Source organism: Pseudopodoces humilis, chromosome 1 (genome assembly GCF_049639895.1).
Source record: "Pseudopodoces humilis isolate 2021_Gansu_Grassland_sample_001 chromosome 1, ASM4963989v1, whole genome shotgun sequence".
NCBI lineage: Eukaryota > Metazoa > Chordata > Aves > Passeriformes > Paridae > Pseudopodoces > Pseudopodoces humilis.
In genome coordinates this window covers 110,805,413-111,093,770 of record NC_142200.1, presented here as the reverse complement: position 1 = coordinate 111,093,770, position 288,358 = coordinate 110,805,413, and the positions used below count along the sequence as shown (strand labels likewise).

At 38.2% G+C, this 288,358-nt stretch overlaps 2 protein-coding genes and 1 long non-coding RNA gene across 4 annotated transcripts; 1 reads left to right on the top strand and 2 right to left on the bottom strand.

Moving 5' to 3' along the window:
- Positions 1-37,377: 37,377 nt before the first annotated feature.
- Positions 37,378-43,604, bottom strand: LOC148185198 (uncharacterized). 2 transcript variants are annotated; one of them, XR_015773465.1, is made up of 4 exons: positions 43,459-43,604; positions 43,226-43,339; positions 42,423-42,556; positions 37,378-37,503 (listed from the first exon to the last, which is right to left on the bottom strand). It is a non-coding gene; the product is annotated as an uncharacterized LOC148185198 (long non-coding RNA). The 2 variants fall into 2 exon arrangements; XR_015773464.1 differs by having other exon boundaries at positions 37,417-40,643.
- Positions 43,605-100,935: 57,331 nt separating this feature from the next.
- Positions 100,936-152,217, top strand: STT3B (STT3 oligosaccharyltransferase complex catalytic subunit B). The gene is made up of 16 exons (XM_005518972.3): positions 100,936-101,363; positions 123,557-123,665; positions 125,414-125,701; positions 127,350-127,415; positions 131,037-131,136; positions 135,627-135,725; positions 137,212-137,358; positions 139,295-139,343; positions 140,830-140,984; positions 142,620-142,831; positions 142,922-143,109; positions 143,617-143,788; positions 146,131-146,304; positions 147,257-147,370; positions 148,363-148,575; positions 150,558-152,217. The coding sequence occupies exons 1-16, from the start codon at positions 101,131-101,133 to the stop codon at positions 150,636-150,638; spliced, it is 2,400 nt and encodes a 799-aa protein (XP_005519029.1). The 5' UTR covers positions 100,936-101,130; the 3' UTR covers positions 150,639-152,217.
- Positions 152,218-154,350: 2,133 nt separating this feature from the next.
- On the bottom strand, positions 154,351-267,234 carry OSBPL10 (oxysterol binding protein like 10). Its single transcript, XM_014248530.2, has 12 exons — positions 266,591-267,234; positions 236,124-236,305; positions 234,315-234,394; positions 223,734-223,925; positions 203,324-203,534; positions 194,690-194,844; positions 177,055-177,201; positions 170,076-170,559; positions 161,369-161,555; positions 159,754-159,936; positions 157,806-157,959; positions 154,351-157,098 (listed from the first exon to the last, which is right to left on the bottom strand). Exons 1-12 carry the CDS (start codon positions 267,232-267,234, stop codon positions 157,054-157,056), a joined length of 2,664 nt encoding a protein of 887 aa, XP_014104005.2. The 3' UTR covers positions 154,351-157,053.
- Between the last annotated feature and the right edge of the window lie 21,124 nt (positions 267,235-288,358).

Here is a 288,358-nt window from a genome sequence, read left to right as displayed (position 1 = left end):
CAGAAGGAAATGTAGATGTATTACCAAAATATGATGTGAGAGGATTCACTCTCAGTTTGTAAAACCTCCCTTCCATCTCTCATACCTGCAAAGTTTTGGGGCAGGAAGAAATTTGTGGAGTCAGTATAAGAAGAACTCTAGTGTCATTGTCAGCTCTTCCCTGACCTCTCCAGTCTTTTCCTTTATTGTGAGGGCAACCCTTTGCAATCCTGTTATCTTCTTCAGTACAGCCAACCTCCTGCCAAGAGAGCTCCAGGGACAAGGGCAGGACCTCTGCCTGAATGCAATAAAGAACAACAGGAAAAGTTTCATCCTGTAGACTGAGAATTCATCCAGGGGAAAAAATCCACTGCTCTCCCTGATAATGAGGAGTTATCTCGCCCAGTGCCCCAGACTGAATCAACTTGTTTCCTCAAAAAAATTCTCAGAAGAGTTCATTTCAGGAGTTACTTTGCGTAAGTAATACTGACAAGTCCATATACATTTGGGTCCCTTTATCCTCTCACGTCATATTAAGGGCATGCAACACAAATTCTTTGTGCCGTGCTACAAATTGAGAACTGCAGTGGGCTGTAAGGCTTATTATGCAGGTCTTACATTGTTTCATGGTATCTGAACCAAGGGAAAAAAATCAGAATATTTCCTGGAATCCAGGACAGACCAAGACCAAGTGCCCAGCAGGATGAGCTAGCCCTGAGGGGAGCACACTCAAGGTACTCTGTACAATATGCTAGACCTTCTAAAATGCTGAAGAAACACAGAGCAGTGTTTCCCACAGTTTTGGGAGAGGCTTGGCATATATACATGATTCCCTGAAAGGCCAGGGCAGACTGTGCTGTCTTGTCCACCGCCTGCTCCTGCCACAGCCTCTCACAGTGCTCACATAACCCACAGCCTACAGTACTCTGGGCAGCAGTATTGTGTTGTAAAACACAAACAGGAATTAGGAAGCAGAAAAACTACCTGGATGTTCCCCATTGTTGTTGTCTGCAAGGTCAGGCAAGCACAGTACGACCTACAGACATTAACTTTGTGCCAGCTGTTCTCTTACTCCAGGAAAATAATGTTGCTTTAATCTCATTTGCAAGAGTCTGATAAAAGAGAACCATTTATCATCCACTTTAAATGAATAAATCTCATTTAAAAATCATTGTGATGCAGCTTATATGTGATCTGTATTGTAAACTTATCACTGCAAAAGTTGACAGGCCTAAAATTAGAACGTCCAGATGCATATGGATATGGAGAAGCAAGATTGAATGCCACACTCTCCCTTTGTTTCACTCTGCTCTATGGTGGACTGAAGTCAGAAACAACAACTCTGCAAAGCAGAGTGCAGGATCCTTGCATATTTCAGTCCTTTGAAAGGTGTTTCAGGGCCCTTCTGAAAGAAAAGAAAAAGATGTTGTAGAAAACAAAAGATCACTGATGAAGACAATAATGTGTTTGAGTGTATGTGCGTGTTGGTGGCGATGATGAGTTGTCTGTCCCAGAACTTAAAAATATTACGTGTTACAGCCTTGTCTCATTTGTGTACACAGCTCCCACGCTCTTTAGGAGCTAGAGGATGAAAATTGTTGGGTAGTTTCTAGAGGGTCACAGGAGTTTTAAGATTGTTTACATACTGGACATGCAAAGATGACAGTCAAAGCTCATTTATCATGTGGTAAGCCAGCCTTGTGACTTTATATTTCTTATGTAAACAGAGGCAACATGGGTGAGAAACAGAAAGCTACAGACACATATACCACAGGATATCTCCCCTATTCAGCCTTGAAAATGTTGCTGTAAAGTGGTGTGGGAAACAAACTATTGTTTGTTTCAAGACTAATAAACACAGATTGCTAAATGTAAGGGTTCAGAAGATAGAAAAGCATGAATTTCCTACTGACCAGACACTTTATTCACAGATCACATCCTGCCTTCAGACTCGGTAGAAATAATACAATAAAATAAGATCTGTAACACCCCAAGGAACCTTTCCTGAGAATATGATGGTAAGGATTAAAATAACTTGAGTTCCAAGTGACTTGTGTTCTATGCGCCCTGACCCTCCCTTGCTTTATCTGCAGTGCACACACAAGCACAGAGTGGTTGAAGTTGGCATGGATGTGTAAGTAAGTATATTACAGCAAGCATGTCTATAGGAACCCTCTGCATAAAGGAAATGAGACAAACAAGGATGCCAGGATGTCAAGTGTCCATAAAAGCATTATGCATCCCTCTTTTGACCACTACACTTGTTAAGACTGCAAATAATCCTATGTACAGAAACATCTAACAAAAAGAGAAAAGAAAAGAAAAAAAAATAAAAAGGAGAAAAGAGAGGGGGGAAAAACCCAGCCACCCCACACCATTGAGGATCTATCTGAAAAATACAAGGATAACAGTCCATGCAATGTTTTGAACCAAGTGCAAAGACAAGCACTGCCTCATGAAAGGCCTCTGTGTCTTTATGTATTTCTCCCTACTGAGGAAACTAATGGAGGATGCTTAATGCTGTACTTATCTGTCTGTAAGACGGGAAATTCTGTGCAGTGAAAAGTTACCACAGAAACCAAAGGAGGTTTGTCATGTAAGAAGAGAGAGGTCTGGGAAGGAGATAAGAGAGAAACATTCTATTCTAGCAGAAATGCTGATCTAGCTTCAAGAAAGACTGAGGGTAAAGACTGAGGGAAGATTCAGCAGCTTGCAAGACCAGTCACAAGCCACAAAAAGCAATTATGGACCATCCCAGAGGGACAGATCCAAGAGTCCAAAAGATGTTTTGGAGTAGTAAGAAAATTGAGGTATAGAGCCATACCCAGGATTTATTGTTTCCTGGCTCTTTTTTAACCCCCAAGCAATAAGGATACTGTCACTTCCAAAAGGCACATACATAGACAGCACTTACCTCAGCTTCCCAGAGGAGTTATGGTCCAACTACATCTGTAGTTGAAATCATGAGAATGGGTGCTAAACATACACAAATGTTTGGAGATATGGTCAATTTTAGATCTAAGCTAGGAAGTCATCAGAGGCACAAGGAAAGAAACAGCACTACAGTCCATTTGTACATACAAAAACTTCCAGCAGATGAGCTCAATAAATAGGGTCCAGCAGTCCTGCCAAGTGTCAATACTGCAAAAACTTTATTAGATCCCTGACAAGTCATTAGGTACATCTTTTCAAAACAAAGATGCTGTGGATTATACAACTACACAGCTAAAAAAGACTCAGAAATACCCTTAATTAACTTTCAAGGACATTGCATGAGCTTGAACCACTTAACAATGCCTCCTGTTCAACTTTTGACACGAATATTTTCAGTAAGTGTTATGAGAATATTAGGAACAAAATAAAATTATGCAAATGTGTCTCTGTGTCTTTCTATCAGTACCTGCGTTACTAATTTCCATTATACAGTGGAAACAATACAATTTCATTTTTTAGTATTATTTCTTGTGCAGTCCCTGCAAATCATTTTGTTCTTCACCAAATATCTGCACCGCCCCATACAACAGTGCATTCTAAAAATCTAGAGTACCAAAGCATCCAGTCACTCTAATTTTACACACAAATACAGAATACAGTACAGATATACTCTCAGGTCCATTTTCTTAGGTGTTTCGTCTTGATCTGTGCTGGTGACAATGAAATTTCTAACTGAGTTTACACCAAATAAAATGCTTGTCAGTAAAAGTGGGGATGTAGCACAATGGGCATAAATTCTCAGCACAGCAGCCACTCAGGTTTAATTGCCTCTACAGACACTGCACAAAGCAGGAGGTAACCTTCCCCACCTCACATAAACCAGCTCATATGCTGTTAGTGAGCACTGGAGGGGTCTCACAGAGACAGCATGGCATGCCTATAGCACTTTACATTCATAACCCTCACACTAACTCCACATATAGGTAATCTCTAAGAGCCACCTGGTACAGCCTAGGAATAAGAGAATTAACATGGCAGTAGATAATCCACAATCTAGACAAGAACAGTTCCATAGAGAACTTGAGAGATCTACTGTACAACTTGTACTAATCTACTTAGAGCAAGATAAATAGCTGTTAGCAAACCTCTAGACAAAAGTTGATGATAAAAAAAAAATAATATTTAAATGTAGGATAGGGACTTGTTTATAGCCCACATACATCATCTAAAAAAAAAATCTATAGAACAAGGAAGTGTCTATAGAAAAAACAGTGTCTTCCTTTGTTTTCCTCTCCTTTAACATGGGACAAATGTTATTAATTTCTTTATTATCTTCAATGTTTGAATCTAAGTTCAAAAACAGCACTTCAGAGACAAGGTCAAGGTCATGCTCCACCTCATTGTTATGGAAACAGCACACAGGGTTGGGACTCATACCTTGCTGAGATTTTGCTTTCTCATTGCAAGTCCCTATTACCACGGCTTTTGATAGCATTATGCTTCATAAAGAAACTATTGGAATGATTGCACACTGAAATCAATAATATTTTTCTCACCATTGATAGAGATGTTGAAGTAGATTTCATAGAACTAATTGATTGGAGGGAATGTGGAGCAGTAAAGATTAGAGAGAAAGCAAAAAATTTATGAAGTGCCACAATCTTGGCATGTACAAGAAAGATCATTAACTCTTCTACACCATTCAGACTAATCAAAAATCGAGGTCACAAATGCAACAAAAGGTAGAACAAGAAGTGCCCAAACATTCCAGCCCTCTGCAGGGATGAGGAAGACACAGTAACAAATACTTTTGCTGTTATTTTGTCTTTATTTTTCATTAGTGCCTATTTATTGTTATCCAAAATGAATTGAATGTTTTACTAGATACAAGTTTAAAGTTTAAGAACCTGATAGACTTAGAAACATAAGACAAAAAAAAAGACAAACCCAAAAAAAAAAAAAAACCCAAAAAAAAACACTTTCAGGAAATCTTTCTTAGGTGATCTTTTAATGATGTATTAAATTTCTGCATACTGCTGAAACCTGGTAATTAGTCAATTTTAGATATGAACAGATAAAAATGGGGTTGTCATGATGCCAAGCAGCACTGACACTGAGAACACAAATACCAGCATGACAAGCTTTATAGTTCTGTTATTCTCATTATTATTCCACTCAGTCTTTCTGGTCTATTGCACCTAAGCATGCCGGTCAGCTTTACATGACCATGTGTAAAATGAAAAAGAATTTCTATAAATCAAAACCATAATAATTTACAAGTGTTTGGCTGAAAGGCAGACATGTTTTTCTTCTTCTGAGCAAGACCACTTAAATGAGCTCCAGATTTTTCTACACTCTAAATATAACCTCCTCTGCTCCCAATTCTTAGTTTTAATAAACTTATACTGTAGGAGAAATCAAGAATCCATGCAAAAGAAAAAAATACAATCTGAAGTGATGAACTAGAGTTCTTAAAGCAGAAATGTGCTGCAGTTTTTGCAGACATGCTCATACAGCCCTAAGCAAGGCTGTGAGTGAATACATGAGTTCTTTTTGTTTCGATACATCAGCAAGGCTAAGCAGTTCTTGGCAAGTTTATACCCCAAGGTTGCTATGTTGCTTCCAGTAGCCCTAGTAACTTGTGATCCCACAGACACATCCTTATGATGTCCTCAGTGATCTCATTACAGTGTTGCCTCATTCTGTGAGTTAAATAATATTCAGGCTGCTGTGCCTCAGGCCTGCATTACACCACTTGTCTTGTTCTGGAAGTCAGAAACTGAAACGTGTGCTAGTTCCTTATTGTAAATGGGCAAGGTTTCCTTTGATAAATAAGAACTTTTCTCTTCTGCTAGGACTACCTAATCAGGTGCCAAATGGTTCTCATCACCACACAGCAAGGAAAAGACCTAAATATTGGGGGAGAAAAGGCAGCACTGAAGCAGGATATAGCAGTGATCCAAAAAGATTGCGAGCCACTGTACTAAATAACCTTCCAATTGGTACAGAGAAGCAAAAAATAAATAAAATCCAGGTTCCACTTAGCCTCAAGGAAACATCTTCAGAAAAGATCTCATCTTAAAAAGAAAATGTTGAAAAGCAAACCAGTTCAAACCTGTCACAAAAATCATGTGGAAGAAAGAAGTTATATAGAAGTTATATACCAATAGAACTGGAATAATTTGGACTCTGAGCCTGCACTCTGTTCCCTGTGCTTAAGACTTTAAGTGAGGACATCCCTTGAAAAGAAATGGCACTCCCAAAAGGCAGATATCTTCCCATGTGACTATAAGATTGAAAAGAAATATTATAAAATGCAAGTGATCTGAAATTTGATACTGGGGAAAGTGTCTTTTTTGAGGGGAGAGAGAACCTGTTTATTTTCTTCTAACTCACACAGTTTACAGAATGATCCGTGACTAAGGAACCTAATGTAATTAGGGAACTGAATAACCTAGTAGTAAATGCATCTTAAATGGAGTTGAATGCTGAATAATGGAAGGAACAGGATGAAATTCTTGCATGCTCTGATGACTTGTGCTCATAATCATTTAGAAAAAGAATTAGACATCTTTCTGAAAAGCACGAAGTCCAATGGCAGTATGAAAACCACAAATAACCTTTTAGCCTTCATTTAGAAAGAGATAACAAGCAATCTGGAAAATATCAAAGTGCCATTATATGAAATCATCAGCACAATCACATTTGCTTTCTGGTCATCCAATATCTCCAAAACAAAAGCACAAGTAGTACAGAACAGGGAAGGGCAATAAAAATAATTAAATAAATAAAGAAATATCTCCATTTTGGAACAGATTGAAAACAAAGAAAAAGAAATACAATTTTTGTTTGAAAAGCAAAAGAACTCAAAACCTGGGAATATAACATACCTATGAAATAAGCAATGTATAGAGAAATGCAGCAATTGGATCCTAGCTAATAAGGAAACATTCTAAAACAGAAGAGATTTTTAATACTGATGAAACACATGAAATTTTTCCACAAGATACTACTGAACTAAAGATTTCACTAGGATTAAACAGAAGCTACCTGAAAAAAACACATTTCAGTAACACCAATCTGTTTGCTTTCAGATATCAGTGTGCATTGAGATATAACTGCAAATCTTCCAATGAAAGATTAGATTCTAATCTTTCTCTAAAAGATTGAATACTGCTGGTCTTAGGAAATACAGCTCTAAATGGATCTTGAAGCTGATTAAGATCCCATTGTTACTTGGGAAACTTAAAGTAGTGTGTCCACTAAAAAATTAGTAAACACTTTGGAAATTACCCACTTACTTCAGGGGAAAAAATATAAAATAAAAAATAAGCAGCTAAATGCAAAAGCTAACATCCCAGTGAGTTATTTGCCAGAAAAGGAAATGAACCAAAGCAAACAAATAAAACCTCCAGAAAGCAAATATGGGGAGCATGATTCATATCAGAGAAGTCTTGTTGCTTTGAGTTGCTTAGCACAAATAACTTTTGCCAATATGTTCAAGGCCTACAAATGATGAAAATTTCTGAAAAATATGATTTATAAAAGCTCCTATAAATGCATGCTTGAGCTAATTGCTAAAAAGGTTAATAGTTTCTCATGCCTCCCCCACCAAGGTTAGCAGTTGATCTCACCTGTAATTGAGCTACTACTTCATGTAGTGAAACACTCTCTCAAGGTATTCAACTTTTTATGAAAGATCAGAACAAGCTTTAATGATTCCAGTTTTTCTACCCCCTTCGGCTTAATGTAGGAAGCTTCACACAGTATAATTGAAATAAATGAGATATTAAACCCTAAAACTCAAGGTACATATAATTAAAAAGTAATCACTGCTCATTTCAGCTACCAGCTAGGACATTGTCTTGTAAGTCTCAAAAGACACATCATTTTAAGTGACTCATTTCTGTCTGCCCTTTATTTACAAATTACCGGCACTATTGAAGTTTGCCTACTTTGACTACTCCACAGGCACCACCTAATAGAGAGGTTTGAGCTTCGAAAGCTCATTTGACAGAGGTGCACAGATCAGATTCAAACCAAGGACTCTGAGATAAAATGCAGTAAAGCCATCTACTGGAAAATCAATATCTCAGACGTAATGAGTTGTAAGACAAGTAAATTAGAGTACGGATTACTCTGTCAATTGGAACACATAACTTTTCTCTGTAATTAAGTATTTCATATGTGATGCACTGCATTTGGCACTGGTTGCTTTGTCTAATTACTGTACATTTTATTTTAAATGAACAAGAAACTTCCTAAAATATGTTGGCTTCCAGCTCCAAAGGTGCATGAGCCAAAAGAGGCTCTGAAGTAATAAGAAACATTTCCTGCTCTAGCAGGAGCTGGCATTGGAAATAAAGTGTGCTGTGTAATTAATGCTCCTGTCCTTTCTCACTTCAGCCTTGCTACTGATATGAAAACAGTTAATTTTAGAATAGCTCTAATCGTCACTTATCCAAATAACAGAAATATTGTGAATATGGAAGGCAACATGAAAAATTAGCTCAAATCCAGAACTCAAGGAAATATTTCTATTTAAAAGTACAGCTAAGAAATATATACAATTCCTTCATGTTATTCTTAAAACACTCATTGATTAAGAGCTTGCAAGTCCCATTCCAGTTTGCAGATGACTGAGGCACCTAAAATTTGTTACACCTCCACTGGCATGGGACTATGCTGTGAGCTCAGGACATGCACAGGCAATTACACCAACTTTGGAAGAGGAAGATCTTGGGGTGGGATGGGATTCTGGACAAACAGAGACTACTCTGAGCACTTGAGAAACCTATACTGTAGCTAGAGCTTCCATGCTGTTGAAGATGAAGAAAGAATTTAGAATTTGTCCATGTTACTACAGAAGCATGAGGGACCAGTAATAATCTGACTGAGAGTTCTTATGTTGTGCAAACCTCTGGTCCCAGAATGGAAACACCATAGAGGACATGGTATCTGCATCCCAAGAGGTGGTCTGAAGACATGTGGATATAAGTAGTGCCCGAACTCTTAGATTTAAGAGTCTGAAAGCTTTCAACTATCTCTAATCAGATTTAAACACAGAAGACTTAGAGATGCGATACTGGCATTTGAACAGATCTATGACTTGCATCTGTTTTTTAAAAATGGGCTAGGAGACTTCAGATGCATGGGTGTGGAGGGTTATATACCAGAAGGACCAACTGGAAATACCCTATCACCATGTATGCACTGATACATAATTTTTATGAAAGACATTTCATATTATTCTGTGATTTTTAGGTACTGTATATAGAAAGGTTTTACTCACTCTAAGAATAAAAAAGAACTGAGTATCTGTAGTTCTAAAGAACATCTTTGTGGACAGAGATGAAAAGTTCACTTTTTTTTGTGTTGTTCATTTATTCTTTATCTCCTTCCTTCTGACTGCTGCATCTGATCCACTACCCAGAGAAATCAAAGTGAGATTTTTCTGATCAGTGCTCTGCTGTTGGTGTCAGATGTAATCAAAGACCGGGGGTTTATTGCATTACAAAGTGTTGGGATTTAGTAGCAGATCAGATTAAACAGGTTAGGGGAAAGTGCCACAGATCAACATTTAAAGTGCATTGCCTTCTTCTTGAGTAAAACTTGGCTACTTGTCAAGGAAGAAAACTTCATATTTTAATACCCACTTTCTCCTTTCAAACAAAGTCACATTAAAACAAAACACAGATCCATGAGAAAACCGTTTGTGGACTCTCTGTTAAGAGGGATTTATTATGATTTTATTTAACATGCACTGTAGAGAAGATTTTTTTTTTGCAAAGGAGCCAAAAAATATTCTAGACCAAAGCCCTCCTGTATCACCAGTAATACAGAAGAGAATCTGTAATTTTGAGCTATACTTACCTTCATTCTAAGTTCATTTTATATTCTTTGAGTCATGTAAAGAGGTCATGGTGTTAATTAAGACAGGGTCATTTCCCATCTTCAAAAATCTTTACCCAAACACTTTCTAGACACCTAACTGGGAGACGGTGCATCTCCTTCAGGCCTAACTACACCATGCAAAGAGGAAACACACATGAGTTTCTAGGAAACAAATCTAAAGGCACGACACAGGGCTGTGTGTGATAACTAGCTCAGGTCAAGATGTGTCTGATGAGCTCAGGCACCACTCTGGAACAATGTGCCCATCTTGCTTCTGAGACTGACTGGCTGAAACATAGCATGACATCTTCTTTCAAAAATTTTCACAAGACACATACCCTTCTTATCCTTTCAAACCCCCTTACAATCAAAAATAATCCATTTCCAGCAGCAGAGACATAAGTCAATAAAGCAAGGACAGCTTTAGGATGATTTTGTGAATCACGGTTTAACAGGCCTAAAAAAGCAGCAGCATAACTGTGCATTATAATTCAGCTGACAGGAATCACGACTTCTTCACATGACAACTCTCATCAAAATCAGAAAGATCATAAGGATTTTAAGCACTGATATCCCACACAAGAGCACATGGACCAACTGCTGAGACTACACACTGTCACACTAAAAATCAATAGATGTGCTTTCACAGGCCTCTTTCTACTCTGGTGTTGAATTTGAGCTACATATTGCAGTATTGTAGTAAGACATTCAAAGGGGAAAATACACAGAGAAAGAAAATAACTTACCTGCTCATGTTTTTAAATACTGGTTATGATTTTCTGCAATCATGACCTTTAGTTGATAAGCTGCATTGCACACCAATTTTCAACAATAAGCATTTTATAGTTGCATGCAAACTGTTCTAAAGAGCTGATAGTGTAATTTTCAACTTCATACTAAATATACATGTCTTCTTTTTAAAGCGAGAAAACTATTTTTTTACTACTGACCTGAGAAAACAAATAAATATAAAATACAATGAAAACAGCACTGTATTTTTCTTTTAACCACAGCATAGCTAAGCAAAGTCAGATTTGCCACAGACTGGCCAGATCAAATGCAGAAGTTCCAAGTACTTTGTCTCCATCGGGATTAGACCAACAAAAAGTGGAAAAAGCCACACTCCTTAGAGTGAAACTGCAGGAGACAAAGGTTCTGCCACACTCATGAAAAAGTCAGGGAGCTGGGCACACGGAGTCATCTCTCCACTTGAGCAGCCGCCAGTTCAAAGTCAAGATACATAACAGAGAAGAACTTCAAAACTTTCCCAGTCATTCAGCACTCAGCAGGACTTATGGTACAACTCACCTGCTAACCTTGAATAGCAGAAAATCAGGTTACATAAGAAGGATCATAGCACCCTTACAGTAAGCTGATCCTAGAACAATAAGAACTCAGGTGATTCAACCTGCCCACCCTTTATGCTACTTCCATCCAGTTTGCTACTAAAATTAGATGCCTTTGTCACTCTGCATGTAAGCATCCACAGTACAAATATTGAAAATAGAGAAGTTGCATAGTCTGAAATGTTCTAATTTTGCACATCAAACTTCATAAATATCTATTCACTTTATTCCTAGCAGCTACACAGATATTTTCCTGAGTCTTAATCATAAGATCTAATCTTAGTGTCAGCTTCAGCCAAGCACTGAAACCCTGAAGAAGGCACAGGTAAATTGATTTATGTTTTAATGCAAAGGAACTAGGGAGAGTATTCAGGAAAAGTAATCCTAATTCACTTTTTAATAAGATTAGTTAAACTGCATTAAGTTGGCAAGTGGATGCTTTTACTCAGAATGAAAGTGGCCTTAACTTGGTTTAGTTTAATTTGCCTTGGAAGAAGTTCAGAATTAATCTGATTTAACTAATCCACCTATTAAATCCATTAATTACTTCAGATTCTTGAGTTTTCCTGTGCAGACAAAACCACTTTCACCTTAATTGTCAGAGTCTGAGCTTGAAGATCTAGATGGAACAGCTTAATGAGGACATTTCAGATACAGACTAGCATCTCTGTGGCCAAATTTCATGAAATAATTCTGTGATCTTAATACAATTCCATTGCAGAACAAAAGAGATTAATCACCTTCAGTGGTTTACAGAGCAGGTCATGTGTACACTAAACACAACAGACTCATTTTGGGCAGGCTCTGCTGCTCAAGAGGCTTTTAGCTGGCAATGCTTGGAGGTTTTATGGGTCAGATTGTTTTATCAGCTGAACTGGTACATTGAAAATACTGAAAATGCTTCTCAAAAGGAAGAAATTATAGAACTTTTTTCTCTGAATTTATATTCACATTGGCCTCCTATCCATGTTTTTAAGAGATTCTCCTAGAGCAGTTGATATGCAAACAGGATAGATACTCTGAGGCAGAACTTCCAGGTGGCCCTGGAGCAGCAATACATCACCTAGTGCAGATATAAGCCTTCCTCAGTATTTTCAAAGCTTTTCCGTCTATCACCTAATGGAAGGTCAAATAGATTGATTGTTTTGCTGTTCTTCAGAGGATGGAAATTACCATTAGGTTAGGGGAAATCTGAACAAGTGACACAAATGCAAATGGAAATTCACTCAAGGAAAGACATGCTGAAGTCAGTCTGCTGCAGTTACTCATTTGGGTTATGCAACACTTGTCAGCCATGTATCACAAGCTTGCTGCAGGGAACATGTAGAAAACAGCCTTACTCTTGCCAACCCAGCCCAAACATTACCTGTAGTTTTCACCTGAAAATGCTTCAAGAAGAACTCAAGTCTCCACACGTCTCATTGTCCCAGCCCTCTCAGGGAAGGGCTTCTACTCTCACTGCCTTACATCTTCACTGACCCCAGAAGGCAGGACTGAGTGCAGCTGGGGCCAAGCCACTTTGCTCCCCAGAGGACCTGTTTAACCTGGATATGGAACAGAATTTTAGGGCAGCATATACCAAATCCATGCTAGTGTTCCTTCTGGCCACCAGAAAGAGGGACTGGGAGGTGCAAATTCCAGAACAAAACTCAGAAAACCACAAGGATATAGTAAAGACACCAAACCAGGTCTACTCTTAGCAGGAATAGTGTCTCAAACCCATTCATGACATGTTGGTCTCAGCCTGCATTCCTCTGCCTACCACGTCACAGAGCCAATGAGCTGATGCCCAAAACACAACTAAAGACACATTTCATCACTCAGAGTGGTGTATGACCTACTCAACCAGAGATTGAACAGTGTCTGTCCTAGCTGAACGTTACCACATACTCGCCAGTCAGCTAAAAACATCACCATCCACTGGTTGTAACAGACTGAATGGGAGAAATCCCACTGTGAGCTCCTACATCATCAAGAAGCAAAAGAGATGCCTTTTTCCTGGTTTGCTGAATATGCACAGCACTGTCCTTCACTGCAGAGTCTGCCTAGGTGCTCTCTGAAGGTACAGAACTGATGCAACTGATCTGCATTTTGACTAACACCTTTTGGCTAAATCCAGCTGCCACAGAACTAAAGCCATCATGACAATAGTCCCAACCAATGAAAGTAAACTCATTTATTCTTCTAGGAAGTTAACTCTAGAAGGTTGTACTAGCCTGGAAAAGAAATTGTATTGTGTGGTTAGCCTTCTCCAAGATTGTTAAACTTCTACAACAGCAAAATCTGAAATTTAGCACTGGAAAGTCTTTCTATTTTAAGGCATATTTATGACAGTGAAAGCTATCTTGCACACACACAGACAAGTGCTGTTGCTGGGGTTTCTTTATTGACTTAGAAAAAGACACATTTTCTGCTAGCCTGACATTAAAGCAACGAAATAAGAACCTCACCCACCCTGTAAACAAAATATATTGACCATAAAAGCCAAACTCCGTGATTAATAGAGAAATAAAATCTTATGTCTTAATCATATTATTACCTGACTGTCTGTTACAGCAGTGTGCTGCAGTAAAGTTAATTTTCTTCACACCAGATAGTGTGGGGCTGGGGTTTGGATTTTTCCTGAAAACGATGTTGATAAAACAGGGGTGTTTTTACTACTGCTCAGATGTGCTCACACTGGCTTTTTCTGCTTCTCACACCATGCCCACAGTGAGTGGGCTAGGGGTGCACGAGGAACTGGGAGGGGACACAGCTGGGACAGCTAGTGGTACAGACAGCAGACCAAAGGGATATTCCATGCTGTATACAATCATGTTTAGCATACAAAAAAAATCTGGGGGAATAAGGGGTAAGATCCAAAGCATTGGTGTTTGTCTTCCCAGATAACCATGAGATGTGATGGAGCCCTGTTATCCTGAGGGTGACAGGAAGCAGTGAATTAATTCCTTGCTTTGCTTTGCTTGTGTGTGCAGTTCTTCTTTACCTATTAAACTGCCTTTATCTCAATCCATGAGTTTTCACACTCTTACTCTTCCAATTCTCTCCCCGATCCCACCGGGGAGGGGAATTAGCAGGAACCACCTGAATCAATGGAGGATGAGCCATGCAAGAAGTGCAAGTGCAGCAGTGACAGGAACCAGGCTGGCTTGGTTGCCCAATAACTCCATGCAGCTTTTCACTTCTCCTGCCCTGGATGACCACCATTAGCAGCAGACAACAGGAAAACAATGCTCACAAGCTGCAGCAGGCTACATACAGGCAGCATACACACATTGCTGTACTCAGGTGCAAGTGATAGGTAACAGAGAATCTCCATAACCATCTTGAGTCTTGAGTCTTGACACTCTCCAGCCCATGTCTTTTAGCTTTTGGACAGAAAAAGAACAAAGAGACCAAAGTTAACAAGATTTTCTATGTATGGTGTTCCATGTGTATTTGTCTTCTCCACAAGGGTGAAGGTATTTTCCAAAAGAATAAAGGTGAGGGAAGAGCCTCTCAAAAGAGCTGTTACAGATGGATAATTCACCATGCACATTCTCACCCAGAATAGCTATTTGTCTATGTTTTCAAACACATTGTCTGTAGATATATAAAAGATATTTCCAGAGAACACAATGCAACACAAGGTTTCATACTAAGACCACATTAAGCAAGAGAGAAATATACAGAAATTTGCTACATTAAGTAACTTGGACGCTACGACTTTTCACAAATTTTAACAGAATATAAATTCAAGACACAAAGCAAAGATTTTTTGTTTGTTGCTTTTTTCTGTGCCAGGTCTGAAAGCCCACAGGACCTGTGGTTGTGGATGGCCTGGGCTCAGCAATGCCAAGAAATATCTTCACTCATACTGTTCTTGCACTCTTTCATGGGAAGGGTAAAAACACAAGTTACTCATTACTGCCATGAAATCTACTCCTGTGGAGCTGTGGACCCATAATGCAGCTGCCAAGGTATATGAACAAGAAACAAATCTCAGTACAAGTCCTTGATGACATTGAAGCTCCTTTGTGTAGAAAAGTCTCTTCTAGTCACCTTCTTCCTTCTTAGCAGCGGCTCCTATCTCCATATTTTGAACAGTCTTGGCACCTTTCCCTATAACCTAAGGACTACAGATCAGCTCCCCAAACTGCCTAATCCCTTCAGCCACCAGCTTCCTTCCTGCTTGTGCCTAAACTCATTGGAGCTTTTCTTTCACTGCCTTCCTTGAGCTCAGATTTGCCAAGCTATCAACATAGCTTCTAACCAGATATTTTCCAGACTTCCTCCCTTCCATCACAAATTATATTGATCAGACACCTTCTCATGGCCCATCTTTCCTACCATCAATCCTTTTTCAGCATCTCTTGCAACCGTATTTCCTTTACCCTCAGCTTTTCCATGTTTCTTTGAAGATGTTACCTGCTTCCTGACTCTCCCTTTTCTCTTCTGCACTTTATGGTACTTACAATTTCTTTCTTTTCTTTTCACAAATGATTCAATATGCCCTTTTCTCCCCTCTTTCAGAGGCTGTGTATGCTTCTGTTCTCCACTCATCCTACACTCTGATCTTTCTTTCTTACATTTGATTTTGAAGCTTCATTCCACAAAAACTAAACAAAAGGCAGAAAAGAAAGCAAGCATTAGGAAAGCCCTGATCAGAACCCCTTACATCCTCCAGCAAAGTTTAGCTCTAGTGGCCTTCAGGGAGGGCAAACAGACCCTATTCAGGTAACACACCTGAAAGAGGAAATCTTGCACTCAGCTGTCGTGGCTGTCACATCACTGTCAGACAGATACTGCTGTGCTCCACGAAGCCGGGCATCACAGGACAAAACTACTTACTTAATATTAACAAAGCATTCTGGAAAATAAATTCCTGGAAGACTAATGCTCTTCCAGGTGTGTGGCCTGCAGCATAAGCCCTTCAGGTATCCAGCTGAGGCAGTCAATAACCGCTTTGAAAGACGCTCCTGCCCACAGTGAATTATCACTTAATTAGATGGAGCCAGGATGTTCTATCACATGAGCAATGCTTTATGAATAAAATCAAGTGTATCCTGCTTTCTAAGCATTCATCTCACTGCAGCACAAAACCTGGGAAGTGACAGTTTGCTACCAGGAGGAAATCTACCCAAAAGAGATATCTCTTATGTTTCAAAAAAGAGTGCAGCTATAAACAGTTCAAACAACTCAATAGTCTGCAGTGCTGTCAGTCATAAATGCTTATGTGGTGCAGGAGCAGAGACTATCCAGCCAATATCAGGGCCCTACTGTGATGAGCTGCATCGATGTGGGAAAACAGCCTGGCCAGAGTTTCCCCACAAAAGCAGCTCCATGGGCATTCCCCTCCTATGCTCACTCTAACACCCCAGTAAGGAGGCCCTTACATTAATCCACTTCCAAACTAGCTTGAAGCAATTTCAGAAAGATCCTCTGTTTGGATTAAGAATGGCCACACGAGGAGCTGGTGCAAAAAGAGCTGGCATGCTTCAAAGTCACATTCTAGATGGTTTTGAAACATCTTTCACGTACAAATGTATACTTTAAACTAAAATCTCTGCCTTGAAGGATTTGTTATCCAAAAATCCAATCTTGCAATCACTTATACACCTTCTCAGCTTGTGATACATAATTAAATCCTTCCTGTGTGTTTTAAGAAGCTTGCATAAAGTTTCATGATCTGAAATGCTAGGAACAGTTTTTAATTTCTGAGTTAATTGGAGGTGATCTCCCTCATGTCAAATTCCTAACAACAGGTCAATAAATTCAGTAGGAGGTCTTTTTAAGCAACATTTAAATTTCCAGTTCATAAGAGAAGACTCTAAAATCAGCATATACTTGAGTGAATATTACACTTCTCAAGAGGATAAAATCACTTATACTTCCCACATTTCAAATGCTTTTCTAGATCAAATACTATAAAGACACATGTTAACACTTTAATTATTTGGTTAGTCCAATAATTACTAAGAACTTTCTATGCAAAATTGGCACAACATTAATTCCCTGGTTAATTTAACTTTTAAAAAGGTAGTGCAAGGGGTGAACAGAAGGATGAAGGAAGATTGTAACAAATACTACTGCTGAAAGGTTTAGTAATTTGTGCAACACAGGAAAAGTCCTACAAATACCTAGACAAACATTTTGTGATACAGAGACAGACAGACAGACAGATGGATATGGCTAGAAGTCCAGGGAAACAGTGATAGGAGTCCAAATAAATCCAAAATCCACTTAATTAAATACAATAATAGGATAGCTTGGGTTGGAAAGGACCTTAAAGGTTACCTAATTCCAACTCCCTTACTCCTTTCACTGGAGCTGGCTGCTCAGAGCTCCAGCCAACTTGGCCTTGAACACTTCCAGGGATGGGACATCCACAGCTTACTCAGGTAATTTGTTCCAGTGCCTCACCACCCTCACAGTAAAGAATTTCTTCCTAATATCTAATCTAACCCTACTCTCTTTCAGTTTGAAGCCATTCACCTTTGTCCTGTCACTACATTCTCCCATAATCGTCTCTCTACCTCTTTTCTGTAGGCTCCCTTCAGGTAGTGGAAGGCCATAATTAGGTCACCCCAAAGCCGCCTCTCTTCCAAGCTGAGCAAACCCAATTCTCTAAGTGTTTTCTTGCAGGACAGGTGCTACATCCTTCTTATCATCTTGGTGTCCCTTGTCTGGTCTCACCGCAACAGGTCCATGTCCTTCCTGTGCTGAGGACCCCAGAGCTGGATGCAGTGTTCCAGGTGGAGTCTCACAGAGCAGAGCAGAGAAGAAGAATCCTCTTCCTTGCCCTTCTGACCATATGGCTTTGGATGCAGGCTGGGATTGGATTGGCTTGCTGGGCAGCAAGCCCACATTGCCAGCTCATGTCCAGACTCTCATCCACTAGCACATCCATGTCCTTCTCACTAGGGATATAGAATAGACATGTTGATAGATAAAATTATTCCAGCCTCATTCAGTACAGGGTTGAAGGCATCGAGTGTCACAAATGGGTAGGGACATCCACACAAGGAAGTAACCCATCTGAGAGCACAGATGGTGCACTAATTCCACTGAGCAGCTCTACTGGTAGGTCTCTGCCAAAGGTGCTGACTAGATGAAGTTGCTGTTCTCCAAAAGGAAGCAAATGTAGTTAGAAGCTCTCTAGTAACGAGTGGGAGATGGACTGTATAACACTGAAGGTGCAAACTCTAAAGGCAAATGTGGATGATGTGTAATGGACTATTTATCTTCCTGCTGGAACTGTCACCACTGGTGTGTCATGTGAAATCTCCCTTAAAAACTGGTAATATACTGGAGACCATGAACTTAGAGAATGAGTGTGTCATTCATCTCTTCTATCACATTAAATGTGTGACATCAATAGCTTCCACACAATGATAAATTATAAATTCCTCAGCCCACCCTGGAGAAGAGTAGCTAGCCAGCCAGCTGCCCCCAGTGCCTGTCTCCAGATCAAGCCTCCAAGACCCAACATTTTCAATCTAGACCTCAGTTCTCTGTGATACAGACCATGAGTGACTGAAGACACTCAAGCCTTTGAAAAATGTGAAAGGAGTTTAAGTTCCTACAGAGAAGAGGATGACAGTCCTATTTGCTACTCAGCAAGCTTTGAATCTGAGGCAGTAAACCTAAGCAGGGAGTGACACTGGAGGGAGAGTTTCCAGAACACAGACACATTTAGGTTCTGGATGAGAAGGGATAAGTGTGGCTACCTCACGCTTTGAACATCAGTTAACAAATCACTCAAAGCAAGAGATATAGAACTTACTTAGACAAACTGGATTTCATGTGTGTGTGTGTGTGTGTGTGTGTGTGTGTGTGTTTGTACCATTCCCTTCCATATTTGCAGACAATTGTATGGCCTTGAATTTTGCTTGGCTTTGTTTGGCCAGTTAAATTTGTCTGAAGCTGCCTCCAAGGTGGCATGGGGAAAACCCTCTGAGCTGAGCAGATAGTAATAATTTTAGTGTGACAATGACAATTGTGGACCTGCAGGCATTTTTAGGAGACCCAGTGCTGAAAGTACTTCTTACTACACTGTTAATGACCCTGATTTGCAGTTGCTACCACTACTGCCAAGCCTTGGAAAATGTGTTCCCTGTGGCAAACACAAATCAGCATTTCTCTTGCAAAGAACAGATGGATGAGCAGTATCCTGGGACTCTAGGCAAAGCCTGAGGCATCACATCTGGGAAATTTCCAGTTATTTTTCCTTCCCCTGCTTCCATAATTTAGGGACAGCTTAAAAGAAGCCAGGCAAATACTGACATAACCTAAGTAACCTTTCTGAAAGTCATATGGTTACACTGCTTTACTGGTAACACTATAAACCAACCTTCTTTTGTTAATAGAAGCAACAGTTGATGCTTCTTGTTTCCCTTCAGTAGTGATAAATGCCGTTGTTTCTCAGCATACTAATTCATACAGAACCCTCCAGAGTACTGCAGATAAATTAACTGGGATTGCAAGAAGAAAGAGGGGCAAGAGCTGCTCTTCTAGAGGCCACTGGATTTCATATAATGGTCTCTGTCCTGGTTTACACTGTGTAATTATTCAACATTCATACATACAGTGGGAGAAACCCTGGACAAGCTGCTTATGAAAGTAATTGGGGTTTTTATCTCACAGTCTACAGTTGTCCATCTTGGACAGAGAACCACCACTCTCCAAGTGAGACTTACCTTAAAACAAGCTTTTGTTATTTATCAGGTGTCGTTCCTCATCAGCCACCATCTAGGTTTCTTTGGGTTACAACAGCTCTCCCAGGCTTTTCCTGGGAACTTTGTGCCAGCAGCCCCACAGAAACAGTCTGCATGAAAAATTCATTTGCATCAAATCTCTGCAGCATCTATTTTATCAAAGCAAGCGCTTGTATGCTCAACCAGCATAAGCCACAGATGGGAGGTTTTAGGCAATCAGCTGCAAGATTAGGAAGAAAACCAAATACATATCCTGCTTATGCATTTCTGAATGTAAAACAAAAAAGATCCAGTAGCATAGGAACTGTAAGAAGCAAGTCATCAGTGCCCATCAACTATTCTATCAACTTCAGTAACAGAACATGGATATTTATCTGGGATGAAAACACATTGCTATATAGTCTGCTTTGATTAACTCATCACATAAAACCTCTTTTACAGGAATTTTCAAGAGGTATTGGAAGCATTATTAGAAATGTCAAGGCTAGAACTGTTAGGAACTACAGTGTTGGGGAGCCTCAATTGAACAAGGCAGAGTGTAACAACTTGAAAACCCACCAAATTAAAAGTTTTTGATTAATTTAACTTTCCTACAGGAAATAAAAATTCCAGTTTGTTCCTAATCCTCCTCTTGCTGATCAGAAAAGCACCTTCCCTTTGGAACATTATTTTTATTTCATTTCCTGCTATGATTTCCCCAAGCACCTTTGTCAATTGGATGTCTCAGGTGAGATGGATTTTCAAGAATGACTGGACTGCTGATAAACTTACCGCTTCTTATAGTCTTAATATTGCCTCAATAATTATATATCCCTCATAGATCCAGAAAAAAAAACATGATTTTTCACAGAGGTGACAGCATACAAAGAAGATCCAAATAGATTTGCAGTCCTGTGGATGATGACAGGGTATCCCACAGACTGAAAAAGAAATAACACTGTTTTGGAGTTCCTGAGAAAACTACAAAGACTGTAGAAACACTAGGAAGAGCCATTAGACCCTTGCAAGGAAAAGGACTTTTATGTGTTGTTGCTACTAATAGACCAAAATAAAAACGAATAAAATCAGAAATAAAGTTTTGATAAGAACCTCTCAGTGTTCAAATTTCACTTCAAATTTCTTCCAGTTCCTAAATGTCATTTTTGCTATGCTAATCTATATTTTAGCAGCTACACAGCATTTTCATTAAACAATTTCCTGTCTCAAAAAATATTTACTTCATGTGCAAGATAAAGCAAACATCATAAAGCTGGAAACGTCTCCATTTTTGTTTATATATGAAAATATAACCATTTTATGTGGTTGTTTTATTACAATACCCTATGGAAGCCATGCACTGAATGATCCCATTCTCCCCCACACATTGTGCTCCCTAGCTGCATTTTCTCTTCCATCATTAAAGATCTTCTCTCACAAGGGATGAGACTGTCACAGTCCCATTATGAGGAAAGGGAAAATATGAGCCAACAGGGAAATAGTTTTTAATCCAAAATATAACTGATTTGAGTTAAATGTTCCATATTCAAGTGTTTTGACAAAACTTTTTTTTTTTTTCAAGACAACATAAACAAACTAAAGCCTCCATAGAACTGTACTCTAAAATTTCGTCAATAATGTATCTGGCAATGTATCAACAGTGTAAAATTGATCTATAAACAAGGTGAAGTTTTGTCTGCCAGTATCTAAAGGCAGGTTGCCAAGAGGATGGAGCCAGGCTCCTCTTGGTGGTGCCCAGTAATAGGGCAAGAAACAACAGCCAGAAGGTGATGCACAGGAAGCTCTCTCTGGACACGAGGAACAACTTAGTGGTTGCATGACTGACCACTGGAACAGGTTGCCCAGAAAGGGTGTGGAGTCTTCCCCCACTGGTGATATTCCAGAACCATCTGGACACAGTCCTGTGCCACGTGCTCTTGGATGACCCTGCTTAAGCAGGGAGCTTGGGCCTGATGACACCACTGTGGTCCCTTCCAACCTGACCCATTCTGTGATTCTGTGAATGGTGAACCACGAAGCACCAGAGTGTTTGTCCATATAAATATCATGGTAAGTGTTGGAAAGCTAGAAATCCCCAAATTCAGTCTTAACAAACCCAGTTATTTCTGTAATATCAGTAATACCACTGAAATTCTTACTGTTATAACTTAAGTCATAGTAGGTCATATTTAGTTTATTCAGGCAGAATTTGTTCTTCCCATAAGAAGGTCTGTGACAGGGGCTGATGGAAAAAGACAAGTATCCTGTGCCTTATTCTGTTTTCTACTACCAAACCAAATATATTTACCTAAGGCAGGTAAATACCAGCACAGTAAAACCAGAGAGCCACTGCAGACAGGGAATGCTAAACTCTTTGCCTTCCCCAGAAAGAGAGCAAACAGGATCTGTGAGAAACAGCAAATGAATGACTCAGACTCTCCAGCATAAAGCAAACATGCCCTCTAAATGTGTCCCACATAAGTCTTTTGAGCACTAAAAGGCACTTTTGGGCACTTCCTTCACCACAGCATTCCAAGTGAGAAAATGTGTGATACTGCAAAGAGGGTGAAGGATGGTAAATTTCAAAGGAATAATGTCATAATAACCCTACTAAGATTTCTTGCCTCTGTTAGTGCTACAAACATGTGCTCTTAAAAATATGCACTTTTTTATTATCTTGTGGTTTTTTAACATATATACTGCTTGTTTCTCTCTTCCCACACAGTTTGGCAGGTAGTTTCTTCTCCTTATTTTGTTTCTCTTTCATCTGTCGGTTTTCAGGAACAAGAACTGTGTTTGTGTTTTGAATTTATAGCACAGTAAGAAGATATTGAATTTAAAGCCATAATCTAACATAAAGACATTAAATCACCACAAATAATAAAAGGCTGATATTAATTGTCCTAGACTGCATAGCTGTAAATGCAAGAAATATCAGTCAAGATTAAGTTGTAGTGGCATTATGGCTGTCTCAATATAGACTAAAGAGAGATGGAACACCTGCTCTGATCTTCACAAATTGAATTTCATCTCCTCTGAAGATTTTGAGTTCTCATTTGCATTAGGAAAGGACACCATTGTTAATGTAAATTGGACATTTATTCACATAGCAGAGTAGAAAATGTGCAATATGCCTGCACAGAATTAGCGCAAACAACTGTGCTACCAACAAGGAAACACAAAAGACGCCCTAATTACAAGAACCTACTACTAAGTAACTTCCACATCAGTGTAATACTTCCCATGCTTCAGCAGCATGCAGTCATTGACATTACTTTAACACTTCTTTTCAGAAACTACCAACAATCCACTAAAGTGGAAATATTAATTTTTCAGGTACAAAACAGTAGTGAGATGACAGTCATATCTCTCACACTGAGACAGTGGGAAAAGCAGAGATTGTTTGACTTGGTATTTCTGAAAATAGTTCTGAGAGCCCTTGCACTCCAGCAGACCTGAGCTAACATCTTTTTACCATCAGAGATACACTCGCTATTCCCTGGCTACAGTGAATCCCTGCCCAACATCTGTACACGTATGTGGCTGTGAACAGGTAGATAAGCCAATGTGAAACATACTAAAAATCCTGCAGAGCAGCTCATCCTTTTGCTTCAGTTAGTCATCCAAAAATAACAAATGCATACAGACTTCAAACACATCATGCAGGTTGGAATTGGCAGGGAGGCTCTGATAAATGAGTGAAATAGTGAACAAAATCTTTTCCAAAACAAAAGTTACCTTAAGACAACTTCAGAAGTCTTTTTCATATCATTTTGAGATGAGACACATTTCTTTATTCTCAATTTATTTCTCTGTGGTGGGTCCATTCTGAAGCACAGGCAAAATAGCAGCCCCACTGAGAGAAAAGGAAAAAGAAAGGGAAAGTAAGTGTCTTATTCAAGGAACAGAGATACTTTAACAATGACCAGAGTAGCTGTGAATGAATGTTGAAGGCACATTTTTGATGCAAGTTATTAAATCATATTTAAGAACGATTGATACAGTTATCAAAGTTATCATATATGATAACTGCCATTTTCATGGAAATAAAGAGTGTTCATGAAGCCATTTGACTCTGCCAATCCTTCTTTACTCACAGTTTAAATGAGTAAGAACACGGTTTAACAATGAAGAGAAGTCTCCCCTCACCCACCACCACCAGACTATTCTCTTTGAGCACCCCGACAGGTCTACACACACTTTTGTCTTTACACTTCAGCAATAACACAGCTGTTCCCCAAATGTGTTCAACAACTGTTCTCTAATGCCATCAGTTTCATGGTGTAAATGGATCCTAAAATAACTGGAACATTATGTCCTTTACCATTCTATCTTCCCGCCTGGCTGCCAGATTGTTCTCTTTTCCTTTTTTTGATGGATTAAGTAGAATAACAGCAATTTGTTGATTTGAAAACTAAGCAATCCTTTTAAACTATCTCTGTGCTCATCCACTGCTATCACTGACTCTACCTGAATTCATTTTGGAGCCTGCATTACAAAAGCTTTATTCATGAGGTATTTGCATATGCAAGCAGTGTTGATGAATCCAATAAAATAGACTGATTCCATATCTAGAGACAACTTTGCAGATTTACTTTTGGTTCAGCTGCTGACAATGGCCCTCTTCACTTTTCTTCTTGCCTTTCTTTTTAGGGGCATAGATTGGTTCTGCAAACATTTTATTTGTAAGTGATGTCCTTTCACAAGTGCCCCTCTTGGTGGACTGGGCAGGAATGCCAGCAATTGCTCTAGTTTTGCACTCTTCCAAGATTTGTCAGCAGAATTAGGGCTCTACTCAAGCACCAGTGTGATTTTTCTTGAAATCAGCAAAGAAAGTGGGCCCTATTCCATTGCCAGAAACCAGGGCAAAATTATTTAACAAGATACTTGACACTAGAAAAGCGTTCTTCTCTGTGACATACAAGCTCCCTCCTGCTCCATTGAGAAGTGTGTGGGACAACAGGCCAGATGTTAATATTTCTCTATGACAGTTCTTCACTTAGAGGGCATAACTACAGTCCTGTTGCACTCTCTCATACAGAAAGATGAAGACAACACAGGTTTGTTAGCCCAGAACCACAAAATGAAGCAAATTGTGCTTTGGGTACAGAAGGGAACAGCAGCAAGGTCAGATCACTCTGCCTCTTCCCCTCATTCACCAATAGATGGTGGCAGAGGCCCCCTCCGAAGCTGCCACTGGACTTGCACAGTTATGTTTTCAATTTGTCTCTAACACATTATATATATATATATATATTATTTCTGACATAGAAAATGGTGAAGGTAGATGTAGACATCTCCTTTGAAACAATCACCTATAAACAAGTTAATAATTTTGTCTAACATACCTGTTCATAATTACTCTGTTAATGCCAGCTTTCTTTATCTTCAGATATAATGTATTAGTTTCTTCTTTTGTAAAGTAATGGTAGTGTTTCACTTTAATTTCACACAATACAGCACAGAGAGGAACATCAAAGCAAGCTCTTCTAAAATAGGTTAAGAGATGGTGCCTGCTCCCAGGAACCCAGCCTGAAAAGGGGGTGGTACCAGAGAAGAAAGAAGTTGATTTCAAACTCTCGTTGCAGAACGCAGCATTTTGAAGAGCAGGCTGCTCTTTTCCAAGCTGCCAACAGTCAAGGCAACTTCACATCATTTCAAGAGTCCCCACAGAGCTGCCTGCCACTCTTGGCCACCCACGTCAGGCTCAACTGAGTTCTGATGGCTCAGGAGAGCCAAATATCAGAGCCTTGCAAAGCAGTATTAGATGGTAAAAGTAGTAAACACTATTTTATTTTGATTGCAAGGCTTTTTAAATAGCTTGTGCTTCAGGGAGTTGTGCAAGAAACCTACCTCCACCTGACCCAGGAATGGAGCAGTACAGGTAGAGCACTAAGGGCGGCTGCAAAGACACTAGCACGCGTGATACAGAAAGAAGGAGCTCTGGATGTTTGCAAAGTACCTGTCATGATACTACCTGAAGTAAAGCAGATGTGCTGGCCTAATTATATATCACACAATAACATCCTTCCTATCCTAACAGGACACTGTTTGCATTTCATGATGATATTCACCACCTCATCTCATGATCCTGTGTGAGGTTGTCAGAAAATGACTGTCACATTCCACATCAGCTCTTGAGAGATGGCCAAGGTTTTTTAATCTTTGAGTACAAAGACCTTTGAGTTCCTTGGGTTCAAACTGGTAAAAGAAAATTAAAAAAAAAAGTGTTTTTAGTCTATTTGTTGTCAGGTTCACCTCTGAACACACTGTGCTAGTTTCTTTTATCACATACCTTTGTAGAACACTTCACAAGGGTTTTTCTGTATTTATATAATTCACATAGATCCTTTTTAGCTCTTTGCTTATTTGCAGTAACTCATCTCCAAGCTGTGGATCTCTGATCAGCTTATTTGTTTAAGTACCAGTCTGTCAGTATAAATAACCCCTTCTGCATCAAGTTTTCCATCTTGAAAATAACAGCAAAAAAGATATTTACATATTATTTTCCTCCTTGCAAGCACAGTGAAACTTTCCCCAATATTTTGCCCAGTCAATAATATTTTGATTTTTGTATGGAGGCTCTAAACTAGTTTTTCTAAATTATAAACCTTTTCCTACTGAGTTCGAAATGTAGGCATACAGAGAATCCAAAAAGACATTCTTAGTGACCCATGAGGCTCTGCCTTTTACCAAGAGAGAGAAAAAGCAACTCTGAACCAGATACCTTTTGTGTTGGATTAGGTAAACTCCAGACATCCCTTACAACCTACATTATTCTACAAATGTTATAATTCATTCACGTATTAGTTTGCATCTCTGGACCATTCATGAGAGAAGGATTATATTCCTAAAAAAAGAAATAAATTCTAAACAAAGAAGGTGGATAAGTAGTTCAATTTCTGTTGTTATCAGTCCTGAGCTGATACAAACATAAAAACTTATAAAATACCCGGGTTCCCAAAAGGCAGTACAGTGCAGGTACCAATACATTGCTAGGAGATCATCACAGATAACACCCAAATCTCCCAACACTGAAAGCCTAGACAGTTCCTTTTTTATCCTGGTAAGCTGTTCCTTGTCTTACTGAGTCTCCACTGTGACTTTTTCATTGTCAAGGTAAGGTGGCATCTGTACTAACTTAAAAAGTGGATGCTTAGCTCTAGGATACGTTCCAGTGGCTTCATTCCACTCCAGAACCAGCTTATGCTCTTTGATATCATCATGCCTTCATCTGAGCCAAGAGGATGCCAAGAAATTGAAGTAGGATTTTTCTATTGCTATTTCTATTATTGCTAGTGCTAGTAGCAGTAGTAGGGCAGCAGATTGGAAGAAATCCAGTTTTGTTCCCAGCCACCATCTTATTTATTCTTCATTGGCTCTTACAGATTTTTGGACAGGTTTCTGATGATAAAATATATTGCTGAGGGTTTCAATACAGATCAAAGTGGGCAATAGTAGCAAAGGAAACTAACAAGGAAAAAAAAATCAAGTAATGGTTCAAACAGTTGAGAAAAAAAAAATAGCTCCGGGGGCAGTGCACTGGATGGAACACTGGTCACCCTTTTTGCCACTGTACTTAAAAGAAATTCCTTGGAAAGTGTGGATTAGGATAGTTTTGAGGACAAATAACACAACAGCCTGAGAGCAAGAAATGAAAACACACAATCTAAAGTCCCATGGTTTCCAAAGCCACCAACTGTGCTCCAGTAAGATTATATGCAACAGAGACATATTTTATGTGTGGTTTTCCCACCCAGCAGTGTTTTCTGGGTCAGACTACTGCTTCAATCTAAAAAACTTCAACATCTACCAGGTGGTTTGGGAGTAGTGGTGGAAGCACCATGGTTTCATGTAAGTAGGAAAAGGGGAAAGTTTGTTTATTTATTGAAGTCAGGGCACACAGTGGAGGGAGCAGCAATCAGCCTGAAGAGAAATACTGGTAACTTCAGTACACTGAGTATAATTATTTGTAAAAGCTCAGCATTTGGACCAATGCCTATTTAAGTCAATGGGCGTTTTTCATTGACTTGGGGTGATAGATAAAATGGGCCATTAGTGCACTTTTTAAAAGCTCTGCTGAACAAATACATCACTAGGTGGTTCAGGATGTTTTTATAATGCCTTGCCTTCTCTCTCAAATAGTGCATTTATCTCTAGTCTTGTCCTTTACTGCAGCTTGTATTGTAACACTTTCACCTGCATCACAGGAGGAGAATTCTCAGCCTCTTTTCCTCTTAGTCATAACAGAGAACCTGCTCCATTAGTGTCCTCATAACACTGCAGCTCTGAAAAGTAAGAAAATTTACCAGAGTGTACAAAGGTAGTTTAGAGAATATCCTCATACTGTATACTTTACAAGCTTTAAACTATTCCACTTTTTTTCTTTAAAATTCTGATTAAACTGTTTTTGTTACATAATTTCAGTTACTCTCATTTTGAAGCGCAGCAGGGTGAAACAAGTGGGCAATAACTATGGATTCATCAGAGGAAAAGTATATGGAACTTTTCTACTCATGATGGACATTTCCCTGAGGAGAAAGAAGAGAAAAAGAGAAAAAGAAACAACTTCAAGAGACTCATCCACATTATGCCAAATTGCCATTCCATTCAGCCTTCTAAAAAGGTATTGTTATCTGATAGTATTATAATTTAATAGCTACAATTAGGTAAAAGTAGATACCATGGAGAAAACACAGAGCACACACCAGTTATAAAATACAGCAGCAATAAAATACAGCAGTGGGTTGTCATTTACTGCCCACATACTGTAAATTTGTGGGTAACTCCATACGTGTTAAGCACCCTGGATTCAATTCACAGATGAACAGAGCCAAAAAAAGCCACTGTCTGTAGCTGTCTGAACCAGGAATGCCTCCCACCTGCAATTGCACTGACTTGTTGGCTTTTCAATTTTTAAATTTTCTGTTTACTTGAGATGCAACACCATTGTCTATAGGAGGGAGCAGAGCATGAAAAGACAGGTCAATGAGAAATGCAGTTTACCCACCTGTCACTGCTGGGCTAGACTAACAAATACAGATTGTTGAAACCTGTTGATTTACTTGTCATTGCACCACTGGAATAGAAATGCTCCAAACTAAGCAGTCCTTCTGCAGCATCATTCCCCATAACAGCTGGAATTCCTGCAATAAAACATTATTACTTCTTATTAGTACACAGAAGTGGTCGGTCAGCATTTCCAGAAGGATCTGGGTTAGTTAAAGGCCTCCGTGCTGGTGAATACCATTTTTACTTGAAACACAATATGCAGCATTTTAAAGGAAAACCTTTGAACTGAAGAATAATTTGATTTTCAGAAACATTGACAATGTTACTGAAAACAAAGTGTTGGAAATGAGAAATTTTCAGATAACACTGCCTTTCAGCTCCCCTGTGCTTCATGAGGCAAGAATGAGTCACAGCACAAAGACCTTAGCGACAAGCAGCACTTGCTGACACAGCGGTGTCACGATTCAAAAATATGCAGCACTGCATAATTAGAAAATTAATAGCTGCTGGTACTGCCATGGTGTCTCTGTTCAGTGCTGTGTTTCTGCCCCTGTAAGACAGGGGTAGTAGTGGCAGATCAGCAAACAGCTGGAGGAACTGGGGTGGCTCTGCCTCCCAGTTAACTGGATGCTCTCTTCACCCAGGATGAGCATCGGTGGTACCACCCTTGTGAGCCTGGGAGGACCTAAAGGTCTGGGGAGGAGAGGAAAGGAGAGGAGGAAGGGATCTAACACTTTAGAACCCCATACTGCAGGCTTCTGGCAGCCTGTGAATGAATCTCTCTTTTGACAAGTCCCAGCTCACCAGTTTTTCTCCCCAAGCCTACTAATTCCTAGACTGAAATCAACTGCATTGCAACAATTTGTGGTAGCATATTCCTTCTATTACCAGTATTATTATAAATTTACTAGGTAGGTACTGTCCCTCCCTAAGCCACCTACTTCCTATACCAGTAGCAAATAAACAGAAATGGAGAATGCAGGACTCCATAATGGGTGTCAGCAGGTGGGACACATGCAATGCAAAACACCGTTTTTGTTGTTAGTGAAAGAGAACACTAATTCATCTTGAATTAAATCATGAGGCTTTCTATTTGCCTGAATCACAGCTTTTTGCTGATACCCTCTCTACTCACCATGTCAGAGTTTCTGATTTTCCATCTGGGAATTTAACAAACAACATAATTTGCTTCATAAATCTTTGTTAAGATTTTTTGAATGCTGGCTATTTCCCCACACACAGGCACATAAATGCACTCCCATTTCCACAGCAGAGCACTGCATCTCAGCAGGAGAATGAAGGGGGAGAAAACCAGCTGTAGCACAGTCCTGAGAAAATGAATGTTACCAAAGCTGATATATATTCAGCTTTCCAGTCAATTTTGTGGTTTCTCAGAATGAAGCCAGCTCTACTTACCTTGTCAAGGAGCAAAAATAATATTTTTACAGGAAATTAAATATTTGAACTGTTCTGAGACCTCCCACTTTCAAAAATCCTTTGCTTGAAGCAGAAAGATGGGTGAGCGAGGGAGGGCTTTTCAACAGACAGTAACAAGAGGAAATCAAGGTATTACCCATTCTTATTTTAAAACTGTTGGGAGCTATTCCAGAACTGCATGGGTTTGCTCCCTCTCTCAATCCCCCTCCCCAGCTCCCATGTCATCATTACTGAAATCAATCACAACATGCTGTCTTATCACAAAAGTTAAAACATATTCTTCCTTCATATTCTTCCCCACCAAGGACAAGCAGCTCTTGAGGCAAAACTGTCAGTGTACCCTTGTAACAGAACATAAACAAACTAAGGATTACGAGCTCCTAATGAGGTCTTTGAGGCTTTGCAGACTAGGCTCCTCAAATTGCTGTTCTCTGAGCAAAGGAATCTTGCTAATCATTGGATTTGTGCTTTCCAGTTTTGAGAAGTTTGCAGTGTTGTTCAAACGATATCTGCTTTTAGATTTCTTTCTTAAAGAGCTTAACAGAACTATCTGTCCCTTCTCTTGGCCCTGCTTCAGAGAAGTGTTTGGTCACATAGTAAGTCAGCTCTTACTCATAAATTCATAGGCATGAGTCTGAGAATATTGCATATAAATCCCAATGGAATTTCAGGATACATTGCCTGAAAGTAAATTTCCTCGACCAAAGCTTTGCAAATGGATTCAGCAACTAAAAAATAATTTTCTAGAATATGGAGAATTCTGTCTGCTGGACAAACATCCAAAGAGATGTTATTTTGATGGTTTTGTTCTTTCCCTGTGTTAAGTTGCCTTCCTTAAGTTCAGATATGCTGAGGTAGCAGGTCCCTATAATGCTGTCTAGAGAGTTGCAGCAATCTCTTACTCTTGCTGTACTTTGACCTCATCTGATTTCATTTACATATTCTGCAGATTTTCTGCTTGGCCTGTCAAATCTGCTTGATATATGCCTAACTCGCTCCCTGGGTTCTCTTCCAAGGGTTTTATCACTCCTGTTTACTTCAGTGCACCTACTTTTCTGCATAAGAACAGTTTAGTTCTTATGCAGAAAAAGACAGTTCTTTCCTTGCTCCTTCTCTTCAGCCCAGCTGTCCTCCATAGACGTGGCTGCTCCCAATTGCACGGGACTTTGCCTTTGAGTAGTTGAGGCTTTTTTTACACCAACAAACACCACAAAGTGTGAATCAAACCCAAAGGGTGTTTGCCTGAGACTTTAGAAAGTTGAACTGCTGAAATATGTAGTTTATTATTAAAGTACTGAGAAAACCTTTACTGAAGAATCACTAGAGCAACACTATAATTACGCCGTCCTTCACATCCTGCCATTAGCATTTCTAGAAGTGACATAATAATAATGTGGTCTTTCTTCTCTTTAGGAACTGTCAGCTCTCTTTACAGGATTCAAGCAAGTTTATAAAGAATATAAAGTTCTTAAATGGAAAATGCAAATGATGATTTTTGTGTAAAAGATGTGACAGTCACATTAGTAAGCTCATGAAAATCATGCCCATATATGTTTCAAGTCAGTAGAGTAGAACTCCTTTTTCCTTTTCCACTTTTTCCCAATTTATTCAGAGTTCAAGAAAATAAATAAAAAAAAAGAGTTTAAACAAAAAACAAAAACAAACCCAAAAAACAAATCACCCTAAGAATCTTTCTCTTGTTAACTGTTGAAACCTTGTGTTTTTTTAGGAACACAGACTGCCTGTACTTCCAGGAACACAGAGAGAGCCCATTTCAATCAATTTGAATCATTGAATTTTCAAGCTTAGAAAAGTCCATCTCAGATCATCTAGTCCAAGTATGAGAAAGGGAGATCCTGATCCCAGATACCAAAAAGACTCTATGCAGGTAAAAACCAAGCTGACAATAATACAAATATTTTGGGGGATGTCTCAAGGACATCCTTTAGACTGCGGCTGCCAGCAGACCATGTTTCTTCTCCCTCATAGCAAGAAAAACACTGCAGCACCAGCTGCAGCTGGTGAGTTCCTGGGAGCCTAATTGGACACGTATTTTCTGACCACTACATCCCTCAGGAGATGTCATTTGATTGGCATTCCAACACACTCAGAAGAGGTAAAAGAAAGTATATAGCCCTGGGTTACTACTTTGGGGACTGTAGTGACCCCACTGATTCTAAAAGAGAGCTGATACGCATTCAAAGCACAAGCTCTCAGGAGTTGTGGCTCACATGGGGCCTTGGCAGCCAATTCTGTTCTGTTGATTCCCAGTCAATTCTAAGTGTTGATACAAGAAAAACGTGTTTATGAAAAGTGCATTTTCTGTCAAGCAAGCAGCACAAGTATAATGGAGTTGAAATGAGATACTTGAATGTTTTAAATCTTTTGTGGAGTGTGGAAGAAAAATAAGTGCTAAAACAGATCTAAATGCGTTCTCTAGTAGATTTTAATAACTGACTGCTTGAGAATAAATTATATTCAAAAATAAACTATGTCGTCTTGACTAAATTGCGTGAAATTATATGGTTAAGATATTTCAAGATCATCAGATGTTACACGGAGGGCAAATATATCTCATTATAACAGTTCTGGGGGAAGGCAAGTGCTTCATGTCTGATACAGACAGCATTTACCTTTTATGTATGTACATATAAGATATTGACTTACTAAGGATAGGCAAGATTGAGTAAAGTTAAATTACTGGGAAAATGTGAATTAGATGTGAATCAAATCTCCATTTACCAAGTTAGTGTAGCACTAAGCTCATATCATAAATTTTATGAAAGTCAGTGTATACCTGTTTGAGTCTAGTACTACCTAAATCTAGCTATACTTCTTCCATAAATCAGTTCTCACCACCTGAGAGCAGCAATAGAAATAACTCACAGCTGACAAAACATGCCAGGAAAATGCTGCTGATAAAACCTTGAAGTTTTTCTCTGTTTAGAGAAAAAACTTTTTATGGTCCAGAACCTGTGTAATGAAAGTTGCCAGGGGCTCTTACTTCCTTCCAGCCAACTCCTTCTTCCACAACAGAGAACACAGTGGTAAAAGATGGTCTTCTGCGTAATACTCTTTCAGGCTGCATACAGTGACAGTGGAAGAAATAACTTGTCTTTATACCACAATTAAATCAATTTGCAGCTCAAAAATCTCAATTTTCTGTATATAACCCAAACTTCCCTTTTACCATATATGTGACAAAGGCTCTAAATTCAAGCTAGTTGGCTCTAAGATCAGGGATCAGACCAGCAGAACCCAGTTGTCCACCCAGTCATTCCGGTTAAGGGCTAGTCTACATCAGCTGGGAGGGGAAAAAGGTATGTAGGTTGTTCTGACATTTTCAGTTCTAGAACTGATGTTTTCAGTTCTAAATCCCTGCAGCTTCATTCTCTCAAATGAACTACCAAGCTTCTGCCAACTGGAGAAACCCTTCCAAAAGGTCATCATGATGAGTTGAAGCAGGGGAAAGAAGAGTTCACATGGTTGCATCTGTATATGTCAGATGCCATTTTTTAGACTTCATCAGTCTTCAACTGCTGTGCTACCCTTTTGTGTGTCACACCATGTTGAATCTGTTCAGATGACCTCCCTGCCCTGTAGTGCACCAGAGTCAAGCTGACCAGCTGCTAACTCACTCTTTTTAAAAGCTGGTATGCAAGTCCATGCACTCCACTCGTGGTCACATGCTCCTAAAAGCTGATTATGCTACTCAGCATCACAGCAATCATGTACTGTGTAACTGCCTAGCACAATGCAGAGACCCCAGATTCCTCAGACACCTGAAAGAATAAATAATTTGCCTGTAAAAGCTGTCACTGCAGCACAAAATGCTGTGAAGTATATGTAAATAAAGGTAGGACAGGGTATTTGCCTAGGACACATCTTAGGTAATGTCAAGAAGAAGTGTTACTTTTACAACAGCACAGGAGAGAAGGAGGTCTTCTGGTAATTGTCCAGATCCTCATCTTACCCCTGGTTGGGAATTAAGGAAAACAGCTGCAAACCAGCATCAGAATTCTGATGAGTTAGAGATGAAAGTCAGAATTATTTTGCTATGAAGGAGCCAAAAAATAACACAGAGAGGAAGATAGTCCCAAACTCAACAGGATTGTGAAGGAGACCTGGCAGTAGATGCTGCATTAACGTGCTTGAATGGTTGATTTAAACAAAGACAGACCCTCTGTGCCTGACAGAGACTGAGTTTCAGGCAGGTGTTAGTGAAAATCCTTTCTGAACCTATTTGGCTCTATCCTCATATTCTCACATGTACGCTGGAAAATTCACAGCAGCAGCAATTATTTTCCATCTATTTTCAGATCCCACAGCCCTCAGGAGCATTAGCACTTACCCCTCAGCTGTCTTCTTTCATTTGGCTGGCATCCAGGGCATACTCCTTCTGCACTCCAAGTGCCCTGTGTAAGGCTTCATATGACAAAGCAACAGAGGATAAGTTGGAAACCTCATGAGCAGCTATGGATTAATGAGCCTTTGGCAGACCTTTGTACCTTCTGTTAGCGTGCAAGGCAAAATCCTTTGATCTTCCCTTATCTGCATATTTGTGTAGGTGCATGTAAACTGAAAAAGAAAACAAATAAATAAAATCCCTTAGGTCCATCAAAATAAGAGACCCAAATGGACAAGATTTGTCTCCTAGAAGAAGAATCTGACAACAAGTATGTAAGAGATGTGTAAGATATATGGCTTAATGCACTAATGGAAGGCTGTCAAGTGCCACAGGGATGAGCACAGTCTAACACCTTGGGAAAATGGAATTATTCTTGGTTAGCAAAACTTGCAACATATACTTCAGTCTGGATGTACACTATGTATTTATAGATATATAAAGATACGTTTGTTTCCTCCTTCTTCTTCATTAAAGGTACGATTTTTCAAAATTGCCTAAGTGACTTTTCCCCTTGAATTTAATTGAATTGCATAATTACTGAAGCTGACAGCATGAGGCCAAATCCTTCCCTTAAAATCATTGACTGCTCTGGGAATTTTGTGTGTTCAGAAGACCACAGAATCTTGCAGAAGCTGAATCAGCAGCGTCTCCATAAATGTAGCAGCCTGGGCTGGCCTTTTGGAGCCAGCCATCAGAATTACACCTGCCCAGGGACTGCTGACAAAGCCTTCAACATTCACAGCATTTGAAAAAAAACTCCATCCTTTACAGAAATGGTCTATTCTCCAGATATCTGTTCTGTGCTTTTCCCCAGCACTTCTCTATTGTTTGGAGACAGTGTCATGAATAGGGCAGGGGTTCCTCTGAAAAACAGCAGAATTTCTGATTTCTCTTCCTTTCCTGTGGCAGTGCCATTTTCACCTCGCAACCAAACACATTGGAGAAACACTGCCATGGTCTGTGACTGTGATAGTTCTAACAAAGACCACTGAACATTCCCTCCTGAACATGCAGCCATGTGGCTTTAATGTGTATCAGTCCAGAATGCCTTTTTGCAGGAAAAAAAAGTGGATGTCTCATAGACTTCCACCAGGATTTGGTTTTCCTGAGGTGGGAAAGCTGGTTAGAAAAGCATCAGCTTTTATTAGGAAAGGGTAGTATTGCAATCATGATAACAGAATCCAACAGAAAGAAAGAAACAAGTAGATTGTGCTCTGCTTGTAGAGGGTACCCTGCATTTACTTGTTTATGCATTCTCTAACCTGTTTTGGCCACAATAGCCACCTGAACATAAACAGTTTACATTGCAAATGTAGATTGACAGAATGCATTTTGATAGAAGAGGGCATTGCTGGCAGCTCTGAATGGGTGATAGCATCTCACACCACAAAGAGTGGTGATAAGCAGTTGTGGCATGAGCTTCTAATGGTATCTGCTTCCTACTGCATGGAGAACACAGCATCTCTCTATATGTTTAAGAGTTAACCTGTTTAAAACTGGTAAAACAGTACTAATTATTTATTTTTATTTAATGCAACAGAGCACAAAACTGATGCCAGCACTCACATGAGCCAACAAGTATCAGAACGAAGTGCAAACCTTTGGGTTATGCTACATTCTTATATGCTACAAAGATGGGGGGAAGTGATTCCAGCTGCTGAAGCACCTGGTAATAGCATTTGTAGAGTATGAATGGGGAACCAAATCCCAGCCTGCTTTACTCATGTGAGTAGTTTTGTGCTGATCTGTTCTTAAAATAATCATCAATTCCCGCTCAGTCCTTCCCCCCATAAATTAGTTCCTATGATGTATAACAGCCACTAAAAGAAGAATTGAACAGGGGAAATTAACTTGCTTTTCAGTAGCAGAAATTTATCAAGGCCACACTTTTTACTGGGACAAAAACAATTCATTTAAGCCTTGTCAAGATTTCTAATTAAAAATCCTCTGCTCCCAACTGCAACTCACAAATACTGTGCTTAATTTGGAAGTTAATAATATTTCCATGCATTTCTGCTACTGCAGCTATGACTCTAGTCTGATAACAAGAGTATTGTACCCAAGCCAGCAGTAAATGACTTTCCTCATTTCTGTTTAAAAATGAAGCTTACTTTGTAAAAGGGGGTTGGGGAGGTTTGAAGCTGTATTTATTGTCTGTGTTTCAGCTCTATTGTATGAGATAAGAAAGATTTGTCTCATTATGTGTAGGTTAATGCATCAGATACTGCAGTCATGAAAAGATTTGGCTTTTTATTGGGACTTAATCATCTTACACCAGGCCACCTGCTGCCTGGCTACCCTTAAGTGTTTGTGTGAACAGCTTGGACCACAGATCACAGCAATGGAAGCCCAAGTAGCCCACAAATAGAGGTCAACTCTGCTTTTCATTAGTTGTGAGTTGGAAGAGGTCTCTTCCTTCAAAGACTTAGGTAGTGTAGGCCTTCGTCATGTTCAAGGATCAGTTTTCTGTTCTAGCAGAATCTGAGTAAAATTATTCTGTTTTGTGACAAATGACAAAGATGTCATAGGTAATTCAGGCCTATTGTACTTTGGCTGGGTTTTCCATGCAAACTACAATATATGAATGTAAAGAAATAAAACTTCCAATCTTCACCAGCGTTTAACAACTCAACTTCCTCTAATTCTAGAGGACTATTACATTGAAGAACTCTATATGTGACAAATGTCCAATAAGTCCAAACTCAACACCTCTCCTGCATGTCTTAGAGGTGCTTAAATTTTCAGCAATTCATCTTCTGTGTTCATTATACATCAGTAACATCATGTCTCTACACCATCTCGTTGCATCCTTGCTTATAATCTGTGAGACAGGAACATACACAAGAACATTTGTTGACCATAAAAAGAGAGCCACAAGCATTTATTTTCCTGTACATTAGCTCATTACTTCTGTATCCAGTGTATTGCCAGAGTTCTTAAGGGATATTGCTTTAAAATAGACAGTTTTAAGGAGAGATATGAGAGAAAAACAGGAGGGATTTTCTGACATCTACAGGAAATGGTTTTCTAATTATCAGAATCAAATACAACAGGAGTTGTGAGTTTTTTAAAAAAATACTACTAGATGCAGGGTAGGATGGGATTCCTGCATGATCACAAGCCCATAATTAAGTTTGACCCAAATCATATCTTCCAATATAACAACTAAAAAACAGACTTCATTTTCCCAATGTTAAAAAAAAACACGAAAAAAGCCTCTTAAAAGGGGGAACAGACTTTCTGTTCTTTGTTTTATACAAGTTGGGTATAAATACATCCAACAGTCTAAAAGCAACTAAAGAAATGGCAGCAAAAACATTAAGGAGGAAAAGCCTCAGTACAATGATTTTGTCCTTTTTTAAAAGCCATATTTAAACATTACTATCTGTCCTTGAACTTTCAATGGAATTTTGTTGTTCATCTTTCAGTTTAGCCACCTTAGGAATCATTAAGAACTAAAACCAAGTTAGAACTAGGTATTAGTGAGACTATTTTTCTGTAATCATTGAAGACTAGCATACACACCAATTTTTGAACTCAGTTCCAATGCACATGTGACAGACAGGGGAACTAGGTACTTCCTTGCTATTACTGCTAATTCTCTCTTTAAAAGTCATAAATATACAAAATAAGAAAACTCCTGATGTTGTTATAACCTGGACTAAACCCACCAGAGCTAATACCAGTCTTTCCAATGGTTTCAGATCAGGCTGAAAATCCTGAGACAGCACCATCTCTTGAGTTTGATGAGCTATGATCCCTTAGCACCTGTGGCAACACGTTGTCACCATGAAGGTCACATCAACCATGAAATCCAGGCAGTCCTAGCAGCCAGCCTGCCTTTGGTGACGTACGAGAAACTCCAAGTGGTTGTTCCTGTTATCAGTTTGTTCTCAGTGCAGAGGGAAAGAGAGGAAAATAATCAGTCTCAGCTCTAATATTCTACATGAGGATAGATATCTTACCAGGATATCTACCTGATACTCTCTGGCTTGTTTTTCCTTTTTTTTTTTAAATTTAAATACTGTATACCTCATATGATGGTTATTTTTTACTTATTAAAATTCTAAGATTCATTTCCTTTTTCCACTCTGTAAAAGAAAAGTATTAGGAGTCATGGGCTATTGAGCCAATACTGCTTGTGTAAACAGGCTGATGTTGGAAGACCGCAGCTTGACATTCTGTGTTCTGCTACGTAGTTTTTAGGGATGTAACTTTGTTAGGTAAAGCACAGCTAGACAGTTGTAATGAAAAAAGAATTATAACTGACAGAAATAGCAGAACTAATTTAGCCAAGAGCATTTACCCAGCAACTTACTAAAACACTGAAAGAACAAAAGCTCACAACTGTCCTTCAGCCATAAAATTCAAACAATCTGGAAAATGCTCTCCACCTCGTAACACTCATTCATCTCAGTCCAAAGAGGCTGCAGCAGAACTGTTCCTCTGGGACAACCTGACCTTGAGCTCTGAGATCATGCAGCCCACACCAGCACACTTAATGCCCTACTCCTACTTTTGACAACTCTTGCTCTTGCCGTGGAAGGAAACACAATGCCATTTCTGTAACTTTTTGTTACTTTCTATGCATTAAGAATCACTCTTTCACATAGACAATAAATATCCAAATTTCTTCAAACACTTCTAATTATTGCATAGTATTTGAACGATACCTGAGCTCCATCCATCCTGACCTAAACCATAATCATAGGAAATGAACTTTGAAACTCAATAGTCTAACTGAATTCATATTAATTCTGACGAGCATGAAAATAAGCAGGACTGCTGCAGAAGGTTCAGAAACTCTAGAAAGGGTTTCATTATGTATTACAGTTGTTGTAAAACATTAAATTAATAAATGTAAACCTTCTTCCTACATATGAGATCCCATTAAAAAGAGTTCCAAAATTTGTTACTTCCTCTCCCCTACTGCTGATTGTTGGGGGGTTGATGTCACAAATTGGGTTTCTCTGGAGATACAGGTTTATCTTCTTGCCACAGATGAAAGACTTACTGATACCGAAACAGCTTTAAATAAAAGGTTTTTTTCAAAACTATAAGCAAACTTGCATGTATGACACCAGAAAAAATATCTAGTTTCCATAAATTTTGTGATGATGATGATAATAATAACACATTTTCTGCTTTTGGACTTAGATCTTTATCTAACCATTACTCAGAAGGGCACCTAATGCAAAGAACACATTAGCTCCATCTCTGTTTGAAGCAGGCTCCACCTTTCCTCTCAAACATCTGGTGCTGGCCACATTCAGAGACAAGTTTTTAGAGCAGATTGATATCAATTTGGTATAGTAAATCCTGAAACAAATTCCACCATAGCATGCAGATGTACTGTAGCTCTGAAATTAACAATTTGGCATAATTTATATCATTATAGATTTGTCCCAGGCTGGCTGGATATGGGTTTTGATGTTTTATCACAGTCCTTCTCCTTTTTAAGTAGGACTTTATTGGATTTTAATAAAAATATACACAGAATTGTGTTTTCTTCAGCATATTAACTCCTGAATATACAAATGGGTTTTATATAGGGAGACTGAATTCAAACAGGGGGAAAAATACCCTGTTTCTGAGATGGTCACATTAAATCACATCAAGCAGTATGATGCAGAATGATGGCCAGGAATCTTATATATGTAAGTGCCTGTTCTCTAGATCTCACAGCACAGTTGTTTCTCCCTCACCAAGTACAGCCAGGACCTACAAACAAAACTGGAAGTGTTGTCTCCAGCTGCATTGCTCAACTAAGGAACACTTCATCATTAAGAATGCTTTTGACCTCCTGTGGCCTTCCCAGACATTCATAAATGAGTCTTCTCCTTCCTTCACAAATGCATAGAGAAGGGAATTTAAAGTAGAAGCTGTGATTTTTTAACCTGGGAACAACTTGAACACTTGTGACCTGTGCAGACAGGAAGCACACAGATGGTCCAATAAGTCCTGGGAACAAAGAAAGAAAGGAGAGGAATGAATAGCCTTGTCCTCATCCTCCTCTAATTTCTTTCCCAAATAGAACCGATTCATTTTTATTCATTGCTGGCTAGAAAAGATTATGTTCATGTTAGAATTAGTAAATATTTTTTTCTTTTATAAAAACTACAATTCTGTTTGTCAAATTGCATTTTATTATCTATTTTCTTAAATTTGTGAAAGGAGTAATGGTCCTCTGCAGGCCTTTGTTAAGATGTACGTCTGGCAACAATAACACCACAAAACGGCTGTCATAGAAAGGTAAACTTAAAAACCAAAGAGTTGTATAGTTAAGCTGGTGACAGACCACTCAAAACTGAAACCAAGCCTCCATGAATTCAATTGCAAGCTGTAGATACAATCAATCCATATTTTACCTTTATTTCTGGATTAAAAATGGATTCCTCCATGCTTCCTGCATACAGCAAACACCAAGTATTCATTACAATCAATAGAGTGTATTATATTGTGACCTCTCAGCTGTAGCAAGATCTTTCACCCAGCAGAAATCATTCTATGTGAAGGGCCCTTGAGCACAAATTAAATGAAAGTAGACTGCAATCGAGGGAAATTATAGAAATAACTGCTATAGAAACGAAGTCAACTCTTTCTCTGCATTATCACAGCAAACAGTGCAGATGCTCTCTACTATCAGCATTGATGTAGGTGCCAAAACTCCTTCCTGCTGAAGGAGTATTAATAAAATTCCTTTTTCCTAAATGGATGTGTCATCAGTACTACACAAAAACAAAGACAAAAACAAGCTTTGAAAATACAATAAGAGCCCAGGAACCAATTTGACTACTATTGACATTATAATACAAATCAGCATCTAATGACAGACACTTCAGTTATGAATAAGAATTCACACGTTGCCTGCCTAAGTGATATATGTGGAGTTGTAATAAGTACACTTAAAGGTCTCCTGCTCCAAGAAGTTTGACAGAATCACATTGTTAAAAACCCAAAACATGTGCTTACTTAGAAAACGCAACATCTTTTTTACTACCAACTGCTTTTTCAACACAGATTTTACAGCAATTTTTTTTTTTTTCCTCTCTCTACAAAGCAAATAAAACCAAGTCACACTGCAAGGTAGTAAAACATCCAAATCCAAGCTAGCTTGACAATAGCCAAGAAGTTAAGAACAGATAATGGAATCTGTTTGCCAACAGCTACCAATTAAAAATACGAAGTATTATGACTATGTTTATCAGAGAAAACTCACTAGCTGGTAAAATGTGCTACAGTCAGGAAAGAATCATAGAAAGAGCAGAGAAATTATTCTTTTGAGCAGAGACACCAACTTCAAGGCTCTAAGCATTTAAACAGAAGGTCCAGTTTAGCAGAAATGTTGAGCTGTCTAGGAGAATAAATAGGTCCTTCATGAAAGTAGAAATCTCTCAGTTTTCCCAAATAAATGAACGCAAAATGCACAGTTCTCCTTTAGGACTCAAAGGCATTAACTGTAGATCACTGAAGGAGCACAGGCCACTTGATTTCAAAGGTACCAATGAAAAAGTTTAAAAAAAAATAGAAACTTTAGAAAATGGTTAAAATCCATTCAAGGATATTTCCATTTTAAAAAAATACACTTCACAAACATAGCATTAAAGGAGGATTATTTCAGTTGATAACTCTTAGAACATGCTAAAAATTAATTTACAGTGCTGACTTCTTAAAGAGAAAAATGCAAATAAAAAGAAAACATGTTCTCTTAATTGAAGTGCTTGCAGGAAACATACTCACTTCCATCAATAAGAAACAGCACGCTCTGGGGACCAGGACAGATGGATGACAGGCAAATGGTGAGAAGTCTGAATTGATCATCTCTAACATCTCTTTAGGATTCCCTTCTCTTTCCATTCTGAAATTGTTAAAAGCTGAGAAATACAGGAAAATATCAGAGGAGAGGAAACATCTTTTTACCCATGGAAAAATAAATGTAAGAACAGACTATCTTCTTTTTTTATGGCCTCATCTCTTTATTGATTCACAAAGTATTTGCATACACATATATAATTTTTCCCATTAAAGATTTTGGAAAAACGTAAAGAAAAGTCAATTTGCTATTTATCATATCGTGGCTGAGTCCCTTTCAAAGGGAATCATCAATCTGCAGTAACTGGACCCAACAGTTGCATCCCACACATTTCCAAGCCAGCTGAATCTGGCAAGATTCCAAATACTGTCTTTACTACTGGGTCTCTCCAGAAAATTTCTGGATATACGAATCCTGTCTAAAGCCCTCTGAAAGGGATATTTTAGTCCTAGAACCCAGAATCAGGAACACAACCTTACCAATGGTAAGGCCCAACTCAAGTCTGCTGATAGGCACATTTTCCCAGAATTAGAGCTAGCTGTAGCTGCTCTGGTTTGTGTTTAAAATAAACAAACAAAACATTCAATGGAATTTCCTACAAACACTTACTTCAATTTTTAGCTAGTGCTGGAGCATTACAACATTTGCAAAAAAAAAACCCACAAATACTTGAAAAGTAACTTCCTTTGGAGCATTGTTCCCTTCCTTTGCAGAAGGATGTTGGACTTACCTTCTTTACTTTTAGAAATATGTCTCCTTTACAGCACCGGAGTGCTATCATTTTTCTTCATCATCTAGTTGAAATTTTCCCATGTTTGCCTCATCTCCCCTTCTTTATCAGCAGCTGAGAAGGGATCACATAAAAATCAGTGATTCTGCTAGTAGCAACCCTTCTATTCTACCACAGTGAAAACATCTGCTGAGACCTTGATTGGCCTCTTACTACTTCCCAAAAGCACTCACCACTACCATAAAATAGATACTTTTCCCTGCATTGAAGGTCACGGTCATAAATGATGCTCATAAAACAAAGAAAAATTCTTGTCCTGACAGGGGCACATTCCCCACACTATCACAGTATTGTTCCTGTCTTGCTGTACCAGGGGATCAACAGGCTCTGCTAAAGGAGAGTCCTGCAGCAAGTTATAAATAAGCTCCCTCAGCAGAGCACAGGCCATGGGTTATCCTAACAGCACGAGGCTGCTTCCAATCCCAGTGTCAGCCACCTGTGTGGTGCTGCCCATGTGCTTTCTGACCATCAAACCACCTCTTTGCTTTTGCTAATTGGAATTTACAGGAGCAGGATGTGCGTTGCATGTAATTACAGAATCATTTCTACCTATGGGGCTGCAATCTAAAAAAAAATCATTTTGTGCTAATGTTTCCTTACAAAGGGCATTGTCATATACAATAATTCATCAGCACAGTAATATGAACACGAAATTAAGGCATAAAGAGCCTCTCTAACGTAATGATCCGTGAAACAAATAACTTTACAAGATATCATCAAGGGCTTTCAGGCTAGAGAACACAGATACTCCTTCTTGAAACAAGAAGTCAATACTTATCCCTGGGCTCTTCATTTGTCAATTTCCTTCACAAATCACAGTGTAGCCACAATGTGGGTCCCGGCTAATTTGAAAACACCTTGTAAACTGAACCTTGTCTGAAGCTGAGCTCTCCAGATCAGGTGGTGAGGTCAACTCACCAAACATCCAAACCCCCAGCTATATAATCAATCATGAAGTCAGAATTTCAGGCTGTGTGTATTTTAAAGTGTGTTTTAAATAAAACAGTACTGAAACACTCTTAGCCACCTGACCTGCTGGTCCTAGTAATAAATAGATCCACTTAGCCAAACCCTGTTGTCACAAAGAGATTAATTTAAATTAAAATAACCCTTTATTCCTCTTCTCATCAGTTACCACCTAAACAGATCAGCTTATAAGACATAAACCAAAGAGCAAGTCAGAAGCAATTAAGGAAGATTTTGTGCATACTCAGAGGTGGCCATATATGAGACATAAGAATAAAATTCTGAAAAATTGATCACAGCACAACTCAGGAAACCTATAATCTGAAAACACAATTTCCTTTCCCTCCCCACTAAGAAATAAGTTTCTCAAGATTAGAGAATTATATCTTTGTGTATGAGTTACATACAAAATATATGTACCCTCTGTGTATTATTTTCTGAGCTATACCTTGTTATTAGCTCCTTTCAGATTGCTCAATATTTGCACCAATTGCCTCCATTCCTTGCTGCTGACTCTCATGACTCTTGCCATTAATTTGTTGCTTAAAGAAATCATTCTGGAAACCTCCTGAAATATCTCACTTTCTTGGCGCATAAAATTAGGCACTTCTACAAAAAGGGCTGCAGCTTCATCAAACAGCCAAGTTCTAAACAGGATTACTCGAGTCTTGATTTGATGCCTTTAGGCTCTACACTGTCATGTAAAGGAATCATTAATAAAGCAAGTGTAATTTTTTCACCTAGAACAATTCACTCTTCAGTTGGGAAAAAAGCATTCCAATTCATTTGAGCTAAATTCCCAAGAATCCCTGGGAAAAGGGCCAAGTAGTAAAAATAAAACCATTTCAGCACAAGACCAAAGAAAGCAAAGTAGAACAGGTTTTGATCTTATCCTCTAGACAGCTGTTGACCTACAGCAAAACAAATTATAATCACTTTTAACTAATCAGATTTCTGCCTTTTTCAGTCTTATGCTTTCTTTATCTCTGTAAATATAAGGAGTAGATGGAACACTGGATTCCTTACTGTGGTCACCTCGTCCCACAACTTCAGAATAAATACAAGAGCATTATTTTCATATGCAACCAACAAAACCATATTATCTAGGAATAAACTTTTACCTTTATCGTAGGACAGGAGAAATTTTATTCTACCTTCTCCATACTAGAATTATTAAATTGCTTCAGCTACCTGAGAAGCTTTGTTAACTGACTAGAGGACAGTTTGCAATTTGCTTAAATGGAGTACAAACTTACTAAGAAGCTTCCTTAGATGATCTATAATGTTAGCAAGCTACCAAATAAGTGCACTTAACTAACATATTAAGTATATTTGGAAGATGGGGCATAGGAGGTGTCAGAGAGAGAAATCACATATATTCATGTCTTAATATTTCTTTACCTCAAGCAGCTATCAAAAGGATCCTGTTAATATGTCAACATTTTTATTTGGAATGAATTTCAGCCTCTTCTCTCTCCTGAAACACAGTTGGTTGGTTTTTTTCCTGGGGAATAGGAAGAACAGGTCTATAAAATTCCTTCCAGGCTGAACAGCAAAAACAGCAGCTGCAGGAGGTATGAGTGGCTTCTTGGCAGAAAAGCATTCTGTTATACATCAGACCCACACTCATTAGTATTAGTGAGCATTGCTGCAGTCAGAATTAACAGTTATGCATGGGACTCAAGCATATTTTAGCCCCAAACTATGAGAAAACATATGTAATTTAACACTAGAAGCCATGGTGGCAACAGCTTAGCTGCACTCCTAATTCTTTTGAACAGGATGCAAAACTAATGCCCTCCTGTTAGTTTAGCTGAAGACTTCCAAAACATTAAATAGAAAATATAACACAGTCTTGTAATGGGGCAAAATAAAGAAAAACCTGAAGTGAACAAAAAAGCAAAAAAAAAAAGGATCATTATTTGGACCTACTTCTGCACAGTACTGAGCACAGGCTAAACATTAAATATTAAGCATTACCAAGTATTAAGAAGTCTCATTACCATTCAGGTAACATCTAACAGAATCAGGCCTTTTACGAGGGGATAGTAGCTACAGAAAAGGTCAGAGTGGCATTTTTAATCAGTACATCTCAAAGCACCACAAGAAAGATGCTGGCATCATTATGCCCGTTCTACAGATTAGGAAATTGAGGCAAAAAGCTTCAAGATCTGACAAGCTACTATTAGACCTAAAAACAGAACTTCTTTTAAATCCTCATTTAGTCTAGTCATGAGCTTTTCAGGAGAAAAAGGCGACAGTTGCTCTTGGACAATGATAAAGACCTGACTTTTCAGAGGTGCAGTCAGCAATGGAGACAGACACTTGAAGCCTAGAGAAAAAAAGCACTTATTTTTTTCCCTTCTTACAGCCAACACAGTCACCAGATCAATAAGCAGCCTGAAGTGCTAAGACCGTGTTTCTTGGCCTGGTTTCAGATGGCATCCCAGACAAAAAAATCCAACTGCCCCCAATGGGTTGCTCTGAAGCGAGTGGGATTCCCTTCACACAGAAAAGTTGCATGCACAGGACACATTACAGGATCAAGACATAATAGCAAGATGAATTATTAATTTTGGAATGTTTAAAATTGCAACATCCCTTTAAATATAAACTATTTCCTACGTAGTCTTGACAGTACTCTCATTAAATGCTAATATAGATGATTCTGTAATAAACAGAACCTTAAAAATTAATCACTTTTATATACCTTGAGATGTCATGAGTAACAGTGTTTTGCAACTTAGGAGTGTACAGAATTTTTTTTTTATGATGCATTGACAACTTCATGGTATTGAACAACACTTCATTATACTTCATGTTACAAATTTATTTCTTTTGTAGCAAAATGTGCAGTTATTCTATAAATTTCAAATGTTAGTTGTACAATTTTTCTTAATGAGGATGCAAGAAAATCTCTTCAGAATGACCTTTTTATTGTACAGGCAGAGCAATCACTTCTATATGTGCCATAACAATGATAAACCTGAGGTATTTTTTCTTATGAGCTAAAGTGATCTACTACTCCCTTAATTAGAAATGCAAATATGTGGGCTGAAGAGAAAAACTGTAAACAAGTAATGTTTTCAGAAGGTCAGCTTTCTCACAGCCCACTCTAGGTGCACAAACCATAATCTACTTCAAGAAAAGCTGCTGGTAAAGCTGAGGTAATGGTTAACTAAATGTTTTTCTGAGATACTTTGAAATCCTTCAATCAAAGGCACCATGCTATCTCAAAAACAATTACATCCAAAAACCACTGTTATCAGCTACTACAATAATATAAATTGCTTTAGCACAGGCTGTAGGCCTACCAGTGGAAACAAATTTCAGAGGAGTCCTAAAATGAGATTCTGGTGCTGGGAGAGAGGCAGATGACTCAGCCATTAAAAATGCACTACTGTCTCAGCTTTTTTTTTAATTTGGAACAAAACCTTGGAGCCACACTATGGGGTACATCTCAGTTCTGACACAAAAAAAAGAAGTCAACAACTGTTTATCACTGCTCTTCACACAGTTCCAAGCTCATCATAATCACTTGCTAGGGAAACCACATGATTTCTGCACATTCATAGGATTCAAGCTGGAAATAATAGCAGAGCAAAACAAAAGGTTTTACATGAGTTTTATATTTGAGATGGCAAGGGAAAGAGAACAAGATGAGAACCAGGCTACTGACCTGGGTACAAAAGGATGTGCATTGAGATCCATTTTTAGCAATAAGATAAGTTACTACCCTTGGCTATGAAAAAAAGCAGACAAGCATATCATGTGAGATCTGCAGTTTAAAGGCAATGTTGGTTTTACTCTAACAATGATTAATTATCTGATTTAATTAGTAGTAGTTACCTTGCATGCAGGGCTACAGCACAAACATGAACCAGAATTTCCAACCTTTTTACATCTACAGTTACTAATTCTGTGTACTGTTTTACACAATGGTGGCACACAAGTGTTATTATAGCTAGCTATGACAATATCTGGATCAAATTATTTATTTGCTCATTTAGATTTTAAAAACTGGCAAAACACAAGTTTTATAGTAACTATCAAATAAATTACATTGCTGCAAACTCCTAGAGGTATGTGCAAACACACAATTTACAGTGATGTAAAGCAAGAGAAGTATTTAGTGGTATTCTAGATTAATAAGAGATAAAACCAGCTTAACTTAATTTGGGTGTCAACAGAAGAAAATAGATTCCATTTAATTTAGGCTAACATTTTAAAGGCATTTACTCAGGTACACAAAAAAAAGCTGTCTGGAAAACCCCAGAAATTGCTACACAGATAAATTGCAGTAAGGGAACAGGCTTCCAAGTATCAGCTAACCCATGGCCACAGTCCATGTCAGTTTTCTTGGACCACAGCAAATAGTGAGGTGGGCAAAGAGCCTGGCCATCTCTCCACGAAACCTAAGCCGGTTCACATAATTTATCATCCTCCTCAGACAGGTGCACAGTCACTGTACATCAGCTGATGCACAATATCTTGTCAAGGTGCATCACTGGATGAGGAACGAGAGAATGGAGTAAAATTGGTCTGGCCTTGCACAAGAGAAATAGCTAAATGAGCAAGGTAAAATGGAATAAACTGCATTTTGTTCCAGTTGCTACATTTTTCAAGGATCTGTGCTGGCATAAACTAACTGATACTGGTGCCAATTTTCTTTACCTAAATGGAAACGTACAGAGATGTCTATAAAATGTAGCACCAGTTTGATTAAATGTGCATTTAAATTGCTACATGTAACTCAGTTCACTACATTTAAAGCAGAATTATTTTAATTTGCCTTAAAATTATTAGGAATGTTTTTTAATTAAACCAGTACATTCTTAGATCAGAATCCTGGATCAGAATACCACAACTCTGGTATAAACTTTTTCCATTTCAGAATAACCCATAGGGTTAAACACTTTCTAATATTCTCATTGAACAGGCCAAAATTAATACTTCCATTTGTAGCCAAGTTTCTAACTCAAATAGTCTTTTGCGCCTGAAAATAACCCAAAAGTGGAAATGTTTCCATGTGCAAGACTATTATAAATATCTGATTTACTCAGGGCTGAAATTTAGTCCTACCTGAGGAAGTACTCTGAGGTAACTCAGAAATAGCTAGTTATTATCCTTGGAAGAAATTAAGTATTTCTACAGCTTCAGCAATCCAAAAGGTAAAACCTTTTGCTCCACAGACTCAAGGACTATAACTAATTAGACTGAATTAAAATGCTCCTTTAAAACCAATACATATTAAAAGAAGCATATTTAAAAGACTAGAAAAAAAAAATTAAAGTAACAAAACCAGTAAATTGTTCATGATTCTGCAAATCAGTATCTAAGGGTTTGCTGTCAGTCTCTTTTAAGATCAAACTGTATAAAAGAGAATTTCTCTACATGTTTTGACGCAGGAACATCTCAAAAGAGATTTACCAGGTTTATTGCTTTGGTTGGAAGTGCCAAAATATACAGAAAAAATATTACTGTCCAAGATGTCCAATTTGATTTCTAAATAAAACAAGTAATAGCCTGAGTTTCATCCATTACAGGAATCCCAATGGTTAGGGAATCACTCAGACTAAAATGACAGAGCAAAACATCTCAGCATACACAGGAATAAACAAGGCCTTGATCCAGGAAAGTGCTCCCTGTTGAGACTACTTGAGATCAGTTAGACTCAGCATTGACATGGGACGTGGCTTATTCAGAGCAGTTCACAAGACTGAGGCTAAAAATCTAAAAGAAAACATAAATACCTCTCACTTCAACAAAAAGACCCTTCTGCATTTTTTTAATTTGCCATTTTAGTTGTGCCTTCTAAATCTTAAAGTAAGATATGAGGAAGACCAAGGTTTATTTTATTCTTAACATTTTTCAATAGTAAAAATGGGACATTATAAAAGTACAAAAAAATTGAAAGAAATAATTTTACATGTATTGCTAATATTCGGTAATTTCTTCATAGTAATAGGTGGACAAAATGTTTTGAACGGCTAAAATTTAATGTGGAGATATTCCTCCAAAATCAGCCCAAAAATTCCTCTCCTCTCCTCTCCTCTCCTCTCCTCTCCTCTCCTCTCCTCTCCTCTCCTCTCCTCTCCTCTCCTCTCCTCTCCTCTCCTCTCCTCGAGTCTCCTCGAGTCTCCTCGAGTCTCCTCGAGTCTCCTCTCCTCGAGTCTCCTCGAGTCTCCTCGAGTCTCCTCTCCTCGAGTCTCCTCGAGTCTCCTCGAGTCTCCTCTCTTCGAGTCTCCTCTCCTCTCCTCTCCTCTCCGCAAACTTCCAAATATCCTTCATTTTCATTAAAAAGTTTCTCAGCTCGTCCTTGTGATTATAGGGGTTGTAAACTGCTGGTTATGCAGAAAGGTCATTCAGAGCCTATGTGATTCAAGTGCTGGCACGGGTTCTAAAATAAAGCAACCTTCTCAGTGCTGTGATAAAGGCTGAGCCTTCAACATTTCTGGTTTAGCTGCTATTGAACCTATTGCTGATGCACAGAGTTAGTTATTCTCAGCAATTCATACTACCCTTGGAAAATTTGCAAGGAAAATTGAGAGAAGTCATACTGTACTTAAAAATTCACACTATATCTACAGTTTTCATCCATTAGCTTAATAGAATTTAATTTATTAAAAAAAAAAATCTGCTCCACCACAGAGCTTGTGTGCTTCTCCTATTTTCACTTCATAAGTGAAAAGCAAAAGGCAGACACTTATCCCAACAGGGAACAGCACTGAGATATTTCATGGCTTTTTAAAGTTTTAAATCAAAAGATCATCCCATCTGCTTAAATTTCATCATAATCTCTTACTATGTTTCATCTGGTCACCTCTGCACTGAGCCTCTCCTAACCTGTGTTTGTTGATTGCCTGTCTACCAAAGTAGACACCAGGGTTTTGCTTCAGTCATTATTAGCTAAACTGTGGCTTCTGTGGCCCCTGCCGCAGCTGCAAATTAATCCTGAGTGAATAAAACAGCACAGTTTTGTGTGGCACTCTCTGCCAGGGCACTTCCCACACATTGCAACTCCTTTGGTTTGTGTGGTGTGGCAAGGCTGATGTGAGGATGTCCCTCACAGTTCATGGCACTTGAGGACTCTGACAGTAGGAGTGGCAGGTACGTCATGGGGTAGTGCCAAAATCTGAAAAGATACTTATTCCCCCTCTGCTGGTGCAGATGTCAAGCAGAGTGACTGGCCATCAGACTGTTTCCTGAAAGACAGATGTAAGGAGTTCCAGCACTACTGATGCCTAGAGAGGCTACCTGGATGAGAGTTAAAGGAATAAAGTAGGTATATATTAAAAAGGCCTTCAAAGGCTACACCTTAGGCAGTACAAGAGCCTGGCCAATGCTACACCCAAGAAGGATGACCAGTCACAAGTTTTCACATTTTTATAAGTTTTGGTCCATTTACATATCGGGGTCAATTGTCCAATTACAGCTTCAGGTTGTGAAGTCCCATCCTCCCAGATTGCTCTCCTCAATTCCCTGTTGTTTATACTTTTTGAGGCCGAAGCTGCAATGGTGTCCTTTGTTCTGGGGCTGGAAAAGGATTGTTTTGTCTAACTAAACTGTGATGAGAACTTGCCAACACTTTATATGAAGTTCACAGTCATACACTAAGGAAGTACAGAATCTGGAAAATACAAAAGCTAAAACTTAAGGCATCACTATCTGTCCAAAAATGACTAGAGGGTTGATACAACCACAGCATCTGATCAGGTAGGAGTAACTACAGAGTAGGTTTTTACAGACATCAGAGGGTTCCTTCATGGCTATGCAGATGTTTGAAACCAGGACACCTGTAAAGACATTTATCTTTACTGTAGCTCCTACACAGCTGAGACTAGCAGTTGGCTTCAGGTAAGCATAGGCCGTCCTTCACTGTCTGCTCTTCCTCTGTCATTTGACCCGTAATAGTGCCCTTCCTTCCATTTGAACTTTCCTGCATCACCGACACAACTGGAGTCTGGATTAGGGAGTATATTAACATATTTTAAAACCTTTGAAGGCAGCCTCTACCCTTTTTCAATCCAGTTTGGAATTAATATAATCGTGCCCAGCACAACAACACAGGTACGGCCATGAAGAGGTATATGTTCATCAAGAGCAGGTGAAAATGGATCAATATGGCTGTCAAAAAAAGAAAAAGGTGAATCAAAGGATTTCTGAAGACATTGGAAGATATCTAATGAGTGGATGTAATCATCCCATCTTTTTATTCTTGAATGAGAACATGAGGAGGCACAGCAGGGGCATACTTGTCAAGTGTGAAAAAAGTGAACCTCCCATGGGGCTCAAGGAAAGGAGAAGCCCTCATGCTGAATAGAAAAAGAGGTAAAAGCACAGATGTCCATATAAGGAGTCCCAAGTGATTCCTTCAACTAATTAAGCCTTTCAGTAGTGAGATGGAAAACAGCAAAAAAGCAGAACCACTTTTCCTTACAGTTTCACTTTCTAGCTGTCATCTGCAACACTGACTGCACTGCCTACAAACACAGCAAGGGGACCCCTGTTCCTCTTTATTTTCCTGCTCTCAGTCATTTCTGACTTTCCTTGAGGTGCCACTGAATTCTAAAACTCAAGGAAGAAATTAGTCAGTGGGTAGGAGTGTAAAGGAAAGGAGGGGTAAGAGAAGGCAAACAAGTCAGACCAAACAAGCAAAGGAATCTATAGCACCAGTTTCAAAGGAGCAAAAGTCACAATAGCTGAGAACCTGAGGCTGATGTGATTCACTTGCATGCCTTAGGACATTCAGTTCCACATAATCCACTGTCAAAGTAAATTATAAGTATTACAGTATCTGCTACTGGAACGGATCCAATTCATTCAGAAGGAAGCATCAAATGCTGCCTGTAAGGTATATGAGCACTTAATGACAAGGATTTATACCAAGATACAATCAAAATGAACAAGCTGTACAAAAGAGCAAACCAAGCTAGGTTGTTTGTGTGTCTCTGTTTTTAATAGCTGCATCTGATTTCTCAAGGGATTATTTTAAACTAACTTCCTTCAAACATAACAGCATTAGGAAACAAAGGAATAAATAATCTTTTTTTGCAACACTGGCCCATAAAGTTACTTTCCTAAGCCTATATTAATATATCAAACCAGACATAATTATTAGATTTTTCAGATATTATTAGATTTTTCAAATTTTTCAGAGCCTGGCACCTTCTGTTGATATCAGTAACACCATCTATCTCTCACCACATGGCTTTACCACTACTGTGAGGATGATCCACACCTGACTGTGATGAAGTAGTGCTATTTGAAGGAGGAAACTGTGCTGGTAGGTATAGAGAAATGCTTTGAAGAGTTTGAAATCAAAGTACAGTCTCTTTTTGTCAAAGATATACAGGCTATATTTGAACTATTTATTTAGAACTGGAACTGCTCCATGGATCTTGCCCCATTTTTAGAGCAGACGGTTGAATAACAATTTTTACTGTATCTGCTTGACTCAGAAACACCATCCCATTCTGGCAAAAGAGATCTTGGCTACATTTATTTCTGTCTTTGACCTTCCTTGACTTGTGTACAATTTCCATGTACTTCAACACAAACCGTCTAACATTTTGGAAATTCCAGCTGGCACAGAGCAGAGCAGCATGTGCCCTCTGAAACACGTGTGCTGTGCGTGCATCCAGTCCATTCTCCTCACCTGAAAGTGGCTTCACAGCAGGCAACAAATGAAACCCTACTTCTACCACATGTCAGGGTGTCTAAAAGGTCAACAAAACTTCCAAAATTTATCTGATGATCGATCCAGTTCCATGGTCTAAGCCTGCACTCTGGGAGCAATCCAAACCTCGGCACAAAAGTGCAGGTTGACTTTCTCTCACTTTCTAGCATGAACACACAGCAGTAAGAATAGTCAAAACATTCTAACCTTAAATTCCATTGCACATACTCTTCCTCAAGGAGTTATGGGGTGTGCAGCACAGTCAGGCAGCTGGTGCCCTGACATGGGACCAGGGGTATAAATGCCATTGGAAGAGATGACACAGGTAGGAAAGGAGTAGGGGCTTGCTTAGAACACCCTCAGACAGTGTGCAAACTCAACAGAGGTAAGCAAAGCAAAGCAAAGCTTAGAGCTAATGGCTGGACTCGATGATCTGAAATGTCCTTTTTCAACCGTCACAATTCCGTGATTCTACCGAAATTTCTAGGAGATGCACAGACATGCATTCATTACAGAGGAGAATCATGCAATCCTACTGGAAAATCAGAAGGTAAAATAGGAGACTGGATCAGATTTTCATTTCTGACTTCCAACACCTCATGGCACCAGGCCTGGACAAGGATGGTGCACAGGTGCAAGAGTGGCTCATGGGAAGCAAGCTGGTTTACTAGATACAGTTTGCTAGCAGACAAACTGCTCTAGCACAGGCAGGATCAGGGGGAAAAAAAAGCCCACTATAAGAGAAATAATCCTCTAAAGCGATATTCCAAACAGCTGTGAATATTGCTTATGAAGAAAAATTATGCATCTACTGCTCATCTAGGAAAGAGAGACAAAATTTGTTTCCAGGGCTTTCATTTGACTTCTCCTGAGTATGTCAACAATGTATTCCTATATTTCTTACTTTCCTTTAGCAGAAGGATTTCACTGAAAATTGTGGATAGCAGAAGAGACTAGTTTTAGACCTTTTTACCATGGTAAAAATATTTCTACAGTATATAATTTATTTTGTTACAATGAATCACTATAAAGTCAGTTGAAGTTCAAGATAACATATCTTAAGAACCTTAACAGGGGGAAAAAAATGGTATCTACCTAATTATACATCAAAGAGTACTTTTGGAATAAATTCTGTTATCTGCAGAGTTAGAATTTTTTAAGTGTTCTACTTTAGTAATAAGAACAGTGCTGCTTGAATTAACTATTCTGTATAAATGTGTTCAGATATCAGGGGTGTCCAAATGTACTTTTACATGTCCACTCTATTATTATCTCTAGCGACTCTCAGTCCATATTTCCCACAAAAAATATTAAATTCCTAATGCAGAAGTACTTTTAGTATGGTCCTTTTTAATAACTTCAGTCTTGCCACAGTTCAGCATTATATTTTATAAAGCTTCTTTTGAGGTAAAGGGCATGAAGTTTCAATAATAGCAGTAATGTATATTGAATTTGTATTTCAGTTTTCAATTATTTTCACATTTTTATTATAATTTTCTTTACAAAAATGTCTACATGGGGGAAGTCTCATTTTCCATACAAGAATATATCTGACATCCTTCTGTCTGGAAATCTTTTTTATTGTATTTGTCACAGCATATTTAGAGGTAAACTTATTCTGTGACATTTCAAGATACAACAGCATTTTCTCATGCACCCTAATGAAAATCCTAAAAATTTCCTGCACTATGCTGAGAATTTGCCCTAGATCATAGATATAATGTTTTCCAATGTATTTTGTATCTGCATGTTAATTTTCATTTAAAACACCTACTTAAAGATGATCAGATTTGCCATTGGAAGGGACCTCTGAAGATCATCTTGTCCAAGCCCCCAGCACAAGCAGGGTCACCTGCTTGTTGCCCAGGACCATGTCCAGACAGCTTTTGCATATGTCCAATATGTGAGACTCCACAATGTTACTGCGTAACCTGTGTCAGTGCTCAGTCACCCTCACCAGGAAAAAGTGGTTTCTGTTGTTCAGAGGGAAACTCCTGTAGTTCAGTTTGTGCCCATCAGTCTGTTCCTGTCACTGGGTAGCACTGGAAAGAGCCCGGGCTATCCTCTTTGCCCTGTCCCTCCAATTATTTGTATACATTGGTGAGATCCCCCCCAGCTTCCTCTTCTCTAAGCTGAGCTGAACAGTCCCAGCTCTCTCAGCCTTTATTCATAGGAGAGATGCTCCAGTTTCTTAATAGTTTTCATGGCACTTCTTTGGACTCTCTCCAGTATGTCCACGTCTCTCTTGTAATGGGGAGCCCAGGACTGGACACAGCACTGTCAGGTGTGGCCTCACCAGTGCTGAGTAGAGAGCAAGGATCACCTCCCTTGACCTGCTTAATGTATCCCAACAATAAAGTAGCTTTTTTTGCTGCAAGGGCACGTAGCTGGCTCATGTTCAATTTGGATACCATCAGCATTCACAGGCCTTTTTCTTTCAAGCTGCTTTCCAGTTGGGTGGCCCCCAGCATTTATTGGTGCAAGGGGTTGTTTGTCCCACATAAGCCAGCAGTGTGCCCTTGCAGGAAAAAAAAAAAGAGTAACACTTCCTTGGGCTGAATTAGAGTGCTGCCAGCAGGTCAAGAGAAAAATATAAACACTTCAAGGGAGGGTATTGGATCCAGTATCAATCATTGGGACACATTGCTTGTTACTGGCCTCGAACTAGATTTTGTGCCACAGATCACAACCCTCAGGGCTCAGATGTTCACTCAGTTTTCCATCCCCCTCATTGCCTGCTCATGTAGCCTACACTTCAGCTTCTCTGTGAGCATCTCTGGGAAGTCAAGGAATACAGTATCTACTGCTGCAGAATGTGAGTCTTCCAGAGCTGTGATTTCCTCTCATATTATTTTATTGTTTATTTACACATCAATATTCCCAATATATGCTGTGGTTAACATTTGTGATTGAGAGTAGGTTAGACATTTGGCATTTATCAGTTAGTTCATTGCCCCTGGAATCAGCTATTCATTAGTTCTTACACACTAGACCAGGAATCAGCCTTTAATACTGGGAAGAAAGAGCAAGAAAAATACAGAAGCAACCAAGACCATGATTTCTTTTTCACTTTGTTAACCTTTTTTCTTTGTAAATTCACTTATTTGAGGTATCCTTGAGGATGTGTCTATGAGATGTCCAAAAGAACAGAGAATTACGGGCTGGTAATTGGAATGTCCTGTACCCTACAGTCCTTGGAAAAAAGAAACAAAAGAGCAGAACATAAAAAGTTAAAATCACTAATAGAACAAAAGAAGGGATGTTGACATAATAAAAGACTATTCAGATATAACAGCCTTCATTGCTACTCAGCTTTGATTAAACCCCAGAGCAGGACCATCTTGTTTAATGAATGAACCAAAGGGTCCTTTGGGAAAAAAATGGAAAGTTTTGGTGATACAGAATTAACTAAAAATTAACGGAAATAATATACCAAATGAGAAGTCATTAAGAGCAACTTAAAACTGTATATTCATTACATCTTTTATCCCAACTTTTATTTTATTCTTTCTTTCAGACAAACTTCATATTCAAATTTAGGTATGTTTGCAAATGATTCACCTCTTTACATGAACATCCAAAAACTTCTAAATATCTTCCTTTAGAATAAGAGTTAATTTCCTTCTTTTTTTAAGACATTCATTCTCAGAGCAGAAGTGTTGTAGGAGACAATTATGAAATCTCAATGTAAAATCCATCTTCCAAAGGGTAAAAAGTAGTACAGTTACATAATTCAAAAGGTAGAGTAATAAAATAACACTGGCAACTTCTTTCTAAAGATCTCAGAAAGCTGTACAAATATTGATATAGATGTAAGCATTATAATTTATCTGGAAATAAGGAAATAGTTTCATTTTCATTTCAGAGATTAAAAAAGGTGCACAAAGGTTAACTATTTAGCTCAGGGCCACTGTGCTTGGCCACTGTTTTCAAAACATAACTGAAAATTGCTCCAAAGTCAGATGCCTGCTTGCTGGATTGCATTCCATTCAGGAGTACTGTCTATCCAGAAAATAGATCACCTTGTGCCTTACACCGACAAACAAAAGAAGTTATAAATCTGTCAATACAGTACCTTGGTAATGGAAGGCATATCATATACAATATGAAACAAATGAAAAGGTAAAGTTCTGAACATGTTTTGGTTTATTTTTATTTTCCTACCTGCTTTTGTTACTGCAGGCAAGTGTGAACAGGGTTGTGTAGAAAGACTTAATGCTTTGAAGAATTGCAGAGCAGAACCACCTGCATAAAATTAAATTCTAGTTTAAAAATGTAGCTGATAATGAAGTGAGAGGAAGAAGGTGAATGCTTTCATGCACTCACTTTTTGTCAGTGCAGGAATGGATCCATTCTACAGCATTACATCCCAAGGTGAGAAGTAATCAGATTCAATCCCACATCTCTAATAATGGGATAAAGTACACACAGGGCAATACTCCAACACAATCAGCAACATCAGAGACAGGCTTCTCTAAAGAGGAACCATAAAGAGAGTAACCCACCAGAATTACGCTGAGATATTTCCATAGAAAAAAAGAAGAAATTAAAAAAAAAAAAATATTTATAAAAAAAGAAAAAAAGAAAAAAGAGAGGTGAAACTCTTGCTTGATATGGTATTAGTCACTGTTTTTATCTTTAAGACAGGATAAGGGATGAGGCACATCCAATGTTGGTTATTAACCTGTTTGTTACAATTATACTGAATTTAGCAGTTTATTTAACAACCAAAAATTTTAATTTCATTTGAATATGACTCCTAAACCTAATGGCACCTTATTGTGTGAATCCAATCTGTTGCTGAAGAAGCATTGCTTGTTCAGGTGACATTTGTGTGGAAGTAGCTTTAAATTTACAATTCTGTTATTTCCAAAATGTCATGTATTTCTAAGCAACAAGAAGAACACTAGATCCACATGATTATGCAATTTTTTCCTAATTATCAGTCCAAAACTCAGTGGGAAAAATAAGAGAATCTTGGCACAGCCTGAACACTGAATATCCCATGGCAATTTGGATGCTATTGCTTGAATGGTTTTACCTACCATCAGTGATGAACACACAGTTCTTTCTAGCCTTATAGATCCCATGTTCTGGTAGCTACTTTGTATTGCAAAAGAGCTAAGTAATATTAGAATGATTCAGTGGAAAATGTTTTGATTTGTTTTAAAGATAATGTAAAGTTTTGACAGATCTCATAAACTAAAGCCAAAAGGGTCTGTATTTTAAAAAGCTATACCAAATTTTCAGTTGCACCAACGTCAGTCTGTTAATCTTTATATCAATTCTTCATTTCAGCAACACATGTAGAAGATTAACACACCCACATACATTCCTTTCCTATAATTTTTAGCCATTCACCTTACCAAAAAGACAGATCCTGAAATGCACTGCAGTTGGAATTGTATGGATCTTAACAGATCTAGGCACATATTTTGATGGCCAGATAATAAGGAATTAGGAAATAGAGTTATAAAGGCTACCAATGTAGAAATTTGCAAATTGAGAGGTTTGGCTAAGGTTGTATCAGGAGCTATGGGATGGGAGGTACTTTTTTTTTTTTTTAATTTGCCCATATTAGAAGAGGTGAATTTGTATCTTAAAAAACAAACAGCAATTCAAAGTGCATTTTTAGAAGTTCAATACATTAAACGTTTTCCTTTGTGTTGTATGCTGTACAGATTCACCAGCATCCTGTGTTTTCTCATTTCTCTTATTTATTCCTCAGCAGAACAGTGTCAAGGCAAATCATATCAAGACACCTCCACAGAAAAAATGACCATGTATATTCAGAAGCTATTAGTAAATGTTACAACCTTGATTTATACAAGGCAGTGGCAGGAATTTTTTACATTTTGCACACAAAAGTGCAGTTTATTATAAAAATTCCAACTGCTTTCCATCTTATGACAGTAAGACCTTTCTTATCTTTTGAGAAAAACCTTAAAAGGGTATCTCAATGCATTCTTTTTTATGAGCTTTTTCATAATGCTAAGGCAAGGATATTCTCATTTCATCGTAAATGAAAAATAATTTGGATCATCTGAGACTCAAAGCCCACACAATCTTCTAGAGAGAAATCACATGAGAAAATGGAAAACAGGAAACAACATCTGTATCAGAGCTAAAATAGGTGGTATTTAGAAACAAGAAAAAATCAGGTGGTATTTAGAAACAAGAACAAATCAGGTGTTTTACTTCAGATGTCATGGAAGTGGGTATTTTTTCTGCTCAAGTTACAATACCATTAATTTACACAATATTCAGAAGCCGGAATTCTGAAAGAGAAGCATGCAAGGGAAAGCACCTTCCAATCAACATCCTGCAAATTAACGTAATAGAGCTTTTACTATAGCTTACAGCTCTGTAGAGCTGATAATTAAACCAACTTATGCCCCTGAACTGTTAGTCTTTCATATCTCAGATAAGTGCCATCAACAGATGATGGGAGAGCTGAATCTTTGTCTCTGCACCTGGAAAGCTTTCACCCAGCAGACACTTCATGAAAATGAGTGTATTTCTGCAGAAAGTTCTAGTTTTACTAAGTGACCCCTTTTTTTTTCAAAACAATGTTTCATCAGAAAATCATTATCCAAATTCTTGAGCATCCTTATAGAGATATTTTTTTCCTGATACCATTTTTCATTAGGGTCCTCCCACAGTAAGATTGTAATATATTCTTAATAAAACAGTTACCCTAGACAGACAGAAAGACAGACACTTTAGGGAATATGATTACAGTGCACAAAGAAGATTTAGGAGCCTGTCTAGGAATTTGTATTGAGCAGCAATTAATTATCTACTGTATGCATTACACAGTTTGAAGATGGACACTTAGGAGCATTGCTTAATTTGGTCAACTATGGTCTCAAACCAGATCTCTCAGTTTTTTGAGTAGGCTGCATGGACAAATAAGTCTTGCAGACCTGAAAAGTATAAACTGAATCTGTCATAACTTTCTCATTGTTAAAGGTCCGCCATAGGCCTCAAAATCCTTTTCTGGCAACTAATTGGAATGGTTAAGACTATAATGTCATTTAATGAGTCTAGAGACTGTTCTCTGGCTGCACACCACACAGCATTGACCCCGAGTCCCTCTGGGCCCCATACATTGCCCCTCTGAGCACAAGACATAATTATTTTTTACTGTGTTTTTTTTTAGCTCAAACCACCTGAAATAACATGTGAGCTGTTAATACAGCACTTCCAGTTTTGGTTGTTCTCTGTCTGAATAATTCTAAATCTAAAAATAGGACTTAAATAATCCTTCCATAATGATATGTCACAGTGAAAGAGCAGGCAAAAGAATGAGTAGGTATTACCATATACTACTGCTATGGCTGGTAGCTGTACTGTAATTAAAAATTGTTAATGGTTCTATTATAAGTGTCTAAGTCATAGATTTTATCATTTAATCTTAAAAGATAATGCCTTCATTTTAGTTCATTTACTTGAGTGAGTAATCCCAACTTGCGAAAGGAGTCCTCTTAATGAGTCACATCAATAAAGAATTGGTCTCAAAATGAGAATAACTTTAACAGTGTAAACTTTAGCTGAAAGCTACATTTCTTTCTTTCCCCCCCTCTACCTCTAAACAAAAAAAAGAACAGCATCATCTGAACCACAAAGAAAACATGTAGATGCTCTCAGTTATCTGTTTTCAGAATGAAACAGGAAATTTATCAAGTGAGCAGTCATTATAGAGTAATGATTTCTTTTGAAACAAACCTTTGAAATGTAGTTCAGGAATTTATCGTTGCTCATGATCAGTGGTGATTGCTCTTCTAAAGCAAAATCCAAAAGATCTGATTGCTAATCTTGCGTGAGATGCTGAATTTATACTCACACAAGATACAACCCCACACTCACTTCAAATCCTGTAGTAATTAGTCACATCCAGAAGAAATGTTTGTTCCTGCATAATGCCTGCATATCATGACTTCCCGTTGGCAAATAGGAGGTTTTTACACCTGCTATGAATGTCTATTTGATCATCTAAGATCTAATCTTTTTCACAACTGTCAGTCCCTCTGAGTACAAAAGAAATTCAGTCATTGCAGTGGAGATCTTATCTGAGTTTTTATGCTGTGGGATTTCCCAGATCCATGAGGATCTTAACACTTCACATTCTGTAACATTGTGGTTTTCCCCACAACATTATTACTATTTTAGTCACCACGTCACTACGCATGCCAGTGTGCCAACAGAGGTCTTGTGTCACTTAGCATAGCACCACATGGACATGCTAAATCACAGTGAACAATGATGTTTCTTTGAGAGAGATGAACTCCAGGCCACCAAGGCAAAGAAAACAATCCAGTTTCTTCTGCTAAGGTGAACAAGAAATGTGTATGTATATTGCAGATGGTAGGAAAAAGTTTCTGCATCAATTCTGGTGACAGAAGGGTGCAATATTCAAGGAACTAGCAGTGCTACAGGGCTAATGCAAAGGCAGCCAAGCCAGTAAAGATTCTGATGGTTACCTTCCCTTAGCTGCTTATTTTAATGGGAATATTGAACTCATAAAACTAAAAACAGGGCTTGTAAAGGCAAAGTCTGAGCCTGGATAGCTTAAAATGCTGCCATGACAAGCCAGTCCCCCAGCTCAGTACTTTTAGCAATGCAGGAAGCCACTCCTATCCACACATCAATTTCAGACCACAAAGAACATACAGGACAGAAATTAAACATTAAAAAAACCATGAGAAACCACAAATAACACTTCAGCAGTAGAATACAACAGGAAACAACATGAAGGAAAGTTTGACTCAGAGCTCAGCAGAAAAGGCCAAGACAAGAATGAGCAAAAGTACTTAGGTGCACTAGCACCTAAAGCCTTGCTCAAGACAGCAGACATGGATACATGGATTTAAAAAAAAGTAGGTTAGGCATGTCTTTGAAAAACCTCCCACCATTTAAATTCCAACAGGTTATTAAAAAAAAACAAAAAAAAAACCCTGGAAGCCTCTGGCTGAGACTCACAGAAATTGAGGAATTAATTTTATTTACATATATATGTATATGCACTGAGCACCAAAGAGGATTTGACAAAAAGCTAAAGTGTGTTGGCTTGAATTATTGGATTCAGTAATTATTGAGTGATTCCTCAGTTATTCCTGGGGCAAAGATTTTCTTCCAAGTCTTCAATCACAAAGAAACTGGCTGAAATGCTTTCAAAATTACCATATGATGAGAGAATGCACCAGTGGGGTGGATCCTTTGGAACAGCTTTGAAAGTCCCCAAGATTAGCAGCTTCCCTGATTTGTGACATAAGGTGAAAAACAAGATGTATAGATCCAAAACTAAATTAATGCTTTCTCAGGACACAGAAAGGGCACTGATTTTGACCTGGAGGCAAAGCTGGATATTGGGAATGCAAGTGTGGGATGGTATTGACCACAGAGGAGGTAGAAATAAAACTCAGGGGACTTTCTACACCAATTTCAAAGCTGGCATTCTGAAAGCCTTAACATGTGCATTCACATGAAAATACTTTTAATAAATATCTCAAGTTGTCATATTAATAGGTAGCTGCATTTATTAAGCTTGTGTTTATGAAGCAGTGAAACAGAAAAAATTATCCAGTTACTATTTGGGCCTCAGTAGAACACAGTGCTTTCAAACAGATGATACTGAAAGACAGAAATAAATACAAAATTAATTCAAGGGCAGATAATCCAGACTAAACTTGATAGCATTCTTTTTTTAAAGAGCACTGTCTTTAAAAGAAAATCCTTAGATGTCCTCTGTCCAGTCTACAGTGAAATAGCTGATACAGGGCTATGTGAGAAGTTAATAAATAATGCTAGAGAAGAAAGAGGTAAAAGAGGAACTGTTAGATGGAAAGAAAAAATGGAAATAGAGTGTTGGGTAGTTGACAGTTTGAAAGGAGCACTTTGACAGTGGAAGGCGCTTAATGGTACTTACTCAAGGATCAGTTCTGGGGTGAGTTGTTTTAAAATTTTCTTTCATGATCATGGCCTATAAATAAGTGGTATGATGATGCAAAAAAAGAAGCATTTTCAACACAAAACAAAATTAAGTCACTGCAGATTAAAATTGGAATGATCTGAGGACAGGAGTAATGGAAAAAAGAGCTTGGACTAAAACACTATTTACTTGAGCACCTAATTGCAAATGTTTTTGCCATATTTTAGGAAATTGCTAGTGAAAAATAACTGAAGAAAAACACTTATCCTGGCTTTTTTTTTTGGCACAGATTTGCTAGAAAAATAGGATATCCTTCCTCTCTTGCACCACCATTTATCTGAGGATAAATGTACAAGTACAGCACATGCTCCCACTGCATGTGATGTAATTTCAGATATTTAGCTGAATAGACCCCCCAGACTGTGACGAGAATGAAGGCAAAATGGAGATGTATTTTTGAGGTATTTTCTGTGGACACAGAAAACCATGTGTGTCATTATTTGGCATTGGTAACCAGTGAAATTCTATACTGCCATTAAATAAAAGGAAGATCAAGTGGAGAGAGGCTACTAGGAAAAGAGACTACTACGAAACAAGATTATGGTTGGTGTAACAGTAGAGTTCAGAACCTGAAGTTGCAGGTCTTGGCCAATTCCTTTTCCTTGGGCTCAATTAGCAGCCTTTATTAGTCTGTCTCTATTGGGAGCAAAGTGACAGTTCTGAACTAGAAGAAAAAGTCTTGTGGTGTGGTTTTGCTTTGCTACTCTTTTCAGGTTTGGGGAGGGTTTGGGGGTTTTTTGTCTCAATAGACCACAGGCTTTTTCAGAAAAGCTTTGCATCACGTTCATGCACAACCAAGATTACAGACATAGGATATATATTAACAAAATAACAACTCTGTTTGCATGGTTTGTCTTTCGTGCCACTGTAAAGGGTACATTGTACCAATTTACACTCAAAGGAAGAACCAGTAACTTCCAAATAGCTCACTGATTCATTTCATTTACTGGTTTATACCTTAGATTTTTTGCATTCAGTCAAAGTTAACATTTTGTTGAATCCTGCCCTCCATTGCAGTCATGGGCAGATAATTCACGCAACAGTTTAAACTTCCTTCCTTAATAAGGAGCTGTTTGATACCATACTGATACATCAAGTTCCTTCCTCTCCTCTGCTAGGTAGACTCTAGATTACAACCTGAAAACTTAGATTCCAGATAATAGCCATTCTTTGAATATTTCTAATATAAGCTACACTACGGTTGTCATGCACTAAACATCACTGTTAACTGGCAACATTCATCTAGAAACATGGACTGTATATGACTTGTCAAAACAACTGATCAAGTCTGTCTACTCTCTTCTCTTATTTTTCCTGAGGCCTAAGTGAGGAGGGAGCTGCCAGCCACCTGAATAGCTCTATGCCCAGTCTTCTTTTCCATCAGCCCAGCACATGGTAGTCAGAAAAAATAAGAAAATGTCAGGGAAAGATTTCTGTGAAAGTGAACAGCAGGGACTGGGATAGATCAATGATCCTGGAGGTGGCATTGAAAAACAGCCAAAGCTTTCCTTGATAGATACGGACAAATGTATGTTGCATGGAGAATCAGCAATAATTCCATTGCTTCAGGGAAGCACCACTTCTTGCAAGTATATCCAGTCTCATTGATTTGGGTGTGTTCAGTAAGCCCCAGTAAGTTCCATGAGGACTAATCAAATTTAAGTGCAAATCCTCTGGTCAGTTCATTAGGTGCTGGACACGTGACTATGGAAAGCACCATGACACATGACCCAAGTGCTTTCATAAGAAGCTGTGCAGCCAGCTGTGTCAGAACAACTGTGCATCACCAATATAAATAAACAATGGCCAAAAAAGAGATTGTCCACATATTAAAGTACCAATCTAAAATTCAGTTTTGCTCCACATGAGGCAAATCTGTCTGTGGCCCAAGGCAAATCATCTAGTGTTGCCCCAGTGCCAATTCTGTTCACTCGATTAGTGGCACAATAATACTTTTCTGCATTAGAAGCATTTTGTAAGGATCAATACGTTAAGGATTCTTAAATATTCAGATCAAATTATATTGGATGATTAACCAGGTTAGAAAGAAGTGTCAGACCCTTTTAGTAATGCCATGAAGTTCATTGCCTCAGATCTTGAGGGAGTGATGCCACATTTGTGTAAAAAGAATTTTCTGCTATCAGTTTAAAACTGAAAGGCTGTGATTTTATTGTGAACCCTTTGTTCTTGAGTTCTGAGACAGTTAAATTGGTGCCTCTCCTTGACCTTCTCTAAACCATTAATAATTTATATACCTCTTTCATTTCACCTCTTATTCATCTCTGTTTTTACGTAAATACCCTAATCTTTTTAATCTCTGCATGTATGGAACTCTATCCATGCCTCTGATCCTTCTCATTACCATTCTCTAGCTCCTATTTCATTTATGGCCTAAGTGAAATTAAGTGACCAAACTGAATTAATAGTTCAAATGGAAGGTTACTCTTGTTCCATGTAAAATATCTATAATGCATTTGATTTATTTCAGGATATTTTCTTTTTTTCCCTCATGTATTGTTGTAGGGTTAAAATATATATATATTAATTTTGATAATAAGTTGATGATATGGGGATAAGGGGTGGAATGTCCTGGGGTGACTTTATGATACTGGTATCCCCAATCGTCTGGTTTATGTTATATATTAAGTTCTGCACCTTTAAGACTGGCTTTGAGAGCAAGAGAGGGGGAAGAAGAAGCGCTCAGTTTGTGTTAAGGAAAAACATCACTCCCACACATCCCGCTGATGTGTGGGAGTGATACTGTGGATACTGGGGATACCAGTATCATAAAGTCACCCCAGGACATGTATGCAGGTGTTTTCAACAGGAAATCCACAGTAAGAGTACAGCCTTTTCTCTGAATATAGCTGCTGATCATTTAGGACTTCTCAGGCTGAACAAGCAGGTCTAATAATATTTTTCCACTGTCTGCTAATCTTTTCTTACTTCATCAGCTGCTGTTGGAGTACAGGTTTCCAAACAGTAGCTCTCTGCATTCTGCACCGTGGTGTTCTCTCCATTTTGCTCTTACTAATTTATTCTGTCTCTCCTATGTCAACACAGCTTTTTCCTAAGATTCACTCAAAAATCCTGGGTTTTCGTCAATTTTATTTGTTACTCAAATATTGAGGAGCCCACCATATCTTGTATTGCTGCCTTATGCCACTGTTTTGCTTGAATCCAAACCTGACCATCTGGGCACAACAAAAAGGCCTTCACTGATCCATTTCACTGTTCTGTGTTTAGCTTTGCATTCTCTTATCTGCTCCTGTGGACTCTCTTGCTTATCTGTTAGGATCTTTTCCTGTCTGCCTTCCTTTCTGTTTTGCATTTAATCTACAGTCTCCTGCCTGTCTGTAAAGCACACCAACTGTGCTGTATCATCATTTTGTGCTACCCATGAGAAGGTGCCCTTGTGCTCCAAGTCCTGTTGATGCCAACTTAGTTAAATCCAGCTGAAGCATGGAGTGGACTATTCTGTGAGTACAGTAATCTCAGGCCAAACACATACATTGCAAAACACCCCTGGGGTTCCCTAGGCAGAACTCCTGCCTGCATGCCCTTCATCAGGCACTTCCCACAAATATGTGTCTTGTCTTATGGGTGACTGTTACCAGAAGTAAAATCTATTCTAACCTTCTGCAAGAACTGAGATAGGTAAAGACTGTCTCACATATTGTCTTTGAATTCATCATCCAGTAATATACATGCCTTCAATTAGATATTTATGTCTGCTAAGCAGGCAGCTCTCTGACCTGATTTAGTGATGTCTCTCATTTCATATATGAACTGCTGTCCATCTCATGCCAGCTCCTAAGACTATGACACAATTCTCCATAAACAAAATGTCCCCACCACACAGCTCACCCATCATCTCATGTAAGAAACAGCTTCATGCAATACACAGTCCTTACAATCTGGTCAATGCCAGAGTATAAACTCACTTACTCCTTAATCCCCACTAAGAGTATAGAGTTACGTTGAGAGAGACAGCACATACACATCTCAAGAAAAGAAGCAAATACAACAGTATAGTCCATTGCTGGAATCCATCTCACAGACATGTGTGCACTGTGTTCAGGAAAGCTAGTTCACTGTCAGCTACTAACAGTGACTCTTGCTCCATGCTACATAGTTCTGCAGTCTTCACAACACTCAACTTGGAATCCAGTTTTTTCTGATGGGATGCTCACAGTGCTGGTACATAGAGGTGAGCTGGTGGAAACGTTTGTTTGCAAAAACTTTGGTCCACAACTCTTCCTTAAAGCAAATTTTTTGTGTCTCTTGATGCTAATAACTCCTGCAAGTTAATACCTCCAGTAACCACAGAATTCTTGCCTTTCAGCATAACAAGTACTTCAGGCAAATACTTTGGCTATAGTACTTTTATTCTTCAAATGTTTGCTCTTGGACACATGACTCTTCTAACATTGGACTGCTATTTATCAAAACCTGTACCAAATGCTATTTGTATGCAAATATAAAATATAAAATATAAATATAAAATAGCATGTAGAGCATGCAGCATCTAGGAAGACAGTTATTCATCCTCATTGCCCCCCCTCATCAATCTTACCTATTCCTAATAGCATCTCAAGGCCTGAAAATGATTTCCTAGAAATCTACAGAGTTCAGCTCTTCTTACCTTCTCCTTGACCACGTTTTCACGAATATACTTTCCACAGTATTCGCTCATAATTTGTTGCACCTTCCATATTATGTGCTGCCTGTTCCTTGATGCCTCATTTACCTTCAAGAATGTCATCATTACTGCTCTTCTGACTTTTCTTGTGTGAGTTTCAACTGACATTAGAATTCCTTTGAAGATAGATAATTAAAGCTACTTGTGGTCAGCCCAATGCTAAAAGTAAAGGTAGTTACCTTGCCTTATACAAAAACATGCACTTGACTTCATCTAAAATGGTATTTTTATCCTAAAACAGATCCTATATCCACAGTCTCTGGATAAGGCTATTGACTTATTTTTAGTGTGACTTCAGTACAGGTTCTGATATTATCTGAATATTACCTCCCTCATTTCTTGTGGAACTGCATTACCACTGTAGTCTGCTGTAAATAATTACTGTACACAGTGTGGTAGTTGGTATGTTTGCCAGTTCCTTTCTGTGGGGAGTTTAAAAACATTTCATTGTCTCATAGAGTAAACAAGGGAATATACTTCTAAAACAGCCCTGCACTGTAGGTGTCCTTTTCCTTGAAATATATTTGCATGCTGCTAGACAATTTTCATTTCTCTTTTCCATCAAGGACTTCATTGCTGTTCAACAGTGGGAGGTACAGTCCCACTTGGACTACTGGAAATTCTAACAAATAACTTATCATTGTAGAAGGATGGGTTTTTACAGACAATATGTACTCACTTCACTGACTTCAGAAAGGTTTTACTACCTTTGATCACTTTGTAGACATTCTTCCTAAATCTAACCACTTTTCAGGCTCAGCTATCAGCTGGAATTACAAGGCAGCTGGAATGTAATTGGTCGCCAGTGTAATAACGTATCTTCAAACATTATTTGACATGAATACATATATATATTAGTTTGGAGATTCCTTACATGTGGCAATCACTTCAATAGGCTTCTTTCATTACCCGTATGGCTGCTGACCACTATATTAGTTTCAGCTTTGGGATAAGAAGTATTTCTATTCCTTATACCTGTCCACAGATTGGGGCACTTGTCTTTTTTGCTTTTCTGCTTTCTGATGTCTGCCCTAAACGACAGTATCAGCTTCAATGTCTCATAATTCCTCATTTTCTTTATTGTGAGCCAGTAAATTGGTTTGGGCCTTTTTCCTAATAGCCACTATAACTTTGATACCTTCCCAGGAGAATGCAACAGTCATGGTTAATGGAATGTTGCTGTTGCACAGGATGTATGTTTCCTGACAGTCTTCCCCGTAAGAAACCTGTCTGCCACATACAAATCTGTCATTAACAAGGAATCTTTAATGTTTCCAGAGTTTCTGGGGCTACAAGACTTCTCATTTCTTGTTATAATTATTTCCTCTTCTGCTTGGCTTCAAGTAAATGCACGACAGCCTCTTGTCCATGATCTCCTTCTGTGGGGTCACATTACTCAATAAGCACTTTCATCAGTCTTCCCAGTGTTTCAGACACAACAGCATCTTATTTGCCTCTCTTCTATCTTTTCCCAGAAATATTGCAAAGAAAACCTTTACTGTCATTTTCTCATCTTTATTCCTTTGTGCACAGGCTCAATTACTTTTTTAACCACTTCCTTGTTTGTATAGGTTAGTTTGTCTGAAAATTCACCATTACATTTTTAAAAGTCTCTCCAGACCACCTGTTTATTCCTAGGGTTTTTTTTTCCATTTAATAATATTGGAAGGGGAAGGTGTGTCTCTTTGCAATTATTGCTGCTGACATGCTTCTGCAGCATGTACTGGACAATAGTACCAGAAGACTCCGTGTTTATAACACCAACCTGGCTTTTTAACAAGCTGTTCACACAGGTGCTGAGGCTTCAATTAACAGCAAAGCCACACGCATGCAGGTTAGCTTATGTGTGGTCTTTCAGATCTCCCTGCAACCCATGTTCTTTCCCCTGGTTTCACACAGATTACTGCACTCAGTTATCTCTATTTACTTTCCCAGCCTAAGGAATTGTACATGATTTAACAGCAGCTAGAGAAGTCAGATGCTGAGCACTTATCAATAGTGGTGGCAGCTGTTAGTCCAATAAATCTGTCTTTTCCAGCTTGGCTGGAAAATACCTTATATTTAGGTACTCACTTAAGCAAGATTGAAACTATGTTAAACAGAATTCCTTTCAAACAAGCCAATTTAAAGTATTAGCTCTCACAACTTTATTTACTTCTTAGGAAACTAGATTTTTGAAACTTAGTGTTCATATCGCACATATAATACAAAAATACACAGATAAAATAAGCAGTTTTGAGAACTGAGGAGCTTTACTTGATTTACTTTGTAGATGTTAACTCACTTGAACTGTGTCAACCATAAGGGACATCCAAAAAGACTGTGTCTGATAAAGCAGTATATTATGCTGATAGAAGAACCTTTAGCATACTGAAATTCACTCTTTGATCATAGACTATGATGATATCGCTTAGAAAAGGATAAAAGGCACATTTAAAATTACTTTAGGTTAAATATTTATACATTACTATGTCTAAATTGAAATGCATATAGAGATGTTCTAAAGCATATGACCTACTAAAAATAAACTCTCAGATCTTCCTCTAGTGTTTCACTCAAGCAGCTAAACATAGCAAAATATATCACAATATTTTGATAGGGCATTAATACATGACCATTAAATTGTGTTCTCTACTGTGCATGGCTCTTAAGTTATTAATCTAGAAACGTCCCCTAATAATTCAGGCCAGTCTGAAATAATATGGCATATTAGATCTTGTGCTTAAAGCATTGTGTTCTTCACTGTAAGCCAGCAATTTCACATTTGAAAATTAAACAAACAGCTATAAATGTATGATACAGCACCAATTACAAAATGAAGACTATATTGCCTTTAAGAAAATCCTGCTGTCTTTCATGCATCCAAATATGTTCAATCTTACTTAAAAATGATTATGAAAGGGCATATTATATTTTTCCAGGAGAAGAGACATAGCATGTTTCCTTACTTCACACGGCAGAAGTGGCCACATCTGCTCAACTCAGAAAGCATATGGATGTTCAAACACTGTATCAAGGTATATATTTCAAGGAGAAAATGTAACTACCTGGGTGTCACACTTTAATTCAATATAGCTGAAGCAGGAAGATGAGAATTTTAAAAAATTTTCTGAGTTAATTGATTGATGAATAACAGTTTCCAAGAGCAGACCTTTATTCATCTCATTTCATATACCCTGATCTGAAATTCACTCGGATTACCTCAGGTCATAAAAAAATGATAACTAAGGACATGCTGAAATGTGCACTGCACACTGCATACTTGCATATTCTATTTTCTAGCATTTTTCTGGGATTTTAATTTACTGGAGATACATGACCAGACTACCTATTTCTATAAAACTGCTTTTAGGGCTTGAGTTAAGAAATATTAGGAGTAAGTATTTCCCTGTTTCTGTGAAGAGCAGTAATGACCTGGTACCACTTCCCTCTCCCAGGAGAGAGAAACTTTTTACAACTCTCCGACATAAACAAATGTGAAAGCTTCTCAGTTCCAATGGTAAAATTTTTATAAATATAGCTTTTTATGCAAATATTTCCATTTTTTTCTGCCAGATTAGCTTTCCTGCCCAAAAGCTTATACAGAAGAGGTGTTTGCTAAAATGAAAACTATATAGTACAAACATCTTAGCAATAAAAGAGCATCATCATGAAGTCTGAAACATGAAATCTACACATCATAACTTATTGCAGATCTATCCAATTTTATCACCACTGAATGGTTTTAAAACATTGAATTCCTTTCATTTGTGCAACTCCAGCAACCATATACATGTCAGCTCTTTCAATTATAGATACCTAATAGCAAGCAGCCAAATTGCCTAAATAGTAAAAGGGAAATTTAAGAGACTTGGGCTTTGAGATAGCAAGAGTCAATTAGAAACTTAATAAAAACATAAAGCTTTGGAACACAGTTCAAAATATATCTTCTTAAAGAATGATCTACCATGCACCAAATTCAGCAGCTGTGTAGCTTGCAGCACACCTTGTTTGAACTGGGCAGAGCCCTGTACAGAACAGATGTATTATTCACGAGGACATACATGTTCTGTGCTGGGTAGGCATGACACACACTGACTACACCTAGCCTTTCACTGGGCAACAAATGGAAGACAAAGATATACAGCTTGAATGAGCAAACATTTTACTAGAGGAAAAATTTTAATTCACAGAGAACTTGGTTTTGTTTGTTTAGCATAATCCTAAAATGTGTTCTGCTCATACCAATTTTTATTTAAAAAGGAACTCTTGTTCTTCAAAAAAATAAATGTTTTGCAACAGAACTCCATCATCTCTGATACTGATCACAGTGGTTTTCTTTTGTCATGAGAATGAAGGAGCATGAGCAGTTTCAAGCAGGCCATATCACATAAATTCTATCAACATCCATATATATTCAATTGGACAGACCATTTTGCTTTCTTACTGATTTTGGTGTCCATCAGCTCTATGGATAGACCCTCTTTCTTGTCTTCTGGAATGTCCTTAACATTACTGGGAAAATGATTTCTAAATTAAAAACTAGGCAGGAACTTTTGTAACAAATAGTGGGTTTTTCAACCTCAGGTTTTTGGAAGTCAGTTTCTAATTAATGTGAACTGTCATGGCAAGGGATTTGTTGAGCAAAGCTACAGCAAAGAGGACAAGCAAAGTACAGAACAATAACATCACAGAAGAGGACATTATTGAACAGAAAAAGATAAAATGGAATGCCAAAAAATTATGATGTGAGGAATCAGAATGTTTAAGAAACTATAGACTTCAAAATTAATATTTTACCTGTAGATTGGTGAGAGAATAAGTTGTCAGCTAGCTGATACCATCCCAACAACTGTGTAGAAATAGCCTAAAGCTCAGACTCAAGCTGAATTTGTCACTTCTTCACAGTACTTCTCTGCAAAAGCCCACTCAAGGGTCAGCTCTACAGCAACTTAACTAATGTGTCTAGCAGAGAAACCCTGTGTATCTTTGAGAGCACATAAGCTTTCTTCAGGGATGTGCTGCAGGACATTGTGACTGATTTGCCCTTAGGATGCATCTTATCATGGAGGTCAGCAAAATTAACATGAAGTTACATAAAGTAAATAATAAGGTCACATGGCCAAATATCACTCTACTTGCTCAGGCAACTGTTACCCACACATTTATCCTTTCTTAGCTTGTTGCTTTTCTTCATGGTCTGAAGTTGTGACAGGGGAGGTTTAGGTTGGATATCAGGAAAAGGCTTCTCACCCAGGGAGTGGCTGGGCACTGGAACAGGCTCCCCAGGGAATTGGTCGCAGCACCAGACTCAGAGAGCTCAAGAAGAGTTTGGACGATGCTCTCAGGCACGGTGTGATTGTTTGGGATGATGCTGTATTGGGCTAGGAGTAGGACTTGAGGATCCTTGTGGATCCCTTCTAACTCAACTCATTCTGTGATTAAGGATGAGTTTTACAAAGAATTCCAAGGCCTTATTATGAGGATGCTATTAAGTACTCAACACCTTGCATTCACAACTGTTTGGAAAAGAGACGGTTTTGTGACACAGGTCTGTTATTAGCCAGCATTTTGGGGTATTTGAGTTTGCTGTAATTAAAAGCAAACAAAACCAAACAACAACCAAAATAAACAGCACCACAAAACCAGTAGGTTACACCATCTAGAAAATATTTCTTCCACATATTAAACAGGTGAGATTATTTAAAATTAGTTAGTCTGTAGCTATGGCCCCTATTCTTTTCCTTTCTTCTGCTTTCTTCTTTGGAGTTGGGAAGGTAGTCAGAAATGAGCTCTTGCCCATTTTAATCACATCTTCCCTTCAGAATCAACCAACACAGTCAGCACTATTGGCAAAGAAAGGAATATATCATTTCAAGAGGGAGCAAGCTTGCAAACCCTCATCAATCTCATTTCTATTTCATTATTTCTCTGGAAAAAATACTTTTATGTCACCACTATATCTTTGCAACAATTATTATCTTCAGCTGTCTTTACTTATTTCTGTAAACTAATGATTTCATTAATAAATAAAAGTGGGATTGAATAAAAAGTGCTTGGAAAGCTAGCCAAAAAAAACAAACCTTTGAAGCAAAAGTATTCTGGTTATCATTACCCTTAGACACCATATTAAAGGCTTTCTCTTTTATTCATCTTAACACTGTAGACAAGAGGTAACTACTTCCAGAGAGTAGTGGAATGAAGGTGCCACAATATTAACAGTATCACAGCAAGTAGCAGACAGGCTCTGGTGTGACAGAATAATAATAGAAAATACATCCATTTCAGGGAGGAAATATACTAATTTGTAGTCAACTCCACTCGGAGAGATACTGAAAACAATTCCTTAAACTGGCTTCCTAAGAAAGATGGTAAGTTATTAGCTTACTGCCTCTTTCTCAAGAGACACAAACAAGTCCATTACACAGAAGAATGACAAATGCTGTTTTTGAAGAAGAGTAGTTAACTACCTCTTCTAATACTAATATCACTTGGCTCTTCATCTCACCTGATATCACAGCATTTTGTGAGAGCTGCATTTTATACTCCCTTTCAGCAAGGGAATTCAAAACCAAAGCTTTTACAAAAAGTGGGGATGCCTCTGAGGAACCACGAAAGAGGAAAAAGCATGCCCAAAGTCTTTCTCTCCCTGACAAGAAGATTCATTTCCTTGTCCTCATCCTTCCAAGTTCACACCTGGAGCAGGTTCCATACCAAAGTAATAGAAAGAAGGGCAAAGGCAAGCAGACCAACTGAAAGGAAGCAGTGAAGGGAAAACAAGGATCTGTAAAACCTTGAAGGTAGTCTGACAGAACAGTATGTGGAAAGTTTGCACAGTTGCGAGGGCCTAGACCCAGAGACAAAGATAGTTCATTAACATTTAGCTGACCTGTCAGCCACCTCTGGAAGAAGACCACAGATATGACAACCCTGCACTGCACTACATAGTTAGTTCTAGTAGGGAACGTGCACCTGTTGCACAATGAGTAACATTCCACCGCAGCCTAGGGGGCAAAATAAAGAAGCACCTAACTGAAGCTATTAGGAAATTTCTTAGGCAACAGGTAATTCCCAACACTGCAGATTGGGGTTTTCTTTTCCCACAACTGCTAAGTGAGAAAAGGCTCTATTAGGCTCCCAGCAAGCTGAAGACGGTTTGGATCCACCTGTTTGTATACAGAAGTGTATTTCTTTCCCTTATGTCATTACTCTTCTATACAGGTCAAGGAATGCAAGAAAAACTCTCTGCTGCGCAATTCACTAGAGCAGAATACAGAGTTCCTCTTCCAAAAATCCTTTAAGCAATGTCTTTGCTAGTAGTCTATAATCTACCATGTGGAGGTCACAGTAGACACTGCATTGGCTCAATTTCAGCAATTATCTGGAAAACACTTTTGCAGCCACTAAATCAAGTTTGAAAAAAGCCAAATAATTCTCAGTAGTAAGTCTCTGCACTCCTCAGTGTTTAGGCCTCATGGAACCAGTGATTGTATCTGTCACCCCAAAAAACCTACTCGCTCTTAGACAGCTCTTTACCATCCCTAGAGTCACTCTTCACACTTAAAATTCATCCCTCTGGAGTTAGGCAGGATTTTAAATAGGGAACAGTGCCCCAGTTGTTGCTTATTTGTTCAGAATTCCTGTGAACCATAAATTAAAGGGTTTGAGACAGAACTATTCATGAATGTTTATCTGTATCATCTGATTCCAAGTTTGACCACAGATTTCCTTACTGCTGCTATGATCTGTTTCATGGGAATTCTTTTAATACAATTTAATTTCTTAGCTACCGCTTCCTTCACACCAAGGGGAAAAGAAGTGAAAAAAGCTAAAAAAAACGGTAGGTACCCTAGCAGTGCAATTTTCAGATAATCCCTCTGTTTAAATGAACAACAATGACAAAAACATTTATTTCTGAGAGCTTTAATTCCAGCCACCCTTGAGCCTTTCAAAATAAATTGCACACTAGAAATAAAGCACAATACAGTAGATCAGTTCATCTTTTATATAGTAGAGCTCTATTCTATGCAATACTTCTGCCTGTTTAGTAATGTGGGAAAGACATTTGCTGTTGTTCCAGCCCCAAGGAGCACAAGTCCCTACGGAGAACTTCATAGCTGTTAAAAATTCCTGTAAGATACATGCACTTTAGAGAAATGGTGTGCAAGAGGCTTGAAGGGTTTAGTTACCACTCAGCCATGTAGAACATAGCACGTAACTTTGAAAACAGTTGTCTTTTCACAAGACATTAATTCTATCACCTTGTATTAATTCTATCACCACATATTTAGCTCTTCCTGGCCATGCCCCCCTATGTCTTAAGCCTGTGCAAGTATTTGAACTTTTTCTGTTTTGAAATAAACACAACATAAAGTGGCCATCCAACACGGATGGGACATACAACATCTTCTTTCTAATAGCACACAGCCCTCCGCATCAAAGAGTTGTTTAAAATCTCCAAATTCTTAAATATTGGTAAACTACCACATAGACAATTTGATTAAAATGTATAGCCAAAAACATACTACAAGACCAAAATTTTTGTTCTAGAAAATTGCAGATTTAATCTGGAAGAAGTATAAAGCTTATTCCTAGAAATAATCTCTCCAGAACCAACATAAACATCCAAGTAAACTTCTGTTTAATTTTTCTATTGTTTGACTGCTGTTGTCACCAAGAGCCATAGTCATAGGTCATGAAGTCACATCACCTTAACTATTGAAAAGTTAATATTTACTACATAATTGAGCTTACCTGTGCATTGTCAAAGGTAATTTTTAAAGGCTTCAGGGCAGAAAAATGAACAGTTGATGCTATGAAAAATGAGATAAATGTCTGGTGTCTGCCCATAATACAGTAAAGTCCAGTGGCATACTTCCATAGGTAACAATATTATGAAAAAAACAAACCATACTTGCCATAGAATTATGCTTTGTCTTCCATATTATCACTTACTTTCTTATTTGCACACTTCTATTGCCTTCTATAAATACACCATCTCTACATCTTCATTTTTCTAAGGAGAATACACTGGGGGGGGTTTTGCCTCCCCACCAAACCTCAACTGTCTTTAATTTGGTAAACTTAAGATTCATATGTGAAAAAGAAAGGAAAAAAGAAAAGCCTCTACATCATTCAACAGTGTTTGATATGACTACAGGACTGGGGGAAAAAACCGTATCTTTAAATTGCATGTGCTACCACACTGTGACATTATATTACCAGGTGGTGATAAAACATGACTCTATGGAAAATGATGATACACCTTTGTCATAGAAAATGTTAGGTGCTTTGGAACAGTATCACTTGCTGTTTTGAGAAAGAAAAATTCTAAGTTATCAGGAAACTTACAGGATGGCTGCATCCAACACTGAAGAAAATTACTTGAAAATAGTTTCAACTTCACTGCCCAGAGCATACATTAAATGCATTATCTGTATTGAGCTCTGCTGTAGCTCTAAATTTAGTGAAATGTGGTTTTCACTGAGGCTAATGAAACTGGTAATCCCTATGGAGAGTGAAATTTCAGCATTTTCTTTATTCAGTGGCTTCTCATTTTCCAACCAGACCACCTCAGGCTATGATTTATCAGAGCTCAGATGCTAGGTTTGAGCGCCTTTTAAATACATGGGTAGGAAACCTTTTTTGAAAACTTGGTTCCCAAGGAAGAAATTATTATACTATTGCACTATTATAAATTCAAAATTAGTTGGTACCTAGCCACTGAGACTGCCTTCTTTTGATCAAGACCTAAAATACAAGTGTAATTAGAAGAAGACTTGCAAAAGATTATTGGGGTGCTGGGTTTTTGTTGGGTTTTTGTGGGGTTTTTCCCCACAAGAGGAAATGTCTGTACTCCTGTTTCAGTGATCCCTAAAATTGGAGGGATACAGACCATCCATGGGCCATTGGCATAAGGTCAGCAGGAGCAAACCAAAGTCTACCAAAATTTTTCAGAGAAGTCTAACCTAGCCATGTGAGTGGGACTGTTTTGTCCTGTGGCCAGGGTGGTTTCCACCTAAGACTAAGAGCTCTAATGTGGAATTTATTGTAATATCACGTTAGTGTTTGTACACAGATTCAGAGATCAAAAAGCCCCATTTTATGCTTAGCAAAAAGTTAGGACTTGCCTCTAGATTAAGACATCTAAAAATCAGGTTCTACATGTGACCTAGATGTTTTCGCTCCCACTGTAAATAGCAGAGAACTGATCAATGTAGTTGGTAGAATCCAAAAGCAATTCAGCTCAAAAGTCTCTTCTGAACTTGGCAGCTCATAAAGCCAGCATAGTTAAAACCACTGTTTCTGAGGCCAATTTTATACAAATGATGGATGCATCTGTCCACCCACTTCATTACTTTCAGCTATTCAACCCAAATGACCAGGGATGCATGCTGTTGTGGTGCAACTTCAGTCAGCAACTTAGTCACTTGTTCATTCCCCCTGGTGGGATGGGGGAGAAAATCAGAAGAGCAAAAGTGAGAAAATTTATGAGTTGAGATAAAGATAGATCAATAAGGTAAAGCAAAAGACACACATACATGCAAGGAAAGCAAAACAAGCAATTAATTCACTGCTTCCCATGGACAGGCAGGTGTTACAGCATCCCCAGGAGAGCAGGGCTCCATCACATCTAATGGTAACTTGGGAAAACAAACACCATCACTCCAAATGTCTCCCCCTTCCTTCTTCCCTTCTTTATATGCTGACCGTGACTCCAGATGGTGTGAAAAATGCCTTTGGTCCATAGGGGGCAGCTCTTCCAGCTGAGTCTCCCCAACTCCTTGTGCACCCCCAGCCCTCTCTCTTGCAGGGCAGTACGACAGGCAGAAAAGGCCTTGAGTCTGTACAAGCCCTTCACAGCAATAACCCAAATATCTCGATATTATCAACTCTGTTTTCATCAGGAATCCAATGCAGAGCCCCACAAGAGCCACTGTGAAGAAATTAACTCTACCACAGCTCAAGCCAGCCCATATGCATAGCAGGATCAATCATACAGTTTTGTCACAAGGCAGAAATTCACATCTCTACATACCATAAACACTACTCTACTTCAACAGTGTCATCACTATCCATATTTTCTACTCATCTCTGTGTCTTTACTTCAAAATCCACTGTAAAGTAAACAAAGGAAAAGTGTAGCAGTTCAAATTTGGGTTAGAAACATAGCTCAAACGGTCTAATTTTCTACCAGCATTAAGTCCCTTTGGAGAAATATATAATACCATCATCTACACAAAGCACCTAAAATTACCTAAATGCCTGAGCTGTCTTCTGAAAATATGCTGATCCAATACATCCTCAATGCAGCCCTTGCTGACTGACACCTATGAAATCCAGTATGGAATTTAAATTGCCCCCTACACAGACCTCTCCAGCTCTGTCCAAAATTGCACCTCGGCATTACAACAAGGTTCAAGCATCGTCTCAAGCATGACATTTAACTGAAAATGGTTCACCCCTCAGGGAAAGTCTGGATGTAGATGCTAAAGATATCCCCTGCAGATCAGCTTAAAAGCTTTTTAGCTTGGCTAATAGATGAGAGTCTCATTGTATTAGTATCTGCTAATTGATTTTGGGGAACAAAACCCTCTTGCCATAGGTTTAGCCTGCCTTACAACTGCCCCATAGTTTGCTGGTAAAACTGAATAGTCAGAGAACAGATGCAGCAGAGACTGGAAATTGGATATGTTCCAACACAGCAATTGGTATAGACACTATCTGGATTATGCAGTCCTCTATTAAGTAGTGTCAAGGATTAGCCAGAACTAAAAACACTTGTGGGATTAGGGATTTATTTATATGAGGACAATCAGGAAAGTGAATTAACTAAAAATGTTACTTTAAAGAGAAGCTGTAAAACTACATTAAATCCTAATGTTGATGTTCTCCTTTAGAAACTACATTTGAATGATCCAACTTCACTGATGAAGTAAATTAAATTAAATTAGGACCACTTGAATTCTGGATAAGAAGGTCCTTAGGGGTTTTAATGACGTTTAACTGATCTATTTCTAAGTCACATCTTTAGTTGACTCACATTAATTTTCACAAATTGCTCCGTGTAGATAAGTCTCAAGTTCTGAAGTGAGGAAAGCCCATAAAAAGAAAAGTGACTGCTAAATTAATGGCAACAAAACATTCCTAAAAACAGTTGCAACACAGCTTGCTCATCTGCAAAGGCAATAGTAATCACAATGACTCTGGATCTGCATACTGAAGGACAAGATTTAGTAACAGGCTCTCAAATAAGTCTTCTTGTGACAATGCTCAACTGAGGCTTCTTCTATACTTCTCGGATTGAAAACTGCTTGCTCTGCAAGTCCTAAAACAAGATTTTAGAAAACTCTAAACATTTTGGATGAGAAGGCCAAAGTTAAGATTTATAATTAAAGAGCTGTAAACTAATGGCGTGTCAAGAAAGTGCCCTTTTTTAATTTTTCATTCCAAGTTCAACTACTGGAGGCAAAATGAACAAAAAAAAAATCCCTCATAATTCCATTCTTTTTTTTTTTTCTGTTTTTGTAATCTATGCAATCCATGGTTGACAACTCATAACCAATCTATTTCTTATACTGTACAAGAAAGCCAATGAGACAAATGGCATTACTGACCTTTCTGCTTTTTGTTCAATATCCTATTTCCAGAGTGGAAGGAACTATGTAGTTCCACTAGATTTCTGATATTTGAGTCAAATTGTGCAACAATTCTTTTGTCATAAATTCAGCTAATTATCCATTCTCATCCTTCTATTTTGCATCTAGAATTCCTTCTGTGATTTTTCTGTCTGTAGAACGATTGCCATTACAGATACTCAGATTCAGTGTGTAAATAAAACTTCATTCCCTCATACAAGGTTTCCTTTTCCTCAAGAGGATCAATATAAGAATATGCATTTAAATTTTAATACCAGGCATTATAAATAGTTTTTCCTTACAAAGAGATAGTTTTTTGAGTCCCTCTTGTGACGTGCTGTAATGAGCATCGTAACAGTGTAGGTGGGTTGTAGTTATTGCAGTTCAGAGAGTATATCTATATTCAGAGGTAGAAAAAAGGGCTGGAACCAGGCCAAAATATGCTGAACCATGGGTTCAGCGTCTTCACCACTGTTGGTTAGTAAAGGTAAAAGCACCCATATTATGCCTCAAAAACAAAAAAATATTTTCCTTGTACAGAGAACAATCTGTGAAAGCCTAGCCTTTGTAGCTGATAGCAAACACATGTTTAGATTAAAATGCAGGTCTTAAAATACCCTGCTCTTGAACACATGCACTTACAAGGATGTTATGTCTAATTTTGGCCTTTTGGAAGGGTAACTATTTTCAGAACCCATTTTATTGAAGTTTTAGGATACTTGCAGAAATAAAGCACTACATGTTAATTCAGTCAAAACCAAGTTTTGAAAATCAAGATTCATCTGGTTCTTTCTCCTCACTTAAAAGAAAAGGATACTTTGCACCAAAAGCCAAAGACATTATATTAGTTTTCATTAATTATGGTCTGAAAAAACATTCAGAGCTCTTCAAAGAGCAGAAAACCTTAGAAGTTTATAGAAGAGCTTAGTTTGGCACCTTCAGTATTTTTCTCTTATGGAATGAAGACTTCAGTATTTTCATTACTAACTCCAATGTTTTGCCCATTACATCGTTTTCAATAGAAAGGAAACATAGCCTGCTTATTTCAGAGCACTGAACAAACCAACAAAAGTGGGAAAGGGAATTTACAAACAAGGTAAAGAATGCAATTTGTCTCTGAACTTTCTGGAAAACACAAGGGGCTAAAAACAGAGAGGTTAAGGATAGGAAAGTTTGCCAGTTTTAAAACTGAAAAAGAGGAAAGCAATTTAACCTTGACTTAGTCAGTGTTTGTGAAATCCTAGCATCCATGCAGACCATTAAATGAAAAAATAACCTTGTTTCTCAATTACTCTGGGGTGATAGTGACTGCAGAAATTCTATGGTTCTGGTATAAAAGCATCCTGGTTTTATTTTCCATCAGAAAAGATAAATTGTTTCATTCTCGGGTTTTGAACTCATAATGGCTTAAGCACACAAGTAATCCTTCTGATTTCTGAAATACTGTATGTTTTTCAGGACTGTGATTGTTTGTTTGTTTGTTATATGTTGGTACTCACTTTTTCATAACAAATATAACAAGTAAAATTGCAAAAGCCTGCTTAGTTCAGCAAAAAACTACCCAGTTTTCTGCTTACTTAACAAGCTGAATCCACTCATGAGTGGCTGAACAAGTAACAGTGGCTGTAAAAAAGAAGTTGGACCTTGGGGCAGAAGTAAGGGAAAGTGGAAGAGGAAGCAGGGATAACAGAACCTGAAATCCTCCTTTCAGCAGTGTGAAACTATTGGATGTACTCAGAGATCTTGTCTCTTTGCTTATTTAAAGACCCAAGCATGACAGGAAGCCTCTCTGCCCTTTCCGCTTCTCTTGTTTCCCAGGGGTACAGTTCTGCTAAAAGTAGCTGCTTGCTCTTGTAAGATTTAAGAAACAATTCTTTTTAATTGATATTCAAGCATTTCTAGTATCTTCACTGCATTGAACACAATCTAATAAGGAAAGACCTGCCTACTTAATAATAACTGCAATGCTTTCTCGTGCTAGACCAGAGTATTGAGTCTCTTGACAAGACATTTCTCTATGGCTTAACAAAAGCAAAGGTTTTCTTGCTGTAAAAATTAAAACAATTTCTTTACAGTTTCAAACCTCTCAAAAAAACCACTTGTGCTGTTAAACTTGAGTCCTTTCCAAGTATCTTTTTTTACTACACATCACACTTCAAAATTTAAAAGAGAAAAGTTTTCCTTTATGGAAGTCAGCATTAAAAGCTTTTAATAAAAAATTGCTTTACAACTTTAACCATAAAATGATTACTGGAAGACTATATTCTCAAGATGGAAAATATTTTGGGGGAGAGAAACAGAAACTTATTTGTAAATAATCATCAGCATGTACTGGCAGACTTTGCTGGAATGCATAAAATGCAGTAAAGGAAAAAATGTTGCCCTTTTCTATCTATATTTAAATTACATCTTTGTTCAAAAGCCTATTTCAGATCAGATTTTTTTTTTGTTAAACCAACACTGGAAGAGGTGAACTATTTAAAAAAAGAAAGCACCCCAAATGAAAAAAGAGGATTATCCAATTTTATTTTCTGTCCAGTTTTGATAAAACCTCAGCAATAAAAACCCTCATATGCTATCCTACATATTACATTGATACATAAGCAGCATGGGCAAAAATCCTAAAAATACAATAACTTTTAATGCATATTAAATATATCAAAGTCATCAGCCCTACACTGTAAAATAATACAAGTACAGAGACCAAAAAGTCCCACAGGACAGCTTTTCATGCTGTCTTCTGGTCTTTTCCTGGACTAGAAATACTCTCATGGCAGGTTCTTTTACAAAAGTTAGCATAGACAGATAAAATACATTATATTTTCATTCTGAATGGTACAGCTACAGATGCCCAAATATACTAATAGTTCTATTTAAGCAGCCAAATTTTACTATTGATTGGAGAAAGGAAAACAGATGTGTGTGTGTGTAGGAAATGTAAGTGTGGGAGGGAAGGAAAGCAGAAGCAAATGTGAACTCCTGCACACAAAAGATGGTGGTAGCAAGTGTGGGGCGTAACATATGTTGGAACACTGCTCTTAATTTTAACATTCTTTTGGATGGGTAAATCCATGACAATTATACCACTAAGATTCTTCAACCACTTGCAAGCAAGCATAGGAAGGTAACAACAGAAGAATGGTAGGAAAGCACTACAATTAGAGGGAATGCATGGATAAATCAGCAGATAATATGCAGGAATACTGAGATGATTGATGGACAGAAAGTGAGAAGGAAAAGCAGTGTAACTAGAGACTCTATAGAGTCTCCAGAGGCTGAGGTTTGCCTGCTGAGCTCTGCAGCAGTGGATCTGTGGCTTCAAGAGGGGTGGAGCACACACTGGGTATAGTATGGAACTGAAGGAAAGAGTGAATATAATAGGAAAAAGCATCTTACTTAATTGGAGACACACTGCCTTTTATCCTACCTGGTTACTCTTTTTAGAGTAATAGTTTATTCCCCTGTTGAAGGTAAAAGAAGAGGCCAGGAACCTTCAGAAACTGGAGTTATACATAAAAGAATTCAGTGAGAGACAATTAGGAATACTTTTGAAAGGTTAGTTGTTAAAGATCTTCTGTCTCAGATTATTTCTAAAATGGAGATAAAATATCTAACTAGTCTACACAAGATACCAAGTTGGCAGCAAAGGTCTTTTCAATACATGGGGTACTATGAGTGTTAAGTATTATTATCATTACTACTACCAAGAAGAAAAAGTAAAATATGGTATTGAACAAAGAGCAACACACTGCTATATTATTACATCCTGTTTTAAAATAAATATATTTCTATCACTGGTAATAAAAAGATACTATAAAATGGAAACTTGTAAAAATAAATCTCAGACAAGTAATCTAAGGAGGGTGGGAATGATACAAGAAATTGGTACTAGTTTTCTTGACTGCTTTTATGCTAAATGACATAGGGATTGGGCTGAATACTCTAGACTGCAATATTCTTTGTTAAGGTTGATTTGTTCAAATCCATTACTCTTGTCAGAGTTTGGTCATTTATACACCTACTGGGGAGAGAAATCAAATATTATAAACACTCAAGGCAATGATGTAACTCCTGCATTGTATTTTTTTCAGTTTGAAGCTACTGCAGGCCACTTAGATGTTGCAAATCCCTTTATTCCCTCCACAGGAGTCTGAACACACTGACCTTTCTTTACCCTATGCAACTTCCAGTGGAATAAAGAATATGCTGGTTTGACACTAGACAGGGTAGCTTGGATGTACATATTCAATATGACTTAACTAGCCTATTTAGTGACAGAAAAGTCCATCCCGAGGCAGGATGAGTCTCAGTGCAGACTGTTAAAGCCTAAATACATCAAACAGCCTAAATGAAACTCCAGGCCCCTGTCTGGCTACACTGTGCTGGGTACCCACAGGAGCAGTTTTAAAGCCAGCTCAGGCATATCCTGAGGAGCTATAGCAACACTGCTAGACTGGAGTGTAGATGTATGATATGAGAGATAACTGCAGATATTCATCAGGTTTGAAAATTAAAAATTGCTCAGGATAACAGCAGTAAAGAGACAAAGACAAATTTGTAAAGGAAATAAGATTTTACTTTCTGGAAATTGCATTTGGCCATAAAGTCTGATTAATGAAATTTTAGTAATTTTTTTAGCATCTAATCACATTTATTCATGGTGGTTAGAGGTTTCACCACTGCTGGTTATCCAGTAAACTCCAAATCAATTAAATATATTGTTTCCTCAGTTCCATCAGAAGCTTTGGTGGGAAGATTTCTCACAAGAAACTGATCCCAGTCCAAAAGGTTCCTCACAGGAATGCATAAATTTCAAAGATTTCTATCTTTAACTTCCTGGGCAACAAACTTGCTCATTTGCTTACTTTGCTCAGCAATTTTGACAGCCAAAGGTAATTGCTCAGATGGGAGCACAACTTCCTAATGGATTCATTTCTACCTATTTTTTTGTTTTATTTTGAGCAAAATATCTCTATAGGTATCCTATGGATAAAGCTAAAATCCTTGGAAAAAGAAATACACAAAAGTCAAATACAACATATTAAAAATTCATTAAGTACTTCGAAAAATTTAGCATGCATATAAGTCTCAACAATATTTTTGGGAAGGGAGGGCAGCAGATCCACTTCTTAAGAACTTTATCATTTTTGAGGGAAAACACCAGAAGTTTATTGTATGAAATTAAGACAATAGAAGTGAAATGAAGGCAATAGGAGTTTCAAATCCCTTTTTTTTGGTCATGAACTGATCTACAGCTATGTAGTCAATCATGTGATGTCATTAAGATACCATTTATTAAGGAACTTAAGCCTGCCAAATTTTAACCATGAATGATTCTATTACCAAGAATAAAAATATTAGAAGACCTTTATCTAGTTGGACTACAACTATACAGAAAATGAATAAAAATATTATTTAAAAACTTTAAATATTAAAGATATATATATATAAATTTTAAATTAGAGGATGCTATCTTTATTTTTATATGAACTGTTTTAGCAAGCTATATTTTTAGGCTTATTTTCTTAAACTGACCTGTTTTGTGTTCTGAAATTCCTTTTAATCATCCCTTTGTTGTACAGTCTTACACACTAAGTCATTGTTATCACATAAGTTGTCCCAAAGAGGTGACAAATCATTACTTTTCTGGACAAATAGATGTGCTACAAAAACACTTCTAGCAGGAGCAGTTACAGTTTGATTAAAGGTGAAACAAAATGAAAGCGAATGCTAGCTTTTTGTGTCTCTAAAATGTTTTTCTTTACTTGATCTTTAATCTTTTAGAGAGATTAAAAGAAGAAGACCAGTGCAATTTGTTTCAACAATAATAGTGTTAGTTCAGAAGGAATGCCTACAAAGATCTGCAGTGCCTGACAGCAAGAATTATTAAGGACAGGAGCAAAGATGTAGTCATGAATTTAAAATACAGAGATATAATTTACAATTCTCATTTTGCTTACCTGTCATTGCAATTAGCACTATGCAAAATGGCTGTGATAAATAATCATAGTAATGGGAGACCCTTTTTTAAATCAGGATGTATTTGAAATAATTCTTTTCAATAGTATATCCTCTCTCACTCTTCAGGGGATCCTTACTGCAACAAAATAGATATGAAAACATAATTGTAAAACCTCAACATTTGCTGAGGCATTTGGTATCTACAGCATTGGACTGGAAATAACTTTTTTTTTTTCCTCTATCTAACCCAGAAAATCTTAGATAACAAATTTCTGTCTTTTAAAAGATATCTATATCCATCTAGCTATCTATATATTTATGCTAAATATAAAGTAAAATATAATGAAATCGCTTGGGGGAAAAAAAAAAAAAAAGGTGTTCAATAACTTACCTAGAAGCAGTGAAAATGCTGTTTATTTGCTGAGATATTTAAAATTAAATTGCCAAAAGCACTGGAAAAGTTTGTGGTAGAAAACCATTTTGCTGGGGAAGGCAATGAACTACATAAAGTAATAAGCCTTCCCCATCTCTAAATTCTATGATTCACATAGTAAATGAAGACAAACAGTATTTTTTTTTTAACCAATGATAAGAAAAACATCATCTTTTGAAAACTTCTTTATTCCAGGAGATACTGAGGTTGAAAAGTCTAACAAGTTCACTAATTATTCCAAAATTGCAACAAAATAAAGTTAATTATTTATATTTAAACACCATTTCACAAGTATTGTATCATAATTATGCTTCTAAAACATGACTGTGACACATTTGGTTGTGGTCCAACACAATTTGCTGTGTATGCCCAGAGCACAGCAAAGACACACAGGTAAACAAAGGGTATACAACAGGTATCTAAGCCAAATTTGAGCTGTAAATCTACTGGTCAAGTTAAAGCAATCACATCAGTAATTGATCACATCAGTGACAATTCCTGAAATGACACAGTGGTTTGGAGTCTGTCCAGCCTCACTTGGGATATTTACCAAAATACCTGAATTTAACCCTGTCACCTGGAGCTCTGCCTACAGCCATTTATGAAAGAGCTGCTCTGCCTACCCACAACCCCAAGGAAAACAGACTGAACAGGAAGTCCCAGTTTTTGATCCCTGTCCCAAAAGGACTCCTGGGAGCCCAGTTTTAAATCCTCCCATGGAAATGTTAGGAGGCACTTCTCTGCATGGCACCAGTCACACAAATGTTACAGCAGAGGGCTGTGATATGCAGAGCCAGCTACGGCTTCCTCCTCTCCACAGGGAATAGAAAGGTCATATCCTGGAACCATGCAGAGTTTCCTATGGGACAGAAAGAGTAAAAACTGGGCTGCCCACTGCCTATGTCTATCACCTACTCTTTATTACAGTTTGGTGAGCCTTGAGTAAGTAACCTTGGGTTCCTCACAAACTCGCCTCCCTCAGGATATATCCTGTGCACCTTTTTGAGAGTTTATACACCCCAGCCACCAAAACTAAAAATTTTAGATCTACTCCTGTGGCCTGATTCTTCCTAAACAAATTATGAATAACTCTTACGGACAAGGGTGGTTTAATCCTGTTTCCAGAGTGATAATAGAGTTTCTCGAGCATAATGATCAATATTACATTCGATTGGAGTAGGAGAGTAAGTGGTCTTGCACTTTCTCTGTGCTTATGGAACAGTGCACAAAAGTATGTTATTACTGTCCAAAATTTTATAAATTCTTTATAAAATAGTAACATCAATACACTTGCCAAATGCAATGTTGGGGAGCGAGGGAAGGAGGGAGAGAAGGGCAAGATATTTATGGCATGTTTCTCGCATCTGGATTGCTAAACAGCAAAATTATATTCAAGCTGCATTCAAGGGAAACTTCGTACAGTAAGTACATACAGAAAGCAGAAATATTTCCACCAAACCTGGGAACAATACTCATATATTTAGATATGTTTTTCTTTGCGTGTATCAAATTCTCTAGGGACATGAATCAACAAAAATACTTCAGCATAAGATTAGCTCTGTGCATTTTATTGGGGTTATTCACATGCTTGAAGAGAAATGCAAGCTTAAGTGCTGAAATTAAGAATAACACATTTTAACAACTTTAAGATAAAACATGCAAAAAAAGATTTTATAAAAATAGACCTCATAGACATATTCCAAACTCACCAGCAACTTTTCCCCATTACCCAAAATCTGCAGGTATCTTCACTTCATCCATTTCTAGAGAGAATACTCATATCTGTCTCTTTATTATACCCTGATAAATAACCAAAACACAAATGTCCAAGCCATCCTGATCTCCAGAGGAAGCACAGCAATTTTTTTACAGAGCTCACCCGTTAACTATCCTAGAGGGGAAAAAAGAGATTTGAAAAATATACCTAGAAAACTGCCAAGAAAACTGCTAAGAAAGATGGTTTCTTGATCCAATAACTAAACCAAAGTGCTTCTGCAAGAGGCTATCACTCTGATCCTGACAAACAGTCAGTAGCAGCAGCATCTTCCTGGCTTCTAGAAAGGACATGACATAAAAGACACAAGTCCAACAGATCCATCACCATAAGTGTGCTCTGGCAAAAATTCACCCCACCTAGATAGAAATCCTTGTAAGAAAATCTAACATTTTCTCTCATTTCATAGTCCCAGTTCTTTTGTCATGGATTCAGGCCGATCAGAATCCAAGTAACCCTATCTTCAAAAGAAGTTGAAAACTCACAGCAAGAAATGCTCAACTCTTTTACTGTAGACAAGTTCTTAGATTAACCGAGTATCTAAGCACCAAGAATGATCCTGCTGATTATAATTTAATATGTGCTTCTTAAGGCACAGGCATTTTTCTTTCCCCCCACCACAAGCATAGGATAAAAGTTTTGGTTTAAAAATATTTCTTACATTTCTCTAAAACTGAAGTAAAATCTTCCACGACTACCATAATTTTTACTTTTTTCTTTTCTGTCTCAAGGTAACGAAATCAATTCTCTTGCAACACAGCTGAAGTGCAGGAAATTTTGGTCTATTTAGTATTAATGGTTTAAGAACAGAATTTCATCTCTCATCAGGTCGAAACATCTGCCAATCTGCACTACTGTTCTTCAGAGCCCTACAAAACATAGATTTTATTAGGTTTCAGGACAGACATTTAAAACAGAGCCTAAAAGGCAAAATACACTATCACATCTTTACAGCTCTTTTACTGTATGTGTAAATTCTGTTCATCAGCAGACATGACTTGGGTAGCTCCTTGCTCACAGCAGGATACCCTGCACTAGACTAATAGCATAAACATTCCAACAGAATAACTGTCTTCATTTCTTTTCAATTTGCATTTTCCAATGAAGAACAGTTTCTGCAGTCAATCAAAGGTCCTTGGGAGTGGGTGCTTGGCAAACTCCTCGTAGCCAGCCATTACAAGAGTCCGCTGAGCACACTGAAAACTGTAAACAGAGTTTTCACCAAAAGAGCTGGTCTCTATTCCTCCAGTGGGAAAAGGCTATGCCACAGGTAAGTTACGCCCCAGAAACTGTATTTTTCCAAAAATTCAGAGTTGACTAGAAACGTGGGAAGAAATGCAGCATTTGTTTGCTCATGACATACATACACTGTTGAGCTTGTTTTGAACACTTACCATCCTAACTCTGCTACAAGTGTATTATTCATAACTCCAGAGCATTTCCCAATCCTTGCAGATGCCTGAAAATAAGGATGACATAAGGATAGACAAAGAGGCAATGCCAGTAACTATGTACTAAGAGACTCAGAAGAGCCATAATACCATTCTAGCCAATTTAAATATTCATCCTTTCCTTGTTAACATAAAGTCTCTCCATGTTCAGTTTCTCAGTTAAACAGGAGGTGAAGTGGTTTACGCAGCAGTGCTTCAGTGAGATGGAATCTGATTACACTTAATCTCCCAATACACAAAAGTGTGGCTTCCCAAGAGTTAATAAAAAGTGATGGTTACAAATTACAGGAGTACTACTTCCGAAATGAACTTAAGATCAAACACAAGAATGTCTAATTACCAAATTAAAAACCTGCGTTGAGAGGTATTCATTTCTCAAGCTATGGATGGGTGGAACAAGCCATGATTATATCTCTCATCCTTCAGCATATGCATTTCTCACAGACTTACCTTGCACTAGTGCTTAGGAAGGTGATTGCTTCTGCTTCCTGTTCAAAAAACTAGGTGCCATAATATTGGGTGTATGAGTAAAAGAATAATAATACCATATGGAGGCAGAGGAACTCAAATATTGATATTTCATTTTTTCATCCTACTGGGGATCTTTCATTCTTCAGATTGTTCTAATATGTAACAGAGAGAGAAAACCCTTTATGATCACAAATTTATATGAATCAGGTTTGTACGCCTAAAAGCACTCAGGGTTTGACCTTGCATTTCTGAATTTTTAGGAGTCTCTGTAGGACTCCAAAACGAAATTGTATTGTATAAGTATATTGTATTATAATTGTATTATATATATGCTGACAGACAAGGCTTATAATACTCTGGAGGACCTGGCTAATCTTCAGAGGCATATCTCATTTTCAACTAAAATAGAAAATTAAGTAAAAGATGGTCAGTCTTTGTACTTAATATTCACAGCTTTTCCAGTCTCTAGCTGAGAACCAGTGCTGGCTGTATTCATAAAAATTTTCTCCTATCACATTAGAAGAGACCACATACAACTTATACTTGACAGTCCAGGTTAGGGCAGTGCACATTAAGCTACAGGTCACAGTAGGGTGGTGGGACTGCAGTGAAATGACACTGCATTTTTTTCTAAGCCTGGCAGAATTACTCTACTGCTTTTGAAAGAGCATTTGAACACTGTCTTATCCTTGCTGTTACCTATCACAATGAGTAAATGAAGAAAACAAGAAAGTCATGAAAAAAATACCAGTCACGTTTCTCTCCAGAAGAAGGGTAACTGTTGCAGAAATAACAAAATATTAGCATAATTCTATACCAATAATTCAAATGCTAGTAATTAACAGTCCAATAAAAATTGTCTAGGATCGCCACACAAATCTTACCATCTGCCTGCAATAAAAATCATGAAGTGTATCTCTGCTTCAAGTGGAAGTCACATGAAGGAGATGTAAGTAGAACCAATTCTGCAATTTAAAGAACCCTGTAAGATAATGGGGATATTTTCTCTAAAAAAGAGGCTTGTTATCTTAGAAATTCCTGAATTTATTCTCAATATTAAGAAATAGGATCTTCTCAAAAGTTGTATGACTCCATAAATATATACAGTCTTCAAACATAATATTCAATACATGACATTGTATAAACAGAACACTATGTAACAAAAAGACATTTTAGTAAAGAAAAAAAATCCTGATAACCAGCAAAAAGATATCTTGATGCAGACAGTTTGGTCACATTCCCTATTCAGCTTGCCTACGTGGACCTTGAAACCTGTGGGAAGAGGTCAGGGACTGCCCTGTGCCAGACACTTATGGTTCCAGGAAGCTTTACAGTAGATCTACTGCAGGTCAAGGCTGAGCTCAACAGCCAAACTGAAACATATCCAAGAAATACAAGACATCAGCTAGAGAGAGGAGGAGGAAGAGTTAGAAAAGAGTTAGAAACAACAGAGGGAACACCAAGTTCCAAGGAAAAGGAGGAGGAAAGGGAAGAAATGCTCCATGACAGATATCCCTGCAGCCCATGAGACACTAACTTCATACCATGCACTTGAAAGACTGAAACTACACTCACAAAATACATCTCTCTCAAATTAAAGTTGATAAACTTTTTATGCCATTGTGTTAGATATGTTTGTTAGATGACATATATGTGATATTGCGATAGATATGTTTGTTAGAGAATGAGTGCAAGCACAGAAGCTGCCAGAGTTTGGATGCTGGTAGTTTGGATGTCCTGGTGTGTCCACCCTTCCACCTTTACTGTCCCTTAACAGTGCCGGTGTGACACAGTAGGTTATGGAACTGTAAAGGATCTCAGGTTGAATCTTGAATACTGTATATAAAGGTCCACAGTTCAGGCATCTGTATAGGGAACAGTTGGAAGATTTGTCCATTCTCTCACTCTTATAATTTTGAAGGTCAATCATTTGGCACAAAATCCAAGGCCAAAGAAGCCAAAGCAATACTGAGTATAGTCCTTCGTGCAAAACTGAAGTGCATCTGTTCTAGCTCAGAAAGGAGAAATATTAAGATTGGGGTTATTATATCCGTCTTGGCAATTTTGGATGATCTCAAGCAACACTGGTTTCATGCAAAAATAAAGCACATTATCAAACAAGGGGGGAGAAGAAGAGGCCAGGGAAACTTTAGGCATCTGTCAGGGAAGAGGAGTTATTAAATTAGCATTTGTAAGGCAATTTTGTATCTTTTTGTTTAAGACAACTTCATGCAACCCCTCCTCCCTCCCAAGTGTCTCTAATGCAGAAGTACAGAGAACACAAAATCAAAAATTATGAAAGTATTTTAGAGGACAGAATTCACACCAGCAGACAACAAAGAGGCTTTTAAAAGTTATGACATGGCTTGCTACGTTAAGATTGTATTATTTGCTGATTGCCATATCAAAGAAGGAGAATGAAATGGTTGAATAACCTTCCCAATGTGCCCTCCCTTGAACAGTGGCTAGGCTGCTTTGGCAGAAAAGTCTGTCCTCTGGTCCTGTTTTCGCCTCTGCACTTGTGCAATAGTCAAATAAGAAAAGGATTTTTATTTTTGCATCAAATTTTTGTGGCTGCTTTCCTTTTCTAAAGAAATTAATTTGAAATACTATGAATTTTATGTCTGGGAGCATGTATCAGTAATAAACTGGGAGGCTGTATCAAGAAATGGCATAGAGTACCAATAGGGATTACAATGGTTTAAGATGTATAAAGTGGAACAAATATTTAAGAGAGGAAGGCATAACAAGAGAGTTTAGCAGTTAGAATTAGATTAATTACTGCGGGGTCAGTTTCCCCAGGGTAGGATTTTAAACGATAGCATTCATTGTTTCAGAACACATATGATAAAAAAAATGGAAAAAACCCAACCAAATCAAAATTAAAAAAAAAAAACAACAAAAAAACAACAAAACAAAAAACAAACCACCAGAAATTCAACTGGATAGCAATAAATCTGGGATTCAGGCACTAGAGTCATTTGCAAATAGAGATTGCTTGGGACCTGAAGACCTGCACTGAAGACTGCAGATTATATATCACAGAACATGGTGTTCTGTGTTCTCGGGTCATATATGGATAGAAGGCAATAAAAACCTCACAGCAACTTCACCTCAATGCATCAGTTTTCCACTTCTGAAGCCCCTAATCATTTGAGGCCACTGCAGAATCCAAAGAAATTCAAGTCGTATAAAGTCAAAGTAGTCATTGCTGAGTTCTCCTCTTGACAATGATGGAGTCCTCACTTCAGATCTACATGCAAGGATGGTTTGAAATTACACTATCCCAAAGCACCATAAGCTCCTGTTTTGTATTGCATAGTGCATTTGAACAGTTTATTTCACAACAAGGTGACTCTTTTGCAACTCTAATGCAGTTATTAATGCAGCAGTTGTCCAGAAAAATACCTACAAGTACTCTAGAAAATAGAAAGGAGACAATTAGTCTGAATTGCTACCAAGAGAAAAGCACTAGAAACAATCTTCTGTAAAATTCTCTTTCCTCAAGGCTCTGCACATTTAGACTACAAACCAAATCATGGAAAAAATCTGCACAATACTTAATACAAAACTTCCAGGCATGAGGAATTCGTTGTTGATATTTTATTGCACTATTTTCTTTTTTTTTTTACTGAGTTAGTTAATGCACTGAAGTATTCTTTGATACTGCAGAAGAATTTTCCAACTTAAACAACTTGCTCAAATTTATCAGCCAAACTAAAATCAGAAGAGCTAAGCTTTAACAAATTGTGGCAAGTTTACAGGCAATGTGCAAATAAAATATTTTTCCCTGTGCCCTAAATTCAATTGCTACCAGACACTATATGGAATGTTCTGGTGAGGGAGGCAATGAAGAAAAATTCAACTAAAGGATGATCAACATGCTATCATGAAAAACCTCCCACTGATTTCAACAGGCTTTAAACAACTTTAAATATTTTTTCCTCTCTTTCCCTCTGTTCTTTGCTGTTTCCACACATATTACCCTGATGCTGCTGTTGCAGAATGCCTCTTTCCTGTACTCTGCTCTCCCCTCTCACTTCAACAAAATTCACCTCAATTGAGACTAAGCAGTGAGAGATCTCAAATAGTTAAACTGAATATATCTTTCACTCCACTCCCCAGAGGTTGGCTTTACCCTCCAGCTGGTTCCCTGAGTAACTTCGCTGTTCCAACAAAACATTTTAATAAGACCCACTATCTACAACATGGAGGTACCTAGCATTTACATGTTAAACATCACTCTTCAGATGGGCCATTTAGTGATGTTGCTGAAGAAAATGGCCTTTTTAAAAGACCTTTTGTTGAGCATCCCCAAGGCTATACTTTCCTTCTTACCAGAAGGTATAAAATGGAAGTTTTGCAAAACCATTTGAGTGCAGCATTTGCCAAGAACAGCCAAATTTTGTTTAAGGTGCTTGCAGACACTACAGATGAAAAAACATCTTTCAAGATAGGTACTTCAGAGGTCCACAGGTTTTAAATGTTGCACAGCACTTATGTATGTGGGTTAGAAAACACACAATGTAGAACGTCGAGTATGGCATTTTTTAAATTTATTTAAAGAAAGGCCCAGTGTGTGATTTTTAACACTGTACAGGTCATAGGAAACGTAAATTAAGCAGGATAATTAAGACAGAAGAAGCAGAGGAGCAACATCAACACATTTAAACTATTGGAAAGAAAGAGGAGGAATCAGCAATAAAATGCTGTAAGGTTTGAGTTTCTCCTGTTATTGAATAAAATGCCAGATGAAAGCTTCGTCTAAACACACCAGTTATGCCTTTTTACTCCAATCAATTATAAACCTCATTATAGTTACACAGGTGTAAAACTCTTTACAGACCATCTTGTATCACTGCTTAAGTGATTTACACATATCGACAAAGGGTAGCAGCTGCTGAATTAAACCCATTTTACAATTAGGGTAAACTCATGTAATTTTTGTCTATATGGAGACTAATAGATGGTGATTTTTTAAATGTATTAAACTTCAGGTTCCCAAAGATAATTTCAGGCAATAGGGTTATGTTTTTTCTCATTTGAACATTTTTAAACAATGACCATCTGAACACATAATTGAATCTAGTATCCTCCACCACATCAAATTATGCCTAACTGTGCTATTTAAATATTATTCATTTTAGGAGGTATTATATCATTAATTTCTAAAGCTATTCTCAAAATATCTTAATACCAAGCTTAACAACTTGTTCAGCTGCAGGAGCACAAAGTTGGAAGGACTGTTTAAGAGACTTGTTTATTCACTTCAAACCTGAACAGCTCTTCAAATGGCTTTCTAAACTAAGGTGTCTACTCCTGTTACTAAACACTGCTGAATTGTTGCTAATGAAGTTTGGTGAGAAATATGAACCATAAGACTGTACTTCTGATTAATAACTGATTTCTTGGATGTGTCCACGTGCGGTTTTTTCTGCAGGAATTTTGTTGCCATTCTTTCAGCAGTACTGACACATGGTAGCTCTGTCGAGGAATGAAGAGCTCTCATTTGACATTTTCCTATATGCAGCTCCACAGCTTTCAAGATTTTCTTGTCTCTACAACCGTAATAGGAATTCTACGTTTAGCATTATCCCCTGAATAATTCCATTATTAAGGAAGCTTGGAAATGAAAGACTTTTTTCTTTCCTTAAGGCATTTGGCCATTACTTTACACACTCAAAGTAGGAAACTGATTTTCTATACACAAAATGGCTCATCATCACTATGCAGTCAACTCCTCAGACACTAATGTGGACATTTTTGCAGGGTTTTGTGTTCAAAGAATGCACCACCACACACAGTGGAACAAATAAAACCAAATTACCTTGAAACAAATCAAAGAACACAAGAGGATGGAGGGGTTGGGGGGCGGGGGGAGACAGTGAGGAAGGTGTGATGGAGGGAGTAAAAATAAAATAAAGGGAGGGAGTTAGCATAAAATAAAAAGAGAGAAATGGAAAATGTCCTTCTCTATCAAGCTATTAGTGTGGGTTGAATGCAGTTTCCAGTAGGCACATTTTTCATCCCCTCTACAGAAGTGTACTTTCCATTGCTGTCATGGCAATATTGTACCAAACCCACTGAATCCTTCCATCTACCTATAGGAGTCTCTTAATTTTCATCTGGGTTCATTTGTTTGATTTTATCAGAAGACTATTAAGTCTTATTTCAATTCAAACAATATATTTACAGAAACATTAATAAAAGCTTTTACTAGAACTGTGCTTTTGCTACCACTAAATTTTGTTGCCCGAGCTCTGAGATATTCAAGAGTACAGCCTTTTGAACAGTTTGAAAATGAATAGGCAACAATATAATTTGTTACCAATGACAAACAAACACTTTACCATTAGTCAGCATTCAAATAAATCACATTGTCTGGGCTTGTCTATGCTCAAAAAATTGTCTGATCTAACTCTGACAGTACAGTCAGAATGATATAACCTCCCTGTTGCAAGTAAAAGTTATAGCACTGAAATTTAAAGTAAACACTATATAACCTTATCCATACCCTGATCTGCAATAATTTTTTAATAAATCAGATTCCAAATCAAAGAAAGTTAACATTGGTAGTAAATTATACATAAAACAACAACAACAAAAAGCTCTGGTATACACTTTTTTTTTTTCCCCAGCTAATATGAATCATTGGTCCTTTTTGGCTCCTTAACATCTAGAAAAACGGTCAGGAAGGAAAGAAAATACAAAGGTATTCTCTCAGCATACAACACTGCCATTTGAAAGAGCTCCACTGCTGCATCGTTAAACCTGAACTGCTGTTACCAAAAACAGGATGCCAACTGAGAGAATAGAAATTCAGAAAAGTAGACCAGGACTGAGCCTGTTGTAAAATCAGCCAGTACCTTTTAGAAAACATTTGATAGTTGAAAATTTCTGCTCACGTTTGCTATGCGTTCAGGACCCAATTAAAAAAAATCCTTCACTTGAAATGCCAGTTGGCCAGCTCATTAAAAAAGCCTCACTGACAACACTAGAAAAGGGGCAAATGTCTAACATAGTCTATCTTGAACATATTATCAGCCTATTTAAGCAAGAATAAGAAAGAATAGTGTTTAAAAAAGCAACAACAAACAAACCACAACCAGCACAAACAAAAAATCCCTACCTAGCAAAAATTTAGCCTTTTAAAAGCCAGATTCAGCAAAACTTAACCTCAAAATCTTCCAGAAGTTTTCCTAAGCCTCATTCTGTGGCTATGTTAAATGGAGTCCCTTAGGAGCAACAGTATTAAAGTGCTCAGATCAAAACTTATGTACACACCTGATAATAGAGTTACTCTGCTTTCCAATACAGTGACAAAATCACACCCCTTGGCTAATGCAGGGATTGAGGAAAAATAGTTACATTCTCTAAGGATTGTTGAACAGAGCTTTCCACTTAAGGAACAACTTCAATGGAGGGCTGCATCCGGCTCTGGGGTCTCCAGCACAGCAGTGCCTTGGACCTGTTGTAGTGAGTCCAGAGGAGGCCCAAGGAAATAACCAGAGGGCTGGAATACCTCTCCTATGGAGACAGGCTGAGAGAGTTGGGGTTTTTCAGCCTCGAGGAGAGGAGTCTGCAGGGAGACCTCAGAGCACCTTCCTGTACCTAAAGGGGCCCTAGAAGAGAGCTGGAGAGGGACCTTTACAAGGGCAGGTAGTGACAGGACAAGGGGGAATTGCTTTAAACTGAGAGGAAATAGGTTTAGATTGGATGCTAGGAAGAAATTCTTTACTGTGAGGGAGGTGAGGCACTGGAACAGGTTGCCCAGAGAAGCTGGGGATGCCCCATCCCTGGAGGTGTTCAAGGCCAGGTTGGATGAGGCACTGAGTAACCTGGTCTAGTGGAAGATGCTTCTGTTCATGGAAGGGATGCTGGAAGTAGAATATCTTTAAGGTCCCTTCCAACCCAAACCATTCTAGGATTCTGTTTAGAATAGAAAGGTTTCCACTGTGCATAAAAAGAAACATACTGTTTTCTTCCTCTGCTAAACAAAATAAAACTAGAGACAACTACAAGGACTAATTAGAATTGAGTTAGTCAAAGAAGGCCAAGTAAAGTCCCAATCCATACTAATGAAATTTAACTGCAAGTCTTCAGGACCTATGAAGAGCCATATTTGTGAATCAAAGGGAATGCCCAGACCTCAAACATCAAACTATTTAATTTCAAAACTGAAGCCCTACATAAATGCCACAAAACATGCTGTCCATGTGATCAGTGCAAAGAGCCATGTACTCTTATTCTGCCTGTGTTTATCATACTTTTTCTAAAAGCAGGCTGTCCCCTGCCATCTCAGGGTAGAAAAAAGGCCAGCATGACCTCAAACACCACTGACTGTGCAATCTCAGAAGCCTTCAGTTTTCTTCGCCTTCTCCAAATAGCTACAGGTTGCAAAATATTTGAGGAAGTTACAGGGCTCACAAATAGTAGTTCAATGGGAAAAATCCTAAAAGACAATTTAAGAAAAACAAATAATCCCACCCTCCTCCCCCCCCCCCAAAAAAAAACAAACAAAAAACCAAAGTGTCCATTTGCTGGTCACTGCGCCTGACCGAGGTGGTAGAGTCATCATCCCTGGAGGTGTTTAAGGAAAGCCTGGATCTGGCTCGTAGTGCCATGGTCGAGTTGACATGGTGGTGTTCGGCCACAGGTTGGACTCGATGACCTCAGAGGTCTCTTCCAACCTAATTGATGATGGATTCCGTGAAAGCGCTCCCAAGCTGAGGCAAGTGGCACACGCACGGCTCTCCCAGACCTTGCCCCAGGCGACTCCTCTCAACTACATGAGGGCGAAACTCTCCCACATCCCTCAGCGCTAGCTAACGCAGTTTCCACCGGGACAAATACACATTCCTAACAAACGGAGTTACCGGCCACACGCTCGCCGCGCCCCCGCATTGCGGACTACAGCTCCCGGCATGCTCTGCTGGACTCCGCTCCGCGCCGCCCCAGAGGACGCCGGGAGCGGCACCACCCGCCAGCCCACACGCACCGCAGCGCCCTGGCACGGCGCCGGGGGGCTCCCACGTGACTCACATGCCGCGCTCCGATTGGAGTAAAGCGCTGCCAGTCAACTATCCCACGGCTGGCAACGGACGCAACGTTCCCCTGCGCGCGGGGCCGTGCCGCTCCGATTGGCTGCTCGGGGATGACCCGCCCCTTTTAAATACCTGTCGCTCCGTGACAGGCCGTCAACGGAGTTCCTGTTAGAAGGGCGCTGCCGAAGGGGCTCGGCCCCGCCCCCTCGCCTTCTCCAGGGAGCCCCGCCCTCTCCCGGTAGCTCCTCCCGCTCCGGAGGGGCGGCAATGTCAAACGGCCCGCTCGGGAGGGAGGGAGGGAGGGAGGGAGACGCGATCCGGCCCCTTCCCTCCCGCCTGGATCCCGTCCGCAGCCCCTTCCTGGCAGAGCCCCCCTCCTCATCCCGGCACTGCCCCTCGGAGCCGCGCGCGCGCCCCGGGCCGTCTCGGTTTCCGCCCCTCCGGCTTCTTGGCCCCGCCCCCGTCCTGTCGATGGCCCCGCCCCCCGGGCTTTTGCGCGCCGCGCCATGCCCCCACCCGGCCCGCGGGACGGTGACGGCGGCGGCGGGAGGAGAAGGTAGCGGCAGAGCCCGGGTGCGCCAGGAGGCGGCGGCGAGGCAGCGAGGAGCACCCAGCAAGAACGGGCGGGCTCCGCCCCGCCCCTTGCCGAGCCCCCCGCCCCCTGCCCTTCCTCCCTCCTCTCCTCCCCTCCTCCGCCTCCTCCTCCCCGCACGCGCCGGGCGGAGGGAGAGGCTGCGAGGGAGCCCCGGGAACAACATGGCGGAGCACTCGGCCCCCGACCACAAGCACAGACCCGCCGCCAACTCCGCGGCGCCGCTCCACAGCCGCGCCGGGGCGGGCGGCGGCCTGTCGGGGGGCCTATCGCAGCCGGCGGGCTGGCAGTCCCTGCTCTCCTTCACCATCCTTTTCCTGGCCTGGCTGGCTGGATTCAGCTCCCGGCTCTTCGCCGTCATCCGCTTCGAGAGCATCATCCACGAGTTCGACCCCTGGTCAGTCGCCGCCGCCGCCGGGCGGGACGGGGAGGCGGGAAAGCGCCGCGCCATGAGCCGCGGCGGGGGAGACCCGCGGGTTCCCTCCGCCGTGGCCGCGGGGACGGCGGGAGGGCCCCGCCGCCCGCCCCCTGCTCCGCCACTCCGCGAAGTTGCGCCCCTGCCTGTTCCCCGGAGGGAGCCGGCAGCCGCGGCCGCCCCGGGAGCCGAGGAGGAGGCACGGAGGGAGAGAGGGAGGCGGTGCGGACGGGACGCGCTGTGGCAGGTCGGAGGGAGCGTGAGGGGTCGCCACCGCGGCGCGGGAGAAGGGAGGCGCCGGGAGCGAGCGGCGGTGCCGGGCGCCGGGGTGTCCCTTGCAGCGGAGACCTCGGGAACGGGGCGGCGGCAGTTCCCCCGTATCCGTTGGAGTTGCGGCAGGACTCTCCGAGGGGCATGAGGAAAGTTGTGGTGCTGGCAGGGAATCGGGAGTTGGGCAGGAGTCAGGGGCTGGTAGCGAAACAGTTGTGCCAGGCGTGACCCGCGCCCCGGTGCGGGTCCCGCTGCCGCGGCGCCGGTCCCGTGTGTGCGGTGCGGCTTCCCGGAGTGGTCTTACTAGAGTCCTTGTCGGCCGGGGAAAGAGCAGAGTGAGGAATGTACTGCAGGAAGTAATCTTCATAAAAGTGACTTGAGGGATTACAGCGAAATGGTTGACATTGATTTACTGCCAGGTGTTTCGAAGGTGCGTTTCTGAGCCCAAGGACTTTTGCCGTTTCCCACACATCTTGATTTTTCCAAAAATTGTTTTCCCTCCTGTAGAAGCCGTCTGTTCTTTTTCCCTCTTGGAAGGGACCGAAACCATTTTATGCATGAGATCAAGAAATGCTGCACTCGTTCCTTGCAGCAAGGCGAAGTGAAAGATGACAAGACTTGTGGGGCAGGATTGTTGTAGTGCGAAAACGTGACAATTAATTTTTATACTGCTGGTTACTTCATCCTGGGAATCCGTGGGGTTTTTAGAACTTTAAGTAGGGTAAGTGGCAGATGACTTTAGAATAGTGAATTGTCGGATTTTAATTTAAGATTTTATGTCTTGGGTCTCACTGTTAATTGCATGAAGTAAAGGAGATGCTTCGTTTTTAAATGCATGCTAGATGTTCTGTGCTAAATTTAATCTGAAATTGTACTTCTCTGCAAAGCATGCACTCCACTTTGATACTTTCAAAAGCACAACTTCCTCTTTTCTACTTGGCTTTCCCCCCTCAGTTCTGTCCCCCCCTACCCACAAATGTAATCCATTCACAAATCATGGCTCAGAATAGTGGATAGAGAACAAGGAATTGCTTTGTTTTTAAATGCTGTGTGAAGTAATAAACCTTTGTGATGTGAAAGCCAAGTATCCCAAAATATCTTCAAAATGTCAAGTAATTGCCCAAGATTTAAGTATTTTTCTGCAAACACAAATGAATGGAAGAAGTGAAAACTTCCAATTAATGAAGTTAAGAATGAGGGGGAGCATAGTTTAAATACATCTACAATGAGACTATGGACCTGAGGTTTTATCCGGTGGAGTAGTTCTCTTCTAACCTAAATTTAAGCATAGAGGCTTTACTTTCTATTATGGAGGAAACTTTTAAGCAACCTACATTTTTGTGCAAATTTAATCTAATTTTTATAATCAAGACTCATCCTTGTTGGATAAACTAAAATTTTACAGTGCTGAGTTGCGTAACTTGTTCCTAAACCCTGAAGGACACTAAAATGGTGCTGTGGGAGTTAAGTTCATAGTAATGATCTAGCTATAAAGATAAACTCCTGTTTAAAGCAATGTGTAAATTGATGCAAAGTCATCTTCCTGAGTACACAAACAGAAGGCATTGCTGCCTGTGCTGCTGGATGTACCCTTGTTAATTAGGGAATAGATGAAGTTGACAAAACTCATTGATTTTAATGCAGGTCTGTGAGAAGCAGTTGAAATGTCAAGAATCATGCCAGTGTCGTGTTGCTGCATGCCAGAAATGGTAGAGGCAAATGCACTTAAGTTAATTAGTAGGAAAGAGAACCTAAAATGGTAGAAACTGAACGAAAACAAAGGGCTTTCTCTACTGCAGAAGCAAAATTGTTGGAAAGAGTAAAAAATGATGTTGCTCTCTTAAATAGTGTGGAGTAGCTAGGTAGGAATGGTGTTTCATAGTTGCAAGGGTCTTCTTACAAGTCTGAATGTAATATGGGAAAGGAGCTTATATAAAGACTAGTAGCAGTGCTCTGTTTCTAATTTTTTTTTAGCCACTTCTTTAGCAGCTTCTCCAGGTAAACTAGATTTTTAATTTTTTTTTTTTTTTCAGGACAGTGGCTGTAGACTTTGCTGTGGAACAGTTTGATATTTTCCTCAATTCTTTAGGCTTTTCCTGTCAAGCTTGCATAGGCTGTCTTGCACTGTGTTGTTAAGTCAGTCACCTCTTCTCTAGTATTTGTTTTGTGCTCCAGAGAGGAAACTGAAGTATATCTGATAAAATGAGGAGCATGAGGCAAATCGTTTATTCTTTTAAATGGAAAAATATTGCTGCCTCTAAGGTGTAGAAGGCTTTCCCATTTACTTAGGAATCCAGTTTCCTGGTATGGACATATGAAACTATCAAGGGTGGGAAGAAAGGCAGAATTGCCTTGGGTTTTCTACATATTAATTGAATCAAATACCACTTTTTTTTTTTCATAACATCCTTTTCAAGCTGCCATTCTGTCAGTAAAATTAGACTTTGATTTGGGATAGAAGGGAGATTTGCTGCTTTTGTAAAATCAGCCATTGAGACTCACTTGTGTTCGCATTTCTTCCACAAGTGACCCAAATGTAGTATGCTAGGCCAAGGCAGTAGAGAGGATGGTGTTACGTTTTTGATCTCCATTGAAATACAATGCCTGGTCAAGGTAAAACCAAACTGGTATTTTGAGGTCACCATGCTGGCGCTTAAGAACTTGTGACCTGTACATTATGGCTAGGTTTACTGGTTTGTTTTTTTTCGCACTGACTACCAATTTTGTGCAGTATTTTTGTTTTTTGATTTATTTCTCATGTCATGTTTACTTTCCCTACTTGAGCTGGTCCAGAGACTTTGTGAAATGTGTGTACTTTTTGGCAGTTTCTAGGTCAGGTGAGCTGAAACATGAAGTCAGGCAGCACTGACATTAAAATGTGTCATTGACAGGCCTCCAGCATTTAATCCCAGGATTTCATTCTAAGGCAAAGAACTTGAAACATGGATAGTAATGGTACATTGGAATGGACAGATTTCATGTCAGAAATATGGTTCATCTGTTGGCTGCTTGCCAGCTGGGTGGACCAAGAGCTTAATTTTTGGTGATCTATACACACAAGTGCAAAGTGAAAGCTGCACCCGAAAGTACAACAACAGATTTAACTCAGTTGTTGAGTGAGAGCATTCTTACTGGCAGATGTTGCCTTAAACGCCAACCTGACTGCAGAACCAAGGCAACCAAAATCATGGAGCCCTTGAACAAGGGCTACTTTCTATGCACTGGTTTTCTAAAGTACAGTTCCAGCATGTCCATATGCTATTTCTTTTGGCTGCTTGCATCATATATATATGTGTATATATATATATATATGTATAACAAATAATCTGTACATATGCATATGATACATATAAGATATATATATATCTAGCAAGACTCTTGCATTCTGATACAGCTACCAAGTGAAATTATAACAATTTTTGGTACATCAGTAGTCTTCAGGGAGTACTGTCAAAATAGTACATTCATTCTGTTTGTACAGTTCTTACCATTAAGTCACACATGTGAGAGCTGTATCTGAATCATTAATCATATCCTATGACATGAGATCAAACTTCTTTCCCCTGAGAATTTTAACATCCTGCTAAAAGCCAGATTAATACCAGTTACCTTGGTGAAAGCTTTCTTAAGCTGGAATACCAAAGCCCATGTATGAGCATGAGACCCTCTCCGTACCAGTAGGCATGTGCAGGATGGTGCAACAGTGCAGGCTTTGTCAGTTCCATTTGCCTACCTTCTCCTGCCTGGAATGTTGTCTTCTACATCCATGCCAACACTTGGTACTGAAGAGCACTACCACAATCTCATATACATTTTTGGCTCTTCCAAACCAGCAGCATTGATCGCTCAAACCACTGACTTTTTATCTGCCATTAGGGGTGACCATTGTTTATTGTACCTTGCTCTGAAGTAACATAATTGTCCCAGTAGCATATATACCTTACAGATATTATAGCAATCCACTTTCTCATCACTGATACCATAATCTAGCGTTAGTAAAGTTTGGTGAATGGGGGTGAAGTGGTGAAAATAAACTTAAGGTCAGTGTCATTGCTTGAGTTTTAGAGACAGGCAGGTTAAAGGAGGTTGAGATTTTTATCTCAGGCACCGTCAAATATTCAGGTTTTGCTGTGTTCAAATCATGTTTGCCAGATGGATCCTTGAGCTGTTATAAACTTGTTTCATTAATTAAAACATAATTTAACATCTGTAAATATTACATTAAGCCTTCCTTAAAATTCAAAGTGTGAATTCAAAGGGATATATGGAATTGGTCAGTCCCTGGAGGTTGTAGGCTTGTGTTGTAGTTACCAATGTGATAGTTGACTTTTGGAGTAGTTCTCCTCTGTCGCCCACTGTGCGGTCCTGTTTTTTTTTTTTTCTTGCTTGCTATAAAGCAGTCATAGTGAATTCAATGAGGTAAATGGTTAAAATACTCTAACATTTTAGTTTCCTGAGCTGAGTTTGCCACCAGTTTTTATATTACAGTTTAGTCTCTTATTTTTGAGGAAGAATATGAATGTCAGGAGGGAATGTAAATAGTGGCTGATGTTGGAGGATAAACTGTGATTGAGTGACAGAGGGAAGGCGCATACAAATAAAGCCAGAGCACATTAAGACATTGGAGCAATAGGTGATGAAGGAAGAAGTGAGTAAGAGCATGTTAACTTGGTGTTCATAAGGAGAGGGGGAAAAAATTGTGTAAAGAGGATAATGTCAATAATTTCAATTACCAATGCCCACCCAGGTAATTCATCAGGTCACTGCTTCCCTGCTAGTGCCTCTTGCTGGGAAAATAGACAGAAGATTGTGTATTAATTGTGCTCTTGAAACTTGACAGCCACTTTGGTCTCCAAACTGGATCTGTCTTTCTGGAGCCTTTCAACCCATCACACAGTCCTGTTAGGTGAAGTACATAAATGTGGATCTGTTTAGGAAACATTTCTCATAGACTTTAGGTTTTTTTCCCCAGAACAATTCCTTTTGTTTATAATCTTAGACGACTTCCAGACCTCAGGAAAGAATTTGATTCCAATTCAGTTTAAATATAATCACTTTGAATTAATTTTGAGATGTTGCAAATTTCATGAGATTGATATTAAAAACTTACTACATGTTCTTCATTCACAAGTGTTTTGATTCTGTGAAGTGAGAAGTACTCTATTTCTATTTGATTGAAATATATCTTTTTAAGATTATATTTACTGTTAACATTTGAATGTGTTTTTATATTCTTATAAGACTAATAATTTTAACAGAATTTCAGGTAACTCAAACTTGTTTCTGCTGTTTTATTACAACAGGAAAAATATTCTAGCATAGAGTCCAGATCTGAATCAATGGGGCCTGTGTGCTCATGAAAGGAAAGGTTAGAGATTTTTATGTGAGAATAGTCTTCCAGGCTTTACCACCACACTACCACCTACCCTTTAATGAGGAGGATCCAAATCAGGCATCTTTTTTGATCACTTCTATTGCAGTATGACATGGGTTGAGAAACTCTGTTAGCACAGATTAGTCTGGCTTTTGGGGTTTCTCAATTGTAAGGTATTGTTGAGCTACTTGGAGGGAGCTGTTTTGAAGGCAAGTAAATTTTTCTGTAAGGTTGATACGGTGGTAACAGTCAAGGTGATGTTCACTTGACTGTACTAGACTTCTCTACTGCTTGTGAAATTGCAAAAATAGGTAAATATTAGAAATGTAATGGAAGAAGGATAATTTGGAAAAAGAACATTGGACCGAGTTGAAGGCAGAAACTGCTTTGTGAATGGGGAGACCTCAGGCTAGATTTGTTCAGTTGGAGTGATGCAGCTGAAAAGCAGTTCACTGTGTGGCCTCATAAAGTAGCAGTCATGCAAGAATCAAATCCCTGCTCTGTATCTACTGTTGTCTTCTACCATCTTTACTGAGCACATAGTGCTTATTTCCTCACTTAGACTACTTGTAATTGTGGTGAACACCTCATCAGATTTCATGTGGGTGCAGTAATGGGGTTATGCATGATAGGTAGGAAAAGCAGTGTTCATAAACACATGCAGAGTATGGTTGAGTACAGAGGCTCCCTACAGACTTCTTTTGGAAAACATATGAGGTGAGATAGAATGCTTGCAAAGTGTTGACCCTTTTATTGATTTATGGATAGCAGAATGAAACGTGAAAAGGAAAACATATCCAAATGTTTTATGTAGGCTGGGTCAACTGAACCATCAAGTTTAGCTTTTAATGCCATGTTTGTTTTTTTTAATGGTCTTCAGCAAACACTCACAAACACTTGACTAACTAGAGCAAATGCTACTCTTAAAATCCTTGAATGGACTTTTTTTTTTTGGCAGATATCCTATTATTTGAACAGCTTAATATGTTCAGTTTTTAAAACAGAAATTTGATTTGATTACATAGGGTTAGAGTGGTTTATAAAGGTTAGCTTTTGCTTCCTATCATAACTCTCTCTAATAGTCTTTAGTTTTGGCAGCCTGTAATCCTAATACTCATGTTTTTGAATCTGTCTTGTGTTGAACTGGTGGGGGGAGGGGAGAATAAAAATTTTGGCCAGTATAGTTAGCAAGACTATTCAAAATCCTGTAGGAACTAATAGGTTTTAAATGGATTGAGGGTACATTAAGTTTAGGGAGGTGTCTTTGCTGTTCCACAAGAATTCCTCTAATTTAGTCAGGTTATTTTTCATTTAATGTCTAATTGTGCATATGTTGCAGAGTTTCCTCCTGAATTTTTGAAAATTCCATTCTTGCTGCAAGCCCTTTGAAGTACATTTGTACTGACACTTAAGGCTACTCCTGAGGGCTTCTTTCTACTTAGGAGAGCCATTAGAGCTGCTGCTTTTGGGCTGTGTGAGGCCTGCACCCTGTAGCAGGATGTGTGATGTTTTATTATTGTTTTCATTATTTTATTGTTATTATTATTTTTATTATTATTAACTCCTTTAGCAAAACTTCTTGCAAAACATCAGTCTTGCTACTTGATTGGAGAACAAAGTGAACCTAAGACACATATTGCTATTGCCTTTTTATAATATGTCCAGCACATAGACTTCATTTCCAGCCCTATGACTGAACAAAGTTTGTGGTCTTCATCTAAGCTATTGCTGGGAATCAAACTGAGGTGTTTTAATGTGGACAGCTGCTAGGTCTGGGCTGGAGAGGTACCATGAAATTGGCCCTAATGCTGCACCACACCTTACACAAGTTGAAGCAGCCTGGGGAATGAATTTAAGGATATATATACGAACAAAATAGATCAGCTTCTGTATTTCCCAACTTACTGCTGCTTTCCCAGGGTGAAAGCTCCTTTGGCATTTTAGAGAATTAAATAGTTGCTATACTTCAAAAGTTCTTGCTATTATGTGAAGCAATATTCCTGCACTTTAGAAAAAGAAATGGTCTGTTTTAAACAAGGAATAACTGAGTATTTGTACATGAGTGCTTTAAGAGCAGGAAATGGTATTTAAAATGTCTGTCTGCTATGGGGGACCCAAGTCCAGTATCAAATGTTACTTTTTCAGAGCCCATCTAACATAAATAACTAAATGATAATTTCTTCCGGGTGTTACAATGTTTATCATATCATTTTCTGTGGCAGTCAATTTATATGGGTTATGTTAGTTTGTTAGGTAAAAGAGCATGTTCAAGTTCTCTTCAGCTGATAATCCATGAGGAATTGCAAAACACCTTTTCAAAACTTCCCTCACTTAAACAAGTTCCTTGGGAAACTACATTGCAGTGGAGGATGTGAGTTTGGCTTGATTATTGATTTTTGGTGGTGTTCTTAGTGGGATAACTGTTTTCCTCTACTGTTTTGCACAGTATTATTTACATTTATTTCAAATAGTGGCTCACTGTATGGATAGGCACTCTATCCTTTTGATTTAATATGGATTTTGAAGAAGGAAGAAATAAAATGTAATTATGTAATTTTAAACTGTTCTAGCACGTGACTGGACAACCTATGTTTTTTGAGTTCTTGGCTTTATTTTTTCAGTCTCTGTATTCTTTTTGCAATTATTATGCTATAAATGATAGCAAATGTCTTTAAATTCAAGAAGTGTTTTTTTATTTATTTTTATTCCTATCCTCACAATAGATTGGTATGTTAGGAAAATCTAGGCATGGGAAGTACCTCTTTGAGGATGCAGCTGATAGAGAGGAACACATTTAATAGAATGTGTGTGCTATAGTCAGAGGATTTGAAAGTAAGAGTGATGCAGAAGCAAAATATAACAAAACAAGCCTTCCTGTCCTGAGTACTTTTCTATGTTTATCCAGCTTTAGATACATACATACATACATACACACACACACACACGTGTGTATATATATAGAGAGAGAGAGAGAGTCTATTGCATACGTTGAATGTGATAACTGCTTATTCTAAATTTAGCCCAAACAGCATTTGGAAGTTCAGTTAAATAACTTAGAATTTCATAAATATTTCTTAAATATTTCTCTTGAAAAAGGCAATTTCATCTTCATGGTTGAAATATATTTGATCATTTGGGTATTAAAGGTCTTTAAAACATTTTTAATTCTTTCTCTGGTAATAGATAAAATGCCTTGAAGTTGCAATTCTTCTTATTTTGAAAGTCAGCAAAACAAAATTGGAGCCTTGGCATTGTATTGATGATAAGAATGATAGTAAATGGATGTGTCTTTGACTCACTATTGTAGAATGAAAGTCATGAAAGCCAATGCAGTGTTTGAGTTTTCCAAGAAGCTGTGTAATGCTACTGTGTTTTGACTGTTTTATCTTACTCAGGTGACTAGAATGATTCATCTGTTGTCAGATGTCTGAAGGAACATTTGAAAAGCTATTGCATATGTCTCACAATTAATTTTACTCTGTAGCAGTTTTAATCTTTTATTCGCCAAATAGAGAATGGATCTTGACACTGGAGACACTGGCTTAAACATTAGGAGCAGTATCTTAATTTGTGGTATTTCAGGTCAGCTAGTAAAGACAACTGTAATTATTCTCCTGTGTAATTCTCCTATGGCTAAATGGGAGCCAAGGAAGTTTTAGTGTTTTGATTTAGTATTCTACCTTTACTTCACCAGCATTAACCCCACCCTCCCACAGTAAAGCCCAGTTTTTGCTATGCTATGCTATATATTTGGATTATATGTTTTGTGTGAAATATGTCTTGCTTGTAATTGTTCCATCACTGAATTTTCTTTTCTGGCTTTTGCTTTTGTAAGTCAACTTCAGGATTCTTTTTTCTTTATGCTTCCATTGCACTCTGGTTTCAACAAAACATTCTTAGCTATGCACATCATGGTTTTGCTTTGTGAGAGTGTGTTCCACACGGTGCCATCTGCTGTCTTCTTTCAGGGCTACCTTCAAGAAGAAAAAGCCACAGAATAGCGCATTTATGGAGAGAGAGTTGAGAGGGCATATGGTCTGGTAGGGATTGAAGCATGAAAGGTCCTGGAACAGACCAGTTTAATTCATGTTTGGAGAGCAAGGAGAGAGAAGATTTAGGATTTTGTGACCTAAGAACTGTCCCTTGAGAACTTACACCAGGTCCTTCCCAGCAGCTCTCACATACCCCTGCAGTACATGACTTTTCAACCCCGTCTGAATTGAAACTGAAGCTCTTGCTTTAGCATCCTCCTTTCCCCATTTTCATGGGCAGCCACACATTCATTTTTTGTCACAGTGGGGCAGCTGCGAAAGGATGCACTTTGTTTTAATAAAATAGCTTTAGAAATGAAACTCATCCTTTTACTGTTCTAAGACAGAGGGACTGTAGCTACCAAACGGTGTATATCAGTGTAGCTGGCTGGTCAGAGAGGTAGTTTGCTTTTGAAAGGACATAGGATAGAGGAGGCAATAGTGGGTTGTAGTCTCTGAATATTTCTGTAATAACATTTGTGACAGCTTCAAAGCATATGTGTGTAATAGCAAGCCTAGCTCATGGTAACAGTGTTCCCTCACCTTCACATATTAAGTTCATTACTAAGCATTCATGGGATTTTACTAAAATGACAGAGGAGCACAGTGAAATAGCTCAATATGTTACAGTAGAGTAAGACTGAGCAATACTAGAAGTTTTGTCATGTAATGAGAAAATAAATATGTAACTTAAATTTCACATTGTACATGTACATTTAATATTAATTATATATACTGTCTTAAATGCTGAGTACTACAGTCATCACAGTACACTTAATCTTTAGCATTTCTATGTGCATACCTAAAAAGCAAATAACATTTTGTTATTGTGCTTGTATTTCCTGTACAGAGTCTTTAAAGAAACACTGGTAACCATTAAGTACAATTCTTAACAGGTTACATTAAATTCAGTGGAAAGTTAGGGTTTCTTTTTAATTTAGACTTACTTGAAACAGTATGAAAAATATAAAATAGAAGGAGTTGATAACTCATTTTAATTTCTGCTTGCCGTGCTTATTTGAGACTAAATCAGACACTGAAACATCTGAATGCAAAATAAGGTGAGAAAGATAAACTCAACTCTGTATTATGAGGAAGGATGAAGGCCACTTTCAGTTTTCAGCTACTTTCCTGGTCTTTGTTTATTTTATTGGTGACATCCTATTCCCACATTAATTTGCTCCAGTGTGATAATATACAGTCACCTTCCAGCAAGCAGCTGGAATTTTCACCCTTAGCTAGGGGCCATCATCCTTTCTTTTGGGACTGTGTTAATAGAGCACGTGGATACTTTTAATCTGCTTCAGAATAAAATCAATTAAAATGGTTTAGGTCACAGAATCATTTAGGTTGAAAAAGACCTCTTAGAGGAATGGGTCCAACCATTAACCCAGCACTGGCATACCTTTTTGAAACACTTCAAGGGTTGGTGAGTCAACTACTTCCTGAGCAGCCTGTTCCAATGCTTAACATCTTTCAGTGAAGAAGTTTTTCCAAATACCTAATCTAAATCTCCTTTGGTGCAACTTGACATTTCTTCTTGTCATCTTACTTGTTAACTGGGAGAAGAGGCTGACCCCCACCTGGCTACAACCTCTTTTCAGGTTGTCGCAGAGAGTGAAACTTCCCTATAAGCCTTTTTTTCTCCAGGCTGAACAAACCCAGCTCTTCCACCTGCTCCTCATAGGACTTGCACTCCAGGCCCTTCACCAACTTCACTGCCCTTCTCTGGCCTTGCTCCAGCATTTCAGTGTTCTTTTTTTGTCCCAAAACTGAACACAGGATTTGAAGTCTGGCCTCACCAGTGCTGAGCCCAAGGGGACAATCCCCGCCCTGAGTCCTGCTGGCTGCACTATTTCTGATACAAGCCAGGATGCCATTGGCCTTCTTGGCCACCTGGGCACACACTGGCTCATGTTAAGCTGCTGTTGAACCAGGTCCTTTTTCACCAATCAGCATTCCAGACACTCTTCGCTAAGCCTGCAGTGTCCAGTGGGGTTGTTGTGACCCAAGTGCAGGACCCAGCACTTCACCTTGTTGAACCTCTTATAACTGGCCTTGGCTCAGCACTCCAGCCTGTCCAGATCCCTCTTCAGAGCCTTCCTGCCATGCAGCAGATCAACACTCACACCCAACATCTGCAAACTGACTGATGGTGCACTCGATTCCCTATCCACATAATGGATAAAGAAATTAAACTGGCCTGGCCCCAGAACTCATCCCTGGGGAGCACCACTTGTGACCAGCTGCCAACTGGATGCAACTCTGTTCACCACCACTCTTTGGGCTTGGCCATCCAGACAGTTGTTTTCCCAGCAGAGTGTGTACCTATCCAAGTCACGAGCAGCCAATTTCTCCAGAATGCTACGGGAATGATGTTAAAGGCTGCAGGAAAGTCTACGTGAACAATATCCACAGTCTTTCTGTCATCCACTAAGTGGGTCACCTTGTCATAGGAGGATCAAGGCTGATCAAGAGGTATCTGCCCCTTGTAAACCCATCCTGGGTTTACAGGCCTGATGCCCTGGTTGTCCTGTATGTGCTGTGTGATTGTGCTCAAGATGTTCTGTTCCATAACCTTCTGTGGCACCAAGGTGGGGTTGACAGCCCAGGAGTTTCCTGGATCCTGCTTCATACCCTTCTTGTAGGTGGACATCACATTTGCTGGATTCAGTCTACTGTTTCTCTCTGGTTAGTGAGGACTCCTGGGAAATGATTGAAAATGGCTTGGTGAACACTTCTGCCTGCTCCCCCAGTACCTTTGGGTGGACCCCATGCAGCTTCATGTGTGTTTGAATGGTGCAGTAGGTTGTTGACCATTTCCCCTTGGAATATGGGGGCTTCATTCTGCTTGTCATCCCAGTCTTCCAGCTCAGGGAGCTGGGTACTCAAATAACAGCTGCTCTTACTGTAAATGACAGAGGCAAAGAAGCATTAGATACTTCATCCTTTGTCATGGTTTCCTTCCACATCCAGCGAAGCATGGAGGTTCTCCTTAGCCCTCCCTTTGTTGCTGATTTATTTATAGAAGCATTTTTTGTTGTCTTTTATGGCATCTTTAGAGTGGTTTGCTTTAGCTGTGATTCAAGCTTATTTGTCCGATTTGTGGACAGAAGCGGATTAGGAGCGCTTCTGTGCTCCTTTTAGCTAGCAAAGGTTAGTTGAAGGATAACTGCCACAGTTAAATTTGCATGTGTAATTTAGTACAAGGCATCCTTGAGTTAGGAATACATTTTTTTACTCTTTTGCCTTTGTGCTTAAGGCATTATTCATGTATTTTTCTTGTCAGCTTTATTTGTTCAGGGCATAATTATATCTGTCTCTTGGTTCCTGAAAACCCTGTGTGTATTGCTTGGTTTGTTCTGCAGGTAATTCTATCTATATAAATACATACCCACAGGTGAAAATTGTCTGATCGGTTCTACAGTCCTTGGGAATGCAATGTTTGCATCAATGTTCAATAACCTGTAGTGCCAGGTTACTGAGGGGTTAAGCAGAATTTGAGCAGACATATTTAAGTTAAATAAAATTAGGTCTTTAACATGGTGTTAATCACAGGACAGAAATTCTTCAAGTTAGACCATGTCTGTTCTGCTCTGATGATGTTTTGTATTATCCACTCTGAAACAATTTTTATTTTCTCAGCAGTTATTGTATTAAAAAGTCAGTAAGTTGATATGGCAACAGATGGAGTTCAACAGGTGCACTATGAGAGATCCAGATTCTTGGACTAAACATGATCTACCTACAGAGAGACCAATGAAAAGCAAGTATAGTCAGAGAATTCAGACAAGGGAGACCAATCTAGATGCAGGAGGAAGAATAGCAGATGCATTAAGAAATGTACTAAAGAGCAAATATGTAAGGATTTTTGAATGAAAAGCTACCTTATTTTAACTTGCTAAACTGACTTAGATGTGCAGCCACAACACTGTAGATACTTTTAATTTCTGTAAGCTAAAGAACCTTATGTTGCCATTTGTTGACATTTGTAGAGGGTGGTTTGATATCTAATGTCTGATTCTGGCTGTATTTATCCTTTGTCATGTTACGAAGAAGTTCAAGTAACAGACTCTTGACTGTCAAGTGTTGTACAAAATAATTTCTGCTAAAGCTCTTTTATGGTGCTATAACTGTTTAAATGTTCTGCCAGAAATAAGATTGTCACTGCTTAAATATCATCTGTGATGTGAGGGATCTGGAGCCTTTCTAAGGGTCCTGTTTACTTTTTACCATGACTTGTATTTTACAGGGTAGAAGCAGTCTGCCAGGCCATCTTGCATCCAGACTGATTTCTTAAATTTCACTTAATGGGAAGTGAAGTTGATTCAAATGCAATTTGGGTGTAGCTGGTACTTTCTCGATTGCCATGGTGTTGTAGCATATAGGTGATGTTATTATGTAATAGAGATGAAGGCTGTGCCACATACTTCCAAGTAGTTAAAATAGAATTAAAGTATCTGCAATGAATGGTAAATTTCTTCTGTTGTACTCTGTATTTCAGACTATTACAAAAGTTAGTATTCACTTCTGTGCACATATTAGATCTTGTTGCAAGATAACAGGTATTTTTGGGATCAGTTTAATAGGAGTCCACTGTAGTTACTTAGGTGTTACTGGTTGCTTTTCTGTACTAGGAGACAGTGAAAAAGTGGCTTGGAAGCTAGCTGTCCTCTGTTCCCTTTTACTTTTTATGAAGCAGTCATGTTTATCTCACTGATTTTTAGTACCAGTTTTTTCACAGAAAGGATATTTTGCTCTTAAAATATATTGTTCAGCTAATAGCCTTTTAATTCCTTCCTGCCAAGCAGATCCTCATGTATCAGCCTTTAACTTAGAAGACCTTGGAGTTAAGCTGTCTCCATCATGTTTAAAACAAGTACAACACAAATCTGATCTGGAAAAACACCCTTTTGAACATATTCTTAAATTTGGTGCAAAGCCTTCAGAGTTGCAGGATACAAAGCTTATTGTGCCACAGAGTAGACCAAGATTACTCAGAAACAAGCAAACATAGCACTATAGGGTTTTTTGAGTTTATAGCAGTTAATACTGTATTGAAGAGAGAATTGATGCCTCTTAAGAAGCTGATGCTGTCAAAAGGTACAGAACCAACATTGTAATCAATTTGGATGCCAGTTGTAGTGTGGGGTGTCTGGGGTAAAGTGCATGTCCATGAAAAGGAAAACAAGTATTCAGTTTTTGCATGTAAAATTTTCAAATGATTCTGTTTCCATCTTGTCTTTGAAACTGCTTGGGAATTTTGACTGTCCCAAGAAAAACGTCATCATCACTTTCTTCTTAGGTCTAAAATGTTGTTACATGTTATGAATGGCAGAATTCACTGGCAAAGTGGCTTTTAATATTGATAAAACCAGTGCTTTTCATAATAATTTGCCTTGAGACATGGAATAGTTCAAAAGCAAGACAGAAAAAGTAATAAAAAACCTAATAGGCATCAGGGGAAGTGTCTGAAGTTGTAGACAGATATACGCCCACTACAGTGGTGATGGGAAGCATATCGTGGTTTCAGATGGTGGTATATTGTGTGAAAAATACAAATTGTGATCATGGAGTGCTCTCAAAAGCTCACAGTTTCTTAGCAAAAATACTGAAGGTGCCCTCGGTTCTCTGAAAAACCTGAGTGTATGCTTCTTGTAGAATTTTATATCATTAAGCTACTGGCAGCGTGCAGTTCCTGATTTTAGCACTTGCTAAGCATAACATCTTATTGCAGGCAGGGAAAATACCATGCCAAGTAGTGGCAGTAGGAAGGCTGTAATCCTTCTTTAACACATTGGGGACATTCTGATATTCTTAATGGTAATTCTTAATGGTTATTCTATAAACATTCTGGTATTCTTCAGGATTTCCATTGAGCTTAGTTGAATGTTGGGCCTGAAAAAATGGGTGCCCTGCTGATTTTGTCATCCACTTTTTTTTTTCTGCTTTGGCTTTCTCCTGGTTTGCCTTCAGGGATTATTCTAAAGATACGACAAAAAGGGGAAGTTTTGTTTCTCAGCTGGATTCCAGGAACAGAAATTTCTTCCTCCTTTGACTCAAAATTTCCATAGTTTTTGAAGTTAGGTGGTCACATCACTGCAAAACTCCTGCCATTTTGTTACATCATCATTCTTACTTATGTTAGTATAACAAGAGAGCCTTTGCCAAATTTTTCTGTGTGGGTGGGTTTGTCCAGAGTTATGAAATCTGAAATCAGGAGCAGGTCCATGACCAACTTTGAACCTGAAGAAACTCAGAACAGCAGTACTGCTGCCAATTATTTTGTCAAAGGCTTGTGATTGACAGTCAACTTAAAGGATATGTATTTCTTTTTTCAAATGGCCCTACTTTCATCAAAACCCCTATAGATCATTTGAGCCTCTCTAAATGTAGGGCAGTCTGGGGAGCCATCACAAATACTTGATATTATCCCAGAATGCGAAGAGTAATTATATATTCAGATATTTTGATATAAAAATGTAAAGACTAAACAATCAAAAATTGCATATTTAACCCCCTAAACCCCTCAGACCTAGGATGATATTAAACTCTGCATCAGATAAAGCTTTTATTTTTTCTTTCTGCTGGACTTGTGTTAATAATCATCTTTCAATCAAGTTTAGCAAGAACTGTGCAAACCTGTTCTGTGTTGCTTGTGAAAGATGGGGTAGAGTTTGTGTGCTCATGATACTCTGGGTGGTTGTTGTCTGAGGTACAGAAGCTTGAGTGTGCAAAGTGGTAACAGCTTCTACATAAAACCATGGTAGGTGGTTCCTACCAATTCCAGAAAAAAAAAATTTGTGGTTGCATAAGGACTTAAAATATATATAAATGTGCTAATTAGGGATAAATCATGTAGTGTATGTATTAGACTTAGGACCTTATAAAACCATTCCACTGACATGAATGCAAGTTAAAAAGAAAGGAATGTGAGATTTTTTCTGAAATAAAATTGCCTGGTTGTTCTTCCATTTTGCAGTTATGTCAGTTTTAGCTCAGGTAAACAGAGGACCATTGTCTATTTATTGCATGAGTTCTTACACATGAGAGGTAGAGCTTGGTGTATGTTTTCACCAGTCTTACAATGAAGTCTTAACACCTTAGGTTTGGGTTGTGGGCACTAGGAAAGGTTCTTTATGTGTCATAAGTACTTTTGCCTGTAGGTGTAGCTGCTCCAAAATTCTAATCTTGATTATTTGAAAATGGCTTAAATGTCCATACATACTTACCAAGGTTATAAATGCAACAGAAGTAAAAATTTTCCTGGTGAGAAAGACTTCCTTAGTGCCTTGAATTCATTATGTGATTGATGGGTGCTACACTTCCATTTTAAAAACTTTTGTTTAAAACCTTTGTTCTTGTTTAAAGAACTCATTGTGTTAATTGCTCATTTGCAGATACAGAGCTCAGAATGAGACTTGCAGGATGTTCTGCTTGTAGAATAGTCAGTGGGCAAGCAGGTGTTTTAAAATTTAGTTTGGAATACTGTATATATGTTTTTTTGTTTCAATGGAAGTTACTGAAGTTTCTCATTAGATTTTCTATAAAGTGTTGCTGAATATATTCTTCCTTTGGATGCAAAGAATATGTTGGATATGGAGTCAATCTGCAGCTATCTTTTTCAAGAATCTAGACTTGCCATCTCTAATTAGATTCTGTATGGCCGAATTGATTCTGTAATCTACATTTGCATTAAAAACTGACTCCTAGAATTACTCAGATAGCTTGTAATGTTCACAGTTTGTATCTTGTCATTTTTCTGAATTTGCAGATGTGAAAATTTTGTGCATCTGCAGCTGAAGACTTTTAGAGCACAGAAGCCTTTATAATTTAAGGCTTAGAAAATTTTCAACAGATTCTGCTTGTAAGGAGATTACATATTCTCAGATGGCTGTAAAATGCTGGATAAAAAGTCTAGATGATGGGGCAATAATAGCATGAAATTGACTGGGATTTAGGCAGTCACCATTCCAACAAGAAGCAGCACACTGATCTTGCACTCTCTTGGAATGGAAGGGTCAAATGAGTTCCATTGCTGTCAGTGTAATTTGCCTTAAGTGTTGTTAAGATCTGGATGAAGTAACTGCACTGGTGTATGTGTGCTGTTCTTTTCTATATGTTCTTATTTCTCAGTAGGCTGAATTTTATTTTAATACTCACCTTAAATAGTACTTTGTCAAGGAAATACTAAACCTAGGAACGTCAAAGATGTCTCCTTATAAATATAGCAGTAATTGTTGCTGTGAAGTGCTGGAGAATTGTGGCTCCTGGATAGAGAGTGATTGCTGTGACTAGCGTTAAGTAATCATCCTACAGTATTGCTTTGTGTCATCAAAAAGGCAGTTCATAGCAAGGAGTAAAAATCAAACCTAAGCATGAACAGATAGTTAAGATTATGTATTAACAGTGCATAATATATAAGTGAAAACTTCACAGGCTTTGCTTTGCAAGTTGCCTAGTTAAGCTTTCTAAATTAGTGTTGCTACTAAAAAAAAGATTGTGCCTCTGTTTCAGTTATTTTGCTGTTGGCACTTATAGTCTGTATGTTAAAATATATGAAGTGAGAACAGTATTTCTATTAACTTATCTCCACTTGTCTGCTGAACCAGCTGTAATGTAGGTATCTCCAACAGTGCCACGGAATTAATGGCACCATACACAAGAGCACTTAGGTGATCATTAGAGCATTCCCCCAAAGATTCAAACTACAATACCAGCCTACTTTGGTGGTAGGGACTTTGAATTCTGAAATGTACAAAGACTTAGGATTGCTTATTCCTTTAAAGCTTAGCTTGGAGGAGGAGATTGTTCAAACTACAGATATGACAGAAAGAGGCAAGGAGAACAGCAGAGCATCACTTTTCCTCCTGTAACATCAACTAAAATAAGTCAACGCTTCCTGGTGTTAGGCCCTTAGCTGAATATTAGCATGTGTGTATCTTCTTCACAGCATGGACTGAGAACTTGAATATTTAACTCAGTTTTTCTAGCTATGTATTTAATTAATGTGTGCTTCACATAATTTTATTCTTTATTCTTCTCAGGTCTGTTTCAAATCGACTTGCCTCAAGGGGGTGAAAGAGGATGAGGTGGAACCTTGGGAAATGGATAATCTGTTTCCAATTTTCCTCAGGATCAGATGGATGTGAGGGTTGAGGGTGGCAGAAAAGGTCCTTTGCTCTGGTTTGTGCTGCATACTGTTTAGTCAGTGTGACCAGCAGTGTACTTCAGTTCCAGTGTCTTCTTGGATAAGATGGAGTAGGTCAGAAGGAGGGCTGGATAAAAACCCTAAGTGTCACCTCTTCTTGCTGCTGCTGCTGCTGCAAATGGAAGAACTCGAGCAGGCAGTGACCCCCAAACCAGACATGCAACCCTTACCCAGCACTGGCTGTTGCCTCCATTCTGATTCCTCCCTCAGCTGCAGCCGCTGAATATCCCAGATGCAGGTGTAGGCAAAGGTGGCAGTTTTTTCTAATATTTTCCAGGGCTGTTTTGCAGCCCTGTGAAAGCTATACATAGCTGCAGGTACTGTGATAGCATTGCAGTAGGAATACAATACCACCGTGCTGCATGTCAAGCACAGTTTGAGAAGTACCAAGATAGTAAAAAAGGTGTGACTGGTTTCTGATGCTTGCTGTTTGTTAGCAGCGCTTTCCATTCTAGCTTAAAGGGAAACATTTTCACAAGGTTCAGGCTTGTCCCTAAAGGAGAAAAGTGCTGTGAAGGGCTAAGTGATATCAGAGCATAATACTGGCATCATCATATGATTGCCAAATTACACTTTTGTCCGGTGCCCATTGCTGCCAGTTTGTCCATGCCTGAAGCTGGCTTTGATATGCGGTATCACAGCAACCTTTTCTTGATGTGTGCATATGTTTATGCTGACATTTTAACTTATTTTTGTTTGCAGATAATCTAGTGGGAGGTGAGATGGGCACTTTTTTTAAGTCAAAAGTGAGGTGCCAAATTAAGCTTCTAATTTTTTTTTGTTGTTTTTGTGTCTAGAAGGTTGTTTCTTTTTCTCACTGGTGTTTTCTCAGTGAAAAACAAATGTACCTATAGTATTGCCAGTGATTTCTGCTGTAAAGACATGCCCAACTGTCACTGCATGTTTTCATTTGTGGCAAAAAAAAATCACTTTTTGAAAGAAGGGCTAATATATTTCTGTCTGTCTAAGAGTATATTAGGAGGGAAGATTAAATTCTTACCTCTGAAGTGGTAGAAGTAAAAAGCTGTTACATTGCATTTCAATTTTGAGTGGTAATTCATTCTTATTAAAGACTTAATGGGATGCTGCCAAAGCTCAAGACAATTGTTCACATCCTTCTGAAGTCAGTTATGAAGCTTTGCTATTTGGAAACATGAGGAGAATGTCAATATGTATTCTTCTTGCCTATTTCATTTGTTTAACTAATCTTTTGATGCTGTAAAAGTAAACATCAGTCATACTTTTGTAGCCTCTGTGAGTTTAAGGTATGATTTAAAAATCCGAAAGTAATCCATGTTAGTAAACATCTTTCTTGTTCCCTCTTTAAAGTTCTAGGATAACAGTACTGGGTGGGTTTTCAGTGTTTTCAGTCAAGTCTGTAGCTGGATGGATTCTACATGTCCTGTGCAATATGAAGCTCCTGGTTTGTTATATACCATACTGCAGGAACTTGGCACTAAACAAATTAACAACAGACCTTGCTATACTAAGATAAGAGGCTAATTTTACAGGTACAGCATTTCAGAAATCACATTAGAGTTGACAGTTCAGAACTGGAGAATTAATTAATATTTAGAAATCCAGTCAAATGGGAATAGTTGTAGGCTTATTAAAAGCCAATGTCACATTGCTGTTTGAATCAAAGATTTCTAGGTCAGAATGACTGATGTTCGTGTGAATTTTCTTATATAAACATGACTAATGACTTTAGAAAGGCCACAGTTTTATCAGTTAAAGTATCCTATATAACTGCTCATTTAACAGATGTAAGAGCGTGTTCCTGAAAGTACTTCGCTCTGTTATTTACTTATTTTTAATATAATTTGATTGATTCTGTGATAGGTCAGACACTTGAAACATGCAAATTTGCTGACATCTGAACCTGAATTTCAGTTATTTTTGTTCTTCCTCTGTGCAGATGAAGAAATCTGCTCGTGACCTCAATATAGCTTTATTTCAGATATTACTTGTACTGATTAATTAGGAACTTGATGGGGTTTGCAGTCCTAAATGACCTTAGCTTTATTCTGTGGAAATGAATTAGTTCAAAGTAAACCTGTGATATTTTGGGAATCCTAGATATGCAAAAGAATTTTATTTAGTTTAACAATTTTTGTTAGAAGGGATGCATATTTCTGATGTAAGGTGATACTTCCATGAAGTAGATAAAAACACACACAAACTTCTCTAGGCTTGAATTCTAGCAATGTCTTTGGAAGTCTTTCCTGATGGTTTTCCCATCTAACCTTCTGTCTGTTTCAGTATTCAGTTTAGTCATCTGAACTTCTACTTAACTAATGAATAAAATCTTTAATATTTCTTTAACTAATGAGTTTCACATAGTTAACTGAAATTCAATTAGAATTTCAGGCTTTGTTAATATTGCTTGTTTCAGAAGCTGTGTTCACCTAGGATTTTCTCTACCTAAACTTTCTGTACAAAGCTTCACATTCTCAATATCTGTAGCCTTTTTAGCCTGGCCTTTGAACGAACGATCACGAAAGTTGCTGTTTTAGGATAACACGCACTGTAGTGCTTCTTGCAGCCTGATACCTAATTTCAAGAACTAATGGACATTTTAATAGTTAAAAAGTTTTGTTATCAGATGTTTGAGATACTTTGTGCCAGGAGGGTAGAAGATGAATAACTTAATAGCAGTCTGTTGATGTTTTTTAATGGTTTTTATACAGTGTGGAAGACTGAGCTGAAGGTGTGCATGAGAGATCTTTTGTTGTACAAGAAATTCTCTGCAGCAGAGAATGTACAAACTTTGAAGATGAAACTTCATCTACATTGTGTAAATTCTTACTGATTGAAAGAAGCCCATTAGTTTGGTAGTGTGAACAAACAGACTGATTCTTGTTGCCTGTTATTGAATGAGTCACCTGTCAATTTTACATGAAGTAGGGTAGCAGCAAATGTAGCATGTAGCTATCCTGTCTCAGAATGGAAGTCTTGCATTGACTGCATGTGATAGACTATTTGAAAATGAGTAGTTTTAGAAAGGAATAAAAAAAAACAACAGTGTTTTTCAGAGTGAAAGAAAGTCTTAATGCTTACACATAAAAATGAACTCACTATATATCACTCATGATAGTTTAAAAACTAGCAGCTGTCGTCTGGTATATGCACTGGCTGTAGAAGTGAAGAGACTATAGTTGTTAGTATCTGAGAACTTATTAATTTACTTTAAAACTCTGCGGATTTAGAGAGGACCACTGTACTTATATAGTAAATGAGATGCTAAAGTTCTTGATTTTTATCTTATCCTTCTTCTGTTTCTTTCTAGGTTTAACTATAGATCAACACATCATCTTGCATCTCATGGGTTTTATGAATTTTTAAATTGGTTTGATGAAAGAGCATGGTATCCACTAGGAAGAATAGTAGGTGGAACTGTAAGTATTGTAATAATACATTTATTAAAATAAAATAAATTTAATAAGTGAAAAATAATGATGGCTTTTCAGGAAGATGGCTTTTCAGGAAGTTTTTTTGAACTTTCAATACAAATTTGACATTGATAAAACGAGAATCTTAATAAAATATGCTTTTAATTGTCAAATTGCTGCAGAGGGAATATTGTGATGTTTTTAATTTTTAGTTGCAGAAACTAAGTCAACATGCCTTAGTCTTTATCCAATAGCACATTGTGACCAAGAAATATGGATCTTCTTGCATATGAAATTCTAATAGTAACAAATAAGGGTATTATGACTCCTGCAATTTTGTATATGAAATCAAAAAAAGAAAAGCATTTTTTTAAAAAAAGTTTTTTTTAAACTCATTACCTAAATCTCTTAAGGTACAAGTTTTAATCCAATGATGTATGCTGAGTAGACTTCATGTATGTATGGAAAAAAGTTAGGATTTCACTGGGAGAAGATCTTGTGAAATTAGATCAGTGTGACATCTGTATGAAGCATCAGGACTAGTTAAGATTGATATCAATGCAAGCAACGAGACAATAAAGGTGTACAAAACAATATTATCAAATCAGAATGCAAAAATAATTCATTGGAATAGCTTTAGTAACACTAAGTGATGCAGTCATATGTTTCTTAATGTGTGAAAGTTCATTAAAGCTTTTTAATGATCGTACATACCACTTAAAGGCATTTACAAGTTTTTTGCAGCAGTTAGATCACCATTTGTTTTAGTATCTTAGAGATACTGCACACTCTTTATGCAGCATGTAAGTGCATGTTTTCCATACCTGTCTTAAACAAAATAAAACCTCTTAGGAAAAAGAACTGAAGTATATGCAGGGGAATGTTCAGTCCTCTGTTAATTTAATTTAGTACAATGCCCTTCTTAGTTTTTGAAAGAAACTAAGGCAGGTGAAGTACATATTAACTTTTCTAGGTTGTATTGATTTTTCTAATGTTGATAAATGTGGGAGGTTAGAATTCCTGTTAAGAATATTCTAAAGTTCTCCACTGTTCTATGGTGGATTCAATAGATTTGTGTAAGCCTGTGCTACCTTTCCTGGAGCACATCTTAATTCAGTTTTATAGGACTTCGTTTTAATCCTTCATATCCAAAGTTGTCTGTAGATACCTAGCAAAAATATAGTACTCAATCGACTGGCCATCAACTTTTCAATTTCAAAAAATTAAATCTTGTTGAAGCACATTTTCTTTCCCATTGTTACCAAGAAGTAAAAGAATAGCATGGTGTATTTTAAAGGAGAATGGATATCACTGGGAAATTTTGGGTTTCTTCTTGATGTCTTAGGATTTTGGTTTTTTGTTTGTTTTTTTTTTCCTTTAAACTGATAGGTGGCCTGAAAATCTCATGCAGATTTTGATTTGTGCTTCCATACCTTAATGACGAATTATTTTCATTATATGATAAATGGTCAAGCAAGATGGGATATTATCTGTATGCTGCTCGTTCATTTATGAAGTAGATTATATGTTACTGTTAGCATTTGGATAAAATTAAAGGAGACTAGGGTATTCAGTTGTGTTGTCAAAACATGATTAAAGTAACACAAAACTAATTCTGTTAGCTTATGCTAATACTGCTTATATCAGCTTAAAAATTATTGTTTCATTGCAAGTTTTATGTAAACAAGCCTACCATTATAGTTTTCTGTAATAACCTAGTGTTTTGGTTTGTTTTATTTTTTATCTCCATGTAGGTATACCCAGGACTGATGGTGACAGCAGGCCTTATACATTGGATTTTAAATATGCTTAATGTGACAGTCCATATAAGAGATGTATGTGTGTTTCTAGCACCAGTTTTCAGCGGCCTTACAGCTATTTCTACTTTCTTGCTCACCAGAGAACTGTGGAACCAGGGAGCAGGGCTTTTAGCTGCCTGTTTTATTGCCATAGTTCCAGGTTACATATCCCGATCAGTAGCAGGATCATTTGACAATGAAGGCATAGCTATTTTTGCACTGCAGTTCACATACTATTTATGGGTAAGTAATTGCTGAGTCTTTTGCTTTGGAAAGGTTTTTTGGGTCCTCCTCCAACCAAATGAGTGATTTTCTTAGAATCCATTGAATTCTTATTTTCCTCCCTCTCATTCCTCTTCCCCTTGGCTCTTGATTAGGCAAGAATTGAGAAGTCACATGATCTGAACCACTCCATAATCATTCTCTTCAGTTTGCTGTGTAAAAGCACAGTTCCACTGAAGTATGTGTGTCCTGTAGTAGTAATAAAAATTATAAGTCTAAATTTAAAGCAAACAGAGGGGTTGTTTGTTTCTTGGTTGGAGGTATTAGTAATGTGTGCATCAAATGTTAGCCTCCTTATATAGCTGGTGAAAAGCAGTAGGCTCTGAATATGAAGCTTTGAATTGTCTTCTAGAAATACTTTTGACTGTATGGAGGGTCTGGGCTTTAAATTAAGTATCCAAATTAAATAGACAAAGCTGACTGGAGTTATATATTAGTGTTACTTGTGTGTTAAAAAAATAGTCTTATGTCTTTTAATTTGCCTGCTTTCTAAAGCAACATGTCAGCTTCTCCTTAATCTGTGTAGAATTACATCTGTAAGGTGGTTTTGCAGGAAGGAGTTTAGGGAAGCTGGAGTTTTTCTGGATTGTTGAACGTACTTTGGAAGTAACAGAAGTAGCATAACTATGTTGTTACTTCAGCACAGACACTGTAGGGTACTGTCTCTTGTGTGTTCTGGAATGCGTGTACTTTTCATTAGAGTGACTCCATGTAACTACCTAGTCACTAGAACGTTCTCCATAGTTCTGTCAAGCATTCTGGTTTCCATAAGCAGATGCATATTCACAAATGGTTTGGCTTTAGAATATTTCAAACTTGGGATATAGTTGGTAGCAATATAATGGAAGAGTAATTGTTTTCATGACTGAGTGACTGGTGTTACTTAAATGCAGGTTTTTTAAAATCTGGTTTTACAATGAGCTGCAGCTGGGAAGGTGTGCTGTGTTTGATAATAACAGACTCAACCTAGGTTCTTACTTTAGAGTAACTGAGATATGATAGCAGTTACCTGTTCTCATATGGAATTCATATTTAACTAAATAATGTTTGCATGAACTCTTGTAGAATCAAATACATTTTATTGACAACTTTTTAGCTTTTTTTATTGTCCATTCTAGATTCCTGTTCTCGCCATCAGTTTCAGACAAATTCATAATCCTTGGGCAGTTTCTGGATCCTGCTAAATCTTTAGTAGTATCTGGATGCTCTCATTAACCTTAAGTGAGTTTTTGAAATTACAGAATAGCTCTTTTGTCTGTAATGGCAGAGTTGGGTCGGATGCCAGATGAATTAAAGCATGGATGGTCTTCACTTGGAATTATAGTGCTCTAACATCTCAGAGAAAGTAGCACAGAGACATTGCAATTACCTTTCTACATCAGGTCATAAGGCAGAGAGTTGGATTGTATGCTTTTGCTAGAGAAATAGACCTAACCTCCTTTTGTGTGTGAAAGAATTGCATTTGTGTTACGATTTTATGGATGTCAGTTCAGAAGCATAGAATGTAACTTGATGCAGGCTAAAGAAGTTCTCTTGACAGTTGTTTGGAATGAAACTTTAGAGTGTTGTCCAGGATTTGTCATTCATAAATACTTTGCTATTGTTCCAGGTGAAGTCTGTGAAAACTGGGTCAGTCTTTTGGACAATCTGCTGCTGTCTATCCTACTTTTACATGGTAAGGCTTGTATATATATATATATATATATATATATATATAAAATAGCTAAACTATTTGAGTTATTTATATAATCCATATGTTGACAAAGAAGAGAAGAAGGATATTTTTATCCTTGTTGGAGCCGTAATATAAAATTGTTGCTTTGTATTGTTATTAAAACCTTAAATATATGACTAAGCAACATGATATGTAAAGGTAAAGTATTTAAATCAACATGATTAAAGCAATTTTTGGAAAAAAATTGAAATATTTTGAAATAAGTTGAAAAACTTTACTTAGAAATTTTTCCTATGCTGTGAATAGGTGCTTTGATTTGGTTGGATTTTTATTTGGGTACAGGCAAATTAAGGTATAATTTTTATATTTGTGTCTGTATGTCATTACTAAAATGCAGTAATAATCAGAATATTTAGAATGTAAGGACAAAGTTATATTTTTATAATTTTGAAAGCTATTTCTATGGGTATAATTATGACATATAGTGAAGCTTACCACCAGAACTGATGAATGACTTCAGTGTCATAATAAATGATCATAAATGCCCTTTTCATTCTTGATCTATGAAAATGGAGGCTATTGCAGAGATTTTCCTAAGGGCTAACAGAGGGGAAAACAGTAGTAAAAATGAGGAGATAAAAGTAATAGAAAAATTGAGGGAATTGGTTTTCCCCCTCCATCTTCTGGAACCTTAGACTTGAAGAATTGTCCTGTTTGAATCAACCATCTTTTTTTCCCCCTAACTGATAAACATTTTGTGGCTGTATGAAAAACAAATTATCCTCAAAGTAGTCAGTGGTGGGACAGCCAGGCTAATTGCTTGGTGGCAGTTAAGACTGAGATCTCAAATAACTGCTTTTCTACCATCAGGTAACTAACTAGGTTTGCAAGAACGAGGAAGTTCTGGATTGGTTTTTGTGCCTTAAGGTTAATTCAAAGGTTGTCTGGATGCTGTGTAGGTTTCCTCTAGCTTTAATGTCCATTTGGTTTCCTGGGAGACTTTTGCAGTTAATATAGGAAATAATAGCCTCGTGTTTGCAACCAAAGAGGCTGAGATAGCTATTTCTTGTTAGGAGCACGTTTATTTCATTCCATTTCTCCTCCTTTTTGCTACATTGCTTAATAGAGAGCCTCTACTTTATACACAGTGTGGCTGTTTATATAGCATTATACTGAAAAGGTCCTATAGCTTTGGTAGATGTTTAAGTGCAGTACAAAAGCTGCAAGTAAGTTTTTGAATTTATATAGCACAGTATTTTATTATTTTGTACCAGTTTATTGGTAAGATTCTCTAAAGGTGCCTTCATAAACATATAGTTAACAAATACAATACTTGTACAATTTTACTGCTAAAAAAATGTCACATAATAACAGGTTCTTACCATCTTGGTGTGTGGGATTGTATGTGAGAATATGTGATTGTGTGTGCTCATGGTATCAGAACTTAAGACTCAATGTTGTCACGACAGTCAATCCTTGAATGTAAATGGGAGGTGATGTTATTTTCCTTTCAAGGTGTATCAGCTCATGAAAGGTTCAGATTCATCTGTAGTTTAGCTTCAAATCTCAAGAGATTAGATGGTAGAATTTTATTGCTTGTACCTACTTCATCCCACATAGGTGATCACTTTCCCTACATTGTATTTCCCTTTTGGAAAGAATTTTGTGGAATTGTCCTTCTAGATATTTTGCTTGAGTAGATTTTTAGGACAAAGCATAATTGTACTATTTGTTATATTTCTAATAATTTGTCTTTCTCTGATGTTATTAGTTGTTTTCAGTGTAAGTTGGAAGTTAAATCACAATTTTGAGGTAGTAAGAGTCAGTCCTTGAAAGGGAAGTTTGGAGAACAGCTTGAATGGCGAATAGATATTGCATTAACTAACAAAACTTTCCTGATAACTAAATCTGCCTTATAATATATACCTAACTCACTGGTAATTTGACTCATAACCTTGCATTGCATTCAATATAGAGAAGGGTGTTTTCTCCTGGGAATTGTATTTTTACTTTTATTTTACTTCATCAGCTTCTGCTTCATACGGCTTTTCATGACAGGGAGGTAAAATAAAAGAAAACTTTACATTGAAGCAAACCTGTAGGAGTAAGAGTGGAGTCATGCTCATTTTGCCAATCTGTGAGGATGCCTCAGTTCCGTTTGAAAAGTTCCAAAGTGCATCTTCGGTATAATTTTCAGTGCTTAGATTTGCGTTCATATTTTGATAATTAGGAATGCAGGTCCCTGGTCCATACAAACTGGGACCTCCTTCAGTCAAACCTTTCCCTGAATTTGACAGTGTCCTATTTGCACGTTTGAACTCTATTCTATCTTACCTGTCTTCATAAAGTGTTTTCTCCCATTAAAGAAACTTACCTGTATAAACCATGATACTTCATACAAGTGATTAAGCAATAGGATTTTGATAATCTGAAATAAGTTACTAGAAAACTTAGATTATTTTATTCTACTTGTTTCTCATTGTCTGAATTGCTTACCATAAATTTTGAAATGCTGGGGTTTGTAGTATTAGTGTCAAAAGACAGTAATACTTGGCCTCATGGTTTTTTTAGAATCTGTTCTATAGAACATAGTAATTTGGGTTTCTTTTTGGATTCTAGGGCTTTAAAAATAGCTACATGAATCTAAACCCTAAAGTACAATTAAAGTGAAAACCACATTAGCTATTGCATGCTAAAAATGAAGATCTAGGGTAGGCATGGTGCATATGGGAGAAGTCTAGACTGTAATTTGACAAGAGGATGTGTCAAAATACGGATTGTCTAGTCAATATGAGCCCTTCTAAATATGTTAGAAATTTAGATAACACGTTGTAATCATAGTTCATTAAATCCTTACCTAAACCAGCAATCAGTGATCCGTTAATAACACTGTAGTGTTTCAGTTTTAAGTACACTATAGCAGTCCTTCTCAGCTACTCTTGTTGCCACAGGTTTGCAATGTCTATAGTGTTGTTGTATAGCATTCCACAGTGCTCAGTCCTGCTTTCATGTACATCCATATTCTTCCTTTTGTTTATTTCCTTACACTGCAACCTGCGTTGGCTGCTCTAGTCCTGGAGTTCTGCTCCTGGAGGTGTACCTTGCTCCCTTTCCCCTTTCTGCCTGGAGATAATGTTCCCTGTCCTCTGCAAAAAGTGCATGGTGCTAAATTTGTTGAAAGAAAGTTTTGGATCCTACATGAGATCACAGAATATCCTGCATTGGGAGGGACCCATAAATATCATCAAAGTCCAACTCATGGCCCTAGAGATCCTACCACTGCCTTGTGCTGCAGCCTTCACCATTGGGAAAAGCCTCCAGCATCACATTCTTGTTTGCCAGTATGACCAGATGAGCTTGGAAGGAGGAGATCCAGGAAGGGTAGCCTAGGAAATCCATCAGCCCATTTCAAATACCTCTGATATGTGGGCTTTGTTGTGATTTGTTTTTCTTTTATAATATATATTGAGAAGGATTCTGATATTAGTAGTAGTTCTGACTGCTTGTGTAGATGGGCTTTGTGTTTTCTTGTTAGATCATCAAGATGTATAAATCCAGCATGGGCTGTCCTAAGAATTTGCAGATATTTTCAGATCTAATTTTCTGTTCCATTTGTCATAGGTCTCTGCATGGGGTGGTTATGTTTTCATCATCAACCTTATTCCACTGCATGTGTTTGTTCTGTTGCTGATGCAGAGATACAGCAGGAGGGTCTACATTGGTAAGTTCTGTTCATTGCAAAGTCATTCTCAAATACTTAAACATGAGATACAAAATTATTGTACTGATGTGTTTTGTATCAAGTGGGTGTTAAGTAATTGCATATCAGATTGAGCTGTATTAATTTGAGTTCTGATTATAGTCAGTTATTTTCTACAACATGGAAATAAGGAGTTGAAACATGCTCACACTTCCAAAATTTTGTATATGTAGCTGCTAATTAGTTTTCTCCTTTCTAGTGCATGGAAAAAAATGGGTGGTTTGATCTAAAAGAATCCTGTTAATATATTTTAAATCTACATTACATGTGTGCCTTTAATAATATTTTATATTTTTTTCTTTTCCAAGTATATAAAACAATTGGTGTTTTTAAAGTCATACAGCAGAGATTATGCAAATATGTAGATAAAGACACAGGAAATTTTAAACAGCCATATGAGTTTTAGATGACTGAGACAATGTGTGCACTGTAAGAGTCGGTCCACTTGATGGGAATCCTTAAAATTTTATTGGATTAATTGGTCCACCTTTCTTCCAGTTTCAGGAATGTGTGGATAGGGATCCTGGGAGCCTAACTTTCTTATTGATTTGCCTGACATTTAAATACTGTGTAAACTGGTTTTACTGACACTTTACCAATAAAATCAGTTGGCCATGATGTAGGCATGTGAATGGAATAATTAGTAAGCAATACAGGTATTCAGAGATTTAGAAGTTAGCTGGAACATTTTTCATTTACCTTTACCATAGATAAGTGGAGAACATAATGTGAACTGAAGCGTAATCACAAGGTGTTTCATATTTGTAAATATATTTTCATTCCTCATTTTAATACTGTTTTATCTTTGTATTTTTAATTATTTTAATGCTTTTTTCTATTCCCTGCTAGAGAAATTAATGTATGTACATATATATGAACCATTATATACCACAATAATTGCTCAATTTACTGAAGTGCAGTTTTGAATTTTTGTTATCAAAACTATAAGTATTGTTTCTATACTCCTCTGTTACCCTATGTAATTGAGAATTGGAAATTCATTAAAATTTAAAAAAGAGAGAAAGAAAAACTCTAACCCATCTTTAATTTTTAATGTTAATATTACTTAACTTCTTCATTAACTACTTCTTCCTAACTTAAGGGGAAAGTAATTTATCTTGTTCCCTTTTAAAATTGTTTCATTGAATATTTTCATTTTCTGATTTCTGTGAATTAGGCAAGAGAAAATGAAATCAACTAATTATAAAATCTTGAAGCAATATGGTGGCCAAAAACAATAAAGAATAAGTGCTCCTACTTTTTCAGCTTTAAATTAACTAGTCTTTGAACTCACATGGGGAAAATAGTACTGCGTGTTCATAGGAATTAAAGGGTCTGGCAGATGTTTGTTTTGCAAATTGCTACAGTGTTTTGAGATGTTATTGCCCTTCAGCAGTGAGGGATATGTTCTGCCACGGAGTTGTCAGAATGAAAATGTGATCACTGCTCTGCTGTTTCATTGCAACTGCTGTCTCAATTTAAGCTTTCATAGGAAGCCCTAGAGAAGTCTGTACATCTCACATTACTATGTCATTTCTAGTTTTGTTTAACAGGATGTTTTTGTAAAACAGGTAAGAATGTTCAAGCACTTCTGAGAGGAAATTCAAGTGTGCTTCACCTCCAAACTATTCAGATAGGGAGAAGAGTTTACAAAAGCTCCTTGAAGCAGGGAGAATAAAGATATTTTGGGAGTTTCTGTTGCAACTGCTACTGTGTCTGCAGCAGTCTCATAATTCTTAAACTACCCACAAGCAGCTAAAACTTTTGAAAAATATTGTTATCTGAAAATTGCTAGTAAAATCTACATTTGTTTTTACTATTATGGAGAATTTTGAGGGTTTTAATCTCTAGATCAGTTGTTTAAATTTATTTCAAGCTAGCATGAGCCATTTTATAAAGGCTGTTAAATTTAATCCAACATAACAAAGGTAGAGAACAGTATTTGGCAGAACCAAATTATTTTAAAATAGTGGTGGTTTCCTAGTATATATTTCTCTTAAGAGTGTTCATACACCAAAGAATGGAGCATGATTGATATATCTGGCAATGCAATTCAGAATCATGTAATGAGTAAAAATTTTCAGAATGTGAAGGGTTTGCCAATTTTAAAATATTTTAAGGCTGGAAGGCAGATGACTTTATTAGCCAGATAACTTCTGACCGATTTGGCATCAATAGTGATGATGCTACCTCCATTTGAAAGCTCAAACTGTGCTTTTATTTTTTTCATCTTCACATTGGTCAATGCCTTTCATTCAGATCCTCTAGTTTAATCATTATGAACAAGCTAATTCCAGTGTATTAGCAGAGAGGTGAAAACCTCTTTATTCAGATACAGAAACCATTGATACTATTTTCTATTATTATAGTCTCTCTTTAGTTTCTCATGTGTTTCAAAAATAAATGGTTTTACACTTGGAAGGGTATATATTTATGTTATGCTTGCACACTTCAGTTTTTATAGTTTTTCATACCATTTTTTAAGGTTTTGTATAATTATCAGGATATTAATAAAACACTTGAGGATCTTCCAGAATTTAAAACTTCATTTCAGTAATTCCTTGTTTTATGTCTTGGATTTTATCATTCAAACAGTGAACAGGCATATATTTATATCAACTGCTTCAATAGTCTAAAATTTCAGATTGAGTGTTTATTTCTGGTGATTGTAGTCCATTAGTTGAAAATATGTGGCCAATGATATGATTATACTCTCTGGAGAAGCTTTCCAGCAGGTCTTTCTTGTGTTTGTGTGGTGTACTGCAAATTAAATTCTTTTTAAAATGACTTTATTCACAGTAGGTCAGAATGGTTTTGTTCTGGAGTTGGTCAAAGTTACAACCATAAGAACAGCGTGCAGGAATCAAAATTAACTTCTTGTTTTTGCAAAGACTGTGCAAACTGTAGAATATAAAGGAACATGAAAAGTTTGTGATATCATCTTGATGTTTCTACCTTCCTAGAAGAATTGTCATGTTGTGTAAATTATCCTTTTTAAAAATATTTTCAGAACCAGGCAGTATGTAGCTTTTTGAGAGAAGTGGAAGGGATTGGGGTGGGGGTGGGCAGTGCACATAGCAAGTTTAGCAGTTGCAGGATTGGGCTTAAAAATGATGATTTACAGTAGTATAACAAATGTGAAATGTAGTGATTTATGCCAATCATTGAACTTCCACAGGATGGCAGTGTTGTAACGGTTGCTTGGTACAGTAGATGATTTATGTTGTAGTGAATTCTTCAAAAATTAAGCTTGCTACAGGAAAAATGCATTTCAGTGACTTAAGAAGGCATAGTTGAGTAGCTAGGCCAAGCTGTGCAATATAAGTGCTTGAAACAATAGACCAAATGCTTGGAAATCTCATCCCTGTCACTTCTGACTGGTTTGGAACTCAGTGCCCTGGGAGCATAATCCCTCAGTGAGACTGCATAGGTGCTGTGGAAATGACACCACAGCTCAATGATGCACTCCCCAGAATCCTCCTGATCTCCTGGAGGTTAGTAAAGGACTCTAAGAGAACAGGGATCTCTTCATAAGATCCAGGCTGTCTATAGCCAGATAATAGTGTAGGATTTGTAGAAGTTAAAAAAATCTGACAGGTGGGTTATTGCTGAAACTGAAAGAACAGAACTTCATTTAGACTGGTTGGCTGGGTACTTCAAATGTAATCAGTCTCATGGCTTTTCAGATTTGATATTTTTATCTTTCCCTTCCATCTCTTCTTCACCCTGTAATATTGAGGACCAAAACCCCTTTCAAAATAAAGTATATGAATGTTAATGCATGTGCAATAAGAACTCAATAATAATAATGTTAATGTTAATATTAATATTAATGATGCTTTTGGCCTCTATTTTCTAGGGGGGTTATAAATCCCAAGGATTGATACATATCAATACATATGCTTAATATTAATTTTTAATTCTGTTGTTCTGTTTCTTGCGTTCCCTCTGCTCTTGTGTTAAATAAAGAACAGTGATGCCTGTTTGCATTTTCTAAAGAAGTAGTGGACTCTTATATGTTTTGCTTTTTTGAGGTCTGGTCCATTCAGTTTCTCCTCATATAGAAAGCTTCCTATGTCACTTGTTATTTGAGAGTTCTTTTCACATCCATGGCTCTCAAAAACAGGATGGGAAGAGAACTTTTTTCAAGCTGGAGAATCTTTGATAAATGGCTTATTTTCCAAGGAGGAGAAAAAACAGTGCAATTAGAAAGAACATTACTCTGCTACAGCCACTAAAATTAGTTGCAATAGACAGCTTTTTTTTATCAAAGAAGAAAAAAATAATTAGGATGACTGAAATATTTAGCATAGTGCCATTCTGTTTTGCTGTCAGTGAAGTCAGGGAAGAAGATGGACTTCTCTTTGAATATGGAGCCAAAGCTTTTTCAAACGTGTATTAATTTTGTTCCTATCTTTCTCTTCCCCTCTCCTCATATTTTTGTCTTCTAGCATATAGCACTTTCTACATTGTGGGGTTAATATTATCAATGCAGATACCTTTTGTGGGATTTCAGCCAATTAGAACAAGTGAACACATGGCAGCTGCAGGTAAGAAAATGAAACGTCTGCATCCAACAGCCTGCTTATCACAGGAAAACCTCAAACACTTGCAGCTTTGTTACCTTGTAGTAGAAAAAAACACAGGCTAACAAAGCAAATTGTTGAACGAAGAGGTACAATTTTTAGTGTCTGTTGGGAAGTTTCCTTTCCAGTTGACACATTATCTTTTTTTCCTGTGAGCTAAGGGAGGTAAAATGCTTCCACAAGACTGGATTAATTAGCATTCTGACAAGCACTTCACATATTGGTAATCTCTGCTGGTTTGCAATACAATGTTGCCTTCACACATTGTACAGTTGAAACATTTCTTATTTGTAACAGTTTTTTTACTGAATGATGTGGTTTTAGAGTTTATAGTCTTCTGAAATTTTTCAAAGCTGGCTAAATACAAATTACTTAAATTACTAATCAGGAGGGTGATTTTTAAATAACTGATTTCAATCTTGTTTGGGTTTTCTTGATTTCTTTAAGTTGATTTTTCAGTAGTTATTGGCAAACAGACATCTTCATTTCTTGACAGCAATAACCTCTGCTAACATTGAGTTTAACTGCATGCACTGTTTGATATAATTCAGTTTGTTATAGATTCCCCAGGTTTTTTCTTACATTTAGTCACTTACCAAAATGTATTTGGGACAGTGGATCATTAAAATTTAACACAAAAATACTTTCAAAATGGAGATTTGCAACAATCGGAATATGATGGAAAAATAAAAAAATTAGCAAGCCATATTTGGATTCTGAATTACATTCTGAATTGATTACATTTATTTAGTGAATAGAATTTCTGTCTTTCTCTAGGAGTTCAGAACTAGTGAATTTCATTATGTACTTCAAATTCTTTGTTCATTTGAAGAAAGATGATGCACTTTTGTTTTATATTATTCCTCTGCCAGCCAGCATTGGATTTTCACTTTTGAAAGAATTCATCAGTGAATTGATCTGATTATATACCGTGAAATGAAAAAATAACTGAAATACCATGTCCAAGTTCTGGGTTTCATGTTCAACTCTGACCAGCCTTTTTAAGGGTATTGGGTGTTCAGTTGACTTAATACTTACTTGGTTTAGTTCTTTCTTTCATTAATTTCTCCTGTTTTATTCAGTAGCTTAGTTTGCATATATTGCTAATGTGTTAGCATTGTGTGTTGCCTGAAGTTGGTCTCTTAAGTTTTTACCACATCCAGCTAGGTATGTTAACCTGTATTCTTGCCATAATCAATGCAATCAGGTTTTCAGGTGATTCTGTCCTTTAGAATATTTTATCTCATTGGAAGTTCCTGTTTTTGCAAGAAAGTGTCATCCCTGTTACGTATTAAAGGTTGTTGGTCAGAAGGTGATGTCTTACTACTTTCCAGATGTTAGGGTGTACCTTATGTTTATTTTTCCAATTCAAATATAGGCAAATATGCTGGTTTTTTTAACAGCTGTACTGCTTTTGAGCATTTAAACAAGTACTTTCCTCTTTCCATAGGTGTTTTTGCACTCCTGCAGGCTTATGCATTTTTGCAGTATCTGAGAGACAGATTAACAAAGCAAGAATTTCAGACATTGTTCTTCTTGGGTGTCTCACTAGCTGCTGGTACTGTATTCCTGAGTGTCATCTATTTGACATACACAGGTAAATAAATGTGAAACTCATTTACCTTTACAGCTTGTAAGCCAGATGATCAACATTTGGTTTAGCCTAAAGTAGTTGTTTCAACATTTTGGACTATTTAATAGCAGTTTTATTTCTGTAACTTATGATAGCATTATTCCAAAAGAATTCTTAGTATCTCTGTTTCAAAGCTTTTAAAACATGGTGGTTTGATTTGCTTTTCCATGCATAACTTAGCAAAGTTTTCAGACTGGCATATCAAAACAAAAATTGGCTTCTAATCTCAGCAGGCAGCCAAATACGTATTCTGTTGCAGTTCTTGGGAAGTGTTGATTTCATCTTCTGAAATTCAGTGATCAGTATCCCTGCTTCATCAGCTGGAACAGGCCTTGTTCCCTCAGCTTCCGACATGCTGTGTAATCTGCGTTCCTGACCACTTCACAGCACTCTGATCTCTCTCGATTTCCTTAATAATCCTCTTGCAGAAGAGGGTGCCCACATCTGGACCCTTTATCCTAGGTGCAGCATCTGGAAGAATGAGCTTCAGGTTTTGGACTGAAGTCCTGCCTGACACAAGGCATGTCAGCCACTCTTTTCAATTCAGCACTGTTCCTTTTGGCCTCTGGGATATTTTTACTTTCTGTGAGCCACCATCTGGACCCCGATCCACTGTGTACTACCTTGAGCTTATCAGGACAGCCAGTTTTCAACCAGTCAAACGGTCCATTTGTCCTGTCCATTCTTCTTCACCTATAAATGAGCAATGAGGGAAACATTTATCAGTGTATTTCAGGAGGCTGTGTTCCCTGGTCATTTCAGCAGCTCAGGTTACTGCCCTGTAGATTCCCACATACAACTTCCCACCTTGCCTAGAGGTGCAGCAGTAGCCGGGCACCAGGCACCCTTATCACCCAGGTGAAGATGGTGCATAGCTCTCATGTTGACCAACTCTTCCAGCACCCTCAGGTGAAGGCTGTCTACATCCAGAGAAAATCACAGCCAGTAGTTCCCTTTCTGCTGACAGCTCCTTCTTCATGAGCGTGCAGTGGATTGGGAGCAATGTTTTCAACTGAAGACAGAAGAGAAAAATATGTCTCAAATTAGAACATTAACCACAATATTTAAATGTATCTAAATATTTAGATACTAAACTAAACCCTTCAATCAGATTATACTAGTTTGGAATGTAAGATAGAGGGAAGACTTACTGAGTTGTGCACAAAACTTGGGTAATAATGAAAGGATTTAACCTTCCCTTATTTCTCCTTGTCTGTATCTGACTTCAGGAGGCGCTGAAACAGTTGCAAAGAAAGTGGAAATACAAATTTTAAAATCACCTAATAACTTCTAATAATAATTTATATATTTCATTTAGAATTATACTGTTTCTTTTCATCTTATCATATTAGACTCACCTAAAAGCATAGTTTTATAAAATAATATGTAAAGCTTATCAGCATGTCTAATAGCAGCTTTTATATACCATGCCACAAGTAGATTCATCAGGAGAGAAATAAGAGGAAACCAGCGTTTCATTTAGTGTTTGTGTTCTGGCTATATTGTTCCCAGTTTCCTGCTCTGACATTTCCGAAAAATGAAATACTTTCTTATCAATTATGTTTTCTCATATTCCTTCACAGAGTATAGTTTGCTATCTGTCATATTATTTGTGAAATATTTAGTATTGCATTGCTTTGACTTTTGGAACTGTGTGTGTCTTGATACTCAGATTGTACTTAACAAGTACAATGTGATCCTGTAAGTGTGTTCTAAAACCATCTTGCTTCATGGTTGGTAGATTTTATAGCCTGCCTAATGCAGTAGGTATGGTTCACATATATTACAAGTTCAATGAAAATTTCTTTGGGTTTGTGTTAAAACTCAAGGGAGTAGAAAAATTATTGCATTTAAAAACCTAGGCAGCAAAAAGGTTTTTCTTCCTCCTTCTCTTTTTCAGGTTATATTGCTCCTTGGAGTGGCAGATTTTATTCATTGTGGGACACTGGGTAAGTAAGGGTATAAGATTTAGATATCAGTAGCATTTTACTGAAAACTAATAATCATTTACTCTCCTCATCCCCAAATCTATTTAGTATTTTAGTCAAGGAGAATCAGTTCTCTAAAGAGAGCATTTGTAGTAGTTGTTTCTTGATCTTTACAACCATTTCACTAATTTCTCTATGAAATTTCTTGCTTCTTTGCAAGTCTTTGAATATGTAATGATACATTTTTTCTATATGAAATGGTAGTGTGTATGTCAGCATAAAATAACTGAAAGCTCTTCCAACACTTCAGTACACATTTAAAAATTACTAAGAGCCTTAGACTATTTTCACTGTGCAACATTGCACAAAATCACAAAAATGTTGCACATATGATCTTGCATGTTGCCTCTGTATTACGTTCATACATCTATTTTGTATATACAGATGTCTACTTTGAACAATTGTTCTATTAATGTCTGTTTTCACAGGTAAAAATCTTGTTAATCTTCTTTTCAGTTAACCTTTGAAAATACTATGTTGGATTCTTTAGTCAGCCCAGAGAAAAGAAATTAAATGGGAAGTGAAAATACTTTAAAGTGAAATTCAGTTGGTAGATCTTTTTTTTTAAGATTTGAAGCAAGGATAGAAAAACTTCAGACTTTGTGCAGTTCAGACTTTTTTTTTTTCAGGCTCCAAAATCCAGCTCATACAGGATTCTGTCTCAGCTCTATAATAAATGTAGTAGAACAGATGTCACGTAAAGAAGCCTCAGATTTACTTGAGGAATATATAGATGTTGTTCTTTGCCTGTCTGTATATATATATAGAAATAGATATAGATATATATATACACAAAGTATCAAACTTTTGAGGGCTTGTCTACATTAGAAAAACATATTGTGTTAAAACACAGAACACAGTTTTGAATGAGAACTAGATCTCAGTGAAGAAAAGGACATATGCTTGATACCTCACCATTCAATCATGATAGCACCCTAGATTAGGTCCATATGTATAGTTGTCTGTAATATAGAGCACAGTTTTGTCCTTGTCTGCACTGAGTGTTTGACATGTTGTTTAGATGACATGTGTTTGCAAGTGTAGACAAGGCCTGATTTTTATCAGCATCTGAAAGAATGTGTATGCATCAGTAACTGATCTGGTATTTAATTCTGTAACTTTCTTTTCCATAGCTGTGTGTTTTCATTTTGGTGAATTTGGCTTTGTATTTAGCCGTAAACAAATGAAGCATCCATAATTTTCATTGTCTTAATTAGTATGGAAATAATTATTGTTTTAAATAACTGTACACCAAATATTTCTTAGATACAGTAAGGTCTGGGGACTTCTTTGGTATAAGAGTTTTATGAGATTTCTGCTGATTAGGGCATTTGCCATTTAAAACTGAAATGCTTCCTTTGAGATGAATTTCAGAATTCCTAATGTTTACAAGTTTTAATAATTTTATCTTTTCAAAATAATTTGAACTGAATTTTTTTTAAAAAAGGTATGCGAAAATTCACATCCCGATCATTGCCTCTGTGTCTGAGCATCAGCCTACAACATGGGTTTCCTTCTTTTTTGATCTGCATATTCTCGTGTGTACTTTCCCAGCAGGGCTGTGGTTCTGTATCAAAAACATCAATGATGAAAGAGTCTTTGGTAAGAGAAAATATTTTTAAATTTTTTTGAAAAATTTTGCCTTCAACTTGATTTTACTTTGGTTTTGTTTGCTCAAAGCTGATATGTGGCTTCTTCTAAAATATGGTTTAAATGTATTTAAAGGTGATCATTAAGAGTTTCCTGCACCCAGCAGTCTTTAAAACAGTCTATAGAAATGCAGAGGTTGCTGAAATGGTGATGGAGTGTAGTCCCAGGAAGTGGTATCCAGTCATTTGTTGTGTTCAGTTCTGCAGCTGGAGTTGCATGTTCTAGCAGGGTACGGTTCCACAGTGCAAGTGAGCCAGGAGAACAGCTCAGTGCAAAGGCAGGGTCCCCATTCTCTGGGTGTCTGGCACTCATCCTATCCCAAATGATTCAAAATACCTTTGCTTTGCAGGTTTTCTGCTGTTTTGGTGAACACAATCTCTTGCTTTGGAACAAGTGCTAGATAAGGCACAAGCCAAAATGGAAGTGCGGGGTCTCCCTATGTCAGTGACAACTTATTTTTTTGTGCAAAGCTGTATTGTGAAAACCAGCTTCTGATTTTGAATGAGGCTTGTAAGCAGTTGTAACCCATATGGGGGAGTGAAGACCGCTCAGGTCTTGGACTTCTACAGGGACAGGAGGCTCCAGGCTAATTTAGCTGCCTCTTTGGCTACTGTGTATGGGCAGTAGGAATGTTTACTCTGAGGTAGTCTGTGCTGTGTGCCTTACAGTGAATGAGTGTCAAGACCAGTGCTGGGCAGCTTGCTTTCAGCCTCCTACTGAAGGCTGCTCCTTCCATTTAACGCAGCATAAAGAGACCTATAAGTGAGGGTGCAGAGCCATACTCTCTCACCACAGTGTAGGAAATATTTACATGATGTAATCTGATACATCCGTGTCCCTTGATCTCTGTGGCAAATCTTTCACAAGAGGATATTGTTAAACTGTAGCAGACAAGGCGTCTACCACAAGGAAACCACTATTGGATATTCCCACTTAGTGTATACAGGATTGATTGGGGTTTTTTTCCTTTCCAATAAATGTGTTCTTAATGTTTTGTAGTATTCTGAAAATCTTGGTTTATGTTTTGTGGAAGACAAAGTGGAGGTAATACTGCTCAGGAATAGGGCTTACAATATCATGTTATTTATCTGTACAGAATTATAATGTAGACAAGCCCCCAATTTGTCCACAGGTACCTCTAACTGAAATCAGAATTTAATATTTACATGAAATTGTAACACTTCCTTTTGCTTTTTCAGTCCTAATGACTTGTTTGGTCTAGAGCTGACTTTTTTAATCGAATGAAGTTACCTGTAATTCCAGTAGTATTGTTGATGTGTAACATTAAATTTCACTAATAATATATCTTTTGACCCATTACTAATGAATATTGAAAATGGGGTTGTGTTATTGTTAACAGTTGTCAAAATGAATTTCAGGAAGGGTTTGAGGCTTCAAAGGGATAAGCATTAATTCAGCCGTATGTCTGTAAATTGAAAAGCAATGAAATGCAAGATGCACACTCAAGCCTTTATACACACAGATGCTCAACCCACTTCCAGAAGCAGTTTTATGGAGTGCATGTACATGTGCAGTCAGAGTGACTATTATTTTCTAAGTGTCACCATTAGATGTTTTTCCTTGCAGTTGCTCTGTATGCAATCAGCGCTGTTTACTTTGCTGGAGTGATGGTTCGCCTGATGCTCACTTTGACTCCAGTGGTCTGTATGCTGTCAGCAATTGCTTTCTCCAATGTCTTTGAGCGTTATTTGGGTGATGATATGAAGAGGGAAAATCCACCAATAGAAGACAGCAGTGATGAGGATGACAAAAGGAATCCTGGCAACCTGTATGATAAGGTGAGGGGAGAAAGCAAGAGTTAGAAAACTTGGGTTCCAGTCTCAAGGATGATAGAAGTTGCCATAACAGATACATTTGTGTTTGTTTAGGCAGGCAAAGTGAGGAAACATGTGTCTGAGCAGGAAAAAACAGAAGAAGGGCTGGGTCCCAATATCAAAAACATTGTGACTATGCTGATGCTGATGTTGTTGATGATGTTTGCTGTTCACTGTACTTGGGTAACCAGCAATGCGTACTCCAGCCCCAGCGTGGTTCTCGCCTCCTATAACCATGATGGGTAAGTAAGGTCTACAGTCTGAAGTGATTGAAGGACAAATGCCTTTTTAACTGCCATTGCATTAGTAATTTGCTTTACCTTCTTTAAATCACTGCTTATTATATAAAGAAATTGTGACCTGAATAAAAAATTATTCATACTCTAATTTTCAAAAAGATACAACATTTTCTGAAATATTTAATGAATTATATAAAAATAATCCTACCTAAAGACAGTAAAAATGATGGTTAAAAATAAAGCCTTGGAGTCAACTGGGAAAACTTGTTTAAGAATATATATTTGACTGGAAATGCATTTAGTCATGTCTTCAAGCTTCAGTTCAGCTTCTTGACATTCAGCTGTCAGAGAGTTCAAACTTAACAACTGCTGGTGACAAAATCCCTCAAAGGTAGCTGAACTCATAAGAAAACCCAGATTCACAATTATTTGTAAACCCAGACTTACCGAGGTGCAGTTAATTTGTTGGTAGTTTTTGTACAGGTGCAAATAAAATGAACTGTTTTCCAGCACTCGGAACATCCTGGATGACTTCAGAGAAGCCTATTACTGGCTCAGACAGAACACAGACGAGCATGCCAGAGTGATGTCGTGGTGGGATTATGGGTATCAGATAGCAGGAATGGCCAACCGGACAACCCTGGTTGATAACAACACTTGGAACAACAGCCACATTGCCTTGGTAAGGCTGGCAGTTTTCTGTGGAGCAGAAACACCAGAATGTTTACACTGCAGTGCAGTATGAAGTTGCAGACATCTCTTAGGGCGATTGATATTAAGGAGAGATTGCATAGAGAGAGAAACACAAACATGGAAGGAACATACTTTTTTCATTTGTTAAAACTCAAGTACAGGGATCAATTTTGGTTCAGAGTTTTCATTTTGTTTACTTGAAGCTTCCAAAACTTCACTTCCACTTAAGTTTCTCTTCTTTTCTTTGGGGGAGGATAGACAGAACCTAAGGTAACCATTCCCCTTGGGATTATTGCTGTAACAGCTGGTACCTCTGCATTACTGGCCTCTCAAAATAAGGATCTTTGCATTTCAGCAGTGTCACTGCTGAGTGGATTTTTGAATGGCATTTGAAAACTAACCACATGACAAATTTTCAGGCATCAGGGAACTCACAGGAAGTGATTGTTTATGACTAGCTGTGGAAGTGTAGCAGACTGAATGCAATTCTCTCTTCTCAAATTTGCAGATAGACAAAATGCCCGCACCTTTAATTGCTTTCACTTCTGAAGGATAAGCTTAAGCTTTGTACATGTGCTTAAGGCAGGGTGTTAGCATTGCCTGCAGTTACAGGGCACCGCATCGGGCAACTTGTGCTGTGCAATGACTCATCATCAATCACATTTCTTCCCAGAATGTTTTGCTACAAGGGCAGAATGGGGGAAGGGCTCAAGAAATTAGGATAGTTTTTTGTATTCTTTCTGTCTTGTGTCAGTATACAGAGTACAGCTGTTGGACCAGATCTGCCAAAAAGCAGTGTACAAAGCCAACAAATTAATGAAGCTGTGCTTTGAGCAGAGTCCCCCAAAAAAATTGTATTGGGAGAAGAGGGATCGCACATCCATCTTTATAAAGGGCAGGAAACTCACATTCAGCTAGAAGCAAGCTTGGGAAATTGTGCTGATGGTGTATCAGTCTAATGTCAGTCAACATGCATTGCCACGTACTCTGAGGCGCTTATAATTTGGTTATGGACCTGACAGCATTGGTGTGTTTTAATGGACACTCAGCTCTGATATCTCTGTGTGACTCCCTCTGCTACAAGAGGTAGAAATGCACATACTGCATCCAAACTCACAGTTTCTACCAAGACAAAAGGTGCATCTTGTGAATAGAGTCTTGGAAGTCTTCTGTGTTGCCTAAGGACAGTAACCACACACTTTGCAGCAACTAGCAATAATGGTTTTCAATAAGGAATTCTCTCGAGTATGACTGCTGCATTGTCAAGTTACATTTTGGAATGAAGGCACCATAAAGGGGGACCCAAGCAGTAAATGTATGTTGTGGCCAATACCTGCACTTGTGCTGTAAATGAGGCATAGCCTGGAGATGTGTCCAGATGATTTTCTCCTGCACAGAGATGGAAATCTGGCAAATAACCTCACATTAATTAGGGTAATGGCCAAGAAGCTGAGGTTCTTGGTCTTTTGACAGCTTGCTGCTTAAGCTTAGTGTTCTCCAATTACATTCTTAGCTGAATGTCACCATGTCAGATGCAATATTATGTATATTGCAGTTACTCCCTTAGACTACAGCGATACATTGCTATGCCTTATGTACAAGAGCTTCAAGAGGAAACAAAACTGCTGAACTGTATGCCAGTTGCTGACCAAATTCTTTTAAGTGTGGGAAGTGACCAGGATACAAGAGGTGATGGATACAGCTCTGAGAAGTTTTATTCTGACATTTTCTCTGTGTAGATATACCTTAAATTCAGTGCTGAGGGTGCCTGTATGCTACTTAGTGCAATGCACACTGGCTGCTTCATTAATGAAGGACAGAGCTTTAGGAAAAAAAAGAAATCACATTTCAGATAATTTTTACACGTTGGTCTGTGTCTAAAGCTTTGAAAATAATTTGTAATTAGGTATTTTCTGCAACACTTAAGCTTTTGGTAATACAGTTATAACTTGAAAAATATGTAGGTGTCCCAAAAGGAAAACCCTTTGTTGCTACATTTCATACTCAAAACACTCGTTTCAACAGGCAACATTCCTCTTACAGAGGAGAAAATAGTTTAGGTTGGGCTTTTGAGTTTCTAAATATTCACAAGTTTTCTTTATCTAGAATGAAAATGTTTGCTTTGGTTGACAAGTAGGTATTAGAGAATCACAGAACCACAGGCTGGAAGGGAACACAGTGGGTCACACCTGGTCCAATATCCCTGCTCAAGCAGGATATCCCTAGAGCACATGGCACAGGATTCCGGGGCATTGGTCTGGCTGTATTGATCTGTGGTGCTATTCAATAGGCAGCTGATCAAAAATTTAAGGTATTTTTGCAATGATACAGGTGGGAAAGGCAATGTCATCAAATGAGTCTGCAGCATACGAGATCATGAGAAGCCTGGATGTGGATTATGTTTTGATTATTTTTGGTGGTGTGATTGGCTACTCTGGTGATGATATTAATAAGTTCTTGTGGATGGTGAGAATAGCAGAGGGGGAACATCCCAAAGATATACGGGTAAGTGGAATCTCTACTTTTTGGTTTTTAAAAAAACTTTTATTTATATTATCACTTGTCTGGGAGTGGTCACTACACTGGAGGGAGATTACTACTCTATTGCTATTTTATTTGAAACATGTGCCGGGGTTGTTTTTCTAGATCAGTAGGAGTGCAGTGGCTTGTAGCCCAGTTTCTTTCAATGCTTTTGATTTGGAAAGCCTCAAAAGCTTTTCACGTTTTAGCATGATACTAAAAGTAGGATTTTTTTCTGTAATTCTTGTCTGTATGTCTCTCTGTGCATCATCACATGCTTGAAAAAAGTAGGAGCATTCAGACTGTTTAAATATTACAAATTTCTTCAAACTCTGTAATAGCAGGAGATGAGTGAAAGTGTTAATATTGACTCATGTAGAGTTTAAGCTGTTCAAACACCTCTGAGATTGCAGAAGTCCGTAGTAATATTTTCTTAAGCCTAACGAAGACTCCTAGATATTGAGCACAGGCTTAAGGGGGTAGCCCATGTGCACACTTTCATCTTGTACTTGAGATGAAAATGGCAGAATTTTTTTTGTTTAAACACGGAGGAGGTTTATAGTGACCATGCAGATCTCGTGTATTAACAATACAGTGTTTGTCACCTTTCTAAAGAATAGAGGCCCAACTAAATTTTACAGTTTGAGGTAACTTTTCCAGAACCACTTAGAGTGATGTGACAAAACTTTTAACAGCACAAAAGTACAGATTTAGGAAAACTGGTCCATTGGGGTCTCATTTACAAGCAGGTAATTTGCAACTATTTCACCTTTAATGAGCACCATCTCTTTCATTTTAAGGTTACCTTCAATCAGCCTTGAAACTGTACTAGCCAGCTGAGATTCTTAGGGGTCTTTGCGGGGGGGGGGGGGGAATGAGAAAGTACCTTAAGATTTTAGTTTGCATTGACTCTTTGTCTTTTCTTTTCTTTTAAAAGGAAAGTGATTACTTTACCCCTCAGGGAGAATTCCGGGTAGACAAGGCAGGCTCTCCAACTTTGCTGAACTGCCTCATGTATAAAATGTCCTATTACAGATTTGGAGAGATGCAGGTTAGTGCTACAACTTCTTAACTGAAATGTGAGAAAACAACCATTTTGATGTATTTTCTATCTTTTAAATTAAGCATTGCTTGTAGTAGCAGAATCTGCAGTAAGAGTGAGCTTTACAAATTAAAACACATCCAGTCATGGTCTGCTGTTTATAACCTTTAGCAAAAAGCATTTCTGCTGTTAACCCACACTTGTACTTCATTTTTTGGTGTCCTTCACATTGCCCCAGATGAGTGTCTTGATTGCACTGTGCTGTGTGCTCACTAAAGCATCAAGTGTGATATTGCAGAGAGCTTTAGATTTGTTTGTTGTAATAGCAACACACAAGTGGAACAATTGACTGTTTAATGTCTGTCAGAAACTACGTGATTTCCATCCAAGTCACATCAGTGTATAAAACAACACTTACTACACTGTATAGTAAGGGCAGCAGTTGTCACTCTCCTTTGGGAGTACCATACCCATGGATGGAGCTAAACCTGCTTGGCTTTTGCCTTTTTTTCCTTTGTTGCCCTCACCAGGGGCCCTTCCTTCTGTTGTATTAGCACAAGAGTCTCTTTTTCAGTGGATTTTACTTTTAACACAGTGGGGCCAAATTTAACTGAGAATTGTGAACTACTTCTGGATCGGATGGAAAACCGTGGAAGTACAAATTGTTGCAGTATAGGCAAGAGGACAAAGCTCTGCTGAAAAACCACCACAGGCTGCTGCACCTCAGACTGTTCTTTGAGTTGTTTCATCTCTGAATGCAGACAGGGTAGTTTTGCTGAGACATTAAGTACTGTCTCCTGTGACAGCTGTAGGAATAAGAATGAATTTGTCCCTTAGGATCTCAAAGGTTTTTCTGTGGAGTAGTAACCAATGCAAGAGAAATGTTACCCTTTGACTTGGGCCAGTAGAAGGCATTGCCTTATAGTATGAAGTTTCACAGTTTGCAGTGATTGGTGTTCTGGGTTTTGTCTCAAACTAACATGCAACTTTAATTTTTATAGCTGGATTTTCGGACACCCCCAGGATTCGACCGTACACGCAATGCGGAGATAGGCAACAAAGACATTAAATTTAAACATCTGGAGGAAGCCTTTACCTCAGAGCATTGGCTTGTTAGAATATACAAGGTCAAACAACTAGACAACAGAGAGACACTGGATCATAAACCTAGAGTAACCAACATTGTACCGAAACAGAAGTATTTGTCAAAGAAGGTGGGTTCCCAGTGAACTAACTGAAAGGGGTCAGGAGTTTATTTTTAACAGTCAATCACATAGCTGGTGAATTATATATTTCCACTAGCCAGAATGTTACGGATACTGTTCATGTTAGTGTCCAATCTCAGAACTGCCTGCTGGTAATAATTGTTAATTTACTGTCTGCTTAACTTAAAAGCATGTGAAGACACAAGGCTAGATTTTTTTTAGGCAGAATGCTAACTGGACATAGAGTGTGTCACTGGCTGTTACAACTCTTAAGTCTTCATGTAACTGGAAGTATAATCTCTAAAGTACATCAATTCATGTTTCAGTAACTATGGCTCACTAAGTAAATGTGGAAGTTGCTTTCTGACTTTGTTTGAAAGTAGTGATGCCTAGAAGTTTACAAATGGCAATTTTGTATTAAATAAATTAAATATGAAACTTTTGTTGATGGAACTTTAGTGTCTGTCTGCTTACTGCTTGAAGCCATCTTCACGGTTTTAAAGTGTTTGTTGTGCTGCCCTCCTTCAGCCTATTAAGAAAGACCTCTGTTCCCAGGGGAGTTGGGGAGACTGTTAGCAGCCCCCTCCTACACAACATCTGTTTTCTATATTCAAATAGATGTTGCAAAAGGAACTCCAGAATCCTGTCTAACAAACTAGTATAGGCAGTAAACTTACTTTGTGTCATGGAAATACAAGTAAAGAACTTTCTCTGCAAGTAGAGAATGTTAAATGTAAAGATGCTTATTTCTGTGATGTGATGGGAAGTATATAAAATAAGGCATTTGGGAGTTGCCACTGAAGCTAGACTTAATCTTCAACTGATACGCTTTATTGTGCCTGTCATACACTTAACACTGTAACTTTTGCTCTTAAGTAACAAGCAAGGCTGTATTTATCTATGATAGGTGCACTGACCCCACTGGAGCCTTGGATGTGTAGATTCTCTGTCTAGAAGCTGCTGCAGTTTCTGGCACATCACCAAGTGCTGCAGTGCAAACAGGCTCTACTTTCCAATAAGAAATCAGAGAACCAGTGGAGAGCATGGGGCAGGTGTCCCAACTAGTATTTCTTAAATACATTCTAAGGGCTCCTTAGCAGCCAAAGATTTTCAGCAGTTGCTTCCCTACTGCAAATTCAGCCCATCTCCTATCATGTTAGGAATGACATTGCTCAAGTTCAGAGATACAATATGTGTCTGAATATTACATATTAGTTTGTATCTATCTCACTTTATTATAATCATGTTGTTGGTGTCATGTTGACTAAATGCAATTTTTTAAAATAATGATAGACCCTGCTGGTAAGCACAGCGAAGTGCAGCAAGGGAGGGAGCAGCTGCCTCCTGGCAGGTGTGTTGAATGTACAATTCTACCTGCCACAAATTATGTACACAAATTTGAAGTTAATTTTACCTATGACCAAGACTAATGTTCCCCCCATTACTACCTTAAAAAAAAAAATAAAATCTAAAACATGCTGATAAAGGAATCTGCAGGAAGTGCTAACTAAGCACCTACAGACCAACAGCAGAGTTTAGAAGACTAAAATGGGATTATTCAGTTTTTTTCCTTTTATAACATGCTGGTTTGAGCAAATACTTCTACCTAACTTTTAAGAGAATCAAATATTCCATCTTTTGCACTAGGGTGTTTCCAAACAAAACTAACACTTATACCAGTTGTGCTCTTTGGGCATATTAGAGTTTTATCATGTTGGTTAATTATTAATTCTGCCTCAGCACATGCTTTGAAAAGAATTTTACAGATCTGGTAGACAGGGTTACAAAAGCACATCCTGGGCAAAAGCAACTGTTGGGTAGGAATTAACAATCCCAACACTGAAAATAATAACTGGATAATGTCAACTTGAGGGTTTAGCATTTAAGCTCTTTAAAAATCAACCTAAAGCTCAGGCACTGAATGCACATCGTTAAACCGCGGTCAAAACTAAATCATTAACTAATACCTGTTATTCTGTTTTTCTTTTTAGACCTCCAAAAGGAAGCGTGGCTACATTAAGAATAAACTAATTTTAAAGAAAGGCAAGAGACCCAACAGGAAGACAGTTTAAACACACTGTTCTGATTGCTAATACGAAGCAGTTGTCCTTGAGATAACCAGTCTTTGCCTTTAGCTCAAATCATGTTTCACAGCAACATGAGGGTACAGAACCATCATTGGTCCAGATTATTGTACAAAATTTTCAGGCAATGTCTGATTAAAAATATTGGCTTATTGAGAACAGCTGTTTTAGATTTGTAATGTGAAGCAAGACAGAGCTGCTATCCAAGTCTAGCAGCATTTTTTTTATTGGTACATATTATCCTTCAAATCTGTTGAAAATTTGGACTGACTTTACCAAAGAACCCTGTAATTTGGTCCCTTGGCACATGCATTATTTGTCAATCTTTTCTGGAGAACACTGTTCAGCTGAATAGCAGCAGTATGAAAACTGGAATGGTGACATCTGAAAATGACTCTTTTTCAACAAGAAAGAGGTGGCAGAGCTCTCTCAAATTCAACTTTCAAAACAAGTTACTCCCATGATTTTTTTTCAGTGGTTTCTTTCAATGTCCTTTCACTCTTGCTGCAGGCTGGTTTTGAGCTGGAGTGTAAGAAGCAAAGCTGCAGTTTTCACAAGAGGTGACAGGACAGATTAATTGGACAAGCTGCTTTTGTTCAACACGGGATTGCAGTATTGCTGCCTTACACTGTCATTTCACAAGGTAGACAAGGCAAATCTTGCACACTGTAGATACAAGGGCTAAATTTGTAAACCTCCTGAAAGATCTGAAACGACAGTAATGAATGCTGTAACAACATACAACTGAACACCATGGAGCTGCTAGTGCTTAAGAACAGAAATGAAACTATTTTAGGTGAATGTTTACATTGGTAAAGCAAGTATAGCCTGGTTATTGGGGAAAAGAAGGTTGACAGGTATACAAAACCCCTTTTCTATGGCTATCAGAGGTAGAAGATTTGCAAACCTTTTCAGCCCTCACTGCCTTTCTGGCGAGGGTGGAAGTGTTCCTGGAAATCTGTTTCTCTGCATTTTTATTTAGAGTGCTTAAATCAATTGAAGAAATTCCTGCTCTAGTGCTATTTGCTTTGTCTGTCTTTTATACTGGTTTCAGTTTGGTTTTTTTTTAAGTGGTGAAAACTATCAGATTAAATGCACTAAAATATAAATGGAGACTGAACGTGTTCACTTTCCAGCTGTAAGGAAACTTTATACAGACTTGAAGTTTTTCTTTAATTAAAATGAAAGGGGTTTTTTTGCAGTTTGTTTTCCTGCCACAGGTTGTAACTTTTTATAGAAACAAAACTTGCATCAATAACTTGATGTAAAATGCAGAATAGTATGTACCTTTCATGAAGAAAATGTAAATTTACAGTGTTCTGTGAGAATGTTACTGCTGACTTCTTTCCCAAGGTGTAGAATATTTTTTTGATTTATGAACTCATTTTTGACTCCAGTGGTTTATACAGACCAATACTACAGCTGCAACATTTTCACAAAGGTAATTAAATCTGGATTTCTGGCCCCTGTCGTTTGGAGATTTCATTTTATTTTGTTGCTTTAAAGCTCAATGCAGACCAGTTGTCAACTGTAGGGGAAAATAAAGTTAATTCAAGTTTTGTGTTAAGGCTTTTGTGTCAGTTTTGTTGTGATAAACTTGAAAACATGTTGCTTGCAGCCCTAGTCATTAATTGACATTGCAATTCTATATTGCAAATCTTCTGATTTCACCAAGCTGTTGTAGTGAAGGCACAGTATCTTCTTAAAATCCCTCCAGCTTAAACTAAGCCAAATCTAGGGCTTCTGCTGTGATGAAATGAAGGTGGCTGTCGTATTTCCAGGGAAGAGCTGCCTTCCACCGTTCACATTGCAGCAACCACACATTGCAGCAACTCCTTCCAGCATCTGGAGCTCCTCAAGCTGCTACAGCTTCTCACCCAGCAGCAGAAGGGCTAATTGATTATGTGATGCAGGATTTCTCGTGTCATGTTGCTTCCAAGCCAATCTGCATCCTGCCTATGGATAAGAAATAAGGGGTCTGACATTTGGAAGAACACCTGAAAAGGCAGCAGGACAGAGGCTGCCAGTCAGTCTGTGGCTTGGCAGTAACTCAGCCTTGTTTTTTCAAAAGAGAAAATATAAGGTTGCCTTCCCCTCTTCAGGTACTTTTACAGTTGGACAGACTGTCTTCAGCCTTAAGTGATGGTGTTCACTTTAACACCAGAAACAAGTGAATCTGAGGCATGTGAAGCAAAAATAAGCCAACTGCAGGGATCCCAGCCAGCCTGGACCTAAAGTTACCTACTACTTACCTGAGCTTTGTTTTTTTCTTAAATCTAACATGACTTCAAGGACTCTGCCAATGTTCTGCAGTTAAAATGAAATAAAAAGCTCAGAGTCATTGAGGCATCCACTTAGAAAAAGCAACATTACATTAAGAAGAACTGGCATTGTCTCACCTTCCTTGGTTCCTCAGGAATCTGCACACCGTGTAGGTTTATAGCTGGATCCTGGAATCAAACAGCTAAATAATTCCTGCCTCCTCTTTGGGAGAACTGAACCACCATTCTACCAGCAAAGACTTATCAGCATCTTCCCTCTTCATCACACACACCTCCCAGACTAGTTTATTTCCTTGGCTCCAGCCATCCTTTTTCCTTTTGTTCAACTATGTCAAATTTTGAAGCATAATTGCCACAAAACTGTATAAAAAAAAATAAAAACGCAAACCAAAAAAACCCCCAATAAAACCAAACAAAACAAGACACATGAGCCAGGCTCAGGACAGCAGTTACTAAGGAACTAAAGCTGCAAGTGACTAGAACCCAGTACTGCATGGGTTCTGTATCTCAATCGTTACTGGTGCGAGCAGTAAGGCAGACACTGCTGTTGGTAATCACAGAAGACATATTTTGACTTGCACAAGTAATTTCATAACAAGGAGAAAAGTCATTAATTATCTTGATAGATTCACTCTTAAAAAAAACAGCTGAATGCTTTGACAGAGCCCTTGCTACACACCAGTCTCATCAGGACTAGAAACTGAAAAAAAATCTTATCTGGCTGTGACTAAAACGCCCTCACATCTTTAACCCAAGTGGATAAACTGCTCAAAGACGAGGCCTTGAAGCGATGCCATGGAAGGCAAGGAACAGGACTGGGTAGTGCCTCCTGCCCTGTTTACAGGCAGTGTCTTTTTCTGTTTTGCGTAAAAACAAAGTGTTCCAGCAAGACTGTTTCCAGCACAGTGGAGGAATGTTTAAAGAAAACCAGAAGGGTATTACCTAACACTTGAAAAATGCTCACCACCATCTGTGGGATTCCTCTAAGAGCATTTTTACTCCTCATGCAAGTGTCCAATGCTGCAATAATGCGGAGTTTTGAGTTCTAAGAGGTTCTAATCAGTAATTTCTGTTGATGTTAAACATTAAATGAAATAGGATTTTCAGAAGCAAGCACCTTTACCTGTTTCCTTTTTACTTGCCAAAATGAAGCAAATGTTTCCCAGCCTTTCCTAAAGCTGTTATTGCTGCCCAGCCCCATTTTCCCTGGGTAGAGCTATCCAATTTAAACAAAAAACTTACCTCCAGAGTGCCTGGGAGAATAAGCAGGGTGGAAAAACCCCACACCAAACCTGGATTAACCTGGCAAATCACTTCCATGGGAACCACACTCAGGTGTCATACACAGCTCCTGGACAGTCAGTGACTGACACCACTGAACTAAGGCTTCCATGGAAAGAGAAATGGCATCCCGCTACTAAATGAAACAAATCTTTTATTCATGAGCATTCTCATTTTAAATTCACAAATTATGAAAGGAAGGCAAATCAAAAGAGACTGCCAGAGCATCTTTTAAATGCTAAAGGTATAAATTTCCTTTCTGAACATTTCTAATTTAAGAAAGAAAAAGGTTGCATAGGCTTTCTACAGGTGTGCACAAAAAAGTACATGGAAGTTTTTACATTACAATTCAGTGTACATCGGCTACTTGAAAAGGAAAGTATTTACTTGCAATTCCAAGACAGCAATTGGAACAACCTACAGAATAAGGCTTATGAATATTTACTTTTCAGTCCTGCAAAATATACTGAACACATACTATCAGAAAAATAAAATGACACTTGTGAATCTTGTTCTGAAATCTCTCGCTGATGGGATCTTTTCTGAAAGGACTTCTTAACGTTTGTGTCTCCCATGTTAATTTGGGAAAGAAACAGTGGTAATGGCATTAGGGGATTCTTCATAGCATCGGAACAAAACATTGATCAGAGCACATGTGGAATGTCCTTGGCATGCAGAAACAACCAACCATGCAGACAGAGAAAATCTTCAATAAATTACAAGCAGAAAATTGTTCAAATTTCTCCTTAAAAGAACAGCTACAGCATCTCTGTAGCCTTGACAGTCACACCATCCCAGCTGAAAGAGGTCTACTCCTTCAGGGACCCAGGCCTGCATGCCTGACACACAGAGGTTTGCAATGGCTATCTAGTGAGTATGTGTCTTGTTCTTTGGTGTGTGAGAGAGCTCTGGGAGGGTGTTCCAGGGGTTTAACTCTGCTTTTTCCATTGCTCTTTGTGATGATACTACAAACTGTAGGAATACTTTTAGGTACTTATCAGACTAATCTCTAGAACAAGAGTGGATCCATTATAAAGTGAATTCTTGCAGGTGATAAAGTACAAGTGTTCCTGATGATACTCAGTAGCAGTTCAGTGATTACTACAAGAGCATCATTTTGGTTTTCTTACAGAAAACTATTACATCAACTATTCCTAAAAAATAAGATTTTTTTTTCCTCTTAAAAAAAAAAGTGTCAGTTACAAAACCAAGCTCATACAATCCACTTTTTTTTAAAAAATAGGATTTAAATCATTTAGAACATGAATCTTTCTAATGTGAAAAAAAAAAGGGACAGACAAGAAGACGAAATAGCATTCAGAAGGAAAAAGTAGCCACACCTTCATTAAATAGAGATCTTTAGTTCAAATCCAAAGGAACAGCTAATGGAATGTTTCCTTGTGCACACACCTCCTCCACTGAGCCTTCTGAGCTGCTCAGGAGATTTTAACATCTACCAAAAAAACAAATGCAGGATGCACAAGGACAGATGTGAGCAGTAGCAGTGCTTTGACCTAGGTATCTTTGTGTAGCATCTATCAAGCACAAGTCAGTGTATGAACAAAGCAGACAAAAGGCACAAAATTACTCAGCTCTACAGACAGACATCCATGCTACTGTGTGATAGAAATACAGTGGTTTTGTTATGGGGCACTGTGGAAAGAAGCACTGAGCACATTTTACATGTACCTTTTGCTGCCACCTCTCTCAGAAACATCTTCACTTCCAACAAATACAAACTATAAAGCAACAAAACCTTAACACACTTCTAGAATCCATATTGTCAGTGTCACAGGCAATATGTCACCTCACAAAGCAAGATCAAGCAACAGGATTTTTTAATTGTTTTTTTTTAACCTTACAAAACAAATTGTATCCCATTCCATTTTTTCATTCATAAAGTTATTCTCTCCGTGGAATAATTTACTAAATTGTTACTTTTACATCAGGGAATCATTTATCTGTGAAGGGTAGTTGTATCATCTCTACTCATCCAAATGTTTTACCAGAAGCAATCCCATTTAGTGGAACATGTAAGCCAGAAGTGTTGGCATGACAACAATCAGAGAACATTACACAGCAAGACCAAAGTTACCAGAGCAGCTGGCTCAGGGGTGGTGACCAGAGATTGACTGAACAGCTGGAGCATGAATAGACAAAGCAGCGAGGACACAATGGGTTAGTGTGAAGAACAACGTTCTGGGGAAGGTATTGCTACTTCTTTTAGGGTGGCAGGAAATTCACACTCCTTGGTGACAGGAAACACGCCCTGAACTCAGTACCCCAGAGCGAGCACAGCCAGTGGATCATTCTTATGTCAAAGTGAGTTACTTGGTGACTGTTCAGACAGAACGACTGCCATTAAGAGACATATCATGTTTTAAGTGCAAAACATTTTTGGCAAAAGTGAAAAATAGAAAAACATTAACCAGTACTAATAAAAAAGTATTTTCTTAAATACTAGCATAGGGCCTGATCCTGCAAGCACACAACTCAGGGAGCCCTGGCTGAGTGCAGCCAGGGTTCTGTGCCCTAACACTTGGAGGAAAAGGTCTTTGAGTCGCTATTGGTGTTGGTACTGTTTACATGTAGTGTAAATAGCACACACAACACATGCACACCGTGGGTACTTAGGGACGGACGTGTGCCTGTGTGTCTGTGGATCTGCACACACAAAATGGCTCCTGAATAAACTTGAGCTCGTGGTTATTTTGAGATGCATCATTCACAGTACATAGCTTCCCATGGGGATCTTCTGGGAGCAGGACCTATCCTGAAGTTATATACTGTATCATTTTAATGCCTTTCAGGTAAAGTTACGAGGCAACTGCTCTCTCCTGTCAATGGGTCTTCCACAGAGGATTCACATACAGCCAACCATCACCCTGTAAGAAAATTAAGCAGAGTTTACAAACAAGATTTATAAATACCAGATATGTGTATGTCCACACAAAAGCTAAAATAAGACTAAACAAGAAGCCATCCCTGTCACCTGAAAATTCTGTGTTTAATGAATTGACAAGTAATGCGGGCAGGAGGGAAAAAATTACAAGGGAGGGAAGAGATGTAATGAGAAGATACAAGAGATTCTGGTTTAAATAGCAGCTAATGTAACAATCCCCTCAGTCAGTCTCATCCCTCCACCTTTCCTCCAAGGGAAAGATGAACCTGGTAAAATCTATTTCCTTTCACACAGATGAAACCCAAGACTGTGTTTAGGATGTCAATGCTTACTTAAGCTGGATAAATCTCCCTAGATCGTGCTCATTTCAGTATTCTAAGATTATAGGGGATATGAGTATGCAGAATTTGAAAAGTAAGGGCTGAATTTTACAGAAAAACACATCACTTCATGTGCCTAACATTAGGCACCAAAAATTCAGATACTGAATTCTAAGTGAAGAAAAGTGAACAAGTTCACAACATAGACATGGAAAAGTCCACTGCTCTCCTTCAAGAGCCAGACTGTCAAAAAGAAAATTTAAGCAATCAGTGGTACATAACAGCAGCAGCCCATGACAAAATCCAGACATTCACTTGTCCCCTGTGCAGGAACTTGCTAAAGGGTCTCTAAACCAAGAGACTCAAGTACCTCTTTGGCAAAGTATTTGGGTTTCCAGGGAGTTGTGAGTGCCGCGCGCTGCCTCTCCTCTGCTCGCTGTCTCTCTTCCAGGCGGTGCTTGTGCTCCGTGGCGGCATCAATGTTCCCCTCCTTCAGAGAGTTGGTGACGTGCTGCCACAGGCGCCTGCCCAGGGAGAAGGAGCACAAGGGAGGGTGAGAACAGCTCTGCCACAGCCCAGTGCTGCTGGACACCAGTCTGGTGAGCAGCAGGCTGAAGCCACACTATCCATACCGGATTTCCAAGTCCCACAGCTTGGGAACCATCACTCTCCTAGGATAGTCATCATGTCTGTGGACCAGATTTTCAGGTTCACTCAACTCCCAGTATTTTGCCATGCAGTTTTCTCAGCAGATTCTGTTTATGTTCCTGACTCTTCACCACCTGTGCTTTTTTTCTCAAAGCAGGTGGATTTATTTTTACCATTTCCACTTCACATTCCTTACTGATGTTCCTCTGGCCCCCAAATGACAGGTGTTTAATTCTGCATTTTTCTGCAGTTAAATTTTTGAATTATAAGGGAGCCAAAACCCAGGAGTGCACTGAACTGGGACACTGACTGGTCCTACATGGTCACCAACAGAGGAACTGATTATCCTAGGGAGCCCCTCTAGGTCTGTGCTCTGTATTCCCAGTTACAGTATTTACCAGCACAGCTACACGTTTCTCACACAGCTGACCACATTCAGATACAGTGCCTTATATCAGCCTAGCACAAACTTTGCCCAGAAAACCACTGAGAAAAACCCTCATAGAATGGTTTGTGTTGGAAAAGACCTTAAAGATCCTCTAGTTCCACCATCCCTGCCATGGACAGGGACACCTCCCACAGGACCAGGCTGCTCAGAGCCCCATCCAACCTGGCCTTTAACATTGCCAGGGACGAGGCATCATCCACAGCTTCAATGGGCAGCCTGTTCCAGCACCTCATCAGCCTCACAGTAAAGAATTTCTTCCTAATATCTAATCCAAACTGATCTCTGTCTGAAACCAACCATAGCTTTCGCATATGTCCAGGGCTGTTTAAATGAGTTTGTGTTTACAATGTGATAAACTGCAGATCCTGCAGAGACACTGGATGGATGTAATTTGCTTACTAGTATCTAAAAAACACAATAAATACACTGAAAAGCTACTGGTTTCCTTATTTACTATAATCTTTATGTTCCACACTACAGGGCAAAAATGAGTTTGTGGATAAGCAAGTGGTCTAGTAAGCAGACAAATTGTATCTGACCCTGCACAATGACTCAAGACACCCTTGTAAAATAAAAAGACATTTACAGATAATAAAATGTAGTTTAACTCATATTTTTAAATCCTCCAATAAAATGCTCCTATATTCAATAAAGTATTGATTTTTGTGAAGATAAACATCAACAGTTACTGAAGTGGATACAGAACAGGTTTTTTTCTAATGTACCTAGTCAGAGTTAGGCACATGATGTAGATGCCAAGAGCCTCAAAACCACCAGTATCTGTGTCTTTATACCTCATACTGCCTCACATTTTACACGTATTTATACAAATACATATTCTAAAATACATAAAACATTAAGTACCAGTTTCAATGATACGCAACATATATATACCAGTTGGAACTACTTGCAACAAACTGACTGATTTGCCTACCATGTTGCAATCACTCCAAGAAGCAGGTGAAAACACTGCATTACCATTTTCCAGATGCTGATTAAAACAAATACAGGCATTTTCCCCATCTACAAAATTGATTCACTTGTCACTACAGCGTAATTTATGCTCCAAGGAACAAATACACAGCCTCAACTCTCTGTGCCCAGATTTCTGTGCTGTAGGAAGCAAGGAATTTTTGAACCACAGCACTCAGACCGGCAGTTGGCTTCCCTGCTCTGTTCCCATCCAAAGTTCAGGACAGCATTGCAAAGCCTCTGCCCTTACCTCGATTCCAGCGGCCCTTGGTTTGCTATGGGCCGGATCTTTTTCCTGATAACAGGCAGTTTGGTGGTGTCGATCACTTTGGTGTCTCCATTGCTGTAAGTGAATTCCAGGGTGCCATTCCATTCTCCCTGTGCCTTGCACACAATGGTGTTCGTTGGATTGTGCTTCACTTCGGCTGTAACCCTGATTCAAGGGGGGAGGAAAAACAGACCACAGAAATAACTGGTACCATTTATTATCAGCACATGAAAACACTGCGTTGCTGAAGGTCCAAGCAGCTTTCTAACTCCACAAATCAATTATTCAATCCAAGTAGTGATGCTGCCTCCAAAAAAGAAAGACTCATCCCAGGAAAGCTCCTGTAACACAGCAACAGCTTTGGGATGACATTCTAGCTAAGTTCAGCAGCAACCCAACTTAAAATTCTGATACTTGGCTCAAGGCCAGAGCCAAATGGTTACCTCAGCAGCCTGAAAAACAATCCCTGACATTCATGTGACATTTTCAATACACGATGCTTTCACATCTGAACATAATGTTGTCAGAGACCCATGTCAAAAATTTTGGGTCTGTTTTCTTCTTCAGTTCTGCAAGTTCATTTCTCAGCTGCTCACAGGCAATGATTAAAGCCATCTCACCAAAGAACTGGTCTGAGAGTGAGCAAAATAGACAGGAGAGGAAAACCAAAATGCAGGGAGAAGTTCTTTGTGTGTGTCCATGAGCATGCACACATGTGCTTTAGAAAGCCATGGAAAGTCTTCTGTAAACTCAATTTTAATTACTGAAATAATACAGCACAACGTCCCCAAATTTTCACTCACCCTGATGGCACCAATTATTAATCTGTAACTTTTAAAGAAAAACCCTGTCAAAACAGCCCCATATGGACATTTACCTGAACACAACATTTAAATGATTGACACACATATGGAAGAATAGTTACAGCATCTGAAATGAAACAGAGGTAACCATGCAAAGCACAGTCTCCTCTGGACAATGCAACAGTCCACAGCAGAACAAGAAAGGGGTCTGCTAATGTCTGGGTCTGTTAATGACTGGAACATCAACTTGAGCGTGGAAGCAAGAGAGGAGGCTGTCTTGCACAGCACCTCTTCACACCCTTAGGAAAAGGGGAACCAAAGAAGGTGAATAACATTTCCACCATCTGTAATCTCAGTGCAGAGGTCCCCAGTAGGGAGCTACCACTATGGGCAGCAACACTTTTGCTTCTCTCCTCTTTTCAGGAGCTCCACCTGGAACACCAGTTCATCTACAAGACTCACACAAAAACAGCAGAGGGTAACAGAAATATCGCCTTTTCTACACATATTTTTCTGAGCCTGCACTTACAACAACTTTTACAAGCAACAAAGCCTGGAGAGATACATTCACTATATTTTAATGAGAGAAATACATCCAAATCAGTTAGACAACATAATATGTATTGCTACAATAAACTGCCCTAAAGCTTTAAGTCATCTCCAGCACTACTAGGAAAAGAATTTCAGCTATATGTCTATAAAATGTTGCAACAGAAGAACTGAACAGACGCCTAAGAGCCTTTCCCCTGAAATCCTGCAGCAGGTAAACAAGAGTCAGACAGTAATTCCCATACCTGTGGACCTTCCCTCCATAGAAGGGCTTGGTGTGGAACGTGACGGTGGCAGAATAGCCCGTTCTGGCACAATTGATGTTGACTTTCCCTCCAAGCTCCACCCACGGGATGGTGAGGATTGAGCGAGCGTAGGCACTGGGCAGGGTGAAGACATACTCTTCTTCGTGTTCCAGCAAGTGAAGAACACCTGCTCGGGAAGAGGAGAAAGCAAGGTGATAAAAGGTCACTTGTTCACTGACAAGACCTGATGGTCACTGACCAATTACCACCATCAAAATGCACATCCATGGAGAGTACAAGGTGCAGCTCCCCTTGAAGGAGGTCACTGTCTGCTAAGAAACACTGGTCTCTGGAACAAGTTTCTTCCAACAAGCATTTTCAAAAGCATCCAATTTGACTGTGTACCCTGTGGTCCTGCATGGTACCAAATGACTTTTCAGAAAATCTGACTTTGCATTACTGTTAAAAGCTGGAAAAGCATAGAATGTCTACCTAAAAAGCCATACTGAAAATTCAGATGGTCTCTCAGTGTCGTATCATAATCTCCCTCCAGAAAAAAATACGGGCATGGCCAAAGGACTCTTCACTTCTCCATTCAGTTAGAAACAGCCACGTCCTCCACTAATTTCCTCTTGATGCTGTGAAAGGCTCTAAGTCTCTGTGGGTACAACAAGGAAACATGGCATCTACAAACTTCCCATTAACTTTGCTCCTTAATTTCCAAATGCCTGGTTTCCCACATGGGCTTTGAAAAAATCTTACATAATCAAAGAGGGGTCCAGCAGGGCCCTGCTCTACAAGCACCAAGTCCAGTGTCTCTACCAGGCAGAGAAAATTACTGGTAATTCCATCTCATTCTGTAAAGGTTCCTCCACCCTCAGCACTATCAGGCGGTAACTAAAAACAACACACAACAGCAGCAGTTTTTCAATATTACTTGGAAGCTGCACAAAGAAACTTGCTTTCCTGATCAGACCTTTGCAGCTTCCCCTGGGGCTAAGGATACAACTCTAGCCCCATAAAAACTGTAGTTTGGTCTTCAGGATAGCAGGACATAAGACCAGGAAAAGAGCACCATAAACCCTGCACGCAGAATTAGATCATGTCAAATGTCTGCAGTGTATTTTTTATTAGAGTTTTACAGTCTTTTGTGTCCCATTTACTAACTGCCTAAAGGCAAAAATCACAGCTTTGAAAATATTTTTTCACAACAGGGCCTGAAAATAACCCATCACAGGAAGAACTCAGATCCCAGAAATATTTGAAAAAAAAGAGCAGGAAAGTTATTTTGACACAGTAATAGGATCTGTTCAGAAACAAGATGAGCTTGAGCCCATTTGCCTTCACCCTGGGGCAGGCAGGGGAAGAACACACTGTTAGTGGTATTGATTAATCTATCTGTTTAAGGGAATACTGACACTACTTTTTCAAAGTGATCTCACATTTAATGATGAAAAAGCATTAAAGAGGAACCCAACACTACTGCTGCCAATATGAAAATATGTCTTTAACGCTGCATGAAAACACAAAAACACACTCAAAATTAAAAGCACAGAGCTCTAAGAGAGCCCTGATCTTGAATATTGGCTCCAGCTAACAAAACTAAATACAGGCACAGGAAACTCTGCAATTTTTCACTTCTGCCTTCTGAAACTATTTCACAGGAAAACATTTGCAAACCAGAACAGCTACATGCAGTTGTTCTCAGAACATCTGCAACCTCAGCCTCCCAGCAGCAACACAGCCAGCATGTCCACTCCAGCAGGTCTGACACAAGGAGCTGGGAGTGCAAAAGCACATGGAAAAAAAGGACCTTTAATCATTGAGTCTTGTCAGGTTACAACTTCCTCATGTCATGAGCTGAACCCTTAACCAGCAGGGAAAGGCCAGGAGGACACAGCCAGAACACACACACACGTTTTCCCTCAAGCTTCCTCAGCTTCACACCTGCAGAGACATCCAAGCTGAACACACTGCAGGAAAGCTGAACTACCCAGCTCATCCTGGACACGCAGCCAGGAAGAACTTTTACTAAAAAAAAAACTATTCTGGTTATCAAACTCATCAAATGGATGCTATAATAGCATTAAGTTAATAAATAACAATTGCAAAATCACAGAAGGGCCTGTATTGGAAAGGACCTTAAAGATCATCGAGTTCCAACCCCCCTGCCACGGACAGGGACACCTTCCACCCGACCAGGCTGCTCAGAGCCCCATCCAACCTGGCCTTGAACACTTCCAGGGATGGGGCATCCACAATTTCTTTGGGCAGCCTGTTTCAGCACCTCAACACCCCCACAGTAAAGAATTTTTTCCTAATATCTAACCTAAACCTACCCTCTTTCATTTTAAAGCCACTCCCCCTGCTTTTTCTGTTACCACAAGCCCTTGCAAAAAGTCTCCCACCCTCCTCTGACTATCACTGTATGTGATGTTTTCTCATGTGAGAGGAAACTGGTATGATAAACCAAATTTCCTTATGGGTGGGTATAGGTTTGTTTCTGTCCCCCTGATGGGATCAAGAGCTTTTTTCTCCCTACTCAGGCGGGAGGGACTCGGAGCTGCAGTGCTGCCAAGCACATTTAAAGTGGAGAGCAAACAGCAGCAGTGACCTTCAATGTAAATATTTAACCACCACAGCAGGTTAGATATTAAAATCTGAACCCAGCTCTCTTGGCAGTATTTTTAGCACCCGGTAGCATATTTTCTGAATTCCTTAAACACCTGAATAAATACATTTTTAAATGAAGTGCTATCTCACTTGAAATATGACTCCAGCTCCATAATTACAGTCTAAAAGAGATTAAAGGGCAGATCTGAAATAACCATGCCTTGATAATACTTTTAGTATTAACCTGTTTTGCATTCCACTGTTTGCAGAGCCCACATGCAAAGCCTCGTTTGAGTGAAGCACCCCAAACACTGTGGCTGCACCACCACATCTGAACAGAGACCTGGGCTCCCTTAGGGGAGAGGAAGACAAAAATTACCCTGAGATTCAACATTTGTAATAGGTACCACAATTTGAATTAACTCCCTACCCAGCCAAGTGTCAATCTCGAGAAATCACAAGCCAATTAACTTAAAGCTAACAGTTACTTCACAAAGTGTAATTTTAACATCTGCTGATAATCATTACATTGCAACTGATCTTTAAAAACAACTGCTGGAAAATACACAGGCTATTTTTCTTCCCTTGCTTCCCTGCAGTAAGGGATGATTCATGTTTAGTTTGAAAATGGCTGTAAGTAAATACACATGAAAAGTGGTAGAATATTCTCCCATTTTTACTTTTTTCCTCTCACACCAAAGAGTTTGTTCAAAAACTTCCGATTCCTTTAAAAAAAAATCTGAAGTATTTATAGGCAACAATTACACACGGATAACTGCACCAGATCAGTACTCTGGGAGGAACAGTGGATTTAGTAACCTAGTTTGTTAGGAAAAAAAATGCTACGGAGAAGGGTGAATTTGTTATAAAACATTGCAGAATATTGAAATTCCCCCTTGAAATACCCTCAACACCATTTACTCCTCCTTTTGACTACAGCAATGTATTCAGAGTCACACCCCCATCCATGACTCCTCAGTCTGCATTACAGGTCCTGGCATATCATTTTCCCAGTTTGACTCTTGCATGTCCCTCACTGATGCTGCAGCTCTGTGAATTGATTTCCCAGTAACACATATTGACAAAAAACCCCAGAGGAGGCTCTGGATCCATAAACTGCAGAAGAGACGTGTGGGATTTAATGCTTCCCACTGCCTGCATGGATCAATCTGAACAACAAATGGCACGTGAGACACGAGGGGCCTGGGGCAGTTTCCTTGGTTAAGAAGCTCTTCACCCTGTCTGTGTTTCTCATAACACACAAAGAGGAACAAGTCACACGTGGGATGAGCCTCACACGGGTGTTGTGCATGACCAACTGCCCAGATCCCCACAGAGAAACAGGAGATGCCAGAACTGCGCTCTTACTGTCTCTTCCAAGCAGCTGTGGTGAGCACTGCTCATTTTTCAAAGACTGGAACCATTTGCTAAATTAGGTAATGAGTGCCATGCTATATGAAAACAGGTATTGAAACACTGGAATAAAAAATATTAACAAAAAAGGGAGTTCTTAGGGAAATATTTAGGTAGTTCTAATTGCATGGAGCTATCAAACTTTGGGACTGGTAAATTAAAAAGTCACTAATTTCTCAGTACTAAAAATTATAATCTAGAAATTAATTATCTATTAATACATACACATACATGTATTTAAACAGAAGAGAAAAAGAAGAGTTAAAAACATTCATTGCTTTCTTTTAAATTTACCCTGGAAAGAGCACTGAACCTTTTAACCACCTATCAGATCTTTTCAAGCTGATTTTCAGTTTAGAAAAATAATTTCTGGAAGCCTGTAACTCACTACTTTTTTAGAACATTTAAAACAGCAGAAGTGAAAATACCAGGTGTAACTAGCCACTTGACAATACAGAGCAATCCATTTAAATGCACTTTATGCTCTCCGCAAAATTAACCTATAAATCAAAGATAACACTTTTTGTTGGACTGTGCTGCTCTGGACCAGAAAAGGAACAGGCACAGCTGACACTGAGTTGTGCTCACCACAGCATCCTTACCCTACAACCAGTATCGTTTAAAGATCCCATGACCCACGTAAAAACCATTAAATATTTATACTGACTTTCTCATCCTTTGCTAATTTAAATCTTAATGTGACCCTGTTCATTACAGCCTCATCTCCTCCCTCACTCTTTCATTAGTACATAATTAACATTAACCAGAATTAGGGACTGCCCATGCAGTCTAAGTTCTTTCATGCAAAATACCCTCTTTTTTATTCAGGGTGGCTTTCACCTGAGGAAACTCAGTGCTGACTACTCTGAAAAATGAGGATTTTGTCATACAGTAAAGAAAAGTTGCAACATTTCATTAGCAAGCCAGATTTAGACCACTCATAACCCGAGATGAAGAAAGGCTAGTATATAAAACAGCTCCCCACATGGATTTCCAGCAGTACTCTCGCACTTGTTCTGCATCTCTGCAACTGATACTTTGAATCAACAAACAAAAACAACAGACAGAAAAAAAAATTAAAAATCTTAGTCACTTTAAGGTATGACATACACAAAAAAAATCACACCACTGAGACACTGAGCTGTACCCTTTGTGTGCCAAGACCATACCATCCTTAAATCCCCTAATTCTTTGAATTCCTTTATAAACCTTTATACTCCCATGACATTCTAGGTCAGCTTCTAATAAAACACATAAAAAGCAATGTGCTCTATACATCTAAGGACTTCCTATAAAAATATGATTCAAAGCCTCCATAGACACATTACCATTACTATATTCCTTACACACTATAGGTCCAAAAATTCGGTACTACTTTATTTCTGCAGCCAACTGCAGCAGAAAAAGCTTCACTGAACTGTTGGAGGGACACACACAGTATTGTTCAGTAGAGAGCAAAGTTTCAAAACACACCAAAGTTGCCCATATTCAATATTAGGCTACAATGAAGTTTCTGGTCATTGTCACAGAATCATCATAGAATGGCCTGTGTTGGAAAGGACCTTAAAAATCATCTTGTTCCAAACCCTCTGCTGTGGGCAGGGATATCTCCCACTAAACTAGGTTGTTCACACCCCCATCCAACCTGGCCTTGGAAACCTCCAAGGATGGGGCATCCACAGCTTCTCTGGGCAACCTGGTCAAACAGAACTGTCCTGATACATATCTGAACAGAACAAGATGGTCACTCACTACCACTAAATCATCCAAAACATTAATTACAGTTCTCTAACACCCTTGTTTGGAAGGACCTTTTTCCCCTCTCATATATCGATTAGTACTGATTTAATCTGTATGATAATTAAACTAGTATCAAACCAACAGCAGGATTATCTAACCCAACTCTCAAAATGGACACAGGTATATTAGAGGTATCAAGGAAACTGTCTTTCAAGTAACATGATGCCACATCTTAAATCTTTACTGGTCTTACAAAAAGTCAAAAGGTTCCCACATGTACATAATTTAACTCCAGCAACAGGCAAAAAAAAAGGCCTGAATGCTCATAATGAGGGGAAATTAGGAAAAAAAAAAGGAGAAAGGGACGAGACAAAATCCCAACAACAGCACATGATTAGTTTGGTCATCCAATGTACAGTAGCAAAATAAACCCACAACAATCAAAACCCAGAGATTCTGATGATCCATGAGATGGTTAGTCTCTCATCAAAAGCAGGATCAGTGATACTTCATTCCCCAGAAACTCATTTCATCTGCTTTTAACAGTTTAAGATTCTACAGCCTTACTGGCCAACCTTGGTATGCCAAAGTTTCTCCAAGGAGCTATCTTCAGTTTCTACCTACCGTAAGCAGCTTCATATGCCTGCTGACTAACAGCACCTTTCCACAGCCCAACTCACTTCCTTTGCTAGACTAATTCAGCCCATATGAAATGCTGAATTAGTCATTCATTTCAAAATAATGAAACTCTCCAAATTATATTTCACATTAAAAAAATGTCCAAGCCCTGCATTACTAGGCAGCAAATACAGGCTTAGGTTTTCCCCACTTTTAGTCCAGCAGCTCCTTTTTGTCAGTTCAGCAATGTATTCCCTGGTACTCATGCTGACCTCAATCTACTACAGAATTTATACGTATGCAGCACATAAGAAAGAAGCATCTGCAACAGACTCTAATTTTTGCACAGCTTGACAAATCCACACACCAACTCAATCAGGAAGACTTCTCTAGACCTAAAATAAATAAACAAAAAAAAATTAAAGAAAGTGCAGTTTCAAGCGAAGGAACTGCACTGCAAAGCTGGCATTTTAAACTGAGGCTGTCAGGCTTAGGCTTGCTGTTTTCAGATGATAGAAAAGCCTCAAATACAACTTCTTGCTGCCCATTGCCACTCCCCAACATGCAATAGAAATGCTTGGGCTGCACTAAAGTGTCTCCATCACTTCCCAGAAATGCTGCCACTGCGAAGGTCCCTACTTTTGCACTGCTTACATGAACAAAAAGATGAATAGTAACTATAAACTGGTGAACCCAGACCTCATCCCAGAATGCACGTCACAAAGACAGAAGCAAACCTTGGAATAAAAGAGTTTGCTACAGCAGATGTTCCCCAAAGCCCGCCTCCACTCCTGGGATATCTCCAGGATCATGAAAAAAAGAAAGCATACAGGGAAGAACTCATTCTCACAAGCACACATTAAACAATCCTTGGGGTGAGTAAGCAGCAAATTCTTAGACCATTTCTCTCTCAAAACTGGGACACATCAGGGCTTTGAAGTCTTAAATAATCCCCACAGTAGACACCCCCAATCCCAGGGAACCTTGTGCGCTAGCAGCAAGAGAAAGAAATTTCCCTACTCCTACATAATCGTAAGTGACTTTGTGTTTAATTTTATTTCCATTAAATAGTTCCCTTCAGTGAGCAAAAGAGTACTAGAAATGAGCATGTACCAGAAAAATGCAGAATGTTAAGCCACTGACTCAGGCTGGCAGTAGTACAGGCAGGAGACAGACAAGCCAGCTTCCCTTTGACACTCCCTTCCCAACTTCCTTAACTCCGCATTCAAAGCAAAATACCTAAGTCACAGGAAGAAGGAAACACACATGCTAACATAGACTTATCTCAAGGATATCAAAACCAGTATCATGTCTCCTCTATTAAAAAAGGGAATCTATTGCCATCAGGGAAGGAGCTACTGTGTCCTTTACACTGGTCTTTAGTTTTAGATAGTGGAAATAGCAGAATATACCTGCATTTTTCCACCATAATTATTTTGTTGCTATTAATAAGCAAAACCAAACCACTGCATTTCCCACTCCAGTTTTTTACTGCTTCTAATACCATAGTATTTCACATAATGGTGACAAAGAGAAGCAAGTGGTCCTCATACTTCTGAGACTACAATCTAAAAATAAGGCAAAACACTAAAATTCATACATAGCACCTTACTCTCAAATGGTCAAAGGGACTAAATTGCTTAGAAACACACTTATCTCAATGCATTAATAGTCAGTGACAACACTGGTACAAGTGTCTGTATCAGTTCAGATCATCCATCAAGGATTTGTTGTGACTCCCTGTATTTCTGAACTCAAGTTGAGCAATGACTTATCAGAATGCAGACTGCATATGTATGATATAGAAAACGAGGACTCACACTTCTACCATGCGACTTTCTAGAAAGAGCATGAAAATACATTAACTTTGTAAACACTACAGAAATCATGATTCTTTGCAGCAACTATGAAAAACAAATGTTAGGTTTATGCAAAAACGTTGTTTTTTCTCATTGCTTTGTTCCAATTGTGAACACCAAACCTCATATTACTTTAAAAGTGAACAAGACAAAAATATTCTTACAGACTATGCTATAATTCGTCATTTGCTATTGTAACTTAATTATTTCCGAAGTCTGGCCATATATTAACAGAGTCTCATCAATATAAGCACACATTTATATATGTAATGTGCATTTCATATTCTGCCTGACAGCAAAAGGTTATACAAACCTGACAGTTTTAATTCCAAACTTCTCAAAAGCAAACAGTCATAAGGTTCAAATGAAAGGTCAGAGGGAGAGCAAACAGGAAAACATTTGGATTTCTGCTGGCACCCAGAAATATTAGCTCAAAAAAAGCAGAATAAAAGCACATTTCTTACCTTCACCTACCATAGAAACACCTATTGACATGCCCATGAACTTGCTTTTGGTCCATACGTGAGCGTTCACACACATTTTCTTCTCTTTGCACTCACAGTAAAAGCACGATACTGGTGGATGATGAGACACTTGTTCAGCTACAAACCTCAGCTTGTAGCACGTGGACTGGTCCTGGCCGAGCTCCTTGGTTGAGTCCTTAGAAACCGTGGAGGCACCGTTAGTTCTGAATGCTTTCACTTTATCTTTAGGCACATCCCACGAGCAATGAAACGTTTCACCAATTATAGGGTTATAGGGCTTCTTGGCAACTGCTCCCTTTCGGCCTTCATGAAAAGCTGTTAGATAATACTCCACAAAGCAGATAATTCTTTCCTCGGGAGTGGCTCCAGCTGCAATTGACAAAAACAGGTCTGGATGGGCCATGAAATTTGCATACATCTCCAGCAGGGATCTTTTCTCCAAAATAAATGTTGGAAGCACTACCTGTATGCAAAGCAGACAAAGGCATGTATGATTTCCCTGTGATCACACTACTGAGGGGAAAGGGGGAGAGAGAACAGTTTAGGAAAGCTGTAATTCTGACCCTGCCAGATTTGGGGACAGCATATTTCCCTCCCATGCCACAACAATTTAATTTCCTTTGCAGTGTAAATAATGAGTGAAGGAAAAAGTGGTGGCCTTGATAGCCATGCAGGCTGCTTCCTATTTCATGATGACTTTCAAGAGCAGCTCACACAACAAGGATGGGCTGTTCCACGCACATGGAAATCCACCTTTTCCTCTCCTCTCAGTTAATAAACCAGCCATTGTTTCCCTTGTTTACAGGATACAAACACATACTTTGATATAAACTAATTTACATCAAACATCAACAAACCAAACTTATCATAAGCCTCCAAAATGGGAGGGGCACACCCTCCCAAACCACCAGAAGATGAGTATTTTATATGAATGTACAGATCACCAACCTCTAAAGGGTGGAGAATGTAAGGGGTACATCTATCCCTTCTGTCAAACATTTGTGTTTTTAAATTTCACTCCTGGGCTGCTGACTACCCACTATACATGGATTAGGTCCCTTCCAGCTTCTAACAAGCCAACCCAAGGAGATCCAACCACAACCAAATCGTAACCAAATCTCAAGTCTATTTCCAAATATAAAACCATTCCAAGGAGCCTTCCCAAGAGGCTATAGGCAAGGAAGAACTTCCCATTTGCCCTAGAGTGTCAGCTTATGTCACATCCCCCCACAACTCCCAAGTCAAATCCCTTGCCATGCCTAAGCTCTCCTGTCTCCCCCAGGCCCATGGCACAGCCCCTCAATTTCAGATGGTACCATGTCACTGCAGTGGGCCCCTGCATGGCTTTGCTTTATTTCAGGCAAGTTGAAACAAAAACTGCACAAACCATTACATTAATATCATGGCAACAGAGAGGCTCCCATGGGCCCAGAAAAAAGCCTGGGGCTGAGCACTAGGCATTCTACCCTGGAGGGAGCCAGCCCCAAGGGATTTGGATACAGTCTCAAGGGCCTTCTCTAGCAAGGCAGATGTTGCCAAGGTCATTCACTTCACAACACTTTGTTAGAATTTTCCAGTGAAACATCCTGGTGAGTGCTGCAAGGCAAACAAGGGCTACAGGACATAATTTATTTCTCTCCCTTCCTTCTCCCCCACACTCCCCCCATTGTGCAGGTCTGCTGCAGGGGAGCTCAAGGGTTGCTCTCGTAAAAGGAACTTCTGGCACACACAAATTTATCTTATGTGAATCCAAGTGGCTCAATGATGCCAGATGCAAACCAACAGCTGTCCTCTATTACAGCACTTCTTCTGCTTTGCTTTTTAATTCTTTATTGCATTTACTTTTTCCCTTTCCCAAAAGCAAGGGTTATTTACAGCAGGCAGGGAGCCACTGTTTGTCACAAACACGTTAGCTTTCCCCCTGCTGGCCCAGCTTGCTACTCTAAATGGGACCAGAGCACAGATCAGCCCTTTTGGATCCCATGGATAATGAAATAGAAGCTATCAAACTTTTATTAATCTTTCAGACTATCTCAAAGAGAACTTGTAAACAGGAACAAGAATTCCAGTCACTGCAGCTTGAACAGTCCTTACAGCTACACAGCAAGTCACAGTACCTCCCTGTAAAAAGAGAGAACTGCTGTGTCTGGTACCTCATCTGCTTGTCGGCTCTCTCCTTCTGTATTTTATATTTACACACATCCAGTCCTTTACAGGCTAATAATTTTTACAAGTTTAGATATAAATCAAGCAAAGTTCCAACTGTAATATTCCTCTGACTCTACTCTCTAAGCCTTGAGGACTCCACATGATTTCTGCTATCAACCTATTTGAGGCCCTGAATGACAGACAACCTTAATTTTACACCATGTGTGGCAGATTGAGAACTAAAGACAGCCTACAGTCCTGGTGGTGTGACAGTGACAGGCTGAGGAGATTGATTTCCAAAAGTGAAATCCAAAATTTTGAAGGTGAAGTGGAAAGACAGTAAATTTTTCATATTTTTAGCTCTTTAAACAATTCCATATTTCTTGTAGCATTCTCATTCTGACCAAATATCCATTATCCAATATAATCTTTAAAAAAATGCAATTCAGCAGTTAAGATCCCCAATTCAGGATCTCATTTAAATATAAATTGTACACTAAAAGATCAGGTTACCAGAGGGGAAAGTGACAGCAAAACATATAAAAAAATTTCCCATAACTTCTGTCTGGAAACACCAGTAGTGCCTTTGTGAGTTCACTGCAGAGACTTGAAAGGGCAAACTCATTTGAATAAACAGCACTCTCCATCTCGCTACATCCAAGAGCCTCTCTCTAAAGACACTGACCTTTATTAGCACAAACAGGGGAGAAGAAAACTGCAGACCATACTTCAGATGATGCAGATTTTATGGTACAACACTGAGACTGCTGTGGTTTCATCCCACTGATGTGGTCATAGAGTCTTGGTATCTCCTCCCTTAAGTCCTAGATGCGTGCTTTGCTTAACACAGCTACACCAGCACTGCCACTAAATGAGATGTGTTCAATCACTGGACTCTTGAGTTTCAACAATCAATTTAAAATCTGAATAAGGCCTAAACCCCAGCTCAATCTTGCTTTAAAAGCCCAGCTAAGCTGGAAATGACATCTTTAATTGTGGCAGGAAAGGATCTAGTGAATAACTGAATTGTTTCAATACAAGGAGGCAAATACTTGAGTTTTAAAGCTCACACAACTGCAGTATTACAAAATATGCCTACAAAGCATTGCCTTTTACTAAATAATCTCATAGCCTCAAAGTTTCAATATGCAACACCACCACACACTAACATAGCAAAAGAATAAAAATCACATCAATAATTTATTTTTTTTTAATTGGCCCTATCTTGATTTCTACAGAAATAAGAAAAATAGAAATAAACAAATTTGCAAGTGTACAGCATTCTTCTTGCCAGCAATGGGCTGTTGTGCACTTGTGCCAGCACTCCAGCTCTCAAAGGAATGTGGTTTTCAACTCTTCTTCAGCCAGACAGAATGAAGTAACAAGAAAAATACACTTCAGACCTAAGTTCTTTATACTGGCTTTGGACAGGACTATGATTTATTTTTATTTTTTTTAATTGCATAGGAAGTCAAAACTAACTAATTTTTGACTTTGAGAAAATGCCAGCACAACAACCAATTGGACAAAAGAAACTCATTAGAATAAATACCAAGCTTCTGAAGTCTGAAGCAGAAGTCACCTCACTGCATTCTAAAATGTTAGAATAATATATTATTACTCATTCTCAATCTTCAGATGAAAAGAAAGCAGTTTAAGAGTTCATTTTCATTGAGGTTAAAAAGACAATACTGGCTCAAAACTTGCCTATAACTTCCTAGGCTTGAATTCACTTAACTAGATCTGAATGTAACTGAGAAAAATGAGCACAACATCTTAAGAACAGAGATATTTATCCCCACTATTATTTACTGAGAGAAAAAACAGGGTTTTTTCAGCAGCACCATTCCCTAATTTTTTCAATTCTCTCATAATTTTTCATCATTTTTTCAGAAATCCAGCCAAGGTACCTCATACTGAGATATCCTTCTCTTAGAGGTGTAAAAGCTTTCTTTTCACTGTCATCTGTGCCATTGTGGGACTAAAACAAGCTATTTTCATGCCACTTACATTTTAAAATTGCAAGGTAAAAGAATATTAGCATGGAAAGTAAAAGCTTATGACATCGTGAACACATCACAATGCCAATTTACAACAGGTTGACATTCTGCAGAATTACTGACAGCCCTTTTACACAGAATAGAAACCCTTTATTTTTAGCACATATTAACTATGTAAGGAAGGTGAGGGAATGCAGGGGAGTGATTACCCATCTGTACAAACTGTTAGCATTAACTGCAATCCATTAGATGCCATTTGCCAACAAAGGCTGTCAGTGGGTTTTGGCACTACTTTTCATCTTTTTGAAGAACAAACAACCTAGAAACTTGGATTTTTCCCCAGCAATTCTAGTTTTAAATGAGGTTGAAAGTCCCGTCCCAGTCTGAAGCACCAGTTGTATACCACATTCTGCTGCTGTGACCTGCTCCCCATCCAACTCTCTCTAGCAGCTGCTCAAGTCTATTTGGCCATCACAGAGTCTAGCCCATTCTAGCAAATCCCCACACAGATTTGATACTTCACTGTAGGTGTCCTCCTTCACAGCAGTTTCTACTCTAACTCCTCGCTAAAAGCCACAGCAGTATGACACATTCCAGAAGTGAAGCGCCTCCACAACATTAAATGTGGCTATCTTCACTGTGGGAAACTGCTGTCAGCACAGGCAAGGCCTTGGATAACATAAGGAAAAGATGCTGTTTCCTGTGATATGGAATGTGAAGGTAATGCTCATGCATCCAGAACCCAAAACCACCAAGGGCTCAGAAAAAGCTGTTTGCTCATGTGAGTCTCATACAGCAATCCACACCTCCCAGAATGAACCAAAGACACAGCCCTAGGGAAGAAGGCACAGGAAAATGGAAACATGTAAAAACAGCCTCTGATATTACCAACTACTGTGCCACAACCACTTCCAGCAGAAGGTGATGAGCATCAAGGTGCTCCTCTGACTTTCAGAGGAATAATGAAAAATGGGATGAAGTGCAGCCAACAAACCCAGCTTTACAGTCACATGTCAGTGGCCCTAAGGGCCTCATGTCAGTAAGCAAAGTTGATAAAAAAAGCAGCCAGCTGTCCTGTATTTTTTTTTAATCCTCAAAATGGGCAGAAAAGTGATGTGCACATGTGGCATGTCTCATTAATATTTATCATATGTGTATTCATGCATCATACAGAAATCTACAGACAGATCTAACTCTGCCATATGCCTGTTTCTCATTTCAACATTTATCATTATCTTTAAAAACTGTGCTCTAAGAACACTATGTAAGAAACAGGGTGTCATATATGTATTTACCTTTGTATTTTTCTTATAAATGTCTACACTTCTCTTATTTACAGGAATTTCAGTTATTTACATTAACTGTGTGTCTTTGGGTTTTGCCTACTCCTCCATGACAAAAAGATGACAGTGAATATCAGAAAAGAAAAACCTTGTTTGTTTGGATAAGAAATCTTAGCCTAGTTTGAACATTATAGACTCAGACAGCCTTAGAAAACCAACACAGAAAAGAAGAAGAGTTAAGAAAAAGCAAGAATGTAAGAAAAACAAAACCAAAAATGAACTGTATATAACCTCAGACATACTAAAAAGTGATAGGTATAAATTATTCAAAATGAAATGATGAAACTTTTGTTTTATTTAGAATCAAACATTCATTTCTGTGCAGCTACTCAGCAACAGAACACAGGATTGCTCAGTCTTAAAAATGTAATTATTTCAAAACACTAACAATAGACCCAGAGAAAGCAGGGGAAAAAAACTACATTGAGAAAACTTTATTTTGTAAGAAAGTTATTGTTTTTGATCAATAAATTAAAAAAAAAAAGAAAAGCAGATGAACTCTTCAGAAGATCAAAATGCACATGAGAACAACTTCCTGCAAAACTATTTCATGTGACAGAGAAATTCTCTGGTTCTTTGTTCCCTCCAAACTTTGTATTACTTGTGGAGAGTGTCAGAATGAGCTCTTATTTGTGAAAAGTGGATTACAGGACTTCTATTTGGGGGATTTTTTAAGTAGAAAACCCTAGTGCAAGGAAAGGGTATTCCTTATATTTACAGAAATCTGCTTGATTATTTATTAAACCCCATAAGAAGTTTTCATTGGGATACAAGACTGCTCAAAAAGAAGCATTCCTTGCTTCCTTAACATCTACCTAATTTCCAAAACTCTAAGGGCTTAAGGGAAAATTTCTCCGACACTGTCTTGTCTTTGCTTGTATCAGTATGGATAAGCTTGTGACAACCCTGGTTCTAGGACCAGAAAAATGCACAGAAAGTTAAACTGGTGAGCTGCTCAACACTGACAAGAACTGATACACTGAAGACTGCAATTTGTTTACCATCATGGTTTTTTTTTTTGAAGCTGACTTGCAATTAAATGGAATCCAATCCACAAAGCAGTTATGTGAACATGTATATCCTTCATCCAAACAATTGCCATTACTGTTCCCCAAACCCCCAGTGCACCCTGACATACTTGTGGATTACATACACAACATATGGTTACTCTGCAAGACTTGCCAAAAAATAAGCAAGAGTTCTGGAGGATTTTTTTATTCTCTTTTTCTTTCCCTGTCCCTCCATCTCTAAAATACCTGATGATGTGGTCACGTCACGTGAAAGCCTGCCTAGCAAGAGACAGCACTCCACAGCTCTCTGGGACCACCACACTTTTATAAAGAGGAAAATTTCACTGTCCACAGGGGAAAAAAACACTCAAAAGAACCAGCTGTGCACACAAACACACAGAAAGATGAGAAGAAACAACAATAGTGAACAAATACAAAAGAGATACAGTGCTCATACCCTGGTAAGGTCCATGCCAAGTTTGAGCTGAGAGATGAGATGGAGAATTACACTACGTTGATCATCCATGACTCCTAAATCCTCCTCTTCATTATCTTCAGTATCTGTCATTTCATCTTCAACTAGGATCAACTCAGAAGCTGAATGCTGAAAAGAAAAGAAACGTCACCATCTGGACAAAAAGATACAGAATGGGTATTTTTCCCCACTATATATGTTTAAAAATGGACCTGTCTTCGATGAACTGAAGACAGCCTCTGTTAAAACCAAGAAAAGATATAAAGTCAAAATAAATTAAACAAATCCAGTGATGGGTTCATAAAGGATTTTGATCCTTTCCCCAGAATGAGAATACTAAGGATGAAATGCTAATTTACACATTCTCTTCTCATATTTATACTGCAGTCCTGTCAGATAAAACTCATAGCATATTTAAGTAACAAGTCATCTTTTCATTAAATAGAATTATGCAGTTCAAAATGAGTCTTCTAGTTTGTTTCATAAATCTCCCCAGAAAATATTCATGTCATACATATATGCTGCATGACCCGATTTCACAGGGTTTTTTTTTCCCTTTCTCTATCCAAACTAAAAGGTAGATATTTAAGGAAATCAAGTTATGAACTAAAGAAGATAAAAAGATAACTATAATCAAACAACACACCTCTGGAAAAAAACCCAAAGACATTAGATTTTGGGAAGTAGAGCACTGCCATAACTCTTTATAACTATTACAACACTTCATCAGTTCACAGCACAATGTCAGTGCTGCTGAGTTTCCAAAAATACAAGCTGAATATCAATAGACAGGTACCATGCCAGTCCCTTCAAGAGAAACTTTATGGCAAAAGGGATAATGACTTGTGATATTTTATTTTTCCTCAGGGTTTACAATGTATAACTAACAATAATCCAAACAGGTGGTAGTTACTTTGTTCAATCCATTGAAACCACTCGGCAAGCTTTCCAGATATGTATTCAGGTAAGCTTTTTGTACTTCAAGGGAAAAAAAACAAAACCTGGGTTATAGATAAAAAATTATCTGGGTTGTAGATAAAAAATTACAGCCCAGCATGTCATTATTGCCCAAAAACTCCGTGCTGTAAATGAGACAACACTCCCTGCAAAAGTTAGCCTTCTTTTATGCTAAATTACATTTCTGCAGAAACAGCTAGTACATAACATAAAACAAGAAATTTTTCATCTCACTGTGGGAGCCTACGCAACTGAAAAGTTTCACTAAAACCAGCTGATATCCAGAATTAGGTTTCAAAGGAATATTTCTGAATGATCACATTAGAGACCCCTCAGGTGAACTGCAGCTTGTGTAAGGGGAGTTTCTTTGAAATTTAGTTACTACAGAGGCTTCCATTGAATAAAGTACTTTTTTTTTTTTACTTTTTTTTTTTTAATTACTTAAATATTTAGGTAGCTATTCCTAAAAGAATAGCTATTTGGTGAAATCCAAGGACATCTGCAAGACACTTTACAGTTGCTTTATTTAGAAAGTAGAATATGTAGATTACATAAAACAGAATCTGGTGAGCTGTAACCTCAGCAGCTTGGAGCTTTTCAAAAGGACAAAACCACACTTTCTTCTTCCCGCTCCCTCGGAAAATAAAAGGAGAGAACGATAAACCCTTTTCTCCCAAAATGCACAGCATTATTACCCAACTGACGCCCCACTGACAAGTTCAATTAACATAAAACCTGACAACCTCATGCAAAATTATCAGTCAGGGAGGAATAAAGCACCAAAGCCTGGCTCAGTCGTACAGGCTACGATTCATTTGGAGGCAGCACGGAAAAAGCAGTATCAGAACTTACAGTAGATGCTTCCACAGGAGGCTTCCCTTTGATCCAGCTTGACCTCATTGAGAGCACTGAGCTACCAGATAGGCTCTGCTGCTTCTGTTACTGCCATGAACTGAGCTTGCGGCAAACAAGCTCCAGCAGGAATTAAGAGCGCTACAAAAAAAGCAAGGGAACCTCCCCTCCTCACTCCCACCCCCTCTTTTTTTTTTTTCTTTTTTTCCTCTTTTATTTTTTTTTTTTTTTTCTTTCTATCTGAGGGGTTGGAGAGTGTGCACTGGATGGCAATCTGCTCCTTGCCTTTCCAGTCACATGGCATTGAGATCAGTGAGCTTAAATGCACACAGCTCCAACTGGGAAACGGTGCTGCTGTTCCCAGAGGATATCCTGGCCGGCGGTTCTCCAGAAGGGAGGGGAAGGGGCACAAATTTGTGTGTGTGTGCACAAGAGTGAGACAGAAAGAGAACACGCTAGCAGGTAATGTCCTTTTACACAAACACGTAACAGCTGTGTAGCCTTAAATTGCTAACAGCATCAGAAAACAAACAAATTACCCATTACCAGACTGCAGACTAAATTACATTTTAAGAATTTTCTTTTTCTCCCAAAGATTGTACATTCACCGAGGGCCAGAAAACCTTCTTTCTTTCTTGATGAAATAGGTGTTAGGTTTTCCTTGCCTCTTAATTGTTACTAACAAAACAGCAACCAACTCAGAATATTCTGTGAAATTACATCTCTGCTACCCTGCAGAACATCCACGGTCAGAGCAAACCACCCTATGGACAACACTTGGGGTGCCCAGGAAAGTAGCATTTGCACTGTTGTAAATGAAAGCCTTTCTGCTCATCAGGGAGGATGAGTACAATGTAACATTAGGATCAATCGTGTTTAATAAGCACACTGTAAAGACAAATTTTAATTACCTTAACTAACCCTATTCTAAGGACTTGTGCAAGGTCACCCAAAACAACCACAACTCTGCTATTATAGTCATCAACACACTAGTGACCTTCAGTGAATGCCACGCAGACAACTGCTCTTTTCTCACTTTCCAAGGAAAAGAATTTAAGGAAGCAGTTTACAATTTATGCTACAGGAACTGAGCAGTCATCTTCAGAAAGCAGTATCATTTTTTATTTCCCTCTCTCCTCATTAGCTGTTCTATGTAACTATTAAATAGGTTTTTAGGAGCACATAAACTAACTTTTACATTAACTAATACATATTTCTTTAACTAACGCATTTTCTTAAACCACAGCACCACACCATGGGAGTGGACACAGAGTCATAAAATACAAACCTAGTTTATCTTTAAAGTGTCCTAAAAGTCCAACCACTCTTTAATGCTTTTTCTTTCCATGAAAACAGCATGCAGTTTAGTAGTATCCAATGCGTAAGCATTCAGCAGAACGCAAAGGATTATGTGGAGTGATTATCCTTTAACGGCAGCTTTTCTGAATTATCAGACACAGACTATTTTTTACCTCATTCTGTAAAACGTAACTGCAAAACTGACCTAGGAAAGCAGCGATCTGCTCCACCCCGTGTGGTCAGAGCATAATGTAAAAGCTATTGAGCTGTGCGCTGCCCAGCCTGGGAACAAACAGTACAGCCTGGCTTAGGTGCTGACCCTGAGAAATCCAATACTGAACCAGTTACAAACATCCAGGAAAAAGGGGCTTATATTTAAAATCATTTTAATCAAAATCAGTTTCCAATACTGGGCTGAAGCACCAGTATTTTTCAGAAAAAACTGAAGAGAAAATAGAAGATAATTTCTAAAAATCCCAGGAAGAGATGTACTTCAAAGTTTAAACGCCAAAGACAAGAAAATACACACCAGCAGAGAGCTATTTTAAACAGGTCACCCCATTAGAACTGGGATCGATTAATTTAGAGAGGTCATCTGCTAGGATACAAACCAGATGTTCTAGTCAGCAGTCTCCATCAGAAAACATGCTGATTTTTTTTTAACAGATGAAACCTGTAAGGGTAAGAAATTGCTTCTGAAGGAAACATTCTGCATTTTTAAAAATGCTTTTACGAAAAAGAGACTTTGACAAGCCTGGAATAGAATTACAGAGTCAAAAGCTATACTTCTGTGAAAGGGCAAATGTGTCTCTGTCCTTCTACATCTTCTTACACAAGTTAACTTTTCAAATTAACTGCTGTGCTGGAAACTACCTGTTAGGTAATTAATACAGATATACAGCTCAGAGTTTCATTTTCCAACATATTTCACAAACCATACAATGCAACAATACTGTCAAGAATGACCTGGGTCTAATATTGCTCAGTTTTTTGAGGGGAAGAAAGGAAAATACAGAACCAGAGTCTCATTTAGGTTGGAACAGACTTGGTCTTCTTGTCCCATAACCTGCTCAAGCAGGTGCATGTAGAACCAATTGCCCAGGACCATGTTCAGCTAAGTTTGGATTATCTCCAAGGATGGAGACTCCACAACTTCTCTGGGCAGCCCATGCCAGTGTTCAATGCCATCTATAGCAGAAGTGCATTTTCTGGTGTTCAGATTCACTTGCAAGTGCCCACTGCCTCTTGGCTTGTCACTGGGCACCATTGAAAAAGATCGGTCTCCCCGCTCTTTACTCCCATGAGGTATTTTTACATTGATAAGATACCCTTGAGCCTTCTCTTTTCCAGGCTGGACAGCCCCAGCTCTCTCAGACCCTCCTTATGGGAAGGATCTCCAGGACCTTCATCATATTTGTGGGCCTGTGCTGGACTTAGCCCAGTAAGTCCATGCCCCTCTTGCACTGGGGATCCTGGAACTGCACACAACACTGCAGATGTGGCCTCACCTCTGCCAAGTAGAGGGAAAGGATCTCAACCTGCTGGCAACACTCTTCCTAAAGCAGCCCAGGAAACTGCTGGTCACAAAAACATTTTGTTGGTTCATGGTCAGCCTGTTGTCCCCCAAGACCTGTGCAGAACTGCTTTCCAACCAGATGGCCTCCAGCCTGTATTGGTACAAGAGTTTGCCCTCAAGTATCTTCAGATACGGGACTTGGCACATCCTGAGCTTATCTTTAAGAGGCTCCTCTCTGTCCAGACTGCCAAGATCTCTCTCTCCATGCCAGCACACAATCCCCTGGCTCATTAGCCACTCCTGCCAGGTTTTTCATCATCTACAGAATTTCCAGGAGTGCGCTCTGCATCATCACCCAGGTCACTGATGAAGATGTGGAACAGTGCCAGCCCCATTATGGACCCCTGGGGTACACCACTAGTGACTGGCCTCCAGATGGACCTTGTACCACTGATCACAACCCTCTAGGCCAGGCTGTTCAGTTTTAAATCCAGCTCATTGCCCACTTATCTAATTCATACCCTGTCAGCTTGTCTGAGAGGATGTAAGGGAAGACAAGGTCAAAAACCTTACCAACATTAAAGCAAACAACATCCACTGCTCTCCCCATAATCACCAAGTTGGTCACTTCCATTTTAGAGGGGTATCATGTTGGTTAAGCATAATTTTCCCTTTTTAAGTCCATTATGACTACTCCTAATTGCCTTCCTGTCCTTTATGTGTTTGGAGATACCCCCAGGGTTAGTTGCTCCACCACCTTCCCAGGGACTGAGGAGAAGCTGATAAACCTGCACTTCTTCAAATGCTTCCAGAACAGCCAGAGAGTTCCTTCTTGCCATTTTTTAAAAAATCGATGACATTCACTTCCCTTTATTCTACACAAACCTCTCCCAAATTCCATTAGAGACCCTGGAGCTGTATATGGAGCTTAAGTGCTGCCTAACCTATCCTCCCTCCACCAAGGGTCAGTCTACCTCCAGACATTCCCTCTCATCTCAGTCTGCTAAGTCAGTAAAGGCCAAGGCAAAGAAGGCACAGAGTAAATCAGCCTTTTCTCCACCACAGTAGTAAGCACAGACCATGTCTACCATGGGGTATCAGGGACATGTATATCCATCTACATCAGAGACACACTGAGGACCTCATATTCCTCATATAATTACAAAATAATACTCTAAGAATCTTCATTTAGGCATGAAAACATTTTTATGTACTATGAAAAGGACTGTAGTCAGGAGCAAGAGGATGAATCTTAGGAACTTAAAACATCCAGATAAAAATATACCATTTTGTAATATTCCAAGGAAAGTATTCTTTAAGTCCTTCTATGCTCAAAAAAAAATGCAAAAGATTAAAAAAAACCCCCAACATTTAAGAAACATGTCTGCATCAAGAGAAAGATGAAATAAGTTAGAAGCAGTATTAAACAGAGTTAGCCTTTTCAGATTAGACAAGGATTGTCATATTTTCTGCAGAGTCCTCCAATTATCTTTGGTCCCTACTAGTGCATATAAAAGTCAAAGGCCTCATTTTGATTTTTGGATTCCCTTCAATAATGGCATAGGTTTGCAAGCATCATTTGTACTTGCATTTGTGTAACATGAGAGCTTGCAAGCAGGTTTTCCGTGGGTGTAAGATTAAATATAACTCTGTAAGGTCAAGGAGCTTTAGCACATATACACTAACATGAGAAATTGGCCCTGTAAGATTTTCACCAGTTTCAATACTAAAGTTAGAATCCTTTTTGTAAAGCACATACAGTAAGAATACCCCAAAGTAGTAGCAGTAGAAGCTGTTAGCTTCTTGCAGTGCTAACTGGATGAGAAATGGCAAACCTGAACTAACCTGCATGTGCCACTTCTTCCACTGGGCACCACACATTTAATTGAACTTACTCTGGCATGCACCTGACAGAAAAGCATGCAAGCTTACTGTACCCATCCCTCATTAGCGGTGATCAAATGTAGCTTGTGCAGTTAGTTGTACTTATTATTTTAAATACAGACCAGCATATGATCATGCTACTGGTTGTGGTGGGCAGTCTTTGGCTAGGAGGCAGGTGCCCACCAAAAGAACTTTCACTCCCTTTCTCAGCTGTGCAGGAGGGAGAAAATACAATGGAAGGCTCATGGGTTAAGGACAGGGAGAAATCACTCACCCATTACCTCATGGCTAACACAGAGTTGGCTTGAGGAAATTAGTTCAATTTATTACCAATCAAATAAGAGTAGGGTAATGAAAAAATAAAAACAAATCTTTAACACCATCCTCCCACCACTTCTTCTTAGGCTTAACTTTACTACTTCCTACCAGCTCCCCCAGAGTGGTGCAGGGGGACAGGGAATGGGAGTTGCAGCCGGTACTTGCCATCTTGCCTGAGGGGAACTATGATTCGGACTCCTCCCCTGCTCCAGGACAGACTCCCTCCCAGTGGGCACAGTCATCCACCAACTTCACCAAAGTGAATCCTTCCCATGAGCTGCAGTTCTTCACAAACTGCACTTCCATGGGTCCTTTCCATAGGGTACAGTCCTTCAGGCACAGCCTGCTCTAGCATGGGTCCCCCATAGGGTCACAAATCCTACCAACCTGCTCCAGCATGGGCTTCTCTGTGCAGAGATCCATAGATCCAGACCCTACAAGGAACCTATTCCAGTTTAAGTTAAGCTCCAGCACAGGGTCCTCCAGGGGCTGTGGGTAGGCATCTCCTTCACTGTGGTCCTCCACGGGCTGTAGAGGGAGAGTCTGACTCACCCATGGTCCGCACCATGGGCTGCAGAAGAATGTCTTCTGGCAGCTGGACCATTTCATGTCCTTCCCCTCCTTCTTCACTGACCTCAGTGTCTGCAGCTGCTTCCCTCACATTCTCACTCCTCTCTCTACTGCTGCTCTGCAGGGTTCCTTTTTTTCTCCCTTCTTAAGTCTGCTATCCTAGAGGCACTACAACCATCACTGATGGGCTCAGCCTCCGCCAGCAGCAGATCCATCCTGGAGCCAGCTGGCATTGGCTCTGTCAGACACAAAGGAAGCTTCCAGCAGCTTCTCACAGAAACCAGCCTTGTAAGCCCCCACATTACCAAAATCTTGCCACAAAAATCCACTATAGGCTTTGAAAGGAGGAATCATTTCCATACAGAAAACTGAAATTAATGGAAACTAAATAGAAACTTTGTTTACTGCAAGTTAAATCTTGAAATAAAACAAAGTCTGAAACACATTTACTACCCACTGTGAAGTCTGATTCCTGAAATCATCCTCATCCACTCACTTGTTCTCTAACTTCCAAATGCATTGTCATTTACAGATTATCAAACCTAATCTTAATTGTAAGGCAGTAAAACTTTTTAATATCCAACAAACTCCTGCATCTCTTTTATATAAGATTTTCCACTCTTCAAGAACAGTTAAAAAACAAAATAGGAACTTTCTTTTTGTCGTGTATGTACAGAACCAATCAGCAAGACAGTTACTTTCTCCTTCATACAGCAAAGGAAAAATGGTATAATAGGCAAATTTTCTACTTACCTTAAGCTATGTATTCCAAGGAAAAATAATCCAGGTATATCTACCTGAATAGGTAAGTAACTGCTGTATCTGAGTTTGTATTCTGACAGCATGGGGTCAAAGCATTTATGTAACTGTGGATACATCACTCAGCACTAATAGCTCAAACCAGGCATTATTTGGTAGAAAAAGCTTACATCAGGAAAGAATGTTTACAGTGTGCCCAGAAATTAATTTCTTGCCAAATCTGTTATTTGTGTTTGGTAATTCAGGTCTCCAGAGAAAATAAAATTCTTCAAACTAGGACCATCAATGATTAAAACATCTCTTTTCTGTGTGTATGGATAACTTGTATATATTTTGTGGTTTGTTGCTTGGGGTTGTTTTTCATTGAATATGCTAAACATACTTGATGTTCAGAAAATCTCTCAGCTAGGGACAAGTGCAAGGATCAAAGTGTGGCAATCAGTCTATCACACGAGATTAATTGGATACAACATGCAATAGCAGAGACATCCACTGAACCAAGAAATACCTATCCTTCTTCAAGAGATATGCCTGCGAAGCAAGCAAGCAAAGCAGAAATGAATCTTGACACTAACACTGCATAGACAGGCTGACACACAGACAATGCAAGCAAAGAAAATGATTACAAAACCTCTACCTTAGGTGACAAATAGCTCTGCAATCTTTTTCCTTCTCAACAAAAACAATCTGCCAGGCATCTGGAGACAAGCACATTATCCAGATACTAACCATTTAGAGAACTGTACTAATGCCTTTTTGTTAATGTTTTGCAGAAGTATCTCTGGGAACAAAAGTCTTTTCATCATTAAAGAATAAGCTCAGAAAGCTTCCTTTTCCTACACTGCAGATGTGTTTTACTCTGACCTCTGAGTATATTTAGGGCTGAACAGAACAATGTAGCAGTGATGAGGACCAGACAATAAGCGATTTCAGAAGAAAAAGGACTGGTTTCTTGTTTAAAGAGCAAGAACAAACATATAACATGAAACAAAGAACATCTATATTTACATTAAAGTATAGCCTGTGCAAGCATTCAGAAAAAATAATCAAAGCTAACTCTGAAAGTGATTATGTTTAAAAATAAAGAACCTATTTGTGACTAAACATCCTGTTAAAAAGAGTTCCTCATTTGGGTTGCCTACAGCACTGTAATCCTGTTATGCACCAAATAATGTTTCTTGGACAACTTTTTCCCCACATGTTCATATTTTCTTCAAAAGACAGTTCCTCTTGCAAAAATCGATTTTCATAAACCTAAGGTAGTCAGTTCTGGGAATAGGCTGAAAAGCAGCTAATTCCCAAGCACAGAATCCACAAGGAAAAATTAAGTATCAATACCAGTCCATACATGCTTTCGAGCACCTTTCATGAAATGAGGGCTACTGAAGTACAGAAATGATTAATCTGAATCCTAAAACACAAGAGGAGTTTGCAGCATTGCATAAATTCAGTAAGAACCGGGAATAAATATATTTCATCACTGGTATCATCAGAAAGAAATAGTAACATGAGACTGTAAAACAAAATGCATGAAGAGAAAAGCCCCATGGACTTGTCCTAAATTAAAGCAAAAAAACCTTGAAGGCTAGCATAAATCACAACCATAAGATAGAGAGTATCACATTATAAACAAATTTAACAAAACCTATACCGAATGCAATACAGATACTAGTGAAGAACAACTTCCTGAAACATATTCAGTTTTATTTTACCAATTAAATGTTTTAGAAACAAATGGCAACAAACAAGAGTATCTGACACTGTCCAAAATAGGTGTACAAGCTTACAAACCACAGAGTGCAGCAGGACGGATTCCAATCACTGCCAGGCAGCACTTCAGACTCTACAAGGGGTCTGAAAGTCACATGGTTGTAACTTTTGTGGAGCTAAAGACAAAAGACTGCACTGAGCTGCAGGTTGGTGCAGGAGAGTAGCACGGGGGAAAGGCTGGCAGGAAGCTCCACTTCAGACACTCCCCTGGATTACAAGGCTTCCTCTCTAGAATGAGATCCTTGGGGAGAAACCTGAAGTAGTAGGTTCTTCAGGCCTTATATTCCTGTGAAGAAGGGGAGGACAAATACCTTCTGCTAAGGGTCCCAGAAGGTAGGCCCATTTTAGCTGCTCACCAGACAGCACAGCATATTGAGTATGATGCCTTTCCTTATCAAAAACACCCTTTTCTCCCATTGACAAAATCCCTAGAGAAATTGCAAGATTCTGTGCAGAGAGGCTGTGGCACCTCCACTGTGGGAGGTGCTCAGGATTGGACAAGCTGACCTGATTAGTGCTGCTCTCACCGTGCTGAGCTGCAGGACTTCTGGAAGTCCCTTTCAAGTCAGAGTACTCTGTGATTCCATTATGATTGCGCCTGCAATGCCCAGCAACGAAAAAGTTAGGAAGTAATGGAACTGAAGTCATTTAGCCAGCTGTAATTCTCTTTTATGTCGTTTTGTGTGCTAGCTAAGCAAATTTAGGGGAGAAAAATACTGCCACATTAGTAAATAATACACCACTCACATATTCAAAGAGGGCACAACAAGATGGACAACTACAAATTTAACCTTTACAGTCATCTGGTCTTGCAATACCAATCTATATGTAAATCCAGTTCTCACAGTGCTATTTCTTGTATGCAGTATCACATGTCAGCATATTTATTTGTAAGAGGACAGAAATGGTAAAGACGTGTTAATCCAAGCAGTATTAACAGTCTTGCCCCAAGACAACACGTTAATTAAACCACCCTGACTCTTCCTGCAATTTCATTGCTCATCCACTATACACATTCACATTGTTGATAAACACATAAAACTCAAAAAACCCAAACAAAAATCCTTAAGTCTTTCCAAAGAAAACAATCATTATAAATCATAGCAGGAGAGCATTCAATGTGTATGTGTAACAAATTAGGCCTAGAAGATTGTCTTCTATTATATGTCCAACTTCTTGAGGTCAATGGAACTCTCTGCTTGAAAAGCTTCCAATAATTATTCTCAGTCTGATAAATCCATCACTTGGTCCATCTCAAACTGAAAACTCTCTATTAATGAAGAAGAATTCTGCCTTTTTCACCTGCTCCTTCCACTCCTCCTCTGGGTCAAATTTTAGAATTCAATTCTGTTATCACAGCTGGGATTTATTTCCACATTCTGGGCTTTTCAAATAAAGAACCACTACAGCTCACCACCACAAGCTGAAAACCCCAGTTTTTTTTCTAGCAAGACTAGACGGAACAACTGAAGCCAGTTTGGATGTTTCACTGAGCAAGATAAAGTAATGCCAAGCCAAGACAAACTCTCTCTGTAAGAGAGTTGAGCCCAACTTAGTAAGATCTAGTTAAGTAACTGACAGCCTTAATGAGATGGGTGAGATTTCTAATGGGCAGTATCAGCAAGCCCACATATATACACATACTAGGAAATAAAACTGATAGCACAAAGCAAATTAACTGGCACATAACAAATTGGCACAGAATCCTGAAATAAAATTTGCATTGACTTCAGAGCTCCTTTAGCAAGGGGTGCAACTTTTATACTGAATAGAGTATGCAATTGATCCACTTTAAGTTAATTTTAAGCCTTACTGCAAGGGAACCCAAGTTCTTTATACTCCAATGATTAGATTTCACTGACTTTTCACTAGTAATTATGGAATGCCACATGAATCAGAACCTCATGTTTATTCAAATTAGAAGCAGATTTGGAATAAAGGGGTTTGGTTTTTTTACACAGAGTATTGCTCTCAATTATATAGATAGCAGCTGGAATACATGCATTTTGGAGGTGGAAGTGATTCAATAATATGCATTGGGTTTGGCTAGTGATAAATTTTTTATTAATTATTTGCATAAACAGTTTTACCAGAGGACTGTTTGCTGACACAGTAGCTGTTCCAGAAAGCTAGCAAAAAAATCAAATCAAAATTAGCTAGATTATCTTATCCATTGTCAGTGCTGCTGTAGCAGGCTTAGAGACATTTAATTCTACTTTTACTCTAATTGTACATTTAATCCTTAAATATACACTCCCTTGATTATCCTTAAATATACCTCCAATTGATTACCTCAGATTTCATTTTTTAGATGGTCTGCATAGTCATTGGATTAACTGGTACCATCTTTGCCTAGAGATTAATTTAGCTAAATCATTACAGGCCATTCACTGTGCTCTTTGGCCTGAGAAGTACTTAATCATGCAGAGGACAAAAAGCAGAGCAAATTCAGATACCCTGTTATGTCTGTACTAAACAGCGAAAAGGGACTGTCTAATACTGCAAACATTACTTTCCCATCCTGATCTGTTGTTCTTCCATTACTGCACTTGTGGCTAGCTAGCACTGTATGTTCATGGCTAAGCTCATCTCCCAACTTCAATTATACACCTTTCTGTCAAGTACAAAAAGGAATTAGGAAACACTAGAAACAAATTATAGTAGGAAACAATCCACAGACCTGGGCATGTCTGCTGAGACACAGATAAATAAAGGTAATATTGAATTAGAAATAATTTCTTTCCTACAGCTGAGTGTCTAAAATTGCATGAGCATTTTTTAAATTATTTCTTAGCATCTCTAATACATTCTGTAATAGCTCTAAAGTCATACTAGGATATATTCTTACACTCAGATAAAAAACAAATTACAGCTTGAAAGAAACTATCACCTGAAGAAACGGAAAAAAAAAATACATAAACTTATAAAATGAAACAATTCAGTACCTCCTCTAAATAGAACAGTTCCTTGTTACAGTTGAAAAAAATCAAGGTTCAGATCATCTAGGGGACAAAAATATCTTCAATAACCTGGACTTGACTGCCCTTGCAATCACTATCACAATTAAAACCTGGTTTAGCAGTTAGATAATCAGAGCTAAAGGCTCAATCCTACAGAGCTCAAACTTCAATCCTATTAAAAAGACACTTGGACTTGGAGCATGCGTACAGCTGCTCATGCTCAAAGGCAAGGGAAAGCTGGGGACAGGAAAGCAGAGACTGCACAAATACCAGATCCACAGGATGAGAAGAATGAACTGGCATGGCATTTTAAGGCATAAAAACCACATGAGGAGGGCTATATTCCAGATCTAGTTACAGAATAATTTTTTTAATAATTCTTAACTACACTATTAGATCCAAAGAAAATTATTTCTTCCCTTTCAGACCCCCACAAAAACAGCCTGTTTGTATTTGGATGTCAGGGGAAGCATTTGGCCTGCAGTCGCTCTTTGCCAGCTCAGAGGGGAAATTCTGACACCCAAAATGACAATTAGTTGAACTGGAATAGTAGTTCACCCATTAAAGTAATTCACACCTTTATTCTACTTTGGCACCAAGTTTATTACAACTGAATTTACTATAAGATTCAAGCTAATTAATTTCAGTATTCATTTAAAAGAATTTCAAAATTATTAAACCTTAAATGGAGAAAGAAGGTCCCCTTTATAGCAGACTGGACAGAGACCAACTCACATCACAGGTCTGAAGAGTGAACCTCTGGCATGTTTCACACCAGATTTGTTCTGTTCTGCTTTAAGGAAAAACCCTAAAATTTGCCTTGAAATTATAATACAACTTACGCCAGAAAGTCCAAAGTGGTTCACCAGGGGGTGCACATGAGCATTTTATATCAACTATTATTAGATTGAGAATAGTTTTGTACAGCTCAGCCTTTATCCCCTCCATCTGATGTTTCAGGTGGACAGTCAAAAAAAAAAAAAAAAAAAGAAAAAAAAACCTAATAAAAATTTAGAGACTCACAAAACATTAAAAAAATATGGAAGAACAGGAGAAAAAACTGCTTGATCTGGCAATTCACTTTCAGAGGTTATTTCTTCTAGTAAAGATAATAGACTTTAACTTCATGTTGTCCTATATCACAACTCCAAAAGAATAATAGGTAAGGAACACACAAGAAAATAATCTCTGTCACAAAATCTTGTATTTTCTGAACTAGTTTAAGCAGTATCTCAAATGATATCCCTGCATTTGGAAGCAGGAAATGCCCTAAATAAACCAAAGCAAGTAAACACCAACATATTATCTAAAGAGGATAATCTTTAGCTTCTACCTTATTACACCAAAGAAACGCTGCCTTCCTGAAACCCTGACAGTACAACAGACCAAGAAGAAGAGTTTTACTTGAGTTACCTGTGGTGTCAAAACTCAGATCCAGAACTTTCTACATCCATCAAGAATGCTTAACTATTCAAAGAGGATTGCATTAGATGAATCTTGTTATTCCAGAGAATTGTAAAGATGCACACACTTCTTCATAAACATGTAAAAACCTGTCACTTGTTTGTTAATGATGCTGCCTGATGCACAGCTGCAAAGTGTCTGAATGTTGTGCTGAGAATTAGCACAGCTATCACTGAACACACTTGGTCATGCTGCCAGGAAACTGCTGCCACACTGGCAGACAGGCAGCTGTATGGGAAAGATTCCTCAGCAGTCACCCACAACCCCCTGTGCCCCAACACAACATCTCTGCTCTCCTGTTAAAATCATTGCTGATCCACATTCCTAAAATTATCTTTTCCTTATAAATAACACTCCATAAATAAACAGTTGAGTCTGCTGCTCCTCAAGGTTAGTCACTTAATGGCATTTTCTATTTCAGACTAGAGTTCAATTCACAATTTGTTTGGTTGGTACATGGACTATATTACACAGAGTTAGCCAAAAAGCTCTCTCCCATTCCTTTGGGGTATAGCTTCTGACTAAGAGATAGAAATTATACCACAAAATTACAGATTTTTTTAAAATAAAAATCTAGACCAGCCAAAGAAAAGATTGGAATTAATTTTGATAGCACTGTTACAGGAACTAGCACTCTCATCCCATAACTTCTGTAAAAGCAAGGCTTATTTCTTCTGGCAGGTATATTTAGAAAGTTGAGTCCCATTAATACCCCAGCAGCTTCTTCAAGAAATCAAGGTTATCTAGTGCCTATCTGAATTTTCTTAAAAAGAAAATCATTAAGAGAAATAAGCTTTATTGGAATGACACTTGTGGATTCCTCTTTTCTTCTGAAAGAAGCTATCAGATAAATACAAAATAAAAAAAATCAGGACATCCAGTGTCAACAAAATGTCAACTAATGATAGCTAGAAGCATTTTCTCATTCTCTGCTAATGTCACCAATGTTACTAACAGCCAAGTATCTGGACTACAAACAAGTGATGATTTGAATTTGCTTCTATATATTATTATACATGATAAGTAATTAGCACAATCAGTGCTCTTATATCTTTGGAAATAAAGTGCCTACTCAGTGCCAGATCTAGGCTCTTGCCTTGCACACAGAAGGCCACAATATATTCAAAAATATTATTACATCCTGCACACAGAACTGTTAAATTGTGTCAAATCAAGCATCTTTGATAACTTTGAGCATGTCAGACATCATCTCCTGGGTGACTACCTGGCTCAAACACCATTCTTATCAGGGTAACTGTTAAGTTTCTCAGGAAAAAGTTCATCAAAATGATCAAAACTGAAAAGTGTATCAGCTACATTTAAAAAACACTGCAAACTCAGAGACAGCAGTATCAATAGCATCATCACACACACAGACTGTGTTAGGGAAGATGCAGGTTTGTAAAGAACTTCTGGGAATGAATCCTGGTTTAAGCCACTTCCTCGGGGCAAAACCTAATTTTTGCTCATTAAACTGTACTACGACATAATAAAAATTGCATGCCTGATTCCCGCTGCTTCTTGTTGCTCCACCAATCCAGAAACTTCCACTTAGTATTTCTACCAAAAACACTATCTTGAGCTGACCTTTTTGTAACTTAAAAATCTTACTCTCTTTCTGCCCCCACCTCTTTTTGTTCATTTTTAATGGCTAATGCCTCAGGGCCTCCAAACACAAGCTGCTGACTTCAGGAAGACTGTTCACAAAGCACTGAGGAATCTCTACTAGAAACAGTGCTACACTTCCTTGTTCTATTCACCCCTTCAAGGACACTCCCTTCTCAATAAATCATGAGTTTACTATGATTTACTGGCCTTCACCAAGTAAATGCCACAAGCAAAGCAGTACCCAAAGCCACACACACAACTCAGTGTCTCTCATCAGCAAATGAACAGGAAGGGATTGGACTAATAAAAAAATACTGGCATTTAAAACGTGTCATAAATGGCTCAACTCAACTGCAAAATGATACCTTAATATGAGTAAAATCAGCTGCTGCTCTTTATGTTCTTGCTGTAAAGTTCATGTTTCCATATCCCATTTGGCTTTAGTGGATGATCAAGAATAAAAAAGAATACCAACAAAACTAAAAAAAACCTAAAGAAACAGATTTCAGTGGTTCAGCAAGTAGTAACTCCCAAAACAATCTCAAATAGTGCCTTGTCTTAAAACACACTGTAGAAAGTACACTTGGATTATACAAAAAAAGAAATTACACAACTTCCTAATAAAAAGTAATTACAGGTAATTTAAACATTTTGGTAAATGGACACTAGGAGTAACAATTCAAAATTATTTTCCAAGGACAGAGGACCAAAGGAACATGTTTAAAAAAACCTGGTTTATCTGTGAATTTTTTTTAACTATATTCAATTCAACATACTACAAAAGAACGGGGAAAACAGCTTTATTGATGTCTCCAGCCATTACAGATTTTGTTAAAGGCCATGTTGTAAGTTAATTTACGCCATTCCAATTGCCCAGAGCATTCACTAGTTTCTTCAGCTCTTTTGAAAACTCTGTTCCAGTTCTGCAGGTCTCATGTGCTCCAGGTGCCCTATAATCTCTAGGGTCTCAGAGTGTTTTCCTTGTGGGCTGGTCTGGTTACTGAAGCAGACAGCAGAAGCTGGAGACGTTTGTCATGATGAGAGATTTTCAGTGTGTGAGATGTCTGATACGCAGCTGTGAGTCTCCTCAAAGAGTGGATGCTTCAGAACTGCCCTTTACCAAGTAAATGCCACAAAAGCACAAATCAGCTGGTTGATGCAGGATGATGTGAACAAGTTCTGCCCATAATCACTTAACAGGAAAAGGGATCAGGAAATAACATCATTTTTCAACTCAAAGAACACTCAGCTGTACTAAAGAGATGCCCAAGAACAGCAACATAGAAGAACAAGTAACAAGCAAGCAGTGTCTCCTGTCTATCTCAAACCACAAAATAAAGAAATCACTTTTCCTTGAATCAGAGGATAGAAATGTGTACTGACAATCTTTTGATTGCTTTTAAGATTAGGAAAGAAACTGTACACTTGCCAAAGTTTGCTGACCCAAGTAGCTCAGAGAAGTAAAAGCACAGAACAGTATCATCAACTTATGTTTCAAGTTCCTGGAGTGCACTTTTGCATGAAACTTAGCATATTCACAAGTAACTTCAAACAAAAAGTACACTATAAAGGCAAAATACAATAATTTATCAATGAAAGAATCCACCATCACACACGGTCTGTGTCTAACCAACGCCCTACAGAGACCAAGCATGCTTACCTCAGTGTTTGGCTGCAGTGCCTGTGCATCCTGAGCTGCAGATGGTACTATTGCCCATGTAATGTTGGCACTAGCAGATGATAAGGAGCTGAGGGCACCGTTCTTCAGCTGCTCTGTGGAGTGTGACTTGGGCCCAGGCCATCCCAGGATACCTTCTGAAGCAGAAAAACAGGTATCAACTTACAAGAGAAAGATTACAGATTTCCTCCATTCACCTCACCATTCTGCTGATCTAAAAGAGTTGTATCTCCTCTCTGTTTCCATGTGCAGCTTTGCTTTGGCAAAAAATGATCTTGTTCCTTCTGAACTAGCTTATGCAGTATCTCAAATGATACCCTTGCCTTTGGAAGCAAGAAACACCCGAAATAACCAAAGTAAGCACCTTACAGGCCAACTTACCTATGATTTTTTTTAAGTCAGTGAATGTTAGTCCTACCACCAGACCATATAATCCTTATGTATAATCTGGCATACCTTGGAAATTAAGAAAGAATTCTCTACCCACTATTTTCATGGTTATGGTTATAGTAGTTCCCAAGCTATCCAAGTAAACCCTCCATTTCCTCTGCCTGGAATCAAAGTTTTAAGCCTAGCAGCTGCATTTTATTTCTGTCTGCACTGTTAAAAGTTTTTTTCTAGATAAGTACTAAAATGCTTTACTGGTACCAAGACCAATTTAAAAGAGATCTCATTAGAATGAAACGTATTAAATATGAATCAAACAGAACTTGGCATCAGAAAAAAAACATTATTTCTGGGGGCACTTGATTTCCTGGATGGGTCTGTATTTAAGGATTCCATGACAGAAAGGATGATCAGCTAAGGCAAATGCACAGTTCTTCCTCCCCAGCTGCTCTAAAACATAGTCTCAACAGTCAAATCAGTAGCCCTCAGCACAGGACTTAAAATTTCAGCTGTTAATTACACGCTGCTATAAAATGTAGAGATATGGATAAGAAAATCACAGTTCTTCAGTCATTACCATAATTTATATATGAATATACAATTAGTGCCACAGGGAGGACCTCCTCTCATCAATGACAAATTTTTAAGACGACGCAGAGCAACACAAAGTACATGAAAGAACGTGCAATTTCTCTTCTCTGTATCACCAGGGTTACCAGAGATTGCCTCTTGAGTGAAGTAAATGGTCAGATCTGGAGAGACCATGCTGCATACTGTTACATTAACATTTCCATTATTAAAAAATGGGCCACAAATCCCACTGACACAAACTGACAAAACAGTTACAGAGCATTCCTCTCATCTAAAATGGCACCAAGTTATGAAGACACGACAGAAGTTCAGATCTACTTTGCTTAGGGTGCTTTTTTGGCGCCATTTGCTGAAGAAAACATAAGGAAAGCAAAAGCAAATACTTAAGAATAAAATTATTTTCAAAGATCTGAGTAAATAACAGGGGGGAAAAAATCCACCTTTTTTTTCCTTTTTAAAATGTGCATTTCATACAGTTACACAAAATTCCCCTTGCCAAAGGAAGAACATTTCTGTGGCTCTGCTGTCAAATTTCTCATTCTTCAGTATTTTGCAATAACAGATCTCGATCTATTTTTCTGTTTCTCTCCATCAAAAAAACTGAATAATGGATTACTGCTGCTATTTTCCTATTACAGAGGCACTAAAAAAAAAAAATTGAACTGACTTCCCTTTATGCTAATCTTTAAAAATATGTCATCCTATCATTTCCTTGGGCTATCCATTTTCTCTCTGCACAATCTATTTGGGCTTCACTGTAAACAGTTATTTTTGATTATTTTTTAATCTAGTTTATGTAAATAAGCACAATAAAAAGCTCCTACTGAACAAGTACCTGACTTCAGGGGGAATTTTTAAATGTGAACATTTACTTCAACATCACAAACATATTTTTATAAACACTATACTAGTTATTCTCTTCAGTGCAAACACATTGTAAAAAGACCTTTGTATTTCTCTGCACATTTTAGAGTCTCTGAGAGACACAGAAACTGTTAGAACTAGGCAAGCATGTTTTCTCTCCTGTACCAAGGGCAATGCTACCCTCACAAAACAACAAATCTTGTCAGTCTAATCAAATTTTAAACAGATCTTAGAAATACATTATGACTTAACCAACACCAACAGGATCCCAAGAGTTAAGATCCAAATTATATTAAAGCACATTCATTTCCTCAACACTTCTGCATATGAAAAAAATTGTTTTGTTAAACCACGCATCTGGAATGTGACTACTTTGCAGAAGAGAAAAATGCAGGGAAAGACACTTAGCCGCACAGCACAAAAATCTAAACAAATAAAGAGTATCTCTCTGAACAAGTTGAAAAATATTCCCACCTAGTTTCAAAGTGCCATCAGAGAACCGGTTATGATCTTCAATCTACAATATCATTCTGAGATGTCAGCATTCTCACACCATCCCAAGGGACTTGCCATATATCTAATACAGCAGCTCACGTTTCAGGCAAAAGCAATCTCTGATGAGAGAACTCATCAGAAATTATCTTAAAATCAACTAAGACTAGAATACAGTATCTGTGTAGAAAGTGAAAGGCTGTAACAATATGGCTCCTACTTTACTCATATTATCAGTTTCCAAAAATTTTTGGGACAGTTTTTCAGGCTTTTTTTTTTTTTCAGTTTTTCAGCACACCCAAAATGTTCTCATCTGCACTACTACAAAATACTCTTATCACAAAACAGTACAGGTATCGCTGTTGTCTGTGGCATATCTAATCCAGCTGTTTTACTGGAATTTACTCTTCACAGACTGAGCTGACATATGTATGTCATTTGATCCACTCTAAGGAGTTGCCATCTTTGCCACAAAAATTTCTATCACTAGTTCATTCCCTGTTCTTATACAGACTTTAAAAAAATTTACATATATATATATAAATTAAACACAATATGAGAAAGTTGATCTTCTGAGTTAGATAAGAATAGGAAGAAACTGCTGTCATTGGTTTGGGGTTTTTTTAAGCCAGATTTTTTTTCTCTGTTCTCAGTCACAGCCAAAGACAGCTGACAGAAAGGTAAATTCTAATCTATTTTGATACATTTCAGGACTCTAAAGGAATTCTCCAGAAAGGCATTCACAAATTATATAAAAGTATTGACAACTACATAACTACTTTACAACTTGCTTTAAGACTACGCAATGCACTGCACTAATTAAAACAAAACATCTGTTTCTGCAGTCAAATATGCAAAAATTAGAAAGGATGTACCAAATACACAACTAGTAAAATAAGCCAGACCCCTTCTACCTGCACAGCATTGGTTCTGTAGTTCTAGAGTGAAAAGCCAAGTCTGACTTAACTGAGAGTTCAGAGCATATGTATATACAAAACAAGAGTACTTACAGAACATACCCAAAAATTAGCTTCTTTCCCTCTTCCCCTCAACACCAGCTTCCACTGTGATGAACACGCAGCAGACAAGCACACCAAGGCACATGAGAACACTTGTACCTAAGCAAGGTACAGCATCCAGACACAACCTATTTGTCCTTTCCATATAGCAACGCTACAGCTCACAAACATCTATTTTAGAGGGCACAATAGGTTGTATCCCACACAAATGCCCTCAGGAGAAACATCTTTCCCTTCTACAGGTGCACACTGCAGGAGTGGGGGGAGTTCTCTCCAAAGAGAAGGTTTACAGGAGATTTTTTCAGTTAAGCAATGTTGATAATTTCCTTTTGGTGGTTTTGATTTTCTGGGTACTTGATATCTTCAAACTCACTTTTGCACGATAAATGATGCATGAAATATGCTTAATACCTATCTCAATTCCATAACAAAAGCCTTTCTAATTTTAAATCCTCTTGTCTTGCCTGGGAGACTACAAAAAAAAAAAACCAACAAAACAACTTACTTTTTTTCCCTGGCACAATCGTAAACATCTGTTGATAACACTTTGATAACGTATTTTAAAAATGTACTCTAACAAATATCCCCTAACAGTGCAGTGGTAGGCCTTGAGGAGAAACCAATATTAGATCTGGATTCCTTCCCCTACCAGGGATGGATGTAACAGTTTGTTTAATCCCTACAGCACACTGAACCAGCAAGAGCAAATGGCAGCTGCATCTCTGCTTTTCACATGAGAGTGTATTTGCTAATGTTGTGTGGGGAGTAGAAAACAATGTGATCTTCCAGTGAAAGAAGAACATGTAAGGAATAATGTATTAGCCTTTAGATACAACAGCAAATTGTTCTGGTTATTCTTGACAGAAGCAAAACTGGTGATGGTGCAATTAAGGGAGAACTGACTGACCAAGCCAACTTTACTAAAGTATACCAGTAACAAAGAGTATGTACTCCTCTGTCTTCTTCCCTCACTCTTCCCTGCCCACACGCATTTAAGCCCAAACAAGGACTGACTTACCTGCCCGTTTTTCTCTCTTGTCATCTCAGCTGCAAGAGAATGCCTAGCTGTCTTTTGTCAACAAACTGAAAGCATCTAGGTTTTTGCCTTTCCTGTCCATTTATTTTCTCCAAAAAAGGAGGCAATAGAGAATAAAAAGCTCAAGTATACCCCATCCCCAGCTCAGAATCATCTCCGATCCATTTGTTTCCATGGGAGCCAAAATCAGCAGCACTTGCACACTAAAGTGAACTTCAAAAAATCCATAGTAAGGATGAGTTTGGTTTTTGTTTCTAAAAATCTTAAGGAAAACAGAATGTTCTACAGTTTGGAAAAGCAGGCAAGGGAGAGACAGAAAAATATAGGAGGGAACTCCTATTGGGAAGATGCTTTATTCAGTAAAGGAATGGCTAACCTGAAATGCAGATTAAAAGAACGAATTGTGATCTGTGCAGGCTGGTACTACAAGAGAGGATTCTGTCTGCCAAAACACTAAAATGAAAAAGAATAAAACAGACCTAAAACACAACATACGCAGAGCTACACTAAAACAAACATTCAAGTTTGCTCTGTTCCCAGTCTGGGAGGGAAGAATGTTAACAGTTGCAGTCAACAGGCTCTGGAGATACTCTTCTGCCAAAGGCTGTATACAGAGCTGGAAAAAAATAACACTAGATCTTCTGAAGTTAGAAATTAAGACAAAAGTTTCTTCTCCACATTTTTATTTCCAAAGGTGTCCACTCCTTGTCTGCATGCTAGATAAACTCAAGCTTGTCAGAAGGCACTTCAGATGTACCTAAGTGGTGACATTCCCAGCCAAAAAGAAAGGCCTTGACATTTTCCTCCATGCTACAAAAAAAAAAAAACAACAAAATTCCCAGCCCAAAGAAGCTTGTAGAGATGCAATCCCTCATCCTGTACTCACACTATATGTAACCAACACTTTCAGCTAGTAATACCCTTCTCCAGCATATTTTCAATGAAAGAAAAAAAAATACAAAAATATAGCCAGTGATCAATGCACATACCTTTAATAATGACAGCTAGAAATTACTTTTGACATTATTTGACATTATTTTTACTCAAAAGTAGAAACAGAGACAGGATTTTTGCTTCTGTCTGTTCTTGTTGATGTACTTCCAAAAAAGACAATCACAAAGACCCTTCCATGAAGCTTCAGAGTGGAAATAAAAAATTTATTGATTAGCCCTCAAGACAAGATTGAAGACTTCATTTTAATCTTCATGTCTGCTTGTAGGCTTGAGGTCTAAGACTGACAATTCGTGAGAAACATGAAATGGAAAAATCACGTCATCCTTAAACTATTCCATTAGAAAGGATGCCATAAAAATATTTTAAGTCATGATCCACATAATTGTAGATTCTGGACAAGATTCCACTAAAGTGAATGCCAAGCTGCTTTCTTTCTATTCTAATTACTGGAAAACAAAGCAACAAAAATTTTTACATCAAAATAAAGAAGACACCTTTTTTTTTTCCTGTTTAAAACAACAAATGTCAGTAAATCTGTTTAAAATAGCTACTAATTAATTATAAACTTGATGAGAGCTTTCCGTAAGTACTAGATCAGAAACTCACAGCCACCTTTAAGTCCTTGCTTTAGAGGCAGTAAGACTGCAAGGCCTCCAGTGCCCAGGGAAGTCAGCAAAACTTACACAGTCGGGCATGCAGGCTCCAAAGACAGATGGAAAGGTATAGAGAAAGCAGTTTAAGTAGATATATATCTACTTTTAAGGCAGTTCTCTCTCTTTATGGCATAACTGTGAGAGCTTTGGATGCTGAAGGAAAGCAAACTCAAGTCACCCAAGCTAAGCAATTGAGTATTTCTCACACTCAGCACAAGAAGACTCCTGCCTGGCTGGACTGGATTGCTTTCACAAACTGTAGGCTAGAAGCAAGAAAATAAATTATCAAATTCCTATCTTGTGTTTATCTATGCATTCTGCCCCACAATGCCTACTAACACCTGTACACCACACAAGAGGTAATATGACAGCACTGGGATGGAAGCATTCAGCAATAAATTGCACAGGGCCGTGACATCTCACAAGAAAGGTGTTTGAGAATCCCTATCACAGGAGCACATGCTTTCTAAACTAACAAGAGTAATTTTCACCTGACAGTGACAGTTCTGTTGTACCTGCTGGGTATAAAATTAAAAGAATTCACCTGGAGGACACAATCAAAATTAACTAGATCATCTCTCGGAATTAGAGTTTGCTAGGGGATTACTTAAAGGCTTTAGTCTGAATAGGTATGAGCTTATGCAGCTTTGATGACTCTGAAACTCTACCGACTCAGCAGAAACGTTAAGTCTATCAAAGTATGCCTGGCAAAGATTAAGTGTGTAAGAAAATCAGCAATCAAGACTTGTAGGCCAGGTTCTTTCAGGCAACTGTGTTGCATAATAAGGCCTAGGGAAAAAAATCATTTCAGTCAGGGAGAAGAGACTAAATATTTCAGCAGCTTTTAGTTCCCTTCTTAGTTTTTTTTTTTTTTTTTTTATTTCTATACCAAAGAATAAGCCCACGCACACACTGAATAATTAACTGCTTGCATTCAAGTTGTCACAGTTACACCAAAGATGGTGGTGTGAACCAGTGCTACAGAATTTGGATTCCTGAAAGGATTCACATGCAAGTTTACAGTCCTAGGAAGAACAAACAAAAACACTTATTAGATTTTATAATTCACTATTTCATAGTCATGGCTTCCCTTTTTTTTTTTTAAAAAAAAAAGGGGGGGATTCCCCTTAAGCAATTACTAATGTTTTGATTGCTTTTTTCTCTTCTTGACCACAGATCCTCAAAAACCATTATCAAGTCAAAACAAAGACAATGATTTAACAGAAGATTATGTGGACACAGATTCAAGGACAAGTATACCTCAAGTCATCCATCTCTTGACAGTTCACTTAGAACACATCAAGATGAAAAACAACCTTCAGGGACCTTGAAACTAGAAAGTAACTTTTCTTTGAAGGATGCTTTTCATCTCTGTTTCAAACCATTCTTTTCTGAAATAAAGTTATATCAAATAATTTAATTCAATGCACTTTATCATTACTACTTAGATAAGTAAAGGGAGGGGTTTCATTTTCAACAAGAAAGTAGCAATTATTTTTAAATCAAGTTCCTTTATGAAACCAAGCAGAATCTGGATACGGGAAAGTCCGCACATACCATAGGGCAGGTGTCAAAAGAATTAAAATTGTTTTTTCCAAGAACTACTTTCACATCATTTTCCTGCTTCGCAAGTAGCCCTCTCAACATTTCTACTCTCCTCACTATGGGAATGTTTCAGAGGCTGTCCCACTGTGCCATCTCTCAGCAGCCTGAGGACATATCCTGACCCGTAGTGAACCTACTGCAAGTGAGGGCAGCTGGGGGAGGACTGTTGTGAAAGCACCCGAAGAAAACACAAAAAGCCACTCCCTATGCAGAGCTCTGCTGCTGCTGCTTCTCTTACACCAACACTTGCTGTTGTTCGTAAGACTTGGCAGTGCAGTCTATGCATGAAAAAACGCTAACCACTCTTCCAGAAAGCTCAGGGTCCATCTTCCGATATTATGGACAGATACAAAATTGGGTGAACTGACAAGACCAAGGCACATGGGGACTGAGAGGCTCATGCCTGCAGACCTCTGTGGAGTATCACACTGGCATTTTAGGCTCATAAAATTTGCCAGAGATTTTTTTTTTTTTTAGAAGCATGGAGAACTCTTTCCAGACTCAAAGAAAACCACAGATCCAAATAAATCCACCTCAACAGCATCCTTCCATGCAGAAAACTGGATAAAAATTACTTTCACCATAGAACTGCATAGCATTATTTTTATCAAACAAATCTGTATTGAGATTGAAATCTATTAAAGAAAAAAGGAGGGGGAGCAAACCAAAACAACCAAGCTAGTTCCGCACTGCCATTAACTATGTATATGTACATAATACCTCAAAAATGTAGGTTTATATATACCTCTTCTCCATGTGCCATTTTTTGGTATTGCTGTCTTCAGGACTGGATTTTTCTGAGAAGAGTCAGGACCACCTCTTATCCTCCTCTCTTCTGATTTCAATACATTTTGCACCCTTTATTAGGCAAAGAACTACAGTGCTTGAGGCTGCAGAAGCTCACAAGCTGTTCATCCCAACTTGCCTCTCTGAGAATGGCTAATTTTGGCTGCTTTGTATCATAATAAAATACCCCAAGGCATATGAAACAATACCCAAAGGAGCTTGTGCTCACCTGATGACAGTGTCCTGTTATGCTGTTGGCCCACTTGATGCATGCTTTGCTGTAGTAGACTCAGGCATTCTCCAAGGCAGCTCAGGGTGGCAGCAGAGGTAGCTTTTAAAAGTAGCAAGTCCTGATCCAAGGCAGTAAGGGGTCCAGAATTTGGGAGAGCTTCAATGGCTTGTACAAGATTCTTCTGTTGTCCTTCAGCTTGGCTCATGATCTGTAAAGGTCCAAAAACATCTGCTGTCATAGGAAACATCACCAGGTAGCTGTTAAATTCTTATGGATTGAAATAGTGACTAAATGTGAAGAACTACCACAAATGGATGTTAATGTTCTGATCCAAACATACCATATACTCACCTACAAAAACGAAGGGCTTGAGACTACCAAAGGCCTGTAAAAATGTCAAGACTATGTTAGAGAAAACAGTCTCTTAAAATAGTAGGTTCACAGTAGGTTTATTAGTGACTCATACTCTCTGAAAGTCTTTGTAAGGAAAAGTATGAAAATTCTACTTCCTTCTCCATTATTAATTTAGGCTTAGATTTTCTTGCCTTTGTATGTGATCTGAGACGCCCAAAGAAGTTACACTGTCCCTCCTCCCTTCCTACATAAAGTATCTCATCACAGTTTAAGAACAGGCATTATTCCCTTCTCAAACTTCATTAAGGACATGTTTTCACAAAATGCAGTAATTTTTAAGTTTACAGACATTAGCATAAGAAGCAACTTAGAGTACTTATTTCATATTCAATACGAATACCAGCTGTCAGGCAGAAAATTAACCTCTTCCTAGATTTGGACCATCCAGATGAATACAAAAGGAGTGCTTGTATAGCAGGTAAAAACACTATTTAAGCAGGCTGCTCTTTAAGCAAATTGGCAAGCTTTCAAAATCCTAAAGCCAAAATAAAAAGGAGATGTTCAAAATTTCTCTCTCCGTTTTTACAGCCCACAGGAAATCATCTATGTACATGACAAGCCTCTTACACTTACCTTGCAAAAAACTTAGTGCAAAAACTTACAGGTCTACCACTTGAGGTTTCCAGAGCTTGCAGAAAACGCTATCTGAAGACATCATAATAAACAAAGATTCAAGCTCCATTTGTCCACACTACCATACTATAAAAATGCATTATGAACTTCATGATTATTTTTATTATCATTATTATATTTTCAAGTACTGTGTGCTTCCTGCAGCCTTCCTATGCTACTGTATATTGACTGATTAAAAAATGTATGTTGAATGAACTGAAAAGCTAAAATGGAAACTGAGCTCAGATATGCAAATAACCACTCTTGCAAAAAAGGACTAGAATTACACAAGAAACTGTTGTTGCAGTTCATAAATTTAGCCAAATGCCTTGCTGAAGGTTAACATGACATTTTAATAATCAACACTTAAAACAGAGGCCAAAACTTCAGTAAAAGCTACAGAAAATTCCCTCTGGCAGAAAACACGACCTGTCAGAAGGTGACACAGACCCCTTCAATATGCAGCTTTAGGGACCCACAGAATCAATCCCAGGCAATGCTCTACTTTCAGAAGTCACACAGCATGAATCTCAGCTCCACAGATGGACAAGGCTTCAAAGATAAAACAAAAATACCACGGACACACACCTATGCTAGTATTCCTCCTTCATGGTAAGAGCACAAGGAGGCAGAGGTAACAGCCAGGAGAAAAAAGATGACCATCTCCCTGGAAGACTAAACAATATAATTGTATGGGAAACTGCTTCTCTCCTTTTCCCATTCTGCATAAGAGTGTGAAATTGAAAACCTGACTTTCTCATACTTCAAAGTGACAGAAATGTTCTATTTAAATTTCCAAGTGACTAGTTTTCCTACTTTTTTTTTTTTTTTTGGTGGAAACAGCTTACAAATCTAAGATTTTCTTCCATAAAAAATAAAAATAAAACCAAAAGCAAAACTTTGAAAACGTCAAACATTTCCATTTTCCCCTCTCCCTTGATAAAGGACTATATTCTTCTGCAGGTATTACAGGAGCATAGGATAAATTTGTCAGGGAGTTTAGAAAGCATGTGGAAAATTAACTGAACGTTTGCAGCTATCACCCAGACTAAAACTTTACAGGCTTTTGTCAGCTGTATTCTTCTTGGATGAGGACAAACTTCAATAAAATCAATTATTTATTCTACCTTTATCCAAAACTAGGTGTTGGTCCAAGTCTTAGTGTTTTCTAGCTGTCCTAAGAGCTTTAAAGCAGCCTTTTGATTCACCTTTTCCCTGCTACCTAGTTTCATGCTACAGCTGTGATACCAGTAGCTGGTCTACAGACATGACACAGCAGAAGACATCTGGAACTGCAACATCTGTATAGGTTTTAAAGTATTAGAACTTGCCGAACATTTACTGCTCAAGCACTGATCAAAACCACACTGTTTAAGGTGCTGAATGTCCAGAACAAAGATTAAGAACCCCCTCTATTCTAAAGTGACGGATCAACTCTATGGCAAAAAGGATAAGGAAATTACACATATTATTGAAATAACTGAACTTTTTTTACATTTGCCAATTTTTTTTAAAGATTTTGACAAAAGATTTCAGAAGAGCTGAAGTGTAGTTGTTCTACAGAGAGTAAATCAAGGAGAAGCTACCACAAAAACATCAAACCATACCAGATGAAACTCATTAAACACATTAACCCTTAACAGGAGAGCCACTAAGTCATGCAGTTACAGCATCATCCTCTGTCTTACTGGTGGGTCTATTTTTTGCTTTCTCCCAGGAGAGGAGAGGCAAAATGCTTGATTTACTAGCACTCTAAGCTTGTTTCAAAACCAGAATGAAAAGCTTTGGCTTTGAGAAAGGAAAGTTTTTAACTTTCCTTTTCCAAAGTGAAATAACTTGCCTAATTTTGAATGACTTTGCTCTTACTTGGGGTTATTTTAGCACCTTACAATTCTCCATCCTTCCCATTTGCAAATACAGACAGCTCAAAGTAGTGTCTCTCTATCTGTAACAACAACAAAAGCTATTTGCCCATGTCTCCTCACCAAATATTAATCCATTTCTCTTTCCACCCTTGTTTTGGATTTGACACCTCCTCTTTACCTAATTTTCTTCTACTATTCTTCACCTACTATTCTTCTCATACTATTACAAAACAACTGCACATTCTCAGGAATGCACTGAAATTTCAAGAATACAACTTTATGACAGATGTACAGTAAAAAACTTGAAAGAATCATCAGGAGGACTACATGTATTAAAAGGAATTATATGTGTGCAAATATTAGGCATTATTAGGCTTGCATATTCTTAATTGCAAAATGTTCAGGAAGAGGAAGCCTCATCCTATGAAGACACCAGCTCAAATGCATGGTTTGCTTCTTTCTCCATCTTCTGCCTGATGCAGGAGAACAAGCAGATGACCTGTGCTCCCTATTAACAGCTGCTCCTGAAGCATGAAGGAGATTCAGACCTTTTAGCCTGTCAGAAACTCTTAGGTATTGTCTGTGTTCTTATAGTGGATTGACTTTGGCTGGTTACCCAGTGCCCACCACTTCCCCTCCTTGGCTGAACAACAGAAAGTTTGGGGGTCAAGATAAGGACAGGGAGATCACCCAATTGCCATCATAGGTAAAACAGACTCAACTCACAGAAATCAGTGTGATTAGTACCAATCAGAGTAAGGTAACAAGAAAATAAAACCAAATCTTACTTTCCCCCCACCCCTCCCTTTTCCCAGGCTTAACTTCATTCCCAGTTTCACTACCTCCATCCCCAGAGCAGCAGAGGGGGAGTTACAGCCTGTTCATGACACATTGTCTCTGTCACTCCACCCTCCTTGCTCTCTTTCCCTGGTCTAGCACGGGAAACAGAACTGCACGAACTGCTCCAGCACAGGTCTTTCGCAGGGTCACAAGTCCTGTCAGCAAATGCTTCATTCACCCTGAGCTTCCCACAGGGTCACAGCCTCTTTCAGGCATCCATCTGCTCTGGCAGGGTCCTCCACAGGATGCAGGTGGATCTCTGCTCACCACAGAACTCCATGGGCTGTAGAAGGACATCCTGCTTTACCATGAGCTGCACCACAGGTTGCAGAGAAATCCTTGCTCCAGTACCTGGAACACCGCCTTCCCCCTCCTTCATCACTGGCTTTGGTGTCTACAGCTGCTTCTCTCACATATTCTTACTCCTCTCTTCTCTGGCTGCTGTTGAGCAGCAGTTTTTTCCCCCTTCTTAAATGTTATCCCGGAGGCTCAACCACTGTGGCCGATGGGCTTGGCCAACTGTTTGTCCACCTTGGAGCCAGCTGGCCTTGGCTCTGTCACACATGGGGAAGCCCCTGGCAGCTTCTCACAGAAGCCATGCCTGTGGCCCTTCTCATACCAAAGCCTTGCCACACAAAGCCAATACAATTCTCCTGAAGAACACTACACTCAAAGAAACCTGCCATCCAATGACCATCTCATGAATGGCAGAATGCAACAGCAAACATCTGTGATGATTTTCCTCACTAGGTCATCCCCTCCCTACCACTTGCTCCAAAACAGACAATCCACAGCTTTTGTTGCTGCCTGCTTCCTCCTCTCAGAAGGAAGTTAACGTACTGTGTGATTGCCTTCCCTACTTACCCCAACCACAGAAACTGCTACCTACTCCTTCTCAGCTGGAACTGAGAACTGTGCTCTTGCCTGTTGTGAGCACATAGCCAATCGGGATGCAAGAGACCAAACACTTATGTGACAAGAATACAAATGGTAAGAAAAAATTACTAATTCTCAGGGTTATTTCCACAGTATGTGGAAGATAAGCAGAAAAAGCCATGAGATAACCTAGGTTTGCAAAGAAATTTATTTCAGATATAATAAGATGAAAGATAAGATTCTTTCATGCGGTAAATAAGCTAAAATTAGTTATTAAAAATTAATTTAGGAAGTAAAAATGAAGAATTGAAGTGTATTTTCCATGCTAAAAGAAAAAAATACAGGAATTCGACATTTTGTTAATATACTAGATGATACATTAATCTTTCCCATACAGAGAAATCATCTTAAAAAATCTGAATACCAGTGTTGATTTAAGGCTTCAATTTGCTTCTGAAACTAGAATAAGAAAGGGAGAGATTCCAAATTATTAAGTATAATAATAAATAATCTCTATTCAGATTTTTCCTCCCATCCGACAACAAAAATAAATAGAAACTTCAAAGGAAGAAAACTGAATAGCCACACCTGAATTTAAGAGCATACGATTGCTTTTAACATGATTTTATTTAAAATGCTTTTGTTATGTGGACTCCAAGACTAACAGGCGTAAGTCTGTTTGTCTAGGACAGACGTGTATCATCAGAGCATCTTTCTTTCCAGAATTATTGATCCTACAAGATTTTGCCCAATTAACACAGTGCATCACAATAACCTAAAGCAAACACCAGCTTTATGCCATCTGTAAAACTTCTCAATCCACAGCTGCCAGCGGGGCACCTCCCAAGACAGTGACTTCAGGTCAAAGCAAAGGAAGAATGACATCAGCCATATTACCTCACAGGGCAAGCAGACACTCTCCCTTTGTCACAGAGGCCACGTGGAGTTGGACAAGAAAACAAGTAGCATCACCAATCCCATCTTTCTACATAATGATTTAAACACTTCAGATCATCCTACCTTCCTTATAGAATATAAAACATGAGATTCTTCAGACCATGACAGCCACAGTCCAATACACATATGAGCAATTTCAATTTTAGTTCAATTTTAGTTTAAATGTTGTATAAATGTACTTTAAATAGTGTTGATAATATAATTGAATCCTTTTATAGTCAGTATTAAGATATGCCTACCCATGCATGAAGAAAAATCCAAAACACTCCAGAGAAAAAAAGAATGTTTTTTTAGCACTGAAAGCCCACAGAAATTCTGTATCATCAAGCTTCTCTGTGACATGGATAGAAATCATTCATGAAAGAGACATTCTGCTCAATCAGTTAATAACTCTCTTTCTTTACCATAGTAATCTTTGTGCACCATCACCAGCAGCACGTGGTCTGACAACTTATCTGTAGGCAATTTCTCTGAAAGATTTAATGCAGGGATTTTTATTTTTAAATCTTTTCCATTATTGACTGCATTCAAGTTGAAAACAGTTATTAAAACATGGGAAAATAAACAACACAATAAAAAGTACTTATACGAAAAACAGAGCATCTGTAAAAATAAACAGTTGTGTGGAAAAATCTTTAGACAAATAGTAATAGAAATGCAAGATGCATCACTTCCTTAAAGTCAAGCTGTCCTTGTGAAGTTTACTGCTTTTAAAGACTGGGAAATAGCAAGTTTGCTGCTGCACTCTCTTTTGGCAGGATTTGATTGTGCTTGGTGCATCATTTATGGTGGGTTTTTCTAATATGAAAACAGTCTCTGACACATGCACACACATACACTTTCTGGAAATACAGGTTTTTTTGCTTTTTAGAAAATAGTACCAGAAAAATAACTTTTCAGAAAACACTGGGAAAGGACAGGAGGTGAGACCAGCTTTTCAAACTACTCTAGAATAAGTCACAAGTAATACATGAGTCAGGATATTTAACCATTGTTAAACATTCATATTTCACAGGAGTTTGGGGTTTTTTCCTTTTGTTTCATAGAAAATACCTCTTTTCTTAAAAGCAAAAGCAAATTGAGAATAGAAGAGTCCACACAAAAGAAATAAAAACCTTCTGAGTCACTGTAAATGTGATATATTGTGTTGCCACATGAACACGCTGCTAATACAGTCATCAATTCTGACCTTGAGCTCCTCTTGTAATCTTGACCTGTATTTCATCAACACCACAAACTGTCATATTGCAAAAATTGAAAGTTAAAACAGCCAGTGTAAGTAGTAGAATATGTATATATATATATATACACACACATATATCTATCAAGAATATATCAAAATGTAAGATACTGATACCTGGAACTCCAGTGTCACTAAAGCAATCACATCAGTCACTAAATGGACACACTGGCTACCAATTCAGCTCATATTCACAAATCCAATTCCATTAAACTTGCCCACTTTCCATTATTCTGAAAAAGGAAAGAGCGTCAACACACATGCAAGGAGACTACCGTAAATACCATTAAACATCAGCTCAGAAAGTATATCTCATCAACTGAGATGTCTAGCAAATGAAGGTAACTTGTACAAATGCAGTAAAAGTGAATTTGTTCATTTATTTTTCAAATTTAATGCACTGTTGTTTTGACTTAGGCACAACCACTGCAGAGCAACTGAACTTTTGCTTTGACTTGAACTACTGAAGAGAATTCTCAGACTACTCAAGGTTAATTGCTATGTTCATCTTACTACTTGACAAAAATTTTCTGACAAGGATTTACAGACTTCACTCTTCAGTAAAGTCACGTAACAGATCTTTCAATGGGATTTCATCTGTAGCATGCAATCCAGGAAGACAAAATTACAGCTGAATATATAACTAAGGCGAGGTAACTAAGAACAGAGGTTGCTGCTGCAAGTACTCCAATAGCTAACAGAAATCTCTTATCAAGATGATTTTGCACTTCAGCTTTTAGTCCAGTGTAAAAGCACATACAAGACCAGATGACCACCAGTAACGTATCTGTACACTTTGCTTGTAATTAAACTTGACCTTCAGACCAAAAAGAACCTCCTTAAACTGTAAACGGGAAGGAGTTCTACCCACAAAGCTTCAGTCTGGAGTAAGACCCACAGCAGCCTCTGTGAACATCACTATGCTAATGACAAAAAATGTTTTAAGGAAGGATCCTAGAACAGTAAGATACTTTTAGAGCCTCTTGGAAAGATGGAACCAGATAATGACAGCTGTATCAGCTGTCCTTTCCCGTTTACTGCTTCCCTCCCATTACCAGGAAAAAGCACGAAATTCTCCATTATCACCACCTCAGGATAGCAGCCAGCTTGACCTTAATTATTTTAATGAAGCAAACAATGAACATTAAAATTGGAATGACTTGTTATATAATAGTTATTAAGGTTCAGACACATACATCCTATCAACAAAGCTTCAAAGGAGCAAGTTAATTTTCATTTGGCATGTAATTTGCAGACAGAGACACAAAAAGTGACGGAACAAACAGAACTATACCTCTGACAATCAGGATGGAAGCTAATCACAAGGGCACATTTCTTCTCTCTTCAGTCCTTGTCTCTGCTTTCACAATTTTTTTTCCATCAGAGGAGAATGAAAAACAAGATTTCTCCACCCCCATCTATTATATTGTTGTCTTTTCCCTAACCAGGAACCCACAATCTCTGTTACAGGAAAATCTGAAAAGGCAGTTGTTACATATCTTCATTGTCTCAGCTAACAAAACATTATTTCCTTTGGGGTTTTGTTCTGGCTTTTTGGCTCAGCCTTCTCACCATGGGCTCCACGGGGTGGTTCCTTGTGAGGAAAACCTTACAGAGCAAACATCAAATGTCATCAGGACTGGGTCTAAAAGCCATGTCTAAGATAACCAGAAAACCAGGGAATGGAGGAGGCAGGCTGGCTCAATTGTTTCCTGTTCTCTGCTACTCTTACCAATCTGCTGCTGTCCCACTGGTCATCATCCTGGGGCTATGAGCTCTCCACAAACACCAGCACAGGGTTTACCCTCCAGAGAACAGCACCTATTTACCTATTTCTGTCATGAAAATTTTAATTGTCTAGTTAAATTTTTCATATACTAAACATGAAACTATGCTCCTTTTTTTAAGCCTTTGATTCCTATTTTGTGTCTTCAAATTGGACTTTGCAACTTGGACACTTACTGCATATCTTCTCAATATAATATAATTCTGTTTTTCACAGACAACATTCATTAATCATTTGATGAACTACAGACTTCTCTTTGGCCTACTATCCAGTAGCTTATCAATCATGCCTGCAAGCTCCCTTGTTATTAGTTGCACAGTTACAATAGTAAGACTTCATATTTTGTAGGTCTGAATACTATTGCTTCAGTCAATAAAGTTACCAGATTTGGAGGAGAGAGGAAAAGAGAGACACAAGTCTTTTTCAGCTGAATCGTCTGGAAGCCTTAAACACTCCACGCAGTGGCAGAGGAGGAAAGCTAATCTAACCTCCCAAGAAATTCTCAGTTGGTTGCAGCTCCAGTTTATGAGAAGAAGTTCCTCCATTCCTCCCTTTAAAAATAGGCAGAAGCTCAGCAAAAAAGTGAGCTGACCTAACTTAACTGCCTGTTTTACAAAAGTATCATCCTGTTCAGAAGAATGAAAGACATAAATTTCATTTTTTATTTTTTGATAAATGGATAAATTTAACAGATCTATCTCCAAACACCAAAAATTATATGATATCTGTGATTGTCAGTGTTCTCTGGGACTTCACGTAAACACTTTATTTGGATGCAAAGCACTCCCAAAGACAATCTGAGTGTTCTGAGTTTCTAAAGAAGTCTGCTTTTTTCATCTGGGAAGCAGAGAGGCAGCAGAGAGAGCTCCACAGCCCTCGCAATACAAATGGTTAGTCAAGACGGTCAAAGCAGTTCTGGCAGGATCCCTGAGAATACCTCTAGAAATCTCAGCAAAACAGCCCACCTATATCAGGCCAAAACAAATCAAATGCTTTCCTTTGCTACCTCCTTACCACACATAACAACCCCAGACATAAGGTTAAATGCAAACTTTCTGTACTCAATTTGTCCTCCTTACCTGAGAAATGAGCTACTGAATGACAGAAAGGCAACTGGGGGCAGGGGTGAGGAAAGACCTTGTGTCCATGCAGACAAGACTAGGACAAAAAGTTCAGATTTTGCCAGAGAATATTTAAGCACACAGACAATCCTGGGTTTTCTAAACTAGAGGATGCTTTTAGTCTTAATCAATACTCTGATATATATTCAACTTTCTGTGCGTGGCTTCCTATAATACAGGAGGGGGGAAAAATGGGAGGGGAAAGAAGCTTTTCCTGTCATTCTCCCAAAACCTTTTAACTGAGAATACCTTCTTGCTGCCTAAATCTGAAGAACACTTCTCCCTCACAAAGAGACATCAACTTCATGTTGTTTTCCCTGTGGAAGAAGATTTACAAACAAACCAAAATACTAAACAGTAGAGAAAAATAAAATTCTTCTGATAGTGACAGCTGTCTAAGAGTGTTTCATAGAGCCACACCACATATCCTCAGGTGAGAAGTAAAATCTTTTTACAAAGAGCTGGCTGCCATAAGAAATACACAAGTGAAAAGTATGTGATTCAGACAAATTGTATGAATGAGCACTGCATTTTCCCACAAATCAGAATGAGTAAGCTATTTTTCTGCAAAATGATCAGAATCAAACTAGTCACTTTGCCACTGGAGGGAGGTGTTGGGGAATCAGGGCCTCTTGCAGGGGACGTGACAGGTTTCCTCTTTTGCTTGTGTTAGAACTCCCTGTGAATACTCCATGTATCTGGTTAACACAACATTTTGTACAAAAACAACTAGTAAGTCCTGGGTTCCCTCACTCTGGTCCCTTCTCCTGAGTATTTCTATTAACCATATCCTACTAATAGCCATCTATTGAGATTTTGCATTTACTGTCAAACAGAACTCAGTGGAAACAGAGAGTCTGGATCTTGAGGAAAAAAAATCACAAGAGATTTGATTGAGAAAGAAAAGCTCCCAAGGTTGTTTCCCCCACCTCAAGTAGCTTTCAGTGATCCAGAACCAAAAAATTAGAGAAGCAAAAGGAAGGAGTCCACAAATTCAAGTAAATCTTGGTTGGCAGCTGGCTGCCATCTAGCCAAGCAGGGAGCACAATGTTCTATTTTAAACCACAGAATACAGCACTAAGAGCAGTTTATAAAAAGAACTTTGTGGGAAATTATTCTTATGCAATTTTACTATAAAAATTACCTCGCAAAGTCATTATTTTTAGTCATTAAACGTTACTCATGAGCAGATGTTATTCTGTGGGCTCTTCTGAGTAGCAGTTTTTCTTACACTTCAGAAGGATCATTTTGCTGAAGTTGACAGCTATAGCCCTGATCTGGAAAGCGTATTTTGATTATCAGGAATTTAGGCTCATTTGTGAATTTCAAGCATTCCAAAGAGCTCCTAAAATGTTACTGCTAGCCATTAGGGCAACATCAGCAGGAAAATTCTATCAGCTTATTGCAACACAGGAGACAACTGATAAAAGGTAGGGTTTGGACTTTGAGTAAAATTAGTCTTCAGAAGAGAAAAGGCCATATTGAATATAAATTACACATTTCAACATGAGTAGCTTCAAAGATGCATGAAGCTTCTGTGAGAACATGTGGTGCTCTAAAAAGTAACTTTGTATCTTTTAAAAATTTTATTATTATTATTATTCCATTGTACCTGGAAATATACAAACATACATACTACCACTCAGAGAAGTCCAATATCCCATACAGTATGCAAACTTCTAATGTCAAGTCCCAGAGCTTCTTCCCTTTCCCAAGACTTCTTATAGATCATTTCACCCCTCCTCCCAATTAGCCACGTAACTTGTGGTGTCCAAGCGTAAAACTGAATTTTGCTTCTGTCATTTAAAAAACTCTGAAGTGTGTGTAGATATTACTTCCCCATCTTGCAGTCAATTCACCTCATGTTTTCTGAGATGTCAGTGAGCTGTCAGTATCAAGGCTATCTAATCTTACCATTCCTGAGTTGGAATTCCATAAAGCATACCTCTATAGGTTGTGACAAAGCATTCCAAATCCATCCATTTGACTTCTCCCCATGTAAAAAAGCTGACTGTCAGCTGGTTTAAGATGACATAATTAACTTTACCACACTAAAGTGATTCAACATACACTACCATAATTCTGAGTAGCCTTAACCTACAGTACCATAATTTTGAGTAGCCATTTTGTGACACACTGGAATATGGCTGAAGCACCTTTATACAGCAACTTCACAAATCCATCTGGTTTGTGTCTGTCAGCCTAGACCTATCAATAAAACTGCAATTGGATAATTTGGGCTCTTGGGGAAAAACTGTAAGCGGTAATCCCAAAACACAGGAGGTAACACCAGAAAAATATACTAAGTATGTGTAAGAACATATGACTGTGCTTCCTAGAAAGTGACACAGGGAAGGGAGAAATGCATGAACCATAATGAAAATTAAAAATAATTCATCAATGACAGGTATACATCTAGTACCTATAATAAAATTCTTCTTTAAAGCATATATCAGATTTGGGCAGATGTAGTTCAGGTTTGTTTGTTGGATGCTAGCCATCATCTTAATTAGCGATTTTTTAAAAGCATACTGTCAGAAATCAGAATCACAACCAAGAAACAGGTAAGCAGTAGCTGCTGAACAGCACCTATGCAGCACAGTTTCCAAAGCATTCAACACCTGCAAGACAAGCATTACAGTAAGAACATGTAGCAAAAGCTGTAAGAAATCAGGTCTTTGTTAAATAACGAAGAGCTTTAGTGCTTACTATTCACGTTTGTTGTAAACTCAAAATGTTTCCTGTGTGTCTTAGAGTAGCATTCAGTACTTAAGGTGTTACACAAGGAGCTGAAGATGATAGTAAGCCCTCAATAAAAGTGTATAATACTGTAAACTTAATGCTATGCTTAAAATATATGAACCATTTCTATGGTTACTTTCTTCTTGAGGGCATTTATATAAGTACTTTCTCTACTTAGTATCTGAAACTTGGCTAGCCACCTAATATTACATTGTCATGTATTACCACTGAGAACATTCAAAAATACCTTATACTTAATTTAATAAAAATAGCATATAAGTGTGGGTTAAGAAAATGGCCCATGTATCTTGGAAGCAGTAATTTGCATTACAGAGTTGCAGAAGGTGCCCTTTGTCACCCTTGTTCAGGGTTTGCTGTGAAAATCACTGCACCAGCTAGCCACCCAGAAACCTGCACTGAAAACAAGACCATGAGATGTGATTCCCTCATCCAAAAAGATTTACTGAAGTATGGTTTCTTTAAAGCTTCATTTGCAAACTGAGAACTCTGATTTTAAACTACTGCAGTATTTGTGCTATAATTGTGAAAGAAAACAACCCTGTAGTTTTCAAAAAATGCAGGTATATATATGACATGCTATGCTGTTTTATACGTGCACATGAAACAAAACAGTTGAATTTTGTACATAAAGCAGAATTAAGTGGCAGTTTTTAAGGCAAACAAACTGGAGACTGAATTCCCTTCAAATATAACTTCTCTCAGGATCCCTTGGGAGCCTACCATTTACTTGAAATGTAATTAAATGTTTTAATAACTGTAAAGAATAATCTTGGCTTCTCTGCAATTGCTTAAGAAAATGAATGCTGTGTCAATCTCTGAATGTAGTTATCATACATACTGTATTATCCCTAATTTATAAATTGCCATTTATTAAATGATGGAAAATTATCATCTTTGCACATGTTCAATTACTGCTAAATCACAGGCTGAAAAAAAACATGGAAAGAAGCCATGTTTGTATAACTCATATTTTTCAGGTTTGAAGGGGGGGCAGTAGAAGGAAATATCAGAAATAATAAGCCAGGTTCATTCTTGACATAACCCATATGGACAAATAGTGTAATTTCAATAGAACATTTGCTCTACGATTCCCATAGCAACCTTAATTCTCCCTGCCTGGGTATCTGGAACCCAGGATGACTCAACCTTCACATGAATACAAAATCAAAGGCACAGAACAAAGTGTAGTTTAGGAAGATGCTACTTACATGCACTCTTAGTGACCTCAAACATATTGCAAACACAAGGTGAAGGTTCAGAGATCAGAGAAGTATTCAGCTCATGTTTATGTAATGATAACAACTGGTTTATAGTATTAGAATAATTTCCATCTCCTCATCCCCAAAGTGAGACAGTTAATGTTACTTGGTGAATAATTTTTATAAGCACATGTTCATTTAATACTCTGGGAGGTACTAGACTGACACTGTCAGAGATTTAAGCATCCCATGTACTCCCGTAGGAGACATGTTTCTATTGATCTTAGAGGGACTAACTTGAGACAGAATGAGCAGATACAGGAGATGTCTATAGACAAGACAAACAGCTTCCAAAGAAACTGCCACAGAAGGCAGCAAATAACTGCATCTGTTCTGCATGCTCTCAATTCTGTTTTTCATTCTAAGGAGATGAAGGGCAGGCAACCACACAAACACTGCTGTACAGCCAGAAGAACATTTCTGTGTATTCACACTGGTATTTTCACACTGTTCAAGGATCACAGGTTTCTAGAACAGGGGCCAACACCAATTCAGAGGAAAGTGCAGAGGTAACACCTGCAGCTGCCCCTTTTACACCTCATGTTAGGTTTGAAACTGGTTTATACTGCTACAGATTCAATGCCTCTAAACAAATCATAATGGCTTCTGTTAAAACCCAGCTGGGAGCAACCCTTTTGGTATCAACAAGCTCAGCTGCAACTGAGCTGTTAAATGTACCTGTAACACAAATTTGTATTACAACATTTCTCAATTCGAAAAGTGTGTCTAAGCACAGTTAAACAGTAGTAGCTGTAGTATAACTTACACTACCATGTTCTGTGCCAAATAAATATCAACTACTGAATTAAGGATTAAGGCCTCATTCACTTTGTATTCACTTCAACAGACACAAAACTGACACAAAGGTTTTCTGTAGTCTTTTCTTCAAGCCGAGAAGTATCAATTGCTTTCCGAGAAACAGCTGGTTTTGGTTTGAGTCTTTTCCAAGCAGTTCTACATTACCTGTTTTAGAGTGGAGCCATTCTTCTGCTTTTCACACCCAGATAATTAAAGTGAAAATTTTCTGACAGTGAGTTTGCAGACAAATGGAAGTGTAATATATACAATCCATATGAAGTACAGATGCAGTGTTATGAGGATGTAATCTCTTCAGTAACACATCTCATTTTCTGATTAGTATCCACCTATAGTTAAAGACTACTTATCTTGTATATATTATGATGTACTTGATAGAAAATTATCAATAGGATCAGCCTTTACTAATTCTGTATGTATAGTGGGGGGTTGAAGGAAGATATTTTAAATTCAAGTCCAGGAAAAACTGGAGAGCTGTAATTAACAAAGGCCACTCCTCCGTGTTCTCTTCCTTCCTTTCCAAAATTACCACTCACTGTACCACTGTATTATTTCCTCAAATGAACAGAATACAGGACACTTCAAATTCAAAACTGAAACAGTATAAACACTTTCTTCAGTATCTATGAGAGATGAAATGCCCTCGTCAGTCCAGCTGAGAAATCCGTCTAGAGTGAACTTACTGCACTAGTTTTGAAATGCAGGAAGACTCTAGTTAAAAGAATCAACCACAATCTGCCACAAAGAAAACATCACAAAGTAACTTTTTATACTAAAACATATCTAGAAAGAAAAATGGACATAATTTTAGGTAACTAGTTTTATACCTGACTAGCAAAGGCACAGCAACACAGACTTGAGCAGTGCTATTTTAGCTGCAGTCCATGGTTATCAGGTCTTCCCCAATAAGGCACCAGCATTACCAGGCCAGAAAGACTGAAGTTAGCACAGCTTAGCAGCCCATCCTACCTCCATACCTTAGGTGAATATGAAATCATTTTCATCTCCTAAAAGCAAATATTTAATTTATTATTCATGCAGACTTAAAGGTCATCTTTGTTACAAAGCTAGCTCTCATCTTCCTGCACTCCAAAATCAAGGTAAGAACTGCCAGTGAAAGCAATGATCTAATATATAGAATTTCTCCCCACTTATGTGAAGTAATTTTACACAAAATTAGACACATACTTTCAAAAACACTTAAATTGCTAACAGGATTTTTAAATGTTCTTTGTACATACTTCACACTGTCTAAGCATGATGTTCTGTTCAAGGAGCTGAATCCATTATTTTTCAAGCACTCTTATTGCACAATCCCACAGAACCTCAACACTATGCCAAGTATCAGGAGTTACAGCATTCTTTTTACTAGGACTCACATTAGACCTTACCCAGGGACCTTTCCATGTACATACTTTCAGAAAAAACAAGAGGACAAAAAAAAATTGAAATAAAATGCAAAGCCTGACTTTTTCAAAGCTGCAAAGTAAAATTTGGCATAGGTCAAAAACCATCAAGATTTCCCCCACTACCAGCTTAAACATTTAGTACAAAGCTTTAACATCAACACACAGCTTGGTGTATGTCTTCACATAAGGTTCACACATGTGAAAGTCCTACAAGTCTGAATGTTTCCCCAAGTGGTTTAAGTACCACATCTCCTTTGTCACCTACAATGATGCCTGCACAGCACTGTAATTCTGTGACACAACACTTCTCCACAGACAACAGCATCCCCTTTTTGCCAGCAGTAGCGAGTCACAGTTCCTAACTTTGCTATCCAAATATTACAGCAACCTGAGGACATTCACATCTCACTTGAAAAATCCCCAAAAGTGGGGGATCCCAATAACCACATAAAATCAGACAACTGCAGCCTCACAAAATTGCTGTTAAATCTCATTCCATGAAGCCCTAGGTGCAAGTCCTAGATTTCCCCATACTGTAAGGAAGGAGGCAAAGAACTATCACTTAGCTGCTTAATTCCTGCAGGAATCAAATAGTAACTGATTATACATGGAAAAAGACATGCAAGAAGCATTAGGACTGTCATCTAACCAAAAAGCAGTCCTTTCCAAGTTCTAGGACTGCCCTCTGGCACATAAAAGAGATGTTACACTGGTAGAGGCCTCGTGAAATCTGGATCTCCCTGTACCAAATGTCCAGAAACCCATGCTGATGACTAGTCAGGGTATCAAAAGTTGTAACAAACATATTTCAAAATGACCAGAAAAATCCTTCATTATCCTTCTTAAATTCATAATCCTTTTTTTAAATTGGGGTAAGAAATTTTTCTCTAGACTTCTTTTCTAGACATTCTCTAAATGTCTGTAAATAATATAAATTACTACAAAATCTTCACACACATGGTTCTTTCTTGGTTCTTTAACAACAATGGTAACACTGGCAGAGGTTGTACAAGAGTCTGACACTCTCAGCCAAAATAAACACCATTCTGACCATTCTGTCACTATTATTTAGTTCAGTGACAGCTAAAATTTAATATGAAGTGTGATGAGGCCACTTGAGTTAACCTTCTAGTTGATTTTAACCACCTACAGTAAAGAAATCTGAAAGCATAACTCTTATCATAAATTTCTAACAGGATAATAATATGCACAGTTAAAAAAAACAGAATTAAATTTCAAGACCACAGAGACTTGGGTTGCCATAAAATCACTTACTAAAAAATGAGTTTAAAGTACCACTTTAATGCTAAGTTATGGTCCAAATAAAGAGGTAGGATCTGTAATAATTCTGCATAAAAATGCAACACAATGCAGATAATTTCTCACAAGTTAATGTATGGTTAATTTTAGTTTTGATGTAACATTCCTTAAATCAGTGTGGACTATGCTATTAACACCAAGTTAATAAGCAAAAATCTGATTTAAGAGAACAATGTTAAACAGCATAAAAAAATTACATTATGATGAAAAGTAATACTCCTGAGCTCCTTTTCAATTCAACACTATACAAAAGTAGGTCAAATACTAAAACATAAATTTTTTATAGCAGTCAAAAGCTCCATACTTATGCTCAGTTTTAACTTACTAAAATTTGAAAAAAGGTGAAATTCCAATTGCACAACAGAAACATTTATTATATGTGTCATTTTGCCAACTAAACAGTTGTATTTACTACATTGATACAATTTTGCATGTCAGTTTGGTGCTAAATAGACCTCTTTGCTACAATTAGTTTCTAGCCTCTTAAAAATAAAACTAAATCAACCAGAACAAACCACAGATGGAAACGCTGTTGTTTATTCTTACTGTGTTGTTTATTCTTATTATGAAGTGAAAAAAGGGGGAAAAGAACAATCAAGTATTACCAAACACCTTGCATTATACAAAATATAGGAGTATATTCTGCACTATTTGCAACATGGAAATACATGTCTCCTTTTTCCAAATAATATGGCCAGATCAAGAAAGTTCAGAACTGAGTAGCAATTTGAAGTTCAACACTTTCTTGGGAACATTGTCCAAGCTAGCCAACACCACATATGCCAAGTGAAGGATGCCCCTTTTTGCAGTACTACGAGTTTTCCAAAGATCTCCTATATAACACAGTAGCACTACCATATCATAACCTTGTTGTGAAATTTAAAACACACATGCTTCCTCTCATTTTCCAGAAGCAGATCAACTTTTTCCATTGGCTCAACTACTGTATTCAACTACTGTATTTATAAGGTGCAAAATTAGCCAGTGCAGTCCTATTTATAGATTAATTTTTAAAAAACTTATTTGCAGGTCAAAGCTTCAATGGCATCATTCAATCAGAGAAACACTAACATTGATCTATAATCCTTTTGCAGTCTCTTCCCTTCATCCAGATCATACTAAACAAATTTCAAATAAAAAGCAAAGATTTGGACACTGAGGAAAGGATTAATTCTCTCTCTCACTGCACTTTAAGCTCCTATTTTTCATTGTTTCAGATTAAAAAACAGGACTAGAACAGATTTAGGGGCACTTTTGTGAGGGGCTCTGGACATACCTCTTTATTTATAAATTTAACAAGGGAGGGTGGATCTAACAGTCACTGAATTGACTCATACACAGAACAAAGACATTCCCTGAAAACACAAGTATCATATATCCAAGTCTATTGCATTCATTCTAGAAAACAGGGGAGAAGGAAGTGCACAGAGCATGCTGTTGAAATAAAATCTGCTTCCTTCATCTGGAAAAAACAGACTTATCCTTCACAAGATGGAAACAATGTCAGTTAAGCAGCCACTTTTTACACAAGTCTGGGAAAGATGGCAGAAGGTCAGACTTCTCCACTGTTAAGCTCTTCCTTCGGAAGCAGCACACAAACACAATATTTCCAATACATAAAGAGGTAAACTTCACACATCATCTTATGAAATTTTTTTGTGCATCATTCATCTTAGTACCATTTTCTCTCCCTGAAAAGCACTCATTTCTTTCAGCCATTACTGTATCTTCAGTGTCTGAGGGGTTTTTTCCATTATTATTGCAGGCCTCTAAAAGGAACTGGTGCTGCAGCTGAAGTACAATTCACATCAAACAAAACAAAATAATTACCTTCCATCATTACAGATTGAAGTCCTGTAATAGTTTCCTTTTTGGAATGACATCACATTGCAATACACCGCAAACAAGTGAGTCAGCAATTCACTGTTCTTTTCTGTAGGGATGATACCTGACCTGTTACTCATAGTTTTACCAAAGGTTAGTATTTATTTTTTCTAGGTGTAGTTCTTTGCAACTGATGGCTTTTTCCATTCCCAACTTATTATGATCAGCACATACACTAATACTCTCTTTTAAATTGCTTTCAGTCTTACTCAGCTTCTTTTGACAAAATTGCAACACCTCCCACTGTTGATTTTATTAATAGGTTTAAAGTGCACTCTGAACTTAACCTATGAGAGCAAATACATTCAGCATGCTATAAACAACCTGGGGGAGATGATTGGTAGACAAAGACAGGATATTTTTATAAAAAATAAACAGATGTGTGTTTTCTATAATGTAAGAAAACGTGGGTGACATTCAGACAGTGAGTTCTTAATTTCTGATGTTTACTAGAAGAAAAACACGCATTCCTCCTCAGGATGTGCAATTTAAGCCTTCATCGAGAGCACATCTCAAGAATTTATTCAAATTCTGAACATGAAAGACAAACCAAAAAATAGTATGTGATGAAAGATGAAAGTGTATTCTGTGAAAATCTGCCATATTTAAGCTTAAAATTCTGTACTATTTTTGCTGTCTGGAAGACAGACTTTAAATTGGTGTGAGTTAAATTTCTCAAACACTGGTACAAACAGGCTTTAAAAGAAACAAGCTTTCTTCTTTGGTTTTCATGCATTTGATACAGATAAACCATTTTTCCTCTGCAAGGTCAGGAATATAAAATTGACACAAAGTTAAGACTACAGCAGGACAGCAACAAACTGCTTAGTGTAGGGAGTAACGCCTTCATTTACGTGTTCATCAGACTTATTTAAGTAGTTTTCTTCCAGCTTTATTTAAATTATTCAGGGCCCACTTTTCAATCTGAGAGGTATTGCTGCATGCAGCTTCAAAGAGGTTTTCCTCAACTATTGCAACACCACTGCAAAGTCTGGGAGCTGTTGCCAATCTACTTTACTTTTAAGTATCTGCACACACCAGTTTTAACATCAGCATAAAAAAATCTGTATACACCTGACCTGAAGTTAACCAGAACTAAAGCCCTTGCTCAGCAAGGGGATCAAAACAAAGCAGTCACAAAGTAGGAAACAAAGAGAATCATTAACTTGTCAGACTCAACTGCTTATCCTAAAGCAAAATAAGCACCTCCAAGCTATAGCAAAACAGCAGATGTTTCTCTCTTACCTCTCTGACTTCATGGAGTTGACCAGATCGCTGGCTCTTGGCTCTTCGAGCAGCTGCAGGTGATTTGTGATGTGTGATGGTTACAACAGTTGGTCCACTTTGATTCATGTGTTTCTGGCCACTCGGAGATGCAGAATTAACTGTCCCAGGTGGCAGCAGAGATGAGCTTCTACTTCGTGAGGATGAGATGCTCTAGAACAAGCAATAGCATAGTGATATTAGCAACCTTTACATAAGTAAAAATCGACAATTCAAGCTATACATTTGTATTGTTCTACTTTTCTTACAAACCTAAATCTGGAGGTGTAACTGATTTATTCCTTCTGAACCATATGCATCACAGGCTCAGCAGGCTCAGCAGAAATGTTCTTGGAAACATTAGAGCTATTGCCTTTTTTTCTTGGCTTGCCTGAAATTGGTTTTTGCAAAAAATCTTCACAAATTCTTACATAATAATATGCTGCTTAGTTCTTATAATCCCACTTTTTAGGAAAGCTTAGGAAAGATTTTGCAGAGTAACAACAATGCCAACACAAATATTTCTTATGAAACCATTGACCTACAATTCACCAAACTGGTGTGAACAGTAAGGAAGAAAAAAATCTTAACGCTTTCATTCAATGAACGTCTGAAACAGTGTAGTATTGTTTTCAGTATCAGAGGAGGTGCAATTTTGGGAAGGCCTACCCACACACCAATTAAACATTTGAAACAAAACATGGCTTAAAGAAATCAACACATTTTGGAGTAAGCTTGGGATGAATCTAATATACAAAATATATATACAATAAAGGTCAGAAATAAACCTCCAACAGTATCTGCAGTATGAATACTTTTAACATACCATCTATAAAATCAGTCAGCACATTCAGTTTTTATCTGTCAGTGCTGCTATTTCAGTTTGCTCTCTGCAGACCTCAAACACAAGTTATCCTGGAGGTCTATAGGACACCAATTCTCAAACAAGCTCAGATGGGCACCAGATCACCACGGGCCATCATGTATAAAGTGCAACACAAAAAGGTTTCTCCCTTTTATTTGAACTGTCGATTGCATCTCTAAGGTTAAAACTGAAACAGAGTAACTTTTACCTTACGAAACATAAACCAATTCAGAGAGTAACATAGAGTAGCACTTTAGGACAGCGAAGAAAATACACAGCCCGATGAGTAAATCACCTTTCCCCACCTCTCCTCCAAACCCTTCACAAATAACAATGGCAACCTACAACATTGCCAAGACAGTCAACCATCCACACAAGGTACTTCTGCTGAGCCTGCTAGTGAGTACACAAAAGTATTCATTGGGTATAATCTCTTTTCTTGTACCTTACAGGTCACTTTTTGCAATTCTGTGGTAATCTTCAAACCAGGTGAACAGGTTCCAACTAGCACTGCAATTAAAGTCAGGCCTCATGTTACCACCACACTGACTGTAAAGGACAAGGCAGATTATTTGGGACTGCCAAGGAGGAAGAGTGAAACAAGTAATACAATCCCTCTGCCACTGCCACAGAAAACTAGACTTTAGACTTTTTGAAGGTTTAAAAAATGGGTTATCACATTGCCAGTGTGCAAAGAGCTACTAATCTCATAGAAATAATTATTATTCCATTGGTCTAGACTTAACATTTACAAATGCTTCCAAGAATGATGGTCTGACTGTTTTTTAAATGAATATATCCTTTGCTACCATGGCCAATACGATTACAATAATAAGCATCTGTTCAAAAATTATCCACCCTGGCTGATAAATCACAATTGCATTAAAACTGGATTTGACTCTAAGGCAAAAAAGCAGCACGAGGTGTAATTTGTCAGAAGAGCACAGAAGGTTGCCAGGTTTGTAATTCATCTTCCATTTGAAAGGGCATGGCTTAGACATAACTACAATTAAAATAAGAGCCAGAGGAAAAGGTATTTGAGAGAAAGAAGGGGATGAAGGAAACTGAATTTCCTTTTTCAAACATGTATTCCACAGAAAGAGGGTATTCCTAGTATATAAGAGCCGAATATACATCACTAATGTTTGTTTTTCAAACTGACTATTATCAGAATACTTCTAAACTAAATTTAGTGTGTAGAAGAACAACAAGAGGAATTTATATTTTTAATTGAAAAATCAGCTTCTCTTTTAGGTTAATAAAAGTTGTTTTTGTTTTAGAATGAAATCTTTTGAGATTCACTGACATTTTAGTATCATACTATCACAAAAATAAAAATACACAGCTGCTACTTTTATATAGCTAAACAGATCCTAAGATTCAGATAAACAGCAGCAATGTAAAACAGTGAGTTTTACCATTAGTTTCACTTAAAAGAAAGCAATATTCTGTGAAAGGTAAAGTTTTACTATGTTTTGATTTTCTTGAGGGAGAGCTCTGCACATAACAAAAGTTAACACAAAACATAGATGGAAAAATCCATGTACTGATTCAGACTGTGGGACCACAGTGCATTTAAGATGGCTCTTCCTAAGTTTTGCCAAGGTATGTGGCAGCTCACAGCAACTTCTGGTGAACAGCCAGGGCATGGAGTTTGGGGATCAGTGGAGCAGGAAAGAAAAATAAGAAAAAAGAGTCCATCTCTAGTTTTAGTAGTGGGTGGTGCTCAAGAAGGTTGTCTGCTACAGGAAAGGAACCCTGTAAACCCAAATCTCTACATACACAGCCCGCAAGGGCTGCCCATGATCCCCTGCCTAGTTGCTCCTGACACTCAGCTCTGTTGCAGGGCAAGGCATGGAGGTTTGTGATCTCCAGGGAGAATCACCTCTGCCAGTGAGTCTCCTAGAGACCTCTGCTTCCCCTTGTAGCACAGAAGAGTCACCAATGCTATGGAGCTCATCCAGTCAGGGAGACTGGCAATCTGGAATTTGCACATACGTGGTCTGTGCCAAGTATCAAGCTAAATACATTGGTTCATGATCAGCTCCTATAGGTCTATAAGAAAGCTCTCCTCACCTCTTTGTTTTCTGTCCCTTTATACCCTTCATCCATCTGTAGTGACCCAACATTTCCAAACAATGTGCCAGAAAATTCCACCAGCCCACAACACAAATACTCCAGCACCTAAATTTGGTACTATTCTTTAGAGGGCATCTGTAACACACAGACTTTATATGAGCTCAGCACCAGGACCCCTGGCTACCCATTAAGCTATCTCTAGACAAGGTCCCGTGACAAACAAAAATTTGCCATTTAAAACTTGGAAAATCAGTCACAGTCAGTATGCATGTGAATGTCTGCAGAAGGCAGTTTTTCAGTTTTTACAACCACTCAAAACCTTTCAAGTTGGACTCCACTTCTCCATTGCCACAGAGAACAGCAGCAGAGCCCTGTGCCTGCTGCGTCCAAGAAAATGGGAGAAGCATCCAATTCCTTCTGACAGCTTCTTCCTGTCACTGCCAGAAGAGGACTCTCCAGGAACTGCACACTCAGCCCCTCAGGCACTTTTGAATTTTACAGCACATTGTCAACACCTATGTCTCAGCCAAATACTTGACTCCTCTTTTGCAGAATTTCTTGAGATTATACACTGGGAATGACAAGCATCCCTTTTGCATTGACACACAGATGTGCAAAAATCAGAATTTTCCATTTCTGCTAAAATATGAAAACCCATGTGAAGTTTTTCAATGCTAAAAGCACTCTAACTATAAATCATACTACAACAGCAATGAAAGTCACTCTCACAGGAAATCAAAGCAATGACAGTAACTGATGGGCCTTTATGCCTCACCCCCTGCTCTTCCCCCAGCACTGCTCGTATGATTGATCTGCTCTTCTAATTATTACCACATATCATTTTCTTTGGTCTCGCCACTTTCTGGCTCACAACTAAATAAATAAAAAGACAGCGAAAAGTCTGATGAAAGGAAGACGTAAGCTCTTCAACAATTAGTAATGCATAGTGCCAATAATGAGTCCAGAAATCCACAGGCTGAAGCATCCCAAAAGGGCTGCAGATTTTCTTTCCTGAGGCTACACTTTACCATTGCACCAACATTTTGCCTGCTAATAAAATGAAGCCAATAATAGAATAATAAAGAAGCTAATAAAAGATTAATTTGTAACTTGCATTCACATGGGTTTTATGACCTAAAGCAAGCCAAAGTATGCTTAGCTAAAACAGATTTAGGTTAAGATTTTTGTTTTAGTAGCCTGTCCATCCTCAAGATAAAAAAGCAGTATAATGAATGCTTCCATTTGGATATCAAGAATCCTAACAATTAAAATAATGGAACTGCAGAACAGTAAGTTCGAGCTATACTAATGTTTTCATGACTCATTCTCCCAGGAGATTGCCCTGATCACAAAGAAGCTGAAGTATTTTTCACCACTTACCAGAAGCAAACAATTTTTTTATTTTTTTTTTATTTTGGAAAGTAAAAGCAATGTTCCAGATATCAATAAAAAAATTTCTGAGGTGAATTGTCATAACTGCTTATTGTTGATAATCATCATTTTCACAGGCACTGTGCCACAGATGTTTTTCTCAGAATAATAATTACTAAAATGACACTCCTTTACTCCTCTGCATATATACAGCACAGAAAACCAATCCCTTCATGCAGCTTTAGAGTTATGGGAAGTCACATGCTATCAGAAAGTAATTACAATTTTGAGACACCACCATTCAGTGTTTTAATTCCCATCTACTTCTTTTCCAGTGCACCCTAAGTAAACAAACACTGATAAAAGATAAACATAGACACAGTTCTGCTTCATTTACATTATAATAATTCACAAATATTAAAATGCAAATGATGGAATCTACATAATATCCAAACTTCAGCACTGCAAAGAGACCAGCTTACGATCTTTTGCACATTTCTGACAAGCACCATCTATGGTACTAACTTTAATGATAGAGTAACATATTGCTTCATCATCTTCAGTAAGGCAATATATGTCTTTTTTTTAAGCAAGAGACAATGATAATCATTCAATATAAAACCTTTTCTTCATCAAGAATCATTTGAGCATGTTCAATTCTAAATTGGTTTTCTTACATTTTTGTAGAAAGATTTTTGAAGCAGTGAGCAACTCTTATTTTCATGAAGCTTCCAAAAGGAGGAAAAAATATGTCAAACAGACACTTGTCAACAGCCAAGCACTGCTTTCCTCTCAGCCTCACTACTGGAAGGATTTCAGTGCATGTTTTAACTAGAAGTGTCATTCTTTAGTTGACTTCTATAGGTCAGGGATGAGAAGAGGAAGCAGACAAGAATACCACTGGAGGAACAGTGAAGCTCAAAAGGCAAAGCAATTCGAAATGCACAGAAGAACCAAAACAACACTGAGAAGGACTTGAAGTTTTCACTAATTTGGCTTTATGAAAAGTTACCATGCAGATGTTAAAAATACCCAGCCAATGATCCACTTAGAAATGCAAAGGTCTCTGTGGCCATTCATTATTGAGGCAAAAAGAAACCTGATAAAACCAAAGATCTATGACAGTCACTCTTCCAGCTGCAGAGAAAAATTACACATCTGCCTCATAACAATTTGATAAAAGTGTTAAGTTTGAGGCATTACTGCAGGTGCTGTTTCACATTATAGCCAAACTGATACTTCAGCTGACACCGAAAGGGGCAGGTCTGGACTTTTTTTTCCCAAATAGAGCAAATAGAGAACCAGAGACAGAGACACACATTCGTCAGAGATCTGGTCAGAGAGCTGTTTTTTTTAGTAGGATGCCATTTTTTCTACTTCTGATGCCCAAGTTAACACAGAACTGGAAACACGACAAAATCCACACAAAAGCAGAAGGCAGCAGAAGGAAGGGAACTAGATTGCAATTCACAGCTGCAAAGAATCAGCAAATGAGTTCAGCTTAAAGATGAATCCACACCATGAAATTTTAAGCAGCTAGCTCACTGTGCAGCTCCAAACCAAAAGCTGAAGCAACAGAGTCTGTCTCCTTATTCCAACACAGACCTAAGCTGAAATTTACCATCTGAGCACAGAAGCGACTTCACAAGATAAAGGTTCTTCTCCCTGTCACACTGCTGATACAGACACACTGACATATACAAGGGCTATATGCAAATCCAGCAACCAATCCACACACTGGCATTAAGAGCTGGTTAAAAAAACTGTGTTTGTTTTCAGCTTTTACAGCCACCATCATTAAACAGTCAAGAAAAAATTAGTTTGAAACAGAAGAACTAAAAAGATTGTGACAATTTCTGGATACAAAATTATTCTTGGAAGTTACCACAGAAATTATGCATATGCCTACTCCTTCTTGAAAGCATTTTATACCACTGAATTCAAATCTGACTAATGTTTTAATTAAAGCTTGTACAAAATATTCACTTAGAATAGTCTAAAAGAACCAGCAATCCTATCCAGACATAGAAGATTTCTTCCAATACAGTTGATTTGGCACTTATGGAGGTTGAGCAATCTGTAATTAAGTGAAATGAGACTTGTGTGGAAATACCAAGAACATTAAGAGTATCTGACAGCATGGGAATTATTTGTCAGAGAACATTTTTCTTTTACTGCTTTTTATCTATGTAAAATACCTTGTAAAATTTAATTAAAAAAAAGTCAGAGACTTAGCTTGTGTTACATCCACTCATTAACTGTATACCGCTCACCTTTAAACCATTCATTAGTACACAACTAAATTTAATGTTTAGCATACAACTTTTTTATTTTTTCAACCACTTCTCTATTTAATTTACTTCACCACTCCAATCCCCAGCTGAAGCTTTAAAATCAGTCACGACAGCAAGTCATTCAGCAGCATTTTGAAGCAGGCAGTAGCTGCAAAAAAGAAAGGAAACTAATGCTGATCTAGATCCAGTGCAGCAAAAAGGAATGCCCTTCTCTGAGTATTTCAAAAAAACAGTGACACAGCTTCAGCTTTGAAAAACATCCTCCAAATTATGATGTTTTTCTACTAATTCCCTTCTAGTAATACCTATTCAAGATTTTAAAATTCTCTCTGCAGTATGAATGACCTGTTGCTAAGAGTTACTTCACTGCTATTCTTGGGAACCTTCCCACTGCTTGCCTGGTTATCCCATTATTATTTTTTTCACATTTAAACTATATCCCACTTGCAGAACATAAAATATACCTCTCACTGCATATTTTTCACTTCCCATTCTACCTCTTTCAAGTGTATGACTACTAAAGAACAGCTAGAAATTTCTGCATCTCAGTATTCCTGTGAAAAAGGTGAATTTAAGCTGCAGAAGAAGCTGGGGGCACTCAGATTCCAACTTTGCAGATGCTGTTCCCAGCAGAGACAGAGCTTGGATTCTGTTCAAACTCCAGAAGCTCAGAACACAAGTATCTTTCTGTTCATAACAGCACAATGAGAGACAGATAACTTGTAGTTTTCACTTACTACAGCCCTTAAAGTATACAGAGAGGGAGGAATAAAGAGATCCAGCCCTGCTGCCAGCAGAATAACAAATCACATCACGACAGTCCTATCAATGGTAGAGCTCCTTTAACAAAACCCAAAAACACAGATTTTTGTGAAGTCCTTGATTATGCAAAAGTAAGTCAAACATATACCCATCTGTGTCATTACAGACCCTAAGCTAAACACAAAAGAAACAGTAAGGTGGCTAAAAACAGCAGAATGCTATTTTATGTAAATTTAAAATATTTTAAAGAGCATGTTTCCATTCCCATGCTAATAATCATTTAGTATAAAATACCATCATCTACAAGAGAAAGAAAAAAAAAAAACATCATAAGGAAATGAAGCAGTTCTTGCTTCTCTTACCTCCTAGCAGGCAGCAGATATGAAGTAAGACACTTTGAGGAAAAGAAAAGGAAAAAAGGAAGAAAAAAGAAAGAAAAAAGAAAAGAAAAAGAATAGAAATGCTTCCTTTTTTTCTACTTTATGGCTGTGAAGGATTGCTACCTTGTAAACAATAACCGATCTCCAAATTTAAATTATTGCAGCATTCGGGCTTTTGATCTCTTCCTTTTGAAAAGAAAAGCAGGGAGAAGTTTTAAAACTTACTTGTAGATTAAATTCAAGTTAGCACTATATGCAATGCTAAAGCCAGGTAAAATAGTCTTCTCAGTTCATATTCTAATACCAAGAAGATAGGAGGGGGGAAAAGAAAAAAAGCATATTAAAAACAAGAGATAATTCTTGACACAAGAAAGATTTCTAGAAACAGGTAAGCACAAAATTGCTTCAAGTACAGTCCACTTCTGGAGTAAGAAGTAGAGTCACCAGTGGTCTCATCTGAAGCACATAAATTCCCAACATTTTATTTTCTGGACTGTTTAGTTAAAAAAACAGAAGATAGGTATTCTCGATTTGCTCCGTGTCTTACAAAAGCAGAGAATTAAAAGTGCTTTACTAAAAACATTTCAAGTGAAAAGTGACCTGGCCTGATTTGTAACACAGAACTAAGAAAAGTAGCTTTCTTCAGCATTATATTTTATACTCAACAGATCCAAGCTAATCAAAACATATCTATTCCAAAATACATCTATACTCCAACTTCCTATGCCAAATTTCCATAACTCATCAGTCTTTAAGAAAAATGCAAGAACCCTCTTCCTACTACCTGAAATATCTTTTCATTTAGTTCCTCTGCTACAAATGTCCAGCATCCCTCTATTAAGGAAATCCTTTTATTTTCTTGCACAATGAGCATAAGAACTAGCAGCAAACCACAGCATTGTTGGTCACTATGCAAGAATACAAGCAGTCCAGTGAGATGTTCCTCATTCCAAAGCCTTCCTGTTTCCAAAAGCTGTACCTTGGATCTTCTGTGACAGAAACTGTCTTTGTACTTATTAGCCTCCCACTCCTTTAGTCAAGACTTTCAAATAAAGTTTTGCTTTACAAATACTTTTGAAATCTATAAACACTTTTGGTGTCCAAAGCATCCCAAAATCTTCTCCACTTTCTAGTCATGTCTTTTTGGGGCCTTTTTTGGGGTTTTTTTGTTTTGCCTGTTTTCAAATCCTTTTCTTTGAGGCTCCCCATACCAATATTATTATTAACAGCTATCAAATACTTGCTTTTCAGCCACTGCAGAGCACTTACTATACTGATTTCCCCTTTCCATTCTCATCACCAGCAATGAAGCCAAATTTCATCACACAGAGTTCCTCCTGTACAGAAGAACAGCAAATACAATTAAGAGTACTTCATTTTCCCTACTCAAATTTTACATTTCAGAAATGGAAGGGGACTGACAAAATTATTCATTACAAGTATTTAACATAGTTAGAGCCGTCTAAGTACTATCCTATTTTTTTTTTCCTGATAATTTCTAAAATTTTGCTTGCTTTCTTTGGACCACTACTAACTGCTGTTTATTTTCACTGTTGTAACCAGGATTTTTCTCTTGACACACTAATTAATCCAGAACAAAATATATAGATACTACTCCTGTTGAAGGAGCTAAACATGGAAAGGTAGTCTGAACAGAAATTATTACTGAATGCAACAGTTTTTACCTAAGGAGGAAATATCATCCCAACTTCAGTTCCACAAAGATCAGCTTCAACTAAATTGCTGCCATTCTAAACAAGATTTTGCTATTGAAATAGAATAATTTATTACAAGCAGGAAAAAAATAAAAACAAAGCCAGTATTAAAAAATATTATGAAAATTAATAGTGTAGAAGCGTAAGAATTAGCATGCCATTACACAAGTCTCTGATATCATATATACTGAACAGCAGTTTTACCACCTCATCACAGTTAAATTATAGATGCTAAACATTTAAATGCATTTAAGAAGTGACCAGAAAACATACTGAGGAATAAGTCCTTGATGGAATTGAGTATAAAAAGATGGCATCACTATCTGGCACAGGAGCTGCAAATCAACAGCAACTGTAAGACTACCCTGATCAAGTAGAGTTGCACCCTTCTGAGTAGTACTGGGACACATCCATATAAAAAAACCACACTGAATTCCAATGCACAAGAATTTTAAAAGTACCAAAATACTCAAGCTACTTAATTCTCCTTCAAAAAGGGTTTTATTTGTACCACAATTCATGCCATTTCCACTTGGAAGTCAGAGAGAGCCTCAACCCATCATTTTGCTATATTTCAAATCTATACAGTTAGTCTTTTTACCTGCCCAAAATATTTAGCTGTTTGAGGACAAAAATTGTGGACCACTAGTTCCAAAGAGATGTAAGTAACACAAATTTTCATATGATGAGCTCTCTCCATTTTAGTAAAGATGATGAAGAATGACTGCTGCTAACATCTGAAGCTTCCTATTATAAAAGTCATGAAATTGTATAAAATTAAATAAAACTACATTAGTTAATACTTTTAAATACTAATCGGGACATCACATTGTATTTATTAATAAACGGTTGATTCAGCCACTCTATTTACCATGCACTTCGCTAAATTATTATAAACAGGAAAATGTTTATTAAGATCACCCAAACTGACTTAAGCCTGCTGCAGTTACTGACAAATGACAATTTGCTGCTTTTACTCAAAACCCTCTAAACATCAACCCACTAATTACAGCAGCCAATCATCCACAAACATCTATGCTGTTCTCCACCTACTCCACTTAAAACATAATAGTTACTTCTCACTCTCAATTATTTACCTTAGAATCACTTTCCTTATGATGTTTGGCACAGGATCGAAGCTGAGTTATCCAGTATTGTTTCTCCTTTGCATCAGCAGCTAGAACAGAAACAAGAAAATGCAGGTGATCACACATAAATCAATACTTATTTTGAACAAGAGGTGACAGGGCAGAGGGGGAAAGGTTAATTATTTATTAGGATGCAGTATAAATCCTAATTTATGCTACATAAGAACACTTAAGTTTTTCAGTGCAACACATCTAACCCTGTACTTAAGAGACCCTTTGGAAGAAATAAGCTTGTGAGTCTTCTTCATAGTTTTCTCCTCCACATGTCAGCAAAAGCAGAACTACCTACCTCAAGAAGATATTTTTGTTCTAAATTTTTCATCCACTTTTGTTTTACTCGTCTAAGTTTGTGAAGGACAAGGGCCACACCACAGTATTTAAACCCATAAAAGCTCTACACTCAGGTTGTCAATCAGCTACCAGACAAGCTACCAGTTCCCCAGATACTTAAGTGCTTCTAACAGAGTTCAACCAAATCTCTCTCTAAAACCATGTCATTCACATGCAAATTAAAGACACAGGAATAAAAGTCACAATTTCCCACACACATCTTTAAAAACCAGCTGTAAAAATTATTGAAGAGTTTGTCTGCTCTCAGATGGCTCCTGTGTAATATAGTAAGTCTGTTTAGGAGAGAGGCTGTTTTTTTTTTCTAAAACAACTACTACAGGAATCCTCATTAAGAATTGCAATAGAGAGCTGATAATTTCAGTAAATATTTTCTGTTACTTCCTCTGCTATTGAGTACCTTAATGGTTATTGACTCAGAATAAAAATTGTTTACTGATTTTAATCAAATTCATAGACATCATTCAATTAAAATGAGCATATTATAAGCATTTGATAATTTCAAGTGATTGGAAAAGCATAATGAAACAACAAGTGTTCATGATTTCTAGCTGTGCAACTTTCAAAGCATTTTTACAGAAATTCTCCCTGGTTGTTTCTGAATTCAGTTCTGTATATGAAAGAGCAACACACTATACCACAGGGGACTCCTGCATGCTCAGTCTTGTTGGACAACTGATAAACTGATCAGAATAAAACTAAGAATACTTCTGTTACACTGAATTATGCGTTTTTTTAAAACAATTTATTTTTTATAAATTAGTTTGATATGGAAGCATCATGCCCAATCAACCATACTGAAAACACCTTAAAATCAGAACACTTTCAATTCCTTTTTTGTAAATATTCCAAAGTAACTCCTATATAACCCTATATTGTCTATCTTACACTTGGGAACAAGGGAAGGGAAAATTTTACATTAGAGGTGCATTCAATTACTCCAAGACCGATAATAACATAATATCTTAGCAACCTCTCACTGGCATTTTTCCCTTCTCTGACCCATCATCAGATTCATTACTGCACATTATCTACAGGATGGTGGCAAGGAAGAAAAGTGCTAGAAAACAAATGTCATGCTGTTTTATGACAGCAATGAAAGCAGCTTTTTGCTCATTTGGAAGCAAATAAGATGCAGCATTCAATCAAAATGCCACAGTAACAGATTACAGAAGCCACCTTGAGGTATCTTCCAGCCCAGAAAGTCTATACATTGTAAAAAGTCACATGTACTTAACTCCAGATTACTCCTCCACCCTGTATTAAAACATACTATGTAATAACAGAGCTGTATACCTACTACTTTCTGACAGCACAGGGAAGTAAGAGAAATGAGATGTGAGAGAAGAGATGCAGAAGTGGGAGTGGCAGAGAACAATAATTCAGCTGACACTGTGAACAACACTGTACCTCTTAACTTGTACATCTCTCCATTAGCAGAGTAGACCACTAACATGTGTGGCACTTCATCACTAGGTGATATTATAGCTCCAGCTAAAGACAAGGCTCCTCGTGGCTTTGGGCTCTGGTTTTTAGTTTGTTCATTCATGAAATACTGCAGAATTCCCGTCTCAAAGTCCAACACAAAGTACCTGTTGAAAGAAATTACAAGCATATAGTATATCCACAGAAGTTTTCATACATTTACCCAACAAAGAGCACAGATTGATTTTAAATCAAGATTATGGTTAAAGTAATTTTTGTTATTACAACTTTATAAGGCATTGTTATTTGGTTTGGTTTTTCAGGGGTAGGCAATCGATTCCTTTATTCATAACACAAGCCATTTCACAATAAACCAACACTGAAAGATCAGACAAACAAAAAACTGACTAGGTTGCCCAAGTGCTCTAAAAGAAAGTGAAGGTATTTTAAAGTTGGTGTGTCAGCCTCAAGAGTTGAAAACATTTATTTTTTCCACAAATAAACCCATCCTTCACAACAGCACAGATCCTAAATTCCATTTCCCTCTGTATCTTCTATACAAACAACAATTATTTAACAGTAACCCTTGACCAAGAAGGAACAGACAGCAACCTCCTGGCTCACATGAAGGTCAGTCCACTACAACCCTCAAAAGACTAGAGCAAAGATCACACAAACACAGGTTACCCGCCCTTAGCTGCTTCTAAAAAAACAGCCCTAACAATCTGGGTAATCCACTAACATGGGCATTTTTAATAAAAACTATTTGTGACTATTTGTGACTTTCTCTATGACAAGATTACCACAGGTCATATGAATTTGCGTACAATATTTCAGAAACTGATTATTCAGACTTCTGTAGCTTCATATATCCTAAATTTGCTCAAGTTACCACATTTTGTCTTAGCTCTTTCACAATGTCCCCATATGTAGAACATCTCTAACCTTTCCCATCACAGAACATTTCCAGGATTCTCCTCACAGTCTGCAGTTATTGGTTGTGGTCTGCTCCTCTCTTTATTCATGCTAAATAAGCCTGGACATGATGCAGGCAGTTACTGCCTAAGATGTACAGAGTTTCAGACGTTTTGTTTGGCACACCTTCCTTTGCTGCAGTTATGCTTATCTCTCTATGGCCACTGCCTTCACATCAGAGCAAAGATCAAATGCTCTTTCAATTGTTACAGATTAACAACCCTGTCCCAAAGAGTACATCACTACACCCTTCACTTGTGCCCTGACTCAACCTCCCACAAGTACTTCTGCATCCTTTTCCTCAAGAAACAAATGGAAACCTCCCTTTTGCAATCAGGTAGCACATCACCTTCTCTTGACAGGTTATCTCCAAAACAAGGACTAGAGGAATGGCTACCACATTTTCAACAGTAGTGTTAAAAATAAGGATGTCCTAAAAGGAAACTGCCAAAACTGCATTTTACCTTACTGACTTGTATTGTACCAGTTCATAACCTTCCTGTTGTGTTTGACTTCTAAATGATTTTAAAATACTACTCTTCCTCTTAAAAAGCATTTTTTCTCTTCAGGTTGCTTAGTAGGAGAAAACAAAGCGCTTAACTGCAGGGAAAAACAGCAGAACTGGAAAACATTTCTTTCAAAAGTCAGTTTTAATTTTGCTCATTCTCATTTTTCCAGATATTCTGGGAATATCTGTTACATACTCAAGGGAAAAAGCAGAGCACTAGACAAAAGTGATGCCATGTCCCTGAGAAAACTACACAGTAGCTTGGCCCTAGAGCTAATGCTTCTCCCCATCATCTCTGAGCTCAGCAGACAAGTCTAGACTTTACATGCAGTGATGTTCATTCCGAGCCTGTGCCATCCTCATTATAATTTCATTGTCCTTTTATTGTTCAGGTACAAATAATTTATTTCAGTCTTTGTTATTTAGCCATTTTTAATTGATTACTACCTTGGAAATCACTGCTGTGGTTACTAAAGTACAGCTCTACAATTAACAAAAGGAGGAACAACAGCTAGAGGAGAAAAAAAAGGAAAGAAAAAAGAGAAGCAAGAAAAAGTCTTTTCTTCTCCTGTTGAGAACAAAGGATTTGGGGGAAAAAGTTCCTCTATTAGAACAGAATCTATTAAGTTACATAAACACTGAGCGCTTCAGCTCAGAAACTTCTGCATGCTAGACCAGCAAAGCACTCCCAAAATGACTGTAAGCTCCACAAAAATGGGCTTTGCATTGGCTTAAAGCTACCCCAGGGAAGGAAATCAGCCATTCGAGTATAGAATATACCTTTAGCAGCATAATGACATCAGACAACAGCAACTTCTGCAAATTCCCAAACAGAGGTTGCATCCTTCCGCATCCTCGTTATCACTGCTACAGCAGTAGTGTTAACTGCATTTCTAGCCAACCACAACCTATTTTACGTAGTCTCAGAAAAACAGAACATCATCACTGTACCTTGTACCTTAGGCTTTTTGTGATGATGTCTTAGAAGCCTGTAAAAGCAAGCAATGTTTCCAGCAGAAATAAAGCAGTAATTTTAGGAAAGAAAAAAGGTAACTATTTCTCACAAGCCCTCGCATCACCCTTAAGTATTCTGCCTTCTTTCTTGTCCCAAAAGGACCAGGAACTTTTCACAAGCGTCTTGGCCATGACACTCTTCACATCACACAGAATCAAGCATTTCCTTTTCAAAGGTTATGGTTTGATGTGCAACTCCCCTCTTCACCTTTCACACAGTAGTATCACAGAAAAAGACAAAAATAAACTGCACAGACAACCACAGCCTCACAAAAGAAGCAGAGAGATAACACACTTTGAAAACTGCTAAAAGGATAGAAAAAGCTGGGAGAAGGAATAAGGAATTAAATGTCAAATCAAGCAGTGCAAGGCTTCATACAAAGGAGGTGGAGGAGGGAGGAACACAAAGAGATAGGAAAAACAGGAGCAGCTTTCAAAAACATTTTCTCGCATCACAGACCAAATGATGACCCAGTTCAGACCATCACAAAAACACAGAAGAAATGGAGACCAGAGTCTTTCATTAACTGAGGATGGAAAAGCATTACACATATAAAGCAGGACAGAAGAAAAGTGTACGTGTCCCATTTTAGAAGCGCTGTGCAACTGAATCAAAAGGACAGAGATCTCTTTTAACTTCAAAAAGTCATTTGTTCTGCCTAGCAGGGAAATAACAGCACTAACCTCTCTACAGCTGATTAATCTTGCCACCTCATACTCATCCATTTCTCTCCTGGCCTTGCTCACATTCACCCATGACATCATATTTCTGTAATTAAATCTCAGATACCAGTGATGAAAACAAACATACTGTTTAGAGAACAGTCAGGCAGAAGGTAGCAGAGCCCAGTTACATCATACTTCTCATACAAAAAATTAGTGCTATAAAGAAACTGTGTAATAACTGTTACTGAAAGGCACTTCCAAAAGACAGCTGAATTTTTCTGTTATTCCAAAACCAGAATAACATTTTTTTTTTTTAATTAATAGTCTTTAAAAGAGTCTATCTAAAGGTAAGGTAGAAAATCACCACTTAAGCATATTTTAAACAGTTTTAACTGCTTAAGCACAGTCCAAAATAGACACGCAAAATTACAGGCAAGGGAATCCAGGCTACTTCACAAAAGAAAAGCCAATGGATTTCTCACTTCAGATACAAATCCATTCAGACACTAAAAGCTTCCTGATCCTCTGGCCCAGCTTCCCTGAGATCCATCAGGATACTCCCCCTCTGCCATTCCAACTGAATGCAGAGCCATTACCAACTCACAACAATTACAAGCAAAAACATTCACCACACTCTGCAAAGCTGAAGTCTGACACTACCAGAACTGATACCTTTTAAGTCACCCAGGAGTTTGTCTATATGGCCTGACAGTAGTTTAATTCTTTTACTTCTCACATTTCAAAATTAATGCCCTCTCTGCATAAATCCTAGGTCATAAATTCTACAACTATCTTAATTAAACACTTCTGTTTCACCATGTCCTTCATCTATTCACTCGTTCATTCATAGCCATTTAAAAAAAAAATTTAAAATGTCAGGCAGAACGTGCATGTTATGCTAGGAAATGTAACATCTTGCCTTCTGAATTCTTAGAAGGAAAGGGTCAAACACTACTAATGAAGTATTTCAATTGGGTTTGCTTCTACTAATATGAGCTCTTATTAGAGTAATAATTATAACTTGTTCATATAATTATATAATATTATAATAATTTATTATTAGGTCCTTGTTCGAGAAGACTTTAAAAAAAAAGCAATGACTATGCTTTAAAGAGTCATAAAATTCTGGTAGTATAGCAGGAGATGAAAGTGCTCTACCACTAGGGCCTGTCAACAAAGAACAGCAGCTAAACAGCTCTTCCATAAGAAAAACTGACATTTCACCAGTGTAACAGATTTAAGGCAATAAAGATTTTTTTTAAAAAAAAAATGTTAAAGCCACACCTAAGTATCAGAAGCATGATACAATCACATCCCATGTAATTTACTCACCTCACTGGATCTAAGAATTTTAATTTTCCCATTTCCAGTCAAAATAATTATTTTCATATTCTCCAGTGAAAATTAATACTTTACACATTTCTATGTATTTCATCACTCAATTACACATCATAACACGATGCACTGCTCCTTGAAGCTGTCACTTGGATACAAACCTGCAACCCAAAATTATGCTCCCAACAGAAAAACACCTCAAAGCAAGTTTCTCCTTTTCTTCCCTAATTCTGAACACATCTCAGAACCAACCATCTGAACCCATGTTTTCACTACTCCGTAATCCCAAGAAATTTTCAATGTAGGATTGCTAAATCTTTCCATTGTGTAATGCATTCCTAGCAATTTGAGTACTCCTCACACCCTTCTTTCCCACTTAAGTCAGTTTTCTGGACCAGATTTTGTTAGCTTCCAGTTTGAATCCGAAACGTGACAGAGGTTTTTAATAGACATTTGCAACTGGACAATTATAGTCCCAATAAAATCTTCTATTTCTCTCTCCATCTTCTAGAACAACCTCAACTCTTTTTGAAAGCAGCATTGTATTAATTATGTCCTTGGATTGATAGCCTACACTGGAGTCCATGCTTCATAGTTGGACTCTGTCTAATCCTAGACTTTAGGATTAAAATTGGTATGTATGTCCGAATACTGCACACTAGCACAGACATCCTTCTTACTAAAGACAAAAATCTTCCGATTTTCCATAATTTCCAAACAATAAAATTGTTTTCATTATATTGTGACCTAACACAGCAAGTACTTCTGGATGGAGAGGGATGCTGGGTTGTTTCTACAGCAGGCTAGCTCTGTTCCACCTTTTTGGAGACTTTTTTCCCCAGTTACTTAACTCACTGATGAACAGAGGAACTTTTCTTCTTGAAACACCACTTTAGGTCTTCTACAGACATCTTTTCTCCTAAGCCAGTCTCACAATACATACTTCATGATCTGCTTTTTATTCTGCTTTACCCATAAAAATGCAAATTAATTATATAAAATACATTTATTTGAAGCAGAACAGTATTCACTCAGATTTAAAACCCTGATAGGCAGCATCACCTTCCCTATCACATTGGAATTGTAACAATTCATGTATTTTCCCTTCTCAGACTGCTGAATTCATCATTCCATACAATGTGACAAATACAATGCTCTACTCTATACTTCAGCACCAAATTAACTAAAGAACAGAAGCAGTTCACAGCAGAAGAATTTCACTACCTTCTTCAACCACTTTTCTCAACACTTTTGAGTCTCCAAACACATTTTCCTTTTGCTCCATTCCAATCTCCCCCCAGTCACTGCCAGCAGATATTCTTCACTGGTTCCACAACCCTCTAAGAGAAGATTTTCAAGAATAAGGAATCAAACTAGTCTGTAATTTTCTTCCTTTTTTATTTTTTTTTTTTAGGAGTAGTTTTAAACTAGGTGAGAACTGTAGGATAGAAAGTAAATTACTGTGTCAAAGAAAAGCAAAATTTATGGCTCCAGGAACTGAATGAGACGTCACATAGAAATATTTCATTTTTAGGAAACTATCTTATTAGGACATCCTGAACACCACATTTATACAACTGCTTCTTTTTTTCCCTTTTTACCTTGATCCATAAAATTAATGGAATTATTCAAGCCAACAAAGATAAAGCATAGCACGCACACATTCGACAGCCAAGGACTTTATTATTAAAAATTATCTCCAAAGTTGTCATTTAAAGAATGATGATCAGGAGAACATGCTCACATTTCAGTAACTCTACCATCCTTTCTGCACTGAGGCTCTCAATTTATCATTTTCTAACATAAGAAAGCATTAAGAACCACAGAATTCATTAAAAGCTTTACTGACTTTGAGCATCCCTGTATGAAAACTGGATTTTTAGAACACTAATTTTTCAGCATTACTGGAATGCAGTCAAGATGAACTACAATTTGCTGGATATTTTTAGATGTGCTCTGCATCTAAAATGCGGTTAAGGAACAGAGGAAGCATCCACAGCTAATAGATGAACATCTTGTTTTTGCTGATCAGGCCCTTCATGATTTTAACATCCGCAGAATTCTCACACAAATAAAATATTAAGAGAAATCTCCTTTCCTGTCTTGTCAAGTCCCACCAAGCCCTCTTTACAAACCAGAGTGTCACTTCTTTCCCAGCAAAGAAACAATTCCTACTGACCAGCCCATCAGGTTATCAACCTCTGCTTACAATGACAATTATTTTCAACTGTCTGAACTCCTCTGCAGTGACGAGTGCATATGTTGCCCAGATTTTATGGAAGAGAGACTACAGTAAGGACAAACATTAAAAACTGCTTAGGGGCTGCTTTTTAGGAAAGAGGGAGGAAGAATAGGCCTAAAAATAACGTATCCATTTGTATCCATCAGGCTTTGAATTTACAGAGAATTGTGGAGAAGAACATTCATCATACTAATCTATGCTTTAGTACAACATGGCCATGCTGATTTAGGGGCAAACAAACAAAAAGTACACAGTTGAGTTTGACACCACTAACAGCACCTACAGCCCATCACACTGGCTGGCTACCCAATGCTACTTTGTGCCATTTAGTAATCCTTGACATCTTCCTCTTCCTTGTTCTGAATTCATTACTACTTAGCAATTAAGCAGACTCAAATTTTTGTACTGCAGGTCAAGAGAAAAGGGACATAACTGGGGGAATAAACCAGCTGCTGTAATTTTAATTCTGGAAATGTTATTACCCAGCTCGATCAGGTCACAGATTAAAAACAATGCTTCCAGGCAGGAAAATATGCTTTTCTTTGTAAGAAAAGCAACGAAGAACTAAAACAACACAAGAACCGAGTACTTACCTGTCACTTCTAATGAACTGCATGTAATGAAAGACACAGTTCTATGAGATTACAAAGCAAGATCAAGGAAACACATATGAGAAAACTAGTTGTACACACACCAACCTCATCCCCCATCAGAGGCGAAGGCAATGCTCTGCGTGACAAGGCTTAGTAGGCAAATTAATTCTCACCGAAGCAAGTCCACAGGAGTTGTTTGCAATCATCTGGATAATAAAAAGAAGGAAGCTGACTGGTTCATCTTCTCCCAGTCCCACCTTTCCACTTTTATCCAGAAGCAAGGCCTTGCTCCTTTGAGAAAGTAAAATTACAGACAGCTACTTTGCAGTCTGTATGGACAACTGATTCCCTGCTCCAAGTCTATGTGCAATATTGTTCTGTCCCAACTAGCAATAAAAATCCCACCAATAAACAAGGTAGCTATCAGAAATCAAGTGCTTCTCTTTCTTTTGTTATCCCTAAATCTAGCTAAAGTGAGCTTTACACTCAGATGTTTAGCTTTCACCTAGTCATCCTCAAGAAGATGCGAAGAAGTAGAACGCATTAAGTTAGTCAAGGAATATTCTAGTTGCAAAGTACCTTAAGAATATTCAGAGAAAGAACTGTTAGAAGAATTGATTACCAAACTTGGTGAGAGTCAGTAAGCAAATGACAAAAACTAATTTGTTTTCATTTTCATAACAAATCACCTACCAAGAAAATCCAAAAGCCAAAACACAGAAAAAAACTCCCAAATCTAAATATGGCGGGGAGGGGGACACACACTCAAAACTGGAAAAAATCTGTGTTTCTTCCCCAAAATAAATAAAACATATATTTATGTGATGAGACAATCAATCATACCTAGCTTCTGAAAGCTTTTACACACTAATATTTGTAAATCCCTCTACTCACATTAGCAGTTATCAAAACTGCTGCTGAGCAAACAGCTGCATTATCACACAGCTTTAAATATCTCCCAAAATTACACCAGCTATGCCAGGAATTGTACTGCCTATTCTTTTCTGTAACACAAAACCCCACCAAAATTGAAAGCAATACAGAAATATTCAGCCTTCTGAAAACACGTCACTTTTTTGCTTGACACTTTCTGTAATACGTTTCAAAAGACCTGACAGGTTTGGCAAGCACACTTCACATCAAAAATTACCAGGTGCCTAGCATCCATTCATCTTTCACAAAATACTTATAAAAAATATAGAATTAAATAAACAGCTTAGACGTTGGCCTAACATACCAAAAAATACAACTCTGCAACAAACTAAATACCAAATCTGAAGGAAAGTAATCAAAAAGAAGGCAGCACTGCAGGCAGCCACTGGGAAGGCAGCTGCTCAGAGCACTAGTAAGTCCAACAATGACTGACACTACCATGTATTATTCTTTCAAAAGCCTCTCCTTTAAGTAGAGATGTGCACACACACAGAACACACTTCCAAGATGGTAACATATGAAGATAAATCAATAATGAAGTGAGATTTGACCAAGGGCAGTTATTTTATGGAGATTTCTTTCTGCTACTTGTCACATCCTGCAGGAGGACTTCATGGATTAACTAGAGAAGATGTGACCTTTGCTTGGTCTTTCTGCTACTTGCTATTACAACATCCACAAATGAATCAAATATATTCATTTGACAGCCTGGTTCTCATGGAACATAATAAGAGACTCACAGCAAATTCAGTCACCTAACATAATGCTCCCACACCACACAGTCTCAGAGCCTGGAATTGCTGGTTTTGTATCAGCATTACCATGCAACACATTTTAAAGAAAATCACACCCCACTAAATTAGAGTGAGTCAGCCAGATCTAAATCACAGTTTTATCTCAAAATACTATCATCTGTAATCCAAATTCTCGACAATTTGCATCTACTAGATTTTGGCAATCCCAAACACAAACACCCCTGAAAAAGGCTGTTGAACAAAAAACTTACATTCAGTTGAAATATCCCCACAACCCTCTCCTTCACCTCAGCAACTAGAGTTTGCCCTCTGACCTACATTGCTAGAAGGTCGTAAAATGTATGAAGGAAGCAGTAAACCCTCACAGAGTCACACACCCTGTGTCTAATACACACTATCTTCCACTGGCTGCATCCTAAGCTTTATTACCACTTCCCTCTGTTATAGATACATATTATATTGTTGGCTTTTCACAACAATATTAATATATTAAATATATTAAATATTAAATAAATAATTTTATTTAGTTAAATAAATAAATATTTAAAATATTAATATTTAATTAATATTAAATTAAATATTAAAATAAATGTTATATGTATAAGATTAGAAAACTTTGTTATATTAATATAGTTCCTTCTATTTCTGTTATTGATATAACTTAGAAATAGTAGTATAACATACATATATGTTGAGCTATGGCATAGTATCAAAACAAAAACTACTTTTGTTTGTATAACCCAAAGACTGAAAAAGATGGTCAGAGACCCCCCTCCATTCTTAGATTATCTTGTCCAGATGAAGACAGCAGTGACAGAGCTCTGGGGGAGGAATTTATTGCATTTCTGTTATCAGGCAATATAAAACTCAGTGGAGCCAAGAAGGTTGACTTATTGAGAAGGGGGTGAGTCAAAAACTAAACAAAGAAACATCCAAAACTTAAGAATGTTTGAATCGTGTATGAGAATTTATGAATATGTCGTAAGAGTCTGTTTTTAAGGGACAATCCTTTGTTAGTAAAGTGTGCTCTCTTGGCTGAATGCAGAGACACCTGGCCGTATCTGTATACTTTATTTTTATCTCCTAATTATCTTTTTATTAAACTTCTACATTCTATAAAAAATATGTGAACCTCGCTTTTCACACCTCTTACTTTCACACTGGTGTACCAGTGATGAATTGAGCCCTTATTCACAGAGGTAAAGTTGGTTTATGTTTCCCTGACTTGTACCTCCCAACTCTTCCCCTCTCTTCTCCAACAACTTGCATTCCTCACTGGTAAGAATTAACCCAGCCCTACTGTTATTGAATATTATGTCCCATCTAGGAGAAGCACCTTCAGACATCTGTAGATTTTGGAGCTCTCTTTTGCTGCCAAGAATTACAGATCATATACAGAAAAGCACTCAGCTATGAGAAAACCAATATGACCCCGAGTTTTTATGCCAGACCTGATGTTAGTTAGGATTTCACCTGGAGATAAAATACTTTCAGGGACTGAAATATTAATGAAACAAACAACAAAGGCACAGGGAGTGACCCTAGACAACAGCACAAACACTGACGCTGAGAAGGAGACAAGCACTGGATGACAAACCAAGAGTTGGCCTAACACCTCCAGGCATGAATATCAGGCAAACTATTCAGGTAATCAGACCACAAAACAGACAGCAAAGACTGCAAATAGAAGTAGCTCAAATTACAAGACTACTCTAGCTTAAATTAGAGTAGCTGTAGAGTAGTTCAGCTACTTTCAAGTACTGCTTTTTGCTCAATGTAACAATGAGAGTACAGAAATTAGGAGTATCATTCAAGTAATATCTTAAGCCAATTACATAGACAAAAGGAGTCTTATCTCAGCCCAACTGGCCCTAATTGGCACCAGTGTCTCCACATCAAATGCCACAGAAATTATCTATGTAGGTAAACCCTAATGTTCCTCATGGGTGAATACAGTCCCATATTCAACAATAATAGCCCATAGAGGTAAGTCAGGAATCTTCAGGGAGTTGACCTGCACATAAATAAAAAGGAGTAAATGTCAATGCAAGCAAAATGGCCATTGGAGTTCATTCAAATTCATTTTTACTGCTTACTGGAAACCAAGGTTGCTTTAAGACACACTGTAAAAACCTCAGAGGAAAGACATGCAACTCTATCAAAAATTCTACTCTAACACCTGCATCATTTTGTATATTGTAATTATTGAACTAAATAGCTAAATCACTGAACTATCTTCACTATTACTTCTCTCTTCCCTCATTTTTTATTTTTGAACATGAAACATAAAAGTTTAGATAGGATTCATAAACTGTCTTAGTAAAAAGATGTCACCAACCTAAAAGTTCTCAATAGAAACATGTTGCTGAAAATTAATCAGAACAGTCACATCGTGATTTATTGAGACAGAACATCAGTTTTACTACAACCACTCTGCTGCCAAAAAGCAAGAGACAATCTAGAGAGGAAATGAAGTGGAGGGTTGAAGGAGCAGACAAGCGGAACAGTTTGGCAATGGGATGTGCCAAAAGGTTTTCATTAAATCTCCCTAAAACTAAATAAACAGAAGTCTGAAGAATCATCTGACACTTTAATCTAAAAAAGCACTTCAATATCTACACTTCCAACCACATTCCAGAGCAAAACACTCTCCTGCACCAGATTATATGTACATTGGACTAATTATTAAGTTAGTGAAAACTGAGGGGTTTTGCTACTTCTCATCAATTTCAGAGATATTTAATTCTGTTCAAATTACTGATATGAAATTCTAAAGAACATGACACACCCCTGGAAACTAAAACCCTTTGAAAAACTTTATTTAATCTTATTTACATTTTATGTAATCTCCGTGGATGAAGACTTAGGAAATCAGCACAGACATCCTCTTATCATTGCTTCCATTCTGTATGAACAATTCCATTTCAAAACTACTTTACTGAAGAAAATATATGAAATAGCTTTGGTATTTCTCAGTATATATATCCTTTCTAATCAGTTAAATAAAGGGTGAAAAAGAAGGTTAAACTTACGGCATGAGTCCAACTTATATCTCCAATCTCCAATCACTTGACTTAAGCTGAAACATGTTTATACCACAGTCCACAGCAACGGTGCAAAATAAACAAAATCTCAAAAAGTGTTATATCACATAATTGGGCAAAGTGAAAAAAGCAGCCCTTAAAAAGAACAAGTGAAATCAGTTGTAAATTCTCTCTCTCCCTCCTCAAGGAAGAATTACTGACTTGCTCTTTAAAAACCTAGTTCAGCTGAACTAGCCTTCCCCTATTTAATGTCACGCAGAGCTCTTGCTCTGTCACCTTCCCTCCTCTGTCCCAATCACTGCCCAGTAGCAGCAACACATCCCAGTACAGCCCATCCAGGAATGAGAGCTGGAGTCAGAATAACACAGCCCGGTCAGTCTTTGGGTAGAAGGGAAACTTTGCAGAGTCATGCATATGGCAAGAAAAAAATAAAAGAATTCCTCTGCAACTAAAAACATCACATGGAAACCACTGCATGGTCAGTATTTTCAGCTGTAGGTCTGTGTGGATACACTTGACCCCAGGCCATAATTTAATACAGGCTGACTAAGAAGCCACAGGTCTCATGCCCTGTGGAGAACCTGTGAGCTGGAAAGCTCTTGACTCGGGTACAAGGGAGTAAAATTACCTCAGGAAAAATATTTCAAAAGGTGGTTTCAAAACCCAAAAATGCAAGTAACCAAAGTACATAACAAAATAACAGCTCAAATGAAGACACCCATATGGTTTACACTATTGCCAAGCAGCCAACTGCCAACAAAGAAGTTCACTTCTTCAACTATTTCATAAGTATTCCTATCAGGATGGATCCATCTGGAGCTCCCCCTGAACTGCAGCTGAACTGCCAGGTGTCTCTCCCCTTGAAAAGGGATGCCTCTCAAGGTTTAAGATCCCTTACTCGACCAAGAGATCCTTGCTTACACAAAGCAGAGAGATCACTTACGTGTGACAGATTCTGGGAGACAGACTGACAGCATGCTGAGTTATCTCTAATGAAACACTGCCAATCCACATAGCTGCTTAACATTATTATAGATATTGTACAGATAATTCCATTACAGATCAACTTTCCTCCAAGTCTGAGACTAAGACTGAATCCAACTCCACATATATCCATAACGAGTTAAGAAAGCAAGGAGGTCCCCTCTGAACGTTGTGACTTAACATGAGGGCCCTCCTTTCTCTTCTCATCCCTGGTCTACATCTGAATCATTCTAGCTTGATTCTATTTCAACTTTTCTGTGTTTATTTCTTCCATTCAGTAATTAATAAGGTGAACCTTGCCATCAAGCTTATTGAACCTTGTTAGACAATTGCTAAACCTTTATTTAATTCCATCAAATTTATTTAATTCCGTCAATTTATTATTCTGCCTCTGTAAAATGTATTGCTGCTTCTCTCTTTTGAGTGAGGTACTCATCCACAACAAGGTCACATGAATTTGTGATTGTACATAGCAGTCCTGACTTGACACCACAGAGGAGCTCACTTGTTACCCCATTAACAATTTTCAACTACCCCAAATTCCTGGCAAGTAAGCTCTTACTCAATTAGGTGCAACTGTTTTCTCCCATGCTGAAAACACAGCTTGGGAGAAAACAGCCCAAAATAACAACAACTACTTTACTAATAAGAATCTTAGACAGTCAAAAAAAAAAAAAAAAAACTATAGTAAGAACAATTTGCACCACTCAGCACCAGCAATCCTGCCAAATTAGTTTCTGCTGTGCTTACATTTTAAAATGACAACACCCCTTTCTTCAGGAGCCTCCTACATTGCATGACGTGTATTTCTGTCAAATCCCCTGTTGCATCTTACTCAATGACTGAGAAGAGTGGCTGATCAGCTGGCAGGTAACTACTTTCAAATAAAATTTGATGTCATTCTTAATACAAAAGCAATCAGCCTACTCTACAAAAATCAAACTCACTAGTAACTTTTTTAAAGCTTAACAATTTCTGCTGTCATTTCCATAGTTACAATCAAACTACTATTAAAAACAATTTGAGAATTGCTGATCTAATCCACCCTCCCACACAAAAATAACTCCTTTGCCATAACCAAAACTATGAACTTGTGAGCTATGAATAGCTATGAACCAACAGCTTCAAATGAAAGTTTAAATTCCTCCCTTTTGAAATAAACTAGTACATGGGTATTAAAGAAATTAGTCCAATAATGACAATATTATAGCAAAATCAAATTATTTAAATATGCCAACAATGTGTCTGCTTATCAATGGCATAAAGCAGAATGACCTGCCAGGAAAAGATAAAACTATGGAACAATGAAATTACTTAATGAGACAAATAAAACATCTCTTAGAGTCTGCTTCTAGTTCAACTTCAGATTTTTAGTCTCTCAGGTCAGGCTGGTGCTCTCCCCTCTAGGTAAAGGTAAAAACCAATATTAAATATATAAAAAACAGCAGGCTTCTTTCCACATGACAGGAAGTAACATTAAGTTGTGAGATATCTATTAGACTTGAAGTGTAATGGTTCTATTAACAGCTGAAACCCCAAATCTTACTTTTAGTGCCTGAACTCTTAGGCTACATTTTAAACTTCTTCATGAAACTCTACAGCCATAATAATGAAATGCTACAGGGAGATTTGGAAGAAGGAAAGTTGTTACAGCTTAACCATTTACTCAATTAGCAGATATAACCAGTGTTCTCCTTCCGTTACTAGAAGTCCACAGCTTTAAAAAACAGAAGTAAAATTACTCAACCACACTAATTTCTTTCCAGTAATGACCTAGAATTTATTTCAATGTCTTTCCTGCAAGTGTAGTTTAAAGACTTCTTCCACTTAGCTTCTTTCCTTGTCCCTAATTATGATTAAAAAATCAATTGTGTGTTAAGTACTTCTTTACTTGTCCATTTATTTGTAGTCTTTTTTTAGTTTACTAAATGTTATCAACTGCTTGTAATCAGTGTTAATAGATGCTGCTCCTTAGATGATAGTTTCTCTTACCTGACACCACAAATAGACAACATATTTATTTCTACTTCTTCTGTCCCCCAAAAAATAACTCCTCTCATTCACTGTATTTGAGACATCCAGATTACAATCAGAAATGCTCAAGCCAAAAAACAGAGGGTAGGGAAAAGTCCAAAAAGAAATATCCCAACTGAAAGTCTGAACTACAGAGAAATGTGTTTTATTTTAACAGCCATTTCAGAAAACTTACTATTTCTCAAAATAAAACATTGTAAAGCAGTATTATTCATTCACTTTAGGGAGCACAAACTGTTAAGTCTCTTTCCAAACAGATTTGATATTTGAAGGTCACTCCTGCTCTGCAGTGCTCTTAGGTACCCTACTACCTGCCTTCACCACACTCCTCAGTACTCACACTGGTCCTGCACTGCAGCATTTGACAAAGCATCCCTCTCTGCTTTTCATTTCATTTTGAGCACTGAGAAGGAGACAGCATGATAAAAGAACAGTAAAAACAAAAATAAAAAATTTTTAAAAATTAGTTGGAGAAGAAACTTCTCAATAACAGACAAAAACACCAGCAATAATTGTGGTGTATCCTTAGACTCCTCTAAGAGTAGACTTCATGCTTGCTGTTAGAACTGCAGTAGCCTGCTTGCCTACTAGGCAGTCTCTGGAAGAATGAAAGAGCAGATAACAATGCACAAGAAGTATTTCAGGAAAAAAAATGATAGCAGGAATTTCGAGAAACAGAACTTTTTTCCTGTAAGGGGAAACACAAAAGGTAGTTTCGGTTTTTTCCTTCAGCAGTATAAACATTATACAATTAAAGTGAACCTTTGAACCTTCTGCTGGCAAATGTGTACAGAAAGAAGATGATAGGGGAGTGGAATAAACCAACCCACAAGTGTAAAATACTCCTTAAATACAAGAGATCCATCCCGCAGTCTAAGTACCTAACAAAAGACAATACCACCAACAAACCAAGCACGGAACAAATGGAGGTAATAAAATAAATAAATTGCCAGAGCAGAAATAGTTTTCACATTTCCAGAACCAAGTTAATTTCATAATTCTATTATTTTTCTGTTCAAAAGAAGGCAATTCAGCATTCTAGTAATTATATTCAGTTGAGGAAATTATTTAATGAAAGTTAAAATTCAACATGAGAGCTCAGAGTAGGCATTTTCAGTCTCTCAGACATCTGTTCCTGATGTCCTGACACCATCTCAAGTAAAAAATATCTGTGAGAAACCACACTATATTTTTGCCTATACCAGCTGCTTTCTCTATTACTAGTGACAGTTCCACTCAGTTTTCCAGCTCCCTCAGTTGAGACACCTATTTCCACCTCTTGTGCTCAATCTGTTCAAGTGCCACTTTTGAAAAATCAATTTTTAAGCTCAACGGGAATAAAACCTACAAAAAGCATCATGTCATTAGCCTCCTCTCTGGAACCTGAGGTCATAGTTCATCTACCTCAAATTTTTAGCACCTGTAATATTTTCATATTTGATCTCCTTACTTGCAAAACATTTTCTTCTCCTCAGTCCATCTCCTATAGCACCACTCCCCCCTACACCTGCTGCCACAGCATCAAAAAGCAAGATCAAATAAATGGAAAAGAGAGAGATCCTTAGCACATGGAAAGGCGGACAGGCAGACTCGTATCATTTACCTGATCCTGCAGAAAAGCTTAATATTCCACTGCCAACCTGTTTGTTCAGCTCAAAGAGCAAGACTACAGCTGGCAGCTGCTCAGCTTTTCTCCTTCAAAGCTTTAGATCTTCCATTTAAAAACTAGCATTGAGAAAAGATAAGAACCTAAGCAACAGGCAGTTGAAAGCTGCTCCAGACTGCTTCGATGGTCCAACTATTTTCTGCAATTCATCCCTCAATTTGCGGATTCCCACTAGAAACCCCATGCCCAAGGAGCAAGCCTCCCACCAGTTTTCAGTCATCTGACCCCTCTACAAAAGGGAGACACCTCCAATACTTCCTCCTCACAAACAGGAGCACACTGTGCTACAGGAAGCCCTGAGATATATTTGAATAATCTGCCAGCCTTTTGGTTCACAGCACAGCAAAATTAGAGTATCTGTCACAGGATTTCCTTTGGCCAACAGCATTTAAACCACTGAATGAAGCAAACTGTGCCATGCCTGCGACCTCTGGGCCCAGAGGCTATGGATCATCAGCTCAGTACAGCTGATTGCTCTCACCAGTGAGCTCCCAGCACAGCTGAACCTCAGGCCATGCAATGCTGTGGGCAGCCAGCACAAACCACAGCAGCAGAATGCTCCTGAGCAGAGCATCACCTGCCTACACGCCGTAAGCAGCACGGGGCATGCGAGGACATAAAGGCTAGAAAAGCACTGGATTACCAGAAAGCTGCAGAAGCAAACTAGCAGTTTGAACCCCTCAACCCCTGGCAAGGACAGAGCAGCTGAATGTGGCTGTCTCAACCTACAGGCTATCAACTGCTCGCTGCAACCCCTTCTCACATTTGTGAGCTCTGCTCACATCTGAGAGCTCTGCCTTAAGATTCTGGCTGTTCTCACAGCTTGTAATGACTATCAAGTCTAAATTAGTATCTTAATTAGAAAAGAAGGATAAGAGTACCAGTGTTTTTCTCAGCATAATTACATTTTCACTAGGTTTTTACTATCAAAACATAATGATTGGGGAGAAAACTAGCAGTCCTGTTACAAGTTATTTAATGACAGAAGAAAAGCAAGGAATTAGAAGTTTCTGGAGTTCCAGTCTCTGGCTGTGTTTTTCTCATCCCAGAGCAAAGTCCCAGCTAGACAGAACTACTCCCAGATCAGGTGCCCCAGCTTTCACTTCTGGGGAAAATTATCAGCTTTCCCCTAACCAGTGCAATTTGGGACTTGGGAGGAAAAGAGATAATTCTGAAATAAGCCTCAACAGCATGTTTGGATTAAAGTGGCCTCCCAGAGAGAAAAGAAGGAAGAGAAAAGAAAAATATGAACAACACATTTTATCAGCAGCCTCCAGACCCCTTGTACTACCTCCCTGATGATGACTTTACTTGGCACAGTAAACTGCATTCCTTACTGGGTGTGGAACAATTGCAGATATACTGTATGACACCTGGTAAATATTAAATGTATGCATAGACTTAAATGGACAGGACTTGCATCAGCATCAATTATAACTGTAGTTTTTACAAACAGAATACAGAATCACAGAAATGCCTTAGGATGCTCAGAATAGCTTGAAAAAACAAAAGAGAACAGAGGTACTGGCAACAGAGGGGTGGACAGGGAAGTATAGCATGATTACACCATTAATTTTTTTAAAACTGTATTTTACATACTGATCTTCTACAAAAGGAAGTAACTGTATTAATAAAGATTGTCATAATATGCAAGATTTTTTTTTCTCAGTACATGTTAAGGACTGGTAAGCATTTATTATTTTAAAATGACAAAAAAGTTTCAAGTGTATTCAAGACTACTCTTTGTTTGATTTTAGATCCATTAGATTTCAAGTTGACATCTTTTCAATATTCAGAAGCTACTTTGTTGAAGTCAACTTTTTAAGAACAAGAACCTGTCAAAGAAAGATACTGACCCTACTGCATTACAGTAATGCAATCCAATGAGGTTCAAAGCATAACCACATCCCTTCAATGGATGTTATTGCATAAATTTTCAATTAGCTGCCTTGAGTCAGCAGAGTTCTACTGAGGTTGTATCACAGTTCACTGACTTCTTTGCCAGACCTTCAGAGTTCATCCTTGTTTTGCATTGCCCCGTCCTCAGCAAGAATCATTGCCAGGAGACAGAAACTCTTCACTGTTACCTTCCAGTCTGCAGCTAAAAACATCAAGGAATAAAAGACCTCAAGAAGTAATAAACTTCCTGTAAACTGAAAAATGAATGCTTCAATTTGGAAGCCATCTTGTAATCAATCAATGAGAGTCATTTGTAGATCTCACTGTTACACCAAACAAAGAAAAAATATATATATATAAATATATATATATATATTTGATCTAGCAATCATTTAATGAGGAAAGATGTGGTCAGTTAGAGATCCAGCATCTCTAACCTCAGGAATGTTAAGCATCACATCTGATGCTTCAAATTTTGTGAAGTAACTGGTGTTTTCAGATGAAAAGTAAAAACATTTAAAAAAAAAAAACACCTTTGGGTGTTTTAAGAAGACACTATCACCATGAAATATGGTGTTAAAAGTTTAAACAATAGAACAGTTGTGCTACAAACCAATTTTAGTAAGTATTTTATTTTTATTGAGTAATGCATTGCAATACTGACAAAGACATAAGCTCATAGGTGCATGTTTGTTTTTTTCCTTTACCATTTCTAACAAAACAAAGTGAAACATCTTTTATCAGAAGTGTGCTTATCTTCAATCTAGGTCAGAGTTACAATGCCTATACAAAGCTTCTGTATTCAAGAATCTGGTTTTCTAACACCTGCCTCACATTCATTTAGCTATTTTTGGCTTGTGGACAACATTATGCTTTCCACATTACTCACGTAATTCATGTGGAAGGAACTCATAATAATAAAATCTGATTGCCACCAGTGAAAGGAAAACAAACACTTTAAAGGTCATTTCCAGGAGAAAAAGATACATACATGATGCCAGGAGACACCAGCCCCCAAGCCAATTCTTCATTCCTCCATTCCACTCTGTACTTCTTACACGATCAAGGGAATATTCTCTATAGCTGTTCTAGACACAAAGTATTATGATATATTTTAAGTGAATACATGAAATGCCAGATACTTTCTAGCAGGCAAACACCTTCTGAACACATCTATTTCAACAATAATTTTTGTGCAAGTTGATGGAATAAAACATCTGGTTTTAAATTTGTTCTGTGTTTTTTTACTGCAGTGGTTATAGGAGCTGTTATTTTCACTTTCAAAATGCAGACAATTTATCATCTATATTCTCAAACTTGAACCACGTGAATGTTGGCATTTCTCCCAACTGTAAGTTTCATTTAAAATATTATTTCAGTGGCAAAACCTGTTGGACAAGAAATATTTATTTCACTCTCATATACAAGGGGCTGAGAACTCACCTATGTTATACTAATGCCATTTTTTTGAACTACACACAAATTATGTATATGTATATACTTCTTATTTATAGAGAAACACACAGAAATAAAAAAAAAAAGAAGCAAAAGGCAAGTTAAGGTCTTTGGCAATTTCTGAAGTTCTCAATTTTATATCCACCCTTCTGTTTGTTCTTCCTAGCATTTGAAATTTTTCTTGTTATCCAGTCTAAAAAGTTCCCAGTTGGGAAGAATGAACATTTCCAATGCAGTATTTTCTTTACACATCATATGGGAGAAAATACAATATACGAAGTAAGAATCTTGATTGCCAGATCAGCATGCTGGTTTCCTTCCAGCTCTTCTGCACCCAGCTTGTTCAAACAAAGCTTTGCAGAAAACAGATCTTACATCATCTCAGAAGAGTTGGAACTTTTCAACTTTCTGTGCCAATACTTCAGAATCCAATAGTGTTTCCCTTGCCTTTACTCTTAGGACTATTAATTCATTGACTGAAACGAGAAGTTTCTATCTTTAGAAAGTTTAGAAGTTTCTAAGTCTTTATCCTGACAGCTGATATGCAGCCATCTTTACCAACTATCTTCTCAACATTATCTCTTGGAAACATATGTGTAGTGTCCACAGAATCCATAAGAGAGTGGTTTCATCAGCATGTTGTGAGATATGCAGAGCATTAGCCTTGATCCTTCTGAAGAAAGAGTATTTAGATTTATGAGCAACCATAATTTCTGAAGATGTTTACACATTAGACTGCTGCTTTGTACATATATGTATTTCTAGAAACACTGTTCTACAAAAATTCAGATCATCACGGTTCTAATCTAAAATGAAGAAACAATACTTATAAACTTGAACAAGAAAACAGTTTCATGGTTACAGATGCTTGAATTCCCATATAAACAATAATGTGTTTAAAAGGACAAAGGTAAGTCTAGCACATTAATAATATTAATATCCAGGTGGACACTGTCAGTAGCTTCTTCTGGCTGCTATTCACATCAGTCCTCTACTTGCCTGAAATTAGCTCTGCTACAGAAGATGGCAAAGGGAAGAAAGCAAAACCAGAAAAACCTTCACTATGCATTCTGCAATTTAAAAAATACTACTTTCCTCACTACTACTTGTGTGCCGTTCTTAATGGAAGTATTAAAATGTATAAATAAGAGCAAATTCTCTCAACTTGGGTTTTCAAGATTTCATTCTGAATCCATGTTATACAACTTCCAGACCTTTTTTTTTAAGAAGTAAAGGTATTCCCTTGTGCTGTCCTCAGTTGAGCATCTGTATCTCACTCCTGCTTCTTCCCTTTCACAGAATCACAGAATGGTTTGGGTTGGAAGGGACCTTTAAGATCATCCAGTTCCAACCCTCCTGCCATGAGCAGAACACCTCTCACTAGAGCAGGTTGTTCAAAGCCCCATCCAACTTGGCATTTAACACTTCCAGGGATGGGACATCCACGACTTTCCTGGGTAACCTGTGCCAGTGCATTGTCACTCTCACAGTAAAGAATTTCTTCCCAACATCTCACCTAAACCTACTCTCTTTTCGTGAGAAATTATTCCCTCTTGTCCTGCCACTACATGTGCTTTGCATTCATCAGTCCATCCTCCAGATGCTTTATTCCCTTTTCTAAAACTCTCCAGCCATTCTACTCTTTTCTTTCCTCCCTTGTTCCATTACCAAACTGCCCCTTCCTTGTACTTGCATAATAAAAATAGGATGAATTCCAATACACAAACACAATGATCATAAAACAAAGCTCACTAAGCTGGTAAGATAAACAGGAGAAAAACAGAGAAGTGAAGAAAGTAGAGGCAAAACCCACACTACTCTTTAAGTTGTCGAAGGCAAACCTTTCAGCTAAAAAATAACCAAAAACCAAACCAACCAAACAAAAATACCAAATGTTTGATGCTTGCAGCAGTGACTAACCAATTGATACCAAACAGCCACCACATTTAGGCTGCAGGAGGGTCCCAAACAAGCACCAAGCATAAAGCAATTAGTACTACATTTCAGTGTATCCCTGTCTTTTATTTTGAGGAGTACTCCTACTCCAAATTTCAAACTGCCATTTTAACAAAAAAATACCACCAACAAAACCATTAGGTTACACCACACATATAGTGAATGACAAAAAAAGGTTAAGGTTCATCAATACTTGGTACATCCAGCTCCTCTTCATCAAAAACATTGGGCAAGCACCCAAACCACAGAAAATTACACATTAAATGCACTGAAAAACAGATAAAAGATGCAGCTAGCCACAAAATATAACTAAATGAGGTTATTTGAGTGAATCTATTTCTAATAGGGTTTTTTGGCAATCAGTACTTGACTTTGGAGTGCTTAGCAATGACCTATATGGGAGGAAAAATTTCCATAAAGATTGCTGATGATATGAAAATAGGCTATCATCAGCCAACATTATGCTTTCCAATACTGTCAAAATAAAATTATATATCTAGTGACAAAAAAGTCATAATTACAAGATACAGGATCCACCTGGAAAAGAACTGACTCACAAAAATTCAGGGTAAGGAAAACCTACTGATTATTTTGGTCAAATAATTCTTCCAACTAATAATAACTTTCCTCAACTATATTTTAAAATTATTGTCTTCCTAATACCTATTTTTACCCCCTCAAAAACCAGGGCCTGCACACACCATAAGAAAGCCCAAGAAAGATCACTGGGGAAATGCAAAAACATGCTAACTGTGGAGACAGCAGTCTGCAGGTTGACAGCAATCCTTTCCAACACCTTCCCAGACAAAAAAAAAAAAAAAAAAAAAAAAAAAAGGTAGTGAAGTGCTACCCTTCATTTTGACACTTCTGGCACCCACTTGGGTAGTACTATACCATATGTTCCTGGATCAAGCAGTATACCGGATACCAGGAGAAAATGGCATAACAAGCACCAGGATGTTGCAGCTTAAGTAAATAGAAAATAACAAGTGTGGGTATGGAAATACCTGTCTGGAGAACCCAAGCGGCACCAGGGAACTTGAGGTCTCAACGCTGTCTGTAATCAGACTAACAAACTTAAGAGGCAAAACCAACCACCTAATTTTTAAAAAATAAGCAACAAAGACCTAAAAAGTTAACAGTCTTTAAACATTTTAAGCAGGGGATAAATACTGAGTTGGAGCAAACAGAATGTGTTATCCTTGTATTTGATCCCAAGTGCAACTACAACTGAATGCATACACAGTTCTGGTGTCCCATGTAAATAAAAACTCTGAAACACTGAATAACCATCAGAACTATCATAAATTACTAAAGTTACTGGGAGAGTTGACTCACAGCAAGAAACCTCCATTGGTCTAGGTACTCCAAACACAGACAAAAGATACCACTTAGCCTGCGCAACAATACTAAACGTAGAGCCCAAATGTGATAAGAGGTATCTTCAGCATAATGAGATTCAGTGGAGAGTTAAAGGCTGATACACACTAAGTAAAACAGGCAGTTTTTTAAGTAGTAATTAACTCTGGGCAAATTGTTCCCATGGCTATGATGAAGAATCCCCTATCACCAGAAGATAAATTCTCAGATCAATATCTAAAGAGAAACACAAGACAGAACAGAAACCACAGCAAATACTATAGTTTGTGCTATACAGTTGAGTAGTTAACAATCTCTCCACCCTTTAGCTTTAAATTACCTACTAATTAAATGCCATCTTGGAAAGTGAAGTGTAGCAGCATTTAGACAGCATTTACAGCAACAATTTTATATGCAACAGTTAAGTACTAAGCAAACTTTGTCTCTCTGGATTACATTCCGAAAAGTAATCAAACATCTCAGGAAGATATCCACAAAATCCTCCAGGATCTAAAGCACAATGCCAAGATACTTGTAAATAAAGCTGCATTAGTTTATTATATAGAAACAAACTGCATTTTTCAATGAACCAAATTCACTACTTTTTTTCCATCATTCACTCTAGTACATATTTAATAAATATAGCTGTACATTAAAATACCATTGTTATGGAAATTTTTAGAAACCTTTTCACTTAGAAAGTGCAGTCTTTTAAATATATCATAAAGAACAAAGAGTATTAGGTGAAGCTAAAGACCAAAGAGATACTTATTGAACAATTGGTTTTAAATAAAATGACCAGGGAAAACTTTTGAATACTTATATACTCATAAAATTACTCCAGGCACATTACTTAGTTTAACAATCTACTGTCACTTCTCCTACATGAACAAAATCCATATTCATAAATTGGTGGGGCATTTTAAATAAGCCAGCAAGCACATGTGTGCTCTCTTTAACCACATTTATCACTGTCTTGCTAAGCATAGAAATCACCACTGAAAAAGCCAGCAGCAAAATGAGCCAGTAATAACAAAAGCCAGAGAAAGGCAAGTGCCTGTTTCACCACTAGTGCCAAGTGACACTTCTTTGCACTGCCTGAGAGCTAAGTGTGACATCTGGGTGAAAAGGAAGACCACACTCTATTTTGACTGTCACTTCATTCCGTGGTACAAGACTGCTGCTCAGCTTTGAAGAGCACTAACAAATCCCAAATATACTGCCTGAGTGAAAATGCCTGAGTCTCATCTGTTCCAAACACATTTTTCCTACATTATCATCAAGCATCTTCTGCAGTAGGTTATTATCCATTATGTGAATTTATCCCCTGCATAGACATAAGCAGCGCCAACACCATGTGACATAAGCAGCTGAGGAACAAAGAGCTTGGGTTACCTGCCTGGGGACGAGAGAAATGTCCATCCCATGGCAGTTCAACCAGAATCCACAACCCCACAGTGCAAACCAATTCCTTAACTGCAAGACCATCCTTTTAAATTTTAGCCTGAGGTTCAAAGTTGTCTTCTTCCAAATGTTCCCTGCAAGCATTACTGAAGGGCAGAGAATGATGGATTTCTCAGCCTCTCTCTTACCTTGTTAAAATTCTTTCTCTGACTTAGCTGTTTGAAACACCTTCTCCCAAGAGAGCTGGTTTAGAGGCAAAAGCAAAAGCTATTCAAACTGATCAACCAGTCTGTCATTAAACCAGTTAGGTTTAATCAGCCACTGACTAAACAAAGAAAAAGTACACCTTAACTTAAATTTTCCTACAAAGAAACTAGGGATATACATTTAAAAAGATTGATTTATTTCTTTTTATTTTCACTTTGTTTTTTAAGTGAGCATTAATGATACTTAAGGGTGAAAAGTTTCAACACCAAAAAACAAAGGAAGGAGAGGAAGAAAAAAGAAAGCTTACATTTCCATGTGATTATTTTTGCTACATAGATTTTAGGATTAAGAAAACAAATTAGTGCTTTTAACCAAAACACAATTTACTAATAACCGACTTTTTGGTATTTTAAATTCCATGTTTATTTAAGACTAATGACATGCCTCTTGGTTTAAATAATGTAAAATATGCAGCTACTGAGAGTTTAGCACAGGGAACATCATTTGCTCCAGAGAACTAAAATAAGTTGGGTTTAAGTAGATTTCTTCCTTTCCACATTGCTTCCTACTACAAAGAGAGGCTACAAGTGAAGGGACAACACAGTCTCCAGTAAAATCTATTTGCAAGTAAAATCTTTAATAGAATGTTAGCACCAGAGTATAAAAACTCCTTGAAATTTAAGGTTTCCACAATTCCTAACAAATTATAAGCAAGGTTCCAAAATTCAAGGAGGAGATGTAGAACAACAGGAAAAACGGAATATATTGTATCTCCAGCTCCTTAAAAGGGAGTCTCCCTGTTCACAGACTCTGCAAATAAATCCTGGAGGTTATTACAACACTAGACAAAGCCCTGGATAGACATGGCACAGAATCACACTAAGATGAAAAAATACGCAGTGGAGGAGCTGGTGTTAATCTAATTCCAGTAAGAACACAAAGAAATCCCATTTCAGCAAACTTCACAAACATTACATTAAGTGTGTGGCTATTTTCTCCTTCTCAGATACTGTCTGCTGTTAGGCTATTTAAAATGGCTAATATGGCTTATTAGGAGTGTGGCTTATTTTTATACTAAAAAACCCTAGTTTATTTGTCTAGGACAGATTTCACTGTCAGCAGCTATACAGGTACACTCATACAACCATAGCCATGGAGTGTGTTCAGTAACCATATACTAATTTTTTATACTGGAAAAATGCCCCAATTCATTGTACAAACAATTTGACTGGTACCATTGAAGAACTGGCAAATACTAGAGGTGCTAACTACCCCAAAACTCCACAAGCAGATGTGTCAATCACAAAATTCTGTGAAATGCTAGTTAGCTAATTCAGAAAGGAGAGGGAGGTTATTACTGTGTTTGAAGATACCATTGTCGATTCTTCTAAGAGGTTTCTCCAGAAAATATATATATAACTTCTTTTAAAAACTAATAGAAAAGTTACACACAGATTTTTGTGCTACAGCACAATACAGTATTGACATATTTTGTCAGCATACACAGAAAACCCACCCGTAACAGCTGCAGACAGAGCAGCGAAAGCTCTGGAAGACAGTGAAATCAGCCCCTAAAGTGGCACTAAAATCTGATGGCTGCTCTTCTGGCAGTATCCTACCTGCTGCTTGGTGCACTGGTAATAAGAAAGGTCTTTCTGCTGTGCAGGAGTCAGACTGCAAGTGTTCTGTGCAACTACACAAGAAAAGAGATTACACCACAGCATTGGAGAGCCTGATAAAGATCCTGAGTGCAAAAAATCCCCAGACTGCCCCAAAGTACGTTTTTTGTTGACCTACAGGGATTGCAGCTAATCCCCTAAAGAAGTCTGGTGGTGCCCAAGCACCCTAAGTCAGGCATGACTCATGCAGGCTGGTAACACAATACACTTCCCGACTGAGAGAGGAAACAGGATATAATAATGCCAAAATAATGCTTTAGAAAACACCTGGGCTACAGAAAAACTTACACAGAGCAGTTCAGCTCAGAAAAGCAACAACATCCATCAGCCAGGGTTCCATTTCTTGTTACAAACCCTAATTTTAAGTCCCAGCTCAAATGCAGATGACCAGGACTTTATACACACTTGCAGGGTAAAACCCTACAAGTGTAAGTACTAACTGTTTTTAGGCAAAAAGCAGAGAGGGGGATACAGACACCATGAATTTCCCACTACCTTGGACAAATGGGGGTTTTAAGATTTTTAAAATTTTGCCAGTCTACTCAAAAGACAGGGTAGTAACGTCACAGGGCGTAAGTATTTCAATAATTTCAAATTAATTAATGAAAAATAAGTCTTGCATGACGTAAGATGACACTACAGGGACATATTGATCTGTCAAATCCACATAACTCCTGCTTAAAGTACAAGCTCTACACACATAACACGTAAATCCCAATAGAAATTATTCATAACAGTACTTCAATTGAGAACACAATTACTTGTAATTTCATAGTCAATTCAGCCAGATGCCCTGATGTCTCACACCAGACAGAACTGTTCTTATGTTAAAGAGTCTGTTTCAGATTGATCTCCACTCTCTGTATCCATACCCAAATAAATTCACAGAAAGTTACAGGCTTAAGTGGAGATGCTCCAAATGCCCAGGCCCCTTGACACCTTTCTCACACAACAAACTGCCTCAAAACAACTGAACAAAAAACTGCAGTTTCCTTCTGCTTGGCATAAAGGTGAGGAATCACCTCACTCATTTCCAGATCAGGTTGTTCCTGATCTGCAAGAGAAGAACAAATGGATTTCTTTAGTAACAAACAACAAACCCTCGGAAATTCTCAAACTAAGAAGTAATGCAGCTATCTGGATTGACTGATTTTGAGGCCTTCAATTACTTCAATTAATACCTATAAATGAAGTTTTATGCTTCTGTAATCATATTCAGTTGCCTCATCCAAAACCAAACTATCTTGTATATGCCTGCTAAAGAAACATTTATTCAGAAGTGACACTACTTTATTATAATTCAAATTACAGTAATTGCTTCAGACTTGTAAAGGCTACTCTGCACACTAAGTGTGGATAACCTAGGAAAGCCTTTCAACTTCAATGCCACATGGCAAGAGCCACATTAACTACATTTAAATTATTTAGGCTAATGGATAAGGAGCTTTAAAGAAGAACATTCCAAATCCGTGGTAAGTGAACTCTGTCAGTTTTTGCTTTATTTTTCCATTTTATTTATATTCATGCCATCTGGTTGTATTGATCATGCAGTTAAACAATCTTGTGTTTTTTCAAATGAAGTAAATGCAAAACTAATCTGTCTGCTAACAAATATACTGCAGGTGCCAGCTACAAAGTCACTTACAGACTGTTACAGAATGAGCTCCAATTCAAAGTAAACACATTCCAAAACAAATATCCAGAAGGCCAAATGGACAACCAAGCTCAAACCCATGAATCACTACTCATTTATTGAACATTATATAGTAAGATTAACTTCTGTGAGCCTCAAGTTTCAACTGATCTGTTTAGAACTTGTATCAGATTCCACATCCCAAACCACAGCTACACGCATCAACAGAACAAAGTGAACAAACTAAAAAAGTTACTTATCCTAAAAGCTGTCTCATGATAAACCACTTGCTCAAAAAGTCAGACTTACAGAAAACAAAACCAGCAATTGACAAAGCACAATAAAGCAGTATTTAAAAAGACTGCTGAAACTAAACCAACATTTATTTCCAAGTGCTGTCGTAGAACCGCTTAAGTGACATTTGTCTTTTTCCCATGATGTTTTCAGGTAAAATTTCTTGGACATGTACAGATTATGCATGCCATTTCCAGCTGTTGGCCTTATCAAATTTAATGTTTCCAAATACAAAAAACAAGCAGCATTAGACCCAAGAATTTATAAGCAATTACTTTTGTAATTTCAGATTACAACCCTTAAAATCACACACAGTAAAAGGAGCTACTGCCTCTACAAAAAGAGATGGAGGTATCAGGGGGAAAAAAGGAGAGGAAGGAGGCTTTTAATGTTTAGTCATGGATTTCAGCCCTACATTTTAGGTATCAAAATGTGTTTGCTTCTTAAACAAAACTACAGGAGGACTAAATAAACCAACAAATAGATGAAAGTCCAATGTGTATCTAGAACACAGACAACCAAATGACAGCAAAGGGCCTTCTCTATGTCTATGCTGATGCAGTCAAGCTTAATGGAGATGAGTGTGTCTCCAGTTCATACCAAACTTGTTCACTGTAATTTATAGCTGGTACACCTACGCATGGCCTCCAGTGTATGGAATTAGACCAGCTCCTGAAATTCTTCAGGCAGTACTGCCACAGTAGTCCTAGCACTGATTTAGCCACACACAAGTCAGCACCAGAGCATCACTGGCATTTATGCAACTCTGTCACTTATAAATGCTTTAAATTTACTGTCAGAACATCAAGCTCCCAGCCATTCCCATGTTCTTATTGGTTGTGATCACCTAATATAAGTAATAGAAGGTTTTGGTCTTTTTGTTTGTTTTTCTAAAGGTCTGTACAGAGCTTTATAACTAGTCCTGTACTTGTTCTTTCTATAGCATTTTCTTCTCTTTAAAATCACCACAGTGTTGCTTTATATTGAAAAGTTGAGTTTTGGACACACATCTTCATCCATCCACTAAGAGGACAAAACTGAGTAACAAAAAGTAAAGCAGGAAATCTCTTTTGCTTTTAGCAGATCCCAATACAGCACTATTAACTCCACAGTCTGGCTCCAAGTCCATAAAAATTTTGCACTACTAGACCAAAACCAGACCTTCCTCGGGACTTCCACAGATGCAAGTCAGCCTGTCCACACCCAACAAATTGCAGGACCTGGGCCTGTCACCATTATCAGCATAAATTAGGGCTTGTCAAACAGGTAGGACATAGCAACGTAAGTTATTTTATTGAACACAAAGGTAACTGTTTCCACTGTCCCACCTCATAGCGAAAAAAATGATAGTAGTAATCACAAGCATGACATTTTCCCCCATTTATTTTGGGAGGCTCTCAGGTTTTCATTCTTAACTTATCCAATCTAACTTCACAGGAAACGGTGACTAACGTGACCGAAAAAGGAGCTTAAAAACGGAACCCTGTCATGCAGGTACAGCGGCATGTGCAGCCTCAGCCCTCCCCTGTCCCCGCCCGCACCTGCGGCGGCCGCGCTAGGGGACACCGCGCCGACCCTGCGCCGGGCCACCTCCCCGCCCGCCCTTATGCCAAACTCGGCTGGCAAAATAAACAAGTCAAACAAAAGGAAGGAGAGCGGGCGCAGAGGAGGATGGAGCCCGGCCTCGGGACCCGCTGCCAGGGGAGGGTCGGGGTCGGCTCGGGCGGCAGCGCCGGTTGCCCGGGCACCATCTTGGGGGCGGCCGGGGGCGAGGACGCGGCCCCGCAGCGCCGCCGGGGGCCGGCCCGGCGCTTTACCTGCTCTGCCAGCCCTGCAGGAGGTTGGTGTATTTGCTGAGCGTCCCTTCCAGCACCGGCTCCCGCCGCCTGCCGCCGCCGGGCGCCTGCGCGCCCCCCGGGCTGGCCGCCGCCGAGCCGGGGCTACTGCCGCCGCCCCCGCCTCCATCCAGCCTGCCCGCGGCCGCCGCCCGGCCCGGGAGCCCGCGGCTGGCGGAGGAGGAGGGGGGGGACGAACCCGCCGCCGTGGGGCGCCTGCTGCTGCGCCTGCTGCTGTTGCTGCCGCCGCCTTCGCCCGCCGCTTTCTCCATGGAGCCCCGCGGCGGAGGCTGCCCGTCCGCTCCGGCCGCGGCTGCCGCCCGTGCCCGGCAAAGCCCTGACTCACAGGCGGCGCGGAGAGGGGCGGCGCCCGGGGGAGAAGGGGCCGGGCCGCGGCGGGAAGCACCGCGCCGCCTCCTCCGAGCCAGGCGTTGCGGGGAGTTGGGCGGCGGTCGGTGCCCCGCGGTTTGGCGGGGTCCCGCCCGCCGCCCCCCCGGGCGCCCGGCCCGCCCCAGCCCGGGGCAGGGCGCTGCCGCGGCGGGGGCCGCGCAGGGGCGGGGGCCGCACACACACACGCGGAGGCACAGGGCGAACGGGGAGAGGCACAGCACGCAGGCGGACTGCATGGTGCCCACGGCCGGCGCACACGCCGTGCGACGCGGGGAGTGACCCCAAAGGCCACGGTGCCCGGGCGTGGGGCGGGCGTGCAGACCCACGCGTGTGGAGGGGGCAGAGCGCACACCGAGACCGCCTCCGGCCCCGGCGGCCGCACCGCGCCCCCCGTGACGCGCCCGCCACATGACAGGCGGGCACTCACCCGAGCAGCGGCGGGATGTGCGCCGGGACAGCGGCGGACAGCGGGCTGCCCGAGCCGCAAAGCCTGTGCATGACGCTTGCACAAGCTGTGCCCCGTCGCCACCGAGGAGGTGACTGTCCGTGGTACACTACACCAGCAGCACAGTTGTGCCCGCACTCGTGAGCTGGGTGGTGTGCCCAGCGCCCAGGAACACAGTATTCTTCTCAACAGGCAGCAGGTGGTATCTACATACCACATCAGTCATGTAATTTATCCAGACTTTACCAAAAACTTCTCTAAGTCCACACCTCCTCAAAGGAGAGGATGTAACCTCAAGATCACCATAGCAAGCTAAGCAGATCCTGTACAGCCAGCCCAGATCCACGAATGACTTCTATGGCCATCCTTAGACAAGTGCCTCAGCTATGTCATAACGTGTATCTTCCCAACATACCAGAGATGTAACTATTCTTCTTGTCATTTTATAATTGTAGACCTGAAATGTAGAGGAGACTCAAGAGTTTTTGAAAAAGTATAAACTGAGCCTTAACTTTTGTGATTTAACCCTGTGGAAAGTTTTAACAAGCCTTTGTACTAGAGATTTTTTGAGTACGGACTGTCACATGTGCTTTCTGTTCTGCACCTCAGAAGATACTCAAACTATCCAAATCCACACAAAGTTAGATATGTACATTCCTCATATAAATCAGCACAGAGAGGAGGGATCCTAACTTAGATTCTCCCAGTTTTCTCTCTGGAAAATCTTACCATATGTGTTGTGGTTGAGTAGCTGAAATGTTGAGCAACCTGATCCTGAATTTTGGGTGGTTAAACTTCTCATGTTGTAGTTAAATACTAAGGCACTGCAGTCTGGAAACCTGAATTTTAATATTTCATGGGTGGGACATATAACGCTCAACTTTTGTGGTACAGACAAAGATTAAGGACACAATTATTTTTAAAAATAAAATATTTTAGAGTAACTATTTTTCCACATCTGTTATTTGAGATGCTCATGTAAAATTCCCAAATCATTGTTTACTATGGAAAGAAATTCCTTTACCACAACCTGAAAATCCCCATTCTTAGGCTCAACTCTACTTTTGATGACCACAGTTTTCAGGAAACATTTGAATGAACAAGGAATGCTCCTTTGGGAAGCTCAGATCCTACTTGGTGGAGATGAGACCCCTCCATTTTTCTTCATAACATTACAATGACAGGCCAAAATTGTGAAACAATATTTTTTAATGAACTGTGTCACCACATCAGCCACTTCAACACATTACATGTATATGTTCTATGTTATAGGTAATGAATGTAATATTTTCTGCCTTCCACAGAACTCACTGGAAGATAATTCTTCCAGAATTTGTTAGGAAAAGAAGTGACCTTACACAAGAATAGAGAAACCTCTCCATACATCTCTGTACAATAAAACTCAAGTAACAGTGGTCCACTTATCAGGAAGTTTCTGAAATAAAAGGTGTAACAGGCTATAAGTATATTGTGCCCCCGGAGAATTTTGCAAATGATAAAACATGCTTCATTGCTGCTAGAAGATTGCTGTGATGTGGTAACATAAAAAGTCCTCTTGTAGGTTATAAACTGGTTAATAGATGGGAAATGAAGCACAGGAATAAATGGACAGTTCTCAAATACAGTGAAACCACTATGAGTTGGGTTCTGTGTTGTTCAGTACCTTCTTTAATCAGAATCTTTCCATTTGCTTATAGTTAAAACTAGAATCAAATGTGAGAAAATAGCAGAAGGATATCACAGTAGTGACTAAATCACTGATAAAATGGCACCTGAAATTTAATCTTGCTAAAAACCAAAGTAAAGCACATGGGGAGAAAATAGCTTTTACTATGCAGGCATGATGATCTATAAATTAGCTATAGCCTCTCAGGCAAGAGATCTTGGAGACATTTTATATAGTCCTCTGAAAACTCCATCTCAGTCAGTGTTCAAGGGTTATCAAAAAAACAGCTGTGATAAACTCATTAGGAAAAATAGAAATAACAGCTTGCTGCTATATAAATCCATGGTACAGCCAGTATCTATACAACCTTGCATTTATAATATTCCTTCAAAAAGGACAGAGTAGAAAAAGTGTAAATCCTAGTTTTTGTATGAAGAGAACTCATTGAGCAGGGTTTTCAGTTGAAAAAGAAACAACCAATGTATAAAATGATATTCAGGTGAATAGGAGATATTCTTCACTGTTTCTCATGAAACAAGAACTATGGGGCAACTGGTTTAAAACAAGCACAAGAAACTAAATTCTCACATGATTTGCACTCCTGAAACTCATTCTTATGGAGAGGGTTTTGGATTCTAGATATCTAGAAGGATTTAAAAAGTAATTGCTCTTGAAGAACCTTTAAACGAAGTTGACCAAAGTATTTTGGGTGTATTTGAAGTTCAGGAAGGCTCTGAACTTCTGACTCCTCAAAGACTGTTTTTACTTCATTCATTAATTAATCCCTGCCCTGTTTTTAATCTTTCTCTAAAGACCTACTTGTGGAAGGAATGTGTCATTCTTCTCATCCCCTTTCCCTCCCTAGTTTGTGCATACTGCAGCCTAGCAGAGCTGGACAACATAGCAATCTTGATATGAGTGATCTCCTAACATCATTTGTTTTAAGTTATTAATGTTCTTTAAAATGACTGAACGTCTATTTACCAGCTAATGGTTTGTCCCAGTATAGCCAGAGTTCAGGGTAATACACATTGCCCTAGTCTAATGCAATGCTACATGATGTATGCTTTGTTACAAATATTCTTAATTACCTATTTATTAATGCAACCTGCATGATGAAGGTTCACAGTGTTTCCACGGTAACACAGCTGCTATGTTACAGTCCTCATTTAGAATGTTACTTTCCCTCTCTGACCAAACCAAAATGTTGCTTCTTTTATTAAGACCCCAAAAGCATCTAAAAAACTCATTACTTATCCCATCTTTTAGAAAGCAAAACATCTGGTAAGATAACAAATTCAGTACTCCTTGCTCTTATCAGGAAACAGAGACCTGTCTCTGTCCTTTGCTAAACTACACAGTTCTAGCTTCTTGAACAAGGTCAGCTCATAATCCATTTGCTAACTTAGGTTTCCTGGACATGTTGGTTTGGGTTTCTCTACCCTTTTAACACTCTTCTAGTAAACAGTTTTCTCAAATTACTTTCCAATTTCTTTTTATCTCCTTCCACCACCAGATTTCCACACAACTTCTCACCATCATAATCGTATGGAGGAATTTAGCTATATGGTCTACGAAACTATTTCTGCCCAGCCTACATTCAAATATCGAACATATTCCGTGGAAATGCCCCACGGCTTGCTCAGCTTTGCTATCTCTTCCTTCTTGCCCTACAGAGTCCTTCTGAGACATTGCTCATTTCCCATGAGCTTTGGAGCCTAAGTCCATCTGTCACCAAACCGTAGGCAATACTTATGGCAAAAACATACCCCTGTGTACTTCTTTCCTCACTGTCTATAGGTGTCAGCACCAGAATGACTGGGACATTAACCCTAAAGTTCATCTCATGACATGGTAACACCTGCACCAAGCCTTCTGTCACTAAGGCTTCCCACTGCTCCACAGCAACTGGAACAGAGTGAGTGCAGCAGGTGGAACAGTGCACAGCAGGATGTCCTCCAGTCCTTCCTTGGATTCAGTGTCATAGGTTCCTCAGCTTGAAGGTTTAAAAGAAGCAGGGACTCTAATCTGGCCTTTTAAATAACACAGTACAAGAGTTGTAATATTCTCTCTTATATAATTGTTTTACTTAGAATTAAGCAGCGCATCATCCATGAGTAGCAGGCTTCTGACCCGAGGATTTCGAGAACACAGAGAAACAGCCACTAGCTCCACAATTACCAACTTTAGCATTAGCTTTGCTGAGCCAGTATCCATCTTATCCTCCCTCCGTGGTGCCTGGAAGCCTGCAATGTGTGCCAAACATGCTGCTTTGCCACACTTCATCCTGTTGTCAGCAGCTTCTCATCCACCAGTATAACCACCCGTCCAAACCTCACTTAACTCAAAGCTGGTGACAGCTTTGGAACCAGCCAAGAGAGACTTGGCATATGGCAAGGAGCACCCAACCTACCTTCACCCCAGGAACAACTGAGCCCAGGAGACAGGCACTTGCCTGCAGGTTAATATACTCAACCACAAGGCATTGCACGTGGGCTGAGGCTTCTGCTGTCACAGCTAGACTCTCACAGCTTGTTTACTCAGCTACAGCGCACTGCTCTGTAATTTGCAGCTTAGACCAGTTGAAACAAAACTTGATCAAAATGGCTGATCCTCTGGAATACAAACTTTGGGATGGTTAGCTGGAGAAAATACTAGTTTATATTGTGCACGTTATGTATATATTTGCATTGGATGTCATTAGATGTGCATGAGGAAGTGATGTGTATGACAACCATGACAAAAGCTATTTTCTGCATGGCTACAATCAACCCTTTGAACTGCTAGGGGAAACAAATAGGAAGCCAGTACATAAAGAAACTAAGTGAGCAAAAATATGACTTACACTATCTATTGTGTATTTTAGCAAGTGAGAACAGCTTTATTCTGTGCCAGCTCATCTTTGAACAGTTTTTATAGGCAGTCACAAATACAGTTCTTCAAAATAAATTCATTCATACACTAAGCCCAGAAGAAAACACTGTGATTATCCAGCATAACCAGCTGGATAACGGAAACCCTTTTTGGTTTGATGTGTAATTACAGGTAAATGTTGATATACCAAATCTTAACAGTCTGCAGGCATTTTTACTGCCTGTTTTTCTAGCTCTGTGGTTAAACGTTTAGGGATTTGGAAAGTATACTAGCCCACTAAAGCTCAAATTCAGATCCAAGACCAAACTGAGGTTACTCAGTGTTGCTCTCATATCTCAAACCGGTGCTAAAGCTCTCTTTTATCCCACTTTTTTGGAGAGCTGAGTGGTTCCAGTGGAATATGCCATATTTTATATTTATTATTCATAAGGCATGAGGCCATAGATTAGTATAATAACAACCAGCTTTCTAAATGAGACATCCATGCACCTGTAATCATATGCCTAAACTGCAAAACCATTTGCACATCTAAAAAGTATTGCTATAGAGCATTTATGCTGCAAAGCGTGTATTTATTGATAAAATAATGCTAGTTTATGCCATTGGGCTCTGGTCTCACACTCCAGCAACAGGAATTTGTGTAGTTGTTTGATATCAGCAAGCAGTATCTTACAGATTAAAAACAAGACTCATTCAAATTGGACTGGTCTCTAAGCCAGTTACTCACCTACAACAGAGCTCTATTTTACTCACATCATCTTTAAAAATACTTTTTAGGTAACGTTAGAATCTACCACATAATAGGATGACAGTTTAAAAAAAAATAAAAGGAACGAACTATGCACTAGAAATTAAAATCAAAACACAAACATTTAAGATTTTTTGGCACTGAGAAAAGGAGGAAAAATTCAGTCAGTAAAATTTTCCAACTACTTATGCAGAAACTGCTTTTGATTACTAATTTCAATCTCCATTCTGCAAGCAGATTCATCTGCCTAAACCTAACTGAAACAAATACAAGTTTCTAATGCAACATGACTGCCTACTTTTTTTACCTACAAATCTGCATTAAGAGCACTCGTACATATTTTAATATGTGGGATTAAAATATATCGACATGACAAATGACAGAGTCTGTTTGAAACACTTCCTGAAGCTGCAGAACCTCATATTCAAACATGCATAATGTTCACTTCATTTTTCATGACAATGTTTTGGAAGCTGCACAGACTATACAGATTTCCTAGTACTTTATGAGTATTGTAAGTACACAAAAAAAGAAAGACCTTTAGAGCAAGTCATGACACCTATATTTTAACTGCTTTTTACTATCAAAATAAATCTTTTGTAAATTCAATAAATTACTGAAATAAATTTTACCACTCAGTTCTAAATTTTATCTCTGACCAATAAAAACCAGTCAATGAGCGTGTAAAAGGGAGTAAAAGGCAGTAAAGCTTGGGGTTTTGTTACAGTTTGGGGGTTTATAGTTTTGTAGGTCATACTTTAATTAAACTCTAGAATATGTGAGGTGTGTAATTATCCCAAACTGTGGATGACATTTTTTTTTGCCAGGGTTCACCACTGAGTGATTTTAAGTTTGGCTGATAACAGACAAATTATAATAGCTTGTGAAAAACACATGAACCAAAATTTTCTAACATATTACAATAACTAAGATTAGCTTTAAAAATACAAAACAAAACAAAACAAAAAAAGGGATGTGCTGCATATTGCCCACCTCATGCAAATGTGGTCTTTAGGTTTAAAGCTGATATAACAGATAAGCAACATTATGTTCAACAGGGTCCCACAGCACACACTGTAATCTTCCCTTCCAATCCTTTTCTGGTTGCTGGACAGAAAAAGACAGGCATATTTTTTTCTCCCTCTTCTCTGGTGAATTTGCTTGTAATGCTTACTCTCTGATATCATACTCAGCCTTGACAGAAGTATCCAGTGGAGATAACCTCATATATGCAAAGAACTGAATTATGATTCTGTCCCTCTGGTTTCTAAAACTCAGCTGTCAGCTTTGATCTTTGACTTTTGAGAGCCTGTTCTGCAAAACAGAACATGCATTCATATATGGCTTGATATAAGACTATTTGCCATGATTTCAAAGGTAGAAACAAACACTTAATTTTTAGAATAAGCATAGTATAAGTTCAGGAAGCAGGCATTTTTCAGTTTAACTTTTCCTGACCTTGGCCTTTTCCATAGAGGATTCCTGGAACATGCACTCCTTAGCTGCAGTTCCACAAATCCAGACATTCTAAACTCTGAGCTCTGCCAGCTTCAATCAGTCATAAACTTCTTCCTACTATACTGTGCTACAGCCTGAAAATAGGGCTATACTTTCAGAAAATGAGGCAGCATTAAAGCTATGAAAGTTGGTAAAACAGATTCCAGATGCTAGCAATCTGAAATGACAATGAGAGGAAGAATCTAAGGGGAGAAAAGGGTTTCACACCCTTTTCTCCCCTTTTTTTACTTTATAAGCTACACAGGAGGCTGGAGAAATTTGTTTTATTTTTCTGACATCCCATTTGTATGAAATGAAGGACAAATATTTAATCTCACTATCCTGTTGGGGAAAATAGGAAACAATTCTGGGGGACCTTGAAATCCTGATCAGGAGAGGTCAACCCCTAACTGACAAGATAGGCATTGGATCTCTAAAATAATCTCACAAATATTTGAAACTGTCATCAGAAATAAAAATTTAAACAAACCATAGAACAAAGCTTTGAATGGTCTCAAGAAAAACTTTCCCTTTCTAAATATGCTCTCCATAGACTTTTCAATTCAAAATGCTTAATGAAAAACAAGTAGAAAGGATCTGAGGTTTTAGTATAAATATCAAATGGAACAGGAAAGGTCTTCAAAAGATCATGCAGTGGTTTTTTTTTTGGTTTTGTTTTTTTTAAGAAAACTTCTTGAACAAAATCATCATCTAAAAGCTATAAATAAGCTCATACACAGCATGTGCTTCATAAACTAGAATAGGGTCTTATTATGGGAAAAAACAGCCCATACTAATTTAATCTGTTCCCAGATTCCTTCATGTCAGAAATAAAATTCATCCTGCTTTTTGTAGAGAAGGGCATAGATTTGTATTTCTGACCAGGAAAAATGGGTTTTATGGGCAGAAACAAAGACAAGAATCAGTCAGTTTGAAAGAGGTTTAGATATTCACATACTTCTGCTAACAGCACTGAGGTCTGCCACACTATATTCAGACTACCAGCAAGGTCTTTGGCAGTTGCTATTGCCTTATTTTTGCCAGCAAGTTCTGTTCTAACCAAGTTTAGACAACACTTCAGATAGCAACAAAAGCGGCTGGTCTGCTTTAGAAATCCCAGTGGAGATGGAGCTGCTCCAGTGTCAGCCTAAGAGTGTAATGGGGAGTTTGCCAAAAAAGGCTAGGTTAGATGAAGTCTTCAGATGCTACACACAAACCAAATGTGTCAAAATCCTGGCAGTTAACTGCCAGGAAGTTTATAACCCAGGGATAGAGAGAAGACAAGCCTCCTGACATAACCACAGCATTTTCTCACTTTCATAGAGTTTCATAGAGAAGATAAACTGATGTTGTTTGATGATGCAGTGCATCAGAAATAAGTCAGAGGCCATCATCCACAGGCAAGTGTTTCAGGGTAATTTGAATCTTAGGAAAATATTACAAAGGGAAACATATGTAAGCAAGCCAACACAAGCCATCACACAAGAAAGAGAAGGTTTTAAGGGAAAAAAGTGTATTCTCTGCATGAAAGTAAACTGATGAGCTGATGCCACAGGTTTTAAGATTATTTTTCTTTAGTTTAGTAGTTTTGAAGGAAAATAACACACCTATCAACACAAATTTTATGCATAACAACTCTGAGACATTCCTTGTGCCCAAGTAAATTTTCTTCACAGAGGACAGGAAGAGTATTTGTGCATTCAGAATTCCTATGGCCTTATTAATTAATAAATATTGGAAAAAATCTATGAAACAATTTTTTTCCACTTTCCTTTTCCTAGCATGTCCCTAGCATAAAACAGGCATAACTCTATGAAGCTGATTAAATGCAGTACATATCCTTCAGGCTTGAGTCTTGATAAAAGAAAAAAATAAAAATTAAGGAAAGGTAGAAAAATATTCTTGTACCAGCCTCTTTCTCAGGAAAATTCTCCACTTTAGTTCAAGTCAAGGTTATCAACTTCTTATTTGTCCAAGAGCAGTTTGCTTCAAACAAGACTCAGGCGATAGAAATAAACAGTTCAAGTTTACAGAAAAGGGATGAATCTCCCCTTGTAACATAGAACCAAGGCAGTACATTTTTCATTTACAATCTGTAACACAGTGCAATTAATGTTTCTCCCTAGAAATAAATAGAATAAAGGGTTTTTTTCCTCTGTCCTTAGCTATCCAGGAATACACTCATGGACGGACTGATCAGGAAGAACACAGCTTCCTGTTTTACTGGTTACTGAATTTCCTGTGCATTCCCTATACTGTTAGTGGCACCCTTTGGGAAGAGCTAGGCCTCTGAAAAAATTGTGTTAATAATTGTAGAAGATAAAGAAATTCAAATTGAACCAGAATCAAAGTACTTAATGTAGTTAATCTCTGCTATCCATCCTGTTTCCCAGAGTCTACCTAAAGTCGCATAGCATCAGAAATAAATTCAAAGTACATATTTTAAAGGTTTAATCACAGCTCTTACTCTCCAGAAATCCAGAAGACAATGGCAGGAAGTTCAAACACTGTTATACTGTTTACACAAAAGCAATAGGTATTGTTGAAAGTAAAAATGACATTGAGAAGGGTGGCTGGTGCTGAAATACATGGTACATTTAGGCATCTCTTGTTAATACAGATCAAAGGAGGCAGTGAAATTGCAGCATAGAAACGTAAGAAGCAAAATTGTAGTTTTATCTATAGTCCAAGGTACATTACATTATCTGTGGCTGAATGAAAACAGGAGAATCAAATTTGTTTTTTCATGAAGGAAAGGAATATTGAAATGCAGGGCACAACTAAAAAGCTTCAGAAAGGGCATAAAAGACTGGCAGATTTAAAATTAAATTTGGGCACATTATTTAGACCGAGCTCAAGATCTACTGAGTCCAGAGCAAAGCTTCTGGCAGATGGATGGCAATCTAACTCAGCAGACATGACTGAAAATTCAAAATGTCAGTAAAAAGGATGACTCAGGTATGAAGCTCAACTCCACAGGGTACTAAGGAATATGCTTACAAAGTTCAAAATCAAAGTCAAGCAAAATACCACATGAAGCCTTACATTCTGTGATAGCCAGCAATCTAGGAAAACATGTCACAAAATATATGTAGGAAGAAGCAAAACATCTAATACTTTTTGTCATTTTGCAAGGGTCTACCAGCAGAGTGCATAACATCAAAAAGAAGACAATGAGGACCTCATTAAATCTAATTAATTCCTCACAAGAATTTTACCAGGAGATGAATGGACTGCCAGCTAGAAAGCAAATGGGAAATTGTGCACCAGTGTCCAGCTTAAAAACAAATGTATTGCCAGAACTGTGAAAGCTTCTAATAAAAAGCCACTAGTCATAGAAGTTAAGCAATAGGTGGTTACCTTTCCCCACAGACATAACACATTAATTAGGTTATATTTCTATAAATTATAAAAGCGTCAAAGGAAAGAAAAACCCCAACTTTTGGATTTAGAGTAATTCATATCCTTGGTCTTACTAAGGAGACCACACTCAGATGCAAAAGGGAAAGCAAAATAATTCAGATTATTATGAAGACATCTTCCTGCACAAGTATAACAGTCCTCACAGAGTATTGTAAACAAGTTCAAGAACTTCAGATTTCATGCCTCCAGAAAAGTTCCCATTGACCTACCACAGCATGAGAAAAGAACCTGAATGCATTCTTTTGGGAGCCACAGAGCAAATAGAAGAACCAAAAACATTTCAGCATCATAGAAAAAAAAATATTCCATTTAGGCATGGATTCCAAAGAGTTCAGCAAATATTTAAAAAAGAAACATGTTCCATTTCTTCAGAAAGGAAGAATACTCAGGGAATGATACCAAAGATTTTTCTTCACTGAATGCGTTCTCAAAATTGCCCATATACACCTGCAATAGCCTATCTTACAAAGCTAATATATTTCACTTTTACCTGTGAGTAAAGGCTAAATCATATATTTCTTTAATCCAATATTCTAATTTAATTTCCAAGGTTTAAAGGTAAAAGAAAATGCCTAGTTAATGTGGTAATTAATGACTAAAAAGCTAACTTTCCATTACATTGTAATTTGGACAGCTCACACACTTCAGAAGACTTCTAATAGTGTTACTGATGATAAGTGTTGAATGGTCAAAGTTTGTGTGTGTTGTGCATATTTTACTGCCCTCAAGGCCAACATACTAAACAGTTTAAAACGTTCAAATACTCTTGCAAACTTGAAAGCTAAGCCATATACTAAGTTCACTGTTATTACAGCAGATTAATTAGTCACACCATGGAGTTTATAGGTGCACAGACAAAAAAAATGACAATGCATCATCTCTACCAGCAGCAAAAAAAGGATCTGAATGTCCAGAACTGGTAACATTTCTTCTAAAAGATGCAGCAAGTTATATGGCTGTTAAGAAAATAAATACAAATAACAAGAGGTTTCATTATCTCGTGAGTTATTTTTCAAGACAAATGTTTTCTACACCACCTTGCTCTCCATTCTAACGTATTAGGTATAAACTACAATATCAAAGCAGAGGAGAAAAGTTTTCAGAGATGAGGATAACTATAGTGAGGATAATTGCTTTGTGCTAATAATTGAAAAACATTTTCCATTTTAAACAAATGGATACAAATTAGTCTATCAAACAGTGCTAAAGCCTCTCTTCTACATAAAATCATAGCTTTATTCTTTTAGACATTACTTCCTGGCATGCTATTGATTCACAAAGTGGATTTATGTAAATGACAGTGGATTTATCCTTTATCTTCTACTAGTGGAAGACATCCACTGATATTTATTGATATCTGGTGTTACCTATTGATATCTATCTACTGATATTTACTGGCTTTATTTCCTATCAGTAGTGCCAAAACTCAGCCCTTCCTCACCCTATTTATTAATCAACATGATTGTATCTTATAAGCCCATCGTTTATGCCTGTACAAGCTTTGGAGATCAATACTTCAAGTTCTAGAACATTATTTTAAGTCTGAAAATCACATTAGTACACATAAACATTACAAATAATGAAGTTTTCCTATCCAAAATTAAAGAGCAGGCTGCCCAGGTGAGTGGCTGAGTCACCTTCCCTGCAGTTACATGAAAGGCATATAGATGTGGTGCTTAGGAACATGGTTTAGTGATGGTCTTGGCAGCACTGAGTTAATGGTTGGACTTGGTGATCTTAGAGGCTTTTTCCAACCTAAATGATTCTATGATTCTACAAAAATCAAAACTAATGATGAAATTGTTAACATCATCATAGTTCATTGTTGTTTTTCTAAACACTTTTGGGTATTTTTTCTGTTGCTTCTTCCACACACAAGTAGCCAACTAAGACATCACTTAGGAATTTGGAATTCAGAGCTCTTTTAGAAACATCTCTGTTGAGCAGGGACCTAAGCTGGCTGCTAAAACCTGTAACTACAGGTTTATAGATTTTAGATTTTGCTAATGAAGAACACCCCAGTCTTTCTTAGACATAAAGTTTGGAGACTCAAATTGAGTCCAAAGTGGGATATTAATTCAACTCATTCATTAACTTTAAGAATCTCAATAAAAGGTGACATATTTACTGGCTGTAAACTTCACTTTGTAGCACATCATGTTCAGAAACATTTGGTCTAATGCTTCTTTTGTCTCTATCTTGTCTTTTGCTCTGTCAGTTTGCATACAAACTCTGTAAACCAATAAAGTCCCCATATGTTTGAACTTCAGCTGCATGGGACAGGTTTATTGCCAGAAAACAGCAACTCCCTCTAGTGCCAAAGGCGCTTCCTCCTTTACAACACACTAAATTCATCTCCTTTGAAAGTAATTCATTGCTAATTATTGTTGTGATCTTGTTATAAAGTAGCATTCAAAAGTCTTTTTCCTGTTAGTGTGTTTTGTTGTATCTGCCAACACAAGTGTTAACAGGAACTAAATTTAATAGAAATAAAAAACAAATTCTATGTCTGCAAATTAGGACACACTTGGACATTGATGATTTTTTTTCTTGAAACACATGATATTAAACACACTGAAAAGTTTTGGTGTTACATACTTAAACCCTATCAGACTGGCACTAAAAGCTGGCTCTATGCCATCTTTGAAAACTGTTTCAGAACCCCATGGCTTTTACAATTTATGGCAAATGTTTGATTTCCAAGCAAACAACAACATTGAAATCAGTCACAGTTACTCTGGATGCTAAATTTGTCCTAGGTGTTGATACTCAGCAGGTTAATATGCATAGAATCTACCACAGAATAATAAAGCAGAAAGTTGCAGGCCTTGTGGGAGTTTTTATCCTCTGAAGATAAGACAAATATAAGTTCTATGCCCTTGAGTTACAACCTAGCTGCTGCAGATCAGTTCCACTCGGGCATCCCATGCTGGCTTGGTGTGCTGATAAGCGGGTTTGGATGCTGCTGGTACTGTTAGAACACACATCCTGGATACAAAGGTTAGTGGAGATGTCACACTCAATGCAGAGAAGCTTTGTGTACATTAGGATTGCACAGCTTGCTTTGTTTTCTGATGCACAGCAATGGGACAGCTCAAAACTCAGTGGTAAAGGCAAAAAAACAGCACAGTGCTGGGAAGAAATAAGGTTTCACCTTGTTAAAGATGACCAGAGGCAGCAGGGAAGAGGTCCTGTCTCCATCACAGAGGGGGGACTAGCCTGCAATGCTAGATCTGTCCTCCATCCTTTGCTAAGTTGTATGGGTGGAAAAGAATAGGACATGGCATTTATAGAGAAGGTCTCATTAGAAACTCCCATTACAATGGTCCAAAATTAGATAATGACCCAATGTCCAAAAATATGCAGTTTAAAACCTTTACAGGATCCCTTTGATCTGCTATACAGAAAAAGATGAACCCAGGAAACAAGCAGTTTCCCAGCTGTCTTTGGCTCAGAAGCTGAGGTACAAGCTGTCCCTCCTGTAGTGTATGTGGTGGCCACTTACAAAGCAGAGAAGCACAGGGAAATATCCATGCCCTGCACAGCTCAAGAGCAGCAAGGTCTGTATTTGTATGCTTCAGTGTGGCAGAGTTCTGTATAGTGAACCAGCTAAAATAGCACAAAGTCAGTATTCAGAGCATTAGGATCTCTACAGAGCAAATAGAAGGGATGCGGACAATGGGGCCAAGAAATGACATGTCTGTCCCAGCGGAAGTGCCAAGTGCAATTTGGCTATTTTACTCCTGCAGCCTATATATTTATTTTTTTTATCCTGGTATCACTGACACCTTGTGAGTCCCACATAGTAGAACTACTGCAGACTGTTTGGCTTTACACAACTGATAGTCCACAATCTGATGTTCATCAAACATCTTGGCTTGGTAGTCAACTCAAAGGTTCACAAACTTCTTTCCTGCCATAAAAAAAAAAAACCCAAAACATTATGAGAAGATTAAGTGAGATTTAACCAAGTAACCAGCCTGACTGCCCAGGTGGAGCCATGGGATAAGGTGATCCTCTTAAGATCACCCAAGATCCTCTTAATATCCTCCCAAGAATCTCTTAAGGCTATTGAAAATAGATTTCAATATCTATTAGGTATTTTGTGGCTAACAAAACACTGTCTGGGGCACTAGCTGGAGATGTTACATTTTACATGAATAGTTAGCAAGCTGCTTTTTCCTAAATACTATATATAACAATATAGATATAGATTTTGTTTATTCTACCTGATTTATTTTCAATTTAATCTCACATAATTATAGTACAAGGGAATACGAAGGTATTTTCCCTTCCAGGCTTAAATAGTTTTGTAATTAGGAATAATTTGTGATTTTCACGTACCTTCCTTGCATGAATGTCATGTACTTGTTACTTCAAATGGCCCCTAGTCCCTAATCCTGCATAATTTTACTTTAATAAACTGGCTCTGTGGTTGCTTAAACAAAGTCAGTTAGGAGTACAAATAAACTGCTTTTCTGTGCAGTTGTTCTTTGTCCTGTTTTTAGTCTCCTATTTTCAGTGATGCAGGATCAGCACAGGTGCATCCACATAACAGTGAGGGCTGAGCTGAAATGCAGCCCGAGACAACGGGTGGAGTGCACATGGATGGAAATGTGCATCCTAGTCCCATCTGAGGCTTCTCACAGGTTTCTTCTGACCTAGCTATTTACAGAGCAGCCTGATTCAACATTACACAGTTGTGCCACACGATAGTTACCTGAGAACAGAGGCAGCCAAAGCCTGGGAGATGGGGAAGAAGTTCCAGAAAAGGCTCATGGAAAATGATGGTTACAGATTAGTCAAGGTAACTAGAACCTTTGGGCCCACTGAGGGCAGCAGAGTTGCCCCACAGAAGCTGAGTTGAAATGTTCTGTAAAGACTTTTCTAGCTGTTCATTTCCATTTAAAAATGGAGTACTCTCTAATACATTTTTCTCCTTGCTATATTCACCAGTCCATGCACACTGAGGCTGTCATTTTGCTTAAAATGAACCAAGTTACTTTCTGATTTTAGTACTTTACATTGACTGTTTCATAGTGAATTCCTATTATTTATTGTTGCACAGTGTTTACATGATGAAAAACATATTCTGTGGTTCTCAGTTCAGTTTCTCTCGATAGACATGACAGTTCACTAATTTGCTCAAAAAAATGGCAATAGCATGTAACCAAATTTGAATGCAACAAAAAAAAAATCAGTTTTGGAACTGCAGACAATTTCACATAGCCTATGTCAATAAAAGCTGTTAAGCAGTAACAAACCGACTTTTAGAGACAGCTATTGAGAGCATCAGCTAAGCATATTATTGACTAGCATGGACTGCTGGGCACAATTACTTCTAAAAAAATCAGTCAATACATCTTCCTACAATAACTTTATCTGAATGTTTTCTTCAGGCTGCATAAGGCTGACTATCTGCTATATGAAGAGAAATGAGGACATACATATATAAGTCAATATTCCCTATGTTAATGGAAATGACTTTGCTGTCTCAGTCCTTATTCTGGAAGTTCCAAACTTCATGTCATGTGCTGCTAAAAAATTGGGAAGAACTGGTGCTGTTGTTTCAGAAACCTGGAAGTCTAGTTGCGTACCAGTTGAAATTCATTCTAGATGTATTAATAGTTACTAGTGTGCAGTAGAGAGATTCTAAGCGATCTGTCCTGATTCCAGATCATTGGACCGCACATCAGATTCCATTACAGCTGACAGAACTGTGCAGTCACTTAGCTGTGCTTCCCATCTTGCAAATGTCGCTGACATCCATGAACTTACAATTCCATAATTCAATTGACCAGTCAGACACTTTACATCTTGACCATCTAAAAGTAGTTTTTGCTTCAAGTCCAGATACTTCTTTACTCTCATATACTTCATTGCAACAATGTGCTGGTGCCAAGTGCCCCCCCCAGAGCTGCCCACAGTCAGCATGATGATAGGGCACAGCACTGTACTTAGCAAGCCAAGAAACCAGTAGTAGTTAATCTTGACTACTGCTTGTTAGGAGCTTGCAAGCCACCTTAGAACTCTTACATTAAAATATGGAGGTGATGCCAGTGAATGTGCAGAAGATCTGCAGCCATCTGTGGCATCATAGTCATAAACAAAGTACAAAACTTCCACTCAAGTTAAAGCAGAGTTTCCCTATTCGCATCATTCTATGGATAATGATACATGAAGACAGACGAGAACAATTATACTACATGGACATTAGCCAGTGCAGTTTACCTAAAGAACCAGATTTTAACTAATTTGGCTTTTTTCCTTCCTCAGTAATCCCTTTGCTGTCAGCAGACAACAGGGGAAAAAGAAAAAAAAGAGCCACATGATTAAAACTTTTTTGACTAATAAAAGTGATAAAGAGTAAATAATTTTAATTCACTCATCTTAAACCTCATATATATATACACTATACGTGCCTGACAATGGCTCTGTGCAGGTACAGTTCCATGGACTGAGGCTGCAGAGTAGTGGGAGTTTTAGAGTTTTCATTTTAGAGTTTTTTAAGAGATCCTCTCACTGCACTATCTGGAAGACTGAGAAACTACTGAGAAAGACTTAGCCACAAAGAAATGATGAGAGCAGGACATAGCTCAAATAAGCACCAGAGTAGAGGCACTAGTTAATCTCTAGCAGCTGTAAGGGTCACATCAGAAATGCTGATCTATGAATTGCAAATTTAAGGATTTATTAAAGCTGACAGTTAAACAGCAGAGAACAAGACCTACATTCTTACATCATCATTCTTACACCATTTTCCTAGCTTCCAAAGACAAAGCTTGTTATTGTGTGCTTTGCTGAAGAAAGGTTAGAAAGAAAGCATTCTCTGCATGCCATTGAGTGGTTCAGTGAGAAAGGTGAGATGAGGGCTAGTTCAATTTCAAGAGGAATGGAAGACAGAAAAGAAAGGAATGATTTGAAATCATCTGCACTTCAAAGAACAAGGGAAAAATCCACATCTCTGAAACAAAACTTGCCTTTATTTTTTGTTTTGTAAGGAATAGACTTTAATGCTGTTTATATATAGTACAGAGCAATGACAAGCAAATCTAAAAATAGTTCTCCACTGCCTAATGATTATAGGCAGGAAACACTTTCCTGGCAGACACCTGCATTTGCAAAGATCATTTTTGTGTATTGCCCTCAGCCCACATAATTCTGTCTCCATTTTATATTTAGACTCTGTATTTCAGAATACAAACCTAATAGCACTAAATTGCTTAGTCAGATATTTGACTTCTTACTATAGACTGAGACGGTCGTTCAACAGTTTAAGTTAGAAAAACAGGTAAACACAGCTGATTCTCCTTTATGATTTTCTGCATGAACAGCACAAATTATAACTTTTGTATTATCACAAGATGGGGGAAAAAAATGCAGAAAGGGGAATGGGCAATCGAGGGAGGATGGCCTTTTTACTGACACAAAATATTTATCATGCTATGACCTTAATTAATAAAGATGTTACACAGAAGTTTAATTGAATAACTTGAATTAAATTACCTGAAAGAAGTTGTGCAGGCAGAGGAAAACAGTACCAGTACATGTACATGTAAGACATGTAAGACAGAGACAGAAGGTCTTTATGAAGCTAAAATCAGATACTTCTTTTCCAGATTTTTCCTTATTTATTAAGCTTTATAATCTGTGCTTGACCTAGGTTCACATCTGGATTAAAATTGTATTTATCTTGTAAGGTCTGACAAAATGCAGTATGATAGAGAGGAAAATATTCTTTCTTCTTTGAGAACAGAGGTGTAATCTGTTTGGAAGACTTATTTTGAAGGTGCTTGCATGAGGTGGACAGTTATCTAAACATAAAACACCTTTCCCTCAATGTAAGGAAAAGCAAAATGGCTTTTAACCCACAAAACACCTTTCTTTTCTTATTAACTTTTTATCTTCAAATATGCAGATTTATCAGTCAAAATAGAACAGGACTGGAAAGAGAAACTTTTTAAGGAAGTTTCGGAGGCCTGACAAAGTAAGCATAGATAAGAAGTGGGAAAACAGGTTATGCGAAGAAAGGATGAATAGGGAGTGGATGTGAAGGGGAGGGAAGGTAAAATTTTGTGCTTCTTAGCATTTCCTGGCCTTCATGTACATTTCTTTTTGCAGGATTTTAAAGTTACCCAGCAGACAAGGGGAATAAAATCCAAAAAAGTCAAACCTAACTCCTTCTCATCCTGTACACCTTCAAAAAAGTCAAAGACTGGGACATTTGTTAATTCTATTATTCAGTTATGCCTATTTTAATTTAGGCAGGACCTCATCCTCAAGTCTGTATTTGAGATGCTTTAGAAACTGAGGTGTCTTAAGAAAGTATTAATTATTATATCTTAATCTGCTTCCCCTTGAGGTCACCTACTCAGAGAAGCTGAGCTATGCTGCGTAATCCATGTCCATAGAAAGGAGTTTACTGTACTAAAGGAGTCACGGAATTTTATAAGTCCCACAGTCTCAAAACAGCATGTACACAAAAGAAATTCCTAGAAAATCCACCAGAATTTAGAATGACTCAAAATATGTTTCAAGATGTTAATACGTTCTGGTGAAATAATTATCTAATGACATATAACTCAGATTCTTATCTTTTGTGCAGAACACTAAGAATAAACTAAAAGAAAACTGGTATTTAATGCATTTAATTATATCCTAAGAAAAGGGTTTTTTTTTTAATAATACATTCAACAATAAAACCAGCCTATTAAAGGGAAAATTTCCAAGTACATAATCAAGACGTTTTTTCAGAAACTTGCAATTGAAGCTAAATATTTCATATTACTGTAGCTCTTCTGTATTTTGCAATTGCCAGATGTTTCTGCTTTGTACAGGACTCTTTGTGGCTGCAGATTAGCACTGATGTATCTTATTATCTCTGGGTACAGAGTTTTGAAAGGCGCTTGTCAGGTTTCGATAAATGTTTGGATCATCAGACAAATTGAGAACTCCCAAGAAAAAGAGGAACAGGCATCCCAGCAATATCTAGAATAGTTAAAACAGATCAATACATTAAGCTGTAAGCACAGTGGTTCCACTATAAGAAGTCTAGAACATGCAACTAGAGAGTATCAGAGCTTTATGCTTCCCTTTCATGAGTTGCTTTTTATCTTCTTAATGATTGCCCAATCCTTGCTGTATTTTTCATCACCGTGTGTGAAGTGAAATGGAGCACTGAAGAAAAGAAATAGATCCATGTCTACTGACATTGGACCTACAGACCACTTAGATGCAGAGGAAAACTGGAAAACAAGAACAGTGATACCATTGTGTATTACTTTCTCCCCATCCAAAAATGTATTTTTTATGTTAACAAACGTGTTTATTTTTTTTCTGTAATGAAATTATGGATACCAAACTAGCTGCTTTCTGATATGCTTCTGATATGCTAAATAAAGTTAATATTGACTTGGTATTTTGTGGTGTTGACAGATCAAATCTGTCAAATCACAGTGGTGGTTTAATAAACTCAGTTGCCTGCTTCACCTGTCAGAGGAGCTCATGCTGTTGCCATAGCAAGGCTGGCATAAGGGAGCACGTGCTGCTGCTTCCACACTAAGCCCAGAATCCGAAGGCCTCGAAACCCATAATTCAGGCAAACAGTTGTTTGACTGATCTATTAGAACCCAGCTGTCTGTCACTTCCCTTTGGCTGGTTGCTCTGTAAGGCTCAGGAGAACAGAATATGGTTGTGAGTATCTATGACTTCAATTCATAGATTATACCAGGACTGTCTCAGCTACACCATCAGGATGTGTTTTTTCATGAAAGATGCTGCAAGTCTGATTTCTCTGAGATTACCTTTCAGATTGCCTTTGCTCCTGACCCTTCTCATTAGCAATTTAAGGTAAGATGTCATTCTCTGAACTCAAGCCACTGACATGTAATTTCTTCTGCCAACCTTGAGAAAAAGATTAAAATCTCCATCTGGGGTCAGTTTGGCCCACTAGGATAAGAGGACAATACCTTCAGTCAGCAGAACTAGATTGCATGAACACAGCTGTCTGAGTCTGCAGATGAGGCATAAAAGAAAATCTTATATTCTTGCTAACATTAATGATCTGCTAGCACTTGTTTTAACAGTAGAAAGGTTCTTTCTTGCCCTTTCTTCTCCATTATCTGCAATGTTTTTATTTAGAGGATTGACCATTTCTTAATTCAGAAGCAGCAGAGTAGAGTGCAGTTTAGTTCACGATGTAAATGTATGTTAAATTTCAGGTTGCAGGCTGCCAGTGAGACAACAGCAATTTTATGCAAAACACATTCTATGCAAAACACAGACAGCCTCACAATATGCTGCAGACTGATGGACCATAGCCTTCTAGACTGTTGAAGAACTGTCAGCCTTTTGAGAAAATCTATAGAAATTATAATTTATCTGTATTTTTTTTTTATTTTACATTAAGCCTAATAAAGTCTTTAACCTTTCTGTACAGACTGTCAAAATTATCCTGAAGTGCTCATATTCAGGATGTACATTTTGCATAATATTCATTTCTCTGTCCCATTAAGTATGTAGATTCCAGTCACTTACTACTCAATTTTATAGGACTACCCTAGGCCAGATATTATCAACCCTGGTCTCTGAATGCTTAAAGCAAGCATAAGCAAAACACTCTCTCACTGGGCTCTAACAATGAGATAAAGGCTTTCTCCACATTAGGAAGTGCTAGCAGTAGAAATAAAGATACTAGTGCAAGCAGAT

Excerpts from the sequence above, each read along its gene's own strand:
- STT3B (XM_005518972.3), top strand. The coding sequence starts at position 101,131 with ATGGCGGAGCACTCGGCCCCCGACCACAAGCACAGACCCGCCGCCAAC. Across the intron at positions 135,726-137,211 it reads TGAACACATGGCAGCTGCAG|GTGTTTTTGCACTCCTGCAG; the intron begins GTAAGAAAATGA and ends CTCTTTCCATAG. Across the intron at positions 148,576-150,557 it reads AGAAGTATTTGTCAAAGAAG|ACCTCCAAAAGGAAGCGTGG; the intron begins GTGGGTTCCCAG and ends TTTTCTTTTTAG.
- OSBPL10 (XM_014248530.2), bottom strand. The coding sequence starts at position 267,234 with ATGCAGTCCGCCTGCGTGCTGTGCCTCTCCCCGTTCGCCCTGTGCCTC. Across the intron at positions 161,556-170,075 it reads TGTTTCTATGGTAGGTGAAG|GTGTTCTTCACTTGCTGGAA; the intron begins GTAAGAAATGTG and ends CTTCCCGAGCAG. Across the intron at positions 157,099-157,805 it reads CCAAATACTTTGCCAAAGAG|GGTGATGGTTGGCTGTATGT; the intron begins GTACTTGAGTCT and ends ATTTTCTTACAG.